At 34.4% G+C, this 288358-nt stretch overlaps 6 protein-coding genes across 12 annotated transcripts; 2 read left to right on the top strand and 4 right to left on the bottom strand.

Annotated features, from left to right (window-relative positions):
* Positions 1-23398: 23398 nt before the first annotated feature.
* On the bottom strand, positions 23399-43817 carry LOC111055976 (SET domain-containing protein SmydA-8). Of its 4 annotated transcripts, none has more exons than XM_039422091.1 (6): positions 43515-43817; positions 39530-39769; positions 35894-36302; positions 30101-30373; positions 27033-27498; positions 23399-24105 (listed from the first exon to the last, which is right to left on the bottom strand). In XM_039422091.1, the coding sequence occupies exons 2-6, from the start codon at positions 39574-39576 to the stop codon at positions 23837-23839; spliced, it is 1464 nt and encodes a 487-aa protein (XP_039278025.1). In that variant the 5' UTR covers positions 39577-39769; positions 43515-43817; the 3' UTR covers positions 23399-23836. The 4 variants fall into 4 exon arrangements, with proteins under 4 accessions (XP_039278025.1, XP_039278015.1, XP_039278018.1 ...); XM_039422081.1 differs by having other exon boundaries at positions 43519-43817; XM_039422084.1 differs by having other exon boundaries at positions 39530-39755; positions 43519-43817.
* A 910-nt stretch (positions 43818-44727) lies between these two features.
* On the bottom strand, positions 44728-65921 carry LOC111055974. 2 transcript variants are annotated; one of them, XM_039422067.1, is made up of 3 exons: positions 65357-65921; positions 55012-55096; positions 44728-52194 (listed from the first exon to the last, which is right to left on the bottom strand). In XM_039422067.1, exons 2-3 carry the CDS (start codon positions 55021-55023, stop codon positions 50185-50187), a joined length of 2022 nt encoding a protein of 673 aa, XP_039278001.1. In that variant the 5' UTR covers positions 55024-55096; positions 65357-65921; the 3' UTR covers positions 44728-50184. The 2 variants fall into 2 exon arrangements, with proteins under 2 accessions (XP_039278001.1, XP_022198975.2); XM_022343283.2 differs by lacking the exon at positions 65357-65921 and adding an exon at positions 55712-55861.
* A 26434-nt stretch (positions 65922-92355) lies between these two features.
* On the bottom strand, positions 92356-256018 carry LOC111055975 (exostosin-1). The gene is made up of 8 exons (XM_039422055.1): positions 254848-256018; positions 248747-248991; positions 117776-117976; positions 116495-116614; positions 113318-113575; positions 102589-102870; positions 98212-98465; positions 92356-95659 (listed from the first exon to the last, which is right to left on the bottom strand). Exons 3-8 carry the CDS (start codon positions 117842-117844, stop codon positions 95479-95481), a joined length of 1164 nt encoding a protein of 387 aa, XP_039277989.1. The 5' UTR covers positions 117845-117976; positions 248747-248991; positions 254848-256018; the 3' UTR covers positions 92356-95478.
* On the top strand, positions 104906-109269 carry LOC120350034 (OTU domain-containing protein 5-like). Of its 2 annotated transcripts, none has more exons than XM_039422036.1 (2): positions 104906-105522; positions 107330-109269. In XM_039422036.1, exons 1-2 carry the CDS (start codon positions 105391-105393, stop codon positions 108551-108553), a joined length of 1356 nt encoding a protein of 451 aa, XP_039277970.1. In that variant the 5' UTR covers positions 104906-105390; the 3' UTR covers positions 108554-109269. The 2 variants fall into 2 exon arrangements, with proteins under 2 accessions (XP_039277970.1, XP_039277977.1); XM_039422043.1 differs by having other exon boundaries at positions 105274-105522; positions 107333-109269.
* Positions 256019-259298: 3280 nt separating the features above from the next.
* LOC111050212 (lysophospholipid acyltransferase 5) lies at positions 259299-272890 on the bottom strand. The gene is made up of 8 exons (XM_039431315.1): positions 272625-272890; positions 270485-270592; positions 269576-269698; positions 266334-266449; positions 264642-264816; positions 263806-263950; positions 262506-262653; positions 259299-261111 (listed from the first exon to the last, which is right to left on the bottom strand). Exons 1-8 carry the CDS (start codon positions 272728-272730, stop codon positions 260848-260850), a joined length of 1185 nt encoding a protein of 394 aa, XP_039287249.1. The 5' UTR covers positions 272731-272890; the 3' UTR covers positions 259299-260847.
* Positions 272891-273198: 308 nt separating this feature from the next.
* Positions 273199-280720, top strand: LOC111050213 (inositol polyphosphate multikinase). Of its 2 annotated transcripts, none has more exons than XM_039422028.1 (6): positions 273199-273322; positions 275859-276048; positions 277099-277275; positions 278804-278928; positions 279115-279250; positions 280275-280720. In XM_039422028.1, the coding sequence occupies exons 2-6, from the start codon at positions 275859-275861 to the stop codon at positions 280616-280618; spliced, it is 972 nt and encodes a 323-aa protein (XP_039277962.1). In that variant the 5' UTR covers positions 273199-273322; the 3' UTR covers positions 280619-280720. The 2 variants fall into 2 exon arrangements, with proteins under 2 accessions (XP_039277962.1, XP_022192187.2); XM_022336495.2 differs by having other exon boundaries at positions 273205-273564.
* The last annotated feature ends 7638 nt before the right edge of the window (positions 280721-288358 follow it).

The following is a 288358-nucleotide window of genomic DNA, read 5'->3' as shown; positions in this document are numbered from 1 at the left end:
TAAACCATATTACAGAAAAGAATTGTGTGAATAAATTGGCTCACAAGACGAAGAAAATTCACTAGTTTAGTAAATTTTCTCAGCCCGAGTGAAAAGTGTATGGCTCACTTATAAATAATGACTTGTTGAAATCAATTATGGTGGTCTCACTCATTAGCTGGGGAAACTCTGGCCTGTAGAGCCGCGTCAGCCTTTAAACCTAATCTTTGAGCAGTAGTAGTAGCAGTAGCATTAGCAGCAGTAGTAGTAAGCAGTAGGAGCAGCTTTTGCTTTTGAAGGGCTCTTCATTGTGAAGGCATCTTAAGAATTATTAGCCTTCATCACACAGCGGCAGCCTCTGCAGCCACGCAGCTCTCTCTCCAGCAGTTGGCGGCTAATTGATATGAAGGAGAGCGGATTAAGTGTGAGTTAATTGGGCCGTAATTTTATTAGGAGCCGAGCAGCTAGTGCTCGAGGTTTGCGAAAGGGATGAAGAGGGGGGGAGGAGTTACGCGCACCTGTAACGAGATTAGAAATTAATTACGGATCTCTTCCGAAAAGTAATTAAGCATTGTTTTCATTTTTCCGCGAGATGCTTGCGGAACCAACTGTCATGCAGCGAATGAACATCGAGGAGGAGGATGAACAACATTGCAGGAGGAGTACCACCTCTTTCCATATAATGGGGTACCTACCCAATATTGAAATTTGTAGCTTATTCGCACATATTCAAAAGTTACGTTTTTCGGCTATTCAATAGTAATTGCAGTAATAGTTTTTCCGGTCATAAAGTTATTCTACTTCTGTTAGAATAGCCTTTGGTTTTCTCTTTATGGTGTTGATAATGGTTTTATACGTTTTGTTTTCCTCCTATTGAATGAAACAAACGTTTGACGGTGTAGTTTATTAAAAATAGGAAACATCCACTCACTAGTTATGAATCCTTTCACCACTGAGGGTCAGAATCGACCTATTTCTTACAAGTAAGTATACAGAGTGAGTCATATGTATGGAAACCCTTCAATAAGTTGGAGACTGTTCTAGATATAATACAGTAGCTTCCAGGATAAGTTATTGGTCGAATACTCTACCTTACAACTGATTGACGTACAACTTAATTTCAACCCCTCATAAGTGGGTGACTTAGGGGGTTGTAACTCAAATATTTAAAATGTAAGCACCCATTGTGTGGTACATCATTTTGAAGGCCTTTTTAAACCAAGAAAGATGGAATCAATGAAAAAGTTCTATGATGCTTGTATCCAAAATGACGGCTGATTGAAGTGGCGGCTTGATTCCTATGATCTCTAAAAAACAAGTATTTTCTCCAATACATCAATATTATTATCTCTTTTCATAATGATAGGTATGTAGAGCCATGTGAAGCTCCCTCTGGAAGCTTTCTGACGTCTAAAAAGAATTGTAGGGAAGCATTTCGAGTTATTACTTTCAGGCTCGTGAGAATGATGAATGAGAAAAAGTCAATTGAAAGAGTAAGAGAGAAAGGTATGGTGTGTGTAGAAGTAAGAGCAATGGTACCGGAGTGGGAACAGCCACTTAGAAGAGTACAGCAACCATTAATTCGTAGCCTTGACAGATCAAAACATGGCTAATAGTTCTGAAAAAGTAGGCCGACAACAAACTAAGCCATCAGTGGGAGCATTTTCTTGAAATTAGCCGTAGACAACGGCCTTTTTCTTCTCTTCCAGCTGAAATAACAATCAACGGTTTATTACACAATGATAAATGTTATTGCTAAGTGCCTATCCTTTTTACTTAACTACAGCAACGAGCTAGATAAATGACTAGCGAATTACAAACTTGAAAACTATTCTCTCTCCAATTTTACTCGTCTTGAAACATTAATTTTTGCAGCAACAATTATTATTATGACTATTTCCAGTGGATAGCGCGTTGTGCTTTGTTTCGAAAGGATGTAGCTCCGCCACTCAGCACTCAGCACTCAGCACTCAGCACTCAGCACTCAGCACTCAGCACTCAGCACTCAGCTTGCGTACGGCATTTCCCATTTCCTCACAATGCTACATAATAATTATCACATTTGTAGTTGGCGTTGGCTCATTTCAGTTGGTTTATTAAGTCACCTAAAACTTGATGTGACGACAGTTGGTAATTTGAATTATTCAAACAGGTAGTGTAAAATTTTGATGTCTCCATCAATGGCTCTGAAAATTATGCAACGCAAAATATAGTCCTAAATACAGTGAAAATGGAAGTAATAACTTTGCAGGCTGAGTAATTGGAATCTCCATTACTAATATTTGGAGAATTCAATAATATTCCATTAATCTATGAGAGATTTGTGAATCAGCTCGATTCCACCTTCCATGACTCAAGCTTTTTGACTACGATTCGGAATAAGAAAAAAGTGAATATTGTGAGGGTTTTAACAAGAAAAACTGTTTCGATGAGCATTATTGATTGATTGCTGGAAGCAATCTTTCTGTATAGTATTATTCCCTTTCAATCATCCATACTATTGTCATTCTATAAAAAAATATAGCATAATTAAGAATCTAAAGAACTATGTCATCATTCTATTAAAAGCATGATGCTTCATACTGAATAATAGACTTCATACTTCATTAATAACTTAATACTTATAGAAGCTTTTTGTAAAGATTTTTTCCATCGGTATACAAGTTGAAGCGCTGGAGATCAAAACTGAAGAAAACAAAATCTGGCAAGCGAGATGAGTCTCAATGTTGATGGTGCGGAATACAATAATGTTGAAAACAATTTTGTACAGCGTTTATTCCAAATGATGTTGAAGTGAGGCGATAAAAATGAGCTTAATAGCTGGCATTGCCACCTGCGCTGCGCGGATGTTCCGTAAAGGGGTTGAAGACTTGGGGCGGTTTCAAATTGGCTGGTGAGTAGATAAGAAAGAGGGGTCTGATTGTGGAGGACAAGGGGGCTGGCAGCGGGGTTGTAATTTGCTGTAAGGCACCACGACGAAGAGCGTCGGCTAATTGCAGACATTATTAAAATAATTACTAAGCGTCTTAGAATAGCTTGCACACACGCGTATAAGCAAGCATCCGCCAAAACAAGCCAAGGTCCCCGTGGCACCTTCCCCAAATTAATTAATTAAGCTTGCTTATCAGCGTACTGCTCATCGTCCCCCACCCCCACAAACTCATCTTCCTATTCCATCACCTTTGCCGAAATATTAGCTTGGCCGCTTGTAACATCTACCATCATTCAAACATGGGCCCTCAAATTGATAGCAGAGAATCGCTGCTCATCTGTCAAGTACCGTACCCCAGTAACAGAGATAGAACCTTCAAGACGATGGTTCGATAGTATGAAAAAATTGAATTACTTGAGAGTCAACAAAATTGTAATTCCTAGAAACTGATATGATGACTGATTTGTAGTCATTACATGATTTTTGTTTTGTTAAGTGTTATTGCAGTTGCTTCATTCAGCATTTCATTGTATTTCTTCTGCATTCAAATTAATTTTTTTATTCAGTCAATTTTCTCTAAAGAAAAGCTTGATAGTGTTTCCAAATTGGAGAGTATTATTATAATTCAAAAGTTTCCAAATTGGAGAGTATTATTATAATTCAAAAGTTTCCAAATTGGAGAGTATTATTATAATTCAAAAGTTTCCAAATTGGAGAGTATTATATAATTCAAAAGTTTCCAATTGGAGAGTATTATTATAATTCAAAAGTTTCCAAATTGGAGAGTATTATTATAATTCAAAAGTTTCCAAATTGGAGAGTATTATTATAATTCAAAAGTTTCCAAATTGGAGAGTATTATTATAATTCAAAAGTTTCCAAATTGGAGAGTATTATTATAATTCAAAAGTTTCCAAATGGAGAGTATTATTATAATTCAAAAGTTTCCAAATTGGAGAGTATTATTATAATTCAAAAGTTTCCAAATTGGAGAGTATTATTATAATTCAAAAGTTTCCAAATTGGAGAGTATTATTATAATTCAAAAGTTTCCAAATTGGAGAGTATTATTATAATTCAAAAGTTTCCAAATTGGAGAGTATTATTATAATTCAAAAGTTTCCAAATTGGAGAGTATTATTATATTTCAGGAGTTAAAATTCATCATACCAAATGACGATATCTTTTTCATTCAACCTACTGTGTTGATGTGTCTACAATGAGAAAATGGATTTGCAAGGATGTTTAGTTTGATTTAAATATTTCAAAAGTTATTTCTTTTTTAGGAAAATCTTCTTTTGCATTTTTCGTGCTTGTGTATTATTAACAATTTACTGATATTTGGCTTTTGCTTTTTTATTTGTACAACTGGTTTAGAAGTTTTCTTTCTCCTCCTCTCGCTGACGAACTAGTATGCCAGTGGCTCTTCACTTTTTCATTTTGGCTTGTATTCCAATAAGTTACTAAAGTTTATGTGAGTGAAATAAATGTTGTATCGGTGATGAAAAATACATAGTCTCATTTCATTTTCATTTTAATCATAAAAATATTTTTTATTAGCAGTTTTTATAAAAATGTAGGTGGAGGAAAAATGTTGTGTATATCACGAGTGAAAAACTTTTTTCCTCCCTCAGGAAAATTGTTGCCCTCGGCTTCGCTTTGGGCTTCAAACTTTTCCTTCAGAGAGAAAAAACAGAGCTTTTCACTCTAGATATACAAATAACTAATTACGGGTGACACAATCCGTCTCATCAACAATCGTAATATAGCACAATAAAAGAACAGATACAATATTCATAGAATAAACAGATACAAATACAATTTACCACAAAATTTATGGTTCAAATAAAAGGATCCACCTCCACCCTCCTGCTGCTGATGACTCGTCTTCTACTCGTGTGGTTCACAGACAAATTCTCATCAAGTTTGTCAGCTACCAAAAGCGAAACTTAGTCATCACGGGCAGACGAGATTTGAAGGGTACGGGATTCTCCATTCATGAGGACCTTACCATGAAAAGACGTACGTTTTTCAAAGATTTGTGTATCAAGATTGGATTTAAAAATGTGTGGAGTCGAGATGGTGTTGTGTTTTGGAAAAAGAATGGGAAAACGGTCTCTCAGTTCTCCAAAGCTCGCATTCGTATGAATGAAAGTGAGTGAGTGTTTGTGCCCTAGTCTACTACATGATTAAGGTATCTATATCTATAGCCAATTTTGTTTAATTCATTATTATTTTTTTTTCTAGTATTTAAAATTCTTTATTTTTCTCTCTTCAACTTGTGCTCGCGTCCTGGGTGTCTTGATTTTTCTGTTAAACTACTCAACAAGTATTTTCTATTAGTTTTATTATAAAGCTTTATTATTTTTATTATAAAACATATTTATTATTATTTTTATTATAAAACATCTTTTTATTATTAGTAATCAGGATTTCTTGATGCGTGAGTGACTGGTTGGAGATTAGGATTTCTAAGTTTAGTTTTTATATTTTGCCGAGGTAACTACGGTAGTTTCGTTATTTTATAATTGATTTTATTTGCATCAGATATGGTCATCTTTTTTCTCTCTCTAATATGAATCATTACGATAAGATTGTGGAGACTCAACGTGCATATGTTGGCTTCTTCTAAGCTTTTTCATATCTTCTTCTTAACTTTCCGTTTTCTTCTTTCTTCTTTCTTACTTTTTTTTTAAGTATGGTTCTTGTCAATGACGTTGACGAACATATTTCCCTCGAATGTTACAATACGATTGAAATTGAGAATATTTTCCAGTGTCGAACTGAGTTGTTTGGTAATAGAGAATGCAACTCTTTTTTTAATGTCTTCCACTTAAATATTAGAAGTTTGAAAAAAACTTCGATCAGTTCTCTTACATAATTAGTAATTGTTCAATTGACTTTCATATTATAATTCTTAGTGAAACTTGGGTGGTCGATGATAATGAATTCTATTTTAACCTAAATGGTTATTCAGTAATTAATAAAATAGGAAAAATCAATAAATGTAACGGAATCTGTATATTTTTGAAAGTAACTTGATTGTAGATGAGCTGAATTGTGAGATTAATGAAACCAACTCTATTTGTTTGGATATACAAGTGCCAGGAGTTAGCGAAAAGATAACTGTTATCGCTGTTATAACAGCTTGAATGACTGTTTGTTAAATCTAAGGAATAAATCTAACGTAATATTCGCTGGTGACATGAATATTCATTTGAATAGAAATACTAATTTAGCCAGTGAATATTTTGAAATATTATCGTTAAATGGTTTGAAATCCTACATAAATAAACCTACAAGAATTTATAACAATACTGAATCATGTATCGATCACATTTTTTTCAAGAACTCTTCGTTCAATTCTGATAATGTTATCAGCTCTATTATGAAAACTAATATAACTGATCATTTTTGTACTAGTGTTCACGTTGATCTTGCGGCTGATATTGATGTGTCTGACAAACCTATTAATTATTACAATAAAGTTGATTATGATAAATTATTGTCTTCTATTCAAAAAGAAAATTGGAATGAGGTGTTAAGACCTAATTTACACTTGGATGATCAAATGCTTTTTTTGACTGACAAGATTTCATCCCATGTAGAACAGGCTACAGTTAAAGTACATATTCCACATAGATTAAAACCTTTGAAGCCTTGGATCACCAGGGGACTTATTGTAGCAATTGCTAAACATGATAAACTTTTTAAAAAGCTCTCTAAACAGCCTTCTAATGTAATATTAAAAGCCGAATACATCTCTTACAGAAATATGCTTAATAAATTATTAAAACAATGTAAATGCGACTATTATAAAAACAAGATTGATCAGAATAAAATCAATATTAGGAGAGTTTGGGACTCGTTGAATGAATTATTGGGTAAGAGCCGTAAAAAGGTTGTTCCTAAAATTGATGCAGACATCTTAAATCGTCATTTTGTTGAAATAGGTAAAACTTTCGCTGAAAAGCTGATAAGTAATAATCCCAATGCATCTGATGGTAATCTGTTCATGAACTCTTCTGTAAATGGTCATGGCTCCTTTTTCCTATCACCCACAAACGAAAGTGAAATATCAGCTATTATTAACTCTCTCAACAATAACTCTGCTCCGGGAATTGACAAAATAAGCAATAGAACATTGAAAATTATACTTCCACACATTGTTAAACCATTAACAGTAATAATAAACCGTTGTTTTTTAAAAGGGCACTTCCCTGTTAGTTTAAAGTTAGCGAATATTATACCGCTTCATAAGATGGGGGATCCTAAGGACCCAACCAATTACCGCCCAATCAGCCTGTTAAGTGGTTTCTCAAAAATAATGGAAAAAGTAATCAAGTCTAGATTAATTGGTTACTTAGTCAAACACGAGGTCATTCATGAACAGCAGTATGGCTTTCAGACTAACAAAAATACAATTGATTCTATAACTCTCTTAACTCAAACAATTGCCAATAACTTCACTAATAATAAGAAAACAATAGCCATTTTCCTGGATTTAGCTAAGGCCTTTGACACCATTCCTCATTCAAAATTACTGAACAAGATGGAGAAATTAGGAATTCGTGGTGTACCCCTTAGATTATTCACCAGTTACCTGAGTGATAGACATCAAAAGCTTACCTTAGAAAATTAGTTCTAGACTTTTGAGTGATTTTGGTCTCCCACAGGGCACGGTGCTATCTCCTATCCTTTTTCTCATTTACATTAATGATTTAATCAAACTTGATATTGAGAACTGTGTGACACTTGCTTTTGCAGATGACACCGCCTAATATTTACTGGTAATTCATGGGAAGAGGTTGAAAATAGGGCTGAATCTGGATTGAGAACTGTTAAAGCCTGGTTAGATGAGCATATTCTTACCCTCAACGCAAAGAAAAGTGTATTTTTAGCCTTTTCACCGAATGTTGTTGGTTTGCCGCTTGATCTCACTCATATTCATATTCATAGTCCTGATTGTAACCTTCAGATTCATCGGACTGTAGTTGTCCAAAATTAGGTAGAGAAAAATTCGTCAAGTATCTGGGTGTCACTGTTGATCAGCATCTTCGGTGGGATGTCCACATCAATGTCACTTGTAATAAGCTTAACACTGGATCAACAAATTCTACACTATCAGTAAATTGAGTAACATAGCCGTTTCTAGATTGGTTTATTGTGCTTAAATCCAGTCTTTTCTTCAATATGGGATTATCGTTTGGGGCGCTGCCTACATGAATCACTTGAATAAGATAATTGTTATTCAGAAGACCTTATTAAAGGTAATTCTTGGAAAGCCCAGACGTTTCCCTAGTGACAATCTTTTCAGGGAACTGAATGTGCTGACTGTCAGGCAGCTTCACACGAAAAACTTGATAATCTACATGAATAAGCATAGTAATCTTTTCAATCTCCGTTTATCACCGTACAATCTTCGTCCCTCATCCATCACTTTCGAATCTCATCATACAGTTTTATCCATTTGTAGAAGGCAGTTCAATTACATTGTCCATAAACTTGTTAACGTAATACCTGATCATTTTATCTCTAACAATTTGACCAGAAATCTTTCTAACGAAATAAGTCAATGGATCACATCGCATAACTCTACTGATTTGTTCGATTTCTTGTAACTTTTCACCTTTCAACTCTTTTTTTTTCTTGAATAAGCTCATTATTTCTTGTTAATTGTCTGTATTCTCGAGATTTTTATTATACAAATTTCATACTTATAATTTATATTTTTGTTTTATGCTTTCACTTTGGTTCTGTAGTTTTTTGTAACACTCGGCCCCTGCGCACAGGCTTTGCCTTTGCAGGAACCTTCCGTGTTTTTGTTAACCTGCTATTTTAAGTTATTTTGTTTTAGTTATTAAAATCTTGGCAATTATTGGGGTAAATAAGAATTCACAATTACATGTAAATCAAGATCTTAATGCTTTGAATGACTATTTTGTGAATGTAGGTATAAATCAAGCGCAGGAAATTGATATACATGGACAGAATGAAGATCAATATTTGGAACAAACAATAGATATTGAAAATGCATTTAATTTCAATTTTGTTACTGAAACAGAAATCAGGAAGTAATCAAAAGTTTGAATGATAATAAGGCACCTGGATGGGATAACATATCCAACAGCGTGCTAAAACTATTAACTGACACAATCTCTAAACCTCTTTCAGAAATTTAAAATTCTCTTTCAGAAAATTATGACCTTCAGTCCAACAACAAGAGGATATCTAGATATGAACAGGCTTTGTTTGAATAATGCTTGTAACAGGTATCCATGTGATTCTTGCAATGAGGTATTGAGAGTGTAAACAATTACAAGTATCTTGGTATTTTTGTTGATAAGCATCTACGCTGGTCACCTCAGATTAGCTACCTTTGTAGAAAATTAAGGGTGGTCAATTTAAAAATGTACATGCTTAGAGTATTTTGAGTCTAAAATTACTAAAATCTGTTTATTTTGCTCTATTCCAATCCTTAGTTCAGTATGGTAATTCTATATGGGGAGGAACTTTTGATTCAACTTTAAAACCTCTATTTGTTTTACAAAAGTTAGTTATCAAAACAATAATGAGGTATCCGAGAGATTTCCCAAGTGTCACATTGTTTCAAAATTCCAATCTGTTCACTATAAGGCAATTGTTCATTTTAAAGACTATTAAGAAACATGTGCTCAAATTAAAAAATATTCAAAATTTTCAAAGAGTAACTAGACAAGTCGCTCAAAACTTAATCACAATTGAAAGAGTTGATAGCACCCTATCCCGTAGAAGTATTTCATATTTGAGAAATAAACTCTATAATAAAGTTCCAAGAGGATGGTTGTTAAAGAAGCCTAAAATAAAAGATTTCCATACCTGGGTGAAAGAAAATTATTTTTATTCAATTAATGATTTGGTTTAATATTGATTATTACGGGTTCGCCATGCAGTACATTCGCGTTTTCATTTATCTTAATGGCACACCCAGTTAGCGTTTGTGTCAGTAGTGGTGACGTATGACTATCGAGTTGGAATTTCGTCTAACGCCAAGTTTCAAATCGCGCGTAAAAAGCGTGCATTCTATTCTGTCAACGACTCACGGTCGTTAAGTAACGTCGAATGGTAAAATGACCAGTCGTAACAGTTTTTCATTCTCGACAAATTGACAAACTCTCAGTTACTGCATGCAAAAAAAAAAGGCAACCAATCTGTGATTGATGCGATCTGATAGAATTGAAGAAGCGAATTATCGTCGAGTTATTTGACAGCTTTGCCATGTTTATTGAACTTTCTTCAGCAAATAAAGCTTTGTATTTGTAGCGAGCCCGTCCAGTTATTTGTGCGCCACCGACCTGATTGCGTTCACCCCCAAAAAAATTGAAAACTCTGCTTTAAATACTGATGCACAACGGACATCCCTTCATATCCAGGGGAGATTTAGGTGGTGAAATTTCGGGGTGTCAACGATGTAAGGGTGTCCGGCTAAAATTACAGGTTGGTTGGGAAGTGAAATCCTCTACCGGGAATACAATGGAGCAGTTAGTTCAAAGGGCTTTAGGTAGCTAAACTCAATTGCTAGTCATATTCTCTCCATGAAGAGGATATGAAGTTTCAAAGAAGGATAGTGGGGAGGATTAACACAACTTAAAAGAAGGATTAACACTTCTCATAACAGAAAAAAATCATAAGATAAAAGATCAATTTCAATGATTTTCTGGCATTCTAAATAATAAGCAGCGATTCTACACTTTCAAATTCTTGGTTTCTGATCATCCAGTTTACAGTACAATAATACTGAACAAAGCAGCTCTGTGACACCGCTTAAAAGGAACTGTGTTCTGTGTTGAACGTTCATGATCAATGTTTGAGCTTAATAGCCTAATACTTCTAGTCACGGTCTGCTCTACAGCAGAGAGAATTACCCCCAGCCTCCATAAGGACAGTAGTTTAATTATTATGAGAGCATGTTTCCTGGGAATGAAAAGGAGAAAGAGAGTGCAAGAGAGGAAGAGGGAGACTCATTTCCGTAGTTGGTGCCCCATCGCATCGAGTTGTTGCCTAATAGCAGTGAGTCGTGAACGTGGAGGATGGTCAACAACGTGGAAATATGCCTCCCATTTGTTCATGGTTTTGTTTTCTAATTCAAAATGGTTGAAGAGTAGACAATAGGCAAGCTGTGTACAGTTTGTGAAGGCCTACATTGCTTGAACTCTACAATTATTTCCTGAGTACTTGCGCAAACCATCCACTGCGTCCTATGTAACTGCAATTGCTCATGATTTGGGGACCGATAAGCTATATTGGAATAGTTATCTGCGGTCTTTCATCAGTGTTTTTTGTAATTTCGGGAAGCCTTCCTTCCATTAGCAGCGGCCTTAAAATGGAATAAGAAAATGCAACCCGGACAAGATTATCTTCCTTATCTTCAAAGCGTTTTATTACAACCATTATTTACATGGAATTCCAGGAAGGTCGAATGTATTACACTTACTCCACAATTATTTCATTCTTTGCTATCCCACTTATCAGGCCAATTTATCTTGTAATAGACGTGTGTTTCTGCGGCATTTTCTGAACGAAAAATAATTAATTTTGTTTCGTGGAACAGATTAATAAAGAAACAAATGATTTCTGAATGTTACTTTCAAAATTTACGTTTTGATAATGTAATATTATATCAATATACTTCTCCTTCCTAGTTTTTATCCGCTCCAAGATCGAATTCAGCCGATTGAACTTTTTATTATATTCAATAGTTCCACTCCTACTCTAAATACCATTGCGATCGATTGTAGAAGAGAGATTGAAGCATACATTTTTGCAAAGCTACATGAGAATCTGAAATACTTTTTGATACAATAATACACTGTTAATCATGCCAGTGCAGTATTGTATCTTCAGTAACCAAGAAAATGGAAAATATGCTTTTCCAAATATTCATGACCAGATCAGTACAGCCAAAAAGTTAAAATACTTCAAACATATTTAAATGTCATGACAATACTTTATTGGAACACTCGAAAAGTACATTTTGTACTTTACTTTGTACTTATACAATTAATAAGTTATTGTTTGTTAACGTTATTGTTACTTCACAATATCTCTCCGTGCGTTAGTGATATTTCTATTTTGTCTCTTTCAGCTCGAACCCTCCTAAACCAATCGAGTTTTTTCCTTCAATTATTATTATTATTTCCATAGAAAGTTATGCCAATTAGTCCGAAAATAATATACTTGCCTGAAAGGAATCAAGAGTTTTGTATCCCGCATTTCAATATTCCTAACATAATAAATCCCTTATCATACCAAGTGTGATTTGCACTCAACACTCGGAATTAATTCGATTTTTGAGAATATTCTGAATAGAGTGAGTATTTCATTTGATCTGTACCGGGGAGCGTTTGTTTATGGAGAGAATTCTCGGTTCGTGGCCGAGATATATTGTACTAAACTCGGATGAGCTCGTTTCATTGCTCGCTATCTTCAATTCATTCATTTGGAAAAGGAGGATCGTAGGCGGGGTAGGTCTTGAGGGGATGAGGGGCGATGGCGAACCCCGCGGGTGTTATTTCGCCGGCACAAACAGCAGTAGGCGAGCGCCGAGTAAAATAATATAGAAGCCGGCCTAACCTGGTTACAAGCCTATCACCATTTGTAAACCCGGGTTGAGCCCCCAAATAGCCCGCACCCCCTCCCCACGCACCTCACCCCTCCACACCACCAAACAATAGAATCGAGCCGAATCAGTCTTCGCACGTCCCTTACAGCCTGAAAAATAAATACGCCCTGCAGCCTTACGCGCACTCACTGCCACGAGCGTATTTCTTCGGCTGATATTGTTGCTGCTGCTGCTGCTGTCGAACTTTTCTGTCTCTTGCTCAAAAAAAATCCAAAAACTGTTTGCTGATACGTCTCTACTTTATGTATTCAATTCATATGATGCTTGAGCTGGACATGATTTATATTGAATTCTTTGTATTGTATGTAGATCGTAAGTGCCGCTTGCACAGTGTCAGTTTAAACTAAATTTTATTTTCAACCGGACTAAATCCATATCAAGTCTCGTCTGTTATAATGTGATTTATTTTGAGTTCAAGTCATCAGCTGATTATTCGGCTTAAGTTCTTACTGTGCAAACTGCCTTCAGTGTGGGACACCCCAATTGCTGTCTATTTGCTATTGGTTGCCACTGCCATTATACTTCATAAGTTTCTTACATGTATTCCTAAGGCACAATAAGCAGACGACCAATAAAGTGATCAACTCAACCAGTAGGAGTCACATCTAATTTCTCAGATCAGGTAAAATCCGTGCTCTCACCTCTCTCAGAGTTTCTGAAAGATGGTCACTTGAATTCATTTAGAAGGCCATCCTTCTAGAAGCTAGCTTCAACAACTGCCAGTTACGGAGCAATTATCATATCCCGATATTTCGATTACCACCCAAATGATGTCATTTAATAATGGGTTGATTGATGTTCACTATTTCCGTCAGCTACCACTTCAGTAAGTGGGGTTTTATGGAAAATATTGATGAACCTAACCAATATATACATGAAAATGTTTCACGAGACTGACTGGAGTTCAAGATTGCAGGATGAGACTGTAGTTTACAACTTGGAAACGGTAGCTGATTTGACTGTTGCACTGTCTGATTTCTTCTTTGCACGGTTGCTGAGTGTGAGTGTTGGAGGAAGGGGTGGGGTGTATGGTTGAAGAAGCAGGTCTTAATAAATCAGCAGCAAAAGGTAAGCGAGCTAATTTCGCGCATCGCACACCAATGTTTATTCGGCGAGTTACAACCCGCCTGCACTTCAGCTAGTCCTCGACGGACCTAATAAATTGCCACTGAAACGACCCCCTCCCCGGACCCCTCAATTATTCACCCGGCGACTTGCAATGATCCGTGCCCCCACCCCCCACCCTACATAACTTATATTGGCTTTGTTTTATCCCTCTTCTTTCTGCTTCGCTTTTCATTGCTCCGAATAAAGGGGGTTGTATTGAACTTCGTTGTAATTAAATCATGAACCTCCGTTTTGAACATGATCAAATTGAAATTTCATTTTTCTGAGTAGATTTCATAGTTCAGAACATTTCTGAGTATCTCAATAGATCAAGGTAACTCAATAAATCACTATAATCTCTCCTTTGGAGCCATGTATAATAATCATAAAACCTTTATGAACTTAATAAGGATTAAGAAATTAGCCAACAATCTGAAAATTCTACTATAATAATATCATACACCATTATGTTCGCCATATGTTCATTATGCTCGCGGTTACCACTTTTGGTTTCTAGCAAGGCAATTTTTTCACTTTAGAGGGAAATTTTTCCTTGTTTTCGATTGGACCGAGTAGCTGGAGATTTTTCAATAGAATGTGAGTTTTTAACCAGAACTATTAGGTTCTATTTTTTAAAATATTGAATTTGCGATTAAAATAACCCTACTCTATAGTAGTTGTGAACTTGAAATTCAGATAATGTTCTCTCTGTTTAGTTAGTGTTTTGCTTGTTGTTAAATGCTCGGTTCCCTGCTTGATTGATGGGAGAAAATCAGTAAGGAGAGATGATTAACATGGCATACATGTAACTCATAAGCTTCACAACAAAATAAATCACTATTGGAGGATATTGCATTCTTTGAGCTCGGTGCAGTTATCTTTCGACGAGGAAAACAATTATTGTCAGCAATCTGTTCCCATAAAAATACAGGTAGATTTTGCTTAATTGGATAGTTATTGCGTTGTTATTTGAAAAAGTTAATATGATTTTTCTTTAAACATCAAACTCATATCTTACTAATACCACTGTCTCCCTTCCCAGAAAGTCTTCGAATTTGAATGAAATAGAATTTAATAAATAGTATAAAATGTTTAGTGAGACTTTGTATAAGCTAATTTTTAGATATACGATTTACTTAACGGACAGGGGGAGACTGATCAATCCGTTCATGTTCATCACCATGATCTAACATTTGCTTTATGTTTGAAGAGAATTTAGATCCGAGAATTCAAAATTATGAGGTATGCTTGAAACCTCGAATCTCTCAATTCGGTCAGACGCTCTTTCCTTTCTTATGTTGTGAAAAATTCTCCTTTTCTTATTTTTTATGCGAGGAGTGAAAAATCTATGTTTTCAAAAAAAAGTGCGGAACAGAAACAGTACCAACACAATAACATCAATATTGAGAAGTTTGTCGATCAGCTAGTACCTGGATACCTGCATTAATTAAAACCTGGGTGAATAGCAGGTGTTCGGTTTTGTGGTGAAAATTGTTGAACAGGCAGCACTGCTTCATCTTTTATCAGCGCATTGGTCCCACTTGGCTGGGGCTGCGGTTGTGTTCACATGCGTGGTGCAGAGGGGGCAGGAGGAGCGAGTGTCAGGGGGGGGGGGTCAGGGGAACTAGTTGTCAATGGCAAGCTGAGGCGATTGTAAATTTTTCATTACAACAAATGAGCGACGACCTTTCACAGATTGAGCCGATTGCCTTCACTGGTAAACCGGCGATCGAGCGTCAATATTTCAGTATACGCCCACCTTCCCAACATCTGTCAAGCATCAGAGTCACCATCTCTTCTACAGTGATGACTGACGAGATCCCAGGCTCTTCTTTCCAGTCTGCCTATACTGTGCCACCACACTGTGTCAGCTAATAGGAGACCTCTAAAATTTATAGTTTCTTCTTCTTGATCAAAAGAGAAATCAAATACTTTTTAAGTATAATTATAGAATTGAAGAGACTTGAAATGTTGTCAAAAATCCACTTTATTTCAAAAAATTATTATTTCACAGAAGCATGCTTTTCATTGTCTCTTCAATCATGGAAAAGTTCCACAACATCAATATTCACTTTATAATTATAGACTTGGACTTTCTTCTTATCATGCACACTTAGTTTATTAATCGAGCTTGGGAGGTTTCAATAACTGTTCAAGATCAAGGCATGATACAAGAAACGTTCGAGGGACGTTCGATAGAATAATTGCCAGAGGATTGGGAATCGAACCCATGACCGATGATCCGCTAAAACTTATCTACATACCCTTTTATTGGCGATTAATGGATTAATTCGAGATGGAATTGAATACAGAGATAGCAGCTCACAATATTGATTCTTGAGTAACTTTATCATTGAATGGAGCAAACCTCAATTGTTCATTCTACTTGTTTACCTATCAGAACACAGTGACATCTATTTGAATGAAGATGAATAATGAAATTTACTCAGCTTACGATCAATCCCTCCAACTCCTACAAACCTCTGTAAGCCTCACGCTAGCTACAAACTTCACAATTCGAGCCTATATTATAAGACCGATTTGAAAGCTTCACATTGGATTTATAACCACATTATCATGGAATAAAAACAACTAATCTTAATAATATAGTAGCCTAAAGTTGAAATAAAACTACTTCAGACTTGGAGTGATATGTGGAGCAGAGAAATGAAGGGAGATCAGTCAATTGCAGTGATAGTCATGAAAAGAAGCGAAGTTGCCAAGTTTACGATCAGACTCAGTCGATGCAGTGCTTCCAGAGAGGGAACAAGGTATGCTTATCATTAGGCGCTCACCAACACTCACCAAAGACTACAGAACGCTATCCGCTTCAGCACGGCAACATCACCGCCGCTGTATCCCTACTTTCCTCTGTTCCGCTCCAAATCGGAAGTAGCTTTGATTCGACTTTAGGCTACTGTATTAGTCAGAGTCAAGATCAAAAATTCCTACAAACCTGATAGTGTTACTGAACATTTTGGAGTACTAATTTCTGATATGAGTTTCTGAACACTTTAATTCCAATAATCAAAACTTCCAGCTCGACTCAAAAAAACATGCAATGATGGTTGTAGATCTATTTCTCCACTTCAAGTGAGCGTGAACCGCAAGTTATTAGCGTGTCTTAGTTATAGATCATCTTAATTCTAGAAGCAATTATGTTTATGGTTCGATTATGAAAATTAATTCATCATCCATTTTCCATCATTAATTTGATGCCAGGGTTATCATTTATTGTTGCATCACATCAAATCTGTCTGTGAATCATGCTATCATTGAAAAGAAAGCTGTAAACTCTACTACTAATATATACTTACTGAACTCTAAACCAATATACTTATTTGAAGCAATTGGGTTATAACATAGGGGCGAAAGAGACTTGACTTGGTTCTGGAAAAGGATAAGCCGAATGGTTGGAGACAAGAGAAGGGAATGAATTGAGTTGTAGCAGTGCGTTGGCCCAATAAGGTCAAATGTTTAATTGAACGTCAATAGATGCAAATGTATCTGTTTGGCCAGGCCATTCAAATGTGCTGATAGGATTTTAAGAGCGGCAGAGACAGACACTAACACTTTAATCGGCTCACACTGGCAAAAGCTTTTAAAAGCAAGTAATAGAATGGCTTTTGAAAGACTTTGATAAGCATTTACATTGGTGAGCTTTGAATGGCTGGTCCCACTCGGCTCGACGCAAACATCAAACTGGATCGACTGACTTGCTTATCAATGTTTCAACAGTTTGTGGTGAAACAAAAAGCCTTATCTCTCACTTAACCAGTTTACTTGTTCATAACCACTCCCACTTGCTACCATGAATAAATATAGTCCATAAGATATTATGTAGCAACCTCAATTAAAGTACTAAGCCATGTTTTATGCATCATGTGTAGGTCATAAACAATCAGCGAACATTGAACAAGAGATTTCATGAGTTTTTACTTCAATGCAGAGTGTAAATTTTATATATATTTTAAGTTCTATTGATCAAAATTACAAAAAGTTGTTCAGGAATTCAATTTCTATGATTGTGTCTGCACGGTGTGATTCCAGCTTGTTTAACAAGGTTTCCAATTCATTAATTCAGCTTAAAATTGCGTTAGATAATTCATTATCACGCTTCAATGATACACTTCTGTCATAAATAATGATTGATGACACACGCTTCACCAAAACTTGAAAACGACCTAATCAATATTCAAAGCTTTCTTATCTTTTGAGAATTCTTCTTAATAATATTTCTTCTATATTCAATGCTGTCAAAGAACGGAGAGTATTCAAAATCCATCGATTTTTCGTTATAGGTTTCAATGTATGTTCCATGTCTCAGGATCTCTCTCAATTTGAGTGACAACTTTTTAAAAAAGGACGTGAACACAAATGCTATCGTGCGCTAGTGAATGACAACACTTGAAACATAAACCATCTCTTTTGCATCATCCAACTTTATTCAATTACATATTTCAACTCTATATTTCCTCTCGGCGTGATTACTCTGTTGTATATCCATACTTTTTCACTGTTAAAATGAAACTTGAATTTTAAAAACACTTTTGAAGTGAAAATACACTTACTTTTGTAGTGAAACTGTAGTGAACACTCAATACACTTACTTTTGTAGTGAAACTGTAGTGAACACTCACTACAAAAGTAAGTGTATTTTCACTTCAAAAGTGTTTTTTAAAATTCAAGTTCTATACTTCCTTTTTAACTTATTCTGTCGAGATATATCCTCTTTTAAAAACGTATTCTGTATAGTAAACACACCACTCGTGATTGGAAAATTCAGGCATTTCTCCAATAAATGATTAATTATATAGACCTATTTTTCCTTATATATTACTCTCTTCTTCTCACACACACATTCTCTCTTTCTGTCTGACTCTCTCACTCTCTCTCTCACTCTCTCTCAATTCCAAATTATCTCACAATCTCTCTCTTCTTAGATTACTGTATGGAATTCTCATTTTTCTCCACCCACTTTCTCACCACTGTCTTTCGCAGTCATCATCGCTCCCATAATCAACCGTTCTCTCTCACTCTCTCTCTCTCTTACTCATTTTACATATTTTTACAAGTAGGCCTGTCTATTCCACTTCCTCACCCGCACAGCTCTTCTTATGCTTCTCGAACCCTCATTTTCCTTTAAACCTAAGTATACACAGGTATACAACAATTATTCCCTGTCCAATGCATTCAGACTCCTAGGAGCCGCTCTCACTTCAATTCTCATTCAACCCTTTTCGGCAGCACTCTCTTTCTCAGTTATTCCCCCTCCCTCGTTATTCATCTTTCGGTTTCTCTCTCACACACACACTCACCCTGTGCTGTGTTTCAATTTCTCTCCCATTCTCTATCTCTTTCTCACACCCTATCTCTCTCTTTCGCGCTCTCTGCCTCTCTGTGAACGACGAGACGCTATGAAGAGTGGCAAAACGTGTCGCAGGCGATAAGAGAGGGTGGAGCGGGGTGAGGAGGGTTGTGACCATCTCATCAACAGGCATCAGTTGGTAATTAATAATAATAGCACTCGTCGACATTCAATATTCTCCAAAAACGAATAATTTATCGCATTTAAAAAGGTTTTGCTTGTCGGTCGGGTGGCGCTTATCGGCGTTTTACTTCGGATCTTCTATTCTTTCTCTCGTCTTTCAATTATTGCCTCTCATCCACCTCTCTTCCTCGTCCTCCTCCTCCTCCTCCTACTCCTCTTCCGTTTCATCCATCGGCGGCTGACTAGATGATAAACAGATTTAATGGAGTTGACGCTCTCTAGAAGCGTTGTCCAGTAACGGCATTCTCTATAGTATTTCTCTAGTTAATTTCTTTATAGCCACAACTTGAACCAATCTTCAGGCCTTGTTTATTTATCTCATTTCTCAAACATCAAGTGTCTTATTGACAACAAACCATTCACACAGAGTTTCTCGCTCCACGTAGACTTGAGCTGTTTCAAGTATTACCATGGACTAAATAAAAATGCTTAGCATAGGATTTAATCTGTGGTATTACTCTCTATTATACTCTGGTATTACCATAGACTTAATAAAAAGGCTTAACATAGGCTTAAATCTGTGGTATTATACTCTGTATTATACTCTGGTATTACCATGGACTGAATAGAAATAGAAAGGCTTAACATAGGCTTAAATCTGTGGTCTTACTTCATATTTTGATAACATTGTGATTTAAACTTGATCGTTTTATGTGAATATCCCATTTCAAAGCACAAGTTTTTCACACAAATATGCAAGACGAATAACTATTGATGAATTTATTGAATTAAATGATAGCATAGATGTTGTAGCCGTCAGGCTCGCTTCGCTCGCCATATCCGTGTAGCCAGTGGGCTCCGCCCCCTGGACCCCCGGCTGGATCGTCCAAAGATGAGATCAGCGGGCTCGCTTCGCTCGCCTGCATGTAGACCTCAGCGGAACCTCTGTACCGAATTTGAACGTATTATGTCAATTTGATCTCGAAAAACACCTGTTACTATATCGGCGAACAAAATTATTCCACCTCAGCTAAACCTGTGTACTGAATTTTCTTTAATATATTCCCATCAATTATTGAAAAAGGTGAGGAAACGCAGAAAAGCTGAGAAAACGCTAAGTTTGGCTAATTGGATAAATTGGTATTTAGGAGGTCCTGGATAAATGCATTTCAATCTTCAACTTGGTGCCAACCTAGCAAAGTCAACTCAACTTAATGCCAACCTGACAAGATTTTTAAATTAGTTACCAGAACAACTGTTTCGAAGAGGTACTCTCTCTAGATTATAGTTCTATATTAACATATGGTATGGACATTTCAATTATAATTTTAAGATATTGGTGAATATACATGCCAGACGAATATACATGCCAAAAGAACTGTAAACCCTTAAAAACCACCCTTAGAGTTAAAATATCGCCGAAAGATTTCTTAGTGCGCCTCCAAAGGGCCAACTGAACATACCTACCAAATTTGAACGTTTTTGGTCGGGTAGATTTTTAGTTCTGCGAGTGAGTGAGTCAGTCAGTCAGTCAGTCAGTCAGTGAGTGAGTGAGTGCCATTTCGCTTTTATATATATAGATTATCTCTATGTAGACATTAGACAGTATACGATAAAATCATGGTAATTTCCAAATCTGTTCAAAAATTAGAATGAAGGACCAATGTACCTAGAATGTATTCTAGGTACATTGGGAAGGACTGTAATTTGACTTCCTTCAATAATATTACAACCCCAATCACAGAAAGCCAAATCCGGTTGCAGTTCTCATTCTCTGCTCAGGTGGAAGCAATTTGATTTATCTGCACCAGAATCGGCCGTATTGTACCTGTATTGTGAGTGAACTTCAATCACTATCATATCCCAGAAACGATGTAATTACAATAGAATATCTGATTTAGTAATCACTTCTAACGATTCCACATTTAAACCGATATTTGCGCTTAAAATTGAGAAAGCGATCTCAAACTGGGCAAGCTGACGTCATAGTTGTTCAACCAAAAATAGTTGTACACAAAACAGTTGTGCGCAACGGAAATGATAAGCTGGGCAAGTTGTGATAGCTGCGTGTTGGCGTTTATGCCAAGCGGCGCGCAATATAAAAGCGTTTATTATTGATGGCATTGCCGCGCCAAAAAGAGCGAGCGTCGTGCTTGTTGGCATCAGGCATGCACGGCCACAGTCGACGTTCGAAAAATCGTTGTTGCTGACAACAAAGTCGCTAATTTGAGAGAGCGCGCGCGCAAAAATCAGCAATCGTGCGCCCGGCGCGGTCAGGCGTCTACTCATTTATTCAAAGCTTTGCTCGTTTTCCACTGCTAAAAAGCGCTCATGTGTCTGCCATTCTGCAACGACCTTTTTGAAAGTTTGCAAATTGTCACGCTTTTACCGCCAAACGAACTGCAATACTCTATACCACATTCATGCGAAATACTCGTTCGTTATTGTTAGTTCCCCAATTCCAGCTCTGATTCGTGAGTCAAAAAATAATGGCTTCGCTGACAACTGGCAGCCAAAGACATCAATAATTCTATGTGGTTTTGGCCACTGTTTTATCAAAAGTTTTCAGCTACCGTGTCGACACCTCACATTGGCACTTATAAAACAATGAAACAAGTGTAAACAATGTAACCGGTGTTACTTTAAAACTTTATAGGGTGTGATATCGAGTAGCTTTTTTGGCTCACTAATTCAACTGCTTCATGTGGAGAACGAATCTCCAATACTAAACTTTCACATCAGTCTTGATTTGCTTGACTCTGATTATGTGCATAGTTGATGCAACATTTGCCTGCAGTGTTACCAATAACATCAAATGTTTAATTCATATTATTAGATGTGGAATTTGATCTCATTATGTCTATCTTATGATGGGAACTAGCTGAGATAACTTATACATTATAAATTTAAAACCTAAAAGATTGTTTCATTCTATGGAGCTAGTTACCAAAGTACATGAAAAATTAACATCATATTCCTAATTCATTCATTCGTTCTAAGTCTCTCTTCCAGTCAAGGGAGTTTGTGTCATCGAAAATACATTTGGGGTCGCTTTCTCCAAAGTTGGTTATTTGACTACTAAACCAATGTAAGGTTGTATTTATTACAAATGTAACCAAGTGTATAAATTGAGTCAGCTAATGGTTCGAGCTAGAATTTGAGTTTAACATTTTTTAGAGAAAGCTACCCTTAAACCGTAAAAAATGTTTGGAATTAATATCCAAACTCAAGTAAGCTGGGTTTTCGTTTGTGCGTAAATGCCGTCGTCGACCACGACAGGGCAAGGATCACAGATTGGGTAGATTTCAATTTGTCTAAATAACCTGAAAAATTATGTTCAATCCTATACTATTAAACGAGCAACTTCTGTTTATAAGTTTATGTTTGTATTTCTCCGGATATCGAAAACGGCTCTAACGATTCTCACGAGATTCAGAACATAGTAGGTTTATAATATAAAGATTCGATTGCACTAGGTCTCATCCCTGGAAAAACTCGATGAAGGACATTAAAAGGATAATTATTATTCATCCTTGAAAAAACAGCTGATAATAATTATTTCGTCGTCTGTTGGTGATGGAAGTGAGTGAGCGAGTTCATTTGTGTGGGATTGTGTCAAAATTATGACTCAACCGTTGAATTTTTGTAATCATTCAATCAGGTAGTTAGTGCCGGTTGCATAAAAGCCGGGTTATTTTCAATCCTCATTAATTCCAGTAGATTCATCTTTTTGAAATGGTCATCTCTGATTTGGTTCACTTCAAGTTGATCAGGATTAAAATTTAACTTTTAAAAGCAGGCTTTTGTGCAATTGCAACCTCCCTTTGTGGGGGAAATTTTTACATTCCTCTGGGAATTAATCTCAATTATCTGTGATTAGATAGAACATTTCTGTATGAATTTTATGAATGTTATTATAATGTCTTCTTTAGTAATAAAATTTTTATGCTTTTGTAGTCCAGAGCGAAGCTCGGTCCCCGATATTTATGTTTTAAAAGGGAAGGTATAGTTTATAATTTTTTATACTTTTAAATGGCAATATGTTGATATTATTAGAAATGTTTGATTCTTGAATAATAAAAACAAATGATGGAAAGTTATTTGATCAGCTGTTTTTGCACACTTGAAATTTGGACAATATGAATGTCAACAATGATTGTCGTCGTCGACTACGAAAATTTACGCATGAACGAAAATGCGCCTTAAGGAGCTAAACAGAAGAAGACATCCTGTAAACAAAAGGCGAGTGCTTCTTTATAAGTGCTGTAAAATAGTATATATATTATATGTTAGAATCTAGAATGTGGTTTCATGTACATTGATTGACAATGACAAAATGTCAAGGATAGGTTTGTAACTTGGGCTTGCTTCATTGTATCTGGAAAATGGGTAGTCTCACAGTTTCCTGAATTGAACGATTTGCGATCTACTGTAAGTTACTCTTAATTTGAAATTTTGTTGGATGGTGCTCCTAATCCAGCATGTTAATGATAAGGCATTAGAGGTGATTTTACATTGTATACTTGAATACAGGAACATGAAACATTAGCAAACATTGCTGATTTACGTATATCTATGGCCTTCAATATAAATCGATCTGTCTACTCAACGAATAACATCTATGGAGAATAATTATTATTCTATTTATATTTTTCCACTTTCACGTTTATTGTTTCAATTTCGCTTTGCTCTTGGATTGTTTTCCCGATTGTTTTTTGTTGGTGCTTTCAGCTTGACGTATGCGTTGAGTGACGAGTTTGAGTTGTGTGATAGCTTGTTGGGCGCATCTTCCTTCAGGGGATTGAGCAGGTTCATAGAGCAGGAGGGCCACTGCTTGCCTCAGGATAGTCTCACACTCTTTCAATGCTACAACAACGTTGCTGTCCACTAATGCCAGGTCGAACAATATCGAATGCAGCTCATACAGAGTTAAACCTGCAAACATTAGAATACTGATCATGATTTACGCATAGGAAAACGTTAATTGATGACACAATTTGATGATTTGTAGCAAACAAGATTGATAGGCAATGACATTGGATCTGCTATCAGTATATATCTGATTTCGCAGATAAGAGACTGCTTGGGTTTTATGTTAGTTGTATGACCCCTGGTGGGCTAGTGCCCATCAACTATACTTTTTATCACATGATCACCACCGTTTAGAAATAAAAATTAAAATCTAAGTACCCTCTTTTAAAATTGTTTTTGTCATACTTACTCAATTGCAGCTGTTTTCCATGCATTATATCAAGCCGGTAAACAGCTGTTTGCAGAACATAAAACATGTGATTTTCATTACAGCATACTATACTGTAAAGAGATCATAATGTTCTCTTCACAGTCGAGTATGTTAGGACTCTACTGAGTCCTAATAACATCTGAGTGATTAATATACTAACTCAAATAATTAAAGAACTCTTTTAAGGATTTTCAAGTTATAAGAAATCTTATAATTTAGGCCTTTATTATTTTGTTTGAGCTCGAAGGGTCTGTCTGTTATGAAGTAGGCGCTACGGGCTAGGTCATGTTTATAGAATGCAGTAGCTCGAACAGCAGCAGGTAATGGCTTCTTTTTCTCAGCAATATTATTCTTTCCCAGATAAGTATGACAAAAAATATTGTACGTAACTTGTATAATTCTTCCCTCAACTACGTTTCGGGCAGAAACAATCATACTTATGCGGTAAATTATCTTTATCGGACTTGTTATGTAAAGTACTATTTTGTCATAGTCATTCAATGTTTTACATGCATGAAATCAAGCCGGTAAATAGCTGATTGTAGAAAAATAAACATATGATTCTCACTACAGCATACTATACTGTAATAAAATCATATGTTTTTTTACAGTCGAGTATGTTTCCTAGTTCAGAAATAGGAAAAGCAAAACTGTAGCAAAAACCCGCCGTTTAGCGCTCCAGGTGGAAGTTTTGTCAACTACAATCAAAAATTCCTGATTCGGAATTTGTAAACTAGGTTATGTTTACAGAATGCTTGTAGCACAGAGAAAAGAAACACTACGTATGCGCTTATTCCGTGCTTGTAGTAACTTCAGCTCAAGCAGGTTATGTTTTCTATTTTTCAATTATTCTTCTTTAGATTATTATGACAAAAATAGTGTACGTTACTTGGACTTGAATGGCTTTTGCAGTGCTTGAATGAAATTCTAGTCTCGGTTAACGCCTCGACTAGAAGCATCATTCTCGACTGCAAAAGACCCCTTCCCATCCTTGTGACGTAAGATACTATTATTTACGACATGTTTCGGCTATGATGCCATTATCAAGTAAATGAAAATATGAATAAAATGACATTAAATTATTAAATACTCTTGCCAGTTTCTTATTTGATTCAAGCTTCAATAGTATATTTATTTAATGTCATTTTTTCAATTACTTTTAATGGCATCAAAGCCGAAACATGTAAAACTTTAAAAAGGGTACTTTTAGATTTTTATTTTTATCTCTATTCAAAAGTAGCCCCAACGAAAAAAGACAATTCACTACCGTTGGTTTGGAAATCACTTGTATTTGTGATTTCACGCATTTCTCATCATCAACTTTCCCATCACGCAAAAGCCTATATTATTGATATTAAGGAATAGCAGCGTGATTTACCAGTGAAGGTGTAGCCTACCTGTACAGGAAAAAGCTCATACACGCATCGGTAGAAGGGATGAGAGCAGGATTTCTACGTCAAGAGAATTGCAAACCCTCCAGCACTACCTTCATAGTAAAGATGAGAATGAAGATCTCTTTCACAATCAAGATGAAGTGATTGCTTTAATTATTTTAGATATTTTATTTAAATGAAGACCTCCTTTACAGATAAAGATATAATTATACCTTTAATGAATTTCTTTCAGATATCAAAAGCAAAAAAATACGTGTACGTTTCGCCTGCACATGCATGACTGCAGAGCGGCAGAGGCTGCCACACTCTCCGGTTTACCTAGCCAGGTTGCCTGGCAGGTGAACCTCTCCGGCTAACCATAACGTGAATGGCTGCTCTCAGGCTTGTTCAATCTTTACTTTATGTGGGCTAATTAATACTTGAGCTTGCTAGGAAAGAAATGACATTTTAGTATAGTATGGTGGACAGATAAAAACAATATAAAAAACTTTTAGTACCCTTTTATAAAAAAACTTGAAAATATTTTAACAAAATGACTTATATAAAATATTGTTAAAATATCTTAAAGTTTTTCAATAAAAGGATACTATAAGTTTTTATATTGTTTTTATTTGAATCAATTAGACCATACAAGCGAAGTGATCTTATGGTGGACAGATTTATAAATTCATAATACTCTGTAATGGAAAAATTCAAAGTACATTGAACTCGAAAGATATAAAAATCAAACATTATTAAACACGTATGAATGAGATTTGGTGAGTCGTCTAGCCGGATAATAAATGAATGGGATTTCTCTACATGAAATATAACTCAGTTTATAAGTTAGTCATAAATTATTAAAAGGGGTCTGCTGTTTCTTAAAAATCTTGGAGTCTCACAAAGAGGAAAAACTGCTCACCCACTTGACTTATATTACTATAACTTCACGTTTCTTTAAGTGAGCTTAAGTGGCAAGGTATGAACGGTAAGCAGATTTTTGTAGGACTTTCCTCAATTTTCCCAGTCATAGCCAAAGTGTGAAGTGTAATTAACACGATGGATTATCACAGCTCACACAATAGAACATACAGTTCTTGGACCGTATCATAATCAAGATTCACCACCATATCACATTCAGATCTTGAAACTTACCCTTTTTTGTCAAGAAAGTCAGTTTATCTACTTCATCATTATCCACACAAATGTATGATTTGGATGAATAATTATGACAGTTATGCACTTACCTCGAAGTCGAGAAATTCCAGGTTCTATAATCTCCAACACACTCAATATTTCCTGTACAAGAACCTTTCTTCTCTGCAAAACCTTAACAGTCTGTTTACATTCCCGCAGCTTCGTGGCCAGCTGTTGTTTCAAATCAATAATAACGCTATGATTAGCGCTTAGCACTTTTGATAACTTCTCCAATTTACACTCGATAAAGACCGGATCTTTCTCATCAAGGTTGTCGAGTTCATCGGGAATTATACTGTTCAGTATTACTTCGACACCGGTTTTTCTGAATGAGCGTTGGCATTGCTGGCAGATCCAGGCATCCTTCGAGTTGTTGACAACCATCAGCCCTTCGCGGCAATGCCAGCAGACGAGCGAGCTGAGGTGCGACCCCAACTCACTGCCATCTTCACATCGCTTGCAGCTGCACGAGAAGTACTTGGTTTCCAACAGGTGTTCTTGGCGCTCTGCAGTACCCTGCAGTGCATCAAGTTTCCAATCAGGATACAAATTAAATTCACAGGCTTCATTAAGGCTTAATTCACATAAACATGACAATGATAATTTATTATAATAAATATGATTGAAGATTTGAGATTGATTTCTAGATGGATTTCAGAGTTTACAATAAGGTACCTATATGCGCCAATGTACTCCTTATTCAAACACATGAATATGAATACTAAATACTGCAGTGTATTCTATTTCTATTCATATTCTATTTTTCTGGTAAATTCTCAATTTAGAATTCGTTGTTTATTAATCTATTCACATTACAGTAAAATCTGTTCTTTCTAGACTCGAAATCATCAACGTAAACTTTAAAAGAAGAATATAGGAATTCAGGTATATCACTATGAAATTATTTTCAAATTGAAATCAATGTATCAAAAATCATCCCAGCAAGTAAGTGTTAAAATGCATCTGACGGATGAATATCCTGGAAAAGAATGTAGGATATTGATATAATAATATGCAAATGATAAGGTAATTATTTCATTGCAGTAATTCCAAAAATGGGATTCCTATTATTAATGCAATCCAATCAATTTTTTAAAATAATATTCAAATGATAAGGTTATCATTTTATTGCAGTAATTCCAAAAATATAAATTCAATTAATGCAATACAATGTAGTATCACAATTCAATCGACCTGAATTTGAAAGAGTGAGTTTCGAAGTGACCTAGAAAAATGTGTTGGCAATATAAGATGGATTAGGCTTAATTGATGAATAACAGGCCTAGAAGAGTAGATGTGAATAATTAAGAATAGTAAAAATATTAAAAGTAAATCAGGGGTGATGAAACAGCGATAAGTTATGGTACCGTATTGTTGTAGGTAGCAGAGGGAATAGAATATTATAATATACATTTGAATATTGTACACTTGCTGGTAGGTAAGAAGTAAGAAGTGATAAGAACATTCTTCGATAGTCAGTGTGAACTGTGAAGATCCAGTAGGGAAGGAGTAATATATCTTCAACTTCAGAAATACATGAATGCAAACCTCAATTCAAGTCCAAACTTCAACAACTTCCCATTCTTAATTTATTTGAATATTCGATTGATTCTTATTTCTAAAGTTATACTAAATAGTTTTTCAATTAAATAGACCTTTTACCCTTTTCCGTTATTTCAAAGACACATTTATATTAGTTTCCAACCAATATTATGCTATTTTCAAGAGTCGAATAAAATTACATCTACACTAGGAACAGAAATTTTGTGGAATTTCTCCATATTAAGGTGATATGAGAGAGAAGTTGTCAGTTCCACATAATTTTAAATTTGTTACTGTAGGCCTTATATATACTGTTTTTTCTATCTGAGTTACACTTAGTGTTAATTATGTGGAACTGACAAAACGTTTTCAATCTGACAATTTTATCAAATTGAAAACACTACAATGAATAAAATATATGAATTATATAACATTCCAATCAGCATATAGATTCTTGAACTAAAAATAACACGTTTTCAACTGACAACATATCTTTCATTTCACCTTAAAGTTGTATTTATTGAATATGTATATATTTTACACATCAACGATAACATCTCTTCAAAAATGTTATTTATCTTGTTTAGAAATAATATGAGTAATTAGTTTTGTCAAGTATAGGCCTACCTACACACCATTCAGATTCACATTATACCCATCACCAATATAGTTCGGATCAAGGACTTTTTTATAATACAGAGTTTCCCACGAAAGGTGTAACAGCTATAGATTGTAAGTAAAATTTGCAACAAAAAATGTCGATTAAAATGTTCTAATATCGACCTTAGTTTTCGAGATATATGTAGATCTTTCTATATTTTTGAAAAACGTAAATAACTATATTATCAATCAAAATTCCAAGGATATGGTTGGAAAGGATAAGAAATTTCCAAAAAGATTGATACAATTTGTTCCTTTGTTTGAAGTTTTTGAACAACTATTTATGAGCGTTCAAACTGTTTAAAATTTGGCTTGGAACTCGAAGAATGTACTTTTTTCAACTTTAAGCGCTCATAAAAAGTTCAAAAAAGGAAAAACTCATATGAATCTTATTGAGAATATGTTTAAAATTTGGCTTGGAACTCGAAGAATGTACTTTTTTCAACTTTAAGCGCTCATAAAAAGTTCAAAAACGTAAAAAAAAGGAAAAACTCATATGAATCTTATTGAAAATTCCTTCCACTTTCCAACAATTTCCTTATAATTGAATTTTTACTGATATTTTTCTATTTATTAAAGCTTATTAAAAATATCAAAAAATCGATATAGGTACTTCGAAAACTAAGGTCAATATAAATAAATGGAGGAAAATTTGAGAAAACTCAACTGGACATTTTCGTTGCAAATTTCATGTAGAATCTATCGTTTATGCATGATATTATTTTCTGAAAACGTAAATATATTCAGGAAATCAAAGCTACTCAATTTATTATTTGTAAAATAACATAATAGTACCCATTTTGAAAACTAGTTGTTTTTAGTTTGTTATTTTATATTAAAAAGTTCTCAAAAAAAGGCACTTGAGTGTTATTTTAAAAATGAGGAATTATTTGTATTATTAGACGTGTGTACTTACGTGGAGAGTGTTGGTATAATTGTAGAGGATTGGATCACCTTTGAGGATATCGTGACGCGCGCGCACAGTCATGTGGAAGTTGTCGTCGACAGCCAAGTGGCAATTGGGGGTGCAGTCATGTGCCATGAGGGACGCCTGTAGGAATACAGCTCTGCCCTGCCCGCCCACGCCACAGCGCACCCCGAAGCTGTTCACATCAATGATCCCCAGCACTTCCTGCACTAGCTCCTCATCCTCAGCACAGTCATCGATCACACCAAAAGACTGGAACAACTGAAACAGGTCAAAATTATATTAAACGAAAATTCTAATACAATACAACTTCTATTACAATATGGAAACGCAAAGCAGGCCAAAACTATACTTTCTTGAATTTCTTAACTATTATTAAGATTCATTCATATCATGTAATAATCATGTAATTTTAATTATATCATGATATCAATCAGTTATAAGGCAATGAACTATAATAAAATGTATTATAATCACCTCTCAATAATATGTTATGTATATCTCATATGACCTTCTATCATTTCACTTGGTGCATGATTTTCAAGTAGGCCTATATTATTTTTCAGATGTAAATAAATTAGAAATTGTATTTGATCTAATGCTAATTAATGAATAATTATTACTAGTAGTCCTGTGAACAGTAGACCTCGCGCTCAGTAAGTTACATTGACCTGATGTAATGTTTTCTAAAAAATTAATAAATAATTCATCAATTTAAAATGTCTAGAAAAAAATCCTTAAGCTGGGTTTACAGGAAAGTTATTAACAAAATGTTAATAAACGGAACTTGACAAACACATATGTTCATCATATGTATGATAAGTTATGTTCAATCTAATAGAATCTATAAGGATTAAGTTAATAACATTTTGTTGATAACTTTTGTGTAAACGCAGCTTAAATGAACATAGAGCTTTCTGTCCTATCGTACCGTGATGTGTCGTCCCGGAATGTGAGTGTGAGCGCTGTTATCAGGTCTGGCTGCAACTGTCTCCAACGTTGATGGAAAGATACATTTTCAAGATGTTCGATGTTTTTGAACGGGTAGTATTATAGCCCACTAGACAGCTGATTTATGATGATTAATTCTAAAGTCTGATTTTTACGGTAATATTGGTGTTCAAAGGAAACTCCTTTTCCTTTTGTATTATCCTTAAAATGCAAAATTTCAGAAAACCGTATGCATACGTCGAAGCGAAATTTAAAAAGGAACATACCTATCAAATTTCATGAAAATCTATTACCGCGTTTTGCCGTAAATGCGCAACATATAAACATTTAAACAAGAAATGCCAATCCGTCTACTTGAATCTTAGACCTCACTTCGCTCGGTCAATTAAATGAAAATCCTAATTAAATGCTGAAAATCACCCCGAAGCCTTCTGCAACTGCAAATATTGACAACAGGGTTAACTCCTAGATGGAATTCGATAAGCGCTACTATCCAAAAATTATTTGCCAGCTTAGGAATCGAACCCGGTACCTACCTCCTAATTGCCAGTCAGGAACAAGGATAGTGTATAGCTATATACTATTCTTGAGTCAGGAATGGTTACCCTTACACTAAACTGACAATCTCTGGATATAGAAGCGCTCATTTTATACGAAGTCATAGCGTGCCAGCCTGTCTACAGATGGGAATAAATTAGAAATTGCATTTGTTCAAATGCTAATTAATGGATAATAATTATTATTGAACGAAAATCCTAATTAAATGCTGTATTTTTGGATAGTAGCGTTCATCGAATTTCCATCTAGCTGTTAACCCTGTTGTCAATATTTGCAGTAGAAGTCTTCAGGGTGATTTACAGCATTTAATTAGGATTTTCGTTTAATAATAATTATTGATTAATTATTTCTTATGAGATTCAACGATGCTTTGCTCCTCTCATCTCTCCACTTATCATTCGTCACCGAATAAACCATTTCCACAAATGCTGAAGTGGCAGGGATAGAGAGTAGATATGAAACCACTTTATACAAATTCTTGAACTCATCAGCAACACATGCACTGAAAAAATGTAGCCAATATTTAGTTAAAATCTGACAGTCTTCTCCACTCTACTAACCTAAAATGTTTTGATTATATAGAACTTTATTGAGCAAAATAAAGTATTTTTGCGTACTTTATCTTGCTCACAAAGTATAAAGTACAAGACCTACAAATAAAGTACAATACTTTATTATATAGTACGGGTGGCAACCCTAGGTCTGGCTGCAACTGTCTCCAACGTTGATGGAAAGTTACATTTTCAAGAATGATGTTCGATGATTTTGAACGGGTAGTATTATAGCCCACTAGACAGCTGATTTATGATGATTAATTCTAAAGTCTGATTTTACGGTAATATTGGCGCTCAAATGAAACTCCTTTTCCTTTTGTATTATCCTTAAAATGCAAAATTTCAAAAAACCGTATGTATACGTCGACGCGAAATTCAAAAAAGAACATACCTGTCAAATTTCATGAAAATCTATTACCGCGTTTTGCGCAACATATAAACATATAAATATTTAAACATTTAAACAAGAAATGCCAAACCGTCGACTTGAATCTTAGACCTCACTTCGCTCGGTCAATTAAACGAAAATCCTAATTAAATGCTGAAAATCACCCCGAAGCCTTCTGCAACTGCAAATATTGACAACAGGGTTAACTCCTAGATGGAAATTCGATAATCGCTACTATCCAAAAACTATTTGCCAGCCCGGAATCGAACCCGGTACCTACCTCCTAATTGCCAGTCAGGAATGGTTACCCTTACACTAAACTGACAATCTCTGGATATAGAAGCGCTCATTTTATACGAAGCCATAGCGGCCGGCCTGTCTACAGATGGTAATAAATTAGAAATAGCATTTTTTCAAATGCTATTTAATGAATAATTATTATTAAACTAAAATCCTAATTAACTTAAATGCTGTTTTTTGGATAGTAGCGCTCATCGAATTTCCATCTAGCTGTTAACCCTGTTATCAATATTTGCAGTAGAAGAAGTCTTCAGGGTGATTTACAGCATTTAATTAGGATTTTCGTTTGATAATAATTATTAATTAATTAGAATTAGAACAAATGCAATTTCTAATTTATTTCCATCTGCAAAATAATATACTTGAAAATCATTCACCAGGTGAAATAATAGGTCATATGAGAGGTAGGCACATAAAAGATTATTGAAAGGTTAAAGAAAGTGTAATAGTGGAATACACTTTTATAGTTATTGCTTTATAACTGATTGATATAATGATATAATTGATAAATCTTAATGACAGTTAAACAATTTTAGAAAGTATAGTTTTGGCCTGCTTTGCGTTTCCATATTGTAATAGAAGTCGTTACAAGATTATAAATGAAAGCAAAGCATTCAACTTGAAAATTATTTTTTCCTACAGTTACCTTGAAAAGTGACCATTCCTGCACTGATTACAGAAAGCAAAGAATCACTTTTCCGCTCTAGTGCGCAAAGTATTACTTTGCGTACTCTTAATACTTTGCGTATTATCATGCAGCCATCCCAATCAGGTGTTGACATTGTTGGCGTCTATTTTGAATGCGAATTTGTTCTATCTATATTTTTTCTGATTTTCAAATAAATAAAAATGAGAACTCATTAAATTATACATTTTGAATATTATTAATTTTTTTTCATTCATAAATTGATTGGTTGAAAAATTATTTAGAAATTAAGATTTACCTAAAATTATTCAAATTTTCAAATTAATTGGATTAATTTAATTTTTAATTTGAATAAATTATCGATTATTAATTTTCTATAATCAAGTTTAAAATAAATTAAAGTTGTTATTAATAACAAAACTATACAGACAAACATTTGATGGATTTCAGCCATCATTTTACCCATAATCAACCACTTCTCATATTCAATGGTAACTGTAGGAAAAATTTAATGTGAAATACGTGCGCAAAGTTCCTCTGCTGCACTCAAGAAACCATTCCGCCCTCGCCTACGGCTCGGGCGTAAACGTTTCTTTCGGTGCAGCAAACTGTCACTTTGCGCACTAGTTGCACAAATAACTATTTCCTACAGTTACCTTGAAAAGTGACCATTCCTGCACTGATTACAGAAAGCAAAGAATCACTTTCCGCTCTAGTGCGCAAAGTATTACTTTGCGTACTCTTAATACTTTGCGTATTATCATGCAGCCATCCCAATCAGGTGTTGACATTGTTGGCGTCTATTTTGAATGCGAATTTGTTCTATCTATATTTTTTCTGATTTTCAAATAAATAAAAATGAGAACTCATTAGATTATACATTTTGAATATTATTAATTATTCATTATTTCCAATATTTTTTTCATTCATTAATAGATTGGTTGAAAAATTATTTAGAAATTAAGATTTACCTAAAATTATTCAAATTTTCAAATTAATTGGATTAATTTAATTTTTAATTTGAATAAATTATCGATTATTAATTTTCTATAATCAAGTTTAAAATGAATTAAAGTTGTTATTAATAACAAAACTATACAGACAAACATTTGATGGATTTCAGCCATCATTTTACCCATAATCAACCACTTCTCATATTCAATGGTAACTGTAGGAAAAATTTAATGTGAAATACGTGCGCAAAGTTCCTCTGCTGCACTCAAGAAACCATCCTCGCCTACGGCTCGGGCGTAAACGTTTCTTTCGGTGCAGCAAACTGTCACTTTGCGCACTAGTTGCACAAATAAAGCTATTTTCAATTAATTACTTTTTTTTAAAATTAATAACCACGGTAGTATATAATCATACAAAAGATAGCTGATTCCGGCATATCTAATGTAATATTAATAGTTCTTTCTTGTTAAAAACGATCAATTATATTTTATTTATCAGAAAAATATATTTTTCAATGATTGAATAGCCCCTAATGGATAAATTTTCATAATTTAAATAAAATATTATTTTGGTTAATTAATTATATTCCTACATTATAAAAAATTATTTTGCAACGTTACAGAGCTAGGAAAAGATAGCGCTTTCCGCTTTGTTGAATGATAGACAAGTATTGCAAAACTATTGTTAATCAAATACTGCCATTATAACACGTGGACCTCACGATATACTTATATTATTTTATTTCAACAGTCTAGTTATTGAAAATTGTTGAATTAAAAATACTTAGTTAACACATTTGATTTTAATACAATTCTATAAATTGTGAAATCATATTTTTTAATATAAACTCTACGTATGGAGTTGAAGCCTGTTTATCCCTTCAATATTGTAATTCATACCTAATATAAAGGCACCTACCATAAAGATAATAATTTATCATATTTCAATAATCTCAATTTCACATTGAAATAAAATTATATATTTAGAAGGAAATTCAGTCAAGGCTAAAAGTTTAATTCCCTAGTTTTCTTATTATCATTTATATTAGAACTCTGATAACAATATTCATACCGTAGCAAAAGAAAATGGTCATTATTAGATTCTTCAAAAACTTGAGCCTTGATTGATTATTATGGAGGCAAATCATTTTTACTTGTTCTAACTGTGCATAAGAATGTTCCACGAAATTTCAATAAAAATTCTTTTTTAAAATCAAGGGAATAGGCTAAATTTTGGGATTCTTATATCTATCAAACCAAAAACAATTGAACTCATTTCACAGATTAGATCATTTCACCTTCAAGGGTGGAGAAATATTTTTAAGTAAACATATAAGTAAAGAAAAACTTGTATTCATTATTTTAATTTGTGAAAGAATATACAGTAATTTACAATAATTATTGAAAGGTAAAAATGTGAGAAATTCATACCTTGACGAAGTAGTTTTCATTGTAATTCCAAACGAATGTATTTCTCCTTTGTTCTTTGTGTGATTGTAGACTCAAAAACTTACTCCATTCTCCATCAGGCTGTTTCTGTTTAACATGTATGATACATCTGAGAGGCAGTACTATTTTGTCAGCAGACAAAAATCCACAATTTCTCAGTTTGGTTGCAATGTTTTTGAATGTGCTGCACTCTAAACTTGAATGGAATGAGCCAGGACAAGTTTTAGCACAAATAAGAGCAACAGAGCAGTCGTGACATCTTCGATTTGCTTCACCTCCACACGAATAGCAAATCATTGACACATAATAATCATCGCAAGGTCCGATTACCAGAGGACTTTCTTTGAAAATGACTTCTCCCTTTTTGATATCCCTCGATGCCACTAGATATCTGCAAAAACGAATAGGTATTATTGTAGGCTACTTATTCGCGTTCTTGCTGTGCCAAGAGGTGTGAAACAGTACTACTTAATTCGAGAATGAAAAAAATATTTGTATGTAATGAAAGACAGATTTTGTACCGTATAATTTATCAACTTCGATTCAAAAGCGAATATATTTGGTAACCTATATATTATAATATATGATTGATATATAAATTTTCTTAATCAAGTTTATCTTAATTTTTAATATCAAGTTCTTATTTCTAAAACAGTTTTTTCTCCAAGCAACTATTTTCTGTTTTCTCTACCTACTCTATATAAATTATATCTATATATAAATCTATCTATATATATAAATATCTATCTATATACCTATCTATATAATTTTCTTAATCAAGTTTATCTTAATTTTTAATATCAAGTTCTTATTTCTAAAACAGTTTTTTCTCCAAGCAACTATTTTCTGTTTTCTCTACCTAGTTTTGTTTTGCTTTTTAGTTTTGAGTTCTTGATGATATTATTTCTAAATCATTTGTGTCATACTTTTTGTGTAAATGAGGTTTGTTTTGGCGTTTAGCTGTAAGCCTCTTCGAGTTGTACTTTTTTCATGTAATGTATTCTCAATAAATAAATAATACTATTCTATATCTATTGATACTATTGTTTTGAAGAGTTATAGAGAATGGAAAGTTTATTTAAAAAAATGAATTGAATTGCTGCCTTTTTTCTAAAAGCCTGCCTTCACCCAATTTTTTATTTAATTGCTGCCTCTACTTGATGACTGAGAATAGAAAGGAGAACATTATAAAAAAGACAACCTATCTCGCACATGCCTCATAATAATGATAAATATGGTATATTTAGATATTATCGGGATCAAAAGTTGAGATAATTTCTTTCTCTTGTGGTATTCGCCCTTTCTTGAGACAAAATAATTAAATCAATCTACAATATTATTCAGATATATGAATGGAAGGTTGAATGAGATTTTGTGGAAGATGGAGAATATTAGTCTGCTATTTATTAATTTTCAGTTTCATTCAATACACCGTAGGCTTACATCAACCCCAACAACTTTTTCACATTCTTCAGGTTCAAAAAAGGTATTAATTGTAATCGAATTCATATGTATTTTGTTTCACATTGTTTATCAAACAAGCCTTTCATTAGGATGCATTCATTTCATGTAAACTCTGAAGATTCACTATAAAGTGTCAGCATTCCTAATAGAAATACATCAATGCTTCCCATTCAAATAATGCTGCAGTTTGAAGTGAATCTGTGAATCTCAATATTCAAATTCAAATTGTTTTATTCATAAAATATTACATATTCACAAAATATAAAAGTGTTATAAATTACATGAATAAATTCTCCCTGCCTGGATGATTTGTCCGTGTGCAGGGAGGAGTCGCAAATATCAGACAGAGGGCAAACACTAGCAATAATAAAATAAATTACAAACTATGAATAATAAATAAATTTGAAAGAATAATAAGAGAGTTATTTTGATAATAAATTTTAAAACTAAAGATAGAAAAAAAAACAATAGATAAATAAAATAAAAGTGTCAGCTCGACGGCGGTTAAAGGGCTGAGTTGGGAGTAATATAGTTTTATTAGCGTGGTACTGTGTGTAATATTTGAATGTTATTCTGTGTTCAGAACTAGAAATATTCATCTATATGGAGAATGTAGAAGAGCCTCCGCAGCATCTGAACCGATGCAGAGCAGCCACCCGGTCACTCTCCGCTTGTAGACAGCAACGCTAACCCCCTCAGTAGTTGAAATCTCGGCCGGTACATTACGGTAAAGCCAATGGGCTAAATGAAAACAGTTTCCAAGTTGAATTGAATTACTTAAACGGGGAAATTGGATATTTATATGCAATCTGTTTCTAGTGGGATAATAATGTTGAATTTCATTGAAGACAAAGTTACTTTTTTATAAAGACAAGTAAATTTTTTATAAATAATTGTTCTATATTTAAAACAGGGAATTCTTGGAAAAGTAAATGTGTTGGATATCTATGATTTTTGGCCAATAGTGTTTTAATAAGTGCTCTCTGTGAGACCGCAACAGGACGCAGGACACCCAAGGAGGCACCGCCCCACGCCAAGATGCCATAGTCAAGCAATGTCTGCACATATGCATAGTAGACAGAACGACAGTGTCTAGGACTCAGGAACCATCCCAGCTGTGCAAAAGCATAATTCATTTTACGCAACCTCTGCCTGAGGTACTGCACATGGGCCACCCAACTCAACTTGTGGTCGAATATTATGCCAAGATATTTGTGAGTTAAGACTTGTTCTATCTCAGGACAGTTACAGTCATTGGAGAATGGGTCACCACATGAATGCATCCTGAGCACCCTGGGCCCGGGGCTATTAAGGTGCGTACAGACTTTCGCTCTGCTCCGCAACCGAACGTCACTCCAGCAGAGCGATTGATGATCGACCGGGGAGCAACAGTGGTTCGACCGGGGAACGCGAGAAGATCTAACATCTTCCATAACGTTCATGAGGGTGCGTGGGCGGTGCGACTGTGGTTTGATGGTAGTACGAGGGCGGTACGAGGGAGGAGCGTGCTCGGTGCTGGTTGGAAGCGCGAATATGTGTACGCAGCTTAACGAAGGGATATAGGTAGACACTTGGATTTCGAAATATTAATTGACAACACATTGTTGTCAAACCAATTTTTTAGTTTAACGAGATCAGAGGAAGCATTATTGAATGTTTCAGTCCATGTGCAGCCTGTAGACACAAGTGCCGTGTCATCGGCAAAGAGGAATAATTGACCATGTAGGTGCAACCTGGATATGTTATTGATGTAAATGAGGAAAAGTAGGGGGCCCAAGGTACTCCCCTGCACCACTCCATAATCAACTGCAATAGAATCACTGTCTGTGCCATTTAATGATATTCTCTGTGTTCTATCTTCAAAGTAGGTAGCTTCTAAACCATCTTAAGGTGAGATTCTTGAAGCCAATTGCTTCAAGTTTTGCAAAAAGTATATTCCTATCTATTGAATCAAAGGCCTTGGCTAAATCCAGAAAATAAATTAAAACTTGTTTATTGCTAGATTGTTACATAGTTGTCTAGATTGTAATATAGTTGTTACATTCTTCAATCAACTTCAAACTGTTTTTAAACAGTACCAAAAAAAGATCAACACTATTTTCATAACAAATAATGAATATTCATGGTTGTTATTTTCATAAAAAACAAACTTACCTTCCAAACTTGTTGCTACTCGAGACAAGATAAGGCTTGCAGTTCATTTTGTGAGTCTTTTGTCAGTCTTCCATGTGCAGTAGGTAGGCCCTACTGAGTTTTGCAGAAAGGACGTCATCCACAAAACATCACGAATTATTATGTTGAGCTATTCTCTTGCATTGCACTCATTTTTCTTCGTGTGTTCAGCCGTTTTTCAATAAGACCACATTCGTTAGAGAAGAATCTACCCAAGTGTATCTACCAAGAAAGTAAAATAGAAAACAAATTTATGCTTAGGCTCATCTCACACCTGCGCGACTCAAGTCGAGAAGAGACTGCGACTCTAGCTTCTTTTCGAAGAGACTAGAGTCGCAGTCTCTTCTTGACGCAGCATGTGTTTTCAAATGGTGACGCCGCGGAGACTAGAATCGACTCGACTGGTCTGAGTGTGTCACCATTTGAAAACAAATGCTGCGTCGAGAAAAAAGTAGAGTCGCAGTCTCTTCTCGACTTGAGTCGCGTAAGTGTGAGTTGAGCCTAAGAGATTTATTCAAAGATTCTAGAAAATTCTTCTATCTTGAAGTTCAGAAAATACTATAAACACTTTACATTATTAGGGAAATGATAGAATACAAATAATAGATAATGATAAAATAGGTGGTTTATTTTGAAAATCAAACTATTGTTTCAATGCTCAATACATCATATTTCGTGTTTGATTATAAACTAAGTCATTTTGGAGAAATTACAAATTTATGTTTAGTCGCAGGCATTTGCTCTGTGCAACAGAACTGCCACCAGCGAATTACACATCTATTTTATGTTATCATTATCTATCTCATCCATTACCTTAATATGGATAATGTATGTTTCAAATGTAGACATTACATATTTGTGTGTGTATTTCACTGTTTATTTATTAATATTTATTTTGTAGATCAAGACTATTTTTAACTCTGTTCCATCCTAAAATACGATGTAGCATTATTATACTTACAAGCAGTGATATAAAAAGCCTTTTATTCTACCTACCGATACACGTACCGTAACCAATACATAAGAATCGAAATTTCAAAGAGCACTCTATGATTTTTATGAATAATAATTATAATAATAGGAGGTTCTTAAAGGAGTAGTGATTATTATTGAACATAGATGATGATTATGCAAGAAATAATATAATAATGATAATGTTAAGAACAAAATAATGATAATGCATATAGTCCAGTCAACAAAAGATTATAAAGGGAAAAGTTTGGGACACAATTTTCAACTCCATAGATCTTTTAAGGATAGTAAGAGGATTAAAATATCAAAAGTCCTCACCCCTACCACCTCTGCTAAAGGGGTGGGGGTGGTTTGAAAGTACCATTTTATCATTTTTCATATGTAGGGAACTAAGCATCTTATGAACATTTATACTCTGTGCAAAATTGAAGCTTACAAAATTACCAACAAGTTTTGACCTTTACGTTTTTCCAAATCTCTTATAGTTTCTGAGATATCAGCTCTTGAAGGTGAGACATTTTTTGAAAAAACACTTCTGCCTCAAATTTTTTCATCTTTTCGGCCTTATAATTGTTGAACGATTGGTGAAAAAAATCCGTGCTGATTATGAGCTGAAGGAGCATAAAATTAACTTCAATCTGATGTATATTTCCACCATTTTACGCATTTCCCTACGACTGTTGCAGCAGTTTTAGTGTTGAGAGTGAAATTTTCTGTTCAGCAACAATAGATGAGTTGACAATGGAATTTGGAGGGAATGTTTGGAACACAATTTTCGACTTTGCAGCTTTTTTGAGACTAGTTTGGAGGTGAGCATATAAAAAATCCCAACCCCCTACATCATGTGCTGAAGGGATGAGGGTGGTTTGAAAGTTCCATTTTCCACTTATTATTACATGCTTATATCTTGAAAACAATGTGTTCCATTGACATAGTCAACTACATGAAAATGAAGCTCAATAAATTTCCTACAAGTTTTGTTGGTAGAGGTTTTCGATAAATCCAATACTTCTCGAGATATTTATGTTCTAAAGTGATGCATTTTCGAAAAACCTGTTTTTCTTCCATTTTTTTGCTCTTTCAAGTCTTATAACTTTTCAACAATTGATGAAACAAGAATGTGCTAATTTCGAAATGTAGAGCATTAAATTATTTATCATTTCATGTATAATTTGACTATTTCAGGCATTCTCGTATGGGAATGTTGCAGCAGTTTTAGCAGTTGGAAACTAGTTTTTATATGACGAGAGGTAATTCAAAAACGTATCTTCATGATATTGATGGCGATCAATAAGCACCATTATTTCAATAAATACAGAGGGGTTTTAATCATATATTGCTCAAAAATATTCTGATTAATTAACATACTATAATAAATTTTCCAACGATTTGAAAATTTTTATAAGCATCTGAAACAAAAGATCTTCTTATTGCAGGATATGAACTCTCTAAATTATTATACTCATTAATATGATCAGATAACAGAGGAGTTTTATATAGTATTGTGGGTATACATTATAGTTCAATTTCTTGAAAAATGTATTTTAGGACCAATTATATATTATCAAAATTCTGTTTATCCTAACTTGAGTTGTTATTCAATATTTTGGAAAGAAAAGCTACATAAAATTTAATTTACGGTACTGAAGTAAACTAGAAGCCAATCAGAGATAGCTTGCTATCAGCCTATGATTGACTACCTACTGATACTATAGTGAGATCCACGTTATAATGGCAGTGTTTGATTAGTAATGGTATTTCCATCCTTGTCTATCATTCAACAAAGCGTATAGCGCTATCTCCTTCTCGCTTTACTCTGTTGCAAGATCGTCTTTTAACAATGTAGAATAAACAATCAATTAAAATATTTCATCTCAATTATAAAAATTCATTATGAAATTATTGAAAAATATAATTTATTGCTCAATAAAATATAATTGGTTATTTTAAAAAAGAATGAACAGTTAATATTACATCAATAGACCTGTATCTGCTGCCGTCTATAGAAGGCATTGATAAGACTGAGGATCGGCAACGTTGTTCTCCTATCTTTCTCCACTGCCATTATAACATGGATCTCACTAAAATAGTCGAATCCCTCTCAAACGCATGGATTTCAGATCATATCATCATATCTCATCTGAATACTCTCTCACTCACAAGGTTTTATTGTGTGGACATCATTAAAAAAAGATTGGATACATCAACAATCAATTATAAAGCCATTAAGAAGTTGAAGTTATCCAAGCACATGTTAACTGTCTTGATGAGTTCTACGATAGTAACTGCAAATAAAGATTTTCAAGTCAATTAGCTATAATGGTCCCACATTAAGAGCAGTGTAGTTCCCAGTGATCTCAAACTAATGTTCCAAATCACTTTTGTGAATGGAGATTCCACAGTAAGTTACCGTAATATATCTAGAGTAGCTTGTCTGCCATCTGCCACAATACAGTGATGGAAGATGGAATAGAGCCAGATCTGTTTCTTTTTTCGTTTCATGCACTCCGAAGTTTTGCACCATGCAAATTATTGTATTAAATTGATATATTTAAACTGGAAAAAACATGACCAGCCGAATTCTAATAGGCCTACATTTTACAGTACCTATAAAGTATCCTATATAGTTCAAATCAATAACTATAATACAAAATACTATTTTGAATCAAAATTAGCTTTTAAAATGCCTACTTCTTGTAAAAAAAAGTCTGGAGTTCTTTCACAGTGAGTAAATTTTGTATAATAACTTAGTTGTAGACAAATTTCCTATTATATGACAATCGCACCGGTACTATTATAAAAATATAAATTTCAGATAATTATTTACTGTACCTATATTTGGTTTATAAGTTACCATTTAACATAATATTTTTTATCTGAAATTAGGCACAAGCACTAGTTCAATTAAACTATTCACATAATTAGGCTATTATCATTCTTTGTAGTCTAATAATATTATGAACAATTGTATCCAAAATTAAGGTGTGTTGATCACTTACATTGTGGTGGTGTCAATAGTTCCAGCACATTGGCTTTCAACAATTTTAATAATTAAATAATATGTATCGACGGTGGATTGATGAAACTACACTGTCCAAGTCCTTATATGACGTTAAAATACCAATAGAAAACAAGTAAAATAGCGACAATCGAACTATTGTATTGCAGCTGAGAAAAGACTGTAGGACTACTATCTACTATTTCTGTACCTTGTGAGAAAGGATAATTATAGCACAGTGACTTGAGACAGTCTGGGATACACTTCTGAGATGTAATGTAAAAACTTCCAATGTTGGCAGACAGCCGCATTTTGGGTATTTATTTTTTTCTGATTTTTTTACATTTACTGGCAAAAAAAAAGATTTTTTAATTCATGTCCACTTTTTCGAAATAATTATCCAGTAGTAAATTTAGTGTCCACAAGCATGACTATTTTGGGCCTAGATACAATAGAATAACGTATGCTTCTTTTTTACTGGGGTAAGTTGATAAATATTGTTCTTCAAGAGTGTTCAACCTAGCTTGAACTGCTGGTCACTAAACTAATAAGTAGATTTTACAACAGTAGCCTATTAACATCTTAAATGTCAAGCTATTGATTAATGTCACGAGAACCAATCAGAAAAGGCTTCTTTTCAAAAAAGTATTTTCTGATTGGTCCTCATGAGTTTTATCACGATTAAAATTTAACCGACTTTTAAAGTACTGAAAGTTTAATTTTTAAAATAGCAAGTGACTATTTTCTGTTTTCACATCATAAACCTACGGCAATCTCTGAGTTTACTCAGACCGTATTACACTACTATCCAGTGAATGAAGTTTCCTAGAGATTGATAATGGTTCAACAGCCTGGACTTAATTAGTTGCTCATTACTTTATGGAAAATAAGCGAATGTGACAAGTCTTTCTCAATCAAGAGAATATTCAAGCTATTCATCTGCTCCGTCACTTGCAAAAGAAAATTTTCAACTACATATGTGAGGTTTTGTAAAATTTATTAACTCACAAATCTCACATAGGTCGTTGAACATTTTCATAGAAATAAAGACCCAACAGATTTACTGTAAATGGTATCACATCTTTGCAGCATATAGATACTTTTAAGCCAGATTATTATACTTTTATATTTAGAAATCAATCATTAATGAATAAATTGAAAAGTGGATTCAATTGCCAATCAGAGATCAGACACGGAAAATAAAAACAGATTTCCCATTATGAAGTTTATTAGAAACCAATGATAAAAGTAGCATAAAAACCATAAAAAGTTTATATAATCGAGTCATATTAACATTGATTCTAAAAATATTTCACAAAAATTCAATTTATAAAACAGTTACAGTTATTAAAATCATTGGTAACGAACCAGTGAAGCCATAACATTAGCACCATTGTACTGTACAAATACATTTCATCGACTCAACACTTGATTACCCTGTAAAAGATAAGATTTTAATGATAATTTCTATAGTCTCTGCAAACCGTGGATTGCAGCATTGCTCTTATGGAGTATGAAGATTCCATCGAATCCAGAGAGCATGTGAGCTAGGTAATTCTGTGAGAAAGAGAGAGCGTAGGCCTTTTTTATAGAATCAACACAAAAACGACAGTTTAACAGTGTGCTCCCATTTTTATATAGAAATAATATTGGTCATATAATAGCTCCGTGCTGCAAACTGAGATTTGCACGGACTATATTATTAATATAAATTTGTACTTCAAAAACAACTCCTCTCTAAAATCTTTAAATTTCCTCCCTGCACACGGACAAATCATCCACGCAGGGAGTATATTCATTACATTATTGTTACACTATTATTTTGTAAATATGCTTTTGATGAATAAATAAATTTAAGTTTGAACATTTGAACTGCCACTAAAACTGTCAAAATTATGATTTATGAATCACGTGCTTAGCTTCAAGAGCCGAGCCATATCAATGAAGCCAGATCCAAGTTCAATTAACAGACAAATTCTTAGCGAAATAAACTTAATTGTAACATGGAGATTATTGTAAGTTAAGAGTTCAATTAATAATACATTTTCACACTCGACTGACTTTCTAGAAATTAGAACTGTCACATGAGACAGTATATTAATTGATGTGACAAATTCTTAGCTAAATAACCTTAATTGTAACATGAAGATTATTGTAAGTTAAGAGTTCAAATAATAATACATTTTCACACTTGACTGACTTTCTAGAAATTAGAACTGTCACATGAAACAGTCGAGTGTGAAATTATTTTTATGTATTACATAATGAGATCGATATATTTTTTTATGAATAAAAAATATTCTGAGGAAATTAAAAAAAGGTATTTTACAAAGTCTTCATCTTTTGTAATAATTTTAAAATTATCAAATTCAAATTTATTACCAGAGAATACATAAAATGTATTTACATTCTAAACAGAGATGTTGACAAATGTCTGGGATTGGTTGGTGAAATAAAATTAAAAATAAACATCTACCTAAAAGTTAAAGTTGAAAACGTTATACAATTCCGGTTGTTTAATATAAGATTAGACAAATATAAAAGAATAAAGTGAATAAAAATTAAAATGATAGACATAAACATATTTTTGAAAAATAAAAATTAATTTCAATATAAAGACATTATTGACCGAAAGAAGTGAGGTCTAAGATTCAAGTCGACGGTTTGGCATTTCTATTACAGTTTAAATGTTTATATGTTGCGCATTTACGTCGAAACGCGGCGTAAAATAATAGATTTTCATGAAATTTGATATGTATGTTCCTTTTTAAATTGCGCGTCGTCGTATATACAAGGATTTTGGAAATTTTGCATTTCAAGGATAATAGGGGTATTCACAATGTTGTTTTAGCCAGCTAAAGTGCTATTTGATAACTCTGGATTGTGAACGCCCCATCTAAACCCATCTGCTATTAGCTAACTGCAGTAGTGATCCAAGCGGATAATTTGTGTAACTTAAAGTTAGTTTGAAAAAGTAAGATTATAAAAATATGGCTGCCGTTTCAACAGAAAAAGCTAGAGTTAGCGGACTCAAACCTGCGCTATCTGCTACCTCGATCGTCTGTTAATTTTTTTCTAACGCACCACTATAGCATTGAGTTAACACAGACTTAGCAAATAGCTGGAGATAGCGAATACCGCGACTTAGCCAGCTAACTCCAACATTGTGAATACCCCTAGTATAAAAGAAAAAAGAAGCCTCCTTCATACGCCAATATTAGAGTAAAAATCAGACTATAGAATTATTCATCATAAATCAGCTGTCGAGTGGATTATAAAACGCATGCCATGACGCATGCAATTCAATATCTCAATGTAACTTGGTAAAAAATCAGCAGCTGTGTAGCCTATAAATTGCATGCCTCATTGAATGCAATTTTTATGCACTATTAAATAGGATGCAAATAACTTATAACAGCTTGTCTGGGCGCCTAGATGTCTTCTGGTTTTCTCGCGCTAAATTCCGGAAAGCGTTATATGATAATTAAATTTTGTGTAAGCATGATCTGATCAAATAAATAGTTTGGTGTATCAGTGTGGATGTGCATATGGTTTGGGACGTCGTTCAGTTATAAATGTTATTTACTCTATTGATAAAATTCTTGTTCATTATTTGTTATTATATTCTTTAATTTCTATAAATTTTGAATTCCTAATTTGTTTTATTTTCACTTTTTTCATAAGTATTTGAAATCTTTGTATTTTTCATTTTTGAATTAGGTGGTATTTTTGTTGTTTGTATTATTTTATTATTGCATAAGTTCGTATTATTTTTATCATTATTTTTCTTTTTTCATTTGTATCTGTACAATTTTTATTGTTGAGGAGACATATTTGGGGAAACCCGTTGTCTCAATTGTGAATAAATAAATAAATGAACTATTGATTGCGTGCAATAACGCATGCAATTAATAACTAAAATAACATAGTATTGTCTCTCGAACTTTCTCTGCGAGGTTTTATTTTGTATCGATTTAAGTATATTCAATATGGAACTATAACAGCCTCTCCAATCACCCCCCCCCCCATATGCTTATCATATACCGTACCGTACCCAAAGCAATTATGTCATAACTAGCAATGCTATGGAAGAAATCATAGTATGATACGAATATAATGAGAATTTTGGTAGTTCTTCAAAAATCGAAGATTTTTTCTAGTGATGGTAGACATCAATCTTGTAAATTTACGAAGTATATTGTAAACTGTATACTTGAATTTATTTAATATGTATTTTCCATTTTTCATATTGTAATATATCTCAATTATATACCAATTTGGCTTTCAGACAAAGAATAAAATGATTTTATGCTTTGTGAAAAATTATGTGTCAGATGGATAACTTTTTCAAAAATTTCAGCCAAATTTTATGACTGAAATCGGTCTACAATTTATTATTATTGTATAACTACAACAAATTGATGGCTAAATTTAAGCACTGGAATGATTTCGCTCTCTTCAGCAAATCTACAATGATTAGAATATTCAGCTAAAGATTACATAAATTCATGAATGAAGTATTTTAACTGAATTCCAAAGGATTGTGAGATTTGTAACTTATTCTCAACCACCCAACACATTTATTCCAGTTCTTTGAAGCACTAACTATTTTTTCCCCAGTTATTTCAAGTGCAATTTTTTCCTAATTTAAATACCTGTCATTGATATATTATGGCACATTATCTAATTTATTAGGATTGTGATATTTGGAGCTTATTCTCAATTACACCCAACACATTTATTTCAGTTCTTTGAAGCACTATTTTCCCCAGTTATTTCAAGTACAATTTTTTCCTAATTTAAATACCTGTCATTGATATTTTAAGGCACATTATTTAATGTTTGGATGTAAACAAATCAAACTAAGTTATGTCCTTTCGAGTGGCAAGATGAAACAATGTTTAAGAATAGAATTGCATTGGTATGTTGGGCTAAGAGAATATAAACATGAATATCAAACATAGACTTCATAGAACATGAATAGAAACATAAATATCAACACATACTATTGTACGGAACCTCAAATAATTTAACAGAAGAATATTATTCTTCTAATAGTGGGAAATTACAACTAAAAAAAAAGTAAATTCGTATGGCTATGTTGGTGGGGAGTCCCTTGCGGGAAGGTCCCACCGCCTGAATATATAATTTGAGCCGTCAATGGGCCTTACGACTGTCATACTTCAGCCGGGACCGACAGTTTAACGTGCCCATCCGATAACACGGGAGTGATCTGGTTAAAAAACTTTCGGTTGTGAGTGGGTTCGAACCCGGGATCTCTATGCCGCTACGCAAGCTCTCTATCCACTAGACCACGGATCACTCCAAATTACAACTACCTACCATATATGTAAATGTTTATTAGTTGATTATAAATTTCCGTACACTAATATTTTACACATTATTTGAAATCTATACTACTACTACTATACTACATACTAAAATATATAGAATTTTGAAATTATGTTTTTCTAATTTATATTTTGAATTATACTAAAGTACAGTATTCAAAGTATAAATAACTTTTCTTTCTCAACAAAATATTTATTAATATCATCCATTCATGAGTTTGTGAGGCACTTTTTTATGTTTGATTGAAAATGTAATTCAATAACAATGTGTAGGCCTTTATTATAATTTATATTTTATTATAATAAGAATATGTTCTAGAATTCTAATTCAAGTTTATTGGATAAACTTTTACACATTTTACACTTTCCAATAATACAAGACAAGAAAGATGAAAAACGTTCATAGCCACAAAAGTGGGATATTTATTGGATCTATTGTCAGCAAAATAAGTATATTTCACTTGGTGATTATTGTTTTTCAAAATTAAATTTCAATTTTAATAAATTATCTGGTAATATTTTCTGATTTCAAACTTACACTTGGGGAAAAAAGATTAGACATAGTGTATTATGATGATGAAGATGATATAATTACAGTTTTTATTTTCAAAGGTCGCCAGTACATAGTGATTGCTATTTTTCCAATACAAATATAACTTTCAAACATATAACATATCAATAATTATTTCTTGTGTATTGCTTGTTTGTTCACTTAGAAGATTCAGTCTTTTGGAAAGCGTTGGTTTACGATACAGTTTATAATTGTCTAATATTGGAAGGTTTCTAATAATAACCGAAGTTCATGGACTATTCCTCATGTTTGGCGATTTTCAACATCGACCGAACTTCCTCAATCACTGTGGGACATTCAACATATTTTCATAACCATTTCTGTAAACGAAATTTGTAAAATAAATTGTTTTAAGACAGCATAAAGTTTTTTTATATAACATAGAATCCTATAACCTTTACTTGGGATTATGCTGTATACTTGTAAGAAAACTTTTGACTAATTAACATTAGCTTACAATCATGACAGTCAAGTTTCAAGAAGAGTTAAGATTGGCTTTGCAATAATTAATAGATTTGTCTTTTCCTATTCAGTTGGAAAACAGCAAGGAGCTGAGTGAATTATAATCCTTGATCAGACGATTTTTTTATCACAGTGAGTATACCAACTGCACTATCATCCTCTTCAACAGTGATGAATGATACCAGCTTGATATCACAGTTCTGATTATTGGGCCGAATAAGGATTACATCATCAACGACAGAATTAGTTGCATTTTGTCTGAACATGGTTGCATTGCCATTGTTCAGATGTAATCCTGTAATATTTGCCAACAGATTCCAGTAGTCGTCGTCACATGTAGCCGCCTCACAATCATAATGTAGCAATCGCCGAAATTGGTCTCCAAGCAGGGCGGCTCACAGGTGACGGGCTGACTGTTGCCTGCATCTTCTTCATAGTACTGTTGCATATCGTCGACGTAGGCCAGCAGGTGGTAAGTTGCCCTCTGCAGCAGGCAGCGAGGAATGTCACTCTCGTGTGCGAAGCCGAAGCCACGGTTGAACTGCACCTCGTCAAAATTGTCGCAGCTCGACTCGGCTGTGTCTCGAGCCAGCTCGTACTCGTCTGTCAAGTTGTCCCACTTGGTTGACACGCATTCGCAAACAAATCTAGCTTTCTGCAGAAAGTCAACAGTGAAGTTGTCCTCGTAGTTCGAATTGAATGTGAAAATCAGAGCGAATATGCTCTTCATTATTGAGCCATCCTCGTCATCCACATTGCACTGGTCTATTACCTTCTGTACTACCAAACAGAGTTGCCTAGCAATATCTGGCTTCGTGTGAACAATTTCCCTATGAACAGGGTCGATGAAGATAGATTCGGCATCAGTTGCATTATTAATTTCCAGGAGTTTGTTGACAGCAGCAATGACAGGCTCTTTGAACTTGAGCCACAGAGTCCTACTCACTCCGGTCATCTCGATCATGAATTCAGGCCAACTCATTTTTCCAGATGACACATCGCGCACATGCCTCAGAAGCGTTGCAGAAATTCTATCAATCTCATTCAGGTCTACTTTGGGCATATATTTGTTTTGGCCGATCAGTTTCATCAATAGTCTATAGTTCCTATCATTTCTGACATCAATAAGTGTGTCTACTATGCCGAATTCTCTGATTTTGGTGAAACACATCCCTTTGGGATCGCCCGTTGCAACAGTCCCAATCAACCAATGAGCAATCTCAGTTGTTATCAACGCATTTATAAAGAAATAGCAAGCATCAATGAATTGGAGAATATCAATCCTCTCCAGAGTTCCTTCTCTGTACTTGATAACAGCATTGACTAATGAATTGATTATAGTCACTCCACTAACTGCTAATGACGAAAAGTTAACGAACCGTAGAAATGCTGATTCAGCTTCAATGATTGCTTCTCCTGCCTTGAAGAAGGATCTGGCTTTTCCTATGAATCTGCCACCGGTTGCAGCCGCGCCCAAGCTAGAAGTTGCTAAGCCAAGCCACAGACCTCTCGCCTTGGCATTCTTCAAACTGAGACTCTCCTCATGCTTTCCGCAATCGACCAGCTTGGCAATGCTCCTGCCCGCATCGTAGACGCCTGAGGCGACGATCGCTGCACCGGCGCCCAGACTCAGAGGGACGGCGAACGCCGCAGCTGCGGGGGCCAGGCACGCCAACGACGCACCAGTCGCCGCTACTCCCAAAACCGTACTCGTGTTGTCAAGACAATTCAGAACTTTTTTGCCCAAACGACACGAAGGCGATTCAACATAACTCAGTTCAACTCTTCCTTTGAACTCTGAGTAAATTCCATTTTTGGGGACGCACATGTCACATTGCGGTAATGTATTTTCTTCCAAGAAATCTTGCCAATCTTTGTAATTTCGACCGTTTGAATCCATGAAGTAATAATTATCAATGTTGGCATCAGTCAGAGGACCTTGCAAGATACGAAACACAACACTTATACCTTCATATTTCTTACTATCCTTACAACGAAGATGTATATATACAAATGCTATAAATGTATCATTGGAGTTGGTATTTTTTGTGAGAATATGATTTACCAATTTCTCTATCTTTTCATTTTTTTCTTTTGTGTAGGTCAACTCTTGGTTTCCATTTGTGAATTCAGTGGGTGCACCATAAAGTGAGAAACCAATTTTCTTATGAAGAAGTTGATTGGGAACTTCATCGTAGAACCTCTTTCCAATGACATTGCACATACCTTGTTGATAGCGTCTTCCCCGCAATCTCCATGCCTTGTGAGGAGGGATTGCATTCAATATTGCTTCCTGTTTAACATACACATGAAAATTAAAATAAATTGGCTCAGAAAAAAAATAAAAGCATATTCATTCAATAATTCAGAGGTTAAAATATAGAATTTTAATAGATTGCTTGGAAACAAGAGATGAATATATACCACTCTACAGTTAGTCCAGTCAATATAAACATAAAAAAGGGGGTGTGCTTGCAATTGATATTGTAGTTCTGATTTTTTATATATTGTTTGTATACATGAGAGAAGTCCAGAATTAATTTTTTCATGCAATTTCCTTGTGCTAGATACAGAGTGAACCGAAAACATCGTATTTTGGGCTCATTTTCCAGTTTTCAGCTATTTCCGCCAAATCCAGTATCGCACAGAAAAATTCATTCCCGACTTATTTTAAGATTAGCCTATAAAATTCTGAGTAAATTAGATCATTCGGAACTCTCTATCTCTGATGATTCTTATGATTTTCAGAAATTAGTAACATTCTAAGAAAATATCAATTATGATCAATTTTAGTTTTTGATCAACAATATCTTCCGATTATTAGAATTTGAATGAATAATTCAAGATCCCGCTTGCTTAATTTCGTGCTCTACAATCTGAGACCAGGTAGAGCGCTCTATCTCATATAAATTTCCAGGTACACCTGACAACAATGCTCCTTGTATTTCGAAAGCTTAGCTTCAAGTATCTTTAGCTTCAAGTATCAACACCAATTACATTGTCCTCACATTGAGATTTCGCACAATGATATAAGTTCAAATGCTTATGTTCTATGAGCATCACCCGTTAGATGCACTTCATTTAAGTATTTCCTAGTGGAGAGGCGCGCATAAGAACACCTCAAGGATCAAAAATCAAACACTCATAACTTTTGTCACAATAATCGGATCTCAGCGTACTACAGCTCGCTTGGCCATGCACGATCTCACATGTCCTTGCACATAAGTGCATCCAATATGATCAAGGCTTCAAACACATCTCTAATTAAAATGAATAGTTTCGCAAGGATATATGTTATTTTAATTTTATTGATTTGAGATTGAAGGTTAACTTCCGCAAGAAGCTATGGAGAGAGGTGTCAGACATTCTCCATGACTGCTCACTATGTACGCATAATTCTATCATGGTCGTTCTGCAGCCCGAGACAAGAGACGTTCCTGAACGCACGATAAAGCTATGTCACCTCACTGAGTCTCCTCAGTCCGCCAAAAGTACAATACTTCAATGTGTATTTGCACCAAGTTTCTCCTTCGCCTATTATTATCTCTGTCACTCGTCTTCATCGCTTCTCACGGAAGTCTACCTTTAGACTATAAAATAGTAGATGACATACCCAGAGCATAGTTATAGTAAAATTATTTCAGAAATAATAATTATTCAACATTACTGAAACATTACTGTATAGTGACAGTCTTTTGTAATTACTTAATTCTTTACAATAAGCACATCATTAAAATGATCGGGAGAGTAAAAATAAGATTGGTTTGTTTTGAATGGATAGAATGAAATTATACATGGAAAATCAATAAAAGTAAATTTCCTTGACGGTTTTTGCAAAAAAATGTATTTCATTTGAATTTTTGTCACGTAATGGTTTTTCATCCGCTGCCTTTCTCCCATGCAAATCAAATTTATGACAAAAATAATATTGACCTTCAAGCAAGTTTGAGATTGTGATGAAAATTAGGCACGTAAGCTTTGCTAAATTAAGTTTAGTGCTGAAAATTGGGTCAGCCATCCGTATGAGATCATCTTATTCTGATAAATCCATACATTAAAAAGCAATATTGCCATAGATGCTTACTGATCCCTTGAAAAAATCATGGCGAGTTTTCAAATCAGTGTATTGGGTCCACTAGTGCATCATCCCAAAAACATCTGACATAACTCGCCTGAAATTCTTACAGAAGCAACTTTTGCTGTAGAAACGATAATTTAATCATTTGGAACTGAGGAACAGAACGACTGCAGCTGGTAAAAACAGGATCAAGTTGTGAACTAAGTGGTTGGTTTTACAAGTCGAGTGAACTTGGAAAGGCGAAAAAACAGTGAAAACTAGTTTAAGAGATTTTAAATAAAAAAGCTGTATTTTGAAAATGATCATTTATAAAATGTGGGATAATTATTTTCTTGCCGATTATTGGAAAATTTTCTTCGCAGCCACAAACTTTCTTGAGATTTAATGATTTTAGGTTTTCTATTGACGGGTGCAGTAGAGTTTATTGCCTATAGTGAGTTCCACGTTATAATGAAAGTGTTTGATTAGCAATGGTATTACTATCCTTGTCTATCATTCAACAAAGCGGATAGCGCTATCTCTTTCTCGCTTTTTTTAACAAAAGCTATCTCTCGTCTTTTAACAATGTAGAATTAATAATTAATTAACAAAGTATTTCATCTTAATTATGAAAATTCATTATGATTCATACTTGCTTGATAAAATATAATTGATTATTTTAAACGAGAATGAACCGTTAATATTACATCAATAAACCTGTATCAGCTACCGTCTATTAGGCATTGACAAGACAGAGGATCGGTAACGTTGTTCTCCTATCTTCCTCCACTGCCATTATAACGTGGACCTCACTATAGTGTGTGAGTGGCTTATTTCTAGATCATGCTGCACACGGGGACACTAGTAGAGTCCACTAGTAGCGTCCACTAGCTGTCACGGGAAGAGAATTAGAAATGCAATGTACATTCCAATTCCGCGTTTCCGCGACAGTTAGTGGAAGCTACTGGTGTCCCCGTGTGCAGCCTGCTGAAGATGAAACTGAGAAAATTCGTTCTGTGATATTTTCTCAAGCTGATAAACAGAAATACTTACTCTTCTATCCATTGTTGAGCAGCATAAATGGTAGCTAACACTGATGAATGATATTGATGAATGTCAATGAGAAAAATCAGGAAGCCTGAAAATAGAAGAAGTTTTATTAATTTAATTTAAAGAAGAAAGGAATAACATATCTAGTTTACATTTTAGCAATAAAATTCAAAAATATATTACAAATAAAATTTATAATAAATACGGGAGGATTAAGATAGAACTATTTTTGTTTTGGTTACCTTCATAATCAGGTCTAATGGGTTCATTAATCATGGTTTCAATCATTCTAATAGATAGAAAAGTGCTGAGAATTCAAAAGAAGATAAAATAAATAGCTGTACTGGCAATTATTTTTTTGGGTAAGGACTTTTCTTGAATAGAAATAAAAAATACAAATCTAAGTAGCCTACCCTTTTTTAAATTGTATATTTACAAATGTTTGTTTATTTATTGGTAAATAAACAATTTAAAAAAAGGGTACAATTAAAAAAAATTAAATATTAATCGAAAATAAGAGAATCATTATGCATACTGCTCAATTTAGCCGACTGCTATAAAATAAAATTATTGATATCAGTAATTTAATATTGAATCAATATCATGTTTTGTTGCTTGATACTAAGTATTGGTACAACATTTTTCTTCGTTTAATAATAATTGAATTATTCAAATTACAAATAAAAATTACTCATCAGCTTACCAGCTATCTTCTTACGACATCCTATGATTTCTTTATCTCTAATCACAAAATAAGTACTCTAAATAGTAGGCATCTCTCTCTACTTCCTCGCTCTTATCTTTTGACACGTTTTAAAATGAGCTTGTCAGTAGTCCTGTTCAAATAGAACTGTTTATACTTCGAATGAATTTTTATCAACTCGGTCAATGGTTTATCAACCAATTAAACTGATATTTCAGGAGGTTATTTTAGATAGAAATTCTATTCAATGAAATCGATTTATTTAGAGTGGATTCAAACTATATAGTCTGAAAGCTGAGGGTAAAGTCCATTTTCAGTGCACATTCATAAAACGTTAAATAGTGGGCAATAAAGGATTTACTGATGATCCTAATAAATAAGTTGATCACAAAGCAAACACAATATAAGTATCAACGCTACATTTCAATAGAAATGGCGATATAAAATAATGAGAGCTACATGATAATGCAATACCATTTGTTTTTTAGAGACATGAGGTCAAGGAGAGTTCAAATATGCCAAACAATGTTGTCGATTTGAATGAATTTGTTGAAAATATATGACAAAAAATTATAATCTGTATGCTATTGGTGCTTGGGAGCTCTAATAGGTGTTAAATACAGTAGCCTACCTAAAAAAGCTGAAAAATAGGAGGAGCGGATTCAATTGCCCTTTTTTCAGTAAATAAGAGAAATAACTGTTTGAAAACTAACCTTATTTTGAAGTAAATGATATCAATTACAAATCTTAAATATTAAAATTGAATTACACTGTATCAAAATACGCTAGCGCGCCTTTTTTCTAATTTTTCATTTAAAAGAAAATTGAGTAGATAAAATCTTCAATAGCTGAAATACAACTGTCGCCCAACGATTGCACTTTGGCCCAAACAGCCTATTTTTAATACCGGTATTTAAATTCGCTCACAGCACTTTAGCCGAGTAAAACAAAATAAATAGGAAATACATACGCAATAGCAAATCCATACTCAACAAAATAAATACCTTACCCTTTAAATATAACACTCGGGTGTACAACAACACCCCAAACATTTTTATTTAAGTTCTCCCTCTTTTAGAACAAAGTATTAGAATATTCCAAACCTCTATAAATCCTATTTGCATTATTCTGATGTATTTACCCCATTGGAACTGAGTCAGGGTGCTACTGCTCAGTCAGCGAAGAAAACTGTCTGCTCTGGGGTATGCTGCCGTACACCATGACCAACTTAAATGTATTTATTTATTTATTCATTCATTGTAACATTACATCAATTTTTGAGTTTCACTCACTAGTGGCATGTCAGTATTACTAAATCTAATATTATTATATAATTACTATACAGTATATTGTCAAGTGAAAATATTAATAAAAAAATGCATGATTATACATGGAATGCCTTAATGTATACAAAATAATTGATTATAATGTCTATATACGTATCTATTCTACTTAATTAAAATTGTGAAATGGAGTACAATGTTTTTTCAATTAGAAATTTTCTTACTGCTTTTTTAAAAAAATTACCGAATGTCTCTAATGGCTGCTGGTAGTTTATTGTAACATCTCATTCCGGCGTAAAAGGCAGGGTTTTCCACGAATGTGCGCCTATGAATTGGGTAAGCAATCAGGTTTCTATGACGCGTATTGTACTCATGGTTATTTGCGTACAAGTGAATTTGGTGAATATTTAGTTCAACAGAAGCTAGCAATTGATATATATGTAGATAGAAAGCAGTGTAAGAATGTCCAGGTCTTTATAATACGTTTTACAAGAGTCTCTTGCTCGTAATCCACAAATCACTCAAATCATTTACATAGGCGTCACCTGAGCTGGGATGGACGAAGTTTAAACCAAGAAGGTTCTAAAATCTTGGCAGAACAATTTGCAAGTGCACTGGAGTGTCAGGGCAGGAATTCAGGATAGCAGCTAACCAAACAGAAGATGACCGAAAACGCCATAGACCAAATAATACAGCCAATAAAACAATAGGAAATGCACACAATAAAACAATAGGAAATTCACACAAAAAATCGTTGACTGTTCTCCACCTAAATATTCAAAGAGGTCTTCAAAATAAACTTGATGGACTGGTTGTAGAACTTGAAAAAATTCACCCTGATATTCTAATAATCTCGGAACATGGCCAAGGCACTGACCAATTACATCTCACAAACATCGAAGGTTTCAGACTGACCTCCAGTTATCGCCGAACTGAACGTATGTGAGGTGGCATAGCTGTTTTTGTTAAAAATAATTTTTCTGTTGACATGGATGAGCTTCAGTTGCCGGAACAATGCAAGTCAAAGGAACAAGTGTTTGAAGCTGTTGGATTAATACTCAAAAATCAATCAAGAAAATTGATTCTAATAGGAACCAACAGATCTCCTAGCACTGATACAGCAGAATTTTTAGGAAAATTGGGACAGTTACTGGGACAACACACAAAGAAGTCAAATGATATAATAATACTGGGAGATGCAAACTTTGACATTCTCAGACCAGATGAACGTAGTGTGAAGGACCTTCGAAATGTGTTATCTGAGTTTGGATGCAGAATAAATCACATCCCTGTAACAAGGAAAACCCCCACTACTGTATCCAGCATTGATGGGTGTTACACAACTATCAAACAAGAGGAGATCGAGGTAAAAGCACACTATACACCACTGTCGGACCACCATTTGTTGCTATGCAAAATAGAAAATAGAAGTAAAAGTTGCCACACCACCTACAGATACTCTAGGAATGTCTCAAAAAACAAATTAACTGAACTAAAGCAAATGTTAAATACAACCAATTGGGAGTCTGTCTATAAACCAAAGTCTATTGAAGTAAAATCATAGAGAAACAATAGCATAAGTAGATATCCCATGGTATAGGGCGTTTATGTCGCAACTTTTACTGGTATCTCAAGCCGATAGTCCACGTATTTCTTTCCCGTGAAGCTTTATGACGCTGGTAGTCTCTCAAATTGTGCCGTTCATACACTCTCACCCCAACAAAACAGTAAAAATCGACAATAATCGACAGTAATCGGCTTGAGATAACAGTAAAAGTTGTGACATAAACGCCCTATACCATGGGATATCTACTTATGCTATTGTTTCTCTATGATAAAATATAATAACTTTCTACAAATAATGCGCCAGAGCCTTGACCACATTATGCCTCTAGGGCCGAAAAAAATGAATGTACCAAGTAAAATTATTTTTATGGATTGTGAGTTGCAGAAGATGAAAGCCTCCCTTCAAAGTTTGCATGACAGATCAACCTGCTGACAGGATCAACCGAAGACAAAGACAGGTTTCAAGAGTCAAAGAAAACCTATGACATTGAAGTGAAGAGGAAGAGAACGGATCACACAATGAACAAAATAAGAAACTCAGAAGACAAAACCAAAGAGCTGTGGAAAACTGTGAATGGTGAAAGAAATAAGCAAGATGGAAGGCAGAACAGCATAAGGCTTCTTTTGGATGGTAAGCTGACAGCGGATCCACTTGAAATCAGCAATATTTTCAACAGCATCTTCACCTCACCTCAAGCATCGAACCACACAAACCAGTACCACATCTGAAGCTGAGCCCGACAATGGTATGCCAATTTTCTCAACCTTCAAAAATGTCACACATCACGAAATGGATGAACTTCTTAATAATTCAAAGTCTAACAATTCGACAGGCTTTGATGAAATCTCTGGGAAGATTCTGAAATTCTGCAAGGAAGAAGTCATAAAACCATTGACCCACATCATCAACACCTCATTGAGTCAATCTACTTTGCCTAGTAAGATGAAGATTTCCAAAGTGTATCCAGTTTTCAAGAAAGGAGACAAGCTTAATCCAAGTAACTACAGACCAATATCAAATTTGCCTGGAACTTCAAAGCTGACTGAGCGGGTGGTGTACAATCAGTTAATAGCACATTTGGAAAAAAATGAACTGATTTTATCATTTCAACATGGTTTTAGGAAGGGGCGAAGTACAATCACAGCAATAGCAAATCTCTGCATGGTGATTAATGAGATCTGGGAGGAAAAGAGGATAGCATCAGGCCTGTTCCTCGACTTGCAGAAGGCATTCGACAACTTAGACCAAGAAATCCTAATCAAAAAATTGAAACAGCTAAACATTCAGGGCCAAGTCAAACTACGAACGCTACGAATAAGATGTACCAAGTCATAGAATGGATCCAAAACTATTTCACTGAAAGGTATCAGTATGTTGAAATCAGTAATATTTACTTATGTGTTTATATTTATTTATGTTTGTTATCAGCAGCACACAGCCTTGACTAGTACCAAATCATCTCTTTGCAAAATATCCATAGGTGTTCCTCAAGGGTCAATCCTAGGACCCTTGTTCTTTCATATTTACATAAATGACTTCCCAAATAATCTCAAGAAGGACCAAAAATGTGAACTATTTGCAGACGATACCACCATAATAATCCCATCAGACAGAGAATCCGAAAGCAACGATATAAGCTCAACACTTGAAATAGCCACAAATATATGTAGGAAACTGAAGCTATCAATCAATAAAGACAAGACAGTAAATTAATATAAACTTCACTCCAAAGAGACAGATATTCAATATAGACAACAAATGTAACCAATGAACCAACAAATACAAATGATTGTACAAGATTTCTTGGTATCATGATGGACAAGAACCTAAATTGGAGAGAACATATTGACCTTTTGTGTAAGAAATTAGCTTCAGCCACATATGTACTTCGTAGAATAAGATGTACCACTGATGTCAGTACCACATTTATCGCGTATCATGCCCTATTTGCCTCACAGCTGCGATATGGCATTGTTGCCTGGGGAGCATCAGCGCAGGTACACATGGACAGAGTTCTACGAAGTCAGAAAAAGCCTTACGAACCATCCTAAGAAGAGATGCATTGGAGCATTGTAGGCCATTATTTGTCGAAAACAAACTGCTTACAGTGGTCTCAATCTACATACTTGAAACCATAACCCTTGCCATAGACTTAAGCCCGAATCTCAGAAATAGCCAACACACACATAACACAAGAAGCAAGCTGAACATTGACCTTCCGCAACACAGGCTCGGCAAATTCAAGAACATACCTACCTATGCAGGATCACATTTCTTCAACTATCTACCGGACAGCCTAAAGACTTTGAGGGATTTACGGACAACATTCCACAGAAAGCTGAAAAAATACCTCATTGCAAGACCGTACTATGCAGTGACCGAATTTATTGAGGAGCATACGTACCACCACCTTAGAGTATAGTGCAAGATACTCTATACACCTTCTTGACGACTCTGACACAGGAGACCATCCATTGACGATTCCCCGATCCCAGGACCGTGAGGAAAACATCAGAAGTAAGAACTCTTAATATCTTCTTCTGGATAATAAAGATTTTGTGGCTATCTACTGAATTCCACCAAAAAATTGTCCCATACCTCAAGTGGGAATAAGCATAAGTATAATAAGCTGCCAAAAGGGTGTTTCTTTCAAGAGAGTAGGATAGTGTTAGTATAACAAAATAGGTTCAATTTTTTTGTCAAGTATTGAATATGTTCTTTCCAAGAGAAAATCTTATCTATAATTAGACCTAAGAATTCAATTGATGAGGATGATGTTAACCGGTTTTCTATTGTTGGAATTTGAGTTCTATTTACAGCTGCTAAATTACGGGTTGCTGTGAATTGGATCAAACCCAAGAACTCAAGTCGGTCATGGGTACACCCAAGTTCCGCGGTTTTTGAGCGTTTATTTTATTTTATTTATTTATCACATTATGTACAAATACTTAACATGAGGAATGGAACAACAGGTTCATGCCCAATACGTAAGTAGCATAAAAGTTGAAGTTATTTAAGTTACGTAAGTAGCATAACCTTTAGACTGTGTATTCCAAATTAAGGTTTGAAGCAGTTTTGGGCAAATGCCTGTTGTTTTTACCTGAATTGTATTTTCATATGAATAAATAAATACATAAATAAATATAAATACATAAATACTGTCCCATTTCCAATTTATACTATACTGTCCAAATAAAAAATTTCAAAATCCAAATCAGGGTTTCCTGCGTTTTCTACGCCTTCTCAAGAACTAATAGACATATTATGTTCAGATTTAGTACAGAAGTTCAGCAAGGGTCTAGAAATTTAAGGACTTCAGAATTACGCCAAAGATAGGCACAAGATGGGCGGTTTTACTGTGTTTTCCTTATGCGTTCCCTAGCGTTTTTCAAGAATCAATTGAGAGAAAATGTTCAAACTTGGAACAGAAGTTCAGCTAGGACCTAGAAATTATGCCGAAGATACGCCCAATCTAGGCGGTTCCACAGCGTTTTACAAGCATTCACCAGCGTTTTTAGAGGGTTATTTCTTTTCTGAAGATTTTCATTAGGTTTATAATGCATTTTTCTACATTTCTCAAGCAAATTTATACTTGAGAGGGTTGAATTTGGACGTTCGTCAAGTTGCCCGTATCATCCTGTTTCAAATTTCAAAGAATTATTAGACTAGAAAATTCAATAATTCTCATAATATCCTAACCAAGTCTCTAATTAAAAAATAACAAAACATTTATAAATTCTGATAAAAATAAAGATTTTTGCAACTCTGCACTACATAGGCCTTATTCAAAGAAAACTGGAAAAAACTGAAAGAAAACATGTCCTTAGCATCAGACAAATGTACATAAAATCCCTTCTCACCTTCGCCAAATCCTACAAAGCAGAAATATTTACCGAACTTCAACACAATTACCAAAGTAGACATAGATTAAATTTTAGATTTGGGACTCCTAAAGCCAATAGCTATTAGACTAGAAAATCCAATAATTCTCATAATATCCTAACCAAGTCTCTAATTAAAAAATAACAAAACATTTATAAATTCTGATAAAAATAAAGATTTTTGCAACTCTGCACTACATAGGCCTTATTCAAAGAAAACTGGAAAAAACTGAAAGAAAACATGTCCTTAGCATCAGACAAATATACATAAAATCCCTTCTCACCTTCGCCAAATCCTACAAAGCAGAAATATTTACCGAACTTCCACACAATTACCAAAGTAGACATAGATTAAATTTTAGATTTGGGACACCTAAAGCCACTTTAGTTCCAGCAAATAATAACACATTGCCATTCCACTTTCTCTACAGAAAATTGCCTATCTGGACTATATAGAAAAAATGAGAAAATAAAAATTATCATTTTATCAATTAGCTGTAACTTTTGAACGGTATTGAAATCAGGAAAACGATTCATGGGAGCGGAAAGAGGAGAAAATTCTCTACAACCTTGACTACTTTTTCGATTTTTCATCTGAAGTGTTTCACAAGATACGCAACTTTGAATTTACAAGACTGTGAAAATGATTAACGTATCAAAAAATTTTCGCATATTCAAAGTTGTGTATCTTGTGAAACACTTAAGATGAAAAATCGGAAAAGTAGTCAAGGTTGTAGAGAATTTTCTTCTCTTTCCGCTCCCATGAATCGTTTTCCTGATTTCAATGCCGTTCAAAAGTTACAGCTAATTGATAAAATGATAATTTTCATTTTCTCATTTTTTCTGCAATTTTACTGAGTCTCTAAGAGAGATTCAAGAGTCTCTAAAACGAGTAAGATACATGATAGAAACATGCGATTGGTCTCAAATGAAAGAGAATTAGGCTACATGGTCTTCAAGCTACGTTGCCTTAAACCCATCTTGCATGACTGTTTATTATCGAAAAACTGTCTAGACTGTGAACATGAGGAAAATATCGCAAATTTCTTGATTTTTTGAATCAAACGTATCTTACTTCACGATTATATTTTTACAAAACTCATTTACCCCACATGGAAGAAGAGATTCTGTTCTTCAAATCAAGACCAAGTACCATTTTTTATCAAACGATTTTGATTTTTTGAATCAAACGTATCTTACTTCACGATTATATTTTTACAAAACTCATTTACCTCACATGGAAGAAGAGATTCTGTTCTTCAAATCAAGACCAAGTACCATTTTTTATCATTTCGGGTTACCGAGATACACAGTTATGAATATGGAAATTGGCCATTTTTCTGTGTATTTAAATAGGGGCTAAAATACACTGAAAGTGGATTTTTTTCATCAAATTTCAATTATGATACATAATTTTGAACCGCCTTGACGAGCTGAGAAGAATGAGCTGTAGTACGAGGAGATTGATCATTCTGTCAAAAGTTATAAGTGTTTAAAGTTTTGATCCTTGACGTATCCCCCACTAGGAAATACTGAAATTAAATGTTTCTAACGGGTGATTCTCATAGAAAATAAACCGCGTGAGATGATTTCAGCCGAAATATGTATTTTTTTGTTAGGAAGGCCTTGAAAAGGTATTATAATGGAAAATTTGTATTTTGGCTGTAGGACATGATTTTCTATTTTTGGGTATATTCCCCCTCCCCCCACTATTAAATTCGAAAATTCCCACGGAATCCTGTTCAAAATGAATTGTTCTTTCACGTGATGTGTGGTTTTATATCTATACTAGAAAAATATCAATGTTGTATAGCCTAGGTAGGCTTGTGAATGTAGAAGTGGTAGGCTTGCATAATATTTTGAAAACCCCTTTTTTGAAAATTCGTAGCTCCGGAACCAAAAATGGTAGAATCCTGCGCGACGACTCAATTTATTGGAAATTTTATCCTCCTTAATTTTGTCAAGAATAATTTTTCTTGAGAGATTCAAGGTTTACGAGATAAAATGGGAAAATTGAAAAAAGTCCGAAATTTTGGGGGTGAAGCCGCCCTCTGGCGTGTCAGCAAATTTCAGATTCGAATTCAGCGCCCCAAAATACATATAGAACCGTCGAGAAAAATTCTTTCGGGGCTGTTTCCTGAAAAACGACCATTTGACTGGACTAATATCAAACGAGGAGGCTGAGGGTGGCAGTGTACCTGTTTACATAAAAAGATAGTCGAATGGTTGTTCAACATTGGCAGGGAAGCTTTTGTTAATTCGCCATACAGGTAGAGGTAGGCTACCTTGGTTCTCTTCAAGAAATATTCCCATTTTTCATTTGTTTATTTGTAATTCATTAATTCTTTCTTATTTAGTTTTTCCCTTGATTTGTTTTGTTTGTTGTAACAATTATTGTAGTCTATATTATGTTTTTATTATTCGTGGAAATTGAATAAACTATGAGTGATTATGCTATTTATAACCTAGACATCATTTGATCATTTGAACTGCAATTGAATTAAATTATTTTGAAATAGTTTATTTCAAGAAAAACTTGGTACTTTAAATCTTGATATTTTAAGAAACTTGGATTCAACAGTCCAAAACTACCTAGGCTAGTTATTTTATATAAACTTTTTTTAATAAAGGTAGACTACATACTAGACCTATATATACCGTATATCTTTTAACAAAAATAATTATCAAAAAGCCCTGATCATAAAATACGATATTAGAAAAATATGAATTAAAACTAGCTATTGATTGCTATGGCTATCTGATTGATGAATGCTGCCACATTTACAGTACAGTTGGTACCTATATTAGGGTACAGTAAGTTGTTTTGTGGAATGCTCCAATTTCAAGCTGCTACAACAAAATTCTACATTTTTATAAGAACGTAATATTTTTAAGAATGCAAGGAATACTGCACCTTTTCTGCTCAACAACTAATGTCGCTCAAATAATAGTAATATTTTGCTGTAGTCCTGTTCTTCTGTAGTTGTAAGGCCTATTGCCTTGCCTGAACGAACAATACAATTATTCCACATCAACTTTTAAACATTCCAGAATCCTATTCTTTCTCGTTGTAGGCCTACTGTTTTATATTGTTTCACATTCACAGAGACCTTTGCGTTTCACTTGAAAACTACAGATATAATAGCCCCTGCTTTGCCTGATTGAAAATATTCACTATATTTACTGTGAACTACAGAATGTCAGCTCAGAATCTCGGAATGGCATGAACATGACTGAGATTCATTTCAACCTGTATTTCAGTTTATCCTGATCAGCTGGCTATTCAGTCAACGTTTTTGTTCTTTGCGTTTATCATCCGAAATTATTAAACTAAAAATTTTAAAAATAAGTTAATAAACATTCAAAAACAAAAACCTATTTCCCTAACCAATCCTGCTAGCTTCAAATTCAAAACATCAATAAACAGAACCTTTTAGTATGTAGTCTATATAGATCTGATTCTACAAGCAGGATGAACTGAAATCAGAAGAACTGAGACACTCCTAGGAATGTCAACAAGTGCAAACCGGTAAAGATTGTAAAATGTAGTAAAATAGGTACTATAGAATAAAATATGGAGAATATAAATAAATTTATTTTTATTATAGAATAATTTTATTTTGAAATAAAATCATGTAATATCATATTGTAGAATATGTAAATGTTAAAGTCAACTTTTTTCTCTTCAAAATCTGCTACAAGATTTTACAATTTAGAGATTTGAATTGCTTGTTTACAGAGTGGCCGTTAATCTACTGTTTGATAACTATTTTTAATAACTTGATATCGAGTCGCCTAAGAAACGCGGATTTCACTAGCAGACTTTGGTGTCGGAAACAGTGATAAGACAGAGCTACCAACTAAACCTGGTAACCGCTACTGTAGCGGATGGATAGCGGTTCTTGTTAGCTGTTACCTTTTTATCACTTCCTATTCCTACTTAACCGCGAATTTTTAATTTCAATCACGAGAGTCATACATTGCGAATTATATTAATTTACTAGGAATAAATTTGTTTGATGGATGAATTACGAGATTTTATTTGATGAAGTAGGCTAAGTTTTGTAGCTTGATGAAAAATTAATAGTCGAACCTGTCATTTAAAAAATCAAGCAATAAAGTATGCTGTTACGACCATGCTGAAATGAACAAAAAATATGATTTGACTGACAAAATTTATCTTTTGATAATTATTGAGATTTTTCAAATGCCAGGTTCGATTATTATTTTTCATCAAGCTACAAAACTTAGCCTACTTCATCAAATAAAATTGAATGATGGTGACTAATTCCTAGATAAATAATATCCTTCCTTATTTATCCAGCATATTGTTGAATTGAAAATTAGAAAGATCTAAGCAAGTAAATAAATAACATTACATTTTAAAAATAATAATTGCAATATGGAAACAAAGTTACCGTATATATTCACTTCTCCTTATATGGCCATCAAAATTGATAGAATCAATGAAAATTCTTAAGTAATTTATTGAAATGTTTGATTATAATATTGATTAATTTTTCAATTACAGTAACTTAATTAATTGAAAATGGCAAAGAAAAATAGTCGATTCATGTCAGTAGTCGGTAAATTGATGAAACATTTTGAAAGCTATATAGGTAACTACTTACTTGCAATGAGAATTTTTATTTCATTCCGTTTTCAGTAATATTATGAGGATTTTTTTCATGAATATTACTGCCAAGCAGTGCTAGATTTAAACCGGTGCACAACAGAGCTGAACAATATTAGTACCTACCTCTACCTAGGCATATATTCAGCAGTTTAATTTCATCCCAGTTAATACATTTAAGAGAATTTAAATCCTATTCTAATCCTGTATATGTTATGTTTGCTGTCTTTCAACTAAAACTGAAACATGAAAATGAATCGTCATCATGATATAAAATACTATTGACCTAATGCTGATGATTTTTATTTAAACCTGACACAGGAAAAATTTCGTTTGAATAGTAATCAAAATTGATACAAATTGGCCAATTTTATTAAATAAAGAAAAAAATTTCCGGGGGAAGACTACAGTATACTCCCTTCCACATGGGAGGCATTCCATACCCTCCCGGAGCATAGCTCCGGTACTTTCTTGTGTCAAGTATCAAATAATTAACTATGCTTTTTTAGATTTCTATTTAAAAAAATATTATGCACATAATTATATAGCCTACCTGTATGGGCCTACAATATAGAATGCAGTTATTATACAATATATTGTATCTTATCGCTCAAAACGATGAAAGATTCAAGGCTGCTACCGTACTCCTTTAAACCAATGACCGCACTTGAACTGGCTCTGCTTAATAATCGAACCCCACCTTGGAATAATATTATATCATATCCATCAAAAATATTGATATATTATATCCTTTCCATATCCACATCATCATTATTTCACATACTGTACCCGCTCTTTCGAGGAACACGTTCAGTAAAAAACTTCCACAAAAAATAGGAAAACAGACTATCATAAAAATTTTTAATTCTTAATAACGTATAAATCATTTGCGCTCTTTATTTATTGTTTAAAAAATTATATTTTAGTTTTTTATATCGACATCTTCTATAAAATCTCAATGCCCATTGCAACTTCAAATTCAAAATAATTAATCACAGTTATATCTATGCAATTGTAAATGAGACAAAAAAACTCACGTCCCTTAAAATAAGAGTGCCGTCTCTGGTGGATGTGCTGCCACATTTCCACTTGTTCGTCAAGTAAATTCAAGGGCTCATTTTCGAGCTCGGGATTTAGCTAAGTTCTAGACTTTAAACAGCTGGAGCCAGAAAATTGGCTTTCCGAAAAAGGGCGTATTCGTAGTTTTTATGCTAATCTTCATTTTCTCATTTCTATAATTATTGGAGACGTTTATTGCCTTGACGAAATGATACATTTCTAAATAATTCAAAATAGGTAGCTGAAACTTTACACTATTTTCTCTTTATTTTATTTTGTGTTCAATTTTATAGTTTTTCAAAATTTAATTTAAACGTGGACTACGACGACGCCCCGTTTCGGAAAGCCAATTTTCTGACTCCAGTTGTTTAAATTCTAGAACTTAGCTAAATCCCGAGCTCAGAAACTGGCCCTAATATTTTATATTTTCAAATCACTCCAATTATTCCAGTCCGTTCATTCCATTCAGCTGTATGTATGAGTGAATTAACGAAGTTGATAAATTGTGACCCATTAAAAAAATATGATTCCACCTCTTGGCAGGATATAATTAGCAACGTCCCGTCCGAATCCCTCCTCACAGGGATAATAACCGATTTTCAGTAGCCGCTACCAGGTCTAGTAGACGCCAAAAGTAGATTTAAATAATAACAATAGAGTACTTGAAGTGAGAAAACGGAAAAAATGACATGAATTCAATAATTATAATAATAATGCTGTTTAATTCATAAATAGTAAAAAATAGACTCAATTACAATTTTACGATATAATTCTAAACAAAAACACTTATTTTAGAGGCAAAATAATCAAATTGTTAAAAAAGATCACCATTACACTACTTCAACAAACAGAGTGCCCCAATATTAGATTTTATCAACTTGTAGGTTATACAATTCAAGAGATTTAGGTTATTACTGAATGACCCAAAAAGAATGGTCGGCTTTTAAGTGACTATAACTAGAATAATTTCCAACATACATCTTATTTCTATATATTATGAGCTTGTTCAATTGTCTAATTTCAGAAAACGTCATAATTAACAAAACTGCTTCAAAGTCGTCGACGTTCCATTAGGTGGCGTGATTATCTTTTGGCCTTTGTTTGCCGCTCTTCCTTTACAGTATCACGTATGTTAATTATGACGTTTTCTGAAATTTGACAATTGAACAAACACAGAATATAGAAAACTAAATGTATGTTGGAAATTATTCAAGTTATAGTAATTTAAAAACCGACCATCCTTTTTGGGCCATTCTGTATCTTACAACAACACACAACGTTCACATTACACATAAGGAACTAATTTTATCATCGGAAGAAACATAAATTATCAGCCATACTAAATTAGGATATTTATTGAGAACAATATTTTCAATAAGTCAAAATCACACTGATTATCCAGAAGCGAAATGCTAGTTGCAATTCAATACAGAAGTGGAATTAGTGTTAATCTAGCTCTAGAAGATCCACATTTACGAGTAACATTTTGAATGAATAACGCAACACATTGAAAAAACTGGTTATTTATATAGTAATCAGTCTGCTACTATTTACATTTTATTTTACATACTACTATATTCATTTCATTTACATTTATGACAGACTGGCACACTGTCAAACGAGAGAAGGAGGTAGTAATTTCAAGCATCTTTTAAAATGAAATGTTAGTAGCAGACAGATTACTAAATAAATAACCATGTTTTTCAATGTGTTTCGTTATTCATTCAAAAAAGTGTTGATTTAAATTTCATTTCTTTACAAACTAAAACTTCAATCAGCCGCCATTTTTGGTAGAAGTATCATAGAACATTTTTATTGATGCCATATTTCTAGTTTTAAAAAAGCATTTAAAATGATGTAGCACACAATGGGTGTTAACAATATTAGAGTTACAACCCCTAAGTCACCCCCTTCCTTATGAGGGGTTGAAATTCAGTTGTACGTCAAAAGGTAGAGTATTCGTCCAATAACTTATCATGAAAGTTACAGTATTATAACTACAACAGTCTCCAACTTATTGAAGGGTTCCCATACATTATGACTTACTCTGTATAAATACATTTTCAACTCAACTAACTTAACTACCGTATATGATATGTGCAGAATAATAGTTTCTTCGTGTAGATACCTCTCCAGCCGCTTCCAGTAGAATGGGAAATTATCAATTTTAAAAACAACTTCCTCACTTTACCAAAAGCGGCCCAGAGAGCCTTGTTTGTCAGCTATCTTGTTAACAATAAGTTAATACAAAAGTGGTGAGTCTTTTTTCCTATTACATGAATATTAATTTCATTTATTGACTGATGGAAATATCGGTATGGATCGCTAACGATTTTTCATCACTGTATAAAAAAAATTATTAGAAGTTCAATTCAAATTTATGTTTAAGTAACTTGAAAGTAAAGCAACTAGGAGACATAATTTTAGGGCCGGCCTCCGAGTTCGAGATTTAGCTTAGTTCTAGACTTTAAACAGCTGGAGTCAGAAAATTGGCTTTCCGATATGGAGAGTAGTCATGGTTTTTAAGATATTTATTTTCTCATTTCTAAAATATTGGAAACATTTTTTCTTGACAAAATGAAGCATTCCTGAATAATTAAAATAGCTGAAACTTTACACAATTTAGTCGTTATTTTATTTTGTGTTCAACTTAAGTGTTTTTGGGAAATTTAATTTAAACGTGGACTACAACGAGGCCCCGTTTCGGAAAGCCAGTTTTCTGACTCCAGCTGTTTAAAGTCTAGAACTTAGCTAAATCCCGAGCTCGGAAACCGTCCCTTAAAATATTTTTATGGTAAACTTCATTCGCATTGATCTGGCAAAAACCCATGCACAATTCTGGGTGATTCACAACCGGACAAAGATAATTCAAGAAACATAAATTCGGGTTGACCGTCACCTTTTCAAGTAATTCATCTAGCACTTCAATCTCAAGGGTTTACTATAAAATGAGGAGTATTGACATATCGGAGATGTTATCAATTGACTTATTACAGCATGGTGATCCAAGTCTGAGCAGAAGTAATCTATGATGGAGCCTGGTTTATGATGATGGTGATGGAGCCTGGTTTATGATGATGGTGATGGAGCCTGGTTTATGATGATGGTGATGGAGCCTGGTTGATGATGATGGTGATGGATCAATCCATAAGGAATATGAAGTGAAATAGATGGTGATGTTCTTGGTTGTGTGGTATAATAGCAAGTTCCGTTGAAGCGGCGACAAACCAGTTCAACTGAAACAGGAGAAAAAAGTGATCAGAAACAACAGCAAAATACCGAGGGATAATAAGCTTTTAATGAAATTTGTTATTACTTCATTACAAGGCATATAAGTGCTGAAATTATTAATATTGAATATGAAAAATATTCAATATATGAATATTTCTTGTAACCGGTGGAGGGTTTTATCATAGCCACCTCTAATACAAGGCCCCGGCCTTGCAACGTCGCAGCGTAGGCCTAGAATCTAATACATGATTGGTGAAAAAGATCAGCTGGTATTTTAAAAAATCTTTTTACCAATCATGTATTAGATTCTAGGCCTACACTGCGACGTTGCAATATAGTAGGCCGGGGCCTTGTATTAGAGGTGGCTATGGTTATTTATAAGCCTCTTCAACTCACACCGTACATAAAATTATGTAGCTGAGAATCTCTCTATACGATGACTTAGTTAATTTTCCAAAATATGTAATATATAAAAATGCATGTGGTTCGATAGACATTATACTACTGCTGTGCGAGGTATATCGAGGGGGTGTTTCTTCTCTTCAATAATATTTTCTAAAATTATACTGCTATGAAATCTCTTTTGATTGGTTTAGGAGCTTATAGTGACAAATGCACAGATTATTATCATTATTCAATTGTCACCTAGTTAAGCAACTAGCAACTACGAGCCAGGAACTTCAATGAAAAATATTCATAAAATTCGACTTCAGGCTTATTAAACTAATCAAAACTAATAAATAGAATCATGTCACATTTGAAATTTTCAAACAAAACAAAGTTATTCAGCAATCAATTCAGGTAAAGAAGGCATATTCAATTTTTAATTTGAATACTTGGAAACTTGCTAACTTGCTGCAACTATTGTAGGTTTGGGCCTCGGTCATTCTATGAAACTGAATTTTGAGCTATAAGCTTATAAGAAAACAACAAGAGTTTGGCACTCACCATTTTAACAATTTAAACTTGGACTCTTCAGAGACACTCACATACGATTTAAGAAAACTCACTATACTTGAGCTCACACGCACAAATTATTTCCTGATTCTTCTCTTACTAACTCTATAAAATTTGATTTCCTATTTATATAGATAAAAATTACTGATAACTGAAATTTGTCAATTAGTCCCTCTGGATGGGAAATTGACCCATTCAGAGGACCGAGGCTCGCACACCGTTACACGATGTTTTCCGGTAACGTCTCAATTAGGACTGTGGCCTTTTCACTGAAAATTATTCCCCTTCCACTAGCGTTGAGCATAACTTTCAGTGGAAAAGCCAAAGCTGCAAAAAGGTCAACGTTCGTAAAATTCCCAAATAAAGAAGCTTTTTCGACATGAAATTGAAATTGTATTTGAAAAATGCACGAAAATTGCTTTAATTTCGACAACTAAGCAACAAGTTAGCAAATTCAATAAAAACATGGTCAATTCTCACACTAAAAACTCAAGGTTCAACATAAGGTAAAAATCAAAGTTCATTCAGTTCAATAACCTGCAAAAGAATATAAGATACACAGAAAAAAATAACTACAATTATATCCACTCAATATCACACTATTACATTTCAAACAATATGAGTATGAAATATTCACAATACAGACAATTAAAACTTACAAAACTACAATATGAGATATCCAAAAACTGTATATAGATTTCCCTTTTGACACTGCCAACTGAATGAAATTTTGTGAGTTGTGATTACAGTAGGAAAGAAATAATTCTTGTTAGGATGTAGTAAGCTTAATGAGCTCACCCATCATCTCTCGTTCATCACTGCTCATATATTTTCTATGATATGCACAACCATTCTATAGTGAGATCCACGTTATAATGGCAGTGGAGAAAGATAGCAAAACAACGTTGCCGTTGCCGATTGTCAATGCCTTCTATAGACGGTAGCTAATACAGGTTTATTGATATAATATTTAACTTATTTCTTGTTTGAAATAATCAATTTTATTTTATTAAGCACGAAATTATATTTTCCAATAATTTCATACTGAATTGTAATGATGAAGATGAAATATTTTGTTAATTTATTATTAATTCTACATTATTAAAAGACGATCTGGCAACAGAGTAAAGCGAGAAAGAGATAGCGCTATTTGCTTTATTGAATGATAGACAAGGATAGCAATACCATTGCTAATCAAACACTGCCATTATAACGTGGACCTCACTATAGGAAGTTGTATGGTCGCTGAAGAGAATGAATTATTATTGTTTGTAAGCAGGATTATACCAGGGTCATCTTTTTCAACCTCCGATCTCATATCATAAGACACAACAAGCGATAGGGGGGCAACTTTCACAGAGCTCAACAGTTAAATATCATTCCCACCAAACGCCCTGTGATCCATGCGGCCAGAACGTGAATTTTTGTCAAGTTATAGAACCACAAACATGGCCGCCTAACTTGAGTCTGCTGCCAAGTGCTAGTTACGTAGCGTTATTAGTTTTTGCAAGCAAAATGCAAAAGTTCAGCATAAATCTGAAAATTATTTTAATAATGTGTGGTTACCGGAAATCAGATGCATTTGAGTACCAAGTACTAAATGAAGTAACGTGAGTAATCAAAGTATCGTTTCTATTGAATACGTTAAGTAGTGAGGGATAATGACTGCATCAAGTAGATGCTTAATACCAACATAACAATATCACTGAAGAGAGAAAGAAACCGAGGATTAACGTGCCGTTCGTAAGATTTGGAGCCAAGCCATATGAGGCGTTTTTCAGACGAGTCGACAGGGCAGGAAGCTCTCAGATTGACTGATTGGGTAGGCGTTCCGGAATCAGCTGATAATTAGCCAATCGGTGAGCTTCCTGCCCTGCCGACTCGTCTGAAAAACGCCTCATGTGGCTTGGCCCTTGGATCGTATGGATATATTGGAATATTACGCTAAGGAAGCGGACCTCAAACATAAATTCGGCAGACATCTCTAAAAACATATGAGTAAATTTGTAAATTCTCATTTGAATAAGCTTGAGATAATATGTCAGCAACAGACTAAAATTTTTAAAAATAGTTTTTTAAACAGACTATGTCTAAAACGCCAACAAACCGACACTGTTGGAGTTTTGATGGAACATGTGTGACAAGCTCATGTGAGCATCATCTGTGCTCTAATTTAGATTGACCAATAATTGATGATTGAACAATCTATAAATTTGATGATTGAACAGTCTATAAATTTGATGGGCAAAAATATGTATTCAGTCCAACGCTCACCTTCAAGCTTAGTATTGATAGAAAATCCAAATCGAGCACTGGAGGAGAATCTACTATTTCAAGATAGAGCCTGCCATAAGCATGAATATCAAGATTATCAATCCATTCTGAAAAAAGAGTTATACAGCATGGGTTAAATTGTGTTTTGTTAAAGAAATTTAATCTAATTATTATTCTTGTAGATCCATCTATTCAGTGCGCTCCTTAATTAATAAATTATAAAAGTGTATGAACTGTCAAAAGTGAGGAAATTGTCATGATGAGCAACGAACTCCAATTTCAGGAAACAGTTTGGGAATCTGTCAATGGCTTATTTAAACGTAGAGCACTTTAATGAAAACGTACAGATGCAAATGAACCTATAAATTAAATAAATATAAAGAATATATTATTAATATGGTAATATTATATAATATACAATATCATATAGTAATATGATCGATATTAGTAGTCACTAATAGGCCTACTATATATCGGCCTGTCTCCCAAGATTTTTCTTAATTGAGATTTTGATTGGTTGCCTTTCAGGGATTTGATGTACTCTGGCAATTTATTGAAAAATATGACACCTTTAATAAATTAATCATTCTCTGTTAGTTTCTTATTTACCCTTATCCTGTGATAAAATTTAGAGTTTCTACTGTTCTTGCTATGTATGTCACTTGAAGCAGTCAATTTATGTGAATTTTTGTGGATGAAGATTATGGTTTTATATATGTAGAGAGCATAAACTGTCAATATTTTATAGTTTTGAAATGTAGTTCTACAAGAGTCTCTATATCCTAGTCTAAAAATATATCTCAATATTCTTTTTTGAACGGGAAAAGGTCTATTCATGTATTTATTGGCAGCTCCTCCCCATATTATACCATAGGCTAGATGAGAGTACATGATTCCATAATAAATCAGAAGAAGCCGATCTTCAGTTAAATATTTGAAAAAGCCTTTTGAGAATGTAGGAATTTCTATTTATTTTATTTGTGATGTAATTGATATGATCTTCCCCGGGTCAGTTTTTCAACAATGTGAATACCAAGAAAATTCAACTTTTTCCTTACTTCTAGTGGTTCATATCTACGAGAGCAGTTTGGATCCAGTGAAAATTGATGTAAAAATCTCATAACACAACTTTTCTTTGCTGTTATGAAAATTATTGATCACCTGACGCTAGTGTTCACGCGCATCTCAAGTCTATTATCCAAAGATCTGAGCCAGCTGGTGACAGGACAATAACGCTGGAGACACACGAGGTCTGCTATCTCTTCATAGTGAATGATTTAATAGAATCAACAGTGGCCAACAGTTTGCAATTGAATAATAACATTTTCTTGAATTTCAAGCTTATTTTCAATTTTAGGTGAACATTTTACTGAACATTAATTGTAGAGATTTTCATTCTCAATCTTTTCCACTTATTTTGTGTTTAAATTGTATCTGAAGCCTGATTATTGGGAATCTAAAATCAAACTTTGCATAGATGGGGCGGAGCTCTTGAAATTTCTACAGATGTGGGACTTGTGGCAGTTGATAGAGCTTATCGATGACTATTTTAGGTATAAATTTGATTGTGAAAAACCCTGTTTTTGACAACATTTTCGCCATTTTAGCCGCCATCATAAATTGCAGTTGATCGAAATTGTTCGAGTCGGATCCTTATTGTTTAAGGACCTTGTTATAGCCTACACTGTATCTTATAATATTCAACGTGACATTTGCCGCTTGCGTTATATGGTAATTTTTAATGAAAAAGAAATTAGACCTTTACCTTCGATCTTGTTATGGGTGAATCGAGCATCTGCACTAGATGCAACGCCAACTCTTTCACGATGGAACTCAGCCGGAATATTCTTGCACTTCATTCTATAAAGAAGAATAATTCAAGTTTAGAAGTTGTTAATCAGTTGGTTTCTACAATTGTTCACTAAAGGCGTAATCCCTTAGCGATGGCTCTAGCCGCGCAGAGGAGAAAAGTTGTTGGGAATAGCACTTTGGGAAGTAAATTGAAATAAAATGATTTTATATACCGTACACAATTCAACTTGTGTTAACTATGCGTTAAATAATATCAAAATCAAATCATTCATTGTCACACAACATTAAAATGTTACAACAACGTCATTAATAACACAGAAACATCAGTTTAAAAATCTATTACAAAGAAATCTTCAACTTTCATTGACTAATACTTTTTTAAATATTTACAGTAACTATTAAAGCTCATTCTTTTGATATTTTCAAGCAAAGAGTTATAAAGTTTTATTGACATGTATTGCCAGTTTTTTTGGGAACTTGTACACTGGCAATACTCGACTCTTATATTATTCCTATTTCTAGTGTTATGTTGGTGTATACTAGAGTTAACATCATATTGATTTTCAGTTTTCTTCACTGAAATCAAGCATGACAATACATACAAAGATGGCAGAGTTAATAGTCCGAGTTTAATAAATAATAATTTGCATGGATTACGAGGAGCCTTGCGGCAAATTATTCTCACTGCTTTCTTTTGACATTTAAACAAGATGTCTGTAGTTGAGCCATTTCCCCACAGCTGGATTCCATATAGCAAAAGGCTATGAATAAGGGCAAACTAAACACTCATTAAACAGACATATCTACAATATTACATAATCTACGTAAAAGGAAGATGCCCTTGTTGATTTTTTTATAAATATATGTTAGCCTATATGACATTAAGTCAGGTTAGTATCAATTCTCACGCCAAGAAACTTAGGCTTAATTGAGTTTATGTCATTAATTTTTCTGTCAAAGCTCAAAGTTATATCCTCTGTTTTTGTGGAATTAATGCTCAGATTGTTTGCTGCACACCAATCTTCAATTTTAGAGGTATTATTCAATGTGTTAGAATACAAATGATCCTTATTCTTATTAGCCACTTTCAAACCTAAGTCATCTGCAAACAAATATGAAGCACTATCGTCATTACAAGAATCAATAATATTAGGCAAATCATTAATATAAGCAATGAATAACAGTGAACCAAGAATGGAACCTTGTAGCACACCGTATTTGACTATTCCACCTCTATAATACTCGCCAATTTTTTAAAACATACTGTACGGTACTCTTTTTGTAAGATAGGAATAAATAAGGTCAACAGCCAATTGATTCAACCCGTAATAAGATAGTTTATGACATAATATAGTATGAGTAATATAATAAACAACAATTTTGGTGTAGTGCACTATATTTATGGGCTTCTGACAATTAAGTTAGTTAGGTTTGGTATGGGTTGTGTAGGTTATTAAAATCCATACAGTACCGTACTGATCAATGTTTATCACAAAAGTCGATGTAGCCTATATTATTTTACTCCCACAGGTTGCAGTGTATGAGCTTTTCTAGAAGTGACGTGAATTTTAAATTAGTATGAACAAACCAGATTTTTTAATGATCTTTCCAAGCGATCAATTGATTACTGTAGATTCATAAATTTGGAAAAAGGTGCACCGTAGGCCTATTTTATTGCCATTTGAAAAGATATTTATCTGAAAAAGAACTACCTATTTAAATCATGAAGATTTATTGACAGACACCCATATAGGGCACTTTTTTTAGAAATTTCAAGCAATAGGAAGTTTATAATTGAGCAGGATATAGGCCTAGTTTACTAAAGCACAGTTCCAAGTAGAATTTAGTTATGTTACTCTTTATGCTCAAGTTACCTACTCGTGTAAAAATATTTGTTGTACGGTATGGAGTTGACTTGACTTGAATTTCATATCAATTGTTTGTTTTATTCTGATTTGTATATTCAGATTAATGATTTACCTAGTGTATAAATTAAAATGGACATACCTAACCTACATAATATTTGGACAATTCAAGACAAAATTAGGAAATTGAAGAAGTTTTAGGCAATAGGCAATTTTTTCTCCACCAACTATTGTATTGTTTGCTCTATCCAATAAATGAATAAGAGTTTTAAATAGATTAGCATCCTTGCACTCTAATCCTAACCTACAAATTTGACTAACCTTTCATTTACTTTAAATGGTTTTTGTATATTATTATAAAAAATCACATCATTTCTATTCTTTACTTTTACTACTCTATTGAAATATTTTGTCTTCTGAATAAAAACCTGAATAAATGTTACATTTTATGGCCAACATTGGAGTCTTTCACCAAATCTCTATAGGTTACGTGATTTCAATAGTTACCTAACTGAAAGCTTCAGTTGTGAATTGTAATCCTTGCTGTCCAATTTCTAAAAAATTTAATTGCTGGCACAATTTAAATAGGCTTAATTGAATCAAGCAACATAAAAAATTGAGCTTATTAGATAAACTTTAGCTTTACTTTATTTGTATTATACACTAGCCTACCTTTAAAAAATACATTTAAGAAAGAATAAGTGTAAAAATAAATACATCAAATCTCAACAGACTGCATAAACTATAAACATTCTATTATAGAAAATTAAAAAAAAACAAACTAGTTTTACCTTCAAGAACCGGCTATTACAGCAATATTTGCAAAAATATAGTTCTATATTCACTTTTAAATATTTTAGATAAGAAACTCAATTATCACATTCAAAAAACACTCAACAGTATACTAAATACTAAATAAAATTACATTTTCATCTCATAATAAGGTCTTAACAAAACATAAGACTAGATCAGTTGGTGTAGATCAGTTAGTAAAGCTTGTATAATAATTTATTCAAATCAAAACAGTACTTCTATAGTAAATAGTAATTAAAAAATGGAACAGGTACTACATTCTGTAACAGAGTATTAGAACAGTTTATTAACCTTCTTGGAACAGTTAACAGTATGATCGAGATGGCAATGACAAAATCATATAAAAATATAATGGTTAATATTTTGACGGTTGAATAAATTTATTTGAATGGAAAAAATAAATTGAAGTTGAATGATTGATTATGCTAAGGATTTTGATATGAAATCTTTACAATGTGACACCAAAGTTCACCATCGAATCGCGCTACAATTAGGCGCGCTCACTTGATATTGTTTGATCAACGAGCTAAAATATAGTAAACTATAGAGTGGCTGAGTGGCCGCTATTCCTGTTACGAATTGAACATGGGCAGCCATGACAGAGAGAGGCAAGAAGTGGCAGAAAATTTGAATGGCCCTATTGATATAATGGGAACTTGCATAAAATACAAGGCGCAAATCAGTTATATTTAATAAATACTACATTGAATTTTTATCGAGCATTTTAAATATATGTCTTACAGTTGTTTTGCATCCATAAAATTAACTGTTTGAAATGCTTTACTTGAAGCCTTGGTGAGATTAATGTAGCCTAAGTTACAGTGTTAATATTGCTTAGCCGTACAAGTGCTCTAGTAAGTTGAAATGTCATACCATAACTGCAAAATTATTATTTTAGAGATTGGATTATTTTTTATGTTATTTTGAGTAAGGAATTCAAAAAACTAGTTTATGAAGACGTATCTTTGATATCAGCTTACGGTACTTATCCACATAACTCTAAGTTCATAACAAGAAGGCAAAATATGATAGTCAAAAAATAACAAACTAAGGCCGGTATTAGAAGGTATTAGACGGTAATATTCCTGTCATCTGCAGATCATTATGAAATAAGTTGAACGAAATCATATTTTTTCATATCACAGAACTATTACCGTCTAATACCGGCCTAACATCAAACAAAACCGGCCTAACATATTATTATATTATGATCATGTTAGGCCGGTTTTGTTTGATGTTAGACCGGTAATAGTTCTATGATATGAAAAAATATCTGCATAATATGACAGAAATATTACCATCTAATACCGGCCTCAATTTGTTATTTTTTTGATGTAATATAAGCTGATGTTCATAGTTCATTCCAGTCAAGTTTGCAATACCATCATCATCATCATCATAGATATCATAATGACAATAATTAGTCATAGGAATCAATTTAACTCACAAAAAACATACATATTCCTGCAGTAGCAGACTGACAATAGAGGCTCTTGTTGCCTCTCTCTGTCATGGCTGCCCTTAGTTGGCCGTGTAACACATTGAGAGCGCTGAAAGCACACCAACAGCCGCTTTATGGTTTACTATATTTTAGCTCGTTGTGTTTGATAGCTTGATGAATTGGGTCTAATCAGGACCTCCTACCGGACCTGAGCCTACAAAATCAGAGTACCTTAATTTTATTTCGAAAGCAATACTTTCCTTACCTATGGTCACAGTATACATACAGTATGGAAACTTGGCTATAGTGAGGTCCACGTTATAATGACAGTGGATAAAGATAGGAGAATAGCGATGCCGATTCTCTGCATTAATTAATTATATTTCTACACTGTCAAAAACATAATTGGCATCGTTGTGGACCTAGAAAAGGATAGTACCACCAGCTTTGTCGAATGATAGACAAGGATAGCAATTCCAAAGTTGAACAAATACTGTCATTATAACGTGGACCTCACTATAGTACCCTGACGCCAAAAATCCGCCATCTTGTTAGGAAGCGCCGCATTGTAATATAGTGAGGTCCATGTTATAATGGTAGTGTAGGAAGATAGGAGAAAAGGGTTGCCAGATCTCAGCCTTGCCATCCAAACAGCTGATACTGGTATATCTGATGAATTTAACTGTTCATTATTGTTGAAAATAGTTAATCATATTTTATTTTTCAAGAAAATATATTTTTTAAAGATGTAATAATTAATTTTCATGATTGAGATAAAATATCATGTCAATTAGTTGAATTTTTACATTGTTGATAAACGATGTGGCAACATCGCAATGCATGAAAGAGATAATGCTTTGTTGACCGATAGACAAGGATAGCAAAACCATTGTAAATCACACACTGCCATTATAACATAGACCTCACTATAGTATTGATGGTAGGTTCGGATCACTTTAATGATCCGAATCAATTGATCTCATTCACTGCCATGAGCCAATCAGAAGGCCAGGATTGGAACTTCCCAAGGTCATGTGACTTCTATAATAGTATTTGCATCATGTAAAAAGCATTGGTTAGATTACAAGTTTCCATTCTGTTCCTATTCTGTGCTATGGTATTAGAGCAAGGAAAGAAAAAAATTGTTGCCATAATTATGTGGTGGTATTTTAAAAAAATATCGGGGCACTGAGCTTTGCTCGTTTTTTATTTATTGAAAAACAGAACACAATTCTTTAAAATGATTGGGGAAGGACAAACAGGCACAGCCCAAAACTGTTTCTTTCCCGAATTTTGATTTATAGGTACACTATAAATATTCCAAAATAGTTATTTGTGCAACTAGTGCACAAAGTATTTGCTGCACCGAAAGAAACGTTTACGCCCGAACCGTAGGCGAGGGTGGAATGGCATCTTGAGTGCAGCAGAGGAACTTTGCGCACGTATTTCACATTTAATTTTTCCTACAGTTACCATTGAATATGAAAAGTAGGTAATTATGGATAAAATGATGGCTGGAATCCATCAAATTTTTGTGTGTGTGATGCTGTTATTAATAACAACCTTAATTCATTTAAAAATCAATAATCCAATTGAAGTTGAAAATTCTCAGCCAAAGTTCTCATCATTATTCATTCAAGAATCAGAAAAAATACAGATAAAACAAAAAATTCGAATTCAAAATACATGCCAACAGCCGGTTGGGATGACTGCAGAATGGCTGAACCTTAGACCATTTATAGAGTAGACACGGCCAATTGTATATTCATACTAAAAGTCGTTGAAGCCAACATCTCTACTGCCAAATTCGCCCACGTTGATGTAACAACAGTTTGTTGTGTAAGTGTTTGTGGTGTTTAACTTACATTGTTGTTGAACAATGCATTGTTGTTAGCTTGGTTGTGACGTCAATATGGGTGGATTTGGCAGTAGATGTTGGCTACAGAGGCTAGACTTCCCAGCGTGTCTACTCTATAAATGGTCTAAGGGCTGAAACGACAAGCGCGCGACCTAGCGGGAAGAATCGTACCTAACTTTGTTTCATCCAACTAAAAACAGTACATTTAGACATGGTTAACTTACTAAATTACCGAAAAATAATATAAGTAAACTAAAAATATTTATAAAATAACATAGACAACAGAAAATATTTTATTGTAGTATATTCTAATGTCATTTTATTAATTTTATTGACATGGATTTCAAACGGTAATTATTTAACCTGAAAATTCAAATTTTATAATTTCTGAAAATTCGAATTTCTCATTGCTTATAGTTGAAATAATTATTACTGTCAATAGAAAATAAACATTATTTATTATTAAATGATGATAAGTTATTATTTAATTATGATTTAGATAAACATTATTCTTGTTTTGGATTTCTAGATTGGGATCTTATCATAAAAATGTAGGGTAGCCATTGAAATGATTCTCATCTAAATCTAACCACAGTCATTGTTGCCAACATAATTTTTGTTTTCGTGCACTAATCCTCCATAAATAACCATAGATGAAGGATAAGTAAGAATAACTGTATTATTCTTGTCTCTGATATAACCCACCAACTATTTTGTGTTGCCATGTTGCAAATCTGGAGTGCAGGAAAAATTTGTTTGACACACTGCACAGAAAGGAGCTGTTTTCCAGTCCCTACGTAGATCTGAAAGACCTTGTTTGCAGACGACGTCAGAAAAGGGTTTCTTTTCCGGTCTAGGCCAGAAAGTTGTCTCTTTCCAGCCGCTCATGGAAGCAGTTAATAAGTCATCCGCTAGATCGGGCGAGTGTCCACTTTCATCATCAGCTGAAGTCGCCATGATTTCAGTTCCAGTTTTGAATCAAACTAATTCGCTTTGCAACCAGTTTTATTCAATTATTTATTGTTGATTAGTGCATTCCGAATTTTCAAAAATGCTTGAAGATGACTGTGGTATTCCATGTGAAATTTTAAAAGAATTTTTAAAAGCTTAACGAGTATTCTTTATTTTGTATTCTTTATTTATTTTGTCAGCAATACCTGTAGCCTGGCGAAAAATATCGTTCGCACCACGGGCAAAGATGTTTTTCAGCTCTCAATCTTTTCTAGTCCTCGGCCTACGGCCTCGGACTTGAAAACCGATTTCGAGCTGGAAAAATCTCATTTTCTGCTCTAGGTGTGAAATATACTATTCCCGCACTAGAGCGGAAAAGTGATTCTTTGCGTTCTGTAATCAGTGCAGGAATGGCCACTTTTCAAGGGAACTGTAGGAAAAAGTTATTAACTTTTGTGTAAACACAGCTTAACACTCACTAATCACTTAAAACTGTAAAAAAATGATTAACTTTTAAAAGTATGATATACTCTTATTTAGAATGATATACCATGTCATGTCAACAAATCAGATTATTTTGATCAAATCAATAAAAAATCTGGTGTGGTGCACTCACACAACTTTCCTTGCCGTTATTAGAATTGATCACCTGACGCTAGTGTTCACGCGCATCACAAGTCTACTTATAAACAAAGATCTAAGCCAGCTGGTGACAGGACAATAACGATGGAGACATTATGAGGCCTGATATCTCTTCATAGTGAATGAATAGAATCAACAGTTGCCAACAGTTTGCAATTGGATAATCACATTTTCTCGAATTTCGAGCTTAATTTCAATTTTAGGTGAAAATGTTATTCAACATTAATTATTGTAGAGATTTTTATGCTCAATCTTCTCCACTCGAATTTTTTTGTTTAAATTGTATCTGAAGCCTGATAATTGGGAATCTGAAATCCAACTTAGCATAGATGGGGCGGAGCTCCTGAAATTTTTACAGATTTGAGACTTGTGGCAATTGATAGAGCTTATCAATGACTATTCCAGGTATGAATTTTATCGAAATTGTTGGAGCCGTTTTCGAGAAAATCGCGAAAAACCCTATTTTTAACAACATTTTCGCCATTTTAGCCACCATCTTAAATGGCATTTGATCGAAATTTTTCGTGTCGGATCCTTATATTGTAAGGACCTTAAGTTCCAAATTTCAAGTCATTCCGTTAATTGGGAGTTTGGGAGATGAGATATCGTGTACACAGACGCACATACACTCATACACACACACACACACACACACACACACACACATACAGACCAATACCCAAAAAACACTCTTTTGGACTCAGGGGACCTTGAAACGTATAGAGATTTAGAAATTGGGATATCTCAATTTTTTTCGGAAAGCAATACTATCCTTACCTTTGGTAATAGGGCAAGGAAAGTAAAATTTCTAGATTAATATTTCTCGGGAATAAGCTGATCGATTGCAAATAGTTGCACAGCTGAGAATAATTCTGTCCCTCTTCCACACAGGCACTCACATCTTCTGTTATCGACAGACGACGAAATTATCATTTGTTTTTCCAATGATGAATAATTATTATCCTTTTCATTTCCTTCAGCGAGTTTTCCCAGGGATGAGACCTGGTGCCATCGAGTTTTTATATCATAAAGCTACTACCGGTATGTTCCAAATTTCGTGAAAATCGTTAGAGCCGTTTTCGAGATCTGTTGGACTAGATAACCAGATAACCAGGACCTCCTATATACTACCGGAAAAAGACCTTAAAGAGATAAGGTATTTTCTACCGGACCTGAGCCTAGAAAAAATGGCCGCCGTATGTGGTGGTCTTATAGAAAAAATCACTAATCAGCTGTTAGAAAACATTTCAGTTAGTCGAAATCTCAGTTCGTCTAGTTCCCGTTTAAAAATATCAATGCCAGCCAAAGACCTTAAAGACCTAAAGATCTCTTTAGGTCTTTGATGCCAGCCACCACCTACGGCGGCCATTTTTTTTAGGCGCAGGTCCGGTATATAGGAAGTCCAGGTCCAATTCATTCAAAAAATGTATCAATAAAAATTAAGTTATGCGGTAGTACTACAAGCTCAAACTAATATTGAGTATGGAAAAAGTCACTTTTGGTATGTAAGAAGAACTTGCTTACAGACGATCATTTTATATTAGGTATTTATATAGAAGTGACGATCGTTTCAACCTGATGTGAGCCAAGAAACTCTTTGGGCTGATGATGGTCCACATAAAGTGAAAACAATCATAACTGCAATAAGAAAGTGCTTATTGAAAATCAAAGTGTACTTTCATTTCAACGTCAATTTAATGGTGAAAAAGAATGGATAGCAAGACACCAAACTTATATGTTAAAAACTTAAACCCAAACCTGGCACCCTCACCTTTCAAACCCACACAAAACCCCCAACCTTTCAAAACCTCAAACTATTCAAATAAATTACAGAGGCCCAACCTGTCTCAAACTTGACTCTTCTATTGTTACTTCTGTACCAAATGTTGACGAAAACGTGAACTAAAACCTTAACCTATAACTCCAAAAATTAATAGAAAATATCTAATCTAAAAACAGTTCTAGATGCTCTATTCAATTTCAACCAAAATAAGGACTATTTGGTTCAGATACTTTCTGAAATACTGAATATTTTCTAGTGTCCAGTGTTAATTATTGATATTCTAATTTTATCATGTTTTTAATAAATATATCTGAATTTCTGGTTTTCGTATTTTTAGACTATAAATCGAACATAAAATTCATTTAGTGTTATACATACCTTATATTCTAGGACTATGGAATAGAACTGAGCTAGAACTTTGGAAATGTGCCAGTTTTGGGCTGGGTCTGTTGATCATTTCTCAAACATTCAGGATTCGACTAAGGCCCGCCGCAAAGTAGACCCACACTAATCCACGCCACTCCAACCCACACTAATCCACGCCACTCCAACCCACACCGTGGAATGTTTTGTAAACCATTGCTATATAGCAAAACATCCTATGGCGTGGGTTGGAGTGGCGTAGGTCTACTTTGTGGCGGGCCTAAGGTCTTTCATCCCTCGGAAGCATCTGATGAGACCCAAGTCACCACAAAAAGGAGGTCCACGCCACTCGCAAGAGGAGCAGGAAACATATTTCAATTGTTGCAGACACTTTAACTCTTGAATTCATATTGAAGATTTAATTCTAAAGTGAGGTCCACGTTATAATGACATTGGGGAAAGATAGCAGTGTTGCCTATTCTCTGCCTTACCACTGCCTTCTATAGAGTCTAGCTGATACCGGTAAATCTGATGGAATATCAATAGTTACTGTTCTTTCTTGTTTAAAAAAATCAATTATATCTTATTCGTTGAGAAAAAATATTTTGCAATGATTAAATAATAAATTTTTATAATCAAGATTGATAATTTTGTCAATAATTTATATTTTCACATTGTTAGAAAACGACCTGGCAACGTTGTGGAGCTAGAGAAGCATAGCATAATTATCTGCTTTGTCAAATGATAAACAAGGATACCAACACAAAAATATTGATAAAATACTGCCAAAATAACGTGGACCTCACTATATAATCTTCTTATACTTATAAAATTCTTATCTCACTGATCACAATTTCTGGAAAACTACTAGACGGAAACAAAAATTGAAATATAGCTTCCTTATAAGTCCTAGGTGCTCACTAAGAAATCTTTTGGCGATATTTAAACTCTAAGGGTGATTTTAAGGGTTTAAAGTTCATCTTTTAGCATGTATATTCTTCTTATTCCAATCTCTTAAATATTATAATTGAAATGTCCATACCATATGTTAATGTAGAACTATAATCTAGAGAGAGTACCTCTTGTTTTCAAGAGTACCTCTTGGAAACAGTTGTTAACTGGTAACCAAATTAATAATTTTGTAAGGTTGGCATTAAGTTGAGTTAACTTTTTTAGGTTGGCACCAAGTTGAAGATTAAAAAGCATTTATCGCGGAAAAATTGATTGGGCACTGCTACTTCAATTAGAGCTGAGAATATTATATTATTATTTATTTTCCAATCACTTGATAATGGCATTATTTATAGCCGAAACATGTCGTGTTGAATAATTTCCAAAAGGGTAATCAGATTTATAAATATTAGAATATGAATATAAGAAAAAATATTTTTATTTCTATTCCTGGGAGTATAGATAATTTTTATCTATCTATATATATAAAAGCGAAATGGCACTCACTCACTGACTGACTCACTCACTCACTCACTCACTCACTCACTCGCATAACTAAAAATCTACCGGACCAAAAACGTTCAAATTTGGTAGGTATGTTCAGTTGGCCCTTTAGAGGCGCACTAAGAAATCTTTTGGCAATATTTTAACTCTAAGGGTTGTTTTTAAGGGTTTAAAGTTCGTCTTTTAGCATGTATATTCTTCTTCTCCCAGTCTCTTAATTATAATTAGAATTTCCATATCATATGCTACTATAGAACTATAATCTAGATAGAGTACCACCTTCGAAACAGTATTGTTAACTGGCAACTAAATTAATAATTTTGTCAGGTTGGCATTAAGTTGAGTTGACTTTGTTAGGTTGGCACCAATTTGAAGATTTAAATGCATTTATCGCGGAAAAATTGATTGAGCACTGCTACTTCAATCCTGGGAATATTATATTACTAGCCGTCAGGCTCGCTTCGCTCGCCATATCCGTTTAGCCAGACGTTTAGTCTGGACCCCCGACTGGATTGTTCTAACATATGATAAAAATGCTCAAATGAAAAATGCAGGCGAGCGAAGCGAGCCTGATGATCTTATTCTTGGACGATCCAGTCGGGGGTCCAGGGGGCGGAGCCCCCTGGCTAGACGGATATGGCGAGCGAAGCGAGCCTGACGGCTAGTGTTTCATAAAACAAACTTTTATGACGGGAGTTCTATAAGTAATTGATCCTATTCTATCAAGACTAATTTTGTTTGTATATCTGACAGATCGCGTGAACAGCTTAAACAATTTTTGATTTATCTGGAGAAGCCGTAATCATCATTAAAATAGGAAGTAAGAAAGTCATTAAAAATATAGGGAATCACCTTGATGAGCCACTGTGCGAAAATCTTCGAAAGAATATTACTAAACAGAATCAGCCCAAAAATCGAGCTTGAACAAAGTGAGGAACAATATGGTTTTCGACCAGGCCGCAGTACAGTAGATCTTATATTCTCCATAAGACAACTGATGGAAAAGAGCTGGGAATATAATAAGAAGATTGTGATGCTATTTATAGACATAGAGAAAGCGTATGATTCAGTGGATAGGCAAGGTTTGTGGCAGGAAATGGAAAATTTTGGGATTGAGAAAGAACATATTGGCATAATAAAGGAGATGTATAGGGGATATAAGTGCAGAGTAAGAACACAAAGTGGTTGTACAGACGAGTTTGAAGTAAGGAATGGGCTAAAACAGGGAAGTATTCTATCACCAGCCTTGTTCAATGTAGTTATGGAAGGAATGAATAGACAAGTGAGAGAGGAAGTAGGAGAAAGGGATAAGAAAATGATATTTGCGGATGATATGATGATTTGGGGAGAAACAGTTGAGGATGTACAGATGCAGTTGGATGCTTGGAGCAGGGTTATGGAGAAATATGGTCTGAAAATAAGCAGGGAAAAGAGTGAAGTAATGGTTTTTGGAAGGGATGACAATTTTGCCGGAGATATCAGATTGAATGGAGAACCCCTGAAAAATGTTGGAAGTTTCAGGTACTTGGGCAGTGAAATTGCAGATGATGGGAGAATAAACCACGAGATAACTAGAAGATTACAAAAGGGGGGGAATTTCTACCAAACAGTGAAACATTTGATTTGGGATGGAAAAGTACCAGAAAAGGCAAAGATTATGATGTACAAGATGTATTACGTACCCATCATATTATACGGAGCCGAGACATGGACGATGACGGAAAGAGAGTGGAGTCGAATACAGGCAGGAGAAATGAGGTTCCTCAGGGCAATAAAGGGGAAGACACGAAGAGACAGAGTTAGAAATGAGGATATAAGAAGAGAATTGAACATGGGGAGTATAAGGGAAAAGGTTGAAAGTATGAGACTACGCTGGTTTGGGCACATGAAGAGAATGAGAGAGGATCGGCTGCCAAGGAGAATGGAGGAGATGAGGATTGAAGGGAGGAGACCAAGAGGACGACCGCGACGACGATGGACAGACTCAGTGGCCAACGAAGTGGAGAAGAGAGGACACCGATGGCGGCAGGTGGAGGACGAGCGATGGTGGGAGGACCGAACAAGATGGAGAGGCATTGTAAACACCCAGACCCGGCACTAGCTGGAACGGGACCCGGATATGTATGTATGTATGTATGTATTCATCCTTCAAAAAACAGCTGATAATAATTATTTCGAAAGAAATCATATAATGGTAGCCAATAATCAAAGTGATTGAATAAACTCTATTCAGAATTATTCAAATTAACATTAAAATGTACACTTAAAAAAATTCCTACTTTAATATTTATGGTAGTAAAGTTTAGGACATGAGAAATCAACCACATTAAATGTTAGACTAATTATTATGAATAGATTCTTATATATAAATGGACTTCCATGGAAGAAAGAATCAGTGGATTGGCTGCTTTCACACTTTTGAATAAGTGAAAGGAAGAGTAAAACTGCATTTACACCAAAGCTATTAACAAAATGTAAACATTTGATGAACATATGTGTTAGTCAAGTTCCATTCAATCTAATAGAATCCATAAGGATTAAGTTATCAACATTTCGTCAATAACTTCGATCGGTGTAAACCAGCTTAAGCGATAGGCTATGCCAGAAATTCCAGAATAAGCAAGAGATCCATGGATACCAGAGTCAAACAATTCCAAATGAACTTGATTTGGAATTCTATTTTCAATTGCATCAAGCAAAAGCAAAAATAACATGATCACTGCTAATTTGATAACTGTCAACGAGAAATATTAATTGCCAATGGATAAAGTCGAGGTCGACTCTTAAGCCCCGCCCAATATTCCACAAAATTTGCTGCAATTAGTCTACTATTCTACAGAGCACTTCCAACACATCAATTAATAATTCAAATGATTAGACTCAATAATTTGCATGCCAAGCTGTGGCCTAATTTCTTTATTTATTACCGATAGAGGGCAGATCATAAGATGCTCCTAGCAAATAGTAGGTCCGTGATACAAAAATTTGAGCTCAGTCTCATCTCTGAGATAACTTGAGAGGAAAAATTGATCATCCAAGTGGCAGCTTATTGAAACAGAAATTTCCATCGTTTGTTGAAAACTAAAGAGAGAAAATTATTAGCTGTGGTTATAACATTTAGCAATATAATTTGAAAACATTGCATGATTCATTAAAAATATTCCCTGATGTCAAGATGAGTGCATAAGAAAATCTGGGTGACACCATAAGGCATCGCTAACTTTTGATTGCTTTTTAAAATACGCAGTTGTATATTTCAACAGAGTTAAATGTGTTGTTCAAACTGAGGTGATAGCAACGCAACTAATCATCACACTTACTGACAACAATTTTTGGGTAACTAAGTATTATAGAAATGTATTTGAATTAAACTTGAAACGGTCCTATATATAATAACATTTTCATCGAGGGAGAGCACCTTTTTGGATACAAAATTCTATGACAGTGACTAGACTATTTTAATCTATCAGCAAGCAATTTTTGTTTGTATGATGGATCTCAAAAACGATTATAACTGCTTTGGTAGAATTCAGGTTATAAAAATATTTTACAAAAATAATCTGATCATTTAATTCCCGTAGCGAAGCACGGGTATCCTGCTAGTATAATATATGATTACTTATTACTCCGCTTCATGGGTCAATTCGAAAAACTTATTGCCTCAGCTTCGCCCACAATCATAGCCACCTCTAATACAAGGCCGCGGCCTACGATATTGCAACGTCGCAGTGTAGGCCTACAATCTGATACATGATTGGTGAAAAAGATCAGCTGGAATTTTTAAAAATCTTTTTAAAAAGATTTAAGAAGGCCGCGGCCTTGTATTAGAGGTGGCTATGCCACAATGCTTGACAAGTATGACGCGTAAGAGAAAGGCATTCATCTCTCTAAGGGCCGTTTGCACAGTGACAGTTTAATTAAACTAAATTTCATTTTAAACTAGATTAAATCCGTATCAAGTCTTGTTTGTTATAATTTGGATAATTTTCAGTTTAAGCCACCTACTTATTAAATTCAGTTTAAGCTTTGACTGTGCAAACGGCCCTAAGTATCTAAGATTTGCCAAACAAATTTTTGCAAGTTATTATTTTTCATTATTACAAGTAAAATCCGAGGCGAGACAATGTAATTAAAGTGAGTAGCCTATATTCAGAAGTAAGGTTTACAGAATATAAGTCAGAAGATTCGAAACGATTTCTGAGTTAGCAGTAATAGGCAAATGCAGTTATAGCCTAAGGTAAATATAATATTGTAGGTACTGAAAATTCAAATATTGTAATATCGTGTAATCTTAATATGAAAGTTGGAAAGTATGTTGGCTTTATTTCTAGAACTTCTCTTGCATTGAATGAAATTGACTGGAAGTTATCAACTGCAAAGAAAATTGCATGTAATATGTTTGCCAAGTGATTCATAGGCTTTATATTTGTACTGCAGTTGGGAGTAATCTTCAACTAGTTGGAGTATTCAATTGATAGCAATTTTTTTCATCAAAAAATTTTGGAACGAATTCTTTTATCCCAAATATAGAATGGGAACCTATTAAATCATAAAATTGTAAAATGAATCACAAGATCATATTTTCGAATCGTCACGGTCACGTATCTATTTGAGTAGCCTAAGCTCATCAAGAAAAATCAATCACCTATTGTTTCTAGCATGACATCTACCAACAAAACCAGGAAAAATAATATATAAAAGCCAAGTAACAAACCGGTAAATTATTTATAACAGAAAGCACAATATACATGGATTGGTAAAAAAGAACTCAATGCAAATTAATGACAAAATTTATTTGAAATTTCAGTCTTTTTTCTGTCATGATGGATAATCAGTGATCTAGTATAGTACAAACTACTGACATTTTTATTAATTTTAAATATAAAGCAGAAGAAAATTTATTCTTGAAATGCTGTGAATAAATTGATGTGTTTACATTCAGACATTTCAAAAATTGAAAAAAAAATGTTCCAAACTGTTTGTTTCTCAGTCAAACAATTTTAGAAAATTATAATAATTAATAGTACGCAATGAATGAGGCTGGAAATGGATTTTCTGCAAAATTATGATAAGAATATGCGAATAATAAGATTTTTAAGAAAAATTCATGTATGAATTGGGGGAAAACAATTCAATGTATGATAGAAACTGTAATAAGTTTGTATTTTATCCAGGGTTTAAATTAAAAGGGAAAACAGAATTGAATATATAACAATATAAGATATCATCTGAATGATAATTATTGCTTTGTAGGATAAGAATCAGCAGAAGGCTGAACTCCCAAAACGATTATAATAAGAAATTATAACAAGATTGTATTTGTTATTTATCATCAAATACAATGACAGAATATATAATTATCATTATAGATTTGGAATCATAGATTGCAGTTGTAAAACCAACATTTTTTATTCATTCGAGATGAAGACCAGTCTTTTAATAGTTTAATTAAGTCTTCTACTCGTATAACAAGCAAGATAACAAAAATACAATTATTAGTATCCACTGAACTTATTTTGAATATTTCCAATGGCGTACAAAACCAAAAAGAGTATTTTATTATTATTGAATGGCCCTAACGTCATGCAATCACAAATTAATATCATCAATACATACTCACCTGAGCAATCATTAAAGACAGTTTAATTATAATAGCTTTTCAACTATGCAATCACACTCATTTCCAGTATTAATATAACTAATAACTAATATTCTTAGTAACAATGGAAATAATTAAATGAACACTATAGACTACATATTTAAAGATAAATCCTCAATAAAACAAAATAATTTAACATCGCTCTCCAAGCTGCCTTGATTATTTACAGGTTAAAAATTTACAATGTTTTGTATAAATAATAAACATACTATCAAATAAAAGTGTACAAAAATATAAATATAACAATAGAATAAATACAGATAATAAGATTTGTAGACAGTAAATAATTAAATTATTTGTTCATTGAGTATTACGGTAATATATTACTTCAACAATAATCATAGGAATTTTCATTAGATTCTGAATTATTGTTGAAGGTATGACACTTTCAAATTGAGTATGCAAGACGATAATTATTTAGAGAAGTAGGAATTTACTTTGGTTCAACTGAGGATTATGAGATATTACTATTGACAAGGAGAAAAAAGATTTTTACCATCTATTATCCACAATCACAATGATTTAAAAATAAAATCAAAGGCGATAATTTTGTTCAAAAATATTGTGTAATTTTAATCAGATGCAGTGAAGAGGAAAAGATGTTCTGCTAACAGAACACTTGTCAATAACACTTTTCAATAAACCATAACAAGATAATAATAAAGCTGTAATAAAACTGTTCAAGATACAAAGTTATTAGAAATGACAAATGTTTTCAAAATTCGTATTCATTAAAGAACCAATTCAAAATCGACAATATTCAATTATTATAGAAATAACTAGTAGGCTCAACTCAAACTTACGCAACTCAGGTCGAGAAGAGACTCGACTCTAGTCGAAAGCATGTGTTTCCAAATGGTGACACTCAGACCAGTCGATTCTAGTCACCGCGACGTCTCCCATTCGAAAACACATCATGCTCTCGACTAGAGTCGAGTCTCTTCTCGACCTGAGTCGCGTAAGTTTGAGTTGAGCCTCACCCGGCCAAAATATTTTTACTTAGGTAACACTACTAGTTTCAGCACACATGCGATTTGCAAGTATCCTTTTCTCAGAATTCTGTTTTGAAGTTTGAAAAAGGTACTAGTTATTTCTACATTAATAATTCAACAATTCGATAAGCCCTATGAAAACACATTAGACAATCTTCATATCAATTATAAGGGATTCAATATATTGAATCAATTGGTTGTTTATATTTGTAACATTTTATTGTGTTTTATTTGTTTCATAATTCTTTGTAATTTTGTTTTGTCTTGTTTTGTGTGTTTTTAATAAATTGAAAATTGAAATATAAAACTGAAATTGAATACCATATTTAGCATAGTACTGTAGCACAGTTATCTCTAGTAGAATGCCGTACCCAACGAGCTAGCAAAGTTTAAATAAAACCAGGCCAGTCAGGATCAGCTGCAGCTGGCTAGATCTATGCTTCATAATTAATCCCAAATAATTTTAACAAAATGTATCTAATGGCTATTAGAGATGGCTGAGATAGCACTGATGCTGGATGGATTGGGATTGATCTTGCTTGGTTCAACCCATGTAGCAGTAGACGGTAGAAATCATGAAAATTGAGACGAACGCACACAGCAACAGACAGATGCTGGAAAATACCCCCCTCCACCAGGTTGCAACGTACACATAGGTACATCGCCATATGTCTGCATGCAGACGTTTCATTTTTCTCCGTATGTCTGCTTCTGTGTGCGTTCGTCTTTAATTTGAACGAACTTACCGAGAAACTGAATGACGTCAGCCCACAGCTGGAGTGACAAACTCCTTTTTCCTATTAGAATGCTTGAAGATTTTTGAGTACTTGAGAAAGGAAACGTCAATACCTAGAATATAGTCCAAACATACTCGTGACCTCTACCGTCTTCTTCTAGATACCATGGTGCAAATCATTTGAAGTAAAACTGATTTTATTTCAGTTGAAGACAAAAAAAAGTATTCAATGAGCATTCAAACAATCATGATTAATAGTGATAGCAATATATCACTACTTCAACAATACAAACACTAAATATCATCAGTTACATTCATACCTATTTACAAACAATAAATTAATGTGATGATTCAGTAATAAAATAGGATGAAATATTTGCCCTAAATACAACTCATACCTGGTAACAACTATTCATTGGTATTAATACATTCACACTGGCATTGAACTTTTAAAAAGTAATTCTGTATGAATTTGGAGGGAGAGGTATAAAACGTACCTGTCCCGCCAAATACTAGCTACCAACTAATTCGATCTGTCTGTATTTTTTTCTTAGATTAGATACGGGATCTTTGAATAGGACGGGATCCAGTCTCATGTTTGAGCGCAGTAGCGGCATGTAGCCGAAGACAGCTGCAAATGTGTTCAGGCAGGTCTGTCTCTGGATGAAGTGGTCCGGATCGTTCCACGGTGACCTGCAACGCATTCCACACTTTCAATCCAACAATACCACGCCAATTCCACAATAAATGAACTAACATTAGGAACGACATTGACAACAAAGGAACGGCATTACCAGACTCTAATATGAAACCTGTTTCAGAAATTTCCATTCATAAAAATTTGTGTTGTATTTTCAAGTGTTTGTAGTAAGATTTTAGATCTTTGTGACTCATTCAAAACAGACCTAATCGCAGACTGCAGACAAGAATATGGAGACAAATAGACAAGGTTTAAAGTAAAAACTTCCCATGTAGGTGATTTTCAATGAATAGAACTCACCACGGTATATAGAAGAAGACGGTAGGTGTCACGCGCATGTTTGTGCTAAATTTCCGGTGTAGCTGACGTCATTTCATATCAAATCATCTGTTTTTAACAAATAAGTTTCATAAATTGCCAATAGGTGTTAAAAGCCTCAGTTGGTGGCGATGACGCAATCTAGCTGGCTGGCCACTGCGCACACATTCCATGACCCCTACTGTTTTCATCTAAATACCGTGGAACTCACTATGCATACAACTTTCAATGAATCGGCCAAATAAAATTCAATCTTTCCAGAAACTAGTAACTAATAATAATGTTACTAGTTAGTAACTAACTAATAATGGATAATCAATTTATAATTTTTTTCCTTACAACATTAATATGAACCAATAATAATGAAACATAAATTAAGTTGGGAAAATATAATTGAATATGACTGAGATAAACTTTGAATTATACATGTCGATAACTATTTTTTGAATCAGTAAACAAAGTAGTTTGTTGTCTGAGGAATGGCAAGATGATCGCAATTATGTTGCAAAAATAAGGAGAAAACCCAAAATAACTATCTATAACTAGTAGTTCTGTGAACAGTAGGCCTCACGCAGAATTCTCATCCACAAGTACCTGATTGAAACTATAGACCTTATGGAAATACAGCAATAGACTTTATATTATTATTATTTATAATAGAAAATGTGGCTTCTCCACACATCTGTGTAATCACTTGTCAGCTGATTTATGATGAATAATTCTATAGTCTGATTTTTACTCTAATATTGGCGTATGAAGGAGGCTCCTATTTCCTTTTATATTATCCTTGAAATGCAAAATTTCCAAAAACCTTGTATATACGTCGACGCGCAAAAAAGGAACATACCTCCCAAATTTAATGAAAATCTATTACCGCGTTTGGCCGTAAATGCGCAACATATAAACATTTAAACATTCAAACATTAAGAGAAATGCCAAACCGACGACTTGAATCGTAGACCTCACTTCGCTCGGTCAATAAAATAAAGGAAAGAACTGGCTTATACACAGTCGGGATGGGAAAATTATGTTTGACGCATCATCATATCTGAACTAATGAACTGATTAACTTGAAATTTTGCAAATAGATTCTCAATTTACCGAGCAAGGTTATAGGCCTATTTTAAATTCAAGATTTCTGTACGTTAAGTTTTTAGTTTGTCAAGTTCTTAATGAGAACCTTGCGGAGCACGGGTTATCTCTAGTAGATAATCTATTAAAGCTTATATAGACTAAAGCTTAATGCATCTAGGAATTGTTCAAAATTTACTGCTGTCCTCTGCGACTAGAATATGATTGAACAAATAAAAGCTACTCAGAAGTAGAAATTTACTTCTCAGAAGCCATCGCAAAAAGCAAACTTTATGTTCTGAAAGTTTCATGTGGATCGATTGAGAAGTACGGTATTAATTGAGAAGTTGTAAAGCCGCTCCACCAGCAACGGAGAGGTACCTACTGGGTTCGATTCCCGGTCTGGGCACAATTTCATTCATCAAATTTCCTTCTGATATTTGGTTCTTCGGTCAATATTTGCAGTAGCAGAAGTCCATAGTTCTATTTATATAGCTTTCATTGGATATTTGAAATAATTGTATAATCAAAATTTTTGGAGAGAAATAGTACAGGCTCAGCCTAGTTTTTCCTCAATGTCACAATAATTATATTATGATTGTAGTATTTTGTACAATAAATAATAAATTATTATAATGTATTAATTTGTCTTGTTACCTACTTATTAAAAGTACCACGCAAGAATTTTGAAATCAATTGAAAACAACAAGGAAATGTTGTGTTATAGAGGTGATACCAGAGACAAATAATGTAGGTATCAAGCAGTATCTTTACTGCTTGTGACAACCCGTCTACTTTTCTTGAAATCTGTATGCACCATTACACTAATTAGTCTTATTTTTTGAGCTATTCAATAATTTATTCACTATATGTAATAATAATAATAATATTCAATAAGATTCTGAATGCATCAAGATTATTGTTTCCTTTCTCTCTGTAAAACTTTTAATATGCAACTCTGGTTTGCGCACAGGCATTTTTTGCCCATGCAGACCATTTTCTAAAGATTTATTTGGCTTAGTGTATTCATGAGGTTGTTTTATTCTTTGTTGTTGTTTTATATTGAAAATGAGTACACAAGATTTTCGCTTTGTAAATTGCATTTGTTTTAAAATAGATATCTTTTGTCTGTCGGTCTGTCTATGTTGATACTAACCTCAAACTGTTGGAGGGCGGCTGCTCCTTGTACTGTTTGCGCTGCGTGACCTTGATGGGCGGACGCCTCGTGACGTGGCTGACGAGGAAGTTGATGAGTATGTCCTCGCAGTTGTGCGACTGCTGCACCGTCTTCAGCAGCAGCGGACTCAGCCACTCTGTGTAGAGGTAGTTGTAGTAGCGGTGGTAGAAGGCGGCGCCCGTCAGCACTATCGAATAGTCGTTGGTCCACTTGGACGTGTAGCCCCAGCTTCCCTGCAATCGCAAACACACTCATCAGTAATCACAAAACTACTCAAAATTAAGTCTGAGTGTCGGTTGCACAAAAGCCGGTTAAATTTTAACCGTGATTAATTCCACGAGAACCAATCAGAGAAGCCGTCTTTTTAAAAACGCCTTCTCTGATTGGTTCTCGTAAAGTTAATCACGGTTAAAATTTAACTGGCTTTTGTGCAACCGGGCCTGATTCTCTTTTCAAGTTTTAAAACTTTCAATAATTAATACAGTATTTTCCAGTTATCAGTGATAATTAGGGAATTATTTTTATTTAATTTGGTTTTAAACTTCTAAATTCTAAATTCCTAGTTTATGAATATTTTGGACTCAAACTTGGACAAAACTTATACGGTGATAAACATAACCAATTTTTGGATAATTTCTATCCAAATTTGGAGAAGGAACAGTATTGGGCTTTAAGCCTGTTGTTCCTTTACCAATCATTCACAGTTAAGAATGATATTGCATCTATCAATGGATAAATAATAATAAAAATGAATAAATAAATGAATAATCACAAAACCTGGCTATCATTACCATATTTAACCTTCAATTTGACGACGTACAACTGTAAGCTTGTGTAATTGTATGCTGTGTTTTGTGTAACATTGAATAAATGAATGAATAAAATATGTATCTATCTATGAATAGATATTTTCAACATTTATTTTGTGATTGAATAAACTTGTACGACTAGGCACGACTAGTTCCCGCTAATTACCGTACAATTCTCAAGTGTCGAAACTGCCAGACCACATGAGGCGTCTATTTATTTAATAAAACAATATTGAAACTTGAAGCACCCTTTATTATTTAAAGTATTACAACGACTAGTTTCGACCATAGGTCATTTTCAAGGTGAAATGTGGAAATTTTTTTATGTCTATTTATTTGTATTTATTCTAGAAAACACTATAATCATAATATAATTATGACAATAGAGGAAAACTAGGCTGAGTCTGCACTATTTCTCTCTTAGATTTTGATAAAAAGTTGATGAAATTTGTTTTCTAGTCGTTTTTCAGGCAACAACGCCATCAGCCAATCGCAGAGCTTAACATGGTCTGGTCCTCAATTATTAGAAAGAGAACAAGAGTATTCTGGAGCCGCGTTTACACCAGAGATGTCAAATTCACAGACTTGAGTTTTTGACAATTTGTTGCTATGATTGATCATCTATAGTACCGTATGTACTATATGATAACTCTTCCATCATTATTATGATTCATCAAATATAATACAAACAAACATTATTTTGTATCGACAAACAAACAAACAATAATACAGTATAACCTTTATGCCTAACCTTTTCGGACTATGAGTAACCTTGGGATGGGAAAAGCACAGGGTAACCTTATTTTTCCTCATCATATCATTTTCACATTTTGATGACGTACTAAAGAATCATTGTAAAGGTGCAATTTCTTAGAGACTGCTCGAGACGCGCCGCTCGAACAGCGCAGCTATAAGCAGGTTTGTCTGCTATAAGCAGGAAGCTCGAGACGCAACGTTGCAGCCGTCACGGCTAGAGCACATAACCTATAAATTCATCAGATTCGACTATGCATTAGATATGAATAGTAAAAGCAATATAGTAGCAACATTTCTAATTCAATAAATCATCGAATCTGATGAATTTATAGGCTATGTGCTCTTGACGGCTGTCACGTTGCGTCTTGAGCTTCCTGCTTATAGCTGCGCTGTTCGAGCGGCGCGTCTCGAGCAGCGACGTTTGTCGCTCGGTTGTCAAGCGCACGTTTGACACATGCATAGAAACATTGGGATTATTATGTTTCATACATAGAAACAATAGCAGTTTCCACACCAACCGCCGCGTTTGTCGCGCGCTTCGAGTTTCTATACTGTGCATTGGAACGTACACATGCACTCAGTCGAACGCGCGCTTCTGCAGTGAATAGGTGATCTAGTGTTGTGTTTTGTTAGATCTTGCTTTGTGTTTTGTGTGTACAATGGATGCGGAAGCGTTTGACACAGAATTATTCATCGATGAAGTAGAAAAAAGAAGATGCATCTGGGAAATTGAGAGTCAATACTATAAAAATAGTTTTAAAAAAGACTGCTTGGCAGGAGATTGTGGATATTTTCGCACAAGAAAACATGACAAAGGAACAGAAGACAGTTTTAGGTAAATGGAGTCCTATGGTTTCAGAGGAGTCTCGCTTAAATTGTTCAAAAGCTATCTGAATAATAGAACCCAGTCCCTAACCATAAATGATCAATCTAGTGTAACTAACTTAACTTCTTATGGTCTTCCTCAAGGTTCTGTACTTTCTCCCATCCTTTTCATACTCTATGTAAATGACTTTTTAAATTTAAGACTTCTAAACTCAACTGTGATATCCTTTGCAGATGATACTGCAGCTATTTTTCACGTTAATTCATGGAATGAAGTTCATACTATAGCTGAAAATTATATGCTTTTAATTAGGAAGTGGTTAGATAAGAATACCTTAAGTTTAAATATTGAAAAAACTAATTACATAACTTTCTCTGCAAATAGAGTAGGGCAGCCTAACGAGAATCAAGATTTGAGACTACATTCTCAGTGCAATTTAAACTTGGGTAATTGTGATTGTCCCACCATTAAAAAAGTCAATAATACTAAGTATTTGGGAATTATAATTGATGAAAACCTTAAATGGGATGTTCATATTAAATACATATGTAGAAAAACTAGATATTTATCTTTTAAATTTTACCAAGTTAACAGAATTCTTAATAAGAACCACCTGAAAATGATGTATCATGCTCTAGTCAAGTCAATTCTGCAGTATGGCATAGTTGTTTGGGGAGGCTGTTTCAACTGTCATATTGCTGAATTATTTGTAGCACAAAAACTGATAATTAAAACTATATTAAGCAAACCCAGGCTCTATCCAACGGATATGGTTTTTAGTGATTTTGAGGTCATGACTATACGTCAATTATACAGAAAAACCGTAATTGAGTACTTAATAAAATATAGATCCGATTTTCCTCTCACAATAAACTCAACTCTTAATTATTATAATCTAATACTGCTAACAAATATGTAACCTATAACACTAATATTGAATGTATAAGGAGGCAATTAATTTACATAGGTACTAAAATAATAAACCTCATTCCAAATCACTTTCTCATGGACAATAAGATCAGCGGAAAAATTAAACTGGATATAAAAAACTGGACATACAGTAATTTCTTCTTCCATTTAGATATATGACTCGAGATTTCTGCTCCAGCATTTTTTTTTCATTAGTTTTTTCATTTTTCAGTGGACTCGCTTACCTTTATTTTGAGTACCTATTCCTCTGTTTTCTTCCTTCCCCCAATTTCTCCCTTCCTTTTTTCCTCATTACTTCTCTTTTTTGCCTGCCTATTACATGGGAAACCATAGTTGGCTAGGTATCTTCCTCTCTTTTTTTTCTCTCTTCTCCAACACACCCAAACACTAAGCCCATGGTTTTTTATATTTGTAACATTTTATTGTGTTTTATTTGTTTCGTAAATCTTTGTAATTTTGTTTTGTCTTGTTTTGTGTGTTTTTAATAAATTGAATTGAAATTGAAATATACAAAGCATAAGTAGTAGCATTAATTAAAAATAAAATTATAAATTTGATTTATAATTTTGATTTTATAAATCAAATTAAGGCAGTATGAACTACATAATAATTTGTAATTCAGATACTTGTTGTACCAAGAGTGCATTTATGAAATAAGTCAGTGTTTTGTGTTCACAACGTCTTATGAAATAGAATTATGAAATAAAACTAAGGCAGTATGCCTTTTTACAAGTACGGTACCACATATTTGTGATACAAATACTTTTTTCTAACAAGAGTACACTTATAAAATAAGTTGGTGTGTGTTCACAACACACATCAGTGTATTTTTCACTTGAACTGTCATGAAAACATCGACAAAACGCGCGGTTAACGCCCTCATGTGTACGGTATCACTTTTTCAACGCGCGACAAACGCGGCGTTTACCGAGCGACAAACGTTGTCCTGTGTAATTCCTGTAAGGAATTGCACCATTAGGAAGAAAAGAGAGCCCAGACAATGTAACAACATCATCTATAGAGAATGTATGATACCTTGGCGTCATCCCAGTAGTGCGAGCGCGCCGGGTAGCCGACGATGCGGTCAGGGAAGGACCTCCACACGTGGAAGGCAAAGTCGATTTCGTCGCTGTTGAGCAGCGCGTCTTCGTCCAGCGACAGAATGGCGGCGCTCTTGAGCAGCGGGTGCGGAAAGAAGCGCTGACCAATCAGCGGCTCCGACGACTCTTGCAACACGTGCAGCGACACGTGGCCTGGCAGTGGCGGCCATCTTGAATGCGCCGGAACCGGCTTATCGCTGTTCCAAGCCACTAGGATCTGTCGAACAAGAGAATCGGGTCAGTAATAGGAAATGAGCTCAGTATTCAGCAACTTTGTATCTTATTACTAGTGTTTATTTCACATTCAGTCATTCAAAATTTCACTTTGAAATTCAAAATTTATAAATTTGAATTGGAAGGGAAATATGATTTTATTGATTCCGGTACTGATTAGAAGTACAAGCCATTTGAATCATTAATACCATTAATCATTCTTAAAATTACCTCCTTTGGATAGCTTTCCTACACAAATGTATTATTGATTCCGCATTGATAACTGCCACATCTTAACTGACAATAATTCTAATACTAATATGACACAATAAAATCTGATACTTATATGATATATACAATCTAATAATCTAGGGCATGGATTCCAAGACATATATTAAATCTAATGGACTATTATATCTATAGGTTTGATGGCCCATTAGATTAGAATAAGTGTCCAAGAAGCCGGGCCTAGGGTCCGGTTGCACGAATGTCTAATACATTTTAGCCGTGATTAGATGGCAGTTGAAGGCCACCAGATGTAATCAGAAAACCGACCGAATACGTCTTGAATCAACAGTTGATCAGGGCTAAATTCCATAAAATGTTCCTGCTATGATAAAAAATATCGTGAGAAAAATAAGAAATTTTTAGATTCTGAAATGGACTTCAACATAGAGGTTGACCTGGAATAACTAAAACTTTTAAAAACGCAATAGAAAAAAAATGAGAAGGGAAAATCTCGATAAATAAATGTTTACAATTCGACGAATAACTGTGATTTAATTACAACAGATAATTCACAATATCCAGATTTAAAAGTGTATTTGTGTTGGAGAAATCCTATTTTTAAGCAAGCAATTTCTGTATATATGGTTATTTGGTTATGTATGTCCAACGGATCTCGAAAACGGCTCTAACGATTTTCACGAAATTTGAACATAGTAGGTTTATGTTATGAAAATTCGATTGTACTAGGTAAAATCCCTGGGAAAACTCACTGAAGGACATGAAAAGGATGATAATTATTCATCATTGGAAAACAGATGATAATTTCGTCGTCTGTCGATAACAGAAGATGTGAGTGCCTGTATGGGAGAGAGACAGAATTATGTTCAGCTGTTAAACTATTTGCAATCAATCAGCTTATCTCACGAGAAATATTAATCGACTTGATCAAAATAATCTGATTTGTTGACATTACATGGTATATCATTCAAAATTAGAGTAGGTTATATCATAATTTTCAAAGTTAATCATTATTTTACAGTTTTAAGTGATTAGTGAGTGTTATTATGTTATTCAATTTGGTTTGTAAACAATCTAAATTAGAACTGTACTGTTTTCAAATATTTGGACTGGAAATTGGACCTGAATTCAAGTGTATGGAACATAACCAACTTTTTGGACTATTTATAGTGTATAAATCAAAATTCGGGGAAGAAACTGTTAGTCCTTCCCCAATCATTTTAAAGAATAATTGTTTTCTGTTTATCAATAACTACATAACGAGCGAAGCTCGGTGCCCCGATATTCATTCTAAAGGGCGTAATTTTCAAAGAATAATAAATTCAATTAACTATTTTTAAATGGCAAGTTTTGATATGAGTAGTAAATTGTTATAAAATAAAATCATTTTTAAAAGTTACAGTTATTCTGAGTCACTCGTTATCACTAGTGAATATGACACATAGACCCGGTTTTACAAACGCCGGTTAAATTTTGATCGTGATTAATTCCACGAGAACCAATCTAAAGGTGCGTACAGATACACGCGCCTCGACCACGCTCCGCACTCGCTCCGATCATGAACTTTACGCGAGATGTTACGCAAGGGTTCGCTTGAGGTTCGAAATATGTTCGAAGGATGAATGCTTTTAGGTGCGTACAGATATACGCGCCGCGAACATGAGCAATTCACTTTTAATCAGCTGACTATATCTGTATTTTACAGAAACGGTAAAGATATATAGATATAAAAAGCTTGGCATCAGCTGATTAAAAGTGAATTGCTCATGTTCGCGGCGCGTAAATCTGTACGCACCTTATCGTTGACCTGCGATCATAAATCGATCTGCTCGAGTGACGTTCGATTGCGGAGCAGAGCAAAAGTCTGTATGCACCTTTATAAAAAAAGCCAACCTATCAGATAAGCTGTGTTATCAAAAAGGCCTTCTCTGATTGGTTAACGTAAAATTAATCACGGTTAAAACTTGACCGGTTTTTGTGCAACCGGCACTAATAGTAAAATCCAACTGTTATACTCAAACCTCATAAAATAACATCAAAGCTTTTAATTCTACCAATGCTGACCATTTAAAGTGAATCTAATTATTGGGCAAGAATCCAGCTGATAACAAAATGATGCAGATAAAATTTTGTTACCAGAACATTGAACAGCTGTTTACGAACGAATAATATTTTCAATAATAGATAAGGTTAGGTTTTCCATTAGAAATCGTGGTAAGGTAACAACTCTACTCTACAGCCGTCGTTTTGTTTGTATAAACTCAGTAAAGTTCACGTCATGACAATTTTATCAAAGAAAAGAACATTGCAAGTAAAATCCGATATTGAAAACTCGGAGTCTCAAACTCATCATGGAAATACAAATCAAACTCAACCTCATGGCATTTCCATTGGATTGTTGACAAATCAGGTAGGCTAATTGGTTTTTTCATTACGTGAGAAATCGTAATAGAATTGTTCAGTTTTGTAACTTTATAAATATTTTATGTTTATGAATATTTACTATTACAAATCTTCTATCATGTAATAGATATTTCACAATGAATAAATAACTTATCAACCGATACCGGTGTAATTCAATCCTGCTGGCTATTATTACTGTTGTCAAATTTTTTGTTACAATCATTTAGAATGTTATTCTGATAACACAAAATTAGCCGTTGGTCACCAGTATTTTAAAAATAAATCTAGTTCAAAGAAACACGATTTTTCATGTAATTTTCCATTTTTTATCAATCAATGATTTTATTAGACTATCGATTCAGTACATATCGATACATTCATATTCCAATGATCGATACATCAGCTGAACCGATATAAAAAATTAGCCGTCGGTCATTCGTCCTACGAATTTACAATTTTTTTACGTTAAAGATATGCTAGATAGGCCTACAACGTTTTTGAAACGTTCATTGGCGTTTTTGAGAATTAATCAATAGAAAATTTTGGAATTTTGTCAAAACAGGTCAGAAAATGTAGCTTTAAAAAATATTCTGAATCCCGCCAAAAATACAACCAGAATCCACGGTTTTGAGTTCTCCCAGAAAATGCCCAATTATAGTGAACAGATATTCATCCAAGGTTGAGATAGTCAATAGCCTGGTTTTTGATTTCCAATCATTTTATGATTATTATGACCATTATAATGACTTTCGTAATGACCATTTAATTATCAATAGTTTGTGTGTCACTGCATTATTTTAAAATACGTTTTACAGCGTTAACAAAGACTGAACTTAAAATACTACAGACTTGATACATAAGAAATGTAGGCCTATACGTGGAGTTTCGAGATATCATCATATTACGCAATTATAGACAATAAGTTATATAGGCATTTTACAGTTTATGTTTGCATTCACCTACATTTTATAATTTCAATACAATACAATAATTTTTGCAATACCCAAACAAAAATTTCTCTATGCAGAAAACAATATTTTTATTGCACACGATTGTAATAGAACAACATTTTTGCAACCCCAAAAGCCGCTTCAAAGTTTCTCCAACAAAATTGTTTATTTCTTATATTGCATGAATTAAACTTATATTGTTGTTAAGGCGAATGTAAATCAACCTTCAAATTAGCTTAGGTGTAGAATAGAATAACTTTTTCATGACTTGTTCATCATGTTGTGAAGAAAACAATGTAAGAACAAAGTAATAGATAGATAAATGTATTAGCTTAGAATTATTCTTATGTTTTAGTAAGGTCCACGTTATAATGGCTGTGTTTGTTTAGCAATGGTATTGCTATCCTTGTCTTTCATTCAACAAAGCGGATAGTGCTATCTCTCATAGAGAGTCCGGTCTCACAAGGTGTCAAACTATCAAACGATAAACCGAAAAACTTCAATAAAAACTTTCTCGCTTTGCTCAGTTGCCAGAACGTCTTTTAACAATGGAGAATTAATAAATAATGAACAAAATATTTCATTCTAATTATAAAAATTCATCATGAAATTATTGAAAAATATAATTAATTGGTTAATAAAATATAATTGATTGATTTAAACGAGAAAGAACAGTTAATATTACATCAATAAACCTTCATCAGCTAGAAGGCATTGACAAGACAGAGGATCTTTCTTTACTGCCATTATAACGTGGACCTCACTATAGCTGCTTCGGCTCATTTAGTTTTTCAAACATTATTTGAAGCTACCTTTCAGAATATCGTCGTTTATTTAGTTATTTTATCCATTGTTTGCTTCTAGCAGATAAATGAAAGACAGCAAGATCGGCTGAGCACAGCTCAATGGACGAGGGAGCAGGAGGCTCATTTGGATGATTACAACAGTCAGAATAGTTGTGGGCCTGGACGCAGCAGGAAGAGGCATAGAATCAGTTCTCATCAAGCAGATCGCAACTGCAAGATTCGGGACAGAAGTGCAACGAGTTCGCTGCAAGCCGCATCCACCGACGACCAGGAGGCCGCAGGGTGCTCCGGCTACAACAGTGGAGATGAGTACAGTGCAAGTGCCAGCAGGATGCAGCTCAGCGAGATCGACAGACTCGAGAAGAGGCGAGCCTTTGAGAAGAAGTTACGCAAATTGGGCTGGCAAATCAAACATATGGATGAAGATGGCGCTTGCCTGTTCAGAGCTATAGCCGATCAAGTCTATGGTGACCAAGAGATGCACGATGTTGTCAGACAGAACTGCATGGACTACATAGCGTCAAACCGCGATTATTTCTCACAGTATGTCACAGAAGACTTCAATCACTATCTAGATAGGAAGCGTTTAGTTACCACCCATGGAAACCACATTGAAGTGCAGGCTATGAGCGAAATGTACAATCGGAAAATCGAGGTGTACTGTTTCGAGGAAGAGCCGATCAACACTTTCCAAGGCAAAGAGGAAAACGACAACGAGCCGATACGCCTTTCTTATGAGACTGGACACTACGACAGCATTGTCGATCCACAGAAAGCGACCATTGGAGTTGGGCTTGGTTTGCCGAATTTTACACCAGGTGCCGCTGAGAAGAATCTCATCACCGATGCAGTTCGACAGAGTGAAGAGTTGGATATTGAGAAGACAATGTTGGATGACAAACTTCGAGCGACGGATTGGGAAGCGACCAATGAGGCCATTGAAGAGCAGGTGGCGCGACAGAGCTATGTGCAATGGCTCAAGGACAACGAACGACTGAGTAAGGCTGCTGCTCCGACAGCGACGGCCACTGCCTCCTCCAGTGCAGCCACTGGCAGCCCCACTACTCCCTCCAGTCCCACAACACCTCTAATACTGAACAAACAAGAAACGGCTCCGTCTTTGGATATGTTGCCTCCTCAGTTTGTGGGTTTGGATGGATGGGAAGACGCAGGAATCCTGGCTGAAGTACTCGCCGCTTCACAACAGGAGTATCTTGATAATCTTAAAAAGGCATACACAAATGAATTACCTGATGGCAAAAAACAGGATGATTGTATGTGAAAAATGATGCACCAGTAACAGAAAGACAAAGCTCTTTGTGTTCATACAGTGATAAACATTACTGATTGAAAATGTATTATTCGAACCCTTTTTACAAAGATAATTTCTCAACAAAATTTGAATGCATGTGATCATTTTGTGACTTAATTAATTTTCCAGATTTAATAATAATGTTAATCTGATTTTATTCTTTAAATGCTTATTCATTTACAGCTAGTTGATACAGATATGTTTACACATTATTGATTCATCAATAATAATAATATAGATGCTGATTCATATTATTTGCAGCTAGTTTATTCAGAGATAAGAATCCTCATGAATGACCTCTATTAGCTTGAGGCAGGAAATACTTTTCATTGATGTGAAATCTGTAAGCTTAGGTTACCCCTCTGGATCTTCAACCATGATTTGATTCTCTGATAACTTGTTTTATCGGCTGAGCTATCAGAAAACTTATCAAGGAATACTTCAGAAACTTGAATTAGTTCCTTTGTTACCACCATTTTAGTTGAAAATTTTTGTTAAACTAAGTTTTTGTTTGGAGTTAATAAACTAAGAAATCTTCAAATTTCACAACTGACTAACATTCTATCAACTGAAGATGAATGATGTATTCTGTGATAATTTAAAATAAGAAAATATTTAGTTTGGAAAATTGAACACTTCACTTAATGAACGAAAGATAGAATAAATAAAATTATGAGAATGAAAAATGAGTCTTATTCTTCTACCAAAGTAGAGAACACATTCAAATTAGGAATTTAATGTTGTATTCTGTTGAAATAAGATACTTTCAAGTCACAGGGTGGTGCTGGTGCTATGCCCTTACTTTGTAAGCAGATTGAATGTGAAAGGTGGGTATGGCTGGCCACTAACTGTAGAACATGCATGATTCACATGTCGTCATACATTGTTGTGTCATCAAATCGAAAAGCTTCTAGCATATTTTTTGTGGTTAGGTTTTTGTATCTCCGATTTTTTGTTGTCTAATTTTTCTTCGCTGCTCTATTGGAGGTTAGATTATTTTTCTATCATCATAATTTGTAATTTTCTGGTGGTATGTTAACTGTTATTGGTTGTTGGAAGCAACATTTTAATGTTTCATGCACAAATCATGTACATACAAAATATAAAAATAATTTAACCTCAAATAGAGCAGCAAAGAAAAAATAGACAACAAAAAATCTGGTGTGGCGCACTCACACAACTTTCCTTGCCGTTATGAAAATTGATCACCTGACGCTAGTGTCCACGCGCATCTCAAGTCTACTATTCAAAGATATGAGCCAGCTGGTGACAGGACTATAACCAATACCTACTATTACTTAGAAGTAATAGTAGGTATTGCTATAACGCTGGATACACACGAGATCTGCTATCTCTTCATAGTGAATGATTTAATAGAATCAACAGTTGCCAAAAGTTTGCAATTGAATAATCCACAGCCTACTATACACATACACACACACACACATACACATACAGACCAATACCCAAAAACCACTTTTTTGGACTCAGGGGACCTTGAAACTTATAGAAATTTACAAATTGGGGTACCTTATTTTTTTCGGAAAGCAAGTTTCCTTACTTATGGTAATGGGGCAAGGAAAGTAAAAAAAATAGTGTATAGAAAAATCAAATCTCGATAAATTTTGCTGGAAGAGTTTCGCTGTGATAACGGCTGTGATTTCCCAACAATGTATGACGACTGTGTACCATGCATGTTCTACCGTTAGTGAACTGAGATGAAAATTAAATCAACTCAAAATAACATTAAAACAGTTAACTTATTTTTTAAAAATTAATTAAATTTCTCTATAATCTTTTAGAAATCAAATATGTCATGAGATAGACAATATTTTGGTATCCTCGAAATTCCATGAATTTATTTTTTTCTCAATTCGGCAAAGGATTCACCCCAAAATTTAAACGTAAGGCGCTCATATCGCAAAAAATATGAAAGAGAATATAATTTTTCCCATAGAAATATGTTCCATTTAGGGAGATGCATAGAATTCATCGAATTTAAAATACTTTGAAAAATGCCACCAGTAGAAAGGTTTCCAAAAGCGTGACACACATTATTCCAATTACCTTCAATTGAACACACATTCTCAATAGCAGACTATTCATTTCTATCAATTTCTCCCATATTATATTATTTTTCAATTTTTAATATTTTCTTGCTTTCAATTCACTTGTATTTATTACAACAATTTCTGACTAATAAATAATTATTTCATTATTTTACGTTGCGGGACACTTAAATCAAACTTGAAACTTTTTGGGAGACTATGAGTGGGAGTTGAAGACTACAGAGTGTTTCAAAAAGAACTCCCTAGTTTTAGGTATAAATTTAATTTGTATAAATTGATGAAAAACTACTTCAACAAGTACGTACAATGAAAGAGAGAATCTTCAAGTTTTATTTCACATTAGTACACTTCAACATGGGATCCATTTGTTACCTGCACACGTCGAGACGATATTCAAGTTCTAGCCATGTATTCATCAACATATCAGGTGATCTGTCCCAATCGCTGAGACGATTGTTTCCCGTGAATGGTTTATGTCTCGGATTATTCCACTGTAAACAACATTTTTTATGTGCCCCCAAGAGGAAAAGTCCAGAGGGGTTTAGTCCGGGCTCCGTGGTGGCCAAGCAATTGGGTCAATTCTACCTTCCCGGAAAGCAAGTGTCTCGAGCCGCCCGCACATTGTTTTAGTAATGAGGAGGGGCGCCATCTTGTTGGTGAGTCTGCAACTGCAGGGGAACAAAACTTAGACTGTTGCTGAATCAAATACCACAAACTAGAATAGTCTATATCACTTTTTACAGATTCTATGACACATTGAAACTAGGGAGTTCTTTTCCAAACACTCTGTATTTCCATCACTTTCATCACTTTAATAATTCTAGAATTAAATAAGAAATAAAAATTCAATTTATTAGGCGGAGTTAAGACGATAAAGTCCTCTCTACCAATTAATTTTAAGCTCAGAATCACCATGAAAAAGGAATAATAGTAAAAGGGACCCAACATGTTTTCATTTGTATGCTATAATGGGATAAAATGTCGCCTGTCATCATTGCTCATAAATAACACTGACGCTTCCCATTGAAACAATGCTGACAGATTAAGTGAATGCCACTTGTGCAAACCATCGTTTGTTGGCTGCTGGTAGAATTCTATAGTGAGGTCCACGTTATAATGGCAGTGAGGAAAGATGGGAGGACAGCATTGCCGATTCTCTCTCTCTGCCTTGCCACTCCCTTCTATAGAGGACAGCTAATACCGGTATATCTGATCTAATATTAATCAATTTGTTGTCAAGAAAATATATTTTTTATTGGTTAAATTTTCATAATTGAGATCAAATATTTTGTTAATTATAAGGACTGAAAATTTTGTAAAATGTACAACTACAAGACTTAATAGTCCAGTCAATATAGACATAAAAAAGGGGATGTGCTTGCAATTTATATTGTAGTTCTGATTTTTTAATATATTATTTGGATACATGAGAGAAGTCCAGAACCAAATTCTTCATGCAAAATTTCCTTGTGCTATATACAGAGTGGCCCAAAAACATAGTATTTTCGGTTCATTTTCCAGTTTTCAGCTATTTCCGCCAAATCCAGTGATCGGACAGGAAAATTTGCTCTCGCTTTTTTTAGATTAAAACCTTATGAATGAAATGAGATCATTCGGAACTCTCCATCTCTAATGGGTACTGAGTTATAATTTTTCAAAAATAAGTGAAATTTTAAGAAAAAATCAATTTTGATTATATTTGAATATATTTAGATCTGAATGAAATGAGATCATTCGGAACTCTCCATCTCTATTGAGTACTGAGTTATAATTTTTCAAAAATGAGTGAAATTTTAAGAAAAAATCAATTTTGATTATATTTGGTATTTGATCAACAATATATCCCGATTGTTAGGCTACAATCTAGATATAAAATTTAAAATCCATCTGGGCGTAATTTTGTGCTCTACAATCTGAGAGTAGGTAGAGCGCTCCATCTCATATAGATTTTCAGGTACACCTGACAACAATGCTCCTTGTATTGTGAAAACACCTAATTTTCAGCTTCAACCATCATCACAATCTATATTGTCCTCACAGTAATATTTTGCACAATGATATAAGTTCAAGAGATTATGTTCTATGAGAATCACTCGTTAGATGCACTTAATGTCAGTATTTCCTAGTGGAGAGGTGTGTGTGCATCTAAGGAGTGATTCTCATAGAACATAATCTCATGAACTTAAATCATTGTGTAAAATAGCACTGTGAGGACAATATAGATGGTGATGATGATTGAAGCTAAAAATTGTGTGTTTTTCACAATACAAGGAGCGTGAAGAATTTGGTTCTGGACTTCTCTCATGTATTCAAATAATATATTAAAAAATCAGAACTACAATATAAATTGCAAGCACCAATGTGTATAGTGACTGGACTATAACCTATTCCGGACTATGTGTAACCATGTAACCCTTGTCTAAATTTGGGTGAAGAATAGCACAAGGTTACCTTATTTTTTTCTCTCCCCATCATTTCGATGTACTTATTGTATGAATCAATAAAGAATAAAGCATTTATACATAGTTAAAAACCGATATGGCAACGTTGCAGGGATAGAGATTGATAGCGCTGTTTTTGTCGAATAATAGACAAGGATAGGAACATCAATGTTAATCAAATACTGTCATTATAACGTGAACATCACAATAGGGTAGAAACTCACCTTGGACACGTGCTTGCTCTTGGCAACATTCTTGATGAGCCGGAACAGTGTGGAGGAGGGGGTGAGGGGGGTGCCCAGCTGGCAGTAGACGACTGCGGTGAAGTTGTCGTCTGCGGCTGCGTCTGCGGACGCCGCAATGTGGAACGGGTAGTGCGGCCAGAAGTCGGAGAACTCGGGGAACGTGAGCAGCGCGCCCGGCGAGTTGTTCCAGATTATTCCGTCGCGTTTCCGCTGCAACGGCAAACGTTCGCGAATTATCTGCAAAAACAAAACAACAATTAATTGATTTTAGTACAAGTGTGAGCGAATGAATAATGTGTGAGTGACGATTTTTCCATAAAAAACTGACAATCGATTTGTATTCATTTATAGTAAAAAACACCATAATCATAAGATGACCATGGAGGGAAAACTAGGTTGTGTCTGCATTAGTCTCTCCACAAATTTTGATAAAAAGTTGAGGTTGTCATAAGCATTATAGTAGGTAATGAAATCACATATCACTCCATTTCATAGGATCACAGATCCTTCGCCACTCAATTTTCGGTTTGGGAATAGTTATTTAAAAATGCAGAATTTTGAAAATTGACTTAGGAAATATAATAGAAGAGTGTACCGTAACAAAGAAAACAATTGATTGAAAACTTGAGTAATATTGTACTTATTTGAAAAAATTAAATACATGAAATCACAAACATAATAAATATTGCTTGTTCGTTGGTGTAGATAGATTATGAAATAAGCATCAACTAAATAATTTTTATGGGAAAATCAAGGAAAGGAGGAAGTTGTAGGTAATTTTATATTTTTTATCTTATGGATATCGGATCCTGAAACGGCCATATGATTGCCAAGTGTGAAAAAGAAGAACTGAGCGAAGACCGTTTCCTTCATATGATTTATTTTAGGGACTAACAAATTATTTTGCCGAGGATTATGCAAACGTGAGCTCTAGGCTTGTGCGTTGGTAATGAAACTGATGATGATGAGAGATGAGTGAACCTACAACTTTGAGCTGGATTGCCACACACCAGTTACAGTGAAAGTGACCGGTACAGTCACAATATTATTCCCATAAGTTTCAATAGGATTATTCATATTCGCTATTGGGAACAGTCCAATCAGGACTCATGCAAATTATATTTTTACTGTACCGGTGCCTTTCAGCTTTGGGTGGGGTTCGTACCACCAGGAAGGTGCATTCAAACTCATTCATAAATCGTATTTAGAGGAGTTCGGCTCTTAAGTGGTTACCCTTAAGGTGCGTGCAGACTTTCGCTCTGCTCCGCAATACAACGTCACTCGAGCAGAGCGATTGATGATCGACCGGTGAGCAAGAGTGGAACGCGAGAAGAGCTAACATCTCCCGTAACGTTCATGATCGGTGCGAGTGCGGAGCGATGGCGGAACGAGGGCGGAGCGTGTGGGAGGCGTGTATACCTTAACAGTGGGAAGTAGCAGGTGCTTGGATCTTAGCCTATCTAATCGATAGCTTACCACAAAGCAAAACGCTTGAAAACTGTTCAACAAAAGTTGAAAGTTTCTAGACAATTAATCAAAGATGTTCCATATACCTTTCACTAGCAGCATGGATAGCATCTAAACTGATGCTGTAAGCCTCTATGAGCGGTAATTTTTCTATTGATGTGAATAAATGAATAAACGGTGGCCAAATTCCTGAATTCATCCCAAACAGCTTGAAGCAACTGGTGTTCTGTTTTCAAGTTGAGCGACGTTCGAAGTGAAGGGACATTATGCCATTTGACATTTCAATGGGGATGCATCAGGACTTGTTCTTGTTTCCCCTTTACATGGTGACGCCGATGAACTTAGAAATAGATGAACTTTAAAATTCAAAAAACGTAATAATAACAGCAGTGACAATAATTCCAGTTAAAGAAAAGGTTGAGATTATTTGGTGATGAATTCCGCTACCATATACATGCTAATCAAGTTACTGATTCTGGGCCAGATCAGTAAATAGATCATTTGTGATGAATTGTCAACTTCCTTTTTTTGAGGGTGATGCCCACATGAGCTCCAGGCTTGTGCATGGGTAATGGCAAGGATGATGAGAGATGAATGAACCTACAGCTTTAGGTGGGTTGCGAGCCACCGGGGAGCGACTTTCAACTTTTGTCAGTCATTTGTTATAGTTCTGATTATTTTAGTAATTATTTCCAGTAATGAATCATTTTTACTTTAATATTTGATTATTCTTCATGTAACATTCTTTCACTCGATTCTATTTTACTTGAACACACACTTTATTCATTTATTTATTCATAAATACATTTAAAATCATATTAAAGATATGACTGGGTGAGTGGGTAAGAGCAACAGGCCTAGCCCAAAACTGTTCTACTCCTAAATTTAAAAAAGTAATATTCACAAAAGATAGGTTATATCACAGACAACCAGGCTTGAATCTGGAGTTACATATTCACTTCCAATATTTTCAGTTCAATTTTGATAGGTAGTTGAAGAAACTTGAGATGTTGTATTTTAATAGCAGAAATAGCAGACTATTCAAACTTTAAACTTTTTGGATAACGTTTTGAGTGAGAGTGAAAGATTATTTCGATGATTCGTTAGAGTTAAAAGCATAAACAATCACAGCTCTTATTTACATGAGAAAGCTCACCAGAAACATGGCTATTTTCATCGCTGTTTTATGAAAAGACATCAGCGAGTTTAGTCAGTCTGACTGATGCTGTTAAACATTTGAGCATCAGTCAACGGACATGAAAAGTTGCTTCAAGTTCATCATTAAAGTTAATGTGATAGGGGTGGGTGGACGAATTGTAGTGAAAACACTTAAAACTGACAGCATTCTTTTAAAGGGACACTAATGTTTCTCGTTCAATCAATGCTGACAGTTTGTAGTGAATCTCACCATAGACACAGACATCAACATCCTGTTGACAAGAAGCATTTTAGCGGCAGAATTGGCTGCAGTGCTTTACACCTATTAATCCATGATCTGTGACACATTATGTGTTTGTAATTTGTGTTAAAACAGACTATGAAGAACAGACCAGTTTCTATTTTATACAGGGACAATCAACTAAATGAACGGTGACTATTAACTACACAAAGGTCGCTCTGAGATTGATCTCCGATCAACTTATTAAGTTATACAATACTTTTAGAAGAAATTTTCTCCTTTCAACAAACCTCTAAAGTTGTGAAGACAATCTTTTCAACCGACGAAAAATAACGGTCCCACAGCACTTGAGTTTGCTGACGAAGGGCGAATACCTTTGTAGCTGGAATGGAGCGCACTATTTCCGGAACCTGCAACCAAACAGGGCATTAAACATAGTATTCAAAAACATGTCGTGCGAACATCTGTGAGGAACTGTGGCATCAAGTAATTGATCATTTTCCATTATAAAAAATCATGTCTGTGGATTCATAAAATGTATATAAAATTACAATTAGAAAATTTCTCAAGCATCATAATCAATCAATCAACAAGCCTTCAAATAATATAAATATACATGAATATACTTTTATGAATCAGGCTTTAAAACTTTTAATAGATGTTATCCTTCCCACTAAAGCTGATTCAATCTTAGGAGGAGTAATTATTGTAGCTTATCTTTGTCAATGACATTTTGCTCAATATTCAGGACGATAGAGAGAAGAAGTGTATTGTGTAAGAGGATCATACTGTGTGTATCATTCAAAGCCAATTGAGATGATGTCTTCAACGTAGTGGAATAAAACAAATATTTCCACAATCTACCAGGAATGCACATGTTTTTGCAAAATATTGTACAAAAAATAGCTGATCTCCATACTGCTTCACATCCAGTACGAAAGTTAAGACATGATTTTCCAGTAGACCAAATATCGGACATCCTCATGCAAGCCCTTGTCCCTCATCCCTCATCCAGCTCACATTGAATAACATGGGGTTGCAAAGAAAGACCCAATTTCAAAGAACATTGCGCTTGTACAATAGTTTAAGCCCGATTCTTGACCCATTTTAGTGATAATTTACGCAAATCTTGTTTTAAATCTATGCAAGCTCTTCAATTTTAACTGTCACATTATCTTGCAAACCTCTCAATATATCATTACTTTTACTTTTACCCCGTTCTTTTTTTTAATCAACTCCTCCGTTAACTTAATTTAGTTTTGTTCAAATTTTTAATTTTCAGTTCTTATTTCTGTTCAACTTTTTTCTAACTTTCTAATCTTCTATTAAGCAATTTTTTCTGATTTCTTTATCTAGTTTTGTTTTGCTTTTTAATATTATTTCTAAAACATTTGTGTCATACTTTTGATGTAAATGAAGTTTGTTTTGGCGTTCAGCTGTAAACCTCTTCGAGTTGTATTTTTTTCATGTAATGTATTCTCAATAAATAAATTAATACTGTAACTACTGACATCTACTCAGTAGCTACTTACTGACACGTAAGTTGCCTACTGTAGTAGGTACCTACTGACCTGCAGCAATAGGCGTTCGTCGGCGAGGATGAGCGCCTTGTTCCAGTCGATGACCTCGGAAAAGGGCATCTGCAGGCCGTTGGAGAGGAGGACGGGACACAGCCGGCCTGCAGCGCCTCCAGGAAGCGGAACGAGCCGAGGCGGCGGCCGCGTGGCACCAGGCAGAACGTCGAGTTCTGCAGCAGCAGCTCGTAGTCGTACCTAAACAAATAAATACATTCATTAATCAAAACATGTGACAAAATAATTTAAAAGGGTGCTGATATTTATATTCATTAATCAATATTGTACAAATACGTGGTTATTGAATTCGTGTTTAGCCCACACAAATATATGTTTATTCAATATTGTCCTAAACCGAAATTATTTGATCTTGAATCATAAATCCATTCAACAATCAATATTAAATTCGTATTTAGCCCACACAAATACGTGTTTATTCAATTGTCATAAACCAATATTAGAGTATTTGATCTTAAATCATAAATCCATTCAATTGAATAATCAATATTGAATTGGTGTTTATTCCACACAAATAGTGTTAATTCAATTGTAAATAAATATTTGATTAATATTGGATTCGTGTTTATTTCACACAAATACGTGTTTATTCCATTGTCAATAATCGATACAAATTACATTGCCTGGTCTGGTAAGACCTATGGCAAACACTTCAAAGCCCAGACCACTCTTACCATGCAACGATCCGATCCTACTCATGTGTCCGATATTTCTGTGGGGTGGAGGGATGGAGATGGGACAGATTACATGACGGACATGTGTGGCATGCACCTGGCTGTTGTGGCCCGTGATCGGATAGGGACGCACCGTAATAAGTATGGCTCGGGTTTGAATCATGACAGGCAAGAAAATAACTACATATCAATCAAATCAAAATCAAATTTATTTCCATTTAAAATACAGTTTACAAACATAAATAATATAAATTACATTTTATGTAAAGATTAGCATCCGCAAAGAAAGAATCTGAGCGCGGATGCGAGTTGTGCTATTTCATAAAACTAAAAAGAAATATAATTATGATTCTATTCTAAAAACAAAAACAAAAAATACAATATTACTAAAAATTACTTATAATTGACACATTACTAAACATGAATAACAAAAGAGTAATAAATGAGGGTCAATGCTAGTAATAAATTAATGAGACCTGTAATAATTGAAAGTCAGAAATCTTTATGGTCATGCACAGTGTAATACATAAGGTACAAGTAAATGACTGCGACAAAACATGCACATTTATTACAATAATAAGTTCATTCAAATTAATTCATTTTATTTCCTCTTTAATCAACAATTCAAGTATTTCTTTATCTGAGCATATCAAATTCTTAATTTTTGGTATATTGTACACATTTTTGGATTAGAAGTCCAGTTGACAGATGATACGACGGACTGACTATCTTATTTTATTCGGGAGCGAAATAGCTCGTCTTATAATAGTTCGTCTTATTTTACCTCTCCCAATCATTTCACTGAGAAGCAGAAAAATTATCACATGGGTTACAAAAAGATTCTAAATAGTTTTATTCTATCAAGTCTCACAGAAAAATAAAAATAAAAAATGAGGCAAGATTACACTTCAGATTGGATTTTCTCTATTTATTTATTTAATTGGGCTGGTTTACATACCACAGTAATTCATGAAACTGTTACTAAGAACATAGCTTATACAATTCAAAGGGGAGATTACATGAGATCAGATTTCTTTGTCAAGAAACTAAATATTTATAAATGCTGGATTTTGCATTAATTCACAACAAACTACATATGAAAATACAGCACAGCTAATTATTCAATAAATTCGACAGAGTATGAAGAATTATTGATTGGAATGAAGATGACACTCTAAAGCAATTTTCCAATTTGAATGATAGTAATATAATATTGATGTGGTGTAACTACATAAATCACATAAATCAGAGGAGTTCGAACAGATTAACAGTCTTCTTGGAGAATGACATCAAAGAAAATCATTTCCAAGAACACTCAACCGGAAGACAGAGTGGGAGTGAAAGAGAGATTCGATCAGATTTCTTCATTTCTTTATCAGAAACAGTGAGCAAGGGGGGAAAGAAAGAAAGAGGGGGTTGTATCACATAGAGAGTATAGTTGAAACATAGAGCAACAGAAATAAGATAATGTCTTGGGTGAAGTAATGCTTCATTCATGCATGCGTTTTCGTACGCATCGTGAAAAACGGACTTTTTAAATAACTTGCTCTTACATTGAAACAAATTAGTGTTTCTGTTGTGTACTATCGTCTGTATTTCAGTTATCATCCATCTATAAAAGAAGTCGCATTTTTTTTTAGAAAACTTGTCAACATTTGAATGTATACTTCTTCTGTTAGAACATTTTCATTTGATGGGTTTTTTATTATTTTATGAATGCATGGGCAATAAACGCGGAGTTCTAATGACAGAATCTTCATTCAGTATTCATGACTACTATCAGAGACAAATAATCTAGATAAAATATCTTTACTCTATGCTACTACTAATAACATTTCTTAAGAAATTCTAAATTCTATACTAGATTCAATTCAATACTAAAGAACAAGACTCGGTGAACGAAAAGATAAACCCAATTCGCATTTTGGAGCATGAGAAGAAGCTTTATACAAGTGAATTCTGTGGTTTCGATTACGTCTGAAAATCAAATCTACAAGAAGTGACAGATAGAAGGCTCCAATCGGGGAAGCCAGCAAGCCTGCTTGAGGGTTGAGGGTTGGTTGCCACACATTTATTAGAAACGTCCCCGACGGAATAGAAATGACAACAATTGAAGGAAGAGGGGTGATGGCGATACGGAAGCCACCGAGCAGGTAATCCTCGTCTTTTTACGGAAACCAAACACACACTGTTCAATCCAATCTATAGACCTCTTTATAGACATGTAATCTATGGGGTGGATTCAACTACGATGAGCATAAAGAAAGCACGCTCAATCCAGAGCGAATCAATTCTGGTTAAGCTACCGTGACTAGGAGCCGTGAGTGAGTTACGATCAGAGAATTAGAGACAGAGTATAAGTAGAGAATGGAGTGAGATAGCAAGCAAGAGTTGAAATTGTGAGTTCACCAAAAAACCGTTCCATAAATCGCGTTCATTTCCGATGGCGTGGCAATCTCTGCCCGGCACTAATCGATAATCAAGGTCGCTAACAAAATCAATCGATGGATTCTTCACTTTTTGCCAGAATCGACAAGCCACATCATACAGGATTCAAGCGCGGTTTCGTATTCAGATTGAACTTCCCGCTTCCTCGCCAGCTACCTTCCGGCGGTAGGATATGGCTTCCGAAATAATATGCTTCGAGTTCAGTGGAGTGGATCGAATGTAGTGGGATGAAGTCTACTGATCAGAAAAGGAAATACTATTTTGATAGCTCGATTTGTGTTGCATTAAAAAAAATTGAGAGAATATTTTTGAAAGGTGAACTATTTATGAATGGAATTTTGAAACTAGTGAAATCTAACATGAATGACGTATTATAAAATGCATTTGAGCTTTTATCAGTAAACACTTTTCTGGATTGTCCTACTTCATCTACGAATAGATAAATAATCTTAGCTGTTGTAATTTACCAGACAGTTTCCCATTGAAATCTACTTACCCATGATGATTTTCAATAATTGTATAGAAATTTAATTGATTCAAAAGGGAATATGGATAGTATTTATTTCGTTGGGCATAGTCTACAAAATCTCTTGGGAGTTGATAGGGGGATAGGATGAAAATTACATTTTCAGATATTTCCCGGAAATTAAATTCATTAATAGTCCAATATTAGAAGAAATCACTTTAATATTAAAAGCGATATTCATAATTTAATTCATAACAAATCAATATATACATATATAGCTTGAATTCCATTAAATTCCTTTCCTGTTCCACAGTAGAATATAGCTCGTTCATTTTGTTAATCCTATTGGGCAAAATATTTCAACAACATTCCCTTCCCTATAGAGATATTATTTTGTGTCGAAAACATAAACTATCAATTAGTTGCAGATGCACGGACAATTTAGCAAAACGGTTAAAGTGAATCAAAGCAATGCAAAGGGGAGCGAGGTTTACGGCAAATGGAGAGAAAATAACGAACGATGTGGATATAGGCAAGCGGCAAAATATGAGCTTTATTCAGTATGGCCACTCGAGAATGGATGGACCGGTAGCAGGAAAGGAGGGCGAAAGAGGAAGGCATAAGGTAAAAAGCTTCCAGATAAAATATGACCGAAAAAAGGGAAAATCTAGAAAAGAAAGATAGGGAAAGAGTTCCAGTCTGAAAACCCTATTATCGAGTAAGAGGCTTCAGCCCGACTCAAACATTTCCTTTTTCACCCTCCAGCAGTTTTGAGACGTTTCAGGCAACTTTATAAAGTACAAAACTGTGCTTTGAAGAGATTTGCTAATGTAATGGCGTTCTCCAAGCTGCTTTGCCAACTCGTAACTTTTATAAATGCTATATAAATCTAGAAAAATTAACGATCTGAGCAGTTACTATCTTTGTTGAAAAAACAAGTGCTCAACAAACAAAATTAGCTGTGATAATTCCGAAAACAAGTGAACATCAAGATAGAACTATAATAATGGTATTATAGAATGGTTAGAGCTATCATTGTCGTAAAAACTTAAAAAGTACATATTAGTAGAACATAACATCAGAAATAATCACTTATGATGAATAGAGTTACTTAAAATAGCTTAATACTTATGACATCATTGTCGTTGATGGCTTCTCTACACTAGAGAGAACCATCTGAGCCAGCTCAGCATGGATGCAAAGAGGTTTTTCTCTGTTATTGGTAATTACCAGGTTGGCGTTTGCTAAATTCAGTTAATGAGTGGATTATTGCAGTTCATTGAAAGAACACAGAATTATGAGATCATCATCTACTTGTGAAAAATGTTTTAGAATGTTCTCAATAAAGCAATAGTAACAATTGACAACTGGATTCAAAAGGGTATGGGGGATGATGTTGATGATGTTTTAATAGAGAATTCCAGCGGAATGAGTTCAGAATACAAAGGTTATAAATTTTAGTTTAGTCTATACTAAACTAAAATATAGAAAATACTAAAATACTTCACTCGTATATCTCAGTTTAGTAAGGGAAAAGCTCACCATTATCAATTTACATCCTATTTGATTTCTCTTTTTATAACATCTTTACCTAATTCTCTTTTTCAAGCTAAGAATGGGGATGATGACCACATGAACGGTTGCTATGAAGGATGATGCGAAAAGAATGGACATCAATTATTAGGTAAGATCTAAATCAAATGAATTTGTCTAAATCACATGAAGTGATTTTCAAGACTGTCTGTTAATGGACCTCAAATATTCGAACATACAGCAAACATTATTCACATTTCTCTGTTCATATTTAAAGTGTCATGAATAAACCAAAATATCACAAAACTCAAGTGACGAACTGTTCCTCTAACTTCAATTACACTAAATTATAACGCATAATAAAATCAGTTTACTTCAATATGTATTGAAGGTACAAAAATGATACCAAAACCATTGAACAAGACTGAATGGCCACAGCAAATCCATTCTACTAATCAAGGCATTTGTTAATTACACCCTATACTCCACATATAACATTTTGACATTATCTCCTTTTAAAATGACAAAGATAATTTTACAACGTACCCAATAATCAAAACTATTATGAAGAAATCAAAGAGTAGAATCACTTCAACAGGAAGCAACAATCAGGAACCTCATCTTTCCCAAATTCGTTAGAGAAAGAGTTTTGAAGGGCGTACAAGCTATTAATATGAAAATGTGAAAATGTTTTAACGTAATTGACAAGTTGTGTCGTGCACTATCGATGGTGTAGGTGTAGGAGCAGGAGGTGAGAGGAGGTGGAGGCACAAACATGCTGGACTGTCAGGTTTATCAATATTGATACATTCGACGCGATAAAATTGCCAGCCATAAGTGATAGATGTCCGTCGGCTGATGGATGGGTCTCTCACGGCTCACGGCTACTCTACCTGCTTGATCGATACACTTTTTCTCACCCTACAGAGACTAGGTCGTTTCGGCCCGTAATATAATGACCAGGGGAATCGTCCGAGTGTAAACGTGTAGGCACGCGTGCTTTCTCGCAATTAAGATCTCTCCCACTCACTCGACTCTTTTCCTTTTTTATCCCCTGTTCCCAGTATCACCATTTCTTTCTTCATCACTCCATCACCCACACATTCCCTCTTCCTCTGTTTACCTCTAACCCATTTACTCAATCTAGCTTTTTCTCTCTTTTACTACAGTCCAGTGCATCACATCACTACGGTGACAAACGAATGTATCATCGTCACACTTTTTCACTGTTTTTATCAATGCCCATCATAGCAATTCATATTCCGATAGCACTCCAGATTCGACTACCTTCTAATTCTCACTCGCTGCAGTACGTTGATGAATTTATGCCCAAATGGAGTTGCCGTGTTCACTTGCGTCCAACGGACTGTCACTGGCGAATTTCGTCAAACAATTTTCAAATTCCTTCTTCAATCTGATATTTATTTTGGATCGTTCAGTGCATTTATTTACTTATCTCTCATTTGACGCATGAAGAACAAAACACAAAGGCTTTTTTCGTAGAGTATCTATAGTGAGATTTACTTTACACTGTCAGTAATCCATATCAAGTTATCAACCAATGCTAACAGTTGGAAGTTAATTCTCACTAAACAAGGTTGTTTCGATGACAGTTTGTTTGGTCGTTTCAAGTACTGTACACTTGAGAACGGCTGGAATCAAAGAGAATCACGAGAGAGAAAGTATCATTGACATGTCAAATTGAATATTTGATATTCAAGAGATGAGTGGACATGACCAGAGATGGTAAAAATTTATTGAATCCTTGGAATTTATTATCTCTCTACGTGCAAGCATAGAGAAACAATAGCATAAGTAGATATCCCATGGTATAGGGCGTTTATGTCGCAACTTTTACTGTTATCTCAAGCCGATAGTTCATGTATTTCTTTCCCGTGAAACTTTATGATGCTGGTATACAGCTCATACTGTGCTGTTCATACACTCTTACCCGGTCAAAACAGTAAATATCGACAATAATCGACAGTAATCGGCTTGAGATAACAGTAAAAGCTGCGACATAATCGCCCTATACCATGGGATCTACTTACGCTATTGTTTCTCTATGGTGCAAGCTCTTATTGAAGTCAATTCATTTTCTGTCCTACTTCACGATAATAATCCCACCTTACTAATAATATGCTTTATTTGAATTAAAATCAAATTGTATCTTCTTCTGATGGAACTTCTGCAATGATTCTTTATTAGACTGGATACTACATTTGGGATGGTCACTGAAAAATATTCAATCATGTTAATTCAATTCACAAGTTTTCATACTAGAAAAAGCATCAATTTCAAACACGAAATGGAAATAATTGTTAAGTATTAAAATTGATTGCTCGATTTGAAAAAAATTTCATAATTATTATCAGATTAATGCACCGAATATAACAATATTACAAGAGACACAACAATTTCTACATTACATTATTGTTCGAACGGTGTCGACAGTTCTAGTCCACCTGTCACCTAAAAAGAATTAATTTCAATTTGTATGATTGATGTGCTGTTCTTCCGTAGAACTTCAACCTGGTTCAACCTACAAGATGTTTCCTGGCACGCAATCTCGGTTTCGTTCGAGCTGTCTAAATAATACAGTTTTGATAGGCTCATTTCTGTAGCCCACAAGCGTTTCTTAGATTTGACCTGAAGATAGCAGAATGAATTTAAGGTTGTTGAATGGATGAAAGTAGTGAGGAATTCATTGGTTTCAGGTCTAGAACACTACACAGGTGTTTTTTTTTTAATATCCGTTGAATGGATTGAAAATAGTGAAGAATTCATTTGTTTCAGGTCTAAAACACTACACAGATGTTTTCTCAAGTACCTATTCACTATGACATAAAAAACTAATTGACCGAGCGAAGTGAGGTCTAAGATTCAAGTCGACGGTTTGACATTTCTCTTAATGTTTAAATGTTTATATGTTGCGCATTTACGGCGAAACGCGGTAATAGATTTTCATGAAATTTGACAGGTATGTTCCTTTTTTAATTGCGCGTCGACGTATATACAAGGTTTTTGGAAATTTTGCATTTCAAGGATGATATAAAAGGAAAAAGGAACCTCCTTCATAAGCCAATATTAGAGTAAAAATCAGACTATAGAATTACTAGCCGTCAGGCTCGCTTCGCTCGCCATATCGTCTGGCCTCATATCTCGCTTCGCTCGCCTGCATTTTTCATTTGAGCATTTTTATCATATGTTAGGACGATCCAGTCGGGGGTCCAGACTAAACGTCTGGCTAAACGGATATGGCGAGCAAAGCGAGCCTGACGGCTAGTAATATAATATTCCCAGGAATAGCTCTGATTGAAGTAGCAGTGCCCAATCAATTTTTCCGCGATAAATGCATTTCAATCTTCAACTTGGTGCCAACCTAACAAAGTCAACTCAATTTAATGCCACCCTGACAAAATTATTAATTCAGTTACCAGTTAACAACTGTTTCGAAGAGGTACTCTCTCTAGATTATAGTTCTATATTAACATATGGTATGGCCTTTTTTCAATTATAATATTAGGAGAATAAGAAGAATATACATGCTAAAAGACGAACTTTAAACCCTTAAAAACCACCATTAGAGTTAAAATATTGCCAAAAGATTTCTTAGTGCACCTCTAAAGGGCCAACTGAACATACCTACCAAATTTGAACGTTTTTGGTCCGGTAGATTTTTAGTTCTGCGAGTGAGTGAGTGAGTGAGTGAGTCAGTCAGTCAGTCAGTCAGTGAGTGCCATTTCGCTTTTATATATATAGATTCATCATAAATCAGCTGACAAGTGATTACACAGATGTGTGGAGAAGCCAGTCTATTGCTGTATTTCAATCAGGTACTTGTGGATGAGAATACTGCGTGAGGTCTACTGTTCACAGAACTACTAGTACGAATGAAACAACAGAAGGATATAAAACGTTCACAAGAATTTAAATTGGAAATAGTTTTCATATTTTTCTCACTAGTAGGTGATAAGTAATATACATGTGTATTTATTTAGCGCATGACAGATACACAACAGATATTATCAAGTTATATACTGTGTTTACTGTACACAGATTATTTTGAATAGAAAAAACATCAGAACTGAACAGAGTCCTGCCTCGAGTGGTGGGAGGTATTTTCAAAGCATGATCGACTCACAATGGTACGGACCTACGGACATTCCTAGCAGGGTAGCTCTACCTTCTTCAGCGCTATATCGTGCTATGCTTAATTTCATGACGTTTTGCAGGTTTTCTCAATCGATTTACAAGTTTATAGAAAAAATCCTGGATGATTGAAGATAACTGAGAAAATATTTTCTTGAATCACATTAAAAAATCAAATGATATTCTTCGTTGTAACAGCTTTCATGATTTTTGAGACTGAGGTTAAGTATTCATTTCACGACGTTTTGCAGGTTTATCAATCGATTTAAAAGTTTCAGAGAAAAACCTGAATGAATGAGAAAATATTTTTCACCAAGTTTCAGAAAAAATGGAATTCAATTTTAAGCAGGGCAATTCGGATTGCGGGATTGGTAGCTTGATAAAAGATACAAATTGAAAAAGGAAAACTGCTTGATTGATGATTTCTAGTACAGTATACCTACAGAAGAATTCTGAATGAAAACTCATCTGGAAACTAATAGCTTGGTAGAGGAACCGTAGAATCGAGACAACGAAGTGTGAAATCATAATAAAGAGTCGCAAAATTTTCCAATTTCACTTGGAAAGTTGAATAAAACAAAAAATGGCGAAGTTAGTGACTGAGAAAAAGAGTAATTACACCTTTCGGATTCGTCAGCAGGAGTCGAGTGTATTTGTGATGGACTTTGTTTGACTTACCGTTGTGATGGAAAATTTTCAAGGAAAACAGAGACGGTGCTGAAGAAATTAGAATTGCAAATTAACGCTGAATATTTACGGACAGCCGTTGCCCCCCCTCAACCGTCCACTCGACTGCCAACCAAAAGACAGAATGCAGTGCAAATGCTAAATCCAGCTACTCAGCCACTCTAATCTGTTGAAACCACGACGGACAACAAGTTTGGTAGCAGATGCAAGATTATTATCATCATGTGTTCATTTCGAATATCCTCCTTTCTCTACAGCTTCAATTCTCTTAGTAGAGTAATTCCCTACGTCTTCATAAAGGTTAGATATGGAAAAACCTGCACAGATATGAATAAAATTGAGCGTTGATTTATCATCCAGTTTAGAAAGACTAAAAAACGTTAAGAAACAATAAATTAATGTATTTATATAAATTAATCACACAGTAATGTATAGACAGAAGATTTATACGGAAAATATTGGATGAATGAATTAATAGGAATCATGATTTCTAACAAAAAAAAAAATCGAATTGGAGAAGACATATCAAGTTTAAATACAGATTCAGGAAAAATATGATATGAGTAGAAAACTATCCAAAGCTTTATGACAATTTGAAAATCTAAAAATCATCACTTCTCCAGCTTAAAAAATATACACCGACTGAAGCAATGAGTTATAAGATTCAGTAATAGTCTTAGGCATCATTGAGAAAAACTTACATAACGTAAATATAACATTGAAGCATGTTTAATGTTTACAGAATTTTTCATTAATGACCATCTTCTCTAAAACTTTTATCCTTATAAAACTTATTAAATTATCGATTAAACTTCGAGGAGACTGCTCAATCCAGGCATAGATTTTCTCATAAATATACCCTCAAACTTTTCAAATAATTTCTCTAGCCTACATCTTCTAAAAACAAAAACTTCAGTGTTGAAGAACCAAATGCAAATAAAGGACCAATAGGAAAAATTAATTAAGAAGGACAACTTACTATGATAAAGCCAACACTTTTGAACTTTTGAAATAGAATAGCATGAGGGAATCCTTCTTTAGCTTTTCAATATGTGTTCCACTAATTCCAGTATAATCGAGAATAAAAATTGGCCGTTAGTTGCGCATTCCAGACAAACGTCTGGCGTAAGTAGGCAGTCCTTAAGTGGAGTGCGGATGCATAATGTTTGGATGAGCCACTGATCCTTGCCAGCCTAATTATTTGCGGTTGGATAGTGTTGATACCCTATTGAGGCGCTCAAGGGGATGAGAGCGTGCAGCTGATTGGACACTGATACTTCTCGGCCACAAGACGCGCCGCGCCACCCTCATGCATATTGATGCTATTCTTGGTCAGATCAGACCAGCAAACATTGATGGTCCCCTTCTACACCCCACACACCATCTTCCAGCTTGTCTGTTATCGCATTCCCCGCTCGAATCCCTCGACAAAGCATATTTTTCCATAGGAGCTGGAAACATAAGCTTATTCAGACTATAATATTGAGTATCAAAACTCGGGTGACAAACAGTTTTGTGGTAATCCTGTTGTTTCTCAACTAATCATTAATTTGATTATGTTTTTTTATTCAGTGGATAAATGAATTAGCGGTTCTAATAATTGAAAACTCTTTTTGTACAGTATCAAATTAATCGTTTTTATCAATATGTAATCAAGTGGTGACACATTCTACATTCATTTTGTTCACTATGAATGAAAATATTAATCAATAGAGACAGCAGGTCAAAAATCATTTTTAAGTATAATGATAGCCAAGCAAGCCAAATTTCTTCAAGATGATTCAGCCTCAACAGTGGTTTGTGTTGAACGTTGTTGAACGTTGAACTGTGTAGAGGTTGAACGTTGGGTGTCATATTGAAGAACTGCTGGTTACATGTGTTGTCACGTGGTATTTTAGCACCACAAAATATTTTTGAAATGAACTATTGAACTTTAATAGAATTATAAAATGGAAAAGAAAGATAACCTAGTCAAAGAACCACTCAAGTAAAATCGAATGTTGTTAGTGATAAAAGAGTAATCGTATTATCTAAAATGATAAGAAAAAACATGCATAATTGTGATTCAACAATAATGAGGATCCATTGGCAGAATTAAAAATTATAAAGCGGCTTATTTATTATTGGCAGATAATAAAAAATAAAAGTTTGCATGTACATTTGAGGTTAGAATTATTTGTTTACACTTTTAAATGTAATCGATCTAGAATAAATCGATAGTTATTTGAATCAATACCTAACGAATCAGCTGATTGTTCGATCAACCAGTACAAGTTGAATTATAAAGTTTACTCACAAAAGATGTATTATATTATACTGAGGAAGATTTATGTAAATAAATAGGGACAACTATTATTGCTGCATAAATATTTATTAAAATCTAAAAAAGTATAAAAATCAAGAGTATACAAAACTCATATAAAAAAATTAAATATATGTTACATGATAGCATCGTATATCGCGATTTATTTATCAGAATAGTTTAAGACAATCACTCCATATATATATAAAAACTTTTATTTATTTTTCTATTATAAAGTTGAAGAAACCCTGAATCTGAAGCAACCAATTGTATTGAGTTTGTTAAATTAAAAGCCAATCAGAAAAAAGCTTACAAATCGTTCAAGGAAGAGATAAAATTTTTCTGAAAACCATCTTCTTCTGGCTTGTGATCTCGTTCTGAAAGGATGCACATGGAAATTAGAGTTCTTTCTTCCTTTAAATTTTAAAAATTATCAAGCCAATCCCTTTTTTAAATGTGAACTATTTGTAATTAATGTTTATTTATCTGTGAACTCAGTGTTGTTGAAGAGTTCGTAATTGTAATCAATTCCCATAAATATATTTGTAATACGGAAAGAAAACTATAAGAAATCTGGACTACGCGCGAGCCCAGCCGAGACGAAAAGGACCTGCCTAATTAATTATTGGAAATAATTAATTCATTCTACGAGACCGTCAAGAACATCATTAATGTGAGTGTTAGATCAAACGAGCTCGTTTTATAAAGGCCTTTTTATTAGAGTTGGGGAATTAGTCAAAGCGCTATATAAATTAATTTAAGTCAAGGAAAATTTGCAACGTGTTGAGTATTATCATATAGTTTATAAGAACGTTTTATGAATTTATTTGATATATTTAGGAAGCTTACTTCCATGCACGGCACGGACTCATTAAAAACCCTGAGATTATTTTTTAAATATTGATTTAATAATTATTATTTGCTAATTGATCAAAGCATGTCCTATTAAATCTGCAGACCGAACAGGTTTTAAATTGTAGAATTCGGAATTGACTTGAAGTCCATGTATCAGTATTAAATACAAATTTATAATTTTTAAAGCTCACAAATGTGAATGCTATTAAACCTTGTGATAATTGTTAAACCGTTAAAGAATTTATTTAAAGAAAATTATAGATATAAAAATATTTATATATATATATATATATATATATATATATATATATATATATCTATAATCATCTATAAAGGATTTACAATTTACCACATCACAGTGCATACAGAGGGAAATATTCTCAAAAATCATGTAAAAACAAGTTTGAAACAGTATTTATCCTGAAATTTTTGTTCTAAAATTGATTTCATATAAAATTTATTCTTGTATTATTTCAGGGAATTTATTCATTATTTCAAGTTAATTGTTCTTATTTATTGTTAGTTCTATTTATATATAAACTGAATGAATGAATGAATGAATTAAAAAAGTTTTTATTCACAAAAAGCAAAACGTTACAAACATTTGAAATGCTAACTTTACAATAATTTAAAAGAATAGTACTCCTCAACTAGAACGAGTCTGTGTATGAGGATGATCGTGTACAATACAGTATAAATCAATTTGCGTAGCAATCAAGACTTGAGAATTATCAAGTCTGTATATGAATTATAACTACTTGAAAAATAATTGGCTATAATCAGTCCCAACTCAGAGAACCCTCTCTATCATGGAACCGTAAACCTCATGAATGATGTTCAGTTACTACGTGATACCTAGCAGCAGGAAATATTCAACCACACATTAATCTTCCCAGTTTGCAACATGTTCACTTGATAACCTGAATTTTAGAGCTGATTCCCAAAGATAATGAACAATTTTATGAGCACTCAATTTCAAGTGGAGCAATGAAATGAGTTCATGTTGACAAATTAATTGAAGGCAGATGAAGTAGATTGCCGATGAGTTTTCCAACTTTACGACGAAAAGCAAAATTTATCTCTTTCATCAGGAGCAGAGACGCTGCTACTGAGCAGATAAATTTCTTCTTTAGTTGGTTTCTTTATATCACCACATCTGCTGGAGTACGGAGTCTTCAGTGTGCACACAATAGCAATATCAACTCTATAAAGAAGTTTATTTTTAGTAATAAACCAACATTATTTTCTTTCAACAAATAATTCTCTCTTCTCGAGTTGTTACTCTTCATAAAATTCCTCCACCTGGTATCACATCTTCTGTAATAAGTATTAAATTCAAGATCCTATATTTTCATAACGGAAAACTCATTTTCTCATTTTTACAACTATTTTACAGAATTGTTAAGAATTTGATGTCAGAATGCAGAAATAATTGATAAAACTACACTTTCGAGATGAGGAAAGTAAGAATTGTTGAACTGGAAATTTGATACACAATTCTCAAATTTTTCAACATAACTGAATAGTCGTTTTTGGAAACTGACAGGTACCAAATCAAAGAGAAGAAATTATTACAACTACAAGATAGAGGGTATACAACAAAAATCTAATAATATTAAATTGTAGATTGTTAATTACAATGAATTCATTCCTGTGTATGATTTAAGGGTATAATTTGAACAGCAGTATTATAGTCCATCACGATTATAATTGATGTTTATTGTGATTGATGTCAAGACTATGGTTGATGGTTCGTTTAAAACTTGATTAGAATATCAATCAAAAGACTTAATTGAGAATATTAATTTTTATTATATATCATTTATTTATTGTGAGAAAATGGAAATAAATTTGATTTGATTTGAAACTACTACTCGTGGGCTGAACGCTAAAACTATTTCAACCATAAAACTTGCTTTCTAACTTGGAATAGAATTTCGTCAAATAGATTGTTTACAGCTGAATACAGTGAGAAATATACAATAGAGAAATCATTGATATGTAACATTCGTCAGGCGCCCAGAGTGTGTGATTCTTAGGATGTTGACTGCATCTGCTCATAGAAGAATTCTCACAGTTTGGGCTACATTTGTTTACTTTCACAACTTCAGAGAAGCATGCATGCGTGTGAGTGTGTGTGTTTTGGTCGGCTCATTGACTGCCGAAGGGTTGGGCCTACGCATCAGTGATGCAACTCAGATTTAAAGCAGAGCGCTTGTCCGCGCCCACTGAACTGCATTGCTGCGGCCCACACAAATGCACCGAACAGCCTATCAAAACCTGCATTATTTGTTGATGTTACATCCTAAACGAGTTAAGGAAACATGCATTATATTTCTAACAGTTTTGTGAGATTCTTCTAGAGCGAAGTAGATAGTGTGATGCCAACGTTAGTAGACAGTCTACTAACTTTGGTGTGAAGCGGCCTACGCAAGATATTAGATGAGTGTAAGATATCTAAAGTTCACTTTTATGCGATAAACTGTCGTTGACTTGTCATTAGAGGTAGTTGAAATAGTAATAGAGAAGTACTGCGTTGATTGCAGCAGTGAAGTGGTTTAAACATCATCTCTATACACAGACAATGAAGCATATTTTATTGTAAAAATATGAACATTTTTTAATTCTCAAATGTTGTAAACCAGAAATTTCTCAAATCCGAAGTTTTGTGAAAAAAAATTAAAGCAATGGTCTTGGTTAGTTGGTTACACGTATTGGAATTTTGCATTCACTTGTATGATGTGTACGGCGTGTTGCCTAAGGAGCGCCTTCATCAATGAGGTTCTATTTGCAAAAGTTTGAATGGAAGTACCACGATGTATCAATACTTAAATTGAACTTCTTATTGTAAAGTATACAATTCTTGGACAAAATGCTACTCATGAATAGCTATTCAGAAAGCCAAAACGAGGCATGGCAAAAAGCAAGCCAATATCCATTCAAGCTAACAGAAACCACCTCCAATGATCGTAAAACCTTACATAGCGGACTTAAAAACTAGTAGTTCAGAGAACAGTAGAATTCGCTACACTCACTAAAATCACTATTGACACACGTACGCCTATTCACACACAAAAACACATACAAATTGGATTTAGAGTATAATGAAATGAATGCAATAGGATCGGTGGTGGACGCTGAGAAATAGAAGTTCTTTATATATTTGAGCTAGGATGCACGGTTAAAAAGATAAAAAATCTGAAACTTGAAATGTGGGTCTTGGGGGGGGGGGGTTAAATAATTGAATTACAAAAAATTCAAAATTTTCAACATGTAATGTATGAAATAAGACCGCCTTCGAGCTCTAGAAAATAAACGTTTCCTACACTTTTGAGCTAGGATGCACAGCTAAAGAGATAAGAAATCTGAAACTTGAAATTTGTGACAGGGAGGGGAGATTATCGAATTCTAAATTCTTGAAATTTTGAACATGTGATATATGAAATAAGACCACCTTGGAGCGCTGAAGAACCCTCCACCTGGAGCTCGGAAGCACGGTTTAAAAGATAAAAAATCTGAAACTTGAATTGGGACTTGGAAAAAAAATCGAAATGTCAAAAATTAGAAAATTTTCAACATGTGATACATGAAGTAATACCGCTTTGAAGAGCTGAGAAGAATGAGCCCAATTTGAACCTGATCTGATAAACTATTGAAAAGTTGGGTTGATTTTTAGGGTAAAATTTCCGAATAAAGTGCCGCCATCTTGAAACGGGAATGGATTTAAAAATTTTGAATACATACGTTTCTGCGCATTGTTTCAAAGTACTTGTATACCAAATTTTATCCAAATCGGACCATAACTGCGACTGTAACTGCGGTACAAACAAACAAACAGACAAACGCCGATTGATTTGAAACATAGAATTCGCTTCGCTCATTCGATAATATTGCTGTACATACTTTTAAAACTATAATCAACAATTTACAAGAATAATACTATTCGTTAGAGATCAATTTCCGATAATTTGAACAATTTCCTATCCTCTTCTTTTTATCCTATTCCGATTCTTATCCTATTATAATCTTATGTTTCACCAGAAATGTACTTGGAAAATATTTTTCATTATATAAATTATTGGAAGACGAACACTCCTTTATTAAATAATGTTGAACGATGAGGATCGTGTTAGACAAAAGAACAAGTCATTTCATTTGAGATGAAAGTATTGTATTATAAAAATCTATGAGAACCAAATGTGGAACGCCTTATTTTGTGAGTTCTGAAATAACCAAACCCTAAAACGTTCAAAATCTCCTTCCTAATTCCGTATTCACAAATCACAGAGAAGAATCACTACCGTCTCGACGATTGTTCGACCTTTCAAAAATCATGAATATCTAAATGAGCTAATGATTGTCGGAAGACAAAGTTCGACAACTGAATAATGCACAAATGTCATAAGCGGATGAATCAGTTTGTCTGGGACTCGAATATACACTTAAATTCGACGTTTCCTTTCACTGTGAAAGAAGTCAGTTTCAGATTTCCTCTTCAATTTTTCATACACTAGAGGTGGAATCTATTCTGTCTACAAGCCTATTCACGTTCGAAATGTGATTAGTAATGTAGGAGTTGAGTAGGTGGAATTTGGAAGAGAGAAAGCTTATAAGGCTTAGTGCATTGGCAGTAGGAGGCAGATTGTTGATTTAGGTCTTGGGAGCAGAGCAGAGCAGAGCAGAACTATGCGGGCGCAGGGCGCATTCCAGCTCAGCTCTCAACGTCGTCAGTCCTCTGCAAAAATTCACGACGTTAATTTCAATCTTTTTCCACGTGAAAAGGAACGGACGACGCTGCACCCTTTTCTGTCCCCAATTTTCAGCATTCAACCCTTTTCCTACAGTAAGCTAGCTAACTTGGCATAGATCTACGCTTTGTGCACCTCTTCACCTTCAAAGATTTAATTTTGTGCCTACAATTTTTTCTCCCAAGCTTTTTCCCATAGACTCTTCACACCCCGCCATCATAACTCTTACATGTTTTGTCGCATCTCCTTCTTTTGCTGCACCTCTAACGGAATTTCAATTTTCTTCGCCTTGACGCTTGCAGTGAATTCCGACTGGCATATTTTCCTTGAAAAGCTTCTATTCTGGAAGAAACTTTTCGCTCAACTCACAATACTTTGAAGCAGGAACGTGAACGTGAGGCATGAGTCGTACTCTTGAAGATAATATTATAATAGTTTCCGTATCTAGTACGATATGTTACAATCGTCATCACTAAAGCTTCTAGCAATTTGATAGCAGTTGATATTTTCCAACTATAGTGCTCGAACGTAGGTAATGCAATTCTACTTTCCAATCGTCAAACCACGATATGAAACATCGAAACTTTTACAAACCATGTTTTTTACATTAACATATTTTATACAAAATACTTTTCAATGCACAAACTAATCAAGAATGAACTTTCATTGTATTTTAAAGATATATTATGTGCTTGATAACAGAAGAATGGCGCAAAAGCACATTCATGATGATTATCATCACTGACACTAGAGCGACGGTACTCAATTTTCTGTAACAATTTTTCAAAGCACATTAGTGGCTTTGAAATGCGGTGGTCTTTTCAAAAGACACGGCGCATTTTTTCCGCATCAAGTCGGCGATGCTCCTAATTGCTTTTCGTTTGCGCTCATCACAATGCAGCTACACCCCTTTCCCGTATTTTTCTTCGTCTTTCTTCCGTCGACCACAATAAGGTTCATGAACGGTAGAGCGCTAGCAAACCAACAACAGTATTACGTGTTTTTAATTATGTCCTACGGTAATTACCTTTTTTGACATTATGTTCAAAGTAGAAAATGGCAAATTGATTTACTACTGTTTGTAAAGGACTTAACTTATTATTGAAACCAAGTTAAATGATTGACATTTTATTGGAGACGAGCTAGATTAATAATTTACTGCTGTTGTCAACATATTAGCTTTATGTAAATCTTGGAATATCATGAACAAGCAACAATAACGTACTTGTTCCAATGAGCAGTTTGATTGATGTCCTAGCCGAAAATTAACATAGCATGTTAGAGAGTGGAAATATGCTAGCAGGCATACCAACCTACTGGCATGAGCATGAGATACGAGATTAATTAGAAATCAATGAACACTTCGGTTGGCCCGAAATGCGATAGGAATGCGTTGGCTTGATTAACGGTGTAGCATAAATAAAGTGCAAGCTTTGTCGGCCGCCAATCGAACAGCTTCTGACAGCAAATAATTGGCACAATTGACAGGCCTGTAATTATGTTTATGATGGAGCAATTTCAACTTCACTACATTGTAGCACCGACGGACAATTATTCCAAGCACTAAAATAAATATTCATCGATTCACTACATCGCAATCGAGTTGCATTTTATTTCGGCAGTAGAAAAACACATGATTTGTCGGACAATTGACGTTCTTAACAACGGTTCTCGCCAATCAATAAGCATCAATGAATCAATTAGGAGAGAGGACAATTGGAATAATTATAGTAATAGCCTTGCAAAATAATTTAAAATCAAACCCCAATCATCATTAGCGCATAGATCGATAAACGGACAAGCTGTCCCACGTATCAATAAAACAATCAACTGATGAGTTGATGAGTGGCTAGACGCCGTTTAACATCAAACCAAAAGAGGTCAGCTCGATATTTTCATTATGAACTGAATACTTAACAGTATCAAAAAGCTCTGCAATGCAATCTAAAGCTGAAAAATACAATAAAACTAATAACAGCCTCGATTTTTGATGAGCCTGGCATCTTTCTCATTCCAAGCAGTCATATTGGAATTACACTTTATTCACTTATTTACGCGTATATTGTAATTATAATACAATTACGATTTGATATACAATACTTGCATAGCCCGTACATACTGTACCGTTCGAATTACATCATCCTAGAAGAATAATAAAATATAATATTACTTTAAGAATTTACATGATTTGAATTGTGTAAATAGATACTTCAATCATGCTTCGTTGGTTTAGTAATCAGTCATTCTCTCATGAGATTGATCTAAAATTCATCAAATTAACAAGCAAAGCTCAAAAGCCTGTTTAATTTTAATCGTGATTAAAGCATTAACATTATTCTAAGAAGAAGGCTTCTCTGATTGTTTCTTGTGGAATTTAATTGGGATTGAAAGTTAACAGACTTTTGTGCAACCCGGGGGTAGAGTCAACATCTTCAGAGCTTCATTACTCAAAACTATAGACGTAGCTATAAGATAAGAATGTACAGCGATGCAAAAAGAAAGACTGAGAAGGCAGTCTCAGAACTCAAGGTGCCAATCCATGATCAATCTATAGTCAGCCACGGTCAATCCAATTGGAATTCCTAAGTGAAGATCGCCCCTCGATTCTGAAAGACTCATCATGACTAATGTGTGCATAACGATATCCAGGCAGAGTTGCTGTAGCTAGAGATTTAAAGCGTGGCTCATTAGGCATTCGCTGTCTGAGCGGTGGGCCTTTTCGGTTGATGAAAAATGGATGGAAGAGGCAGTTGAAGAGTCATATCTGACTGGTGTTCTGGTGCAATATTAAAAAAGCGCAGTCGCACTCTTATGAAAGAAATTCTCGACCAGAAAAAGAATGCAATGGGCCTACTGCTATACGAACAACAGTGATAGAATTTCTTGCTATGGAAGGAGCAGCTGTTGAGTGGGGGGGGGGGTTTAGGAGAAGGGGACGAGTTTGAAAAAGTCGAACGATTCAGTAAGAGTAGAGGAGCGCACAAGTTCGTATCTAGCACTTTATCTCAGTTTCCCAGCGGAACCTGCAGCTTTGCAAATTTAATTTCGCCTTTCTTTTGACCCACTACTATTTGCAGAATCGTTCACCCTTCTCAAAATTTACTTTTTCAGCAGAATATTCTCCCATGACCGCTCTCACTCTCGCTCTCGGCACACGGAGCACAAGAAAATAGTTTTTCGAAACTGCACTCGAATTCAAATAGTATGATTCTCCAGTGAATCAAGACGCGAACATTCAGTACTGTATAAAAAATTCACGGACTATGCAAAGGTCGCGTTGCTTCAAATATGCAGTATTGTTCTTTGTGCTAGACTTTCAAATAGATTTAGTAGAAGGAAATTCGAATTACAGTAGTTTTTGAAGGTTCTTCCAAGAACAAACTGTCTCTTGAGGATATCTAGAAACGAGTATTTTGACTTTAATTACAGTATTTTGACTTTAATTACAGTATTCTAACTACAATCACAAAATTGCAAGATTCGAATCAAAGGATTTTATACTTTGGTATCAGGAATTATGAATATTTTCATCGATGCTCATCCAAAACACAATGTGCACAATTTTCCAAATTGGATGAAGCCTGGCTACAGGTACCTCATAATTTCCATATAAGTGCCGGAAAATATGTCTTGTTAGTTCAACATCCAATTAACTTGTTCAAGATAGGAGAGCCTCATGACTCACCAAAAGCTTTGTTCAAAAGCAACATCATCGTCTCACAACTAATATCAACGAAATCTCCTAACAAGAAAGCAAGCTCTACTTGCAAGGAATAGGAGAACTTTCTCAGTTGTTGCCAGCTGTTTTGCTGCTATTGTCCTCGACAATTAGTCGCTTAATCAAGATGCAATCGAGCAACGTACGCTAAATTCTCGTCATACAAGCCGAAAAGCACAAGAAGCGCGCGTCTACGTTGTTCTCCGCGTTTGTTTGGCCGCCATAGTTTCAAACTTTCCGACAACTACAAGTGCAGTTGACAAGTGGTCCTCGACCCATTCTTCATTGTTGTAAATCTCTCAGAATGAGCTAGTATGCATACAATTCCAGGTGATAAGTTGCTTTCTACCGTGGGATATAGCATATGAGTGTTTTCATCAATTCTGTATGAGTAAATAACTCAATAATAATAAGAAATTGTTTGTGGTGGACTAAACATGATATCTTGATGGAAAATTAGTACAGTATTAGAATCATGGATTTCAACAATTATGCTGGAAAAGCTTGCTTATCTTAGAAATTCTTAAGAGCTTGCTATTAATTGATGCTCCTTTCTTTTAATCAGAAATTGATTTACGAGAATGTATTTGATTGATTATGTAAACAAATACGAAACTTTGCAAAGAAAACTCATGCAAGGAAAAGAAGAATTCAATTTGGAATTGAGGTTGAAAAGAATTTTTTTAAATTGATACAATAATTATTAATGAACTTCAAGATTATCGATTTAAATTGTGACTTTTGAACCGGAAAATCAACGCTAACAAATGTCGTAGTTATCAATGTTTCTGTTCAGTTCACAAATTCATTTTCAAGTACCTAAGTAGATTTTGTTGAGAGCTATTCGTATTCATACAGTATATGTCATGACCTATACCTATACGTACTTCGTCAGTAGAATGTAGTGCACCACGATAAGATGCTCAAGGATTTCGACTACTGGGGTATCGGTGATAAAGAAGGCCGTTGGCAAAATAGATATTACTTTATAGACAGGATACTTTGCGCTGTACTGAAGTGTGAGTGTGTACAGTACATGAGTAGGCCAGACCCAGATCACAGGTTGGGTAGCCCAACACAGCATAGGCAATAAATTTTCACACACAGCTTCAGATAGACCGTTAACGGGTGGTAAGCGTTTCAGTGGAGGGTAAGAAAGGTACTTTTATGACGTCATAAAGTGAGTCACATCGAAATGTTTCGATAGCTTGGAAAGCAATAAATCAGAGCAGCCGTGTTTATCGATGTTTCACGAGTTTATATGTGGACCGCTAGCTAAGGAGATGGGACAAGATGAAGAGCAATATGACCGAGTAGAGATGGAAAGAACGAATCTCCAAGGATTGTGGTCGACTTCTCCGCATTCTAATCGAATGCTGCAAAACGGACCCACAAAAAGTGAATTTGAATAGGAACACACACTCGATGGACAGCCGGCACATATAATGCGCAACTCTAAAGCCAACCGTTGCAGGCAATGTGATGTAGGTATCGAATTCTACTCAGATAACTTTTATCCCACAAAGATATTCCTTCCACAACGCTATGAAAATGTTGTGAAGTCCCTGAAAAGCCTCAGATTTGACTGATCTGTTTTCTTTTTTGTTCAGATAACAATATCAAAACGATTTCACGTGTATGAGAGAAAGTTTTTGAATAATTTGACATTCTGAATGAACTGTCTTTACAAATATAGAATTTCAACTGAAGATATAGATAATATCAGCAAATCCGGAATTTTTCTAATGACAAGGATTTCTCTTGATACTGTATTTTGTGAATTTTTATTGTCCCTTAGAAAATACATCTTCATATTTTACCCCGTATAAAATTTCCAGATTATAGTTCACCCATAAAATGTGATGATTTTAAAAAATAATGAATAATCCAGATAAATGATTTGAGTGTGTTACAGATGATATTTATTATCATATGATTTCAATACATTAGTTACCAGAACGTTAATAACAGTCTAGTCTTAAATGTATTATTAATAAAGATGGTTGGTTGATATGAAGAGTATTATTTATTCAATATCTAACATGGCGCAGTCGAAAATAAGATAAAGAAAAGGGAAGAATAATCGAGAAATTACCACAACCACGTTCATTCCTGGTTAGAAACAATAATGGCGGTGTTCAGCGAAGAAACACAATTCATATACGAAAAATAAAAAGGGGAATATAAGATAATATAAAGTCTTAAAGAGGGAGATGTTACAGATGATATTTATTATCATATGATTTCAATACATTAGTTACCAGAACGTTAGTAACAGTCTAGTCTTAAATGTATTATTAATAAAGATGGTTGGTTGATATGAAGAGTATTATTTATTCAATATCTAACAGAGTGTATCGAAGATATTTCATATTTGAATATCACTTAATGTTCTTCGTTTAATTCGATAGAGCTCCCGTGAATTTTGATTACAAATAATTGCTAGTCGCGTCTAAAAGGTAACAAAATAAGGGTTATATTCATTATAATATTATGAAATCGAATTAATTGATGTTACATGAGTTTAATGTTTATGTAACTGTGTAATGTTATGTAATGTTAAATGAACAGCTACATAAAGCAACAAATGAGAGGTAGTTTTGGTTTTAGCATTTGGAATTTGCATTCTATACTTCATTTTTAAAATCCAGACATTCTTTTCAAAACTAATCTACCTACATCAAGTCAAAATTTTCTGCTCTACATAAAAATTACGTAGCATGTCGGACGGAAAGCGTGAGAGGTAGATGCAGCTGGCATGATGTTGATGGGTTGTGAAAATCTTTGTGACGTGAAAAAATGTGACAGAATCAGCTAAGAACGAGTCAGTTACGAGAAAACGTGAACATTTCTTCACGGCTGGTGAAACGTTATTGAGCGTTTCCAAAGCACACCTCTTGAGAGCGCACTGCGAGCAACGGGGACCGAATACAGCAAGGTGTGACGTGTAGCTGATCCCATCAAAAGTGTTTAGGGTGACTTCCAGCATCTTATCTTTCTCTTCCGCTTTATATATGCTCTCTCTGTCTCTCTCACATTATTTCACTCTCTTGCTCTCTCCGGCAGCCCACTATTTGAATCTTGAAGGAAATAGTTTGTCACCTTAGATATTCCTTTTACCGGTCCCAGCATGTTCTACATGATAGAATATCAAGATACGCACTTACAACATGTTGCAAAATTCTGCATCATCCATTCCTGTCAAGACGTCGTTCAAGAAGCAAGAAGCAATATGGCGGCCGTGTCGACGATTCTCATAGAGAAACGAATACTACAATTCGTTATCGAATATTCGTTTGTCTCTGATATAACACACCATTATTTCGACAAAATATGGAGAGTCCGGTCTCAAAATGTGTCAAATTATCATGCGATGAACTGAAAAAATTTAATATTAATGCATCCGCATCATGATTGGATGCCAAGATTATTATCCTCAATTAATATTATTACTGCTCCCCCATTACCAGTTGAACAATATTTATACTTTGAAATGTATGTATTCAGGGCTACATATCTTTATTAAATAACATCATAGTACCCATTTTTTGAAAAGTTTTAAAATATAAAATCATATTGAACAATAATTGCAATCTATACTGAATAACTGCAATCTACTTAGCGAGAATCGAGACAGTCAGAACGAGGTAATTCTCGGAGAAAATTATCAGGAATTATTAGAGAACAATGTTTCATTTCAAACGGATTCAGGGTTATTGTTTTGGAGAAATTAGTATGAGTCACAAGGAATCATGAGGATTATTATTTCAGAGCTGGAGAATCCAATTCTTCCAACATCACCAATACGTCTGGTGAATATAAGGGCGAAGAAATCTACCGGTTGAATGAGTTGAAAGAAAAAAGTTATTACAGATGATAAAGGAATAGAGAACATTGATTTTTCTCTTATTTCATTTTTCTTACATCTTGAAAACATTCGCTTCTCCACTTGGCCGAAAATACATCTCAGGTTTTGACACAACTACCAAGCAATAGAAGATGAAAAGCTGGAAAAGCTGGCTGTAAGATGGAGCCAGTACAGCAAGAGGTGAGACGACAGTTTCCTTGTTTGAAAAGACGCTTTGTCGCCAGGGACCAGATTACTATTTTCGAATTGCTGTGTGAGTCTCATTTCAACAACGTCCACAGAACAATACAACTGCAATAGAGCACTGATATAGCTTGCTTCAATCCCAGAATACTTTTCACAGTGAATTGAGTATTTCTTTTCTCAAATCTCGAAATGATATTTATGAAGAATGAATAGATTCAATGATGAAACAGATCTCTGGGGAAAATATGTCAGAACTACTATTAATTCCAATGCCCTACGCTAACAAAACATAATTTAACCGTTGAAAAATTCAAGAGAGAATTTGGGAACTGAAAGGAACAGTTTCAAAAAATCTGAGACTGAGGTTGGACATGATTAACTGTAATGCATATAGCATTCTTTCGAATTTAGAGTCCGATATTGTATAAACTAGTCTCAAGGTGCGTACTTATCGCCACGAACACGCGCATTTCACTTTTCATCAGCTGATTATATCTGTTTCCGTACAAATACCGATATAATCAGCTGATAAAAATTGAAATACGCTTGTTCGTGGCGCTTCAATCTGTACGCAGCTTTAAAAAGAACTTATAAATTCTTCTTCTATTTGTCCATGCTAAAACTTGTATTATATTAACAAATGGCTGGGTGTCAGTCAATGTTATGGTAATGCTTCAAAATAAAAAATCATGAGCCGGTAAGAATTATAATTCGAGCAAATGGTAACAATGGATGCATTCACTATCACAAGTCATGAACTAGAAGAGCACTGCTGAAATGCTTTAGCTGGTGTTTGGTATTCAAGGCGTAACACGAGGAGGATTGTGTGAGAAGAGAAGGGGTAAATGGATTCAGGAAAAATAGGCGGCTGTTAGAATTAATAGAGAAAGATAAAGGAGCTAATGTGATTCTATTAAGGGAGAGAGAGCTTTTTACTTTTGAATGCTTTCCGTGCTCCATTAACGACGAGCTGGCGTTTTTGTTTGGAAGGGTGCGACTCGGTTAGTTCGTGTGTTTTATGTGAGAACAGGGTAAGATACGTGCACTATATTCCATGCGCAGTTTCATTCGGAGAGCAAAGCAAGACAGAGGAGAATTTAGAACTCTGAACATACATGTTGAGCTTTAGAGAGCGGAGCGTCGATTGATATGACTGCCTATGACTATATAGGAGGTCTAAATCAACCACTATGTCCATATTTCATAATTTTGAATAGATCATCATCATCATCTTACGTGCAAGGATTAGGTTATTCATTGTTTGTTCTATTTTGGAAAGAGTTAATTTTTATTAAAGTTAAAGTCTTGAGTAATAGATCATGATAATTTTTTATAAGATAGACAATAAAATTGTACAACCACTGACATAAAAATTTACAATATTTTTCTTGTCCAAGAACAAAGTATTATGAATTTGTACTTGAAACAAGTTGCCAAGCTGAAGTAACTGATGATTATGTACAATTGAGATTTTTATTATTATTCCAGACCGGAAACAATCGAACGGTTTCACAGGAAATTTTTTATAACAACCACTAACCTTAAAATTGTAGCATCTACCATTCAAATCTGCAATAAGCTCTTGAAAAGACATCATGATAGTACCTGGAAAACAAAGAAGTAATAATTAACACGTAATTCTACTAATAAATAACACAGAATATACATGAATGTACTATCCATAGCATGATTAACAGTCACCTTTTTAAAATTAGGATGAAGAGGAACATAATGTGAGCTGTCCTATGCATTATCTGGCGCTTAAAGTGTCAAGTTGAAGTAATATTTCATGGGTCAACGTATTTTTCACTTCAAGAATGGAAAACAAATCAAGATAATTTGATACACAAGCTTTTGTCCATTCAGATGAAATAAAATTTACAATAAGTCAATATCGATTAGTTATCATCACATTATATTCGCGTGGGAAGACGTTCTGTGTCGTTATTGAGATAAAATTTGAATAAATATGTGAGCAAATCGTACACACGTTAACTTCAAGCCATTACTATAATGGACAAGTATGTATTGACATTTTTTTGAACCTTATCTAACAATTAGTGAATGAATCATCAGCATTATTGAAAATGAGCAATAATTGTAGTGTATCAATAATATGAGCAGCATCTCAACTCTACAGTAAGCTGCACAATAGATAGAAAGGGTGCCTTTATTTTAACATGGAGGGCGAAGTTAGGACGCAGCCAGCCTCTCTACCCCTCCTACACAATTCTAATAGTGTAGACTCAAAACTGTGTAACAAAAATGGTGCATTCTAAGAATAATATTCGGCTTGTTATGTTGTAAACTTTATAGGAAAATGTCTAGCAGCGCACTGCCGATTCATATACACTGGCATAGTGAGGCTGAACTTTATTATATAATACCAGAGGCCTGTTTCATGGAAGAACTACAAAACTTAACCTTTTTCGGACTAAGTTATTTGTTATCTATATTTGGGAGAGGAATAGCACAAGGTTACCTTATTTTTCCTCTCCCTATAATTTTGATAATGTACTTATTGTATAAATGAAATGAATTCGAAATCCATTCCTGTAATACAGGAGTAGCAATCACGGGATCCCTGAAATGCTTCTTATCAGGAAGCATGTAGTGATAATAAACATAGGACAACGATACATAGTGTCATTATAGTACGATGTAACTGTTCCTGCTTTACAAGACTTCTATGAAACCAGTCCAGGAGATAAATATGATATATTATTATCGGTTATATTTATTAATAGACGAGTAGCAATAAAGGCGAAATAATGGCTATTCTAGGGGGTGATACTCAGTTGGAGAAATGTTTATTTCGATGCTGGATCAGGTGTTGGAATTGGAGTGTTGGCAAGATAACACATGACTGGCCTGGGAAATCGAAGTGAGTTGCAGCGATTTCAAGAGATAGAAGCTCTGGATTCACACCTCTCGGCTTCTAACAAATTCTGCTCTCGTCAGAATTCTTTATCATCTTCAGGGCTTCTCCAACATTTACTGTGCTTCTCCTACTGAGCCACAACATCCACAACAATATTTTATTGTTGTAGCTGGATCCGGCAATTCTAATTGAAACAACGGAGTTCCTCCTCCTCAATCTAAAATGAATCTTGAAAAATGACTCAATTCACTACCGAGCTTGATAATTTATCAACCAAAAGTTTTAAAATACGTATACATGAAATTTTCAATATTAAAAGCTAGTACGGTAAAAACAAATTTAAATTATTCATTATTAGTGTATTTATTTGTATACTGCATACAAAAAATCTGGTGTGGCGCACTCACACAACTTTCCTTGCCGTTATGAAAATTTATCACCTGACGCTAGTGTTCACGCGCATCTCAAGTCTACTATTCAAAGGTCCATCCCAGCTGGTGACAGGAAAATAACGCTGGAGACACACGAAGTCTGCGAAGTCTTCATAGTGAATGATTTAATAGAATCAACAGTTGCCAACAGTTTGCAATTGAAATAATAACATTTTATGGAATTTCGAGCTTATTTTAAATTTTAGGTGAAAATGTTACTGAACATTAATTGTAGAGATTTTCATGCTCAATCTTTTCCACTTGGAATTTTTTGTTCAAATTGTATCTGAAGCCTGATAATTGGGAATCTAAAATCAAACTTTGCATGAATGGAGCGGAGCTCCTGGAATTTTCACAGATATAGGACTTGTGGCAGTTGATAGAACTTATCAATGACTATTTTAGGTATAAATTTGATCAAAATCGTTGGAGCCGTTTTCGAGAGAATCGCGAAAAACCCTGTTTTTGACAACATTTTCGCCATTTTAGCCGCCATCTTGAATTGCATTTGATGGAAATTGTTCGTGTCGGATCCTTATATTGTAAGGACCTTAAGTTCCAAATTTCAAGTCATTCCGTTAATTGAGAGATGAGATATCGTGTACACAGACGCACATACACTCATACACACACACACACACACACAACACACACACACACACACACACACACCACACACACCACACACACACACACACACACCACACACACACACACAGACCAATACCCAAAAACCACTTTTTTGGACTAGCAATACTTTCCTTACCTATGGTAATAGGGCAAGGAAAGTAAAAGACTTTTGGAAACGAAGGAGTGACTGGCTAACCACTGCATACTGGACCTAACTAGATATGGGTAACAAAGGTTGAAGGCTGTATATACGGTGGTTTTATTTGTATTTTGAGTGTTGGATGAAATTATAGAATAAGGAAAAGGCAAATTTGAACGAAACAACCCTGATGACGAAGCAAACGAAGCAACTCAACCGATTTTATGTTGATTTGAGTTTGAGGACTTTTAAGAGATGAAATAGAAATGAAAATATTTCAAAAGTTTTCCTCTTAAACCTGCCAGTTTGCAAAATCAACTAATAACTAAAATAACTCGAACTATCAACTAATAGTACAACTATGTACTAACTATGGATTCTGAAAATAATTGATTTTCAGTCCAGTACAAACATCATCATACTTGGGGTATAATGGTAAAACAACAAAGAACCTTCAGAACAACTAAGAACCTTCAGAAGTTTTCACTAAATGTCCGATCATTATCAACTTCATTATAATTCACAAAACAATACTAGCATCACTTGAAGTTTTTAGGATAAATTCAGAGAAATAAATGTCCACTTTTTTACAATAGTTGTCAGAAAATTCAGAATTTCTCTTAGTTGGCAAGCGACTGAACTTCTGCTCGAAAGCATCTGATAATGATGTCTCTCAGAATATTTTAGACAGAACAGAAGTGCACCGCTACCTTTTCGCTAGTTCAACGTCGCTTTACTTCCCTACTTCCCGGAATGGAGAGGGGTTTTTTCGAGCATTTAAGGACTCCGATGTTCAGAATTGATCGTTCCGAGAAAAAAATAACAAGGATAATGGTTGAGATCGTAATATTGTGTCATTCATTTATTTGCCAATTATTATTGTTGGACAGTTCTAATAATACATTTTTCTGATTGATAATACCTCGTAATAGTGTTGAATACTTTCTTCTATTTTTTTACTATTTTATTAATTTATTAAAACACACAAAACAAAATTACAAAGAATTACAAAACAAATAAAATACAATAAAATGTTACAAATAAAAAAAACATGGGCTCTCAATGCATTTGAAAAAATTCATGATGATATATATCGTGAAATAATTATGCGATGTTCTTCCACTTTTAAAATTTCGAAATAAATTACCAGGGAACCTGAATGTGAATAAAATATTGATAACTAGCTTGCCCAGCGAACTTCTTACCGGTAAATAGTCAATGTATATCATGTCACACTTGACTTTATATTTGGTGAATCATGAAATTTATCTGACAATCAATATTTTTATCATTTACATCTCAATACGGACTTCCTATGTGCTTAGTCATGCAGCATTCATTATTCCGAAAACAAATTCTTCTCAATCAATTGGTAGTAATATCTATCAGTGAAATGTTGAATTAAAAAAAAATAGGTTGAATGAGTGTTTCAAAGATGACTTTAATGTGTTCATATAGTTGTTGATTGTCAATAGATGATCCAGAAAATATGCGATGTACGATGAATCACACCGAATTCCATATTCTTTCAATCTTCCATTTTAGGATGAATATAAGCTAAGCTAAAGTGAAAAAAATGTAAATTATTCTGTCATTCTTCAGTAATCAATGAATGCAATATGAACAACTCTCTTTCATGAGGTGAATAATTTTTTCCAACATTATCCAGTTTCTCAATGTTAGGAGAGCGATAATAATTTGTACAGGTCTTCTAAGGAACCATTATCTTCAGCTGATACCATCAACTACACTTCAACACCAAACTACAGTTTTAATACCAGTGCACTATTTTTTATCACAGGGTGACGTGTTTATTACAGCTGGTAATTTTAGATGCTAAAATCATATCATCACAATATGATCTTGAATCATGCTCATCTTTCCGTTCTCCGGTAGCAGCTCGGCCGACAATTTCGAAAACAAAGGTCTGTAAAATGGATTAATAAATAATTATTTTTAGCCCCCCTATTGAATTTCTGGTCAGAAACCATCCCACACAACATATTCCCAAAGTTTCATGCCGTTCAGTCAAGTAGTTTTCAAGTCTATAGGGAACAAACAAACATAAGTACAAACAGACATTCATTTTTAAATATATAGACAATATAATACAGAGAAATTGATGAATCATATTATCAAGATAACCGTGAAAAATTAATTGAAAGAAAATTATGATTTATTTTGTAATGACAAACAAAACAGTTTATTGAAATAGTGGAGTGAATAAGTTGGATTTCAAGGGTGATTCTATAATTTAATATGCATCTGGTAAATCTAGATAGTAAGTATTGTACGGTAATGTACGATTCTAATTTTCGAACTGTTTTGTTACTCGTCGCCAGCATACAAACCAAAAAAGTTTTGCTGATAACGTCGATTAATTCTAAGTAATTTAAATCAATATGTATTTTTGTACTTTTAAGTGATATTCCCGGGTCGCCATTTGAATTTGATCGAAATCGAACTATGGATAGGCTTATCTCCGGGAGCTGAACAAAAAGCTTCTATCGAATTTTCTGTCCGAGGCTTATTTAAATGTGTCGAAAAAATTTGGGGGGCTCTAGGGGTTCCAGGGGGGTAAAATTTTCGTGATTTGGAGGTTTTCCCATACCCTCAAGTGTTCTATAACTGATTTCGAGGTTGGTTCTCCGATACAATCAGCCGTATTGGCTGAGAATTTTTCGTAATTTTTTGTCTTTTGCAGCTTTAATATAATAAGATTTATTCTAATATATAATGTATTGTTTTCGTATATTTTTGAGGCAATAGAATTGGATTTGACAGTCTAATAATGTATCATTTCTAATCACCATAATCACGTTCTGCAGCATCTCCGAAAACAGCAACACATTCATAATATGACTTGAAAATGAGAGAGACGAGAAAACAGTTCTAACTTGGTAGATAGCATCGATAGGGTATCTAGCTGTTCATTTGAAGACAATATTGTCCGATTTGAACGCATGCATTTGCAATGATTGTGCCGTGCAACGAGTTCTCTCGGAGCGTGGAAATTCAATTTGCCGGCCGATGGACAAACAGGGTCCCCGGGGTAGGCGCTGATAGCACCGCTAGTCATTGTGCCTCGCAAGATGCGCCAAACAATCTGCATAAATTGTGTCCTCCAGCGCAACGCAACCGGCAGAAGCTGCACGTGCAATAGAATTCACCATCATGCATATTAATTCGTCCAAGTTGCACTTTCGCGCCGTATAGGATTTGCGCTAATTAACGTTTGATCTCCGACTAAATATGCTTTGGCTTATAAACCTAGTCTGACTGCTCGTCAGATTGTATGGAAGCCTGCAGGCTTGCAACAGGGTGCTAATTGAGGCTTTCATGCAACGTCGCCACTCTCAGACACATCTCGACTCTAGACGCACATTGTCTCTCATTGACTCTCACACACATATTGAGCGAAGGAGCAATATCGATTACAGCTTTGTTCTCTAAATTCCAAGTGAAATCATAGAAGTTGGGAGTTCCAGCTTCATATCGGAGGTAAATCAAATTAATCTTGATTATAATTATGAATAAAGCGCATGGTATTCAAAGCAACATAATTCACATACCACAAGAAGGTCATACATAAAATACCCTTGAAGAATTTCCAACTGTATCCTCTCCTCAATCACCAACAACTCCAATACAATTAACATGCTCTCTTTGACACAATAGTAGAAAACCAACCACTCCCCCCCCACCCAACAACTAATCCTCCCTCCCATAACCCATCAACCACTTTTCCACAAATCCACGATTCCTAACACCAAAAGGACCAAAAATAAAATGGATTTTGGAGATATCAAGTCTCTTCAATTATACATTTTTTGGACTCAAAATTGTGTACGAATTATCATTTAAGTTACGTAAGTAGCATAACCTTTAGACTGTGTATTCCAAATTAAGGTTTGAAGCAGTTTTGGGCAAATGCCTGTTGTTTTTACCTGAATTGTATTTGCATATGAATAAATAAATAAATAAATGAAAGGTTCCACAACATATATTCACTCTACAGAGTTAACCAACAAGACCTAAGTTTCAGTATTAAGGTACTGAAGAAGGGGCGAGCGCCTGCTGAAGAAGGGGCGAGCGCCCTGAAACGCGTCCAGACTTAAAAAATTAAGTTGAAATTACTATTGTTGAAGTAGAAGTGCTACAGGAAGTTCAGTTATTATGAATTCATGGTTAGCACTAAATGGTTACCGAATTACTCGTTGGGTTAATCCTTCCAAGTTTACAATTGAAATTGAAACAATTAAAACTACTTGTAAATTACAGGTGAATTGCTTATTGAAGTGAATTAATTTTTTCGAATAAAATTTCGTTCCAGAAAGTTTGTAGTTCCAGAGAACTACATTATTTTGCTCAAAATGATTTAAAAAGGATGAGAAAATGTTCGAAATTATTGTAAATAAAAAAAGATTTAATTCAATCAAGATAGATCATTATTGCTTGAAAAATATCTGCAAATAATTATTTCGAAGAAAATGTATTGATGGGTCGCAGTTAGAAAACTAGTACGAAACTTGAAGATGATTCAGCTGACAGCTATCACTGATTTTTCCCAACAGACAACTGAATAGAGTTTCAGTTGCACGACAAATAATTGAAACTTTGACTTGCACCAACAGTAGTTATCTCTTCCAATAATTATTTTCCTCGAGGAGAGAACTTAATCGAACGTAACAATGAACTTTGTCACCATAGCAACAAAACAGGATTGAGTTGATGGAGTCTACAAAAAGAGCTGTCAGGGTTGTCTGTACTTCAAATTAAATCAGATAGAAGTTTCCTTCGAATCATTAAGGAACACGAAGAATTGAGAAACTGTTACAATGAATACGAAGAGCAAGGTGATTAAAAACACTAGCAAGAGTTTTCAGGTACCCATCTCTTGTAAGTGATTGATCTATTTCGAAGAATGTAATCTACTTCGATAACTGTGGATAGGCATGAAAAATGCTCAGATTATTATAGTGATGAAATACGTAGAAAAATTTGGTAACAAAACATAAAAATTTGGTTGTTCTTGAGTAGAATGCTCATGATTGGAAGATGCGTGATAATAACGATTTTGACTTGAATATGGGAATATGATATTACCATAATATTTTTGTGTAGTTTGATGGCATGTAGAACATTAATATAATGAATTGGGTTATTTATGAGTAGGCAATTGTAAAACCTCCCAGCCAAGGGAAGCTATTGTGCTGTCATAAGAAACAAGATAATTCCGCAGTACTAGAAGAAAACAACAGCATACAACATAATTCTGTATTGTACTTGTAACAAACGTCCGCATAAAAAAAGTAGTGCGCAGCATGAATCAGGGTTTCCGGTCACGAGAGTAGAAAAAGCCATCGAGTGGAGTGTTGTGATTTATCACCCACCTTTCTTTTCTTCCTTCTCAGATTCCAAATTGTTTCGTATATAGAAGTACATTTGCAACCTTGAAATTGTAAAACATTGAACGCTCCAGATTACTTATTCGTCTCTTCTCTGTCCTGGTTAGGAAGACGTAAATAGTGATACATAATAAATATTGAGGAATATCCGCAATGAACATTCCTCCAGCTCGGTTCATACAGGAATTCACACTACTTGATTCTTCTTCTTCTTCATCTTCTTCTTCTTCTTCTTCTTCTTCTTCTTCTTCTTCTTCTTCTTCTTCTTCTTCTTCTTCACGGAACAATTCCTTCGTTCAATGATAATTTTGATTTTCTTTTTGTATCAATCCGGTGGTTGGATGGTACTAATTCTATCGGATTTGGAGATAAACCTGACAAAATACTAAAAAACTGATGATTATGTCTCTATTTCGTTGAGGAAACTTTGTCACTATGTCGATTTGAAAAAAAAAACTCAATCTGGTCTCGAGTCAAAATTAATTCAATGTAAGGATCTCTCTCTCCTCCCAATGAAAGTGTCAATGAAACTTTCATTCGACTCACGATCATGTACTCAACAACTTTCAGGTATTGAGCAGATTCAAAGATCGTTTCCTGAGTTGACATTCACGCCTCACTCAATTTGCGTCAAAGAGTCTCCAGCAGCCAACGTAGAATGCTGCAGTATTACCCAATATGTGGTAGTGAAAGGAAAATCTTGTATTTACAATTCATATTCGTCGTTGATGGAAAATGTATTGTGGAGCAGAAATCACGCAATTGCACACGTCTCTCGGAATGTCAACTCGGTGGGAAGAAGTCCTCTGGGAGCTGGGAGCTGGAAGCTAGGACAGCGACAGCATCTCTGCCAACTTTATACGTCGCTGTGTACACTCTCTCAAGCGCTGGTGCTTTTCGCTTTCCCAAATTCAAAAGAATGTGCTCACCGAAAACGATTGTTGAAGTAGCAACTGACGAATATTGCCGGAATGTGTAAACATCTGTCTGCTCACTGCTCATGCCATCATAGCGACGCCATTGTAAATGAGAATAATATTATTTGTTTGGCAAGACTTTTACTTATATTACCTTACCTCAGTTATTATATCGCTCGACTTGACTCGCAATGATACCTCTCTTCCATAGCTGAGCATCACAATAATTATGATTACTATCATAGAGAAACAATAGCATAAGCTACTGTTTCTCTATGTTAATATATACCTGCGTAGATACCGATCAGTAGCTATTTCAGTATAAGATTGCTCTTGGAATCGTGAGGAGAATGAATTTGAACATGAATTGATTTGCATATTATTGAAATCTTGGAAATGGTTAGTTTGCTCAGCGATATAAGAATGATATAGACTCAGTATATTAATTTATTTTATGTTGGAGAAATGGGGAAAGGTTGACTCGGAATCTTTGAAAAACTTGAGAAAAACTTCGAAACTTGAGAAAATCTTTAACGTTGGTTACTTCTTGTTCAATTATTTTCATAACATGAGATCAGAGCTTGATCACAAAGCGCAACCTACCCATTGTAGAGTGACCGACTGTGGTCAGGCCTATTAAAATATAAATTACTCATTTTAAATTATTTCAGATGGGTCTTATAAATTAAACTATTGTTCAATTGAAATCTTATTATCATTGCCTTCCCCCATCACCCACAATTACCCATGCATTATGCTCAATAGAAGTCCGGTTCACATATAGCTAAAAAATTGATGATTCAAATAAAATGCAAAAATATTATGAAATATTAAACTAAAATCGTCTTTATACGACAACCTAGTTATTAATTATTTTTCAAATTTATTACAAAGTATTTGATATATTGTTGTGAACTAGGAAAACCTATCAGAAATTAAACCTACAATATCTGTGAGACACAAATTGAGACAAAACTAACCATAATTGAGTTTGATAAGTGATATTGTTGATCGAATGTTGGGCTTGAATGAAAGTGCTAAAAAATCGAGGTGTTGAAAACATTGATCCTATCTTGACAGGACTCTCTCTCACCTTTCACTAACAATTTTTTGTTTGTTGAAAATATCATGCATTATTGAATGAAACTTTTAATGAGTTTGAACCTGTTATCAGATGAACTATTTTTTTCAAGGCACCTGCACTCTAGTGCAACAAGGTATAGATGAAAGCTAGCTGTTGCATGTCAATGATTTATATCTACATTCCGCTCTCTGTAATTTGTCACAAGTCCCGCTACCAATTTGAACTGCGAGCGGGTTATAATTGGTGGTTTAGAATTCAATCACAGAATGAGAATGCGTTTCAATTTCAGCCTTCTATTATTCGTTGATCTTTACAAGCGTTTGAATTTATTAGAAAGCATACTCGTATTCTGAAACCCTTACATGTTGGTCTATTTTCTACTTGGAGAACGTTTGTTTCAACCAAACAGGATTACAAGGCATTAACAATTAAAATAAATGACAAATATAAGAGACTTGTCATCTATCTATTGACATTTTTACTTGTAAGTATGATATTCTAATAAGAAAGAATTTTACAGCAGAAACAGTACACTTTTTTGAAAATGGATGGTTAAAGACAGATCACAATTGGTACGACTAACATGAATTCTCTAGATTACACAAACTTCATAAATTACTGAAAATCAATTGCCTGATTTTCACACATACCGTATTTGTAATACTGTAGAGAGAACGACTGAAGAAATCGGCTAGATTATCAGTAGTTCTTCCTATTACAGATAAGGTACGGGTAAAAATCATATAATTTATTTTGATGAATTGTAAAGTTTATGTAATCTAAAGAATTTACCGATAGAAATTTCATATTTGATTTACCGATTGAAAGTTGATATGACATAAAACTCAGTTATATCAATCTAGAGTTTCGAGTTATATCAACTATTTAATACATAAAAGAAGTTTTTTGCAAGAACTAGACTACTAGTAGACTAGACTACTAGATGAACTAGACTAATTTTCTTCTACATTTCATGATAAATATTCGAAAAATATTCAGATTATGTTTTCACGGAAGGTAGAGGTTACATATATATGAGGTAGTGTGCTCAAAATTTACATTTTTTATGAGGCAGAATAATAATGCTTGCTATGAACCAACTCCCAACAATAATTTATTAAAATCTATTTATGTAATAATGTATTGATTTTCAATTTAATGTATTAATTAATTTTCTGAACTTTGTATTATGTGTTATTATTTTTGTGATTACGGAAAAATAAAATTTTATTTGATTCATTTAAGTTTGTCTTGAATATTTTCAATTTCAATTGATTGTAAGACACACACTATACAACTCCCACAACAATCTCAAGGAATTCTTCGTATTCCCAAATTCATTTCTCCTCCGATGCGATATCAATTCCCAGCTGCAAGTCATTCAAGACATTTCAAAAGAGATCGTGTTCCTCATCTCCAATAAGCGCGAATTCAAGCACTATCAAGGAAGGAATTCCACCAAACCAATCCGCATTCAGGCGAATACTCTTCCTTTGAGATGAGTGCCGCCTTCAGCATGTGAAACGCAATAAGGTGAATTGCATGCTTTTGTTGGGGAGCTGCTTGATTTCTCTGTACATGAATTATCTCATTTCCCACATATCACCGAAGAGCTTGATGTGGATTCAAATTTGATAGCCTATTCAATATGAACGCCTACTCATGCACACCCATCATGAACAGGAAGGAAGGAGCCTATATTACATGGGCTATCAAATGTGTATTCTATTCAGGGTTCAGGCTACCCCATCAATTTCAAGTAAATCGTTGAGAAGTGAATGTTTCAAGATTGGATCGATTCTGTCAACATTAACTCTCGAACCGATTGTGAGTTGTTTCGATAAGGGGAATTTGTTCAAAGTATTTCATACTAGACAAATATTGTTCAGTAATATAATTATATTATTCTCAAGAATATACAAATAGATTGCAATATACAAAGAAATATTGAATAAATAATACTCTTCATATCAACCAACCATCTTTATTTTAATACATTCAAAACTAAATATTGTTATTAACGTTCTGGTAACTAATGAATTGAAATCATATGATAATAATAATTATCATCTGTAACAGATAAAGTAATAATCATGGCCTAAGGCCCAATTCACAAGGAAGTGAAGTGACGTGGCAATGACGTTTATTTTCATTTCTATTTGCATTGAACTATAAGATTATATGGGAGTTACAAAAGTCAGCGCAACGCCACTCCTGTATGAATCGGGCCTAGTAGAATATACAGTAGTAGACAATTTAGTATACAACGATCTATAGTTTTAGATCAGAGTACATAATAGTTAATAGTATGTAGGCCTATATACGATAGTAAACACATTAAATTCAAATAGTAAAAGTAGATAGTGGATTCAATGAGATATTTGAATGGCAAACTCGAATCTTGCGTTAAAAAACAACGAAAGACATTCTAAAATTGAATGTAAGATCATAAAATCATAATCAATGATGAGATTTACTCACAATTATTAGAAAAATTAGGGCATAACGCTAAGACAGCATAGTTGTCAGACAGCATAAACAAAATAGCATAGTTGCTATTTAAAACAAGACTTTGATTGAGTTCTTGGTGTACTTATTACGTCAAGCTTCGAGTATTAGATAGAGATTGTGGAGTGATGATTGTGATTTATAATTGAATAGAAAATTTTAAAATAGAGTTTCTCTTGAGAAGGTAAAAAGTCAAGTTCTATTCAGAAAATAGCAACAAGATAAGAGCTCTTCAAAGTAAAAAAGACTTAAGAGTGAATGCAACAAGTCTTTTGGTAGATAGCATTCGATAGCAAAGCTGATTCACTGGAACTGCATCTTTTCAGAACAAATTTGAAGAGCCTTCTCAGCTGCAGCACAAAAACTGTACACATAAGTCAGTCTTTTCTCAATGAAGAGTGGAAAATCATTCCAAAAATAAAACAGAGAAATCTATATTATATCAAAGCTTATATTATATTGATAATGAGCTACATTGCAACACAAACCAAAAACCTCTTGATTCAAGAAATAGAAATATTTCCTATGGTTCAATCGTAAGGAATTTCCATTCATCGTGAATAACGTATTCGTAATTAAATTTTCAGTGGTATGAATCCTTGAAACCCGAACGGCAAGAATTTTTCTGCTAAATTTGATTGAATTTCTTTAAAACAAAGAGCCGTGCAATATGAAACTTGAAGATAACATTCTCTTCTTTCGATCTGTTTTTATAATCATTCATATTTTCTTCTTTCTTCCCTCCAGTTACTGTCGCTCTCCTTTCTTTCAAATTTCATAAATTACAATTTATACCTCAGAATTGACTCACTTCAACTACGTAATCACTTTCTTTTTGCCTCCATCTTTTTTTGTCAAATACACAGTATAATAACAGTGATATACAGTGTGGCAACACATTATTATTTATTTATTCATCATTTACAATCAACTTAAAGACAAAGAAACAGACTACAGTCCAAAACTTCTTTTCATCCCAATTTCATAAAATAAATTGTACAAATAAAGGTTATGTGCCTTTTCAATTCTTTACTTACTTCTTCCACATTGAAACAAAACACAAACACTTAAAACAATTAATTTTGAATTTAGAAAGATTAATCCGAATTGATAACAAATTCCTTTTACTTAGCACTCAAAACTGTAAAATAAATATTAATTTGGAATATTTTGTTCCGAAAATTAAAACAATCCTCTCCACTGGAATAATAATAATTATAATATAGTATAATAATAATTGGAATTAGAATAATTCAGAAGTCGACTCGAACACACACACACATCGCCTGTCAAATACTGAGACACTATAAAAGGATGAATAGTTGATAGATTAATAAAAATGTATGATCATTCGTTGAATGAAAATAACCAGCATTCTTATTTAGATTCACCAACTGAAGCAAATCATGACATCTGCTGCAATATTGAAAAATGAATATTGATCGAAAAAGTAACATCCAATCAAGACAAAGCAAATTCAATAAGTGCTTGAGCTGAAGAATAAGAAAGGGTTCTCAGTGACATTCAACAATAATTTTTTAATTAAACATCGCCGAACTGGCCGTTTAAAAGGTTACTGCGGAAAAGCAGATCCCTTATAAATAGTCAGAGCTCAGAACATTAATAAAGCAGGTTACAGTCCAGGATAGGGGGGTAGGGCGGTGGATCTCTAAAAATCCCCGTAAAAAGAGAAATGGAGTACGAGTGGGGGAGATAATCTAGAAAAAATTCTTTCTAGGGGAAGTAAATTACTCGCCATTATCCTAGCGCAGCCAGCCGTGAGTTACCTTCGTTTTCCCCCTCTCACCACCATCGCCATTACTACTGTTCGACTAGAATTGGAGTTGCAAGGGCGCACCTGAATTTCCCCCGAGTTTCTGGTACACCGTTGCCAGTGTTTGAATTTTGTACGCTTCGAATAAAATTAAAAAGATTCAGTTGAGCTCAACTATAAAAGCACTTTCCTACTAGAGCTCTTAACTTTATACTAGACTCTATGCTTTGTAGGCGTATTAGGATACAGTCACAGTCAAATAAGTGGTAAAAATAATTGGATCTGATCATGTTTACATTTTTCATAACACATTGATAAAAATTTGTAATTTGAAAATATATAATATAGAATAAGATTATGATTAGATTAAATTCAATTGAACATTTCAATTTAACATGGCTTTATTCATAAGCTATAATATTTCATATTATTAGTGGAGAAACAGCACAAGATAAAGAATGGACAGAAGAGCATGTTATCAAATGGAAAATAAGATTCAATATGAGACTAATAGGAATTCACAATTCATAAATACATTACAGATTAAAGTGGTAATCTGATCCATTACTTCAGAAACGAGAGTCAAAACCGAAATAGGAGATAAAGAGCTGTGAATATCACAATATTAGTGGATAGTAAATTGCACTAAGATGGACAAAATTCAGAATGAAAGATAGAATTTTCCTTTGAAAGTGCTTTTATTAATTTCTTCATTCATTTTTACAACAACTACAAATAATGATAATTCTCTAGTGATATTCAATTATGATCTCTCAAGATTTTCGAGCACAATATTACTATCAAGTTCTATTGGTAAGGTGCAGTTACGTTAATCTATTCAAAAGCAGCAGGACCTACAAAGGTTTATAATGGAAAGGAAGATTATTTTTGTTGGGCATGGTACAGATGAACAAAACCACTTGAGAGTAGAGTGCAGGCGGCAGAGATGCGATTCCTCTGCAGAACCAAGGGCTGCGATAGGAGAGATCATTTTAGAAATGAAGATATCCGATCTGAGCTGGGAATATTCAATTTTGATGGAAAAGTTACCGAATACAATGGAAGGATAATATGAAAAGAATGTCTGCAGAAAAGCTTCCCCTTCAAGTATTAAATTATAGACCAGAAGGTAAAGATCAATTGGAAGGCTAATAAATGACATATTATGAATGTAATGTATGAATTTTTATAACACTTTTAAACTCTCTAACTACTGTATAAGCTGTTTGTAAGTCGGAACAGGCAATAGCCTAATCCTTGAACGTAAGATGATGATGATGATGATGGTACAGATTTACTCTCATAGACCACAAAATATTTCAACTGAATGGCTAAAGCAACATCAGTAAAAGGTACAGAATACTAAAAGAGAAATGATAATAGAAGTGTAGAAGCAGGAAAGGAAGAACGATGCAAAGCCAGCCGCACTTGAGTGAAATGTGGTTGAAGCTCTCGACAATTCAATGACATAATTACACATCTGTGGCAGCAGGGTTATTTGAAGAGTTTAATGCGAAAAGTTTTAAACAGACGCTATCTGTCTGAAAGTCGCGCACGGGTCTCAAGTTTGCGTTGATAATTGAAGGGAATGAATTGTTATTCCACTTTAGCCGAATAGGCGAGAGAGAGAGAGAGAGAGAGAGAGAGAGAGAGAGAGAGAGAGAGAGTGACGATAAAGCCCGCGCGGCCAGCTCAGGAGCAGATTAGGCAACCCTTTCTCCACCATCCTCCCCGAAAGGGTTAGCAACCAATGGGTTACTACAAGTTTACGACCACGACGCGTAATAGTCCCCGAGAAACTGCGGGTTGCCCCAGGGACACCTAGAGGTGGACAGGGGGGTCGGATAGGGAGAAGGGGGGCAGGTACATGCCCACTGCGCTGGCCACTCCACTCCATTCGACTGTGAAATTGTTCTAAGGTCAAACTTGAACTTGACGGCTCCCATTATGTTAGCAAGTTGAGTTCAGTTAGCTGGCGTGTTCACAATACAGTAATCCCAGGCAAAATTATCAGACACTTCCAACTACACAACTCAGCTATTTCTAATGCATTATCTTCTGCAATTTTCAAACGTGATACTAGAAAACTATTCTGATACTACAAATTCACAATAGTATCTCGCAGCACTCCCAACGGCAGAAGTCTATAAATGCAATCTTAATGCACTATCTCAAGCAATTGCAAATGTTATTGTGGAGCACTATGCAGAGTATTGTAGTACGCTACTATAATGTATTCCAGTTGATATAATTCAACTCAAAACTATTCCCGACTGCTACACATTGCCAGTTATTGATCTCTGGGGACCATCTGTTATGTTTATGTTTCATATGAAGATATTTGGGAATAAAACGGCGATAAAATATCTAAATTGTTGAGAGAGATTGTTATATATCTTGAAAAGGATTACAGTATATATTATGCCAATCGCAATGTTTAATGTATGCCAATGTATTATGTATAATCAAATGAACGTGCTTTTATCTAATCGCTCAGAAAAGAGGTGAGACATGCGCCTGCTACTCTCCTTGGACTTGAACCTAATTCGCTGAATAACATTATTATGCGTTAACAATTTCCGGTGGTTTGGAACCCATTCAAAGTTGTAGGTCCTCTCATCTCTCATCAGCATTATCATCATCATCATCATCCTTCCTAACACCTAAGCACAAGCCTGGAGTTTATACAAGCTATAGATGCTGCAGTCTCAGCAAAAAACACACATATAAAATCTTTGATATTTTTTATGATCTGAACTGAATTAGTTGGTAACCGTTCATTATTATATCGATCAATCACACACTGTGTTTAAAATGAAACTTAGTTACTCAATTAATATTAGGGCACAAATTGACATCATTGAGACACTGGAAGGATGCAGTTGGCTGCTATTGAAACATAAAATATCTTTACATAAATTCATTCATGGATATCCAACTCAATGAAAGTTTGAGGGTGGAAAGGTTGCTTTCCATCCAAATACTATAAAGAAAGTTTAATTGCGACCGAATTATTTCCCTTGTTACACCTTAATTAAAAATGAAGCTTTCATCAACTCTTGTTACAATGAGTGTGGCTCATTGGACTTTCATCCCATTTCTTTCGCAGTTGACTTCAACAATGGAAATAGTGTTAAGTTTGATTAGATGGACTGAGTTGCACAAGTTGGAAACAGAAGTAGACAGGTTAAGTAACTTTTCCATTAGAAGTAGCAAGGAGTGTGGCGAGACTGGTGAGCACCCACTCACCCAATAGTCCATGACAAGTTTAATTGGATCGAGGCTGGGCCAGGCAGACCTCAGTCTAATCATCTCATTTATCTCTATAGCCTTTGCATTCAGATTCGGTCATTATTCGTCCGCGACGAAAAAAATCGATTTATTACCAAAATAATGGTAGTGAAAAGGGGCGGCTCAACAATACAAACGACTGTTCCTAATCATCCTCATTAAAATTTCAGTATTCATCATTTTTTTTCAATTTAATCAGTGATTCAACTCCGTTGAGGATTATTACTGGACGGATTTTGCAAATATGAAGTATGATTTTGAAATACTGTACAATACTACCCTTTTTAAATAATCGATTTCCAGCCTTTCAACTACAATTACCCCAAGCAACTTTCTCCTTATAATTTCCAATAGTTCTCATGTTTATCACATGCAAAAAGCATAGCATTATCTATCTTTGAAAAGGATTTTACTTAATTTATCTCGTGTAATAATATGCGGACATTAAGCTTTGCATATGTGTATTATTTTCAGTCTTAATTTACTGTGTTTATGTATCTATAAGAGATTTATTGTATATTTTGTATGACTGACAATGAAATCATTATTATCATTATTATTAATAATGGTGTTTTTACTTTTAAATTGAGGTAGATTTTAACTACTGTACTCCATTTTGAAACACAGTACTGTATTTTTATAATATTTCAGTATAGAGTACTAAGAAATATTGTAAAAAATTTTTTAATATACGGATAACATTTTTACAAATGTAAATTCATTACTATGAGATATTGAGCACACTTCAATACTATGGGATTGAGATGTTTTATTTTCAACTATTCAAATAAATTAATGATTATTTCTGAAGTTGATCACATTTTAACAGTTACAAACAGAAACATTTCAGTTTTTCGTGGGAGAATAATATTAGTTCTTGATTGGAATCCATGAATTTGGATTTTAGTAAACTATATAGGATAGCGTTTGTGTGTTGTTCAAACAACATGATTTGATCTTATTGAGTTTTTAATTATAATTACAGAAGAAACTCAATTATATCTCGAAATAAGATAAGAGAGCTCTCGACTTGATAGGATGATATCTGGAATTTACATTGCCACACAGAAGTGATAACTTCTCTAAGAGTGCAACAAAGGTAAGATTGGCGGCTACCCCTTTCAGGTTGTCAGTGAAGAGTACACAGAAATTAGATTTCAGTAGACAGAGAGAGGAAGTGACTTTGAGAGTTAATTGGAAAATCTGTAGAACAGCAGCAAGTAACAGTGGCAAAGCGACCTGGGAGTCTGCTAGCAAATTAACGGTCTTGCACATGAAGGAGCAAAGTCTATAGACCAAGTCAGTACAGACTGTATACACAAAGTCTATAGACAGACTCAAGACAAGGCAGCATCCTTCCACTTGCACAGCGTTTGAATACGAACGCAAAAAGGATTCGAGCAGCCGACGAAAATTGTTCCTTTCGTATCTGTGATGCGGAAGATGTGCGGAAGCAGAGAGGAAACAGTGGCGCTCGCCACAAAAGGAATCGTCAGCTCTTCAAAGGTGCCAAAAGGGTATTGGTGGACATAATGACGCAGCATCAGGAGTCTTCTTTCCGAACCAAAAACGGCTACATTTAAAATGTCCTAACAGGAAGCTTTCCCGAACCAAGAAAATTATAACTATTGTATTAAGATAATTATTTACACTCGCGTAACGTTTCTAAACTAACAATTTATTTGTGTAACAATCCGTTAGTATATTGCTTACTGTGTTTTTTTTCTAAAGGGCTACTCTAAAGTTTTATTGGATTGAATCACTAAGACTCAGTGAGTATAGAATGTAACATACAGAGAATGTATTACATTCTATACATACTGCTAGTACTCTTGCTTACTTTCAAAAATAAAAATAGTCCAGTCAAAGAAAGGTTATAGAGGGAAATGTTTGGAAGACAATTTTTGACCCTGCAGTTCTGTTAAGGGTAGTACGGAGGTGAACATATCAAAAAATTCCCCACCCCTATCACCTGTGATTTTTGACCCCTTATCAAAGGTGATAGTGGTGGGGTGATTGAAAGGTGCCATTGTTTGGTTTCTCGCATATAACTCCAAAACTATGAATCTTAAGGACATAACTGTTATATACAAGATTTAAGCTTACATAATTTCCTACAATATTCATCTCACAACTTTTGAGTGTGAAATCTCCTTATCGCCATATCTCCATTTTTAATAACAGACCAATTGACAAAGGAATTTGGAGGGAATGATTTAAACACAATTTTTGACTTTGCAGCTTTGTAAAGACTAGTTGGGAGTAGAACATATCAAAAGAACAAATCAACATCATTATTCATTCATAATCATTATTCCTAACTTATGTGCTAAGGGGATGAGGGTGGTTTAGAAGTTGCATTTTTAAGCGTTTTTCTCCCACGCTCATATCTTGAGAACAATGCGATCAACCGACATAACTAACCATTCAAAAATGAAGCTTGATAAATTCTCTACACTTTTTGTTCAGTGGAATTTTGTGATATTCCCAACAGTTCCCGAGATATTTCCTCTTGAAGCTGTGTAATTGCTTAAAAAATAGGTTTTTATCCAATGTTTTGCTCTTTCAGGGCTCATAACTCTCCAACAATGCATCGTAAAAACCTATGCTTATCGTAGGTTTTGTAGAGCATCAAATTCTCTTTGAAATAATGTATTATTTCACTATTCCAATTTTTCTTTTCATTGTTATAGCAGTTTTAATCTAGAGGTGCAATTTTTATTGCTGTAACAATATTGATCGTTTGACTATGATATTTGAAGGGGGTGTCTGTGACACAATTTTTGACTTAGCAATGAAAATGCTAATTGAATAAGAATTCAATAAGAATTTGACTTTGGCTTAATTTGGACTAGTTAGTAGGTGAACATACCAAAAGTGCGCATCTTTATCCCCTCTGTTAAATGTGTGGAACTGCTGAGTTGACACTTGTTGCAGCAATGCAAATTTCACCCCCTAGATTGAAGCTGCTATAACAATGAAACGAAAAATTGGTATAGCGAAATAATACATTATTTCAAAGAGAATTTAATGCTCTACAATCCTACGATAAGCATCCGTTTTTACGATGCATTGTTGGAGAGTTATAAGCCCTGAAAGAGCAAAACATTGAATAAAAACCTGTCATTTTAACAATCACACACCTTCAAGAGAGAATATCTCGGGAATATCACAAAATTCCACTGAACAAAAAGTGTAGAGAATTTATCAAGCTTCATTATTGAATGGTTAGTTATGTCAGTTGAACGCATTGCTCTCAAGATATGGACGTGGGAGAAAAACGCTTGAAAATGCAACTTTTGAACCACCCTCATCTCCTTAGCACATTAGGAATGGGGACTTTTGATGTGTTCTACTCCTAACACTAGTCTTAACAAAGCTGCAGAGTTTGTTTTTGTTTCGATTTGAAATTGGGGAATGAATATTTCCAGTTTAGAATTTCTGAATTCAGATCATTCAATAATTAAAAAAAGCCAAATTAAGCAAAATAATAGTATCTTACGTTACTTGGACGTGAATGTCTTTTGCAGTGCTCGAATGAAATTCTAGTCTCGGCTGACGCCTCGTCTAGAAACATCATAAAAAGGCCTCTTCCCGTCCATGTGACGTAAGATACTATTATTTTGCTTAATTTGGCTTTTTTTTACTTATTGAATGAGCTGAATTCAGAATTTCTAAACTGGTAATATCCATTCCTCAATTTCAAATCGAAACAAAAACAAACTTTACTTACTAAAGATGACATAAATTGGTAGACTACAAGATGATCACTAGGTTATGAGACTCCACAAATTTTTTGAGTCAAATTCTGTCAACATCAATATAATTAAACTTCAATTTTGTTGGAAATCAACATGAAATTCAACGAAAATTACATTCTAGAGGTTTCTCTCAATTGAGATGTTATTTATTTATTCATCAATATACTTGTATTAGTTTTACTGGTTTCTTCAAAGGTTTTATTGCGTATTGTATATCTCAGAAAAACTAATTGAATGGTTACCGAGTAAACAAATAATTGAATACTGGACGAATACGTTATACGAATACATAGGCGGTCAATCTTTTTTAATTGAGTCTTGGTCTGATCATGATCAGTTTGTTTGTGGCATTCAAACCTATTCACATTGACCAACTAGAAACTATTTGTAAATTTAATCTCATAGACCAGGGAACAGAAGCTCAGGTTTCTCTCGGAGGGGGCTGGCTACCTCCATCAACCTTGTGATCCCAACAGGTGAATCATTAATAGAGGTCTAATTCATAGTACAGGTCAGTGAATTACAATACAGGTCTCCCTTTGGCCCCACAATCACAAAGCACACAATTAGAATATTCTCAGTAAATAAACGCTAGTTGTGGTTTGATTTAATCTTTTCATTTCTCGAAGCACCAGTTAATGATAATTAATGTGAACACTGAAGTAGCAGAATTTATTCCTAATTAGGATCCCAGAATGGAGGTACGCTGGAAGCTATCAGTTAAGAATGGAAGAATAATCTGGAGTTACTTGGAAAAATAATATTTACGTTTTCAGTGATTGGATGAATATTCAAAAGCTTCAATAATCACCATTTTGAGATTAATGTTCGTCGTCGTCTTCTTCTTCCAATTATGAGTCCAAAAATAACTAATCCGAATTCCGAAAAATTCTACTCCCACGTTATCAACATTCTTTTTCCCACAGGCTTGTAGAGACAGGGTCTGGCAAAACTCCTACTCTCCATCTTATTAATACAAAATCTCCAGTTATGTCGAGTTTGATACGAAAATTGATTATTCTGCAAGGAATCAACAGTCGTTCACTCTAGTTACAACGGTGAAAAGTATTTAGAAATAGAGAAATTAGTTGAACGGGATTCATATTTCTTCCATACATTGATTTTTTGAGTGTCTAATAGATTTCACAATTTTCAACTGAGCGTCATTTTCAGAAACGGATTGCCAAAGATCAATCAAAATGACACATAGCGTTACATGACGAACGGAAATGGCATATAGAGGCACGTGCATAGCACGGGTGAACTGAGACAGTTTCTCTTGATTTCAGATTGATAAATGAGGGCGAAGGAAGAGATAAGGAAATAAGCCTTGAGAAGGCGGCGGTACAGTAGTGTAGCTCCTGCTAGGTGAAGGCTGAGCAACTGAGCATCTGGTAGAAGGGACAACAAGGATCTGAAGACGCCTTGAGGTACTGATTAAATTTCACTGCCACAAAGTGAGCGAGTCGAAGTTGAGTGAGGATCTTACCCCTCCACCACACCTCTCCATCACTGAAAGGTGCAGCATTGGAAGGCGCAGAACTGGAGATTCCCTACTTCCGCCGAATCTTCCGGAGCCGGAAGCATTCTCATCATCATCATCATCATCATCGTCATCAGAGCATCAGTGTCATCATGCCAAAAAACCACAGCCGCAGTTCGATTCTTTTGATTGCCAATCTTTTAGCAATTTACTCTGACCTCCACTTTCTTTCTCCCTCACTGTTTCTCTCCGACGACAAACTCCCACAGCAAGTTTTCAACTGCGACACTCCAAATTCTGTTTACTTTGAAACTGCTCTTATGATGCTTATTAAAAAAGTACGCTAGGTTGACACGAGCGATGCGCCATTCGCTGCCGCTGATGATAGAATAAAGTTTGCGTTGTGTCGTGCCTCACGTACGCAAACAACCATCTCGTCGGCATCTCGGCTGCAATAACAAAGTGAAATGCGAGAATAAACCGATCGATTTTCATAACCTGCGCTGAATTATTATTCCGGTTACATTTTTCATAATCGAATTTTGATCATCTCTACCGACAACACGGATCGGATATCAATGAGCTAGTGTCTTCCCTTCTTCCAAAGGTTAAACAATACTCTTCTTGTTCACAAAGTCGCCTTTTTCCAGCTTATTCAAAAATTATACCAATGGTTATAAAATGTATATCATAAATACAAATGATAGTAGATAATTCTGGTAATAATTGAAGGGGGCGGGGTGAAATAGTACCAAGCAACATTCTTGTCTCAAAAATAATGTTGAAGTTCATATTGGCAATAATATCAAAATGTAGACAGTAATTCCCTTAGTAACACTATTCAATAATTTGTCAATATATTCAACCATATTCCTCAGGACAACCGATATTGGAACCACTAAATGGAATAAAAGCTGGCAAACTTGACAAGTTGATTTGAACATTACACGAACTTGAACAACCAACCACCAGTCTAATTATTTAAATCCAACAACCACCAATTCAGTTCAACGTTCTTGAAAATTGAGCCTCATAAACTTGGTGAAGCGAGCAATTTTCACAGAAGTAGCCAAGTGGAACAAGGTATATTTTACTTTGACCAGACACGGATACTTTCATGGAGAGAAGAAATTACATTTTCAATATTTATGTATGACATAAGATAATGATGATATCAATAAATATAGATTAGTTTCTGGGAGAATTTTGGAAAGTGATGAATGAACTGCTTATATTTTGAGTTTTTCAACTAGAAGATTAGAAAAGCACAGGTCACGCATTAGGAACTTAAACTAAAATAACGTGGAGAAGGTCCCACCACGCCATAGCATGCCATGTCACACTTATTGATGTGCTCCAATAACGCATATAATTACTACTTGTATTTAGGGCTGTTGAAATAAAGCCCCGAAAATAGGTTATGAACTAAACGCATGCTAAAAGGGGACGTTTCATGATGTTCAACAATAAGAAACCTGTAACACAATCTCAATTTCATGGTACAAATTTGTTTATTAGAAGTGGGCTGCACTATTTATTCACTTTGAAGCTTGTAAAGTAGTAGCTTAAGACATAAATAGCAAGTTAACAGAATGGGTTGGTACATCAAACTAATTCATGAAAATACAAAGGCCTGGATGCACAAAAGCCTTTTAAATTTTAAATCATGATTAAATGACACGAGAGCCAATCAGAAAAGGCTTTTTTATTGGTCTCTTGGCATTAAATATCATTATTAAAATTCAACAGTTCTAAGTGCAGTCGGGTCAAAGACGTATTCAACTATCAAAAATTTGATGATACTTGACTACATCTTTGTCTTTTCATTATGAATAATATCACTACAACTCAGGTCTCACCAAATATTCAATCAGAGATCTAGATAATTCACTGCAATTTTTGGATAGGCTGATTGTATTTGAAAAACAAGAATACGTTCGAAGATCATTGAGATGATTGGATCAACACTGAACATGGTAAAGGCACAAAACATGTCCGAATGGTTATTGAAGTGAATGATTAATGATTATTGGTGTCTGTATCAGTTTTACGGTGAAATGACAGTATCAGCTTCAAGGGAGAATTATCATCAGAATAGAATACTCCATATGAATAATAAGATTTATTCTTATCTAATTTTCCTGCACACATTACACCCCATAACACAAGTCCTAACAATAGATTTAACAAAGAACTCATTAAGTTAACCATATACAGGCATCAATTTACATATTATTGTAGCTACATTATAAATAAAATTCCAAACGATTTTATAGATAAACTAATGACACGTAATTTAAGCAAAAGCATAGATTATTGGATTGAGCATAACATATTCTTCAAACTAGTTGTATAAAGTATAATATTGTATCCAACAAGCATTGTTACTAAAAACATTGAGCAATGGTTTTTCCATTTTCACGTTCTCGAACCAGGTATTAAATGTTCCCACATCATCTTACAGGATTTTTTTATTGTATTGTTTAATGTATTCCCTGTGTGAAATATTCACTTGATGATGGCCTCATGACGTCACAGTGGTTAATTGGATACTAACTTTGTCATATAGTATGTACTATTCTCAAGTTTTTAATTTTTTTCTGATATACTTTTGTATATTAGTGTAATACTTTCTTTAGCTCTATTTAATTTAATTTTTATATCTCTTCCTACTTGACTAGAATTGAAGCAGAATAAGTTAACTGCAACTCACTGCCAACACGCAAGGACTCTTATGTTGGCAGTGCCAAATATTACATTGATTACATTGATAATTATTGTTGTGCAAATTACAATCAATGTCTATTTGTAGGTAAACGTATATTGCATACTTTAGTGATTGTATTGTGCAAGTATTTGTATGTGATTTTTGGCAATAAATTCAATTAAAAAAAAATATAGTTTCAAAAATTCCTCGGAACACGGTTATCCCAATTCAGATAACGTGACACCAGTTCTAGAATTCTGTTTCTCATCACCTTTTCTACAGCACTTGTGAACTTTGAAGTGGAGCTCAGCTGTTATGTTGCAAAGTGTCTTCAATGAAATATCAGTCAGCCATTACAGACTTGATCAATGCCAATGATAGGGGAAACGCGCGTGTGGCTGAAAGTACTCTCAGCGCGCTGAGAGACCAGAGAGAGCAGAGTTCACAGAATTGCGCAGACAACTCTTTTTCTTCGGGGTATAGTAAGAAAAGCTTGAAATGGGTTTTAAACCGTGAACATGTATCAGTTACAGCAGAACAGACAAGGGCTCTGAGTTCGAAACTACAGCAGTCTGAAAAGTTCTCCCGGGGGAGTTCACTTCCAAACCAGGGATCGTGCTTCCTCACTCTGCCCGCATCTTGGCTTCGTGCAATAGAGACAGGAGGAAAGAGAAAAATGAGAGTGAGTAAGAGGATGGAAATCAGACGCCAAAGAGAGGGAAAACAGGAAAGTGGTGGAGAGGAAAAGGGCAATCGGGAAAAATGAGAGAGCAAGAGAATGGAGGGGGACAAAAATCAGACGCCAAAGAGAGGGAAAACAGATAAGTTATTGGATGGAAAGATGAAAAAGAAAGAGTTACAGGCAACAATGAGGGGAAAGTTGAGAGGATACTAGAGAAGAGGAGGAGAAGAGAGTGAGATAAGAGCAGCAAGAATAACAAGGTAAGATTATAGGAGAGGGAAAATTATTGAAGGGAATGATTAAGGGGATAGAGTATCCCAAAAGAGAGGGAAAGAGGCCAGAAACTAGAGGAGAAAGTTGTAGGAAGAAAGAGGAGAGGATAAAAAGGTACGAAAGGGGAGGGCGAGAGAGATATTTTAAGGAGTACAAGTACCTCGGCGTTGTTATTAGTGATGATGGAAGGGATAGAGTGGATATCATGGGGAAGATAAGGAAGGGAAAAAATATGATAAGAGCACTACATCCAATCCTATGGAATAAAAACATAACCAAAAATACAAAAAAATATATATATCCCAGGCAATGATTGAGCCAGTCATGACGTATGGGTCAGAAGTGTTGTGTGTGGACAAATTAACTACTCAAAAACTTCTTTCAGCGGAAATGATGTACTGGAGGAGGAGTTTAGGATTGACGTTGCTGGAGCGATTCAGGAATGATATAATAAGAGAGAGAATGAGCGCAAAAAACACAATAATTTTATTGTGTTTTTTGCGCTCATTCTCTCTCTTATTATATCATTCCTGAATCGCTCCAGCAACGTCAATCCTAAACTCCTCCTCCAGTACATCATTTCCGCTGAAAGAAGTTTTTGAGTAGTTAATTTGTCCACACACAACACTTCTGACCCATACGTCATGACTGGCTCAATCATTGCCTGGTATATATATTTTTTTGTATTTTTGGTTATGTTTTTATTCCATAGGATTGGATGTAGTGCTCTTATCATATTTTTTCCCTTCCTTATCTTCCCCATGATATCCACTCTATCCCTTCCATCATCACTAATAACAACGCCGAGGTACTTGTACTCCTTAACATTTCTAATCAATCCATTTTCAGTTTCAATATCCTGTCCTGTGCCTCCGAACTGCATATATTGTGTCTTTTCTGTGTTAACCTCCAAGCCCCATTTTTGTATTCTTCTATCAATTTTATTATCATATAGGTCATGTCCTGATGATCTTCTGCTAAAACTACCTGATCATCCGCGAAGAGGAATGTATGTACCTTGGAATCCTCCAGCTCAATTCCCATTGGGCTGCATTTTTGTGTCCATTTCTTTAGAGCAGTACACATATAAATTTTGAATAGGGTTGGAGAGAGGCAGGAACCCTGTTTGACCCCTTTGGTTTGAGAAAAGGCTTCAGAGTTTTTATCGCCAATTTTTATTACTGCTTGATTTTCCTTGTACAATGCTTTCACTGCATTTATGAACACATTATTTACGCCTGCTTCCTTCATTGTGAGCCATAATTTCTGTAATGGAACTGAATCAAATGCTTTACACAGATCTATAAAAGTAGCATGCAATTCCATACCTCTTGCTAGTCGCTTTTCTATTAGATGTCTCAGGGTGAATAGATTGTCCACACAGGAACGGCCTGGTCTGAATCCACTTTGCTCCTCTATTTCTATTATTTCCTGTTCTATTCTATTTTATTAAAACTCTTTCATAAAGCTTTCCAATGGATGATGTTACACTAATACCTTGATAATTATTACAATCCCTTCGATTTCCTTTTTGTAAATGGAATGTATATATGATATCTTCCAGTCTTTAGGAATCTGATCTCCTTTCAAACACCTGTTAAAAATTTCACACAGCAGTTCCAGCATTTTCATGGTGGCGTTTTTAATTAGCTCGATAGGCAAATCACCTGGTCCTGGGGCTTTATTATTCTTCATTTTAAGCAGTGCTGTTTTTATTTCTTCCAACTTAATTAAAAACAGCACTGCTTAAAATGAAGAATAATAAAGCCCCAGGACCAGGTGATTTGCCTATCGAGCTAATTAAAAACGCCACCATGAGAATGCTGGAACTGCTGTGTGAAATTTTTAACAGGTGTTTGAAAGGAGATCAGATTCCTAAAGACTGGAAGATATCATATATACATTCCATTTACAAAAAGGGAAATCGAAGGGATTGTAATAATTATCGAGGTATTAGTGTAACATCATCCATTGGAAAGCTTTATGAAAGAGTTTTAATAAAATAGAATAGAACAGGAAATAATAGAAATAGAGGAGCAAAGTGGATTCAGACCAGGCCGTTCCTGTGTGGACAATCTATTCACCCTGAGACATCTAATAGAAAAGCGACTAGCAAGAGGTATGGAATTGCATGCTACTTTTATAGATCTGTGTAAAGCATTTGATTCAGTTCCATTACAGAAATTATGGCTCACAATGAAGGAAGCAGGCGTAAATAATGTGTTCATAAATGCAGTGAAAGCATTGTACAAGGAAAATCAAGCAGTAATAAAAATTGGCGATAAAAACTCTGAAGCCTTTTCTCAAACCAAAGGGGTCAAACAGGGTTCCTGCCTCTCTCCAACCCTATTCAAAATTTATATGTGTACTGCTCTAAAGAAATGGACACAAAAATGCAGCCCAATGGGAATTGAGCTGGAGGATTCCAAGGTACATACATTCCTCTTCGCGGATGATCAGGTAGTTTTAGCAGAAGATCATCAGGACATGACCTATATGATAATAAAATTGATAGAAGAATACAAAAAATGGGGCTTGGAGGTTAACACAGAAAAGACACAATATATGCAGTTCGGAGGCACAGGACAGGATATTGAAACTGAAAATGGATTGATTAGAAATGTTAAGGAGTACAAGTACCTCGGCGTTGTTATTAGTGATGATGGAAGGGATAGAGTGGATATCATGGGGAAGATAAGGAAGGGAAAAAATATGATAAGAGCACTACATCCAATCCTATGGAATAAAAACATAACCAAAAATACAAAAAAATATATATATCCCAGGCAATGATTGAGCCAGTCATGACGTATGGGTCAGAAGTGTTGTGTGTGGACAAATTAACTACTCAAAAACTTCTTTCAGCGGAAATGATGTACTGGAGGAGGAGTTTAGGATTATTGTGAGTGAGGAAGATGAAAGACAAGACAAGTTCAATAGCTAAAAGTTATAGCTTAATGCAGAAGTATGAAATTACATGATTGTGACTGACTATTAATCACTTTGTTCGTCATCTATGGGCGGCTTGAGATTATTACAAAAAGTGTAGAAGATGGAAGACAAGACAAGTTTGTAAGCTGATGAGATATAATATATACGAGATATTCAGTTAGAATATTTGAGGTTATTTTTAAAGAAAATTAGAATCAATAAGGAGTTCAAGGAATTTTATCTTGTACAAGAAAGACAAGATTTGTTGTTATAAGAAGAACTATTTTTGAACTTCGTTATTTGCAGGAACTTTGATCAATAATTTCCGATTACAAAAGGATGAAGGATGAGGGCCACTCTATGATTTCGTAGATATCAGATAACATCTTCTCAAAGCAGAGTTTTCATCAGTTTTCATAGCAGTAGCTTCCAATTTGTCTGGATGCACAATTGACGTGTGCTCGCCATTATCTCCGCCTGTTTGCAAAAGAATCTGTCAGACTTCAGAATACTCAAACAGCTCAAACTTTCTCGTCTAAAAGAAGTGTCAGGATGAGCAAACAAGGTGCAATATTTCTGAAGAGCGAATCTCGTCATTCTGCATCGTTAAGCAGTTTCAATATTACAAGACTTAATTAATAAGTTACGCGCTGCGTATTTCTTCTTGACAAAGGAAGCTGAAAATCGGAACGAACAGAGAAGAAAAGAGACAAAAGCCTCGTAATTACGCCAGACATTATACTAATGAAATTAATTCTCTTCTGATGTTCCCTGAGAGACCGACCAGTTCAGCGCTCCAGAACAGAATCGTGTCTATTAATGCGTTACCGAGTACCCTACTGAGATGTTTTCATGGCGACATTTTTCAATCCCATTGTTTTGGCGCCTTCTACAGATAAGGGCACTTTCTTAAAGGATCCTCCGTTTATTCCTCCCACTAAATCGCTTATCTTAATCGTCCACTGAGGAAGCAGAACCACAATAAGAGCATGAAGAGAATCAGGGATATGTGAAACGAGACAATGGAAATAGGCTTTTGTACATATTAGACCAACTAAACAGGTTGGGATCTGTAGTAGTATGTACACCGATTAATACTTACATGGGAATAATATAAAAACGATAGAAAATTACTTGATCAAAGGATTACTTACTTAATCAATGAATTACTAGTGTATGAATCAATGAATTATTGGAAATGCTATTGAAAAGATAGAAATAGTTATTTGTATTTGAACTTATAAAATGGTCCACAGGTAAAAATTGTAGCCTCTTATTATGCGAGAACAGGAAACATAAAAGAGTTCATTTGAGCGACTTCAGTTCAACAGAAAATGATCGAACCAGTAGAAATCATCGCCAAAAGATGAGAGTACAAATTTATCAGACCTTAATACTCGTATATTGCGTATTATTTCATACTATCATGGGGTTAGATAGTACACCATCTAAGTGAGATACGAATCACAGCATTCAAAACATAATTTGATAGAAAAGAGAATATAATTCAAAAACATATTATACAGTGTTATATATCTACAGATTATTATTCGAACTCACTTTCCTATGAGATCTACTCAACAACATCACTTTGTAACACGAATTCTCTACTATTGAGTGATTTACTTGTATTATTATAGTTGAATTAGTTTTTCAATTATTTATAGTTGACATAAGTTTTACGACATGGAATGACTTCACATAACAATAATGGCTGACGATTTACATGAGAAACTGAGTGAATCCAGACGATATTGCGTACGATTTTCAATTTATTGTTTGATGAGGGCAGAGGGCAGGGCAAGAGTAATAGATCGCGATTCAACCGGCTGGAAAGAATAATGGTGAAAGCGTTTCAGCTGAATCCCCACAGGATTACTCCTTTCACAAATACAAATAAATGATCTATGTAAAATATATGGGAGATGATGTCATTTTGTGGGGCATATATGCTTGCCACCACTCCACGAACACGGCGGAATACAAATTGATAGAGTTCACTCTCCACTTTCCATCACCAACAACCTCAGTTCTTGATGTTATACAGTTCAAGCATTCATTTTCCAAAGTAGTCGTTTTCCAGGAACAATGGTTCTTATCTTTGCAATATAGTAATACTTCAAACTCTATTCAAACCTAAATGAATAAATAAGAGGGTATGCAAAGCTTACTAGTCTTGACTTTATTAATAGTTTACTCAGAGACAAATAAGTAATAATCACGAGCCAACTCGATTCATATTTATTTGATTGGAAAATAATAAAATTTAAGGATTGCAATCAGAACGTGTTACTGTAATCACATGTTTACAGGTTCTCTAGTTTCAACTTTCTTAAAAAAATTCATCATATTTTGTCACGACTCCTAAAGAACTTCTCAGGTTTTGATCAGCTATCATTGTAGAATTGATAGAATTCGATCGTTATTTCAAAAAATCAAACTGTAAAAATGCCAATTTTTCAACAACAATTAATAAGAATCCATTTAATAACAATTGGATAATCTAGAATCTAGATTAGGCTATAGAATAGAATTCTGACAAGTATTTTCCGTATAAATGGGAAAGTGGGTTTGAAAGAAACGCATTGAATTTCTACAATGGATATGCCTGGAAATGAGCCGTATAGATCGAAGATCCTCGAAAACTGGAAAATAAAAGTAAATGAACAAGTAAATTAAAGTTACTGCTTCAAGTTCTCACTGGCATAAATCAATCATACTGAGTATATTTATGTCTCTCCCATCAATTTCAATAAAAATTGGAAGTTTAGGTGGAATCTATATTCAATAAACGAAGAGCAACAGAATGTTATAAATATCCAAATACAGTGACTGATTGAAAAAACGTTTCCACCAATTTAAGAAACTTTCAAGATAGAAATGTTGAGCGAAAAATGTTGAGCCTGCCCTAACCGTTTTTATCGACGAGAATAGAACTAGCTATGATTGAAAATCTGGATATCACCACAATTTCAAGACATCAGATTCCATATCAAACGTTCAATCTCACTGCAACTTCATGGCTGGCTTCACGCTCACGCTATGAGTTTAAAGCGCAGTCGGACTTTGCGGCGGAGGTAAAGGCAATAAGTTCTGACAAAGAAATGTAGTCGCGTGCACGGTCACATTTGAATATACGGTGAACAATGAATGGTTCGATTCTAATGGTCCAATAAACAAAACTCATTTCATTGTGGAGAGTGGTCATGGTCGAATAATGATTCTACTGAGTGAGGAAGGATAATGGAAAAATCTACTAGAATGGAAAACTCTAAATGTTCGTTACCGTATTTTGTCCTGTGATCATCAATAGAACAGAAAATAGGAAATGTTTGTACCTGTGAACAGAAAGAAAGTTTCAATTATTATACGAATTAATAAAAATATATATTAATTGTATTATATTATTGATTAGAATATTTTTTCAATTGGATTCCTACTTCAATCTTGAACTTGGCAAGTGAACAGTTCAGTTCTCACAAAATTTTATTTTACATTAAAGAAGATTTTCAAAGTCAATCCTCTTTTGCAACTCTAATTGAAAATCAATTAGTATAAGCACACTAAATTATAATAGTAATTTGAATAACAGATTACACATTCAATTATAGTAATCGGATCAATCAATTGATTCAAAGTCAACATAATATAATATGATTACTTAAACATAGAATGAACAATGTATAAAAGATCAACAGCTCATCTCATGGAAATGAATATTATTAAGCATACAATAGTCTACACATTTTATGGGAGTGAAAATTATTCTGTGAGCATTATGAGTAATATGTGAACAGGAAATTTTTGTTACATTTCCAATTTACGTGAGAAAATTCAAAGGTTGCCCTACCCTAAGGGTCTTTCAATCCGGAACAAGTCAAATCATACAAAAGTCTCCAACTCTCAACACTTTCATCACATATCACATCGTAATATGTTCGTTCCCTTTTTATTTTTGGAAATTCCATCTCAATATATTCCTCAATGACGGCTGTAAAATTAATGCCGAATGCAGGGTTCTGGAGATATTTTTTCATGTTGTGAGTTGAGCTCACTTGAGAGCGTCAGCATATGGTCTGAAAACGGATTGCTCGGTTCTGCTTTTAACAGTAAGCGTAAGCTATTCGTCCCTATAGGTTCTTTCAAGCCGGAAATTTATATTTTGTGGAGTGTGATTTCGGTCCCAACTTATATTTTATGGAATTAATTCAGTCCTATTCATGCTAATTTTTGCGCCGACCCTGTGAAAGTGCAGGCAGGCACTCGCTCGCTTAATCTGAAAATCCCAAAGCGCCTACTCCGCCATTCCTAGCCGCCTCAAATATTAAACATGTTTACTTCTCCATAAGCCGACATAATCACATGTTTGAGAGCTCAAGAGCCTACTAACAGCTTCAAATCCTAGCACACAACTTTACACATTTCAAGCAGAGCCCATAAACACTTCAACAAATCGTAGCCTATGCAAATATAGTGCATACTATTTGAGTTATTCAGTCCTCCTAATGATATACTGCACACAAGTATAGGATGAAAGTAGTGGAGAAGAAAAACAAGGGGGGAGGAATAGAGTATAGAATCAAGAGGATTTGCAAAAGTAGAACCTTAATAATACTCTGCAAACAAGTGTAGGAAGAAAGGAGAGAGACAGAGGAGAAGTAATTTGATTATGTAATCAAAAGGAATTTCCAGAATAAAATACTTCATTACTGTTAGATATTCATTAGATATTCCTTGCGGCTTTGATTTTTCAACATCAAAAGTTGACTTTTCTTCGATTACCAACAAATCGAATCGAGCACATACTTGTTCATGATTTGTGTATAGATTCCTGGAATGTGTGTTTTCAACTTAATGGACTTTTCTCTGCTATTATGACAACATTTCCATACTCTAAAACACTAAAAACAATCCTAGAATGTGTTTGTAACATTATAAATTTTTCTCTGCTATTATGACAACATTTCCAGATTCTGATAAACTGGGAACAATCCCTAAATTGCTAGAGCTAGAGATGCTAATAGAAAACTTTAAATCGACAATGTATATTGAACTTTGAGGCCCGGTTGCACGAAAGCCGGTTAAATATTAATCATGATTAATTTCACGAGCACCAATCGGAGAAGGGGTTTTTTAAAAGACGGCTTCTCTGATTGATTCTCGTGGGATTAATCACGATTAAAATTTAACCGGCTTTTGAGCAACCGGCACTTGAACTTTCAGTCAACGATGTAAATTCAACTTTCAGCAGCTTTTAAAACATTCAAGTTCTAATAACATCTTTAAAACTACATGGAGAGCAAGTACAAGAACAAGCAAATGGCAAATTTAAATGGAACGGAAACTGACCAGAGATGTATTGACAACTGATAACCTAATATCTCATTCAGAAGAAGGGCAAGTGGAGAAAATTAACATTCATGACAACTTCGTAATTTTAGCTGGAGCTTGAAATAGACTGAGACCGTTGTTGCATATCAATAAGTTTGTTTCGTGTGACCAGGTTGCATGTCGGCTCATGAACCCCCCCCCGCGTAACCCCTAGTAACCTACTGGTCTTTCTTTGGTTGCCGCCGCTTCATTTGAATTAGGTCCTTCTTGCCTATTTAAACAGTATACACATCCAAGTGCGTTCATGTTCCAGATCATTATTTCTGCAAGTAATTTTAGGAGAAAGGATTGATCCTGAAGGGTCAAATGAAGATATATAAGAATATATGAATGCTGAATAACCTCGAAATGTGAATATACAGAAATATAAATAGTATCTAGATGCCTATTGTATAAATATGATATCTATGGGCACACAGGTTCATGGTAAAGATTGTCATTAAAGTAGGTATTGGAGAATCAAAATTGAGAACTCAATGTGATCCTGAAAAATCTGAATTTACAAGAGTCTCAAATTCAACAATCGAATCTGTGAACTGCTTGATTATACATAAACAATGAAGTCTGAATAATTCATTATCTAAACAAGTATATTTTAAAAAATGTGGAAAAAATCAAAGTAGAAGAGTAGTAAAAGCAAATTATGATGGTTATAAGAATGGATATCATTATCAAGTAGGCTACTCCTTCTAAAAAGTAATGAGTAATCCGTACTGATAATGTGATATTTGTATCCTTGTGATTGAAAATGAGACATAGATTCACTTAGGAATGTTGGATGCATTTATCAAATCGGTCAATGACGTGAATTGAGACCTTCAAATAGTCATAATTTCCATTTTTCATATTTTCTGAATTTTACGATCTCATTCATATCATTATTTTATTAATTATTCATCCTGTTGCAATGGCCGTCTAAGACACAAATTATTGATTAAAATACTATTAAAATTATTTGTATTGATGAAATCTATGATGAAGAGTATAGATAATTTACAGAAAAGCACATTCTGAAACGAACGTAGATTATAGAAAGCACGTGCGGGAATTGACCCTAGCACATTCAGCTTCAAACAGTGGGAAATTCGTAGATTTTACCAAATAGCATTTTGGATGTGAATGGTTTCAAATTAACGATTGATCGCTTGCGAAATTCGTTATTTATGGACAGTGAACTCTATCATTCCACCTTTTGTTTTCGTAGAGAGAGAAAAACCACAATTTTATTATTATTGGATGAGGATAGAAGTACGTTGCATGAAAACGGAGATGAACTTCCTGTTCAACAATGGCTCGGAAAAGACAATCGAAAACAGTTTTGAATGAATGTTTTGCAATGAATTGTTCAGTTCAATGGCTATGAATAGCCACACAAACCAAAACTGCGCTTCTTGTCATTGCTACCATTTATGGGATGCCACAAATAAGGGCTAACGCACCCACAGTGAAGTTCGATTTTAGACCTCATGTGCAGCTTTTTAGGCATCGTATTGCTTCATTTCAAAGTTCAGAAGTAAAAGATATTCGTTAAATTGCAAAAAATAAAAAACAATTTCACAGGTTGAGAGTACTGAAGAACCCAATCATATGATAAACAGCTAATATAAGAAATGATTATAGATTCAACCAGAGACGTATAAGTATAACGGTATCTTTTCTGTATGATTCAACTCAAGCCAACTAAAAACATAATATCTTACAATACAATATAGGTTGCCATTAATTTACTGGGTGTTCACAAGAATTAGTGGAAACTTTAAACCTGTTTTTTGAACAGGTCATTCCCGTGTTATCGGATGGGCACGTTAAACTGTCGGTACCGGCTGAAGTATGAAAGTCGTAAGACCCATTGGCGGCTTGAATTCAAGCGAGGTGGAACTTCCGTCAGGAGCTCCCCACCAATAAAAGCCATGCTAATATTATTTATTACTAACAATATTGAGTACTGCTAGCAAGGAGTAAGGAACAAGCAAAAACCTTGAAATAACCTTCTGTTGTTTCTCTCTCACGTGCTTCTAGCAACCAGCAACCTTCAAGTGGTAGCTGAGTAAGCTAGGTGGCCAGCTACTGAAACCACAAGAACAAATCGAGCAATTTTGCTAGACAAGAAGAAAATTTTCAACTTAACAAACTTTCTACTTTTTAAACGAGATTTGAAGTGAACTTGTTTTTCAATGAAGCCAAGAGAATGTTGGATTTGTCAGGAGGCTTCACGTGACATTTGCAGATGATTGAGTCATAGACAACATGATCTTCTCCAAACAGGGTGAACGAACCTCTCGAGTGAAGAGATTGAACGGTGACATCGAACACTATTAGCAAGACGGCGGTTATGTCGCGGTTTTTGTGTCAACCATGTTTGCCGTTGGCTCCATGTAATCAATATGCATGTACAGCACTTCTGACGGAGTTTGCGGTTCTCGGGCACGACAATAAAGTACTGCAGACAGGTATTGGCACACAACTTCATTAGGCTAGACTGCACACTGAAAACGTTGTTCAGAAGGTTGAAAATCTGAAGACCAAATTCCAAACCTGGATTGAATTTCAGGTTTCCATACAATGTAGCAGAATTAAATTGGAATTAAAATTGAGCGATAAAAATCAAACTTATAATCTGTATTACTCAAGCATTTTTAAATCAATGGGATTTGAGTGTTATATTTTTGTTTTTTTATCTAGTTCATCAACCGTCAAGACTTTAAATTCATTGTTTATGTTGTTTTGAGTGAAAATGGACTAAATTTTCATAATGTTAAATCACATCCCTATTTGAACGTTTCATATTAAATTTGGGGGAGTATCCTTAGGTTTTCTATCCCGATTTATGTTTTGAGAAAAATTCATCACTATCATCAGTATTGTATTAGGTTAATCAAACACCACTTAATCTTATATTAGGCACCAATTAAATTCATCACCCAATTAGGTAGTAATGATTCTCACTTAACCCTTATTAAGCTGACAATTCACCACCCAATCAAGAAATGATAGATTAGATTTACTGCATCATAAACACCTAGTTAGATAGTAGCTCAATATCAATGTTATTAATTCAAAGACAAATTTGTGATTGCAAACACAATCGTAGTTTGACAATACTTGAATGAATTTTATATTTGAAAAAATATAGAAATACGAACCTCAACCATACAGTTACAAATACTGTTTCGATCATTTCAATCGCAAGCTAATTATGAATTACTGAAATTATGTTCCAAAGCTGGAAGCTCAATGTGAGCTTCAAAATGAACTAAATTGACTAAAAAACTAGGTACCACGAGGAATTGAGAACAAAATGAACAACCAATAAATGAACTTGAAGTGGTCCCCTGTAGCCGTAAAAGCAGAAAAATAATTCTACAACCATTACTATTGTGATGATTGCAATCGCATGCTATTTTGCAATTACGAATCGGACTCACAACTGGAATTGGAACAGAAGGAGCGGAATGAGAGTGAAGGATTGAAGGGGGTCAAACGGGACGTGCAGGGATGCAGGGCAGTGCTAGTGCCGTTGCAAGGGATTGGCCTCAATAGCGACTCAACAATCCAATGAAAAGGCCATCCAGACTAATTTTAGGGACAGTAAACAGGAAACCGAGCCCAGGTCAGCCAATCCAATGTTTAACCAGACAGACGACATTGACATGCTATTGACGATGGCCACGTTGTGGTCTCCAGACGAATTCCGACTACTGGTTTTCAGTCAGCCTAGGTAAAATTTGCTTCTACTGAATCACAACGATAGTATGTGACATGATATTTTGCAACATGAGATTTTTTCATCAATTAGGATACGATAAGATTCTATATACTGTAAATGAATATATAGATAAATGAATATATTGATGAAATATATTATAGGAACTTAATATATTCAAGAGAAACGTTTTATCACATGCTCATAAAAGCAAGTTATCATATTGTAATACCGTCTTCAAATTAGCCGTCTCTATTCCACCACCTCAATCTTTATTTTTTTTGTGATAGTAGAATAATTCATTGTTTATTAGCCAATTTTCTAAAAAACAAAGTTTGAATGATTGTTATTTACATATAAATACTTAATCTTGTCCGATTTGAAAATCACATCCAAAGAGAAATGCAATAACGACTACAGGTTAGACAAATAGTCTAACATGCAATTAGCCTAAAGATAATACACCAACGTTCAACGTTGTATATTTGTGATTGTCTTCTTCATTAAATTGAAAAATTATACTACCGAAATGCGTTTTTCATCTATGAAATGTTCTAAGTGGTAAGTTATCCTACATAAAGTTGATGCTTTGCATTAGTGGTACCAAAAAGTCTGTATTGAGATAATTGAAATGAATAAATTGATATTAAATCCAAAACTAATTTTAGCAGTTGGAGGAAAGTATATCAATGAACCTTATTCATTCATTTCTTGAGAACAGCAGTTGTGATGAGTTACATAAGGTTCCTTTATTAAGAATTATTCGTAAATTATATTACTTTCCTGTATAGTCCAAGGTTCTGAGCTTGGTATCAATGTTACCATTTGCCCCATTGCCCCATCTTGAGGCAATAATTCACTTTTTTGGCGGGGAGTGAGCACCTTGAGCAGACACCAGGTGAGAGCTAACAATTCGTTTTGTTGCAAGCTCAAAAAAAAACCCTCTTTCATCACATTTTAGATTGCTCAAGCATAACAGCGTATTTTATAGTAGTAGTTTACGACTTTGATCTGGTTCTACTTCGAATTAGTTTGCAGTTTTTTTCTCCAAGGGTTTGAGTTTACTTGAATAATATTCTCATGATCTGCCTGGAAAAAGGACCGACCTGCAAACTAATAAATGAAGATAGCAATCTGACGGAATAGAACAAGATATGTTGGGAGTAGAAAGAGAATAATTATATTCATCGTCTGATCTTTATCTTATTGTTTGTTTTACTGAGATTAACGTTTACTGATCGACACTGACTTCGAACAATCTGCAATCAATGAGTTCTTGGAATTTGAAGTAGGCAATCAATTTTAGAATTCCGTACTTTTCGCAATCTCGCCTTGTACGGATAACGTAGCAACAGATCTGCATATTTTTCAAGTTTGAAGTAAGCCAGATGCTTCTGTTGTACACACTCGGCAAACCGCAAGCAAATTACAAAATGAGACATTCATCAAGCGATAAGGATAGATGTTGCGGTGAAGTGGAGGCGAGTGAGAAAAAGAAAACTCAGCTAACAAGAGAGAAGCGATTAATTAAGGAGAAGTGGATCGTATTCGACAACTATTTAACAGCCTTCCGCTTCTTCGTTCGATCGCAAGTCGATTCAACAAGAGGCCAGCTCATCCCGGTCCATACATCTTCTTTACTTTGAACCGTGGCCCGACATTTATCATCCCTAATTGATTCAACCCTTCCAACGGATTACAACATTTTCATTTTATATCTCGCTTCCAGTTCACAATCAACGCTGACTAAAGACTGGCTGATTTCAGCCAGCATTTTTCATTGTTATTATTCTGTCATGATAATATATTGACGAGCTCAAATGCGCACATTGAACGATCAAGGGATGAATTGTTCGGAAATGGTTGACTAACGAATTATCCTGAGAATCCGTTGAACATCAACCAAGAATCTCAAGTTGGACAAGATTTTCACTAAAATCTTTTATTTCAAAATATAATATGATTATTTCGTACAAATCTTCTAAATACATTTTAACCACAAAATCGTATTGGGAGAGAGAACAATCAATGAATGTGTTCTCAAGTTATCTCATCTAATGTATAATACAGTAGATAAAGAATGATGTAATAGATATAGAATATTATAATAGCAAAGTAATAGACAGTCTTCTTGCTCACATGCTCACCGACTAGCAATACAGATATTTCTGTAGAAAAATTTAGGTAGCAAAATCCCTATATAATGCTGAATTTCGATGATATGATGTTGAATCCGCCCACGTTTCAAGTATTGTAATGTTCTTTCCTGGATCATCATCGATATTACAACATTGGGTATGAAAATTACAATATGCAGAAAAAATATTAATGATATGACTTTATGACTCCTGAATAATATGCACTTCATTCGAGTTTAAGATGGTGAATCTTCAAGTAATAATTACAATTTTTATACTTTAGTTCGTAACCAATTTTTTGTATTTTTACCGTCACTGCGTTACAAAACTCTCACTCCATCCATATACAACACGAAATTGGATATTGGTCTACAGCAGTTTGACATTTACGTGTACAAATTGATGAAAAATTGGAAATTGAAACGTAATAATGAAAGTGAATCAGTTGAAAAACGTCGCATGACGGGATCAGTAATGAAAACCGACGGCTGAATGGCGGCGCACCGCAGTCACCATTCTGCAACACTGATTCAATTAGAATGGACAAATACCGAAATGGATTACATGGCAAACAACAAAATTGATGCTGTCAAATTGCAGGTGCAGGGAAAGCAATGATTCAGCCACGGATATATGATTCCGTCGTATCAAGTTATTCTGCAATTAAGATAGGATTGGGCAATCAAACACAATTTTTTTAAAACTGGTTGATCCTATGAATGAAAGTCCAAACTTCAGTAATTTCCACCTGTGTTTATTGTTTCATGATGCTGATTGTACGAATGATATAATATGATATTTTAATGAGGTATGACAAAGTGGATGGTAGATTATTTACAAATCATTACATGATATCATTCAGTGGCATCATCATTATACGTGGTACCTATTTACAAGAAATTGATATCAATATTGTATATTACAATCAAAACTTCCATTCTTCAACAAAGATTGCGATTAGATATTATTTTGAAAAGAATCATTGTGACAAATGAATGTATGGAATGAATGGAGCTTGAGTTCATGTTATCCAATCTTCTGAAATCAACGATCCTGAAAAATATGCACAAAAAATCGCAAAGTAACTGGAAGCTTCAAAGTACGAACCAAATTGTGAGAGATAACCACTTCTTTCAAGATACTGTCACATGTAATTTTATATAACAAATTTTACAGCTATTAACTGAAATATTCTCCATTTATTGCAATGTTTTTCCACTTTTCAGAAAAAAGATATTTTCAAAAACTGGATGATAGACTCTATGAATGATAGCCGAAACTTCAATAATATCCACCTGTGTTTATTGTTACATAGTGTTGATTGAAGACTGTAAGAAGGTTTAAATGCTCGAAGATTGGAAACAATAAATTGTAAGCAGATAAAAAAGCTAATGCGGCCCGCTTTTTTGAATATTCTATCACTTTTGTCGTACAACCGGTTTTTTCTTCCAATTTCAAACCTATTGCATCAAACTATTCCATGCTCATATTGGAATAATGCATTATCTTTGCCATTAGAGTTAAGGCTTTGAAACTGAAAGGAGCCGATGACAATGTTCAAGATGCTGTTAGTGTCCAAAAGCTGTGGTAGGGCCAAAAGGAGAGTATAGATCGTTTGTTGGAGCACCAGCATTGGTCGAGATACGCAGCAGATGTTGAGCTGAGTGGAACCAAGATGAAACGACGCCAAGGTGATGTATAGTTGATGAGCTGAGAAACATAATCTTGTCTTTTCCCTCGTCCAATTCGCACTAGCTAGTGTGTTAGGACCCTTCGCTATTTCGAATTACGTTGTTTTCTTTGCTCAGACAAGCTAGCGCTTCTTGTGGGAAGAGACACATTCAGGAAAGCTCATAAGATCTAGCTGAAGCTTGCGAGGTGAATTTTTCAACTGTGGCTGAATTGAATACTTGATGGATATCGCTGCAATGCTGCATCTGCTTACAAGAATAGGGGAGGCAGTCCGACAATAGTTGAATATCAACAGAGCCGTGAATAATATTGAGTTTCTGGTAATCGCTTTGTTGATTTAAAACGCCCTCAAGCTGTGAACTGTAAATAATAAACTGAGAAGGTATAAAACTTTGCGTAGAAGTCCTCAAACGCTAAACAATATTGAATTCCATATCAGGTAGATAGACTTTTACTTTATAAGTTTTTCAATTAAAAAGAAAATTTAACTCTGCCTTAATGTATTCCCAATTCATCAATTAAACGAGGAGTAGAATTTATCTTCAGTTTTTATCAACGATAGAAAAGAATAGGTTTTTCTGGAATTGCTAAATTGTAAGGATGATAGTAAAACTACAGATATCTTTTTCTAATCCAGCATTTTTATTTGTGCAGTATCTAGGAAATGTGTTATCAGAAATTATGTTCTGAAAAAATATGTTCCATGCAACAAAAAATTAATATTAAGTTCGATTAGCACATCATTTGAGTCAATGCATGATCGATATGGAGAATAAAATCATCATGTATTTTTGTCAACTTCAACGTTATGGATGTATTTGATATTGAAGTTATTCTTCAAGAGAATGAAGTAAATTTAATGTTTAATCTTTGTTTTATATTTTCCCAATAATGATACTGCACCATTGAAGTTATTCCTTCAAGAGAATAAAGTAGGAATTTAATCTTTGTTTCAAATTTCCCTCAATATTGATACTAAGGTATGAAACCTGAATGAGTATCAAGTCATAGACATAGAGAGATGCCAGACTGAAAGAAGTAAACGGCATTTAAGGCTGTGCAAAGGCTAAAAAAAACTTTCTTCTCGTGATATTTTTCAAAGTTTTTCGATTTGTATATCATCAAGCTATTAAAATGAAAAAGTTTTCTCAGGAAAACATTTTTTCCGATCATTACTTTTTGATATATGAGCGACTGAAGTTTGAATTTTTAGGACAGAACATTTCAAATTCGGTACGATATAAATCCATGAGATTTAGAGGATGGATTCTTCATGGTATTGTTGATCTAATAAAACAAAAATTTTCTGAAAATATAAATTTTTGGAAAAGTTATTTAATTTACCAAAAATAACTCAACTGAAAGTTATTATTGGTTATTTTTAGTAAATTGAATAACTATATTAAAAATTGATATTTTCAGGAAATTTTTGTTTTAATAGATCAACAATACAATGAAGAATCTATACTCTTAATCTCATGGATTTATCTCTTACCGAATTTGAAATGTTTTTCCCAAAAATTTAAACTTTAGGCGCTCATATATCAAAAAGTAGTGATCGGAAAAAATGTTTTCCTGAGAAAACTTTTTCATTTTGATAGCTTGATGATATACAAATGAAAAAAACTTTGAAAAATATCACGTGTAAAAAGTTTATTTTTAGCCTTTGCACAGCCTTAAAAATTGATCGACTTAAAAAATAAAATCGAAATATGTGGTGAAATATCCTTCATTGATAAATGATAATCAATATCACGATTAATAATCTAATAATCAATAGCACGAAAAATACACATAAAAGTTGACAGTAAACTGAACTAATTGAAAGAAAACTGAAAATTTTTAATAGGCAGATGGAGCAGGAGACTGCGAGATGGGGCCAAATATAATTAAACAGAATAGGCATTTCTAGAACATGCTGAACTTTGTTTCCAGAGCGTTTCAAGCGAAATTCTAAGTGATGGTTGACAGCAAACTTTTGTCGTAGCACAAGTTATTTTCGACGGGTGAAATTTCAAGGATTATTAGGAGAATTCGAATCGTAAACAGATTAAAGGAGAGCGAGGAAAAGTTTGAGTCAAGTCACATTACGCCGAAAGAGCAAGGTGAATTTAATAAGTGTCTCGACGTTTGATGTAGACATGAAACAGAACTGAAGTTGTGAGTAGATTAGTTGATGAAAGCACTCGCCCAAGCCCAAGCCCAAGCACTCTCATCTAACTCGTCTAGCAATATTCAGTCCAAAACAAGATTGCTAAATCTACCGTCTAGTAACATTTGAAGATTAATTTCCAACAAACTTGAATTATAACATCGATATTGCAGTATCATACTGAGCCTCTTTTTCATCAAATTATAGCCAATAAGATTCATAAAATTAAAAGTTTTGACAAGTACAGCCTATTTTTCTTCACAATAAAATTAAAAAATGAGACGTACAATCATCCAAATAACAGGGTGATATGATAAACCATATGTTTTCGTTGTCAAAACATAAATATCAAATGTTGTTGATCCGTTACTAGTAGAAAGTCATGTTCAATTTTATTTTGATTAAAGCTCTACAAATGAAGAGTTTACTTATTTCAATTTAATCAAATAAAATGCCGACAAAGAAAAAGACAAAAACGATTGAAAACCGTAACTACGAAGAAGATAAGATGGAATCACATATTGACAAGTTTCTCAAGCCAAAGGAATTATCTATCGACCCAGATTCGCCTACGGCAGAGAGAGAGTGGAAACATTGGAAAAAGACGTTCGAAAATTTCTTAGAAGGAACGACAACCAAAGACAAAATGAAAATATTGGTAAACTTCTTATCACCTGCTTTATACGAAATTGTGGAAAGCTATACTTCATATGAAGAAACTATATCCATGTTGAAGATATGTTCGTTAAACCGAAGAACAAAATTTATGCACGATACTGCCTTGCTAATGCAAAACAACAAATAGGTGAGTCCATTGATCATTACTATTCTGAACTAAAAAGATTAAGCTTATCATGTAACTTCACCAGAGTGTCAGCCGAAGAAAACAAAAACGAGCATATTAGAGATGCTCTTGTTTCAGGGTTATGTTCTATTGAAATTAAAGAGAAACTTTTTCAACAAGGAGATTTGAGTCTACAAGAAACCGTTTCCCAAGCACGTGTTCTTGAATCCGCAAAAACATATGCCGACTCCTTAAAAAGTACTTGTTATACAAACTCTGTTGAAGAAAATAAAAACATAAGCTTGAGTGAATCTTTCTCAGATGTTAATGCTGTAACCCAAAATCGACAGGCAATTGTAGAGAAATCCGTTCAATGCCAACGTTGCGGATATAAAAAACACTCAAATTCTCAAGAATGTCCTGCAATAGGAAAGACTTGTCATAAATGTTCCCGAATTGGACACTTTTCCCATGTGTGTAAAAGTAAAACGCTCAAAGAAAAACTAACTACGTCAACTATTACTGCAGCTGGTATAGCCAGTAATCTTTCTAAAGCTACAATTATTGTTTTGGTGAATGGAATAAATACACCAGCTCTTATTGATACCGGAAGTGTTGCCAGTTTTATTGATGAAAAATTTGCAAAAACAAATAATTTAAAACTGCATCAGATTCTTGTTTTATAAGATTTGCATCTGTTCAACATAACACCGCTACAAAAGCATGTGTTATAGCAATATTGTGTACAAAGGAAATGAATACAACAATATTAAACTCTTGGTATTAAAAGAATGCTGTTGCAATGTGATACTTGGTCACGATTTTTTGATGAATCACTCTACAATAAGTTTAGCATTCAATGGTAATAAACAGCCTCTTGTAATAGATAATATTCTACAACCACACCACCCTTGAAAGATTGCCTCTTGGTGGAGGCCATGATAAAACCATGTTCCCTTTTCAATGACTTGACTCCCGATTGCCACCAATAACTACCCGATCCAGAAGACACCCACAAGATGACTATGAATTCATGAAGAATGAGGTCAATCGCCTCCTTACAGAAGGAATAATTGAGGAAAACCAGTCCAGTTGGCGTGCCCAGCCTTTCATTGTAACCAATGGACAGAAGAAACGAATGGTCATAGACTATTCACAGACTATTAATAAATTCACAAATTTAGACGCATACCCTCTCCCATTGATCGAAGATCTTGTAAACACAATTGCCAAGTACAACTTTTTTAGTACTGTAGATTTCAAGTCAGCTTACCATCAAATACCGATTCTTGAGAATGAACGACATTACACTGCCTTTGAAGTAGGCCGAAAACTTTATCAGTTCAAACGAATACCATTCGGAGTAACCAATGGAGTAGCTGCCTTCCAACGTACAATAAATGGACTTATAGAAAGAGAGAATTTGAACGACTGCTTTGCCTATTTGGATGATGTTGTCATTTGCGGTTCAGATCAAGAAGAACATGACAGAAATCTTAAGAAATTTCAACAAGTATTGAATTGTATGGCTTGACTATAAATGAAGAAAAATGTAAATTTTCAAAAAAATCATTGAAGTTCCTTGGGTATGAGATAAAACATGGAGAAATTAAACCTGACCCAGAACGCCTTGCACCACTCATGAACTTTCCACCCCCAAGAAATGCTAAAGAAATGAAACGACTCATGGGATTACTGGCTCATTACTCCCGATGGATTAAAAACTTTTCTCAAAAGATTCACCCCCTTGTCCACATACAGAAATTCCCTCTATCTCAAGATCAGATGGAAACTTTGGAATTGCTGAAAAATGAAATTGCTTCCGCGGTACTGCTCTTTGTTGATGAAAATGTACCATTCATAATTGAGACAGATGCATCAGATTTTGCAATTGGTGCAACATTAACACAAAATTCTCGACCAGTAGCCTTTTTTTCACGAACTTTGTCCCAAAGTGAAACCAGGCATTCAGCTGTTGAGAAAGAAGCCTATGCCATTGTGGAGTCTATAAGAAAATGGAGACACTATTTACTACGAAAACAATTCACTTTGATCACTGACCAAAAATCAGTCACATTCATGTTTGGCACTCAACACAATAGAAAAATAAAAAATGAAAAGATACAAAGGTGGCGCCTAGAGTTATCTGAATACAAATTCAACATAGTCTACAGACCTGGAAAAGAAAATGCACCAGCTGATGCACTCTCTCGTATATGTATTACAGCTGGTTGTTCAACATTGAACTCAGCTTTGGCAAAATACCATGATGAACTTTGTCACCCTGGTGTAACTCTTTTCTACCACTGGCTCAGAATGAAAAATCTCCCCTATACTGTAGATGATGTAAGGAAAATTTGCTCCAATTGTGCAATTTGCTCTGAAATAAAACCACAGTATATGAAGACAAAAGGAAATCTCATAAAGGCAACAAAACCTTTTGAACGAATTAATATGGACTTCAAAGGACCCGTACAATCAAAAACAAGAAATAAATACCTACTGGTGATGGTTGATGAGTACTCAAGATTCCCTTTTGTATTTCCTTGTCCAGACATGACTGCGAGAACAGTCATAAATTGCCTGGTCTCATTAATATCAATGTTTGGCCTTCCAAGCTATATTCACACAGACAGAGGAACATCCTTCATGTCAACTGAGTTGAAGAGCTTTCTTGGCTTAAAAGGGATAGCAACTAGTAGATCAACGCCTTACAATCCGAGAGGGAATGGTCAAGTAGAGCGATATAATGGAATTATATGGAAGCAATAACACTAGCTCTAAGATCACGAGGACTTGATTCAAATCGATGGGAGGAAGTGTTGCCTGATGCACTTCACTCTATTCGATCTCTTTTGTGTACCACAACAAATTGCACCCCTCATGAACGAATGTTCCTACACATGAGATCCTCAACAAATGGACAGTCACTACCATCTTGGCTAATGAGCCCAGGACCAGTTTGGCTGAAGAAAATGAACCGAAAATTCAAAGCAAGATTCATCAGTAGAAGAAGTTGAATTGATTGAGGCAAACCCAGAGTATGCTCACATTCGTCGCCCTGATGGACAAGAGTCCACTGTGTCGCTCCGTCATCTTGCCCCTAAGATAACACGAAAATCTAGCCGGGTAGAATGATATGATAAACCATATGTTTTCGTTGTCATTGATTCATTCATAAATATCAAATGTTGTTGATCCGTTACTAGTAGAAAGTCATGTTCAATTTTATTTGATTAAAGCTCTACAAATGAAGAGTTTACTTATTTCACAGGTCATAGTAGACGTCTATTAAATGCTTCCTGCGACGTCAATAATATAATATATCGAATAGCGGATCACGAGTTTTTGATTAACAGAATTTTTCATTGAATTTTATTCAATAATCTGTACTGTCGATAAATTGTATACTGGTATTGATACGTTAGTTTGGTAATACGTTGAAGTGTATTTGATTGGTACCAGCAGCAAATAATTATCAGTCCCCTATCATTGAGAAACTGGAAAATGTTGGAAAAAAGATTCACCTCATGAAAGAGAGTTGTTCATATTGCATTCATTAATTACTGAAGAGTGACAGAATAATTCACAATTTTTTTGAATTTAGCTTTGCTGATATTCATCCTAAAATAGAAGATGGAAAGAATATGGAATTCTGTGTGATTCATTGTATATCGCATATTTCCTGGACCATCTATTGACAATCAACAACTATGAACGCATCAAATTAAACTTGATTTAACTGAAACACTAATCTAACCTATCTATTTTTTTAATTCAACACTTTACTGATAGATAATTACTACCAATTGATTGAGAAGAATATGTTTTCGAAATAATAAATTATTTACTTATTTATTTGAAAATTTACATATTTGAGGGCACCAGGAACTGAATCCTATTATTGCCCTCATAACACACATTGAGCATACAATTTAAAAAAAAGCAATACATTAAAATGAAAATAAAATAACTTAACTAATATACTATTGAGTTTTAGGGAAAAAACAAAATACAAAAAAAATAGAAAATACAGCATGTCTAAGCACATAGGAAGTCCATATTGAGATGTAAATGAAGATATTAATTGTCAGATAAATTTCATGATTCACCAAATAAAGCCAAGTATGACATGATATACATTAACTTTTTGGTACGAAGTTCGCCAGGCCAGCTAGTAAACAATAAATGATATCCAGGATCTTCATAATCAAAACAAAAAGGTTTAATTAATTAGTAACACGTATCTAAGTATAATATCTTATTTGGAACAAAAGTAAATTTTTTTGCAGAAATTTCTTCAAGTAGAACCTTTGGTGAATCCCCATTTCTAAAGTTTTATTTTAAATTTATCATATACGAGAAAATGCTCATAAAGTATTTCTTGGAGGAAGTAGAACCATCAGTATCCTCTGAAGACATCCTGAAAGTGGAAGTAGGTTCCATTATATTAAGACTCCATCACTTGACAGGTACGAAGCTGTGAAATGTAAGCGCGACCGCATAAGACGAAGGATACCTGCTTAAGTGAATCAATATCAGTTTGAATGAGAGCGGTGGGTGATGGAAGATGGAAGATGGAAGATACACAAGTGGAATGAGCAGAGCAACAGGCTTCATTTCAATTTGCGCAGCAGACAAAGAAGAGTGCCAGCAACAAGGAAGATGCGCATTGGGAAATTGAAATAGCTTGTATAAATGCAAATTGTATACAGTGAAACTCATTCAGAGAAATGTTTCAATGCAGATCCACTCGCCATTACCCCCAAAAACAAACAACTTTTACAGCTCACATTCAAAAGGAAGATTCACTGCCGCCGTTGCAGATCCAGTCGTTTCAATTTGCCGCCTTCAATTGCCTTCAAAGAATAGAAGTCAACTCACTTGCTACTAACAAAGACTTCACCGTAATTTTATGCTCCAGCAGTAAGTCCATTATTGTGAGAGCTTCTTGAAACGGGGGTAAATGGACTGACTAGTACTTGTAGTACAACTACCTTGTCCTACTCAAAGAAAACTGCATGTAATATGGAAATGAATTGAGGGCTTAGGATCACATGAGCGTTTCTACAAAATTGCAATTTTTCAGTACAGCCAAAAAACTAATTTGAGAATTGGTTTTTAATTTATCCTGCAATTTATAGAATTTAGAATTTCCATGACTAAAACATTTTTTTTCTATAGCTCTACAGCCCATTGTGGGCTTTGGCCTCCTCCACAACATTCCTCCAAACGTTTCTATCCATTATAAATCGTCTCCATCCTCTATAACCCATCCTTATCAAATCATCCCTTATCTCATCTTCCCATTGTATTCTTGGTCTGCCTTGTTTTCTTCTCGAGTGAAGCTTCTCTTTAAGCACTATTTTTGGCATTCTGGTTTCATCCATCCTATGAATATGTCCGAACCATCTTAGTCTCTGTTCCTTTATGAAGCGTACTATACTACGGCCTTTTATTAATAATTCAAGTTCAGCATTGGTTCTCCTTCTCCACTCTTCTCCTTCTTTAACAGGACCGTACACTTTTCTAAGCACCTTTCGTTCAAATACACTTAAATTATGTTGGTCTTCCTTAGTCCATGATTCAGAGCCATATGTAACTACAGGCCTTATAAGGGTTTCATAAATCTTAAGCTTGCTGCTTCTATTGATGAGCCTGTTCTTTAGAAGCTTCATGTTGCTGTAGTATGCTCTATTTCACGATAATATTATTTGTTTGATACTGGTGCTCATCATATTCTGATTATTACTAAAACATTTATACAGTAAAAAAATATATGGTTCTTTTTGCTTCATTATCACACAACTCATACAAAGAATAAACAAAATTTCATCAAATTTAAATTAAAAAATATATTCCTGACTTACTTACGCTTTTGTGACTCAATAGAATAAATTTCTATACTCTCATGTGCTACCTATTATCTCAATGTTGATGTTCAATGGATGATTTCTAATTTGACCATACTATGACATGTCGAATAAAATGGGTCAATTCGGTTATTTTATTACTAAGAAGATCAATTTCAATGAACGATACTCAAAATTCAACAATTTTAATTTTCATTTCTCAGTAAGATCAATTTCAACAAACGGTACTCAAAATTCAACAATTTTTACAAAAATAAAAATTTCACCTCAAGATTAAAATAAAAAAATGGATGTGGGAAGATAATTGCCTGTGCAATTAATTGATTTGATATTTCATGGGAAATGAATAGAATAAGAAACTTGAAGTGCAAACCGGAAGAGGTTTAATGAATTAAACTCCTCTTAATGTAATTCTTCTACTAACTTAAAATTAGAACAGAGCTCATTATTACGATGGATAATGACTACTATAAAGAAGTAATTCTTCAAATAAAAATCCGATGAAATTGAGGGAAAAATTAGGTGGAATAATCTCTTTGCTAGGGAAATATGGGGATGGGGATTGGAATCCAGGAGCATCCAAGAAAACAAACTTGATAAACCCTAATTAGAGCGGCAACATTTTCATGTAACATCTTGTTTATCATGATAATAATGCCAATAGCGAAGCGCTGGATCCTAACGAACATCCTCTTCGGAGATTGCAAACGAGCAGGTGGTATTTCGTGGAACCTCAAGGATGATATACTGCGAGATAACAAGGGAAACCGGAGCTTCTGCATGTCAAGGTTTGTGATTATCCAGAGTTTACTAATTGAAGTGTATGAGCAACCCAGTGCTGTCAATATGTAGGTTTACTAGTACTGTGCGATGTAAAGCGATTGATCTGTTAGCAACAACTTGCGATGGAGTTTGCCATCCTACACGGTGCCACTAAATACTGTTGTCTGTAACCGACCACAACAAGCGAGATTGAAGTAGCATCTATCCAGTACATGACGCATCGAAGTAACGATTCGCAACACTCCACCACAACACCAACATGTCATCAAGTAGACAATCACTATCCTGCTGGTTGTCTAGTCATTTGCTATTCCGCCTGAATAGCACGTCCGGCTGAGTCGAACTAAAAATACCCGATTTATTGCAAAAATGGAGGTTTACTTTTCGATCTATGACAATTGAATTTTCAATAATATCATAGAAGCTAATGATGTTATTTGAAACTAAGGTCTGGTTTCAAAGCCACTTATTGAATCTAATATATAATATTTAATATAATTATATTTAATGTTCCATTGGGTCATTCAATCTGATACCCAAGAATCATTGTCGATTTGATAGTCCATTGGATTAAATATTTTTTTACAAACCAGGCTCAAGTCTACTAACAGAAAACTAGAATGAGAATGAGTGGCAGAGACAAATTTTATAAGTAAACAATTTTTACCTAGAATAAGCGATAGGTATACAAATCAAGACCAACTCACTATGGATACAGGGAGATGCAATATTGTCAATTCGAAAAATTCCTCATAAGAAACACTGAACATCAATGACGCTCAATCGCAATGAATACTAATTCACGTTCATTCATACTGAATGACTGAGAGTTGATCAGCCAATAGCTCTCAGTCAGCCTAGAGCCCTAAATTGAATCGGGGTTTGAGGTGATTGTGATGAGAATACATCTAAATTAGTAACAGGGTTTTAAAATGTATGAATTCAGGGCTACTTTATTTATTCATAAAATAGATTATAGTACCCTTTAAAATTGATAAAATATTAAAAAACAGGAATACAAATTGTAACGTAACTACTAGTTTCGTAAAAAATGTTTTTTAAATATTTTATTAATTTTAAAGGGTACTATAATTCTATTTTATGAATAGTAACAGTGTATTTATTCGCTTTATGCAATTTCTCCATGAACCCAGTTCATTATAACAACTGAAAAATTATTTTCATAATTCCTTCTTTAATCAAAGCATCGTTATGCTCAATCCATATCACAGAGGACATAGCAACGTATGCTGTATTAAAATGTGTAACCACCTTATTAAATACTGTACTTCATTCAGAAATATAATCCAAACAATTCTGTAACAAGTTGAGATGCTTCCATATTATAATACCATTAATACCACATTTGCTGACCCAATTGTCGTGATTTTCTACATCATAGATCCTGTTAACCTTTGTTTTTATTTCAAAAATTACACATATAAACATATTCATCATTTGGTAGTGTAGTGGAAGTCCATTTAACGTCATTCAATGAACTGGAAGCGTCGAAGTTAGTACCTTGTAACCTGTTTCACAATTCAGTTTCAATAAAAGAGTGGAAAGTGAAAATCACACACACCATATCAGCCACATCTGTTACTAAACAAACATCCATTTTTCCAATGATCTCTTCCAATACGAGTTACATGTAGGCTACACCTTTCAGGCACAATGGAGCCAATTATTTTTAGCGCGAAATCAGCGAAACACAAGCTATTAATTTAATATTTTGCTTAGTGAAATTCAATTAGGAGAGACCATGTCTGGGCGATTGCTGTTAGCACGATTTGGGCTGTTAGCGGGGGTAGGTGGAAGAGGGGGATGTGGCTGAGGGATTATGAACGGCCGAATATTGCTAAACCGCTATTAATTAAACGCTGAAACGCCGTGTCCATTTGTTCATTACAGCAGTCACTGCTCTGGGCCCAAATTCCCCGCACCACACAATGACCGTGCTTCATTGTGTGCGAAACTCGAGTAATTGGGAGAGCGATCGAGCTCAGAGCAGAGGCCTGTGTTGCTGCCTGCCTGGTTGCGCACAACTGCTTCACAAAGTAAGGAGGAGACCGGGTGAGAGTAACTGCAAGAGTGAGTGGAGAAATGAAAGTGAGAAAAGGAGAAGAATCAGCATCTGGCAGAAAAGCGTGTGTTATCGGATTCACGCCCTCTCCTATCATCCAAATATAACAAATAATGTCCAGAAAGAATTTCATTGTTGAACATATCCGAGTATTTTGCAAGGAAAGATGAAAAGTTTTCCCGCTTTTCAGGATCGGACTATTTATTGGGTGACCAATAAAATATTGATCTGTCATGGACAGGTTCGAGAAAATATAATATTAAATCTTTTAATTTACAATGACAGCTCTGACAGTTCCAACGCAAAAACTAATAATTATTACCAAATAAGAAATTGGAAAGTAGAAGTTGAGTCACAGAATTCTTGTTTCCAGTGAAATAGTTTTCATAATAGGACAGGATAATTTGCCGGTCAGGATAGCGATGGTCTTCAATCATCCAGCACTACCTGTTTGTGGGTTTGAATCCCGCCGGTAGACATGGACGTTTGATCATCTCATCAGATCACCCATGTACTTCCCATTAACCACGAATATGCTAAAAGCTCATGTGGGCATCATCCGCAATAAAAAAGTTTTGAAAACCTTCAGCATTTCAAGATATTGTGAGTCAAACTATTACTGTGTTCAAGATATTCTTCTGCTGTGGAGCCACTTAACATACAATAGGATATTCCATGCACCATTAGCTACTAGTTCGGGCGGAAGCTGAGAGCATGTCTCTCTCCATGTCTGCACAACAAGCTACTTGAAAAATCGCTGCAGAACTGCATAGCTTGCTCCAGCCAACATTGCATTAGAAACTAATTACATCAAGTAATAATGTATAATCCTATTCAATGGTATTTTTCTTTTTTCATTTTATATTAATTTTTTTTCTTTTATAACCATTTTTGCCATTGTCACAAGTAAAGAATTTGAGAATAATCGAGTGACCTGTGTGGCTCAGGTCTGGTGTCAGAGTTTTCAGGTCGCAACTGATCAATTTCAGGGCCTCTGACACGACCAAACGACTGCTTTTTAGGCAGCCGGCACCGACGACTTGACGTGTCCATCCGAAACATCAAGTACAATACTGTACTTGACTATCAATAGATTATCATCACAACGTCATTGGAAGGAAACAATCAGTAAGTAATCTTATGAAAAGATTGACATGTGAAAACTCTTGTAATTTTAATGAATTGCTAATTCAAACTAGTTAATCTCGGTTTCTGCGACCAGTCATAACATTTTCCAAGAGAGAGAGTCATGAAAGCAAAGTATTTAAACTAAAATTTGGAATACTGAAAGAAACATTGTTCTCTGGATAGCTACTCGCTTTCTTTGAAATGCATAATATTTTTAAAATACCAAGCATTTCAAAGTGAAGCAGAAGATTTTCACACCGATGTTGCGATCAATAAGATGTGATGTTACGGTATTTACGTGGACACATGGCGTAAAGGTCTACAGCTACCTCGTGCGTCTCACTATTGATTCGTCTATTACGTTTTTGGCTCTAGTCAACCACCTCTTGAAGCCCTCTCATACACTCGCTCTCACCAACCCTCACTCATGCCAAATTCTCCTCCTCTCTTCTGGGTTTTCTCTTTCCCTTCGTCTTACTGATGAACGCTTAGAGAACGACGCGATGAATACAAATGAATTTCTAGGGGAAATCCATGCCCACCATAACTCCATGCTTGCCAGATGTTTCTCTATTCAAGCTAGATCAAACATTCAAAGAATTCTTCATCCTGGCATCTCGGATGGAAGAAGACAGTATATTGTGATCTTGGATGGAATTGAAAAATTTCCTTACACTGTACTAACGTAAAACTGGTTCCTTAAAGGTGCGTACAGATATAAGCGCCGCTAACATGAGCAATTCACTTTTAATCAGCTGATGCCATGCTTTTTATATCTGTATGTTACCGTTTCTGTAAAAATACAGATATAGTCAGCTGATTAAAAGTGAATTGCTCATGTTCGCGGCGCGTATATCTGTACGCACCTTATTACTACAATATTTTAAAGTTTGAGGGCACATGATCTCTAATTTCAATAAAATGAACTAGAGGAGGAGATTATATAAAACTTGAAATAAGAGAATTCGAAATGTATATTTTTATTTGGAATGATCTGGGGGAAAAGTAAAAGTAAATGATCTGATAGTCTATTGCCTATCAATATGAGCCAGACAAATATTGGAATTTTGCCAATAAAAACTGAAGAATAATAATTCATTTTCTGTAAAATCTCTAAGCCAGGTAATTTCTACGAATAGACAAGTGGTTTTAATGATAGAAAGTAAGTAAGCATGAATAGTCGGTTTTCACAAGACGTCAAATCATCATCAACTTGATGAGAAACTGTCAGGAAGAAATTCCATCTGCGGCATGAAATGAACAAGTCAGGCTCACATCAATGGAGCAGCACACAGGAGATGGGTATTCAAGAATGTTTTTTAAACCTGAAGAATATTGAATCTTAAAAGAATTTATTCTTTAGAAGAATCAGATACATTTAGTGATTAGTGATTAAGACATTCAACTTTTTTCAAAGGATGAGTTTTGAAAACAAGATACTGTAATAGCCATTGATTACGGAGCAGAAATCGATAGTCCGTGTTATAAATAGAAAGGGTATATATGAACATTCTTTTCCTCTATTTCAGTGCCTTGGATGTTTGCCTCTTAGATATATGTATGTGTTTAAGGTCCTGTATATGTTCTTTGTAATGTCTGGAAACGGTGGTCATACGTTGCTCGGGGATGTTCCCAGCTATCAAACTAGGAGAGTGACAGCTGATTTACTGAGACTTCCCAAATCGTATACCACTTGTTTCCAGAAATCGTTTGTATTTCTTGGCCCCAAGTTTTTTAATAACATCCCAATTGAAATCAAGAGGGTTCAAAATCAACTTGTTTTCAAAAAAAGAATTCTTAGATGGCTCAGAGGTCTTATGCTTGACCATTTAGAATCCTTATTTAATGTTATTTCGTAGTTTAAATGTAATTTTGGTGGCTGGCAATAAGCATTAGTAAAAAGAGCTGTTATTGGAAAGTGTGCAAGGTGAGTGAATTTGAGAGTGAATGGTTGCTAGTCTTTTCTTTCTCTTTTCTTTTTCTTTCTCCTTTTATTCATGCATTTAAAAATAGTTCAAGTGATATTCATTCCTGCTTGCAAACGTGGAGTATTGTATACTTCCAGCAGGTAGTATTTTTTATTCCAATTCACAAATTTACCGTATTTCTAATAAAACATACCAGTATTTATTTTATTAATCTTCCATTAATCATTTTTTATCTTACTGAGCTGTTTGTTTTGTTTTTATTATTGATTCTGAATGTGAATATTGTGAGTTTGAATAAATAAAATTTGAATTTGAATTAATAGAGAAATGCAACTGTAGAAATTCCTCTACATTCTGGTACTCAAATTGTGAGAATAAACTGGAAACATTACAGTATTATTTCGAGAGAATTTGATATTATAATCGATTTAATTTACTATTGTATTCAGAGACCCACAGAGAAGTTAGCAGGAAATGAATAAATCGAAGTTCTTCTTTTTACTTCAGGAATACAACCCTTATAAATTTTGACACTAGCAGTAATATTAACCTTGTAGTCATGTAAAATGGGACGAATAATTTGAATTGAAATTTTATATTCCTCGGCCCTGTATGATGCAGTGGTGAAGTATCAGACAATGCTTGTAAAACAAGTGTTTTGTTCCAACAGCGCAATGAAATGTAATGCGCACTGAACTCACGAAGGAAACAGAGAAGAGTACAGACCGGAACAAGCAAAATGGAGCTGGCAATTGTGTACTGAGCTCACTGGGATCGAGTAATTGTACATACAATACGTGATGAGCAGGACTGAGTAGAGGTAGGGTCGCGTTTTATAACAGGAGCAGTTGAGAGGACTGACAACGAGTGAGAAGCGCTCTACTCCATCCCTTGCAGGAAGGCAATATGACATCGATTAAATGCTTCAAGCCTCCAAGGCAATACAAGCAGAAAACTGGAATCTGTTTATTGCCCACAAGAGAAAAGGAAAGATGCGATTCGAGGAAGAGGAATCTCATTAAGAATGGACCGTAAAATCGATCAGCCCGAAACGACAAAGCTGTAATAAACTTTCCTTACCTCAACAGACTCCGATATTTCCATTCTAATGTCCGTGACTTGTTCGCTGATCGATTTTCGAATAAAAATCGACTCTACATTGAATAGATACATTCCAACGAGCCACTCGGATGTTACGAAAACGACTAAAAGGCTCAGCTTATTTAGAAATTTATTGAGGAGATACGATTTAGAAATCGGTTCCGTACGAACTTTCATACCAATAATGCATATCAGTACAGTAGATGGAATAGAATTTGACGGTGGGAGAAGGGATTTCATTTATCGTAATGTATGGTGATTCTCGTTTCGCGAATGAAAGTATTTGTGGGTTACGTTTTCAACTGCAATTTCTGGTTCCTTTTAATCTGTTTTTTCCAAAAACAGTAAATTCTGGGCTTAGATATTCCTAAAGATAAATATGGAGAGATGAGATACTTGATAATGCTCTCTATTTGAAAATCCGTGATTGATATCTGAAGGGGAAAAATTGATTTTTTGGAATCATACTGAACTTATATTAACTTGATAAACTCTTGCATTTTTCATGATTATGAATAGAATTATTTCATAATCAATGAATCTCGAAATCAATATCATCACATTTTTGACTGAGGAGAACCTTGCATTGTGATCATATCCAATGAGAGATCAGAGAACTCATTTTAATAGCACCTGGAACCAAATTTGTGCGTTTGAAAAGCTTACGGTTATGGTTTTAATCACTAGAAAAACATCACATATCTCACGGAAAACTCACACACAATTTTTTCACAAACTGATTGATTTCTACATAGCTATTTTGTTTCGTGCCCTTACCTGCAACAAAAGAAGGAGAAAATATTGTCAGAATATCCACAATGAGCAGGATGGGAAATTCGAATTGAAATTGATAGGGGATATTAATTTGGAAAAATTGAAACTATCCATTTACAGAGTTCTAATGTTTTATAATGTACACAAGGACTTTATTAAAAATTGACCACAGTAATTGAACCACAGAAAACGGAAATAGTAGTCAAAGTTCATGCAATACTCTATTGATAAGGTCTAATAATACATAAACCAACAATATTGCTAGACAACTATTATTAGATAGCATTTGATGTAATGGAATGCACATCAAGAGGCATGTATTCAAAGCTGCTTACGTGCATAGAGCAGCTAAATATTTCCCATCAGCCATTCCAATTATACCATAAACGGCATGATAAACATGAAACTGTAACTAGAAGCATGCAACATATAAGCCCCGTCGTAAAATTATAATCAAAATGGCGAGAGGCTACTTCCACAGTAAGTGAATCCTATTCCGCTATTCGGTCACTTTCCTGCCAACTTGACGACTCAACCATAATTTCTCATTTCGTGAATACAATCTACAGTTAAATTGAATGAGAGAGCAGGAGCAGACTTGTATTGAATTTGAAGGCAGAGAGGATTTCATTAGAATAATCAATTATTCGTGGCTCGCTTAGGGCACACATTAATATACACACTACTGGAATGAGTACACACTAGAATAATTCAATTGAAGAGCTCTTTGAAGCTCTTGCTGTTCTCGAATAGTTTGAGCTGGTGACAAAGCTAACAGATCAGGTCACAGCTTTCAACTTGTGGTCAGTTTGAGCACCACCAAATTAGAGTGGCAGCGGCTTCACTTTACCAGCAGACAACCTAATAATGCGCTCAGTATTGCAAAAGGCTATAAGTAGCAACTGAGATGGTATTTGTAACTTTCTGGACTGAAATTGAATGAAAACTGAAAATATCTGATGAGAAACAGGAAAAGAGAGAAGATGGAAAATCATAGAGAAAAAAAAAGATGAGAAAAGATACAGGAGCATTCTTGAACTGAAAACTCCACTAGCCTACCGAATCCTAATGCATGTGGTAGTAATCCTTAACACAAGTTAAACCCAGCCTAATACTCATAGACCCACATCCATATTAAACATTTGAAAAACAATTAGAAAATAACTACATTTTTACTTGCCAATTCAGTATGGTACCGGTAATGTAATCATCATTCCATGTTTTTCTGATAGCATGTCAATAAAATTATAAGGGCCGGTTTCCGAGCTCGGGATTTAGCTGAGTTCTAGACAGCTGGAGTCAGAAAATTGGCTTTTCGAAACGGGGCGTAGTCGTAGTCTACGGAAATTAAATTTCGAGAAACTAGAAAATTGAACACAAAATAGAATAGAGAGAAAATAGTGTGAAGTTTCAGCTATTTTGAATTATTTAGGAATGTTTCATTTCGTCAAGGAAAAACGTTCCCAATTATAGAAATGAGAAAATAAAGATTATCATGAAAACTGCGACTACGCCCCGTTTTGGAAAGCCAATTTTCTGACTCCAGCTATTTAAAGTCTAGAACTTAGCTGAATCCCGAGCTCGGAAACCGGCCCTAAAGGTAGACGCACACAGATCGTCATCGGACGGACGGCACGCATCGGACGGAACGGATTATTAGATTTGATGCATTGTTTTCAATTGGAGTGCGCATACCTAATAATCTAATAATCCGTTCCGTCCGATGCGTGCCGTCCGTCCGATGACGATCTGTGTGCGCCTGCCTTTAGAGATTAAAACTTCGAAAAAGTTGCTATGAAAAAGCAATTGTGGTATATTTATAAGAAGAGCCACTTAATTTATTTTGGAAATGAATTGTTTGACCAACATCGGTTCAGCTCTCTCTCCATTAATATGTAACTGAGATATTGAATTTCCAGTGCATTAATAGGCTACCACTATTTCTTCACGCTTTTCCAAATACAAATTGAACAATTTTACTACATTGGCGATCACTTTACTGTATTGTATAAAAATCAAGTACATAAAATAAAGAAAAGTTGAAGAGGAGAGAGAATGGAGTGGCTAATGTGGAGAGATGAAAAGATTGCAAACACAATTGAACGGGGAAGAATGCAATGCACGCTACACAGCTGTGCTGCGTGAAATCGACCTCATTTCTGCCAGGCGATATTGCACTTTGATGAAAGAACTTCTCCAACAGATTGTATTAGATCTCACAACAAATTTCAGGAACTGATGAGAGTACAAAATCAATTGATGAGGAAATCAAACTCAATCATTCTGTTCAGTGACAAAGTAAAATGAATTAATTGCAGAGTTTATGAAAAATGGGAAAAGTTAAATATTTTGAACTGGTTATGAGGTAGCCTTCAGGCATGTTAAGATATGTAGAACAATCCATTGTAAGATGTTATAAGACTGTAAAGATTGACTTAACGTGAATATTGAGGGGGGGGGAAGTTTTAGATATACTCAACCAGAAATACTGAGATGGTGGGGGTAATGATATTAAATTTCCATAATCAAGACTTCTGTTCTCAATGAGAAATCTTGCAAGGTTAATAGAGGATACATACAATGGTTTGTTTTCACGAAAGTTTCAGACAGATTGACTTGGAGTTTAATGACTATGAATTAGATAATTAATTTATACATATCTGAATAGATGGAACTGATAAGTAAAGAAGAGCTCATTCCATACCACCATAACATTATATCGGGGCTCTGAAGCCCAATTATTATCACTGTAACAGACATCAGTTAGTCTGTTGCACGTAGGTGAATTAGCACGGTAGCAGATCTGTCGCTTAGATTCCGCGTTACCAATGTGCTGCGCTGCTGAGTGAAGCATAAGATCAATTAATCATCGATTAATGGATAATGAAATGCATTGCATATGAATTCAAGCAATTGTGAGCACTCGGCACAAGAAAAATAGAATTGTAACGAAAAGCTACGGTGTCGATACTGGTGTAAAATGGGCCCCCAGCAGGCCTTATTGAAATAACAAACTCTGGAAGAATCTTTCAGTTTTAGCAGAGACAAACGAGCACAAGTATTTCGTTTCTTGTCTTTTTTCTTTAGGGCTACTTTGAATATAAATAAATAATTTAAAGGGTACTAAGATTTATGTTTTATTTATATTCCATTTCTCTATGGTTTCAGGCATATTATGGAACAAGTATTCATAAACACAACACAGCCACGTGCGCTCTATAACAAAGCTTCATTGGGGAGAATATTTTTGTTGAAGGACTGTCACAACGACAGGAGGCAATAAATTTGCGAAGAGGTGGGTGAACACTGTTCAGGCAACGAGTGATGATCAATCTCTCTCTCTCGCACAGAGGCAAGAGTAATGTCTGGGCCCTGGCCCTTGACACGCGTGAGGAAGGGCTGAGGGCTGAGGGCTGAGGGCTGAGAAGGGCCCTTGCACCGGTGCACCGTTGCCGCCCTAGGCGGGTCATTCACCAACGGCCACTTCAACACTCAAGACACAAGTCGCGCTCCCTTTTCCGGATAAGAAGGTGCTCATCGATCGTGTGCTACTGCTACTGCTACTGCCAACACACCATACTGCACTTGATCCCAGACAAAATCTAGCTTCACTTCTACCATCCAGCAGCATTCAACTACATACAACAATTTAAAAATGATTTTTTTGTCAAATCCACATTTATTGAATTTATTAACTGATCTGCAGTTTCCTGTTGAAACCAACACAACTTCAGCTGTACTGTATTGGTTTCAACACGAAACTGCAGATCTGTAATTAAATTTAATAAATGTGGATTCGACAATAATGAAGCTATTTTTTTCCAATTATGGAGAAGTTCTAAAATATCAATGCAGATTCAACACATTAAACTACTATTTATGTTTGAAGATAGAAGGTTTCCATATGTACACATTAAAAGAAAGTAGAACATACCACGGTATATAAAAGAAGGTATATACCACGGTATATTTTTCATATAAATACCGTGGAACATACCACATTTCAAATTGATTTAATTAATAAGGTTCACATTCATAATATCATATTTTCAAATTTTATGATCGAACAGGACCTCTAGAAAAATTAGTTAAATGCCATTGAGTATGGAATGTGATACATTCTATACCCACTGTTCCTAACTACTTCACCCACTTCTATCAAAATTCGGAAAAGGTACAGTTTGAGGCTAGGCATGTTGGTTCTATTCTGATCATGTACAGTATATGATTTGTGTATCATGGAAAACATAAATAAATAAATGGAAATAACAATACTGGTATAAGCAAAGTTGTTCGCCAGCCGTAAGGTCTGTGGTCATTATTGATCAATGATCAGGAATCAGAATGGATTAATTATATGAAAAACTACCCGAAAATATAATGTGAACACACGGGACATCCATTTATATAGCATTTTTGTGGTCTGTATTCCAGTATACTAACTCAACCTAATCTAACCTCAACTATGTAAGAGTAACTGGACATTCTATCTGGAAATTCTATCATTCAATGAAAATGAATATATTTATGAACTTCTCAACTGACAAATCAATGAATAGTAACCGTTACTGTAGGGGTGTCAGTTAAATTTCTCCGATTTCCTTAACTGAATCCTAATTCGAATTCAAACTCTCAAAGTTCTTCCTGAGTACTATGGTTTATGCTAAACTAGTAGTTCTGTGAACAGTAGACCTCACGCAGTATTCTCATCCACAAGTACCTGATTGAAACTATAGACCTTATGGAAATACAGCAATAGACTGGCTTCTCCACACATCTGTGTAATCACTTGTCAGCTGATTTATGATAATTCTGTAGTCTGATTTTTACTCCAATATTGCCGTATGAAGAGGCTTCTTTTTCCTTTTATATTATCCTTGAGATGCAAAATTTCCAAAAACCTTGTATATACGTCGACGCGCAATTAAAAAAGGAACATACCTGTCAAATTTCATGAAAATCTATTACCGCGTTTCGCCGTAACATAAAAACGCGTTTGCGCAACATAAAAACATATAAACATTTAAACATTAAGAGAAATGCCAAACCGTCGACTTGAATCTTAAACCTCACTTCGCTCGGTCAATCAAGGCAGTTTCTTCTTATTTTAAATCTCCTCCCATGTAACGAACCGAAATTACTTCAAAAAATGAGTAAGAGAATGCAATAGAATGATTTGGGAAATTGAACCATATTTCTTGAGATTATTAGATAATGAGTATTTTTCTTGAACTTGACAAGGTATTTAATAATAAAGAAGATTTAATAATACTCTTCAACGATCGATTCAGGAAGCCAGAGACGAGATAAGTAATTTTTTATAGACATAACTTTGAACTTTCAGTTGGTCTTTCAACTTCCATCCAGATTTAGGGTCGAGTATTAAATATTGGTTGATGAAAATCTGGCCCTGAGTAGTTTCCTATCACCGAAGCGGAAATCTCCACCCAGTTCTCATGAAAACGAATTTCTTCTCGATTTTTAAATTTCCGTTCGACGTTTTTGCCCATTAAAGAATCAAACTAATCTTCTTTCCCTTCAATGCGCGCTCCATTATTTTTCCAGCTCAAGCCTTCACTTTTGATGTAACTTAATCGATTCCATTCTCAAACTGATAACCATCTGCATTCATTGATTTTCCAATTCCTGGATGGCAATATCATTCTGTGAATTGGCAAGCACATGTTTTTACTCAAAGTAATATCCGTTTCAATTTTTTCCCACTAACATCCCTTTCTAGAATTTTCTCATACACTTTTTAGTTCTTGAAAGGTTTTAAATGTGCAGCACCAAGGCTCAACAGTTTCTCCGATATTAATAGCAATAAATTTCACCTCGGAAACGGAGTATTGTGAATTGAGAAATACTTTCAAGAACAATCTGCTGATTAATAGCAATATCAATCAGATCTTGAAAGCATCAAACAAACAATTCAAATTAACAAAGTATTATATTCGTTCATTCATCATGAAATTTGTAATTACGATACAGAAAATATAAAAATCCGGAAAAGTAGTACTTATATAGTAACTAAGAGGAGGGAAGTCTCAAAATCGACGAGAAAATAATTATGCAGACCATATCGATTATTCAATACTGATCCTCTTTATCCCCATTCATTTATCATCTATTAGTATTGCAGCAACTAGACCAGAAAATAAACAAAACATCAATTAACAATATTTTTGGAGCAATTATACACCAATAATCACAGTTTATATTCACAAAGTACTTGAAACAACAAACACGTTCGACGATATTATTTTATTTGCAACGCACAGATAAATTTGATTTGGTAGATGATGAGGGTCATTTGGCATGGGCGAACCAGAGCAGGCGGCTATTGGAATATTCAGCGAAACGCCGATTGAATCATGTTCTAGTGCAAAATGGAATAATGAGATACGCGACAGCACACTGCTCACTCGCCCACTCACTCACTCCTCTGTATGCATTCAGCCAAACAGTGAACAGCACCGTTAGTTGCTGACATATGGCCATTGCCGTAGCACTCAGCTGGCCAAATTTGCATCAAAGCATATTTAAAAGTTAGATTTGGGCGTGAGAGAGGAAAAGTGGGATCAATGCACCTGTTGATAGAGATCTGACATCGAATAAATCCATGTACTTTGACGAGGAGATGTACTTTGAGGGATGGAAAGCAATGGCGGATAACGAAATATGCTGTTGAGAAACCGAATAACATCAGAATCAAATATATATATGCATATGCATTCATAGGCCAAAGTTAGAAAAAACATAATTTTACACTAATATCTTAAATACTAATGGAATCTAGTAAGTTGTGGAGCCACTGACATGCCTCTAATCCAGCATCATGAACTTGTGTCAGCCCTCCATGATAGGAGTGTTGTGGACACTCAGATATCAGGTGATTCATTCATTGAATTTGTCCACATTGGCACAGAGGATCAGAGGTGTATCCCCATGCTGTCATCAGCTCAGCACACCTTCCCACCTGCGTCCTGAACCGGTTAAGGCCACACCACTCTCTACGTCTCAGCTGGGTGCCTTATATATCAGAATCAAATAGAAATCCTTATCAATACCACCTTCAACTAACTGGAAGGCTTTCCCAGCGCAAATATTGACATTTTGATCGATGAATTCTTTATCTTACAATTTCACCCAAAACTGTAACTGAACCAGAGACCTAATTGCCGATCCTATGGACTTCCTTGAAGCAGCCTCCATTTGACACATACCTCACCAGCCAGAGAAACCAATATTATTTTCCACTATAAGGCCTAATGATACATGGCAAGTTGGTGGTAGGAAATTAAGCCTCCCTCAAAAGTTAAAATTTCGCTATCAGCACAATATAGTTGCATTTTCGAGGCAGGCGTCCGATTTTCAGGATAGTTTCTGTGATTCTCAAGAACCAGTTTTATAGCTGCTCAATTTTTCAAGATAACAAACACTCTCTTGAAACGAAAATCATAGTATTGAGTATCTTAGAACATGGCATTAGAAGGTGACTAGCACTGCCTATCCTTACGAGGAGTTGGTGGAGTTCCAAACAAGAACTTGAATTCATAGCAGTAATCTGCGATGAAATCGAGTATTATCAGAGCTCCTGAGGGAAGTGAGTATTTACGCACGAATAGATTTGCAGACAGGAAGGAAGGAGAGAAAGAGGATCCTGTGGGATTTGTAAGCTCAGCTAATACCTTTCCCGAGGGACAAAAGTCCAGAGAGGTAATTAGTTGATTGTGGCTGAGGTCCGACAGCGATTATTACTGCTTTTGGTTTTGGAATCACGATGGAATTTCAAACTATCAGGATTCACAACTTGGATTGTTGCCTGGCTAAACAATGCGCAGTTATTCAAACTTGGCTCTGACAAATTCAGTACGAACAGAACAAAAACCGATTATAGTTCTCACAATGGAGCTGTGCAATAGAGTAATGAATCCAAAAAGCATGAAGTATTTATTAATCAGGCTGATTAAACACGATATTCGTTTCCAATTTCGGGATATAAAATATCGGGATATAAAATGTTTAAATATTTTTAATAACTTGATTTTTCTACCAATAGTGAGATTCAAGTTTTTTAAATAGGGAGGCATTGTTGTCACTTTCCCTTCTCCAAAGGCTTCTATAGTACACAGATGTGGTCTAAGTTATCCCGGTACGTCTAACCTTGTTAATTCTTGTTATTAATTATATATTTTATCTCAAATATATGTTATTTCATGATTGAAATAAAATATTTAGGTAATTCATTATATTCCTATATTTAACGTGTGTTATTTGCTACACATAAAAGTCTACAAACAATTTGGAAACAGTGCTGATTTGGAGAAGGCGACAAAGCTAACTACTTTGTCTACAGACAAAACAAGTCAATGTTAATTAAATGGTGAAATGAAACGAGAATCTCACTATAGTTATGCATAGTGAGTAACAGCACTATTATAACAGGCCTACAATATGATTCAAGTATATGGTATCTTCAACGTTGATGATGAATAATCAACTGAATGACATATTATTCCACACTGGTGGAGATGATTCCACACTGGTGGTCATGAAATTAATATCAACAGGCCTACTAACAGAGTTCACACTGGACATTGATCAAATAGTCAGTTGGAGGATTGGTCGAATTCGCTCTAATATTTACTTATCAGAGAAACAGATGTGCGGTTGAGAATGTGAAAATTTACATTATTACTGGTATTTCTTGATTATGATAGTGAATGGATTTTTTATAGTTTCATACCTAAAAGTACCAGCACATTCCAAGAAAAAAATAATGAACAATAATTGATTATTAGCATCGATATTCCTGGTTACAGTATTAGCAAATCAGGAATCAAGAATAGCTCGCAAATTGCTATCCATTGTTGATATGATTGTTAAACACTGCTTGAAGAAACCAATTCAACTGATAACAGACAATGATCTTGCAATTATTCATACGTAAGAGTAATAAAATGAACACAATGATGAGATGAAATTACGAAAGATAATTGAAGAGTTGTAAAAACAGGTACAGGATTGTAACTTTTAAATTGAAATTCAGAAGGCAAAACTGCATATTCATGGTGGAATTACGAGAATTGTAATTAGCTTTCAATACTACAGTATTATGGCATGTTGTTATCATGACATGAGACTTCCCTAAACTGACAAGTTCTCAGTACTTCAACCATAAACAAATATTTTTTGTATTGTCATTGGAGATATTCGTATTCATGATTTTCTGTTCTTCATGCAGTTCAATGGATATTTTTCAAGGTTAATTGAAGTTGAAAATGTATAGTACTGTATCAGCTATGTCCATTTAAATACCTTACACTATGCATCTCACCTTCTACTTTATACTAAAAGGATCTGGATAAACGAATCTCATCCAGTCGTTTAGTGGGCAATATTCTTCAACAACATAATCCAGAATGAGAATTTTTTCTCATTTAGAATCAACATGATTAAAGCAACACAATCAGGTTCAGAGTTCAATTAATTTCAAAATCATGTACATTTATATCATTTTCCCATAATGATGATAATGGTTTATGGGATCACATTTTTACACGTGCAATTGTAATTGAAATACGGTTATTAAATGCATTGGAAATCCAGGGCTTTATTGCAGTAAATAAATGAGGAACAACCTTATTCAAGTAGAATAATTACTGTTGTACGCTGTATCACAGCTTTTCCGGATTATTTATTGGATTTTATGGAGAAAAACAAGCACCAAATCAACAGAAAATTAACGTTACAAACGGTAAGTTTTTTCTAGTCTGCTGTTTTTTAAATTTGTATTCAGACTGAGTTCATGTGAAGCATTCCGAGAGTTAAGCATGGGGAGTCCGCTTGCTGCAATCAACAGAGATTAACTAGCCATGAAAAATAATCCGGTTGTTCCAAATATATTATTCTGTTTGTGTCATACTCTCCAGTAGTGCACCTGTAACGAGACCTCTGCTAATTATTCAAACTGCAAACATCCCACTCGTAAATCTACCATTAATTAAATGTACAAATAGCACTACTGATCTCATGATAGTGGAGAAACATACTGGGAGAAAAACCTCCATGGATAGTGGAGAAAAACCTCACTGGGATGAAACCATTTACAACAGATGAGTTTCATAACTCAATTTCTGTAAATTTTCAGTTTGAGATTTTTCGTTCAAAAATCCACTACCTCATGCGTATGGAAAAACACACCAGAAATCATGCAGGGTTTTCTTTGGAGGGCGCTGGAGAACTCATTTTTTGACGTAAAGCGCATCAAGATATATCGTTCCAAAGTTGAAAAAACACTCTAAATTTCATAGATTTAAAATTTACCTGTATATCTTGCAAAAAAAAGTTATAATGGAATGAAATTTGAACAAATTTAGAAACAAGTTTTTTGGGCATTTGAAGGTTATAACTAAAAAAATATGCGTTTTAGAGGAAGATTTAATAAAACAAAAATTGTAGAGGAAGATTTTAAAAATATTTTCGTCTAAGAAAACGGTTGAATATCTTGAACGGTTATTGAAATACAAGCGTTATAGCAAAACCCTGAAAATTTTGGCGACCATCTTGTTTCCGAGGTGTTTGCCTGTGATTTCGACTTATCATCATCACGATCCTTATTATGTTTGACCTAATGAAGGAATTGAGACATCTTCCACGGCTGTTACTCAAAAATGACCACGGAATTACATTTGCGCCCGGACTAATAGCCAATTAGATGGATCCCAAGTGTTCTGTCTAATATAAGTAAAAAAATATTGGTCTGTGTGTATGTTCATAGAATAAACAATCTACATTGTTTAAATTAAGTCATTTTCAAAATCGTCTACTCATGATTTTCAAAAGTTGAGTGAACCATTTGGATGTTATAATAACGCATAATCTTTTAAACATTAAAAAACAACTTCAACATTTGAAACAAAATAGGTTTAACCTTCTAAACGTTACCTCCAGTACTAGTATCACCTTCTAAGTATTGATGGTAGCCAATTAAACTTTAGGCCAATAATTATAGTCATTTATTACCAATAAATTTTGAATAGAAAGATTCAAGGCTTCAAAACTAAATATTATATAAAGTTGCATCTTATTTGAATAATCAATGTCAATTACTCAATGACAATTATCAACTTCATCCAACTCTTGGAAAGTCTTGGAAGAATCCATCTCTTCCAAAATCATATCGTCCAACTCTTGAAGAATCATCTCTTACAACAAAATCATCTTTTGAAAAATTATCTCTTCCAACCCTTAATAAGTCTTACTACTTGACTATAAATCAAGTATTCAGGTGTCAATATATCATGTAATCAACTTTTGTTGTTTTGTATTCAGGCTTAGAAAAAATACAAACAGAATATCAAGAGTATCACATCCTCTTTGATTCAGGTGAGAGGCCTGAGTTTGAAAAGTTAACCAATCAGTTTCACATTAGGAATCTTTAAAAGACCACAGCCATATTTTTGTTGTATTGTCTGTAACTTGACATTGTCTATTGACATGTGACCCAATCCAATTCATCACAGTTATTTGGATCTTGAATGCTTTTCATACACTTATTAAACTAGCATGAACTGAATTGAACTTAACAGACATATTGCTCCAAAGCTTAGCTCCATCAATCCCATTTTCCAATATTGTGCATTTGAATGCTTGAGTTTGAGATGCAATTACCCCCCATGAATGCTTGTCAATAGAGGCATGACAGCCTTTCCCTGTTTCTGGGCAATAGCAACTAAACCGGAAACAGTGACAAGGCAATTGTGGCTACAGTACTTCCTTCCGGTTGTAGGCAAATGACACAGACACGTATGCAGACCTACCTATGGTGGATTCACTTCAAACTGCCAGTATTTGTTGAATGGGAAGGTATGGTGTCCATTCATTAGGGATGCTGACAGTTCACTGTAGCATACACATGCAGAAGACGGGCATTTCACGTGATAACCAAGCGCAGAAACAGCCGGCGACCCGACGCCTACAACTTGCACGTTCCATTCAAATTCCTGCTGCTGCTGCTACACCTTCAACACATCACTCTGAGGGGTCTGTTCATTCACATGGCTGCTGTCACGTAGGCCTAAGTCATGTTGACAAGTGAGAAATGCAAATCCGATCTGCCCTTTACCTGATTTTCTCTGCAGCTAAACGTTGGCACTATGCATTCTATTCAATCTGTTCAATCTATCAATCAATTCTACTCACAATCAATTCTAGTCATATTCTGTATTTTGTACAGAGCAACAAATTGTTACTATTGTTACTATAGTCTTTATTATGCTATGCTTATGAATTTTATGTTATGTTGTAGTAGTACTGTATCTACTGTTGTGCTGTGCAATATACAAAAATTTTGTAAAGTGTTGAAGAGAATTTGATTACTACCTATTGGACGCGATTCTTTGTGATGAGAAATGACGGAGGGAACTTACAAATGAGCCTCCTGACTCAAAAAAACGTTCAGTCTCCACTCTCAATATTCTTGGAAGATGTTTCATGGGGAAACTATACTCTGTTACAGATTAACTTCAGACTTGGAGGAATATGCGGTGCAGAGAAATGGAGAGAGATCAGTCAATTACAGTGATGAAAAGAGTGATAGGTAGAAGCACAGTTGCCAATTTGTCGATTAGAGTCAGTCGACTGAAGGATTCCAGACAGGAAAATCCGTAAGTTTAACATGAGCGCTTGAATACTCACGAGAAATTAGAGGAATGCTGGCCAGAATGGCAACTTCGCAGCCGTTGTATCCCTACCTCTGTATGCCTTCTCTGCTGCGCATGTCCCTCCCAAGTCAGAAGTTAATTTGTACAGAGTATAGTCGATCTACAAAGGTGCGAACAGAACGTGATAGTCGCGGTGGAGATCGATGCCACTAACAGATGTGTAACGACAAAACATTTGGAGTCATTGATATAGATTTAGAAGAACGCTAGCGAGCTGAATCACTTGAATCGACCTGACCGTTCTGTTCATACCCTAATGTATATAAAGTGTTTTTCGGCATGAACTCAGTTAACTGACTTCATTCAGTCTTCTAATAGTGTCAGATTTATAAATTTGGTTCAATTCTACAAAGTTCAGGTCGCAAATTCGAAGATGAATGTAGCAGGAAATGAATCTAGCATTCATCCTTAATCCAGTTCTTAACCCAGCTCATAATTGTACGACATATAATCATGAAATACTCTGCATGATTTCAAGAAATTGTTCATTTTCAATTTTTCCTATTAATCATTAATGAACTATTCACGATTTTCATTTTCAATTTTTCCTATTAATCATTAATGAACTATTCACGATTTAATGCTTATTATGCGTATTTTCTCAGATTCATCGAGAACAACTTGTATGAGGAAGTAGATTTCCGAAAAAAATGTTTCTAATTAATTGAAACAGAGCAAAGCAGTACATTTAAAACAATATTCAAGGCAGAAGGTATAGAATGTAACATTCTAATATTACATTCAATATGCATAATGATCATTCTATACTCTCTGTTCAACGTAATAGACATGAAGAGCATACGAAGAAGAACATGGAGTACAAGGACAGAAAAATTGGCAATTTGATAGGCATGAAACCGTGACAAATTCAGCAGACAACAAAAGACAATAGTTTGACTCGTGTTTCAGCGGATGCTCGGTCTGGAATGCCATTTCCGTTGAAAATTCGTCATTAATATTCTGTATAGATTGGCGTTCGAGCAATAAGAATGCAGAGCATTAGCCAAATGCGCTGAATTTTAAAATATGGAAATATTGAGTCAAAAATCAAATGCTATTCATACCTGTTCAGGTATTGCACAACGATTTATAACCGAAAATCAATAATCACTACTCTGTCATAGAACTAAAAATCATATACATATTACATTTGTATGATTTTAGCACAAGGAAGGGAATTGACAGTTTGTTCTTCTCCTATTAAATGAGAAACATAGAAGCGTTTACAATAGAATCAATGTTTAAATAGTTTATGAGAAAAAAGATGGTTTGTTCGAGACTATGTGTGAGTAGAGTCAACTAATTAAATTAACAAGTAACCGCTGATGACGTGTAGGTGGAAAATAAGGAAAACTATAAAACAATGCCAAAAGTATTCTTTGAAATCCATTTGCGACTATAATTTTAAAATATTATCCTCTATTAGAAAGGGATGAACCAAGAGATAAACTCTGGATTCTGTCAAATTTTTGTTATTTCAGTAAATTAATTGTTCTTAAAAGAAAGTTATCTTTTTATTATCTAATCAGAGCTTTATCCTTTTCGTTTACTTCATCTACATCTTGTTTAGCAGCCGCCTTAATCATTATTCTAAGCAATACAGTTCTGATAATAATGATGTACTATTCACGAAGGAAACTCTGAAGTACTGTACTGTACTGAACTCGTGAAGTACTGTACTGTACTGAACTCGTGAAGTACTGTATTGTATTTCAATGACTTTCCATTTTGGTCACGAGTCGAGATAAACACAAAAACTCAGATCGAACACTTTAAAACCCGATTCAAAAATTCAATTCGATATTATTTTATGTTTAATTAAAAACAATGTCGAGCATTGAAATTAATTAATAGCATCTATAGTTTATAATTATTGCACCTTCCACAGTACAGAACACAAACCAAGATTTCGATGCAAGCACGTAGTGTAGGAGTTTGGAACATAAATGAGGCTCTGAGAAGACGGCTTTGTTACTATACTACAACAATTGGATCACAGTACATGGTCTGGCTACTAGATTGATTGATGTGTTCACAAATGGCTTCCGCTGGAAACTAGCTCAAATCGGATTGATCGCCTTTGTATCGATACATTTGTGCACACTGCCTGGAGTTAGTTCGGGCCACAAATTCGCATTCAATACAATTCGAGGAATCTGGGAATAAGCAAGTAGCTTCAATTCTGGTCTGACAAATCACAATAGCGTACGAATTTCTAAACAAAGTATTTGATAAGCAGTACATCAAATCAAAATTCAGCATTTCTGGTCTGACAAATCAGAACAGCGTACGAATTTCTAAACAAAGTATCTGATATGCAGTACATCAAATCAAAATTCAGCATTTTGAGTAGCATTATATAAGTTTAATTGGAGTTAAAGGTTTATGTAGATATGTGAGGCGCAGGCAATTACTCTTGTAAATTGATAGAACAAAAAATAGTGTACCATTTGCTATCAATATGGTTCAAATTATTGCGTTCTGAAGGAACTTTGAAGGAAATATAAAAGTTAAAGGATACTACATCTTTTTATGCTTTTCTTTTCTTCTTTGACAAGACAAATTCAAATTCGAACTGTATTCAATGACCTGAAGGCCTAATATAAACAGTAATGTAATTTGTTATGTGAATAATGTTATTGTATAAAACTTGATTTGATTAGAATAATCAATGTCGAATTTATCAAATTGACAATCAAAAATTTATCATTGATCTACAACATTTGGTAGATCAAAAAAATTATCATATCATATTATCACTTGGATAATAATAACTTGGAGACTAACTGGAGAATAATATCAGTAGCTTTTAAATATCAGTAGCTTTTAAAAGGGACGTAAAAAAAATGGAATATTTTTGTCAACGAGTATAACTCCTACATCAATCGAACCTGAGCAGTTGATTGGTGCAGATATGAGTTGCAAAGCTTGCCGCTTCATCCGGTAGCGCCACAGGTATCGTTTCGGAACAGGTGGCACTTGACGATGGAGATAGTTTGTGGCAAGTCGTTTTGCAAATGAAGGAGGTGACGGTGCAGGGTGAGGGGTTGTCGATAAGTTGGGTAGCGTTCCGGTCATTAAAAAAGCGTCTTTCTCGCTATCACTGGTGGTAGAAGACAGGCCATTTCTACTGCTGTCAAAGCGAATCGCCTAATGGCTGCAGACATCAAAGAAAGAGGTGCTTCTTCGCAGTCTTGTTTGGGGCGGTCTCGCCTTATCTTGTGGCGGCGGAGGCGACAGTGATAGCGCACGAGACTTCTTGTCTTTTAATGGTGCCCCCTTGGCTCCACTCGACCCACTGCTCACATCTCTCATCCTTCTCTGGTATTAACACAGCCAATCCTTTCTTCTCTCTCTTCCCGAGACACTCCTTTATCATTGCACCAACCCTTCAAGCTATCACTTATCTTAGTTACCAGACCGGGTGACGTCATTTCAACAGCTAAAAAACTACTTGTTGGAACCACAGGCTAAGAATATACGAACACAAATAAGACTTTACATGAAATAGGTTGATTGATAATACTGGTACTCAACTTTCGCTATTTTAGTAAGGGCTACTCTTATTAAATCAAAACATGTCGTGAGTAATAAAATAAAGCTTTTAAAAAAAGGGAACTTTGATTTTTCAATTTTTACATGATAGGCCTACTCAAATGCATTGTAGGCTCATATCGAATATGTATTGAAGAATATATTTTTTCTCATTTTCGGTAACACTCCCTTATACTTTGAGAGTTAGTCAAGTTCTGATTGGATTTTTCAACCGATGAATATGTACAATTCTGAAAAAACAAAGCTAAAACCATGAGAAATTGATATCAACTCACCAATTACTTCTATGAACGTCCTTTCAAGACTTCTAAGCATGCAGAACAGGCTCTATGAAGATTTCATCACCTGAAAAAAAAACATTATTGATAAGATTGCAATTTTAAAATATGAAATAAAATTTAGTTTAGTCCTTTTATAACCCAAATAAGCTACAATTATATGAACAATAGTCCATTTTCAGAAACAAGAGACACTTGTTTGCAATGTTTTCAAAGTAAAATAACGATTCTAGGTTAGGTTGGATGAATTTTTAGTATTTCTAGACCACTACTGTAGAAAGATTATTTGGTAGTGTAGTTGTAGAAATTGAAAAATACTGTATTAGGCCCGGGTTATAGGCTACACTTATCATGCAGCGTTCCAATCCTACTCATGTCCGATATTTCTGTTGGGTGGATGTGTGGTGGTGGGATAGATCACATGTCGGACATGTGTGGCACGTCCCATTCGAGACTGTTGTCATCCGTGATCGGAACTGAGTGGGATCGGAAAGCTGCATGATAAGTGTGGCCCTAGATCTACTATATGCAATTCACTTATTATCTAATCACAGATTTATAGAAAAATCAAACTCAGACTTCTTATGTAACGGAATATAGACTTTTCTGTGTAGGTGAAAATACACCATGCAAGTACTCCGCAGATCAGACAAGCTCAAGTGTAGGAGCGTCATGTGTTTGCTTTCTTTATACCAAGCACAACGTTCTAACTTAATTGACAGCTTAAAAGAGCCCTACACATACAGGCACAAATTAGTCCATATTTCACAGGTATAAGCACATAACCCACATAACCACGCAATGAGGCAATATAAATTAAATCACACGTGGCGTTATCTGATTAGAAGTCACGATTATTTAATTTACGGAGTAAGGATAAACGTCTCACACAGCTCATACAGCTATTACAATAAATTCACACTTTCCAGCCTTATTTTTCTCTAGAAGTTTCCACCCACGATAGAGTGAGACAGATTCTTAACTGAAGGACAAGTCCACTTTTCACGCAGGATGAATAACTAAATGCACGAAATAGTCGTTGATTTTTGTGACGTCAATATTCCTCATTGTGATTCGGTCTTAAGAGACAGAATGGAGCTATTAATCACACTCCAAAGATGTATTAGACAACGTATTGACGTATTCTTGCAGCTATGCTATGTAAATAAGGCGACCAAAAATCATTGTTCCAAGAACAACTAAGGAGAAGGAGAGAGTTTTTGTCATAACGCCAATATTCTTTTTCCACCACAGCCTTGAATCATTCTCCTCGATCAGAGGAAAAGAAGCACGAAATAATACAGGCAAAGTCCTAGCCAATAACTCAAATTAAGATTTACAAGATAAGTTGATGTACCAAAGAAATATAAGCCATAAGAAATTACAATTTTTTGTATCCTTGGAGTAAGGTATTAGCACGTACCGTACATGTGCACTTGAAATGTATTTTTTCAAGTTTTGGACAAGTTTTATTAAACTTGAAACTAGGTCAGAATTATCGACGATCATGTGAAACATGGGTATAATGTTATATTAATGTGAATTGTTGAATTTTGTGGATTGGCGGAGTTGATGAATGGTTAAAGTTCAATCATTTACACCCATGTGGTTTCAAAAATTTGTATAAAATTATGAACGAAAAACCAGAGCTAGAGTTTTCAATTCTTTGGTCGTAAATCAGATGCACATTTTACAAGTGAAGATGGTTTTCATTACATCCTATTACTATAATATTATAAGCTCTATAATGAGAAAAAATGAAAGATAAAACTCTACAGAAGTAAGCTCAAACTTAATGTTAGCAGTAGTTAAGTTTTCCTATCACCAATTAAAACTCTCAATGGAAATAAAATTCTTGCAATTAATTTGTAATAGACGCTACGGGGAGATACCTCAATGTCATCTTCAACAATTTAATGGACCCACTTCCTCAGTCATTGCAAATAATATCACGATTGATAAGAAGATAGGGAGAGAGTCGTGTTACAAATGTGCAGTGCAACTCATTCGTTGAAAGGGCCAATCCGTGTGATGGGAGGGGGGAGTGGGTTTGATTGGGCCAATCATTGGTACGATTGGAGGACGGCAATCAACTTTGCGGCCACATAACGACTGGCTGGTTCCCACTGGGTTCCCATAGCAAGGGTGGTCACTGAGAACCCCCCCCCCCAGCTACCAGCTGACACTGACGCCTCAATTCAACACTGTTATCATATTGATCACGCCAAATAGTGGCCACTCGAATATTTATGGGATGCTGGTGCGCTACTCAACTCAAGTGCCCGGCGACGTGATTTCGCAAAATTTAAACGCTGCTCACGATTCAGTGTAGTATTGGGAGCCTGACTTGTATAAAACTGGTCTGATTAGCAATATTTCTACAATTCACCCCAAGTTAGCAATACCACATCAAATTCTGAATATCAATCTAATGTTTGGTAACATTTATCAAACATGTTCCTGAGTGTTAATATATTCGACTCAGGGATATGCATAAATATTGAATGAAAAAGACTAAGAAATTGTCAAAAAACCACTGATTTATTGATAATTAGAAAGACCGGTTTCGGTTATTACACCATTGTCAATCTCTGATAAACTAAAACTAAATACAATAGCAGCAGAATTTATACTAGTAGGCGAGTACTGCTATTGGTCGAGGGCATGAACGCCTGCCATTGGCCTAGCTAGACAGTCTCCTCCCCCTCAACGGTGTGACAAAATGGCGGCTAAGCAACAGAATCGCCATGATAATAAAATTTACTATTTGGTACAAAATAAGAACCAAGAAAACAAATGTGAAAGATAATAAAACAAATGGAAAAACTATTGACTAATGTATGCTTACATGTTTATGATAAAACTAAATTCGTAGTGTTGTACTGGTTGAAATGAATCTGGTCATTTAAACTATACTGGGGATTTTCCTTAATTACTCTTGTTATTTCTAAAGCCTCTAGAATATTCAAAGATCTGCCTTTGTTATTAACATGCAGAAACTCAACATTCTCCTTAACTGTGAACTTGTGATTATTTGTTATCAAATGTTCTGCAAAGTTAGATTCCCCATTTTGTTTATTCCAATCTCTGATGTGTTCTTTAATTCTACTTTTGAAACTTCTACCAGTCTGACCCACGTAACAAGCATTACAATCATCACATTTAAGTTTGTACACCCCGCTTTTATCCCAAATATCAATTTTGTCTTTACTCCAGCTAAATAGACTATTTAAAATCGGTTTGGTCTTGAAAGCAACATGAAATCCATTCCTCTTCAATTCCCTACCTATCTTATCAGATACAAGGCCTAAATATGGGATTGTTATCCAAGTCTTCTCCTCACAGTTTGAGCCTACAAAGCTAGAATTGATTGAAATTTGTGTATTAATTTTACTCAATAATCTGTCCACAATACTTTCTTCATACCCATTTGTGACAGCTATCTGTTTAATTTTAGTGATCTCAATATCAAAATCATGATTGCTCATAGGTATTGTTAGTGCTCTATAGACCATGCTATTGAAAGCAGCAAGTTTGTGAGAAATAGGATGACAAGAATGAAGAGGAATGATAACATCAGTATGGGTTGGTTTTCTGAAAATAGAAAACTTGTGAAAACCAGTGCTATGATCTATTCTTAAATCTAGGAAATTCAATACACAATCCTGTTCTACCTCTACAGTGAATTTTATGTGCATAAATATGCATAAATCTTTAATATTACATCAAGTATGCAGTACTACATAAGATTCTGAATATAACTATAACATGTGAAGAATTCAAATCAAATTGTTTATTGCACAAAAAATATATACAGAATACAACAAAAAGGAAATTGACAACTTTGTGCTACACGTCGGCAAAAGAAAACTTGTACGCCGACGTGGAGTCTTAATATATCTTATTCACTTGTACATTAATATTAATATATAAAATAATCATAAAATATTATAATATAAGCTTACAATAATCAACATTCAACCAACTCAATACTCCATTCTAAGAAATAACAATAATTAAAGATATAAGGCTACATAAAGCTGAATTTTAAATTCATACAACATTAATCAATATCAAACCAAATCATTAATCGAATAAAAATCATTTTCTTTCACTCAGGTATGGAGTTCTTTTATTTTAGGCTTCTTTATCAACCATCTTCTTGGAACTTTATTATAGAGCTTATTTCTCAAATATGAAATACTTCTACGGGATGTCAACTCTTTCAATTATGATTAAGTTTTGAGCGACTTGTCTAGTTACTCTTTGAAAATTTTGCATATTTTTTAATTTGAGTACATGTTTCTTGATAGTCTTTAAAATGAATAATTGTCTTATAGTGAACAGATTGGAATTTTGAAACAATGTGACACTTGGGAAATCTCTTGGATACTTCATTATTGTTTTGATAACTAACTTTTGTAGAACAAATAAATGTTTTAAAGTTGAATCAAAAGTTCCTCCCCATATAGAATTACCATACTGAACTAAGGATTGGAATAAAGCAAAATAAACAGATTTTAGTAATTTTAGACTCAAAATATTCTAAGCTTGTACATTTTCAAATTGGCCACCTTTAATTTTCTATAAAGGTAGCTAATCTGAGGTGACCAGCGTAGATGCTTATCGACAAGAATACCAAGGTACTTGTAATTGTTTACACTCTCAATAACCTCTTTGTAAGAATCACATGGATACCTGTTACAAGCATTATTCAAACAAAGCCTGTTCAAATCTAGATCTCCTCTTGTTTAATAATCTAATATTCATCAAATATGCTCTTGTGTATTAATACTTCGACCCAGCGATATACAAAAGGATCCGAAATCAATTTTTTTTTCAATAAGTTGACCAATCAAACACGTCTTTCAAGGTTACAGAAACATTGATAACCTACCACTTCAACCACTTGATTGTTAATAGGCGTGTGACCTGCTCCACTCCCTCCTCTTTGGTACCCAGGTTTCAGAGCCATACAAAAGTGTAGGGACGGCCATTACTTTATAAAATTTGAGCTTCGTCTCTATTCGGGCTTTATTTTTGAGAGTTCTGTTAATAGTTCCGCATATGTACTGGAATCTGTTAATTTTTGTATCCAAGTCATGGTCTTCCTCGTATGTAATATGATTGTTAATACTGATTGAAATTCATTGTTGGCTGATCTTTGAGAACAAATAAGAAAGATATTCCAGTACACAATGGTCACGATTTGAAGTCTTCTTATTTTTGTGGACTATTACTCGTATCACGGTTTCCTTAACATATTGTAGTAGAGCTAGAGTTTGAATAGTAGATGACAATACATTGTTCAGATTTAATCATGCGGGAGAAAAACATGTAACAGATAAGTAGAATACAGTATAAAATATCTATTCTCCTTGGTGAAGATTTTCCTCGCCAGTGATAACACGTACATGTATTCAAACTACATGACTTCTATAGTCATTGTTTCCAAAACAAACAACTACCGCTATGTAATGGAAATTAGAAAGAGTAGCTAATTTAATCGACCTCAATTGCCACCGTGTATAGATAGTAAAAGATGACAACCTAGGACCATTAAGCAGCATCTACGATTAACGCTAATCCACGATTAAGGCCTATATAAAGGTTTGGTCGCATGATGTGCTTCATTCCAGGATGAAACCAACAGCTGATCTAACTCCGTTTAAACGGAAATAGTGCATACGGGCCTAAATATAATTATTAATTATAGACCGTTGGTCTAGGGATATGATTCCTGCTTTGCTATTTTCAAATGAAACGTACATGAAATTGAGTCGTCAAATGAGATCCTCTGTAATTCAATTGAATGGGAGGAGATGTTGAGGTGTTTTTTCATAATGGAATAAATAAGACGTTGAAGTTGTCAATAGCACTTCTTCTATATCCGGCTACGCAACGGAGATTGGCGATCTTCAATGCAATCTGGATTCTACTGACTGCAGCTCCGAACAGGGATGTTGAGTCAATGTTGAACCACTCTCTCAGGTTCTTTAACCAGAATTTTTCCCTTCTTCCAGGCCGGCGTCTTCCTTTAAATCAATTAAAATTGATTTTGAACAAATATAGTGGTATTGACAACCTCTTCTTCTTTCAGATCCTCTATAGGCATGATAATCTATTGATCCGAAGGCTCTCTCAAATAGCTGAGCTATTTTAGAACCAAATCCAGAGCAACAGTTGCCTCATATACCTCAAATCCTTACTAAGCATTCGAATCGGAGCAGAATAAGTGACATTTATCAGCAAATCGCAAGTTCTGCACTCGCAAATGAGGATCACCATGGAGGACGATTCGAGTAATCCTTTGATAATGAATGGTTGCTAGTTTATAACATGCACATGCACATGCACACACACACACACACGCTACTAAGCACTAGAGAACAGTGAGCTCAAATCGATAAATCATTTTTCGCAGCTGCTGCAGCAGCCAGAGAGAGAAAAGAGAGAGAGAGAGCAGCTAAAGAGCTCTGCTGGCTGCTATAAAATGCACAATTGGGTGAAATTCTCTCAGCAAACGCTTTCCTATTTCGTTCTATCTGTGTTTGGATTTTGGTGGTGCAGGTGTTGTAAGTGGAAAATACGATAAAACGGCGTGTTATGGCACAGGTAAATTGTGTGCTCGTTCTGTATGTTTGTCACTCTGCAAGGCTGCAACAGATTTCGGGTGTCGCGCTGTATCTCCCAACACGTGATAGCGATATTGCGAAAAAACTTACTTATCCAAACAGGGGATTTTTGTCCTCAAATAGAATAAAAATCAGCTATTCATTGCTTTTGTCGATTTTCAGGACGAAACCCAACTCATAAATGGAAATATATATGTAAAATTCCAATAATATTCATTGGATCTCTCAAAAGATGAACAGATATGTATAATGTTCATATTCTTGAAAGAGATAATTGATATCTCTTCTCCATTCTAGCGTATAATACTCAAGTAATTCAATAAATTCCAGTCACTAACATAAAGCATAACACTTTAATAAAAACAATATAAAACATGAAGTAGCCTTTTTATTTAAAACATTCTAAAACTTTGAAACATTTTAAAAATTTAAAACATTTCAACAACTAGTTTCTACCTACTTTGGCCATTTTCAAGTTAAAATGCCATTTTAGCTTGACATTTAACCAAACATTTTAACTTGAAAATGGCCAAAGTAGGTCGAAACTAGTCGTTGAAATGTTTTTAATAAAAAGGGTACTACATGTTTTATATTGTTTTTATTAATTTTAATAAAGTAGCCCAAACAAGTGAAGTGATTTTAGCATAACACTTATAATCTGAAGGCCGTTATTATATTTTTCTTCCACCTGAATGAAATCATTAAAATGGAGTATGATATTTATTCAAGCACATATATATGATTCTATCATATTCCATAGTGAAAAAAGCAAGTTCAAGATGTGGAGCACCATCAGGATTAGAAACATTTAGATTGATAATTAAATTAGTCCTATAAATTATCATTTATTAAAACTGTTTAATTCATATTTTTAGAACGGTAAAATCAAAGTATGCAATTCACAGAATTTGGAGCATTCCTCTATTGAGCACCGCACGTGTTTTCAACAATAATGTGTTAACATACTTTTAATCAGAATCGGGCCGGGCCGCTTTGTGAGTTATAATAAGCACTGAACCACGACTGATAACCCCATATCACCGAGGTTGTACTACAAATAACAATCATTATCGGTTGTCGGAAATTAATTAGTTTTCGAAGTCAAAATATGTCTGAACACAGAACATAGTCTGCCTTTTTTATAATCATAAGATTGTAAAAATGTAGGCGTATATCAGTTTTATTAATGTTATTCAACAGAATTTATCAGTAGATTAATCGAGAAGGCAATATACTATAGTGATAGCTTGTCTGCTACACTTACACGTCTACTATCTTATACTAGATCATAAGTTATCATACGTATTAGTTATTGCATAAGAACGTCTTGTGTTACAGAAACATAATAAATTTGATTTGATTGACAGAGTAATTGTAGTTGTAAATTCTCTCACAAAATGTAATTCATGAATTCCACCATAATGAGTCATGCTGATTCATTCTCTTTTTTATGATAAAAGTGATTTTTATCGAAATACCAATCTATGCGATTTATTCAATAGTAACAATGGCATGCATTTCAAAATTTAAAAACCAGACCAACGGCTGTTGACCTATGGCGAGATGCTATTTTATGCTAACGTAAAACGCACGATGCGAGTAGTAAAAAAGAAAACAACAAACTAAAATTGTATTTGATTGGTTTCATACAAATTTTCTGAGAATGAAGATTCGTGAATGAACAATGAATTGAAATGTTTATACTTGAAAAAAATTACTAACTTCAATATGAAATAGTACATTTCAATTTCAGTAAAAATTAAGGTAATTATTAATATTTTGAGGAGGGTTGAAAACTTCTGATCGATGATTTGTTTAAGAAACTGTTGATGCATTATTTCAACTCAATTTAAATATCACACTTTGAATTGATGCTCTTTGCAACCAATGAAAAAATGAACTGCAGTATAGGAGAGCATTGTTAGAAACTGTGAATAGAGTACAGAATTTTTCATGAAAAAACGTTTTCCAATTTAACGCTTCGGACATATTACGCTTTACTGAAAAAGCTGCGCTTTAAACATGACAAGCAGTGTTGCAATTAGCGCCAATCTACTAGAATGAAATAAAATCCGTTTGTACAAAATGCATGTTGATTCTCTTTGTGAATTTGCCACAGAGCTTTATCTACCCTTATTCATAATTATCATTCACAGTCATCATCCTATTGGATAGCAGTGAGTCCTGTGACTATCAACTCAGCATTAAATAATAAATGAGTGCAGTTGAAAATGCCACCTATTTTCATTGATTACGTCATATCTACGTGAATGCATGCTTTCCACTACGCATCTTAGGCATAGGCCTATCTGGCATTATGAGTACAGTACATTAAATTGCCTAAGGCACTATTATTTTCATCACCAACAAGACTACTACTGCAATTAAATCCCAAATTCATGTCTCCTCTCATCCTATCATCCTCAAATCACGCACCAGCCGACCAGACATATATTATGAAAGAATGGTTCGGTCATTGATGATACCATGCTCTTTAAACTTATTCGAAATCCTCGGCAATAAAAATTATTCTCCTGAAATTGTAAGTAAACGTGGGTCTTCTATCGCCAAGTTCGTACGTACAACTTCTATTGAAACGAAGGTTGCAAGTTTATTTGGATTGATTTCCTCATTCTGGGAATCATTTCAAGTAACAATTATCAGTCTCGATATAAGATTAAGATTTCATAAGAATCTCAATCTCTTTTATAGATAAAAATTTTACTAATAAACTTTCTCTCGGGAAAAGTTGGATAGAAAAGGAGTATCCAGTATCACGCGAGACAGCTATGATAATCAACTATTATTGTTATGGCTGATAATTAGCAATTGGCATATTGCATACGGGTACACGAATCTGTGTTTATTGGATTACACATATAGTAAGCTATACAACACATGCAGGTAGATGGTAGCGATATAGTTACTTTATGGTATTACATTGAAAATTATATATACAGACTGCTACTATGACTATATATAACTTATCATTGTTATCGTATATACAGTAGTCACATTTACTCTATACTGTAGCCTACCTATTCACAGTGGAATTTCTGATTGGATTTTAATGAGCTAGCTACAATAATGATAATTACACAAAATTAATATTGTCTAATCGATGAGTCTGCATGAGAATTGAATCATTTTAGATGCCAACATAATTCATTTACAACATTTTAGGTGGATTGCAAAGACCTTGTATATTTCTATAAAACTACTTTTACAGAGCTCTGATGTGAATAAGTTTTTGGCTCTGAAAATAATCTTGACGGCACGTGTAGAATCGACAAATACACAACATGGGAAATTCAAACAAGAAGAAAGATCAGTTCGGAATATTTGAAACGGCTGTATACAAACAAAACACAATTGGAAAGAGCTATCGACTGTGACTTTCAAATAGCTTTGCATTCTATAAATAAGACGGCTAAGTTTCAAAGGAAGTAAGGATGAAGGCTTCAAACGGAGGTAAAAAGAAAAGCAAAATAATACATGAGCACATGGAGTTTGAGGTTAAAAACAGAAATGCTGTTCCAACTAGGCCAGAGGTTAGTGAGTGGAGGGATGAGTCGTAGTTATTATGAATGGCTGAGGAAGAGTATAGAAGAGTAAATAGTAGGAAATTAGATTCACTAGAAATTAGAAATATGGAAATAGAAAATAGGTTTGGGTAAATATGGGTACGATGGGCAACAATACTGACAATTATTATTTTATGATATCAAGTTTCACTGTCCTTGATCTGAGTAATTCAATTATAAAAATAATGTTTCACCTAAGTTGTTTTGCAAAAATCTTTTAATTATTGTATGGGTTGTTTTTACTCAAATACCCCTACATCTGGAGTAATCTAGCCTAATAATATTTCAGGGATCATTTTCTAACAAACCAGCAAATTGGTAACAATTCGGAGTAATCTAACCCGAAATTATTTCAGGGATTATTTTCTAAACAAAGCAGCAGATTAGTAACAATCTATTCATTCATTTAATCGTATGGTTTTGATGCCAACATCAGCCATAATTTTTTTGAAACAAAAATCATGTCTTAGACCCTCGTTTTCAAAAGGCCTAGCCTAAAAAATGAAAATATTCAATTCTATGACTCACAATCTATTGACTCACTTGATTACATTTAATGCATCACCTTTTCAAAACTAAAGGTGAGAGAGATCATGAAAAGTGTGGAGAGATGTTCTCATATCAGACTTCTTCGTAGAAAGAAAAAATTCTAAGAATTGGACACGATATACACAAAATCAACCAAATTAAAGTGAATTAGTAGTCAACCAAATTAAAGTGAAATAGTAGTCAACCAAATTAAAGTGAATTAGTAGTCAAACAAATAAAAGTGACTGATCTCTGCTTAAAGAAAATGTTTTTCTTTGAAGAGCTTCCTGTTAGTTGGAGATTCGATATGAAGTTTATCGAAAATATGGAAAGTTAAGTAATGGAAGTTGTCTATCCAATTAATCCACGTCCAAACTTTTCAATCCCTTTACACACAAATGAACTAAGATAATTATTTTTCTGTGAGTACTACGTGAAATATAATAGAGTAATAATTATGTAATCCCGACGTAATTAGATAATAAAAAGTAAAGGTCATGTGAGGTTTTTGCAGTCTGCTAATCTCTTCCCTTTAAATTTTGCGAGGTCAATTCAGATAAATACAGTACGTAGATATGGAAGTTTGTTAAAAAACAAAACAATACTGCCCTACGTAATATTTTCTTTGTTGAAAGCCGCAAAAGTTGATACTGTAGTTTCTATTCTGTGTCAAAGTTTGAATCACTTAGAGACATTCATACGGTTAACTCGCGGCAGAAAAACTTGATTCTCTGGAGTTTACTATTGTTATTGCTTCAACTACCCTATTTTTCGGCTTTGTCGATTGTTATACAACTTGCGAAACTTCAAAAGTAGGTTATCGCATAACTAAATTAAACTCTAGTTATTGGAATCACAATTTCCAGACATGACTCATTAATGATGTGACTTCACATGAATTGGAGCGTCATAAACAGATAACTTCTACCATGAAAAGATAGTCTGATTTATTATCTGCAATTATTACTGTAGGAACTGAATACCATGGAACCTAGATATTGGGTACTGGGATCAAAGAAGATCTAATAGTCCAAACATAATATCATTATGGATTTCTACATATTACAACATTGAATGGTGAACAATTTTTACTCATAAAATTTCTAGTCAGTCACATTACAACTATAAGGGCAATTTTTTTTCCAACCAAATCAAATTTTATTTGTCCCAAAAACATAATTACAATGACAAAAATGGTTATAAATGAAAAAAGTAAAATACAATATAAAATGAACAAGAAAAATACCATTAATAGGATTATACATAACTATAATAAAAACGGGAAGTCCCTGCAAGGTTCGAGGAACCTGAGCGCAGAGAAAATTAGTAAATCTAATCTAATATCTGTCTATCGAATCTAATATATCTAACTAATATCCAATCTAATAAATCAAATATAAGATTTAATCTAACAGACCATTAAACCTAAAGATTGAATGGATCATTAGATTTAATAAGTGTCTTAGAAACCGGACTCAAGTGTACTATAATAAATTGTAACATGTTATTCTATTAGACATACTATGATAATTTTAATATTTACTGTTCCCCCCCCTCTCACTGAATGATGGAAATATCTAAGTAATTAACAAAGAAACAAACATTCAACTAACAATGAGACGAGTTGTTCGATTCCGTTTTTCATAAAAGGAAGAAGAAGGCGTTCAAAATACGTGTACTGTGAGATTGACTGGAATGAGTGTCGAAGATCAGTTGTGTATATAGAAGCAGAGAGAGGAAAAAATTGTACAACGTAACGGAACATGTGAATGGAATAGAAGATGAACCGTGCTGGTCTGTGCTGCTGCTAAACATTCATTCGTTTAGCAATGCCAATGCCAACTGACCAGAGAGCAGAGGCGAGTGAGCACTGAGCAGACAGCTCCATTTGACTGACACAATCCGACTCCGACCGGGCTTCTCTGCCAACTCGACTCCCAATGGGACAAGCTCGTTTTCCAACCGGTTACCAACTGGGAAAAGCCATTTCTACATCACGGCTTCAATTGAATCACACAGGGATCACAGTGCAAATACCTCCTGATTGCGATCTTACATCCTAAAGATATTCGAGAGCACCAATCACAAGACGTAGAGCACAGAACGGGAGTGAACCGTGGACAAAATACACTTCGACACTTCACTGAATTGAATGAATTTCGCATTGAGATAAACTTATGCCAAATTTGAAGAATTCTATATTCTTAGGTATCCTCCTTAATAAACATTGAACATTTATTATGTAACGATTATTTTTACAAGAATGAACTGTAAGTTTGTTACAATAATAAAGAAATCCGAATGGACTGATTTATACATGACAAAATACACTTCACTGAATTGAATGAATGCCACAATGAGATATACAGATCTTTTGAAGAATTCTATATTCTTAGATATTCTCCTTATTGAACATTGAACATTTATTATGTAACGATTAGTTGCAAGAATGAAATGTAAGTTTATTACAATAATAGAGAAATCCGAATGGACTGATTTATACATGACAAAATACACTTCACTGAATTGAATGAATTCCGTAATGAGATATACAGATCTTTTGAAGAATTCTATATCCTTAGGTATTTTCCTTAATGAACATTGAACATTTATTATGTAACGATTATTTGCAAGAATGAAATGTAAGTTTATTACAATAATAGAGAAATCCGAATGGACTGATATGTACAATTTACATAGAGTATGTATCATACTATTTGAATAATGAAAATATATAATCCAAAATATATTTAAACTATTGAAATAGAGTAATGTTGTAGCATGGAAACAAATGGAGAACAGAGAATCATGTCAAACTAGACTTGATCAATCGTATTGGAAACGTATTCATCAGACTATATGACTGTTAAAAATAGGTATTGAAGAACACATTATAATTATTGAAAAATTGAATGGTGCGGTAGATATAATTATGGAAATTATATAATAATGGGTATATGAAAAACAGTTAACATGTATAATAAATATCATTCTAGACTTGAACTATTTTATTGTAAAAACTGTGGACTTCACAGGAACATTATGGAACAATCGATTTGCAAAAGAAATTTGAACCCCTAAACAATTAAATGATTATTCCTCATAATGAATTATAGTAGGACATTAGTTGAAATTGGAAGACTTCCTGAATCTATAGAGTACTCAATTCATGACATTATTTACGATTCAAGGACCTTTATGAATAAATTTTCAAAAATTAGCTCAACACAACTATTCTAGCAAGTAGTTATTATGATAGTCATATCAAAACTGTACAATATACTTCAAAAATAAAATTCTGCATAAAAATATTTGCAAACCCCATTCTACACTCGAATTTTCGTCACGCTGTGTCAGCATTTTGCTTTGAAACGTTCATTTAAATTTTCAAACAAACGCGCGCAAAGCTCGCACAAACAAATGAACACAAATATTGAAATTCTCAATGAACACTGTACTTAGCATGGACCATGAAGGGTAGAAGATACCATATTAGTTGGATGCTGGGATCAGAGTTGATCTAATAGTCCAAACATGTGGGACGGAAATATTTGAAGAGGAGCTGCAGCTATGTAATGTGACAGCCAGTGTGCTTTGCTGCTCTTGTATGGTTATTCCAATATTGTTGTCAGGCTCATACATGCCACCTTTCAAGCTCAATTCAAAGCAACTATTTGTCAAAAGCAATAATCAGCTCCATGTAAAGTACTAATGTAGAATGTGGTATTGTAGATGGGATTATAAGTTTGGCATGAATAGGGAAAATATGATATGTGACACGATAGAATACAGACGAGAGGATATTGTGAACATTAAACCAGGAATCATTATCATGAAAATTGAGGACAAATACTTTATGGAAAATGATGAGGACATGATGTAGGTCATCTTGTTGATGTTCAATCTACATTTAAGTGACTAATATTATCTGCAATGAATTATATCATGAATCACTATATTGAAAAAAGATCGTTCTCAAATTTAATTTTAATCTAATACAGATTCATATCAGACACAAAATAACTAAATGAGAGAGACCATTACTTTCATAGTACCGTACCGAAAATTACTAGTAAATCTTCCCTTCCCTCCAATGAAGAAATTCTGATTTTATTCATTTGCATTAATTGCAATGAAGTAACAAAATAGAATATTTCATGTAGAAATTGGATTCTTTCACACAGAAGAATAATAATTCAAATATTCATATCAAATTATAAATTGAAACTGGACATTCAAAATCATGGAGATTGAAGCTTTGCCAGTAACTTAAGAAATTAAAATCGATATTTCACCAATAAAACTGCGTATTGGGACACCCTTTCGGAAATCCTAGCTGAGAAAGCAATAAGGATGAAGCTGGCTGGCTTGACACGTGTGGACCAGGCTTCAACCAACCTACAAATATATCAATTTTCGTTTTTGAATATTAGAACTCCTTCAGGCCCATACTTAGGTCCACATGTGAGGCTGCAACAACAAGACCAGGCGCCTCGAGGCCGCGACTTCACGTGATTCTGTGGTTTAGTTACAGAAAACAATTTCTGTAATTCAAAATAGTCAAATTTGATGCAGCTTATTTTATATTTCACTTACAATTAATTTCCATGATTACTGTAATAGTTATTTGTGCAACAAGCGCGCAAAGTGACAGTTTGCTGCACCGAAAGAAACGTTTACGCACGAGCCGTAGGCGAGGTGACGAATTTCACATTAAATTTTTCCTACAGTTACCATTGAATATGAAAAGTGGTTGATTCTGGGTAAAATGATTGCTGAAATCCATCAAATGTTTGTCTGTATAATTTTGTTATTAATAACAACTTTAATTTATTTCAAACTTGATAATCCAATTGAAAATCAATAATCGATAAATTTATTCACATTAAAAATTAAATTAATCCAATTAATTTGAAAATTTGAATAATTTTGAGTAAATCTTAATTTTTAGATAATTTTCCAATTAATCAATTTATGAATGAAAAAAATATTATTTGAAATAATGAATAATCAATAATATTCAAAATGTATAATTTAATGAGTTCTCATTTTTATTTATTTGAAAATCAGAAAAAATAATGATAGAACAAATTCACATTCAAAATACACGCCAACAATGTCAACAGCTGATTGGGATGGCTGCAAGATAATACGCAAAGTATTAAGAGTACGCAAAGTAATACTTTGCGCACTAGAGCGGAAAAGTGATTCTTTGCGTTTTGTAATCAGTACAGGAATGGTCACTTTTCAAGGTAACATTAAACACGTTAAATTTGATTGAGTAATCAATAATGAATATATATTAGAAGGGCATTTCCTTTCAATTGAAAACGATTCAATTTGAAGGAAGTTGATGGATGAAATAAACGGTTGGTTAGCGGGACACGGAAGAAGATGCGACGAGATTTGGCGCCATTCTTGAGACGATTAGAAGTAACGGCCTTCGGTTGGGTGTCGGCCGGCTGGAGATGAGGAGAAAGGAAACTGTAGTCGAGAGATTAATGGATGTGCAAGAGAGAAAGAGACAGAGGGCGAGTGAGTGGGTGATTGAGAGGCAGCAATGAAAGCAGCCTTATTGGCTTCGAGCACGACCCCACTCCGGAAATTCACGCGGCCGAAATATGTGGCCGAAGGGGAAGAAACACCCTACCAGGCAAAATAAACGAAAAGCCACAATTTTCCTGGGCTTCTCCTGAACTTAGCAGCGGATCGAAAAGGCAGTGGCGGAGATTTCTGGCACGGCATTCCTCCACGGCCGCCCCGTCACGCAATAACACCGCCACCAGATACATTCCGATACACTATCCAATCCCCGAGTAAAAAACAGTGTGTTGGGCTGCTGGTCTAAAGGGCGAGACAATTTTCCACAATTTTCAATTACTTGCAGGTTCCACCTCGTTGCCCCTACCACCACCAACCTCGTTCAAATGATTTGCTACATGAGTCCAATATTGAGTAGAGAGCTTTTTGACGTGTGAACTTAAACCGATAATAGCAGGATTGGCAGTGATTTAGAGGATAACAGATGTATTTCACCAAATATAGTCTTATTTTTGTGGAGCCGATTCGAGGAACTTATTGTGGAAGAAAGAATGACGACTATGAGGTTTGAAATGTTCTTTGATTTCACTTTTACTACTGTTTAGAATATTTTTGCTCTGATTTAGAGATGAATAAGAACCACTTACATAAGTGTAATTATTCTCCAATCCCACTATATTATGAGCAGTCGACTGTCTTTTTATAGCGAAAACGTTCATTAATAAATATCTAGTAATGTCACAAGATAAATTTTAGTATAATCATAAAACATCAAATCTCATCACCATAAGCAAACGATAAGTTGCAGGATTAAAAATTGTCGTTAAGATCCTTTTCTGTAGGATCCTAATTTCTACTAATATGAAGTTGTATTTCACAATCATGTTACAGTGAAGAAAATGACTAGTTCTATACTCTCTGAAGATGTGAAAACATGTCAGATATTATTCAGTGTATTGAGGAAATTATAATTAGATCATGTAAGGGTCAGCAGCGACAAATAACACAGGTTTCATTAACGGTATCATTACTCTATGGTGTCAGTTGCTGTAACAAAATTTATCAATTCATCAGAGTTAAAATATTAATTTTAAATTTTATAACAATAAACTAAACCAGAAATTCTACAATTTTTCAATAACCACTTTTCTAGATATAGTCTAGCAGTCACATGTAAGGAAAAAGGAAGTGAGTACGAAGTAAGTAGTATAAGTATGTTGAAGATATGAATTAAGGAAGACAGGTTGTTAAAACGACTAGTTCAATTAGCACGTTCACCCATCGCTACGGTGCGACTAGCAAAATCAACGAACCTCGCACAACTAGGAAGACCATGTACAGATTGTGTCACAAAAACTAGTATTGTACGTCCAAAACATATTAATTTAAAATTTAATATGTCTATTGTGAAGAATGTTTCGTCAGAGCACGGTGTTTTTGAACTTACTGTGAGTCAAAGTCAATTTTTATTCTCGTCAAAGGAAAGTGTGAGCAAAGACCCAAAATTATATAAATTATCGAGAAGATAAAGGAAGATTAGATAATTCACAATTTTACCACAATTTAGTGGCTATTTCAGTTGGTTAAGGAATTATTACATTAAAAACGAGTTGAAGAATCTATTGAAAACAGGTTTGTAATGAGAAAGTGCAATAAGTTTGGGATATTTGGCATACTACGCAAAACATATTTATTTTTTCGATTTTCAGTTGACTTGTTAATAGGTACTATAATTTATAATGCAATTATAAATATATAATGCAATTTTCATGAATACATCCTGTGGAAAATTCAATTTCAAAGATGAGATAATTATCTACATTTAGAATTAGTTCATAGATTTCAGTAACGGAGCACTGAAATTCAAACAAACTAACACCCGTTGCACAAAAGTCTGTTAACTTTTAATCTCGATTAAATGCCACGAGAACCAATCACAGAAGCATAATTTAAATAAATAACCTTCTCTGATTACTTCTGGTGGAATTTCATCATGATTAAATTTTAAAAGGCTTTTGTGCAACTGAAAATAAGAGTACTTAACCATAAGGTCGTCTGAGTTCCAAAATTTTCTGAAGGCAAACATACTACTGTACATTTCATGTACTTGATCATACAATCAACATTTATTATTGCAGTGAAAAGCAACTGCAATCCATTTCCCTAATTCGTTCTATCTCAAGAGTAATAGAATCGACATTGTTTCATGAAATTTCTCAACTCTGCACTAAAACCCTTGTTAATACAATTACAATATACTCAGACTGAAAGCATAATGGTTTAACCGGCAATGAAGTTGTGATAAATAAATAAATTTTTTATTGTAGTAGCAAGTGAGAACATCAAAATGCATTACAACGTCAAATGGTAACAACAAAAGCAAACACATAACAGATAAATAGAACAATTAGGTACTATACTATAACTCACAATTGTACATAGATAAATCACATTATAACTAATTCTACGCCCAGAATTCTCTGATCTCAATGTAATAATCATCTAATAAGGCTATCAATAAACTTCAAGATTTATTTGGAAAAATCATTGATTGTATAAATACAATTCTTTGACAAAATTACCTTTAATTTATTTTTAAATTTTGTAATATCCAGGTTTCTGATAGGAGGAGGTAGAAAATTGAATAATTTTATCGATACAGTATTGGCAGAAGGTATCTCCATTCCCCTGTTCAAGTTTGAATCAAAGAGAAGGGATGTAAGATTATTTATCCTATAGCTTGAATGAAACAGTTTCACGGACTAATGAAATTAGTTTTTAATAAAAAATAGATCAGCTAATTAAAAATTGACACATAGCCAAAGGGGGGGTGGTCAATTCACTTACATGTAATGTTTTTAGAGAATTAAATAATTGTATAAAGCTCATACTCAAGTGGATGTATTGCAGTATTGTAATCTTCTTTCATTGATTTAAGAACAAGTTGGATTTTGTACATATCTGCTTGGCCCTTCCTCAATGCAGTAGAATATACGGAGCAACAAAGTAAGTTAAATCCATCTAAATGAGGACAAGGATGAAAAGTTGTAATACTTGTAATTGTATACTGTAGTAAAGTTATTGGAGTGGTGGAATGATTAATACTGCAATACGGATCTACGTATGATAGATAAATTTAATGATAATATACTCTGTGGAGACACACTAGCTATCATTCGCAAAGTTAGTTCCAAACATGAGAATCTGCAGCGATACTTGTACTAGTTGGCCTTTGCCGGAACCAAACTTGCAGCTAACGATTAGGGAAAATGCAAAGTCATCCTTCTCCCATAATAATTAAGTGCTTTCTGTTTACCGAACACATGAAATGTGTTTGCCAACACCGACACACTGCTGACACGAGCAAACTTCAATCTAGTCAACTGACATTTTTTCCCGTCTCTTTCAACAGTCAAAAACGTGCAGCTAAACATTGACCGTTGAATGCATGTTGGCTCTCAAAAATAAATTTACAAACTCAACACAAACACAAAGATCAGCGTATGAAAACATGATGCGTGACTTGCATCTCCATTCAATAGCTCGTCATCATCATTTCATTAGGCTGAGAAAAATAGAGGGTGCTCTACTGGGAATATTGATGGAATACTCAGAAATAAACTGTTCCCTTCAATATTTTAATTATTAAATCAACACCAATTATATGTATTTTATTTTTATAAATTTTTCATGATAAAACAGAGGTGATTGCTTGGCGGGCCGGACAGTACAATATCCTAATCTCAATAGGAATTTTCTTTCTCACCTACTCTTTCTCAGACTTGAAATCCTGACATTTCCTTAGTCCTCATCACTAACAAACAATGATTGTTCTTCATGTACTGTGTAAAATTGCTTTAATCAATTTTACTCAATAATAGTGGAGAGGACCGACTTGATCATCTTCCAAATTGTACTTCACCGTATGTAAAGAATAAATTAAGCATACATTTATTATCTTAAAAGAGTAAAATTCATCAGCTAGTGGTGGTTCTATTAACTCAGTTGAGAGTTGCTTAAATTTTGGTCAAGTCGGCGACGTAGTTTTGAATATATAAATCTGAGCCCTTGAACGAGTACTAAATATTTTGTATACTTATGATACATTATAGTACTTTCAAGCAAAAAAACTGATGAATTTTAGTGGTAGTTCTAATAACTCAGTTGAGAGTTGCTTAAATTTTGGTCAAGTCGGCGACGTAGTTTTGAATATATAAATCTGAGCCCTTGAACGAGTACTTGATATATTGTATACTTATGATACATTATTGTACTATTAATACTTTCAAGCGAAAAAGCTGGTGAATTTTAGTGGTAGTTCTAATAGCTCAGTTGAGAGTAGCTTAAATTTTGGTCAAGTCGGCGACGTAGTTTTGAATATATAAATCTGAGCCCTTGAACGAGTACTAAATATTTTGTATACTTATGATACATTATTGTACTATTAATACTTTCAAGCGAAAAAGCTGGTGGATTCTAGTAGTAGTTCTAATAACTCAGTTGAGAGTTGCTTAAATTTTGGTCAAGTCGGTGACGTAGTTTTGAATATGAATATGAGCCCTTGAGCAAGTACTAAATATTTTGTATACTTATGATACATTATTGTACTATTAATACTTTCAAGCGAAAAGCCGGTGAATTCTAGTGGTAGTTCTAATAACTCAGTTGAGAGTTGCTTAAATTTTGGTCAAGTCGGTGACGTAGTTTTGAATATATAAATATGAGCCCTTGAGCAAGTACTAAATATGTTGTATACTTATGTTACATACTTGTACTATACTTTGAAGCAATTAAACCAGACGTCAAAGCGAAGGAGAGTTGAAAAGCCGAAAACCACATGCAGCAGCAAAGTAAAGTGGCTGTGTGAAAGGATGCTGCAATAATGCAGCAATGTTATAAAGCTGTCATGATTCGATGGCAATCTTCTCACAAGTTCAAAGTACAGTACCAAGACGCTGCAAAGTTTCGGTGAAATTTGACAGAGAAGCGCTCACCGAAATGGCTGTTAGCGAAAGCGAAGGCGTATTTACAAACCAAGTCAAACGGTAAATCCTCTTAAGAACTTCCAGCCTATAAAGCCAGGATCAATAATGCCAAGAGCGAGAGAGCGAGTCAACCATCACGTTCTTCTATATGCAGTTTGCTCCCTGTAATGCAGCTTTAAAAAACCACTCTAATACTACTTTAATACTCTTAGCTGTCTACAAGTTGATCACTGACAGCCACTTTCCTACACGACCGATCAAAGTTCACTGCAAACTACACCACTACACCAACTCTACTTCAACCAGGTTTAGAAGGTCGTTAGCTTTGAAATCCATACCAGTCAATTGTAATAACCACAGACTAGTAATAACGTACGTTTTCCCGTGCAATAAGCCGCATATAGGATAGTGCACGGAACTAATAAATTATGCAACAGTACAAGTGACCAGTGACCCAATATGGCAAATTACAGCTAGATAGTATTAGGATGAATTTGATGGTGGAATTGTTCGAGTTCAAAATAGTTCAACAGAAAACGTAATTCAAATTAGTTTTTTTGTAGTATTTTTACGTACTGGACGTATAAAGTTTAAAGTGATATTCACTTGCAATACAAAGCAAATAGATTGATGGAAGATGAATTGGCACTATTGAATTCAATCATAATAGAATAATCAGATATCATGCCTTAGTGATGTACAACATGTAATACAATCAGAAGCAGGATATCTATGCACTACCAGCAGTTGAACAACAGGATATTTGATCAGCATGATATATCAATGGTCATAATTCAAGACAGGAGGAAAACAATGTCTATATATCCTAAGACCCCAATCAGGATTGAATCAGACTATTAGACTATACTATCCTATCGGACTATCAGGTGAAATGAATAATTATTCAATTAAAATTTGAGATAATGGTTTCGTATAAGCTTACATCTCTGACTGAAAACATAAATTGATTTGAATTGTGATGTTCAACCAAATAAATTTCGATTCTAACGACATTTATAAAAAAATGAATTAATGAGGACGTAGAGAATTTATTAGTCTTGCATCAGTTAATGTAATTAGGACTTGAATTTTGTTGTTATATATACATTCTCTGTTTCAACTGGATTATTTACATGCGATTACGACATGCTTCAGCTGAAAGATTTACGACTCAAGTTATTCATTTTATTCATATTTATTACTTATAAAGTTGTATTTTGGATTCCACTTTATTTTTGATAATTCGAGCCTGAGTTTTAATATAGAATCGATATTCAAGTTGTTGATTAGTAGGTTGTGATGGAACGCGTCAGTTCATAGTATTAGAACTGTAGCAATCTATTAAAATTCTCAAAATATAACTTTCAAGAAAATAAAATTGCATTCACTCGTGCCTTTCTGAAATTGTGAGCTTCAATACATTGATTTCGATTTAGAAGATAAAGAATTCAAAAATTCCGCAGTAAAGAATTTCGAAAAATGCATCATATATCCTGCTTAAATTGAATTCATTCAGGCTAACAAGTGTAGTGTGTAATTGAAAACTAGTTAAGTAGATGAAACTTATTTCCGGTTATCCTTCAAGTTCAGTTTTTCTCCATCACCAACACGAGAGCAAACAATCATTCTCATACTATTCGAAAATCATCAGCTACGCTATCCTGATTGCAAAACTTGTTAAGTTCAACAATAAATAACACGTATGCTCAACGGTTACTTACATAGCTCAATTTATTCTATTATTACCCCACAAATATGGCAGAAACAAGTTTAAATCAAGTCTACAACCATAATGAAGTTAGCACAGCACTAAACATGCATTTTACATCTTATTTGCATTTGAATACACGAGATACAGCTTTGCATGCATATGTTCGCCACTGACCTAGAACTGCAATTTATTGAAGTTTTCATCAACTCTCGCTTTATTAACAAGCGTCAGTGTAATTTTTGATGGACTGTTCGAGTCCGAATCGTGTGCTTTTTCAACAAACTAGTTAATTTAATCAACGAGTTTTTCGATGATAGATTAAACTGTACTAGAACTGCATTCTACCTTAACAAACCAACCAACGTTTAACACATCTAAACGCGCTCTGGAACAAGCTTTGTCATTGAATGCAATTGGAAGTATCTGATAAATAAATTCATCGATCAACGGAAGATTGATTTTTTAAAAGAAGAACGATTTATACAGTTCAGAGTTCAGCAGATTAAACTAACCGAGGAATTAGATAACTAATACGTAGATTTGAAAGATTAGATTGACGCTATACACAAAATAATCATATAGCTTCACTTAACTATTTTCAATTTCCTGACACATACAGCAGAGCCGACTTCGAACAAATATTAGAGGGTTCACAAGTATTCCACCTCTGTATTGATAACGCATTTATGTAGAGTGGAGAACTTTTTGGATCCTATCTGTTGCTGTAGTTTAGTATCCATTCCATTTCATTGGTTGTTCTAGCGTTCCCTATTACCATCCAAAGAGTTCATCAGAACTAAAGCTGGTCGAAAATTAATGAGAGGTTTTTCAATACCACTAACCAACCACGACATGCTAAGCTTGTTCAATCATAATAATATGGTATCGAAAGAACTAAACCAAGCATAATATTTGTCTAGGCCTTATAGTTAGGCTGTATATTTTGAGTCAAGTAGAAAATGATTCGAAGAATTGAATAGGCTACTTAAAACTTTTGGGGAAGGTCAGAGGTCAAATGTATGATCTCTTCCACAATTATGTTGGGAGGACTCAAAACTAGAGAGTACAGAATGTAATTCTATACATTCATTACATTCTATCAGAGACAATTGAACAGTATCTTTACTCTATGATTCTATACTGAGGTCTACGTTATAATGGCAGTAGAGAAAGATAGAAAAACGTTGCCGAACCTCTGTCTTGTCAATGCCTTCTATAGACGGTGACTAATACAGGTTTATTAATGTTATTATTAATTGTTCATTCTCGTTTAAAATAATCAATTATATTTTTTCAATTTCAATTTATTTATTATTAAAAACACACAAAACAAGACAAAACAAAATTACAAAGAATTATGAAACAAATAAAACACAATAAAATGTTACAAATATAAAAAACCATGGGCTTTGTGGTTGGGTGTGTTGGAGAAGAGAAAAAAGAGAGGAAGATACCTAGCCAACTATGGTTTCCCATGTAATAGGCAAGCAAAAAATTAAAAAAAAATTTATTAAGCAAGAAATTATATTTTTCAATAGTTTCATCATAAATTTTCATAATTAATATGAAATATTTTGTTAATAATTATTAATTCTATAATGTTAAAAGCCGATCTGGCAACAGAGCAAAGCGAGAAAGAGTTAGCGCTATCCGCTTTGCTAAATGACAGACAAGGATAGCAATACCATTGCGAATCAAACACTGCTATTATAACATGGACCTCACTACATACTCTGAGGCTGTAACATCAGTTATTCCACGCATCAGAATCAGAATTTGGAGAAAATAGCTTATGTTCTAAATGGATTCGTTAACTAATCAACTTGTTGTTCATTGAATAGTTAATGGTTGATTGAAAACAGCTTCGTTTTGTCAACGAGTCATGCATGTCTTTGAGTGGCCTGATGCCTGGTCAGTGAATCGTAAACGACGTGGCTCGTAAAGCGCACTCTTCTCGAGTCGATGTTCTCCATCTTGCAACCGGATGTTATTATGGCAGATCTAAATAAGTCGAGGCTTTGAATTGCGCCAGCGCCACTGAATAGCTTCATTTTATCAGCAGTAAAGCGTTTGCAGTCAATTTCAGCGTGAGATATTTTGTCGGTGAATAGCAGTTGAGAGAGATAGCCAACTACATGAGTGTTATCTCCGCCATGCATTTTATCGACATGTGTATAGACTACTCTGTCTGAGTACGGTAGCCTACTGTATGTAGGTAGGACTCCATATAGCCTGGTCTGATCTGTGAGATGTATATAGGGAAGGTCAACAGAAATGCATTTCAACCTACTTTTACCAGTTATTGTATCTTTATAAGATACAAAAATAAAATTGAACATCGAATTGTTGTAGGCTTACTGAAGACCGATTCCCATCTCGCAAACTCAAAATTATTTGATTATTATTAATGTATTAATTTCTAATATATTCATTTCCAACGCAATTTCATTCTAAGCAATCTGGATAAGTAGAATAAAGGAATTATTAAAAAATTTGTTCAGGCAAGTTCGAATTGTTGTAGGCTTACTGAAGACCGATTCACATCTAGCAAACTCAAAATTACTTGATTATTATTGTATTAATTTCTAATATATTAATTTCCAACGCAATTTCATTAAGCAATCTGGATAAGTAGAATAAAGGAATTATTAAAAAATTTGTTCAGGCAAGTTCGAATTGTAAAATTTGTATGTTAGCACAAAATAAGACTTTGCTGGTAATCCTATTCTTGTACTACAGAAACATATCATTGATAATAATTACTTTCATCAAAATCATCAAAATTCAACTCTCTCCTTTAAAAAGAACGACTGGACATTAATTACGACTGTCCACTGCCGAAAATTGGAAGAAATAATTCCATCAAATTTTACGAATATAAAGTTTGAGTCCTTCAGTTTGTTCGCTAAGTAATGGATTTTTTCAAATGAACAATATTATAACTAATGAATTACATGAATCTTTCAAGAACTGTAAATTTGTAGACCAGATTTTAAGATGTACATTATAGACAATAGACAATTAATTCAATAGTATTGCATTAGCACTGGAACAATTTGCTGTGGGTAGTGATTTGATGGTCCGCTTATAACGGTAGAATTAGCAGGTTGTTATGCGGGACTGCTGTTATGGATACTATATAGAATATTACAGTAAATATTGTCTTGAATCCTGCATGGATATATATAGGACACTCTTGAGTCCCGCAAGGATTCTTGGAAGTCATGGGATCCATGGAAGTCAAGGATTCATGGAAGTCTTGAGTCCTGCATGGATTTATATAGGGCACTCCTGGGTATGAACTTCACATTATTTTCAACAAATAACTTTGCTGGCTAAAATGGAAAATCAAAAATTCCGATTACATGTGAATAAACATGCAATAATTTTGAATTTCGATGGGTATTGATCCTCTGTAAAACGTTTGAGGTTTATTTTTATTAGAATTGTAAATACTGTTATTCGGTGGTGGACAAAAAATATCATTACCATTACAAGGAAAAGAGTACCTAACCAAATATAATTGCTGGATCATTTCCTAACACTATTCAACAGTTTCAGCACTAATTTCTGAAGTTCGTTGAAATTTGATTCTACCTCAATATTAATTAATTATTCTAGGTAGTATATTTTCGTTTCATTGACCAGACGTGTCAATGAAATGACACTTGAGCGCGATAAATAAGTGCTTGTTACAGCAAATTTTACAATGCTTTAGTCATGCTGCGTAGGAAATTAATTTTTGATACTGAGACTTTGAGATGAGGAAAAATTGTAGCATGTGTAGCATGGAACCATACTTCAGTATAAAAGAGTAGCCTATTTAAAAGTTTGAAGATTCACCTATAAGCCACGAAGGCATATCTCTGTGGAGCAAACCATCAAACCAACCCATCAACAGAAATATTCCATAATATGATAATATCAATATTTTTGGCCTCCAGTCCAGCTTAAATCTGGTCCAAGAACGGTCCCAGAGCCGAAAATATGACATTTATGGGTTACTTGTGTACTAGTCTCATAATTTGGTCCAAATATGAAAGATTCTCCTTCAGTCTGCCTGATGAATTTGGCACATTTGGAGTAGCCTGTTATTGCAATAAAAAATTGCAATAACATGCAATTTATACATGTATTGGCAATAAACAGAAATGATTACTAATTCATCCACCATTCCACTCATCACAATATGTTCAATTTCTCATTCAATTATTATTATTAATATAATTTATTATTATTATTATTATTATTACTATTATTATTCAATTATTTCATAATTAAGATTGTTTGATGGAAAAAATCAATCATACGACTGACTCGACGGAAGTTGTGATCCGTCATCAATCTCACTGTTCAAATAGGTTCACTTTGTGACCGTTATCACGTTGGTCGTTCATTAGAGACTGGCTCAAAAGTCAGATTGCAGAGACGAAAACACCGTACGTAACAACAGCGTAGATGCTTGATGATAAGGAGGTTACAGGTTACATGGATGGGGCATGGGGCACGCACATCAAGTCATGTTGAAGACATAATGTAACACAAACAACTCATTCTGGTGTGTGTAGCCTGTCACGTGAGCCCCCAAACGGTATGCTTCGAAAAGTGTCGGGTGGGTGGTTGTGCGTGTGCGTGGGAGGGAACGTGACCCCCTCCCCCCCGACCGTCCTGCAGCGAACATCTGCTCTGAAACCAAGCAGTAACCAGCGCTGCTACAATAGTGGCCGTAAATTACCACCCTGCCGCCTTTACATGATAAGACGCATCTCTTCACTGAACACGATTTTTCACCTCCCCCCCCTCCGACCAACATACACTGTCACACTCATTTTCTTGGGCGCAAATTTTCGAACTTCTCTAGTCGCTTCACGATAACATGATTTATGCTCTTTAATCACAGGTTACGTGGAGAACTAGTTAGTGAACTTGGCAATGTGTCAATTCCCTCTTCCCTCCAAACCTACTTAAGTAATTTGTATGACATTTTCTACCCAACTCTTGATCATGTTTTGCATAATACGCTTGCAATGCTCCAAACTTCTGATTTCCTTGAAAGCTCCTCATCTTTTCTCCATTGTCTTCTCCACAAATTTGGTGATCATGAAATACTAAAATTGACATAGATGGATAACTGTTCTAGGATTCAATATTTAAATTTATAACTATTTTTGGTTATAATTGCTCCCTAGTAGTTCCTTCCCCTTGAAATCCATAGCTATAGAGAGAAAATAGAATTTGTTGGAAATGTTTAAAATTAACTTGTTCAGTTGTGTGATCTTGTTTTTGCTTATAATTGTAAGTACAGTATTGTGAATTGGATTGAATGAAATTTGCTGACCTGTCAAACTCGGCGTTGTCCTCGTCGCAGCGCTGATCCTTGCGCTCCTTCCAGGTTTTGCCGTGTCGGCAGGTGGTGACGAGGACGACATCGCGGTCGTTGTGTAGGTGGTAGAGGGCGTTGCGCGTCTCCGAGCCGATGCCGTACAGGTAGCGTTTGCCCTTGAACGCCAGCAGGTAGCGCTTTGTCACCGGGAAGTTGTTCGATGTCACAAAGCCAGCGTCGCCGCCACGCTCCGGGTGGCTCTGCAACATTCATTAACATTCAATCATCACATCTGTTCTATGTACACAAATTTATTTATCTACGACCATGTTATAATATAAACATAACAGCATCACAATCGACCCCATAACAGGGGTCTTTTAGCAATGGAGTTTCAAAACTATACTATAATGATGACTTAATGGAACGACTTGAACATTATTGCCATTCTGAATTTGGTTCAATACGATATGGCTAGCTATGGCTAGCTAGAATATTTGTATTCGTTAATAATTTGCTCATCAAGCACTTTGTAAACTCTTTAACTCATTATTCGATGCTGGTGGCATCAAAATTAAAACACGGTTTCTGATCCAGGCAGCAGGTTTCAGTTTATCAAGTTTCCACAAAATCAAGTTTCCAGTTTGACAAGTTTTCAATTCGTCAAGATCTCAGTTTATCAAGTTTTCATTATGTCAAGTTTTCAATTCGTCAGATTTTTATTTATTTACAACAATATGGGAGCATTCGGGATAATCCCAAAAATTTTTAGTCCATCAAGTTATTAGTTTGACAAGTTCTCAGTTTATCAAGTTTTCAGTTTGTCGAGTTCTCATTTCATCAAGTTTTCAGAACGTCATGTTTTCAGTTTGCCAAGTTTTCAATTCGTCTTGTTTTCAGTTTGTCTTGATTTCAGTATTATAAGTCCACTCTCTCTGAGTAACTTTTTACCAATATTGTTATTTCAATCTTTTTACCATAAATAGACTAGTTGGTTGATATCTAACCATACAACAAGTCAGCAATGTGATACTTTGCTTGAATGGTCGATAAAATAGTGTATACAACAGTTTTATAAGGTTTTCAAAGAACTCGAGCGTTGAAGACCCTTATTATTAATCTGTTGTATAAACTATTTTGTTGAATAGTCTGAAAAGAATAAATGATAACCGGACAGTTGCGACTAGGGCATTTAAGACCTACTGAAGAAAGGGAATTCCTCAGATGTGCCATATCTGAAACGCCAGGGTCCATATGCCACAGTACCACATGCCATGGTCATTCTGCTTCTACAGAAGAGGGTACTACGTGTTATTACATAAATAGTAAGCATGATGCTCATTGCCAGCCCATCTTCCGCAGATTGGGCATTCACAGTCTGTGGTCATTACATTTTGGCTTCTCTGCTACATTTAAAGAACAACGTATGAACACCGCAGAGGAAAGAGTAAGTACGCCACTACAACACTTAAAGGAGGTCAAACTTGGATGTGCCACGCTGTCGTCTGACAAGAGTGAGGGACTGTTTCCCGAATCTGTCATTGAAAATGTTCAATTATTTGCCAGAGTTATTGAAAGAGAGAGAGAGAGCCCAGAGAGTGCTTTCATGACGTCTTTGTCAAGGAGGCAGAAGTCTTTAAGAAATAGACGATTTCTTTAACGAGTATACACATGATCTTTAATATTGCCATCATATGATCATGTTAGTGTGTTGTGTGGTCTATTGACCATTGTTATAAATAAACAGCTTTCATATAGCTCCTGCTAAAATTATTGTTCATGTTAACATAAAAATGACGCGGATAGCCCAGGAATGTTCTGGCCAACGATATAGAAATTGGAAATGTGCAAGTGAATGAAATAAGATCAACATAATCTAAAAGGATCTGTTTAATTAGGGTTTAAACGGAAAGGTTGTGCTTTAGATTTTAAAAGGCAATATGTAAATATTATTTGAAATGTTTTGATAATTTTAGATTTTGAATGAAAAAGACTAAGAAATTGTCAAAAAAACCACTGATTTATTGATAATTAGAAAGACCGGTTTCGGTTATTACACCATTGTCAATCTCTGATAAACTCTGTGTAATAATGGTGTAATAACCGAAACCGGTCTTTCTAATTATCAATAAATCAGTGGTTTTTTGACAATTTCTTAGTCTTTTTCATTCAATATGAATAATTACCACAATATCAACTTCTCAACTACACAAAAAGATTTTAGATTTCTTTTATTTTTTTCTATTGGTCAATACTATAGCCATCTAGTCTAAAGACTAATGAGCTAATTTTTTCTATCCTAAAATACTACTTGAAAAATTGAACAATGAATTTCGCATTAGGAAATCTTACTGCTACTGTTTAATTAATCTGTACAATGGTTGATTATTGACAGCACTATAGAAGCTGGATTCAATCAATCACTGCTCTGCTCTTTCACTGGACACTACTTGAACAAGCACTACACTAGTTCAAACGGTTTCCTCCTTTTGAGCCTCCGTACCAATCCTCCATTGTCTAGCAGCTGGATCGCCTCGACGTTGTCATGTTGGTGCAGTCGCCCCTCGTGCCTCTCCGCATGCATCTCGATCTCGGTGGACACCAGGTCGACGTGCAGGTCTCTATGAAGATCGCTGTTCCTGACATACCAAGGAGCTATACCAATATCCACAATGTTCCTTAGCAGTTTGTTTTGAAAACGTTGTATGACATTGATATTGCTGTCTTTGGTACACCCCTGAAGTTGTATACCAAACGTCCATACTGGCTTTAATATCCTTTTGTACAGAAGTACTTTGTTTCGGATTGAAAGGATAGAATTTCTTCCTATCAGTCAATACAGCTTCTTATATTTGATTCCAAGCTCTTCTCTATTCTTCTTCTTAACCTGGGCCTTCCAGCGAAGCTTAGAATTTCTCAGCGATAGAATTTCTTCCTATCAGTCAATACAGCTTCTTATATTTGATTCCAAGCTCTTCTCTATTCTTCTTCTTAACCTGGGCCTTCCAGCGAAGCTTTGCGTCCAAGGTCATACCTAGATACTTGGCATCATTAGCATATGTTACAACTTGGTTATTGATAGTTATTGGTATGGGCAGATCCTTCTTATTGGTGAAATTGATGTGAATAAATTTAATGCTAATAATTTTAGATATAAACACGAATAATGAAAAGTTGAAATACTTGCACATTTGAAATATGACACATATGAGTGACATCATGGAATAAACAATCTATAGCATGATTGTATAGCTATTCTCTGGTGACACCCTCGAGAACGGAGGGCGGCATTTTCGAAAAGCTCCGAGGTTTCTAGTTTAAAGGTCATTAATAAACAATAACCAGACCTTCCGAAATTCTCCTAACCTCCTGTCAGTGTTTGAGATTTATCAATAGACTCAATACTTTATTTTATAATCACATGAGACCTAAGATAGAGAGTTGTAATGTTATTATGTATTCAAATTCTCTTTCCTAGAACGGAATTTCTGTTATCTTCAAGCAGAAAATAAATCTATATTCATCACAAAAATTTTCAGTCTCGTAAAAATGAACAGAATTAGTCTATTCTCCATCCAGAAAATACTATAAACATTCCATATAGAATATTATCTTTAGCTAACTAATTTTAAAGCTATTTGTTTTAATTTTTACTGTGCAGTTTGATGGAGTTGGGTCTCTGAGAATGAATGCTGATCCATTGAATTATCCAACTGTTGAAACTCAACTTCCGCTGGGGTGAGTGGACTTGAATACAGTGGACTTCAATGCGAGCCCATTAAGAGTGGACTTTCTTACGAAGCAAAATTCAACCGTGAACTTTCCGAGAAACTGTTACTATATTCAACTGCACTAGAATAGCCCGATGGAAATTTTGGAACAGATAAGTACCTTCTCAAACCTGTTACTTTTTAACTGAAACGCCTGATTTTAACGACTGAATTGAAATTTTTTCCATGAGATTCATATTTTCTATTGTTCTTCAAAGTATAAGAAGAGGTTCAGAATATTATAGAAAATAAAATTGTGAGGTTCAGAATATTATAGAAAATAAAATTGTGGATAGAAAATAACATATAACACAGATGCAATATTAGACAAATATGAGTAGCAGATCGCAGAAAGTCCACGGTCAAATATAAGTCCACGACACCATGGCCGAGATGAATTTTGAATAATACATTTAAATGGAGACAACCGAAAGATATTGTTGATGGGAAACTATTCAAATAAACAGGAAATGGTCAAAAAAAATAAAAAAGTACAGGTAGGGTCTAGAAATTTTGTCTCAAAAGGGCTTCAAAATGTCGCCAAAAATACGTCTAAAATCAGCGGTTTTTCTAACTCCTTCAATATCTAATTAACAGAAAATGCTCAAAATCGACAATTTTCCAGCGTTTATCTACGTTTTCTGATAATTTTCGAGAACTACCTTAATCGACAGAGAACGTTCAAAATTGATACAAAATTTCAGCTAGGGTCTTGAAATGTTATAAGGAGATGACTCCATTATTTTGACAAAGTTACTTCCGAAAGCGGCGTTTTTCTTTGTCAACCCAGCTACTTTTAGAATGGATCTATCAAATATTATATTATCATCACTAACATTTCAACAACTAAATAATTCAATAAATTAATATTCATGAAATATTTCATCGAAAACATTATAATTACCTATTTGATGTGATTCGAATTGTTTTATTTCTCAAGTAGGTACTGCATTGAAATGTACAATCATACATCATGATCATGCATACAATGAATCATGTAAAATTAATTATTATTTATAACAAATAGAATAATTTTGGGTAGTTTGAAAGAATCATATCTCACCAGAAACAAGTTCAATTCAATAGGATTTAATTAATTTGATACCAGTCCCTGTATTATTCTGAATTAGATAACTTATTCAAATCTCAGTATAAGACAAAATTTATTTTTAAATTGTCGGTAATTTAATAGTTGTCAAATAATATGGTTTTGAAAAATGTATTATTGATTAAATTAATGGATCGTCCCAAGTAGCCTATCTATATAATCCAGAACAATTGTCTGTAGGATAAATCAAATATTCCCTGATCTTAAAGGTAGATACTTCAAAAAGTAATTAAAAGCTTTCATGCAGTAGAGGCTGTTAAATATATTATTCTAGAAGTTCATAAGAGTCTTGAGAATAGATGCCTTGCTGGGCACACACTGTGTGACCTCAGCAAGGCATTTGACACCATGGACCATGCTACTCTATTGGCCAAGCTCGCTTCCTATGGAACTGGTGACAGTCCTGTTGTGTTTCTCCGCTCCTACCAAGGGACACGAAGACAGATGGTGTGAGGTCTCAAGTTTCATCAGTGAACAGTGGGGTTCTCCAGGGCTCTGTACTGGGGCCTCTCCTGTTTCTAATTATGATTAATGATGTTTAGCTTTTTAGAAACAGGACAGTGATATGCTATGCGGATTACACATCAATGCTGGATTTCAGCAGTGACATGTCTGTCTGACCTGGGCAGGATGATGTGCGCTTCTGAGAGGGCAGTTGCGGACTGGTTTCGGGCAAATCGATTCCTTCTCAGTAGCGAGAAGCCCAGAACATTTTGTTTGGCCTCAGGAACGGTGTGCTATACGATTCTACCTCAGTAAAGCTCCTTGTATTCACTCTGGAGAATCCCTTCTATTCTATGAGAGAGTTTTAAGATTGTGAGTAGATAGGTCTACTCCTTGCCTCAGTCTTACTGCTTCTTCTGATTGCTGTTTGATTTTATCATTGCATGCTTCTTATTTTTTCTTGTTTGTTTTGACATCAAGTTATTTTGCTTGTTGGACTGCCTTAGGGCAGTTTATTATTGTCCTTGACTTGTTCACTTGTGGACATGCCCATGTAGTAGGCCAATGTCCACGCCATGAACAGAAACACTTTATTATAATAATTATTATGCAATCAAACAGTAACTTACCTCTTATATGAAATTTTTCAATTTTAATTTCCGGAACTGCTTCATTGATACCAGTTGGAAAAATACTATGTAACAATACTAAGAAAAACCTATTTCAACTCTGTTTTAATACAAATCAGTAGCGAAGTATATAAATTATATGATACAAGTGTGCTTTTTACTTACCTTAAAAAATAAAGGGATCGATATATCGAATCCTGGGCGAAAACTCGACATTGACATGCTGGCTTTGGCTAGGATTGCTTCACCGGTATCAAATCCAAGATCATCTTCAACATAGTCCGGCCATGTTCCTGAATATAAATTAAACACTACATGATTGCGACCGTTGTTCCATAACTTCAGTCTGTGGAGGCGAGACTGTACATTTCTAACATAATCACTCGAATGACTATCCCTATCTAAAGTATCAATAGCAAGTACAAAAAGACAAGCTTGACTAGGATCGGAAGTATAATAACGCGATTCTAAAATTACATCTAAAACTTTTTGATATGCTGGGCTAGGAGTTAGTGGAGTTTCGCCGTTCATTTCATCATTCAAAGGATAAACATACACTTTGAAGTCACTGTGACACTTTCTGTAATCAAAGCAAGTCTCCATTCTACAATTTCTATAGGAATTATTAACTTTTTTATAAGTACTGCTACCTATCCTCCGGAATTGGAGGGATGATTCAATGTCTCTACTGTATAGATGATCACTCAAAACATCAACGTACGATGGTAACATTTTATGAGGAGAGGTTAGGTTTGACTCATTTTTCAATCTATAACCTCCAAAGTAGCAATACGCTAAAAATGCACAAGATAAAACTAATAAATAACGTTTTTTTGCTTGCATGATTTCAAACAACCTAATAATTTTTCAGGCTAGTCTTAAAAGACTAGTCAATTACATTTAATTGGAGCAATAATCAAGTTATTTACATTGTGGATTATTCGGAGAATGTTCTAACGAATGCATGGCATCATACTTTACTTAATCCTGATTAAATTCCATAATAATACAAAGCACTACCAGGCACTACCTAACCTCTCTTTCACTGTTTTCAAATAGTGTATAGATTTGGACGTTTGTGATGGCAAAACTATGTAAACTGAAGCACACACGTTTCATTTTTGATAGCAAGAGTTAGTATTCAAAGAAAACCCGTTTGAATTATGGCACAGGTTACGAGAAAACAATAAAAACACAAAATAGTAACGATCAACCGACCCGAATAACTTTCATAACATTTTTAATCGGACTGTCTTGACAAATTAGATGACAGTAACCAGCCATCTGCACCGCACAATGAATTGTGGACAGCAAACAGCTCTGTTCTGGTACTGAGTTTATTTTCATATCGCACAAAGTTTGTGATCGATTCACCAACTCAGCACTACCTAGCGGTTGAATTTGAAACCTTCCTAAATAGCAGATGTTTTCAAAGGCGCCAATGTATTTTAATTTCAAACGTCCGAAACTTGAAAGGTTCGAATTTATTCAATACAATTTTTTTAAATACAAGTACGGTAAACTGAAAATACCAACTACTGTGGTAGGTACTCCTTCACATATCCAGTATCTGATTCCTGATACAAGCTCTGCTTTCGTGGGGCTTACATTCATCCATTTATTTATTTTTCCTACAAAAACGTTGATGTATTAAATGTTAATATAAGTTATAGAAATGTAACCCACAGAAAGAACCCACAATTCTTCATCAATATGAATCACCCGCAAGGAACACGCAGAAGGAACATGGACTTGGCAATTCCCAGGATGACAACATCAGCTGCTCAGAGGTCGACACATATTTAGGACCAAAATTTTTCAATAAACTGGCAATTATAGCTATTAAAGAAACAGTTCCAATCAATTCACTCAAATCGAAAACAAAAAAACTGGCTCCTGTCCGTAGAATCAATCATGGAGAACAATATTAGTTCTATGAAAAATTTTTCCATACTGTTTCATTCTTATTTTCTTCATTTTAATGTTTTTTTCCCATGAGTATTATAAATGTTTTCATGTTAAATTTTTATACAATTTCCACATCTTAGGTTATCAATGTTCTTTTTCAAATTTGTATATATAAATGTAGTTTTCATAAACTTCTAATGACTCGCAGGATGTACCATAATATCTTTATTAGAGTTTTTTACTTTTGTCATAGTCTTAAACAATAGCAAAATTAGTGGCATCCCGACACATATTCATATATAGTGGTGGCCACATTTTCATAGATCAGCAAATAATCAACCAATTGCATTAATACTTTGTAAATAATTGTAGCTTATAATAAGCTTTTTGTAATCATGTCTATAATTTAATGTATTAAAGCTATGTAGTTATAAGTAGTATAAAAACCTATTTAAATGTTCTTATCTATTTTCATCTTGTTTTTGTATTAGTTAATGTATATTTTTAACTCATAAATGAATGGAATGTAAGACAGCAATAAAAAATGAAAGTCCTGTACAATGTAGCACTATTTCTATTACTGATCTCAAATCTCAGATTACGGTAATTAGTCATAAAAGTACGGTACGTACTTAAGGTAACGTACATAATTCCATATGATAATTAGTTTCTTCATAGTTGGTGTAATAATTGCTATCCCTGAGTGACATTATTATTGAATAATTATAATAAAAGTTACCGGTACTTACTACTTGATAGTTCAAAAATATTCTTGACACGTCTGTACCTACTTCTTCTGATCTTTATTCCTTTCGCGATTTCATCCATCCTGCCTCTGCCCAGAATGCCCAAATCCGTTATGTTAAATTAAGCACTCATTATCTTCAAACTTTTTTCATGCACCTGGATTGGCTTTATTGTTTCATGTTTTTACTGAAGACAATGTCAACAATAGCTCTATATGCTCGATGTGCGTGCTTAATGATATAGATGACATATATTATACTAAAACAGCTTTGCAATTGGTAGGTAAGGATCTTGACTATAATGGGAAGTGAGTTTGAAGTTGTAATTTGATCACTTTTATAGCTTTCATTTGTTCCACCTTCGGTCATTTTCAACATCAAGTGGTCACCAACTAAAGTAGAGAAAGCACGTCGTTACTCATCTATCTGTGTGATTGGATATAACGCCTTCCCCTGTGCAAATATTGTGTGACAGTTCATAAAATGTTTATGCAGTTGAGGGTGCATCAGTAAATAGGCCTACATCAACAATTATGTTTTACACAGATAAGATAGGCACAGTGTACACCTAAAACTGTAGAATTTATGCCATTCCTCTTTATTAAACACGAGCAAACCTGCGAGGATGGTCCTCGTCCACTGGCTTGTGAGAGGGTAATGAGTTGAGATGTTCAAATATTCGGGTGACATTCACTTCTTCATGGTTTCAATTGTTCAGGAATCGGCTATTTGGGAGGGTCTCATTTTGCCGTACGGTAATATCAGTTCATCAAGTTTTCAGAAAGTTTAGTGGATACAGTAAAATATATTTCGAATAATACCAGCATATTGCCATATAAAAGCAAAAGCCTGACCCCCTGACCTTCCTTACATTTGAAACATCTTTTAGGTTATGCCATGAGATTCGACAAACTGAACGGCGGTTCAACCTCCCACTTGTTTCGGTTTCTCACCAAATGATCAAAATAATAGGCACGTGATGAACTGATATCGTGAGGAATTGAGGCACTCCTAAATATTCACGCCCTGGGCAGAATCGAGACCTCGACTAGGTGTAGCTCAAAGGTGCTATATTATTATCTATTAGTATCTATAACTATATATTTATGCATCTTAAATATAGTTACTGTAGTGTAGCCAAGCAGGGTGAAGTTGAGAGCCTCAGACCATGACGGCAGGAAAATAATGTACCCTGATCCCTTCTAATCTTAAATGCAAGATTGATATTTTGCTGAGATGAAGTTTCAAATATACAGGCTCTTCTGTTACAGAGTATTTGTATTCAGCTTTAAATATTGAACAAGTCAGCGCCGCTGACCTTATTTATTAAAATTTGCTGTCTCTTTATTCCGAGCAGTTCTGTCGAAAACCCACCAGATGGCCCTAACCCTTATCATTATTTTTTCAAAATGCACTAACAAAATCGTCAACCAATGTTTTGGTACAAACTGCATGTATAACGGAAATAGTATCCTGTTTTTAGAAAACCCTTTTCTATCTTTTTAAATTATAAAAACATTAAAAATTTGATTTTAAATTGGTTTATATTCTGTAAATGGCCATTGCTTTTTAAAAAGAAGTAAAAGGAGGTTTCTAAAAAATGATACTATTTCAATTTTAATTCTATTACTAAAAGTAGCCTTGTTATTTATAATTATGCATGTATTATGTTTACAGTGACTGTCATTGGCTTGAAAAAGTATAGCAATTTAATGGTTTTTCAACTAACCAATAAATACAGTTATTGACGAGTAATAATTGGTTAAAAAGGTACTATTTTAAAGAAAATTCGCTTTTGTTTGAAGGAAAACCAATTTCGAATTTCTTTGAAAAATTTGAATCTTGATATTTTAAAAACATGTATTCAAATTTGAAGTGATTCTAATTTAAAATTAATATTAATTTTATCATGCAATTAAACAAACTCCTCATGTTAGAACTGATAATAAGAAGTATCAAAACTCAAGGTTTTAATAAATTATTTTTATTGGTATATGAAAAGGATAAAAAAGAAATGATAATTTATTTGACAATTTGCTTTTATAAAACATTTCTTTTGAAGGAATGTTATTGACTTGTGATAAAATACATAAAATAATATCAAATAGTAGTTTTGTGCCATATAAATACAGTGAAGCTGATCTTGAATGAAACACTTGATAAACTTTAATTATTAAAAATTAGGTAAAAAGTGCAAGAAAAAGAGATCATACTTGAAGATGTAATGTCAAAGTAGTACTCTGGACTTCCAAGTAATTTTTTGACAATAATGACTGACTAGTCTAGATTAGATACATGGTTCCTTTCGATCACCATTACTAGTAAATTGACCAAAAGCCTATAATTAAAATTTAATTTACATTAAATTCTATTATTCTAGACTATAATTTATTGTTGATCTCTAGGTATAGTCTTCTATCATATCTAGATATGACAAGAATTGTTATCCTTCATTACGATTATCGAACTTCTATAGTAGAGTGCTTAAAGAGTGTTTAAAATATATTTCATAGCGTGAACAAAAATATACTAAAATTACTACATAAAATATATGAATATCATGCTAAATATTGCTTGTTTTAATAATAGTGATATATAAATACGTAAATATTGAATGTTTTTTAAATGTACTATTAAAAAAATATAGTTTTCCGTAAATATAATGTTGGGATTCATGATAACCCAATCAAATTTGTAATCGATGATTGTATTATACGAATGTAAGGACTATGGAGATAAAACTATATGAGCAAAATTACAATTCATTAAAGAAAAGTACATAATCCTAGAAAGCTTATGGAAAATTAAGTATGACAGAAATCTATTTAAAGTTATGAATGATTCCAATATTCATAAATATATGAAGAAGAGAAAAAACTAAGAAGCTAGTATCATAAAAAACGTTACAAATTCAAACTTACAATTCTTGTATGCTTATTCTATGATAGTATAAATTACTCTCACAGAGAATAATTATTATTGCAGTGATAACGTGAATGTGAAGATATTATGAAGTGAAGCGGAAATGGAAATTAAAAAAAAGTTTTGAAGATGATAGTACAATAGTTGAAATTATATGTAATAACGAATACCGTAATCCTATTATTGATATACTTGAAAGAATGAATAAAGCATTAGATATGAGTATGAGGTTCAGAGTTTGAATTAATATGTCAGGAAAAATGTTTCAAGATTGAATAAGTCTTAGTCAGTATCTCACTCAGCAAACGTCTCACAACATCAGGCTTAATTCATTTTCTCTCCAATAACAACTATTAATGCTAATAAGATTTACCAAAGATGAAGTGCTTAATTGAATAATTTTGATATTCATTCCTCGTTTAATATTATATTATACTGTGATATTTTGTTCCTCAGATTTTGAATCTGAATTATAAGTTTCCACATGAATTTAGTTGATAAACTATCTGAAAGACTGTGGAGATTATTGAAAGATACATCTCCATTCGATGTTATTCTAATTGCTTTACCTCGTTGATTGGATCAGCCTTTAGCTTGTATGTTCTTTGGGTGGCAACAGTTTCTTGACAATTGGACGGTACAAGTACCATGGCATCCATAAGATGTGTCCCATGAAGTAGAAGCTCTTATGGACTTGCCACCATTTATGGTAAGAGAGCAATACAAAGGGTGCCATACAGTAGCCCATGAAAACCAGAGTGTAGACCTTCAGAGCCAACCAAGTCAATTGCTTCATTCCAGGTTTGCGGAGAAACTCGAGAACAACTCCGTTGCGCTGCAGTATTGGCTGTAGCTGCAACATAAATTAGAAATCGTTTAGTACTACTGTACCGAGAATCTATGTGTTTCAATCTATAAAAATCAATCGAGAAAAATGTTTCATCATTTAAAACTAGGCTATACAAATGCATCACCTATAGTATATTGTTCAATATAAACATTAAAATATATTATTTTTAATAAATTATTATCAGAATTTACAATTATTATTGAGATAAGTGCTCAATAATATTAGATATCTACAGAAATGAAAGAACTATACTGTGTCATACATGACATCAAAACCCATTCAATTCTTGAAATATTACTTTGTGAATTGGAGATCTGGCAGCGGATTTAATTATTAAATGTAATTGATAAAGCGAGAAGTTCTCCAATGTACAAAGATGAAACGTGTGTTTTATCACGTTTCGTGAAGGCAATATTATGGGTTCCAGCTCCATGCTATACAAACAAGAGTGAGTCGACTTTTGGTCTGTGAATCAAGGCTGCATGTTTCTTCACATAAATAGATTTTGAATTTTTCTTTCGAGGCCCGTATTCTTTGAACCGTTTGTGAAACATAGTTGTTGTTGAGTTAAGGCATTGGTTACCTGAAGGATTTTGTCTTGAGAATTCAATTGTTATAGGCTGTCGCAGTTCTGGCAGTTTAAACTTACATAATTGTGTTTTCAGGATTTGAATCTTGTAGGGAAAGCTGGTGTTTTGATTCAATCAGCTGGCATAAGTTTTTTATATTTTTTTTTTATTTAAAATCGGGAGTGCTTCAACTGGACCTTGAGGAGCAGGCCAAGGGACTCTTTTTAAGGTAAAGTAAGATAATAGTTAATTGTACATTTTTTATTTTTCAGACCCATAATTCTAAATAATAATTTTGTTTTTATTTTCAAAAAAACTGAACGACCACAGATCAGATAAGCGAGTAGTCCTTAAACTATTATCTGATTATTATAATCAGAAATTTTGTTTGCTGATTATAGTTGTAATCTTTCCTTTATCTCAATTGCACTTTTTTTCTCTCTCTCATTCCCACCATATCGCTTACAACTGTTATTTTCAATAGAAGTATGAAGTGTTATGATTAATAGTTGGGACTAGAATCGAGATATGTACTCTATAAGAATGAATCATATGATTCTACTACTTTAAGAATGCAATAACTATGAATGGTAAATGGTATATTCTATTACTCAATAGAAGTATGAAGTTCTATCGCTTCAGGACAATTTAGTCACCGAAAAAACAACTCAATTTCTCGTGATTGGGTCGATATCTTTAACCGAGTGCTGAGTTCAAGATCGACATGTATCTAGACTCAAACATCGCAGTCAATATATTGATAACGATTCAATAACGATTGGTGCTCTGGAAAGATTCATAATACTAGATGATTCAACTTCCACTTACATCTTTCTCCATAATCATACATATGAACTCCAAGAAAAAGCACATGTAATATCCAGAGTGGAGACCATGCCAGACGGCAAGGAAAACCAGTACACCAAGTTGAGATAGCTGCCTGTTGCCAAGGAACTTCAATCTCTTGTAAATGTATCTGGAATTAAATTAATTAATAAAGATTGATTCTAGTACTGATACGATTGTCTAACCTACTTGAAATCTTTCAAGTTCCTATAACCCAAAGTATGTCGTCACTCTAAGCTGGAGAGGTTTCAATAGGGAAACAGCTGTGGCTGTATTTATGGTAGAACATAACGCAAATGTTGTTCATACTGTATAAATAATGAGAGTAAAATATTTTTTGATAACATTCTGAGAAACAAAATAAAAAATTGAATAGGGAGGAGCATAATGTGTTTGGATATTGTTCAAAATACGAGGGCAATTCACAAAGTAACAAACACTTCCATCTGACGCCCCTAGGCTCGCCCAAATCAATTAATTTCAAGTACAGACGTGTTCTCCTATTCAGTGGCTTTCCAGTTGTACCAGCAAAAGTGACATTGAGCTGCGCATTGTTGCAGCATTCACGTTTTAAATGTGTGTGGCAGTTGAAAATCCCGCGACTTGTGATGTCAGATCATTAATACGGGGTTTTCAAGCTAAAAAACCAAAAACCGATTGGAATTTATCGTCAGAGTTGTGCGAAGTGTACAGAAACAACTTTATGACTGAAAGTTCGGTCCGGAAATGTTGTATACAGTTCAAAAATGGCCGCACTAGGGTTCATGACGAGAAGAGTGGACGATCGAGCTTTGTCACAGATGAACTGGTTGCCAAAGTCGATCAGAAAAATCGGAAAAATCGCTGCTTTACAATAAGTCCAGATCTTGCTCCAAGTGACTCACTTGTTACCGAAAATGGAGGCTTGTTTAGCAGCACAGCGCTTTGGTGACTACGACGCGGAGTTGCAGTTGTGTATCACCGGGTGGCCATTCTATGACGAAGGAATTTCAAAGCTCGTCCACCGCTATGATTACTGCCTCAATCTGTTTGGTGACCATGTAGAGAAATAGTATTTTTTCTGCTCTTTCAAATATTATAACTATTACAAAATTACAATTATTGTCTCATTCAATCTTTTTATTTAATTTCAAAACGTTTGTTATTTTCTAATTGCCCTCGTATATATGATAAAGGGAAATCATCATCTGCACACGATACACATAGGTTATGCGACTTGATTTAAGATTTGAATAAACGTTGAAAATTCTCTTAATACAGAAGGCATCCTGATGATACTTACTGAGCAACCCAATGATTAGTGTTTATATTGAATGCTTCAATATAATGACCGAACAGAGTAGTTCCTTCGAACAATATCAGATTTATGTTGGAAAGGCCATTCCACTTTGTGTTGCCTTTATCATCCTTTCCATTGTAGGTTATTCCTGTAATTAGAACAATTCATGATACAATATTGACAATGAGAAACATGAATTGTTCAAGATTAAATATAAAATGAAGACCATGCCAAGTTAATCCAAAAGCTTGAAATGTTCACACATGTTCAACAAACTTGTCCTGTCGTTAGTGGCCACTCCAAATACTCATATGAAGTCATTGAATCAGTGATATTAATATAATATGATAGATTCCTTTCTGTTATATTGTTCTTTCTTTTTATTGAGGATGATGCCCTCATGAGATTTTTGCTTGTGCTTTGGTAACGGAAAGTGCGAGGGTGATTTGAAGAGATGATCAAACTCCTACCGGCGGGATTCGAACCCACGAACAGGTAGCGCTAGCAGACTAAAGGGTTCAACGTCTTGGCTAAACTGGCCGGCACTGTAAGTATCACGATTGTTGAATCCAATATCAAAAAAGTTAGGATTTGGTCATTTATATGGGAATTGCACATCTCGCAACTCACACAGTGAAAATGATGCTTATAACTATATAACAATAAGTACGCTATGGCTATTCTTAATAATGTTCTGTATTTTCTATTCTGAATATCTACCACAAAATTTTGATATAGATTAATCATAAATCGATATATTATTATTATTTGAGCACGTTGTTCCAAATTTGGTCTAACAATAGTTTTCTAATTTAAATGAATAATAATAAAAGAAATACCTGAGGCGATACACACAGCTTCCACAAGTAGCCATACAGAAATATATTTATATAAAGCCAGATGTCCCCAAATTGCAAGAACGGCGCAACGGGTTATGAAAGAAAGCTCCTGTAAATCAAATAAAATCATAAGCATTTTCAACTCCTCAACGATTTCACGAACGAAATACAAAATTCATAAGCGTTTCATCCAATATCTTAATCGTTTAATTCTATGAATATCATTACTTAATTTTTCATATTCATTAACACTGTCAGTTCAGTTGAAGGTCACGCAAGACATGGAAGTTATCAAATCGATAGAGTCGGTTATAGCAGTCTTTGTGAAATTGCCAAAAGCCAAAAATCATGTCTCCATAATTTAGGCTGTTTATTACAAACTTGGATTGAAATTATTCATTATCTGAATGTGCATGTACTTCTCTTACACGCTCAAAGCTAGCCTGTTGTTGGTATCCTTTTTACTTTCCTTGCCCTATTACCATAGGTAAGGAAAGTATTGCTTTCCGAAAAAAATTAAGGTACCCCAATTTCCAAATTTCTATACGTTTCAAGGTCCCCTGAGTCCGAAAAAGTGGTTTTTGGGTATTGGTCTGTGTGTGTGTGTGTGTGTGTGTGTGTGTGTGTGTGTGTGTGTGTGTGTGGTGTGTGTGTGTGTGTGTGTGTGTGTGTGCGTCTGTGTACACGATATCTCATCTCCCAATTAACGGAATGACTTGAAATTTGAATCTTAAGGTCTTTACAATATAAGGATCCGACACGAACAATTTTGATCTGATGCAATTCAAGAAGGCGGATGAAATGGTGAAAATGTTGTCAAAAACAGGGTTTTTCGCGATTTTCTCGAAAACGGCTCCAATGATTTTGATCAAATTTATACCTAAAATAGTCATTGATAAGCTCTATCAACTGCCACAAGTCCCATATCTGTAAACATTTCAGGAGCTCCGCCCCATCTATGTAAAGTTTGATTTTAGATTCCCAATTATCAGGTTTTAAATACGATTTAAACAAAAAATTCCAAGTGGAAAAGATTGAGCATGAAAATCTCTATTTTCACCTAAAATTGAAAATAAGCTCGAAATTCGAGAAAATGTTATTATTTCAATTACAAACTGTTGATTCTATTAAATCATTCACTATGAAGAGATAGCAGACCTCGTGTGTCTCCAGCGCTATTGTCCTGTCACCAGCTGGCTCAGATCTTAGAAAAGTAGACTTGAGATGCGCGGGAACACTAGCGTCAGTTTATAAATTTTCATAACGGCAAGGAAAGTTGTGTGAGTGCGCCACACCAGATTTTTTGTTATTAATGTACCAACCAATTAAAAAAAAATTAATTGATTGTGAAAAATCTAAAAATTTTCAAAAAAAAACTTGAAACAAGTTTATGAATTACTATTGTATGACCTTGATAATGCTATAGCCTCTTGAATTCAAACTAACTTATAGAGAAAATTGGAATTAATATTTCATATTGAAAAATGTAGCCTACATTCATAAACCGGTACGAAGTATTTTGTAAGAAAACATAGCGTACAATCCAACAATAACGGCCTTCAAGTTGTTTCATGTGAATGTGTAACCAAATTGGGTTATAATTGAGCACAATGAAAAATAATTATTACTGAGATATGAACATGCAACATTTCAACAGAGCCTACAAACTATTATTCAAAACCAAATAAATACCGTAGGCAATGTTCCATCATATAAATCAAACGCTAATCCCGACAAACGCAACGTCAGGACACATTGTGGCATTGTCCATTTTATATCGTAGGTATCGGTTGCAGTCATATAATATCCTGAAAAATTAATACAAATAGGTCAATAACATAATCCAACAAATTTGAATGCATTTTTTACGTAATGAAAATGATGGTTCTTGGTCCATTCCAAACTGCAATAGATTAACACATTATTTTGTCACTTCATAACCGAAATGCAGTCATTTATTTGATCCGATAAACAATTTGTTTACTCACAGTCTAAAGCTGCGTTTACACCAGAGTTGTCAACAAAATGCTGTCCACAAATAGTTTTCTACAAAAAAAGTTGTCAATTTTGTTCTTGAATTTAGAGTAACAAAGTGGAATTGGCCCAGAGAGCGTACACGGCGTGAACTTTTTTGGAAACTTTGTCAGTGTTTCCCTTACTTAGTGTACAACAAACATTTTGCTTAAAACAAGGGGTTTCACGAGTTGACTGACGAAAAAATAATCTTTGCTTTTCAAGAAATTGGCAAAAACAAATGCCGCAAATTGTTGAAAACTCTGGTGTAGACGCAACTGAAGATAATAGAGTGACACAATAATTAATCCACTCTTCCATCAACTAATTGATGCATATCAGATACAATATGCACAAAACTTTCTAGGTGAGTCAGAAAAATCATTTTGAAAACTGTGTGTCCCAACGCTCCGCAATGGGTAAAATAATTATTACAAATTACAAAATTATATCCATGTAATCTTCAAACAAGTTTAAAATTCTTAGCAAAAAAATATTGACTCAGGCTGGGATCAAACCAGAAACCTCCAGATCCACAAACAAGAATTAAAAAAATAGGTCTTTATCCATTCTTGGTAAATTCAGAATAAAGTTGCTAAATTTCAAGTTTATCATTTCGGTAGTTGAGATGTGATGATGCGTCAAACAACATACCCCAATCTGTCCTGAATAAAATCATTTCTTTATAATATAGTAGGGAAAGGGATGGTATATTGTAGGATGATAATAATAATAGAGGAAACTCAAATTTCAAAAATCTAGTAGCAGCGCAGCATTTTATCGAAACCATAACAGAAAATAATTCACGATTGGATATATTTTTCTGACTATCGAGAAAACCAAATTACTTTATATTAGTAAAAACTAATGTGAAATGGTAATTCACACCAACGTTCTACATCAACGTTCTGTGCTTGAATTCAATGATTCTATTTCAGCCAGAAAATACATAAAATACGAATAATACAGTACAATCAATATAACAATAAATAATAACTAATAACAATAAATATATAAAGGTAATACAAAACATGCAATGCAACAGCAGGCTTCATCGAAACTATTATCTGCCACAATTATCAGAGTATTATCAGTGTACTATTTCGTACAGCCAAACAGAGTGTTCTTGAATTCATTTGGGTAAGGCAGGTGAATAATAATTAAGAGGTAAATATAAATTTAAAATTAGCATTTTGAGTTTGTTAGAAGCCGCATTGTGATCATCCCACCGGGATTAATACAGAGATTATATACAGACATTATTACATAGATTAATAAAGATATTAGTACAGAGAGGTGTAAGGTTTATCAGTAAGATTTTTTCGCATTCAACGTTGTCAGTATTGTTCTGAGTCAGAATAAATCTAAATTAGTGTCAAGAACATTGAGGTTTGGAATTTCCTTTTCCATCAAGTGATCAAGATCTGTAAGTGCGAAACATTAATATATACTATAACTACTGGTGTCATTGTGATATGTTTTTGTCAAATCGTTTTCGGGATACAAATAATCGTGAACATACTGGCCGACCAAGTACTTCAAGAGAATTGCAAATCATGTTGGACACTTCTGGTAAATGTGAGTTATAATAATAATAATAATAATGTATTAGCATTGATAGTAGATTCAAAATACAATTTTCAGTTTTCCAAGTTTGTTGAAATGTACAAAGTATTCAACACTACCATGACAATTTAGTTAAAATAGCGCAGTTAAGTATTATAGTTCCAATATATAAAGAACGAGGTGATGCGGATAGAATTAACAATGCACACCGAATCTTACGACTAGGACATCAATAGATTTCATCCGTGACGAAGTATAACAAACTCATCTATTACTTTGTCACACAAATAAAAGAACCGATTGTTCTCTCAGTTCTACTTGAGCTTATTGATAACAAATCTTTTGTCCAGCATGCTATGTTCTAGATTTATTTTAAAAAATGAATTTTTTCAGTACCTATTTGAATGAAGAAGCTTAGAAATAATCCGTCCAAAGAAAATAAAATTGCAAAAATGTTGCTTTATTTAGATAGGGAAACGAATAAACCATAGGACTCTAACAATTCGCATCAACAGAAAATTATTTACTTATCTTCTTACAATGAATCAAGACTTTTTGTCCCATCGATGTATATTTTATACTTATATAGTTATCTTATAAGTTGTATCTATAAGTTATATATTATACCTATAGTTGGATTTTGTTGTTTTATACATTTTGTTAATCAGAGCACATTGATGTACGTAAAATATCAACGTTGAAATATTACATTTTGATAAATGAAATATCGTCTTATTCCATTCACATACAGAAATCTATTTATAGGCCTACCGTATTAGAAATCGTAAACAATCGACTGTTCAAAACAGGCTAACCATAGTCCTAATTAGTCTGGATTATTAGAACCCTTCTATTATTGTATCTTGAATTTTACGATACTAATTTAAAAGCATACGATCTCCGAATGATTTCTCCAATTCATTTCCACAAAATCAATATTATGCTATAGAGTGACACATTCCGAAGTATCTACCCTCTCATCAGAGAAATAATTTATTTTATGGGACACAACAAATAACTCAATATTGAATGTCGGTCTTTTAATTGGAGCATGCTTTTAGCACAACCCGAAAACAGATAAAAATAATAAATTATTCAACCAATATCCTAGTAACAATGAAATGACTTGAAGTTATCGAATTAGAGCGAATGAGTCGAAGTAGCAGGAGCTGATGCTCTTCAAACAGTAGAAAATAATTATTCAATCGAAAGCACAGCGATCCAGTCATAACCCAGTTAATAATCTATTGAGGAGTCAAGGAAATTTCTGGTAATAATAGTAAGTGAATGGTATTCGAGAAGATTTGTGTGAGTAACAAGTCCTTAATTTAAAATGAGAATTCATTATTACTCACCTATGAGCAAATAAGCCATTGTGAATGATAGCACAATTATCGGCCCACGATACGAATTTTGAAATACGAGAAGAACTATGTAGACAATTACCACTGTCACCACAGTGTGTAGAATATCAGATCCTGAAAAAAACGAGAGCATTTAAAAATAAATATTACATAATATTCATATTGAGTTATAAGGATATGATAGAAATTTTTGGATCACAAAAATTATACCAATAAAATAAGAAGAGATTATGTCAGTATCAAACTTTCAAACGGTCATATATTTATAAAAAGTTTATAGGCGCTCGTGCAAAAAAGAACTATAATAATTATAGTTCAATTATTGATACATGCAATCAGATGGCAAACTTTAAGCCTAATATACTTTCATTAATCTTCCAGATCAATTTCATTCAACATATTTAGAAGAAAAAGTGCAAGTAGAACTTGTAGTTTTAGTAGAAGTAAAAAGGTAAAGCGCTTAAAAAAATAAATATATTATATATGATCTCGATAAAAACGAACTGAATGATTGAGTTTTATATTATATATATGTTTCACAAAATAATTTGAAATGGCAGATTTTTTGCTCTTATTTACCGTAATAAATATTGTTAAAATTTCAATAATTTAACTCAACTCGAAATATACTCGATAATGCAATATTTCAAAAGATGATGAATAGAATAGTGTCTCCAGAGATTAGTTCACTATATTTATAGTTGAGTTCACTATAAGAGCAGCAAATCATAATGATAGAGTACTGATATACGAACATGAAATATTAGAGATGCCATCTTATCTTTTGCCTCCTTAATGAAAAAAATCAGCACTTCTAGAACAACTTCAATCGATTCATCTTGGAAAGCATGAACACTATTAAACCTACACAGAATAATGAGAAAAACACTATTGACTCACCATAGTTGAAGTAGTTTATCGCTAATCCAGTTAAAGCAAAGTACAAATGTTGAATATTCGGAAGTTTTCCAAAAAGAGTGTACCTGTGAGTCAGCACAATTGGGAAACCTATAGAAAAACAAATGTAAAGTTCAAATGCATAAATGAGAGCACTGAAGCAATGAAGATAAGCAAGGAATATAAATGCAATCTAATATATTAATCTCAGTTTCAATGCAACTCAACACAAAACAATCTTCAATAATTCATTCATCTATTTAGTTGTACAAATTATTGATGGAAATATAAACATTTGAGAATAAGAGACGGAATTTTCTACCTCAACAAAAAAAGAAACATCATTTACCAGTATAGTCCAGTCAATACAAGGTTATATAGAAGAAAACATTTAGAACACAATTTTTGACACCGCAGATGTGTTCAGGATAGTAAGGATATAAATAAATTATATCAAAAGTCCCCACCTCTTCCCCCTGTGCTGAGGGGGTGGGGCTAATTGAAAGGTAACATTTTTGGGGTTTTCGTACATATATATCTCGGAAACTATGGTTCTTACAGATATTCTATAAACAGATTGAAGATTACAAATTGAAAATTGATGTTTTCTATATCTTCCAGATTTTTTGAGATATTCGCTCTTCAAATTGTGACATGCTAAAGGGATGAGGATGAGGGTGGTTTAATAGTCGAATTTTTTTGTGCTTACATCTTGGAAACAATGCGTTTCACCTACATGACTGACAAATCGAAAATGGAGCTTGATAAAAATTTCCTACAGGTTATTTCAGTAGAATTTTGTGATATCTTAAACATTTTTATATAGGTCTTGAAAGTGTTGAAACAATAATTTGTTATCCAATTATTTGCTTTTTCAGGGCTAATCTCCAATAACCAATAACTATCGTGGTGTTGAAAGTAAAGTTTCCTTTCGTTTCTGCTGATATCGCTCTGTCGTCGAGAGTTTAGAGTATTTTTTTTTTTCAGTTAGTGGTAAGGGTTTGTCAGTCAGATCCTACTTGACTGGAAGGAAGCAGATCATATCCAACCATTGGAAGTGTTCTCTCACAGCATAAAAATTTTGATCGTGGCATGCCACAGGGATCGGTGATGGGCACACTACTCTTTCTGGTTATGCTCAATGATCTTGGGCTCCTTGGACTGGTGCTGATATTAGGGGATGACAACACAATCTACTCTAAAAAGCAGACAGTTGAACATGCTGATTTGCGGGTTCAGCCGGTTTTTGATAATGCCAAGCAATGGTTCTCAAACCAGCTTGTGCTTGAATGAGAGGAAATCCAAGCAACTAGAATGAGTACTTTACAGTTTGCTAGCTGCACATAAATTAATGGTAAAACTGCTGGGATATGTTATTGACTTGCTGCGTAGACTCAGACCCCTTCTCATCAGAAAAGATTTAATGATTATGTACCTCACCATTTTCCATTCCCATATTTTGTATGGACTCCTGTACATACTACCAGTGCATATTGTCTAGTCTGCTGCATCGTCAAGGGCACCGAGGGCAGACATATGCTGAGAGTATATCTTCATGTACAAGGAGACTTTAAATTGGCATACCGCTTTGCAGAAATAGCCCTCTCCTATCTTTGCATTGCGCCTATACAACGATCTGCCTGTTGGTGTGAAGAATCTACAGGGTTTTGCTAGTTGAAATCTGGTTGAAGAGGAATCCTTTCTACTGAATGAATATTTTTATGCACACAAGAACAGTAGGCTATAGTTTAGCCTGCTATCTAGCTTTTTGACGCTATCCATCCAGTTTAATGGTCATGGATGTAGAAGGAGGAAATAAAGAAGTAGTACGGAAAATATTTGTTTTAGTAGAAAGTTAGAAGTTTTAAGAAAAACGTAGAATGGTTATGGGGAACAAATATAACGTTTTTACTGACATATTTTGATGATAAATGTTGTTGCGGTCAAAATAGACATCTATTAGGATAGATAAATTGCATTTAATTATAAATCAATAAACAAAATCAACGACATAACCTAAAACTGCAATTGTTCCACAAACATAAATAAACAATAATTCTAGTACCAACATAGATGGTAAATAAGTAAGTAAGTAAGTATTTACATACAATATTATACAATAAATTAATTTTGATGTACTAACCTAGAAAAATTGAAATAAGAAGTCGAAGAGCAGCTTCCGATGCTCCGACAGAGCTTGCTAATTTAGCAATAAGTCCTGGACTACTCATGGATATTGAGTCCTCCATTTTTGAACATTAAAAATGTTTCTAATAATATATATTGCATACAGTTAAAAGTCACAAGAATTGTAAGAACTTCACAAGTTTTGTCTCCTCACGTCCGCAGTGTCCTCGGCTTCGCCATGATATTTGATATGACCGTCATCGTGCGTTGTCGACCTCGTCCTATGTATCGTATGATATCGATGATCGAAAAAAACGATGGAAATGGAAAACTCGATTGCGGAATGTGGATTACCTTTTCAATACATTCCAGCATGATTCATGATTTTTTAAAATTTGCATTCGAATATTATTCTTTTCAATGCATAAAATAAGTTAAAAATCGAAGAGAATGTAATTTGTAATATAAATTACACTTTTCCTATAAAATTTTAATTTGGATTAAATTGAATTTTAAGGTTATCCGCTGAAAAGACGTAACATGACGTAACACTCACAGACAAGAGAACAGAGCTGTGTACTGTCATATTTGAATACACAGCACAGAACCGAAAACCAACAACCAAGCAGTAGTCAGAAAACTCCGCGTATCGCCGTTTGCCGTATCCGCGTTTTGCTAAGCAGATAAAAAAAAACTGCGTTTACGGATAGCGAGGTGATTGCGTGATTCTACGTTTCTAAATTCTAATTTCTCCAATGTGTCGTTTCTTGAAATTATTTTTTTTCTTTGTAAATACAGAATCTGCAAATAATTAATATTATAATTTAAGTTTTTTCAAAACAATTAACAGGTGACAGCTAGGGTATCTAACACAGCATGAATTTTTCAACTGGCTTTTCTTCTAATAACTATTTCAAAATTCATGAAGTCATATCGAATGGTAAAAGAAAATAATGGTAAGGAATATAAATTCAATTCTATTAATATTTTCCTATTACAGTATCTCAAATCCTTGAAAGTTAATTGTTTTTTGAGGTTAGGATTCAGAGAAACAAAATATTAACGACAAGCAGACGGACGTATGCTGACAATGTCAACTTTAAAAAATTTTGCTGTGCATTTGGACTGCTAGCCCCCAATGCTGTCAAACCTCTGTATTCAGACGTAAACTCACATAATTCTAAAGACACGGTGGCTTCAACACGTTGCAACATTCGTACACCTTGGAAGGGCAGGGATTTTCCCTCAGTCTATAGCTGTGTTGAACATCTTTTAAGTAAATTGATAGTTCAAATGCAGTCACCCTGTCATATTTCATTCTTTGGCTTAAATACTTAATGTTGTAGAAAACTGGGGATAAAAAGATATAGCTTACAGTGTCACAAATTGAAGGTTTGATTAGCCGGTTAGGATAGTCGAGAAGGCGTTACACCTTTGCTATACCTACTAGCACTTAGTTGTGGGTTCAACTCCCGTCGAATGCATTGACGCTTAATTAATCGTCATAGAATTTGCATTTTTCAGTTTACTGGCAACTCCACACTGGTTCAATATATCATGTTGATAAATTTGTTGAAAATTTGCTTCAAGGTCAGCTGCTAGTCTTGTATTGTGGCTATAGACACAGCTTCCTAGTTTTCCTTTAATTGCTTAAGAGATTCAATGTCATGGCTGTAGGCAGTAAGCACGCCTAAAGCACTGAGAAGTGATTTTTAGTAGTCGCTACTTCCAGCAAAAGTGATGGTTCAGAATGCTATTAGCCGAACATCCTTCACTGTTAGTACATGTGCCCAAAGGAGTAGCCCATATATGAAGTGGTTGTAAAAGAGTGAGTGATATTCCATCACAAAACTCTCTCTGCCCATTGACCAACGTGTGTCTGAGTTTTTTTATCATTCTACATTTAGACATGAACTGAGACTATCCTGGATTGATTGATTGATTGAGTACTTTATTTATGTGGATTACAATATATACTGGCTTATACACTTATATACAATAGCTTACAATACAGCAAAATTATAGATGAATTTACATAATATACACTAAGAAAATAATTATTGAACTGTATATGATATGAAAAAGCAATTTGTAATATAATAACTATAGATAATTTAATCATATTTTTATGCATCTACATAAATTGGCGGAGCTTTGGACATATCAATGTCCATTCTTCGGAAAGAATATTAAAAATATCCTCCCCACTAACTCTCTACCAAATAATATGGATAGGATAGCATCCGTCACATTTCAGCCTTCCATCTAGTCAGAAGCTACCGCTCACCCATCCAGTTTGACTGGCTCAGGCTCTGCTCTCTATTCAGTGAGAAAATGATTTTGTTTGATTTTTATCAGTTTGAGTATGTTTCACTCTCTGCATAATTTGATTATTATGCTGACCTCTCACTTGCCTTACCTCTTGTTGCACCTCTAGTTATTTCATCTGCAAGGAATACTGCTTCCTTTTTTTCTGATAAGTCTTTTATAAGAAAAAGGAACAGCTAGGTTCCCTGCACCCAATGGTTCTCTGAACACAATGCTTGTTTTCCCTCACCCTTGATGTAGCTTCTTTCAGAGAGACTGCTTGCATTCTAGTATGCAGATAATTTTAATAGTTTCAGCACAGCTCCCCCCATACTATACTTCTCATGTTTTGCATTACTATTTGGCACGTAATTGAATTCTTTACTCAGATCACACAGTGAAAGCTAGTGCTTCACCGCCACACTCAAAGACATTCTGTATTTTACTAGTCTGTAGATTAGATCACTAGTCAGCGTATTCAAAAGCATTATAAATGTACGGTACAAGAAATAATTTTAATAAAAATGTTTGGAAATTAGTGATAAATCTCATTGAGTTACAATTTACATGTAGAATAACCCACGATATTTAGATGAAAACTCTTCTATATACCGTGGAATAACCCAATTGAATAAACTAGTATCTGTAATTTCTCAAACTTGATGGGTGGTCTTGGAAGCTGAATTAAGTCAACTCAAGTCTTAAGTGCCATGTTGCAGATCAACTCATCAATATCTGTAAAAATCTTGATGAGAGTATTTATCAAATTTTATACCTTCTAGAGCATATTTTGATACAATTTTCATGACCAACTAGAAAAAATATTTCCGTTGTACAATCCATCATCTGACCAATGTACTCTATGTACTGTAAATGTGCCGTGTACAACAATAATTGTCGCAAGTAACTTGTCTATAAACTTCATAACTCTTGTTTTTTTCAGATGGCCAATCTCTCTGATCTAGTTCGCTCTCACAACGCTGAATCTCACTGCATCCATTTGAAAAAACCGACTGGAAAAAATGAAGAAGATGGAACAGAGGAATCAATTGAGAATGATTATCCTAAAAACACCAGGCCTCTCGAAAGTCAAGTCGCTGGTCACGAATTCATGTGTGGAAAAATAAAAATAGGTACTTTCACGCAATCGAAATTCAATTTTTCTTCATCTGAGTTTCTTTACAAGCGGATAAAGATCTTAAATTAAATAACTTCAATTAAAATCTAGAATGAGTTACATAAATGCTGTGATGGAAAAAATGAGATTTTGATGTTGTCAACATTGACAACATCAACGTCTTATTCTTCCAATCATGGAGAATTACCACTACATTCCCTCCCATACATCCAAATTATTGTTTGTAATAGTTTGGTGACAAGCTCAAAACACTTGAATTATTCAAAATGAATCATGTTTAATCAAGTTTATTACTGGTCTATATTTTTGTAGAAGCTTGACCACCTACCAATACAAAGTATTTTATCGTCCATATTTCGTCGTTTGTTCAATATTTGAATGGACATCCTGTTCCTGAAAATGTTTGCACTGAATATCAATTAAAAAACAATTTCTCTTCTAAACTATTAGAGAGAAAAGTTCGGGGAATAGTGTTTCTACTTCTTTTACATGAAACCTATTAACAAATAAATAATAACGTCTGAGCCCTATAACGTCAACAAATAAAGTCATTCGGTTCTATTAACGAACTTAGAAAGACTCTAAAACCTCCAGTGTGAATTGATGTCATTGTTGAATATTTGTCAATATATAAATGTGTATCAAACAATTTCTGAACTCGTGTTTATAGGAATTAGTTTCCATTATTTTGAGTTTGAGAAGAATGAGAGAAGTTGGCCTTTAATAGTAATTTGCACTTTAAAAGCTTCAACTGAAATGAATCAGCTGGTGACGGTGACTCAAACTTAAAATGAATCACAGTATAACATGTTGTTTTGTACAGTATTTGATCGTTTAAAATGAAATTTCGTTCAAACTGGCACTGTAAAAACTGTGCATTCTTTATACCAAATTCTGCACTCGTATTCATAGCAGTTCATTTCTTATTAACTAAATGTGAGGAGACCTGTCAATATAGTCTCTCGGTTAGACCATTGCAAAAATTATGTTTCAAGTTTAAAGAATATAAATTTTATTATATTTCAGATATTATTTGTTTTTTCAGGCATGCTGAAACATGAAGATGGTTATTTGATGAAACCAATTGTTCGACCTGTACAGGGCGAAAGAGAATTGGCATTCTATGAACAAGTTCAACAATCATCCGATCCAATACTCTCCACGTTCAAAACATTCATTCCCGAATATTATGGAAGTTCGGTAGTGAAGGTGAATGGGACAGGTAAGAAAATGATAATAACTCCATGAAATTTAGAGTTACAAGTATTATTGATGCTCAAAGTAGTTCAGATCTAAATAATTTCCACTGGAAAAATGTTATATCTCAGAATAGGTCTCAATGATGCTGTTCTGTTGTGTTTTGTGGTTCCAGGACTATTGAAATCTATCTATAGTGAGCTCCACGTTGTAATGGCTGTGGATAAAGATAGGAGAACAACGTTGCCGATCCTCTGTCATGTCAATGCCTTCTATAGACGGTAGCTGATACAGGTTTATTGATGTAATATTAACTGTTCATTCTTCTTCTAAATAATCAATTATATTTTATTAACTAAGAAATTATATTTTTCAATAATTTCATTATTAAGATTAATATATTTATCATTATTAATATATTTTTAATTAATTATTAATTCTAAATTGTTAAAAGACGATCCGGCAACAGACCAAAGCAGAAAGAGATAGCACTATCAGCTTTGTTGAATGACAGACAAGGATATCAATACCATTGCTAATCTAACACTGCCATTATTACGTGGACCTCACTATAGTCCAAAAATCTTTTCTTAAGGTGCATTTTCGTTCGTGCGTAAATTAATTTCCGCAGTCGACGATGACAGGCATTGTTGACATTCATATCATCCAAATTTCAAGTGTGCTAAAACAGCTGATCTAATAACTTTTCATTATTTGTCTTTATTATTAAAGAATTAAACATTTCTAATAATATCAACATATTGCCATTTAAAAGTATAAGCCCAACCTACCCCATTAAAATATAATTGAAAATAATCTTTTAGTTTATGTAGACAAATTGAAATCTACCCAATCTGAGATTGTCTCCCTGTCTTGGTCGACGTCGGCATTTACGCACAAACGAAAACCCAGCTTTAGCTAGATTAAAAATATTTCTTCAGTTTCCTAGAGAAGTGGATATTTCTGCACTTTATTACAGTTTGCAATGCATTATTTGAAGCAAGCTTCACTTTCTGCACAATCTATCAGGCGGCGTGCAGAATGTAAAGTAACTTACTTTCTCCAAACCACTTGATTCTTGAGGATATACAAACAAGAAGCTCTAGCTTATCGTACCTACACTAGATAGCATAATAATGATATTCCATTATTGCCGGGCATTTTGGCTGCAATAAATAAATGTATTCGTCTCTTCCTCTCTTCATTCTTTAATTATTAATTTTATCGTTAATTTTCAATAAAATTGATTGATATTCATTTATTTATTCACATTTCATAATTCACAAATCAAATAAAATATGATTATTTATATTCATTTGTTTATTCACATTTTATAATACACAAATAGAAAAAAGATCAAAAAAGGAGGAACAGGCCTAGCCTAAAACTGTTACCTTTCCGAGTGAAATTAATTTGTATTTTAGATATTGAGTGAATAGTTGTTATTGCAACTGAAGCAAGTTGAAAATTAGATCAAAATACTCTATGAAAGTCGTTTTATTCTATGTTAATTGGTAAATTTTCTTCTGATGTGAAATTATTTGGTTTTTCAGAAGTGAAATTTATTTTGTTAAAAGACATGACTCATGGATTTAAAGAGCCCTGTATAATGGATGTGAAGATTGGGAAGCAAACTTGGGAGCCAGGAGCCTCTGCAGAGAAAGAAAAATCTGAGAAGGTAAAAAGTTTCATGAATATTTAGTTTTATTAGGAACAACCTTTCTTGCAAGAAATGTAAGAGTACTGAAAAATAGAACTATGTAATTTCTTTATAAATCTAAAATTTATTTATGTTTTACATTTTTTAATCTCAACATTGATAATTTTTACTCATAGTAACTCCAACTTTATGTTTCTTTTCCAGATAAAGTATGCTGATTCGAAAAATGCTTTATCATTTTGTATACCAGGATTCCAGGTTTACGATGTAAACTCAAAAATATATTCGAAGTTTGGAAAAGATTACGGGAAACAAATGGATGCAAATGGAGTTTATGAAGGTACGCATATTTATTGATAACTGTCTGTCCCAATTAATGCTCCAATTAAATGAGTTACATACAATTTTCATCGCTTTCTCTTCAAGTAATGAAATAAATAATATGTATAACATTCATTCTATTCACTTGGGTAGTAATATGTAGAACAAGATCTGTGAATGGCTATGACCGAAAATACAGTAGTCACAGAGTACTCGATTTAGTGCTTGAATGGCTTTTCGATCAGCTTTTAATAGATAACTTTATCACTGAACGCATGAATGTATCTAAACATCTACCTTTTCATATTCTCCAACTACCATCAAGCTTTTTCCCCCAACAAGGCTCCTGCCACATTATTTAGAATCTATTAGAACTATATCAGGAGTTCAGGACATAAAAATGTCAAGATGAAATCTGTAAAATTCATGAAGAATTACTGATTGTCAATTGTACAATTCCGCTCATTAATAACAGTTATATTTTTCAACTAAGATGGATTTCATTGACTGATTTCAGATGTTGACTCACTGACATCACTCAAGGATTTATTTTTACAGTGCAGTTTTATTTGCAGTACAGTTTGTGTGATGTATTGTTTATACAATTTATGCTGTTTGAATTTTCATCTTTAATGAAGCCACTAAACAAGAATGTGAGATTTTGGCTGTAATACTGTGAGGTTTACAACGATTGAAGTCATTCGGTAATTATGGTGTTGAAGTGTTTACTAGAATCGTACCTTTCATACACCAATTGTACTTTCGCTACTCCAATGGAAGTTCTCTACCGTGGTTCAATACCGTAGTTTCATTGTAAAATATGTCAACATAAAATTATATTTAAGAACAGTCAAGATATTTATGTAATACTTCTTCCAATAAGGATTTCATATACTGTATATAGTATCAGATAACGTCTTGCTATCCCTTCTCATCTTTTCCCCTTCTTTATTCTTCTCCCCACCCATTCATAAGATTCATTTCAGTTAAAAACATTAATTAATGATGTAATTATGTTAACTTTGATTGCAATTTTTTTACAGCACTCAGAATGTTCTTAAATCATGAAAGCGGTGCCAGCAAATACATTCTTCCTCCAGTCATTGACCAGTTGCGAACTGCATTGGAATTGTTCAAGAATCAAAAAGTCTTCCATATTTACTCCAGCTCAATTCTGATGGCATACGATGCAGCAGTGTTGCGGCAGCTCAATGCATCTGACTCCCAAAACAGTGTTCAAAGTCAACAAATAGGACTAAAGTCTTGGTACTGTGTGTCACTTATAGATTTTGCTCACGTTGTTCCCGCCAATGACCAACTGGATTTCAACTATATTTCTGGAATTCAAAGTTTGGTTAAAGTTCTTGAAAATATTCAGTCAAGCTAACCGTTAAAAGTACATCGATTTCTTGCCCAATACTACTTTACAGACAGTATTATTCGTTGAAAATTTATATATTGAGAAAATATAGTGAAGTCATTTAATTTATTACAGTTAAGAGTGAAAAACACTACCATGGTGCATCCAAGACACAGTAGAATCTGATACAACGAATTCCTAAGTTAACTTACTGTACCGCATCTATTTTGAATTTGCTGCTCTTATAGAAGTTCAAGTATAAATATTCTCAATTTGTAACGATAGCATTTCTTACTTATTGTTCACCATATTAAAGTGAATGTGGTAATTCAATATTTATCATACTAAGGACTGCCTTCTGCCTTGATATACCAGTACAATATACAGTTATTAAACTATGTGATACTAATATTCAATAATTTTTGTTATGTAACTGTTGGCAATATTTTATGAAAGTAGTTATTCAATATTAAATATTTATTTTTATAACATTTATTTTCTAATAAAGACGTTTTCCCAAACTAGAGTTTTCAATTTCTCAGCCAGTAAACACCAACTTGAATCAACTCGCGATAACTGGCGAAGATTTTTTCAAGATTCCTTTATCAAAAGATTGATTGATTTTTATTATGATGTGCTAGGGCTCCACATACCCACTGAGAAGAGTTGATGAAATATTAACAAGTTTTGAAAATTATCGAAATATAGTTTTCATAAAAGTCTATATTTTCATCTACTTACTTTCCCATATATCATGTAATAAGAATTGTTGTACAGTAAAGTCTGGATTTCCAGTGAATATCTGCTGAAAGGAAGAATAGTAATACCATTAGTTGTTATGATAGTGTTCACATATTGACAAAATAATAGTAATGATATTGTGTGACCTGGCTGGCTCAGGTCTCGTGTCAGAGTTTTCAGTCGCACACCTGATCAATTTCAGGGCCTCTGATATGAAAGACTGTTTTTAGGCGGCCGGGACCGTAACGTGTCTATCCGAAACATGGGAGTTGCCCGAGAAAAATATCTCACCCGGGCCGGGAGGCCTGTCCTCTGAATTATAATGCTAGCGTCTAAGGGTCAGACTATATTATTTAAGCGGTTTTTCAGTCGGCAGGGCAGGAAGCTCTTCTGATTGGGTTGTCGCCTCAAATAACGCTCAATGTGGTCTGGCCCTAATCCAAAATTCAAATTCAAATTTTATTCAATCCAATTCACAATATTTACAAATTATGAGAAAAATAATACAGCTTAACAATATTAGAGTAATAAGTTAATATTTTATAAAGTACATAAAAGTCTAATTTATTAAACAAGTAACAATAACATCAGACAAGAACTCGAACATGCTAAACCAGGACTAATTTGTGAATTTGGATAGAAAAATACTGCTTGCTGAGAGTACAAAACTCTACGTCTGCGAGCAGGAATGAATATCTGATAATTTATGAATTTATAGAGAAGTAGAAAAATATAAAAAGAAGAAAGAAAGAAAAATTAGCAACCAATCACTCACACATTCACACTAACCATGCTCACTCTCCAATTCCAGCTCATTTAGCCAATGCATAGCCACCATTATCAGAGTATTTTAACTAAGAAACCACATTGAATAAGGTCTCTAGATAGTCAGGCATAAGACCTCTAAGCCATCCAAGAACTTTTGTTTTAAAAACAAGTCGATTTTGTGTTCTCTTAATTTCAAGAGGAATATTGTTGAAAAACTTAGGGCCGAGAAATACAAACGATTTCTGGAAACAAGTGGTATACGATTTAGGAAGTCTTAGTAAATCAGATGTCACTCTCCTAGTTTGATAACTAGGAACATCCCTGAACAACGCATGACCACAATTTCCAGACATAACATAAAACATATACAATACTTTGAAAACATAGATATATCTGAGAGGCAAGCATCTGAGACTCTGAAAGATAGGAAAAGAATGTTCATATCTACCCTCCTTCTTGATGGCACGAACTATGGATTTTTGTATAGTTATTAAGGGCTTCAAGTGACTAATGTAAGTGGAGCCCCAACAATTTATACCGTAGCTGATTTTTGATTCAAAATATAGCTGCCTCAGGACACTCATAGGGAGAAATTTATTCAAAAAGTAGAACTTCCTCAGCATTAACAGCAGATGTCTTTTTATATTAGTAATATGATGAGACCAAGTGAGCTTTTCATCAACAATCACACCCAAATATTTTAATGAGTCAGTTTGACCAACCACCTCACAGTCACAGTCATCACTCGCACAGCTACCATGAAACTTCAGTGCAGAAGGCAATGTCCATGATGTTGATAGTGTAAACAGCATGTATTTTGTTTTTGAAAGATTGAGCTGAATCTTATTGTGTCTAAACCAGAGCAACAGCTTGTTCAAATCATCCTGCATTAATCTTACCAAATTGGGGCCATCCAGATCACAATATGCCAATGCAGTGTCATCTGCAAAAGATACAGGCATACCAGAGAACCTGAACGAATAGAGATCATTAATAAAAATGAGGAACAAGATTGGCCCAAGGACTGATCCCTGTGGTACACCACAGTCCACTACCTGAACCTCACTCTTCACACCTCCAATGGCTACATATTGTTGTCTGTCATTCAAATAGGACAAGAACCAGTCATGAGCCACGCCCCTGATGCCAGCATTATACAATTTATTTAACAAGATCGAATGGTTCACTGTGTCAAATGCCTTTTTTATATCTAGAAACAGTCCTGCGACACAGCGTGCTGGCCTGAAGTTGAGACCAGAGAAAACAACTGCCATAAACCTTTCAAGAGCCATTTCTGTATTCATACATTCACGAAAGCCAAATTGGTTACTATAGAAAAAATTACATGAATCAAGAAATTCTAGAAGTCTCCTTTTCATTATCTTCTCCAACAACTTTGAAAATACTGACAGCAGGGATATAGGTCTATAATTGTTCAACTTTAATCGAGAACCCGACTTGAAAACTGGCACCACTCTTGCCAGCTTCATCCCAGAAGGAAACACCCCTGTAGAGAGACTACAATTGAAAATATCAACTAGAATTGGTACTATGGCCAGCGCAACATTCTTCAATAATCCAGAAGATATACAGTCACCCCCACAAGATTTACCATTTTCTAATCCTCTAATGTAAACTAAGAGCTCATCATAGGTAACAGCTTCAAGGAATATAGACTTCTGCTGATTAGTTTCCTTGAAGATATTATGATAGTCCATGTTATCAGCTCCACCATTAGAATTAGCAGCGACATCTCTGCCAATGCTAACAAAATACTCATTAAAAATATTTGACAATCTTTTTGCATCACTAACAATTTCATCCCTGTGTTCTATTTTTAATTCTTTTAGGGGTTTACATTTTTTCGGATTTCCACACAGCTTATTCAAAACTTGCCATTTTTGCCGTGGAGGCATTTGATTTAATGAAGAATAATACTTTATTTTTTCAATTTTAATCCAATTTTTTATTTTTCTAGAGAAATTTTTGAAGTTATTTTTTAATCTTAAGTTATCAGGTTTCTTTTCATTATTTTAAATAATCTATCACGCGAGTGGATTGCTGCACACAGACCATCAGTTATCCATGGTTTGAGTTTCTTCAAATTCATTGATTTTATTTTGCATTCGACTCTCACCTTTGAACAATCAATATAATTTTTAAATACCTCAATAAATTTATCAAACTTATAGTTAACATTATTACTTAAGAAAACATCACCCCAATCATGAGACAGGAGGAAATTATTCAATTTGTCTAAATCGATTTTGTATTTTTCTTTACAAGAATTCCTTCTACTATTATCTAGGTTAGCGCGAATTGTCAATGTTATAGCTCTATGATCACCAATTAAATCCTCAATAACTGCACATTTTTCAAAATGTGAAAAATTTTGTGATCTCATAAATACGTGATCAATGCAGGTTGATGTTGTCTCCGTTACTCTAGTAGGTATGTCTATAATCGATTCAAAACCGTAGTAGCTGAGAACTTCTAAGTAATCATCAACTTTATTATCACCAGTCGCCAAAATGTTGATATTAATATCTCCTATTATGACAGTATCACAAGACGAAGGAATGTTTAAAATAGTGTCAAGACTGGTAAGAAATCTATCGCATTCAAAGCCATGCCATCTATAAAGAACGATTAGATTGAATTTATAGTTCGATAAGGTGCACTGAAGATAAAGAGCGTCCGCACCATCCAACTCACATTCCTTTACACTGCAGTTGAAACCAACTAATTCAGTGGAAAAATAAACAATCAAGCCGGTGGCTCTTGTGAAAGAGGAAATACTTGAACAAGATTCATAGCCATCAATATAATACTGGGACACCTGCTCATCTGTATCCAACCACACCTCAGTCAACGCTATAATAGCTGGCCTCACTTTCCAGCAACTAATATATGTGACAAACTTATCAAAATTGCTGCTTATACTTTGTATGTTTTGATGGAAGATCGTAAAACTATGACTTGATGAAATATGAGAAATATTAACTTCATCAATAGAACTCAACAAGACACAACTATTTTCATCCTCCATCATAACTCATAGAATTTAAACAATATTTGATATTAGAGATTTGGTGGTACACCAGAAATTCAAAATGAATATCGAATTCATTTACCTTCATTGGAATTTCATTCACACACACACTCACACACTTAAATAAAATAAGAAATAGCATATAGAAAAAGAAAAAGAAATGATCAAAAGACACAAAGGAGGTGAAAGAGAGAAAAACTTGATTCTCTTCAACATGTGTGTCAGCACCCACAATAGAATATAGGTAAAATACAAAGCTATTCATAGATTCAAATAATACATCAACTCATAATAAATCTATATAAGATAAGAATTAAATATTCAAACGGATAGAAAAATCTACCAGAGCCTGAACTAGGCAGCCCTTAGTACTCAATGAACATGTAGAATGGAAAATTAAGCAATAATAATTATATATTAAGAGATTCGTGAACGCAATTTTCGTTCACTGTATAACATTTTATTGTAACTTTTATATTTCGAATATTGATAATTCATTATAAAATGTTTGATAAGTTTAAATAAATAGAGCTATAGACCAGCATAATTCATAACAATTATAAGAAGATATGATTCAGATAAGAAGTGTCAAGCAAGGATGAGATTATATAATTAATATATCTACAGCAAAATATTTAAGAATAGATTAAAATGAAAGATTCCTGTGATTTAGGAAAGTTTAATATTTGATATCGTTCATATATTTTTGTTGCACCATCTATTCATTGAAAATAATCCAAGTATGAGAATTATTCTAATTGAATTGAAATTTAAAATATTTTTGTCAAGAAAACCACAGGAATGAAAGAGTATTATTTATGCTATACCATGTTTTCATCCGATTATATTTAAAAATAGATTTGTGAATAGCAGATTAGCAATTCTAACACTTTAATTTCAATAATAAATTTGAAAATCACAAAAACAAACTTTCATAGTTCAACAAGTAATTCAACTAACTACATAAATATATTGCAATACATAACACTGGCATGGATTGAATCCTCATAATTAGCAACAAGAAAAATTAGATATAAATAAAACAAATAATAAGAAAAACAAAAGTATAGTCCTAGCATTTTCACGAAAAAAAATTAAAACACTCTTCCTCGAGGATACAAAACTACAAAAGTTCAGAATCAAATAGATAAATTGAATGCTCTATAGATCTGTAAATAACTGCAATAAGAAAAAAATCCGTTTTTCAAGGAAAAATAAATGATTCAAGCATATTACCATTATTCAAAAAATATTCAACACTCGCAATTCGATATCCTCAACAGAGGTAAGTTAGATATACTCAAAGAAACTCCAAAACTACTTTAACCCTGAATAAACTTATCAAGAGAGGCCTCCCGCACTATTTGCTTGGCCGGGGACGCAGCATCTTTCCTCACAAATATTTTCCCACTCTTGACCCAAACAAATTCAAGCTTTCCCTTTTTTTTTAGCTCTTTAGCCTTCCCAAGAAGCTGTTTATTGTAAGGAGACAGATGATCATTGATGTACACAGAAGATCCAGGAAGCCCTAAGCCAAGATCATTTGAATTAATGTCTTTTTTCTTCTTCGCCGCTTTGAGCCACGAAATCTTTACTCTTCTTGCAACAAATTTGACTATTATATTACTACCACCCTTAGCGTTTGGCACCCTATGAGCTATAGCAATGTCCTCCTGTCTAAACGCGACCCCAATCGTCTTAGCAACAGCCCCTAATATATCATAAATGTTCTCCTTTTCAGTTCGTGGTACACCCCCAATTTCTAAGTTTTCAATCCTAGACCTCTGTTGTAGGAAATTAACCTCATCTCGTAGCTGGGAATTGCTTTTTTCAAGCTCTGCAACGGCCGTTTCCAACTTGATATACTTCTCATCGCGTTCTTTAGAGAGTTTTTCAAATTTTAACTTGGTTTCCTCACTGCTCTTTTTTAAAGAATTGACGTCAGTTTTAAGTGCTGCAATCTTAGGCTCAAACAGATTAATAAGCTCAGTACGCAGATCAGTGATAGATTCCAATATTTTGTTCAACTTAGCGTCTATACTAGTATTATCAGGGCCGTAAATACACTCATCACATTTCCAGGCTGACTTTGCTTGAGAATTCATCTTTTTAAACTTATCTACTGTACCAAGTCTAGTACAACTCGCGTGAAACAGACCTGCACATTTATTACACTTGATGCCTTCCCCAGCATTCGCGAAACTTGAATTACATTTATAGCAGTCAGCCATATTAACAGATGATATGAGAGAGCACGCACACTATAAGAAGAAATAAACTATTTAATTGTTCGCAATCTACTCACGAATAATATAGTGGGTCCAACACACAAATAAGAAAAAATCAGTATTTATGCATGTTTACGCGAACAAACAGCATTGAAGTTGAAATAGAAACGAAAGCAACTTCCACTTTATCTACTATTGACGATAACGGAGCTACGAAAAGTACGACCGCACTCCTTCGCTCCTCGATAAACACTGAAACATCCACTCGAATGCTGTCACTCCATTGGTAAAATGAAAATGTGTGATCTGAGACAGCTGGTGACAGGACAATAGCGCTGCAGACACACGAAGTCTGCTATCTCTTCATAGTGAACGATTTAATAGAATCAACAGTTGCCAACAGTTTGCAATTGAATAATCTCATTTTCTCGCATTTCGAGCTTATTTTCAATTTTAGGTGAAAATGTTACTGAACATAAATTGTAGAGATTTTCATGCTGAATCTTTTCCACTCAATTTTTCTTGTTTAAATTGTATCTGAAGCCTGATAATTGGGAATCTAAAATCAAACTTTGCATAGATGGGGCGGTGCTCCTGAAATTTTCACAGATATGGGACTTGTGGCAGTCGATAGAGCTCATCAATGACTTTTTTAGGTATGAATTTGATCAAAACCGTTGGAGCCGTTTTCGAGAAAATCACGAAAACCCCTGTTTTTGACAACATTTTTGCCATTTTAGCCGCCATCTTGAATTGCATTTGATCGAAATTGTTCGTGTCGAATCCTTATAGTGTAAGGACCTTAAGTTCCAAATTTCAAGTCATTCCGTTGATTGGGAGATGAGATATCGTGTACACAGACGCACATACACACACATACAGACCAATACCCAAAAACCACTTTTTTGGACTCAGGGGACCTTGAAACGTATAGAAATTTAGAAATTGGGGTACCTTAATTTTTTTCGGAAAGCAGTT

Source organism: Nilaparvata lugens, chromosome 1, assembly GCF_014356525.2.
Source record: "Nilaparvata lugens isolate BPH chromosome 1, ASM1435652v1, whole genome shotgun sequence".
Taxonomy (NCBI): Eukaryota; Metazoa; Arthropoda; class Insecta; order Hemiptera; family Delphacidae; genus Nilaparvata; species Nilaparvata lugens.
The sequence above is the reverse complement of the archived record's forward strand: the minus strand, read 5'-3'. Positions and strand labels throughout refer to the sequence as shown.

Excerpts from the sequence above, each read along its gene's own strand:
- LOC111055976 (XM_039422091.1), bottom strand. The coding sequence starts at position 39,576 with ATGAACTGCAAGCCTTATCTTGTCTCGAGTAGCAACAAGTTTGGAAG. Across the intron at positions 27,499-30,100 it reads ATTATACCAACACTCTCCAC|GGTACTGCAGAGCGCCAAGA; the intron begins GTAAGTACACAC and ends GATGCACTGCAG. Across the intron at positions 24,106-27,032 it reads TGGAATTTCTCGACTTCGAG|GTTTAACTCTGTATGAGCTG; the intron begins GTAAGTGCATAA and ends TAATGTTTGCAG.
- LOC120350034 (XM_039422036.1), top strand. The coding sequence starts at position 105,391 with ATGACAATTTTATCAAAGAAAAGAACATTGCAAGTAAAATCCGATATT. Across the intron at positions 105,523-107,329 it reads TTGGATTGTTGACAAATCAG|CAGATAAATGAAAGACAGCA; the intron begins GTAGGCTAATTG and ends GTTTGCTTCTAG.
- LOC111055975 (XM_039422055.1), bottom strand. The coding sequence starts at position 117,844 with ATGCCCTTTTCCGAGGTCATCGACTGGAACAAGGCGCTCATCCTCGCC. Across the intron at positions 113,576-116,494 it reads TTGTCTTCACAACTTTAGAG|ATAATTCGCGAACGTTTGCC; the intron begins GTTTGTTGAAAG and ends TTGTTTTTGCAG. Across the intron at positions 102,871-113,317 it reads AGAGCAAGCACGTGTCCAAG|ATCCTAGTGGCTTGGAACAG; the intron begins GTGAGTTTCTAC and ends CTTGTTCGACAG.
- LOC111050212 (XM_039431315.1), bottom strand. The coding sequence starts at position 272,730 with ATGGAGGACTCAATATCCATGAGTAGTCCAGGACTTATTGCTAAATTA. Across the intron at positions 270,593-272,624 it reads TCTTATTTCAATTTTTCTAG|GTTTCCCAATTGTGCTGACT; the intron begins GTTAGTACATCA and ends GTTTTTCTATAG. Across the intron at positions 266,450-269,575 it reads AATGGCTTATTTGCTCATAG|GATATTATATGACTGCAACC; the intron begins GTGAGTAATAAT and ends TTAATTTTTCAG.
- LOC111050213 (XM_022336495.2), top strand. Across the intron at positions 278,929-279,114 it reads AGAAAGAAAAATCTGAGAAG|ATAAAGTATGCTGATTCGAA; the intron begins GTAAAAAGTTTC and ends TTTCTTTTCCAG. Across the intron at positions 279,251-280,274 it reads TGCAAATGGAGTTTATGAAG|CACTCAGAATGTTCTTAAAT; the intron begins GTACGCATATTT and ends ATTTTTTTACAG.